Source organism: Mixophyes fleayi, chromosome 2 (genome assembly GCF_038048845.1).
Source record: "Mixophyes fleayi isolate aMixFle1 chromosome 2, aMixFle1.hap1, whole genome shotgun sequence".
NCBI classification, from domain to species: domain Eukaryota; kingdom Metazoa; phylum Chordata; class Amphibia; order Anura; family Limnodynastidae; genus Mixophyes; species Mixophyes fleayi.
In genome coordinates, this window is record NC_134403.1 from 333,944,900 (window position 1) to 334,177,789 (window position 232,890).

General features: G+C 39.9%; 5 protein-coding genes across 9 annotated transcripts; 4 read left to right on the forward strand and 1 right to left on the reverse strand.

The window, feature by feature from the left end:
- Positions 1-28,202: 28,202 nt before the first annotated feature.
- TRPV3 (transient receptor potential cation channel subfamily V member 3) lies at positions 28,203-58,056 on the forward strand. Its single transcript, XM_075196956.1, has 18 exons — positions 28,203-28,328; positions 37,968-38,072; positions 39,167-39,250; positions 40,568-40,651; positions 45,741-45,892; positions 46,520-46,696; positions 47,522-47,662; positions 49,707-49,987; positions 50,150-50,326; positions 51,273-51,431; positions 52,534-52,632; positions 53,248-53,321; positions 53,775-53,940; positions 54,351-54,417; positions 55,398-55,669; positions 55,906-56,018; positions 56,402-56,481; positions 57,018-58,056. Exons 2-18 carry the CDS (start codon positions 37,972-37,974, stop codon positions 57,131-57,133), a joined length of 2,343 nt encoding a protein of 780 aa, XP_075053057.1. The 5' UTR covers positions 28,203-28,328; positions 37,968-37,971; the 3' UTR covers positions 57,134-58,056.
- Positions 58,057-59,368: 1,312 nt separating this feature from the next.
- Positions 59,369-72,147, reverse strand: ASPA (aspartoacylase). 2 transcript variants are annotated; one of them, XM_075196958.1, is made up of 7 exons: positions 71,812-72,147; positions 71,059-71,308; positions 67,572-67,767; positions 65,625-65,718; positions 63,514-63,621; positions 62,152-62,261; positions 59,369-60,833 (listed from the first exon to the last, which is right to left on the reverse strand). In XM_075196958.1, the coding sequence occupies exons 2-7, from the start codon at positions 71,289-71,291 to the stop codon at positions 60,636-60,638; spliced, it is 939 nt and encodes a 312-aa protein (XP_075053059.1). In that variant the 5' UTR covers positions 71,292-71,308; positions 71,812-72,147; the 3' UTR covers positions 59,369-60,635. The 2 variants fall into 2 exon arrangements, with proteins under 2 accessions (XP_075053059.1, XP_075053060.1); XM_075196959.1 differs by lacking the exon at positions 71,812-72,147 and adding an exon at positions 71,596-71,794.
- A 26,848-nt stretch (positions 72,148-98,995) lies between these two features.
- On the forward strand, positions 98,996-140,364 carry LOC142139392 (transient receptor potential cation channel subfamily V member 3-like). Its single transcript, XM_075196957.1, has 16 exons — positions 98,996-99,235; positions 110,256-110,333; positions 115,971-116,122; positions 117,499-117,675; positions 118,077-118,217; positions 119,590-119,870; positions 120,587-120,763; positions 122,609-122,764; positions 124,182-124,280; positions 127,250-127,323; positions 128,018-128,183; positions 129,154-129,220; positions 129,932-130,203; positions 133,326-133,438; positions 133,545-133,624; positions 139,018-140,364. Exons 1-16 carry the CDS (start codon positions 99,132-99,134, stop codon positions 139,131-139,133), a joined length of 2,253 nt encoding a protein of 750 aa, XP_075053058.1. The 5' UTR covers positions 98,996-99,131; the 3' UTR covers positions 139,134-140,364.
- A 21,291-nt stretch (positions 140,365-161,655) lies between these two features.
- On the forward strand, positions 161,656-197,540 carry LOC142139968 (transient receptor potential cation channel subfamily V member 3-like). Its single transcript, XM_075197831.1, has 16 exons — positions 161,656-161,714; positions 162,935-163,012; positions 175,680-175,831; positions 177,925-178,095; positions 178,448-178,588; positions 180,173-180,453; positions 181,196-181,372; positions 182,852-183,007; positions 183,683-183,781; positions 186,381-186,454; positions 186,656-186,821; positions 187,790-187,856; positions 188,425-188,696; positions 191,041-191,153; positions 191,264-191,342; positions 196,109-197,540. Exons 1-15 carry the CDS (start codon positions 161,656-161,658, stop codon positions 191,337-191,339), a joined length of 2,082 nt encoding a protein of 693 aa, XP_075053932.1. The 3' UTR covers positions 191,340-191,342; positions 196,109-197,540.
- A 487-nt stretch (positions 197,541-198,027) lies between these two features.
- On the forward strand, positions 198,028-232,161 carry SPATA22 (spermatogenesis associated 22). 4 transcript variants are annotated; one of them, XM_075196960.1, is made up of 8 exons: positions 198,028-198,121; positions 200,219-200,356; positions 208,157-208,217; positions 209,182-209,247; positions 211,027-211,363; positions 218,725-218,854; positions 219,441-219,538; positions 231,611-232,161. In XM_075196960.1, the coding sequence occupies exons 1-8, from the start codon at positions 198,103-198,105 to the stop codon at positions 231,791-231,793; spliced, it is 1,032 nt and encodes a 343-aa protein (XP_075053061.1). In that variant the 5' UTR covers positions 198,028-198,102; the 3' UTR covers positions 231,794-232,161. The 4 variants fall into 4 exon arrangements, with proteins under 4 accessions (XP_075053061.1, XP_075053063.1, XP_075053064.1 ...); XM_075196962.1 differs by having other exon boundaries at positions 219,468-219,538; XM_075196963.1 differs by having other exon boundaries at positions 211,087-211,363.
- Positions 232,162-232,890: the final 729 nt, after the last annotated feature.

Here is a 232,890-nt window from a genome sequence, read left to right on the forward strand (position 1 = left end):
TATATGGCCATGACATTTAAAACATTATTTACAGTTCATCGACAAAGATAAATTACTTTTCTGGCCTTTAAAAGTAGCTTAATTAGCATCACTATAATATGACCCTATTATAATTCCTAAAATGAGCAATGGAAGCTGTAAATATAAATAATAATGTTGGAAGCCATACTTCTGATGGAATTGCAGAATAAAACGCACAGTGGCTTCCTGCATTGCAGATCCTACTCTATTTCGAATCTGGGAACTACCTTTCTGATGACTCTTTGTACATAAGCCTCCGGTTAGCATTCAGTAATTCTGTGGAAGGACTCTTATTGCTCTACTGCTATACCTTGCATACATAGATAAATCTGCTAGCTTTTCTTTACATGTATGAGTTTTTATCCTTTGAAGAAATATTAAAATGCTATAAAATACTACTTTATGAGATTGTGGTTTCATTATTTCTATGTTGTTGGAAGTAATGGCTACCATTGAAACCTCAGTAACCTCTCAATCAGATAGACGTCTTAGTTATTTATCTAATGTATGTGCATTATTCAGTAAGGGTGCCATTTGACATTTACAATACTGAACTATTTGTGCTCTGACCTTGACTATTTTATAAATAGATTAAATAGAACTGGGACAACAATGGTGTCAGTTCATTCTGCCCTGTGGTATAGTGGGGTAGAGTTGGGAATCCATGGAGAACACTTGAGGACATATTCCTTTGAATAAATGTATAAAGTTCCACACTGCAATGCTCTATCCATAACATTGATGCATTTTGTATGAGTGTCACACACATGTAGATAAGTATGAATGCCACACAAACCTACAGATAATGTGTCCACCCTGTACTTCCGGAGGGCCAAAATACATTATTAAAATAAAAACAGTCAGATATCGTGCATGGGCTGTATAACAAAACTCATCACAAAGGCTTCAAGAGCTGAATATGTATAGCTGAGAGGGGAAAAGGAGCCGAGGTAATATGGGAAACTTTCAAATATATCAAAGGTAATAACAGAGTACTGGAAGGCAGTATTTTTATAAATAAGAGAATTTCTAGAACACACATTGAAATAGGAGGGGTAGAAGACTGAAAAGGAACATACTGTAAAGAACTTTTTTTTTTTTACAGAAAAGGAGAATATATGCATGCAATAGTCTCCCAATAGTTAAGGACTCAAAAATGATCCAATAAGATATGGGGCAAACTATAATAGTTTGCCCCACAAAGTCTCCCACTTAATTTCCTACCTTTTCTTCTGCTTCTTCCCCTTCATTCCCCTTTCCTTATCCTCCGTTCCTCCTTCTCTCCCTCTCTCCCCCGTGTCTCTCTGTCTGTCTACCCCACCCCTTAGATTGTACGCTCCTTTGGGCAAGGTCATCTCTCCTCCTGTCTTCACCACTTTTAACTCTGCTCTCCAGCTACCTAGCCCTCCACCTCAAGGACCCTCTTCCCCCCGTCCCCTCTCGCTCCCTCCTCTCCCCTCTGGGGGTCTCCCTGTCATCAGTGCCCTCTCTCTTGGGCTCCGTCGTATGCGGACCATCCCCTCTCCCCTCCCCCGCTCCTAGCTGTGCTTTGAGCTCACTGAGTTACTGTGCTTATTGTTTACTGTACTGTGCTGTCTCACCTCGTATTGTAATTTCGTTTTTCCCTGTACGGCGCTACGGACACCTAGTGGTGCCCTATAAATAAAAATTAATAATAATAATAATAATATTGTTAAGAATTAGAACATACTAAAAAATCAAACAAACAAAAACAAACCACCATCCAGAAAAAAGCAAAATAAAGCTTACACAAAAAACATTCAGCCGTAGGTTCTGTTCTCCTGTTAATTCTTATGTTGTTATATGTTTCTCACACAATAATGACACTCACACTATCCTGCAATATAAAGAAAAAACACACAAAGAGAAGCAATCTTATTATACAGTTTTTTTCAATACTTTACTTTACACAATGGGTCTTTTTCTTTCTGTTTTTTGCCCTATATATTACTATATTTGCATTAAATGACATTACTCTCTGCACAATACTGACACCCAGACTATGTCACATATAAAGCTAGATTGACGCCCATACAATGCCACAATCTAATGACAAAATCTAAAGTACACCCCACACTATTCTATAACATAACCTATAACATGCCATACAATAACACCACCCACACTATGCCACAGTCTAACCTATACTTTCACCAAAATTGTCACCTCCCAAATAATAGTTTTACTCATACTATGCTGCAGTATAAACAATACACAAAAGTATAATCATTACTGACATCCAGAGTATACTACAAGCTAAAATACACTGAACCTGCACACAATGCAGACACCCACACTATGTCAAAAACTACACTACAATGCCATTCTACACACTACTGACACACATGATATGCAGTCACATGACATCAACACTGTGCTAAAATCTAAACTACACTGCACCTCATACTAAATTGCCAACTGCAAAAACTGACACCTACTGACCGATATTGACATCCACCTGGTGCTAACAATTCAATTTCCCCCTAATTAGAGTAGCGTTAAACTTATTACCGTTATTACGGTAATTTTAACCCGGCTTTCTGCTCGCAGCTCCCTGAATAATGGTAATTAAGCGCATTATTACCATAATAACGCTCAGGCCACGTTACTAACGCGGCCAATTGAATTCCCCCCATACAATACTGATATCCAATAATGCACACACCACACTCATGCCTTGAGTTAAGTATCACAATCTCACCTAGCAACCCTATTGTATCATGATCCGGCCCCGCATACGGGTACCAGCGTCTGTACCATCTTCTTTTAGGCGGTGATACCGGCATATCCTGGCACATCAGTTTTATTACGGGCACCATCTTGCGGTCGGACCTGCGCATGTGCAGAACTGCAATCCTCCTTTGTAACCTCCTCTCTTCCCTCATTTTGCTGCAGGATCATGGAGCGCTATTTAAACCACCTGTGTTCACCTGTCTGGCGCCTGTTCTTCAAGCTCACTTCCTGCAGCAGTGTATCTTAGGAGATGTAAGCCTATACATGTCCATTGATATAGGCATTAAAGCCATCAGTGTTGTTGGAAATTGTCCTATATATTAATTACTTTCCTTTTCCGGACAACTATTATATGGAAAAATGTGGTACTGCTATGGGTTCAAATGTAGCACCAACCTATCCTAATTTATTCATGGCACAGTTTGCAAAAAGTTTGTATATATGAGCTTATATTGTCAACATGTTATTAAATGGTGGCACTATATTGATGCCTTTTTAATTTTGTGAAGTTATTTGGGTTTGCATAATACATTTTACAGTAAATGTCCAAAAATTAAATTTGATGCCATATGGAATTACAGTTTTATTAAACCTTCGTCTGTGTGGAAAATGTAACACTGTTCTGCAAATTAAACCTGTGGATCATACCAACTTCCTCAGGGTTAAGAAAAATACAATTATATCTTTGCCCGATTATCAACTGACAAGAGTAAAAGATATGGTGAGTGACCTAGTTAAATAGAGAAAGTGGATAATAGACTAGATGGTAGAAGCATTTCACAAAAGGAGCTATTGTGATAAATTATTACAAAATGAGAATGAGATGGGAGATGGGTCAGAAAGATTGAACACCTCTCCTTACTACTTGCCCCAACATTAAGAAATGTATGAAGCATGTGATGATGTGCTTTAGACGTAGCAGAAATTTCAAACTCAGGTTTATGAGGTCAGATGTTGGTGGTAGTGTATGAGGTGCACACCAATTTTTGGTAAACTTAAAAAATTATGTTTTGCATTTCTTTGCTCCATTAATTGAAACAAAAATGATCAATGTGTATTATTTACCAATCCACTTGCTGGTAAAAAGCTAGGGTTAGATACATTCTACCCTAATGGATTAAATTTGGAGTTTGATCTTTTTCCCTTTCAAAAAGTGGTTACACTTCCTTTTGAATGTTAATTGCTGCTTGTCTTACTATTATTGTCTACTCATATAGAACCCCATATTATGCAGCACTTAACAGAGAGTAATTAATCATTACATTGATCCCTTACAGTCTAAGTTCTCTATCACACGGGTCCATTTTGTCAGCAACATTCCATTATGCATCTGGAGGAAACCCATACAGATAGTGCCTTGGTCAAAATGGAACCCACGGCCCCAGCGCTGAGAGGCGTCAGTGCTAACCCCTGTGCATAGTTGTATGCAATATTTATAAAGTTATGTTTTTAGATGATTTTAAGTAAATTGGATTAAATAATTATATTTCACTATTCATCTGCATTTATCACATATGAGGTTCTTCCTTATTGATATGCTGGTCCAGCAATGCATTTTGAGCATGACCTGCGTAGATCCCTGCTTTATAAACACTCCAATTCTTACATTGTGCTATTTACCTTTGGAATCATTTACAGGCACAGCAATAATATGCTATGATATACTTTGTATTTTATATTTTTGTCAACATTCATGACAAAAGTGGATAACTGTTATGTCACTTGGTAAAAGTGTAATATGTTTATATTTTACATTGAGAAAATAAAGTACATGTTGGTATAGTTAGGTTTAATGCTGATGTCCTATTCTAAACTACATAGACATCAAAGATAGATAAGCACCTGGTTTAATAGACACAGGAAACATTAATTCTAACTGAGTCTGTCTGTCTTGGAAAAAATATTTAATTGCAGAGGAGTTGTGGACTCATTTAGAAGTTTCACACAGCAATAAAGGTCATTCACGAACAACAAAATCTGTGGAGCTATGTCAAGAACACGCTCCCAACTTCCATGACTTTGGGTGTTTACTGTATGAGGTTACACACGATTCCAGCACTCAAGTCTCTACCTATCACACAGATTATAGACCTGCTGAATCGCCCCACAATAGCACTCTCACACCCCCACACACTTCAGGTTTGCCACCACCTATTGAATACAGGCAATAGGATCTTGATATACTGTCCCACACTGGCACACAAGACTCTGGCTACCCACAGGTTAGCAAAACCCACACCAGCAATCAAAGGCTTGTTAGTCAAAGGTGTAAAAAAAAAATAATCACACACCAGCATTCAAAGGGTTAACTTGGTCGAGCTATATTCTTCTTAACAGGCTAATGGATTTGTTAGAGTATCAAGGACGTCACTTATTAAATTATAGATTTAATATACAATGGTACAGGGCATTCAGATATGAAAAACAATTAATAAAAAATTTACATAACAAAACAGTTTAAAATAAAAGTGATTACATTCAGAATATAACTTACATGAGTTGTACAAGGTATGTCTATTAAATAACTAGACTGATTAAATAACTCACCTTTATTTATTGGTATTAAAATTTTATGTTTTGTCCCCTTCAATATACTGCCCATTTTTACTAATACATTGCTGTTTTGTTCCACTGGTCAAAGGCATGGAGCAAATCAATTTCTGTCACTTGATTCAACATATCTGCCGTTTTCTTTTTTACAGCATCAACTGACTCAAAATGTGTCCCTTTAAGCACTGATTTAACTTTTGGGAAAAGATAAAAATCGCAAGGTGCTAAATCGGGTAAATATAGAGGATGTTCAAGTGTAGTAATGTGTTTGTCGTTCAAAAACTGCTTCACAAAAAGTACTGTGTGAGCAGGCACATTGTCCTGGTGAAGAAAGAAACCATTTTTCCCACAGTTGCGGCCATTTCTTTCTGTCTCTTTCTCTCAACTTTTGCAAAACTTCCTTATAATAATGCTGATTAACAGTTGTGCCTTCTGGAACCCATTGTTCCAAAATTACACCCTTGATATCGAAAAAAACAATGAGCATTGCTTTGAATTTTGACTTGCTTTGACAAGCTTTTTTCATTCAATATGGATTGATTTTCTGAAAAGACTGACAATTTGTTGTAATTGATCTTAGCTTTTTAAAGACAACTTTACACCTTTTCCCACCTCTCAGGGGGTTGTGGTCTGTGACACTTTTTTCAATCATCATTTGCATGTTGCCTGATTTACTACCCAATTCAACTATGTTAGCTAACTATTAATTTACCCATCTATTGATACCAAACAAGCCTAGGTACACGGTGCCAATTTGAGGTTATACTCATTTCCTCAACTTCTCTGTGTGGCAGAATTCTTTATTTGACATATATGCTGCCCTTCATCATTCTATTGAGGAATATGTGGTTGATCACTACTTTTATTGATTTTAAGTGGCATGTTTTAATACTGAATTATTTTTGAATATATAAAATATAGCCAAGTTAGCACATGGTCTCTTTGAGCCAGACACCATGCTAAGCGGTTCCTAAAAGTTTATTCAGGTGTCAAAACTCCATCCTAGGCCAGGATATATCTCACCGCAGGGGCCTTTGAAGCTGCTACAGGTGACACTGCCATCTACTAACACTGGGATGTGCAGAGCCACCGAATACACACACACAACAGACTCTCTGGCTTCACATTTTACACTTTAGTAGCTCAACTTATCAATGGATTCATTTGATATACATTATTTACACTGCAGTTATGATTTAGGCCTTATTCCACACAATTAGGTGATGGGTTAACCTTTAGAAATAACTGTAAGTTCTCTATGTTCACAACAAACTACAATGCAATCCTATTGTGTGCCAATAGATTATCTTTTTCGAAAACTGTCCTGTACAAAACAGCTGTTCATCTTTTTATTTACATGTATCAGTTCTCATTAAAATTAAAAGAAGGAATCTGCTTTACAGATAATAGTGCTGGCGAAAGGTTTCTCAGTACCCTAGACAATGGACTACCCCACCTTCCCCCTAATAGCCACTTCTCAGCCTCTCACACACTTTACTTCTGTCAAATTAAAATAATAACTCTTACCTCCTCCTGGCTGGCTGGCTTGCAAGACTGCAATCCATATGCACTGATGTCCAGAGGCACTGATGCTGATGCAGAAAACTGTCATAGTTGCACTGCTGCCCAGGGACAAATTCAGGATTTCTAAATGGGGGTTCCAAACACTAGCTTTCAGCACAAAGCAAAAAAAAAACATGTTGCAGTAAGTCGGCAACAGACATTCCATTTACTTACCCTATACACACTATAAATAGATCACACTAACACCACACATCTGGCACACACTGATAACTATACGTAGGTAACACTGATATCACACCGGATTCACACTGATCTATAAACACAAACCACCCTGAAATAACACACCTGACACAAACTGATCATTATACACAGGTCACACTGATATCACATCTTATACACACTGATCTCTATACACAGGTCACCCTGATGTCATACACCTGATACACACTGATCACTGTACACAGGTCAAACACCAATATCATACACCTTGTATACACAGACATGCCCACTTGCCCACTACCTTTTCACTCACATGCCCATCTGTCCACCAACTTTTCCCTCACATGCCACCCTCTGCCCACCAGCTTTTCTCCCACATACCCCCCTGCCTACCAGCTTTTCTCACATACCACCCTCTTTTTTCACACAGGCAAACACCTGCCTTCTAGCTTTTCTTGTACATGACCCTCCCTGCCCACCAGCTCTCCAACAGCTCTTCTCTCACATGCGTTCTGCCAACCAGCTATTCTCTCACATGTCCTTGTGCGTTCCAGATTTAATCACACATGCAGACCAATGCCCACCAGCTTTTCCCTCACATGCCCCTCTGCCTACCAGCTTTTACCTCACATGCCCCTCTGCCTACCAGCTTTTCCCTCACATGCCCCTCTGCCTATCAGCTTTTCCCTCACATGCCCCACTGCCCTTCAGCTTTTCTCTTAAATGCCCCTCTTTTCACCAGTGTGTCCCACATTATACCCTTCTTTATAATTGATTCTCCTCCATTGCTTTCTGCTACACAGGAACAATTACATGAGCTGCCTTCACTGTGTACTATGTGACTACAATAGTCACATTACATTGAAACAAAGAGGCAGAGCAGCAGAAAGGACTACCCCTGCTGCTCTGTTAGTGTAGTCGCCGAGCCTGCAGCCTTCCATTTACTCTTCAGGTGCTGGTCTGGTAGCACAATGTTTGTGTTTTGTCACCTCAATGGTGCCCCCAGATCCCAATACTCTAGGCAGCTGCCTTTAGCTGCCTAATGGTAGTACCGGACCTGACAGGTATATCAATGTATACTGAATGATAATTTTGCCTACTATCTAATGATGTTTACTTGAACTGCAGAACCAATTATAAAATATTTTCACAAATAAAATATAATAAAAATAATAGTTATTTTTAATTGCACTACAAGCATATCATGATCAGTATTTGCTGTTGCAGAAAGAGTAATACACTTTAAAAACACATATCTATCCATTTGTGGTTGTAACAAAACTATTTAATGTTTACAGAATAGACAAGATTGGTAATTATAAGTATATTTTTTATATGCAGGTGCTTAGCACAGGTGTACATAGAACAACAAGATTATCATATGCACATCCTGGAACCCTACAAAGAGGGCGGACCTGAATCACATTCTTCTCTGCTTACAAACATTAGTGACGAATGATTCATGGACACTTCAGCTGTCAGGTGCACGGGAATCTGAAGTCCTTTGGGAAGCATGGAACATGACATCATTAACATGTAGCTAAAGCATTTACATGTCCACCCCTTCCCTGGCTACAAATGTCTATTTTTACCTGCATAGTTTAAGGACATAATCATCTCAAACTAATTAGGAAGGATGGCAAATAGAAATTAATTTTATGCAATAATATATAGTACAGTATGTATTTTTGTAGTAACAACATTTTAAATTGAAGGCTATGTTAATATGTTAATTTTGTGGCTCAAGATAAAGAGATACCAAGGGGTAAGCAAATGTTTAAAAATAATAATAATTAAAATAAAAAATCAACAACATATTAATACATTTTAATGAGTAGTCGGTACATACATACTCCCACCACATACTCCCACCACAAATAAATTAGTGCCCATTCCATGTAGAGCTATTCCATGCTGATTAGAAGTGTGCTATTAATTAGGAGTAGATGAATTGGGTTCTCCTTGCTGAATACACATACACAAGCTTGGTCCAGTTCACAGGTAAGGAAGGCAGAAAGGGGTTCTGAGGACATACCAATAGGTTGTTGTCCTAAAAGTGGACAATCCCTTTAAAACAGATTGATTAGCATCTAGTGTATCTAAGGTAATCACAGAGTATTGCATCTAAAGGAAATTAAAGGTGGATGTTCTGCGTTCTCTCTTTATTCTGCTACTGGCTAGAAAGAGATAAAGATACAAAAAATAAATGTAAAGTGCACAAGTTGTATTGAGTTAGTGTATAATAATAAAATAGATATGTTGTGATATTAAGTAATTGTTAGAGGGGGGAGTAAGTATACAAAATACATCATTGTATAGCAATTCCACTAGAAATAAATATATTTAAAAGTCAGAAAAAAGAAAGTAAGAGTAGACACTGTTTCAGAAAAGATAACATGACTTATTACTTGTAAAAAATGTAAAATAAACGTTTAAATAGTTGAAAAAACAACAACAAGAAACAATGCTACAGACTACATTAAAGTGTTCAAGAGTCCTTAAATATATATGTATTGTACCTTTGAGAGATTTAGTTTTCAACTTTATTCTTCTCTATTCTTCTTTTCCCTATTTGAATGTTGATTGTGGTAAGCAGAACTGAGTTTGGGCATCTGACATCTGACTGCTGACTGTGGAAAGAAAGAAAAGCTTGATCAGCAGATTGAACTCAATGGAACACACACAGCAGATGCCGCTACTGGGTTTGTGAGCCTGTAAGGTTACAAAATGTTTAGATGCCAAATTCAATGTGACACAAATCCTGTAATGTAATGTCCGACCTGTTACATCCATGTCTTTCGGATTTTTTCAAGGACACTAGAATGTACAGCTTGTGTTCCAGCACAAATTATTTTTTGGTCTTAGAATACCAAAGTGACAAGCGATTGCTGTTTTACACGGACTATAAATATGTTGGACAGGTCTTTTTCAGTAAATATTATTATTATTATTCCTTCCCATGTCTCTCCAGTGCATTGATTTGTTTTTCCACACTTAGACCTTAGAAAAATATAAAACATATATCAAGTGTCACTATGGAATACCACATGGCAAACTGCAGTAAAAAAGTTAAATATTTCAGTTTGAGCAATATGCCTATAAAAGGGGGTCTAAAAAATTATTCCCTATGAACAGCTTGGCCAGGGGACATCTTCACTGGGCAAAGCCATTTGAAATAAATCTATATAACTTGTACTAAATATATAAGAAATGGGGCAGAGTGTTTTCTGTCCCAAATTCCTCATCCAGCCTCAAGTCCAGACAGCCTTGGATGATTACCACTATAACAGGGAGATCACAAGCATGGGATAGATGAAACAAGCCCCAGTCAGGTCTGTGCAGGGCTGGTACCTTCATAGGAAGAAAAGCCTCTCCAGTGGTCCTAGTATAATGGACAGGGCTCTCTAAAATCCCTGTCCGCAATACTAAAAGTGTACAAATAAAATACACAAACATAATTGCAACATAAAGTTTATTTAAATTAAACAGTCATCCAAACCCCATGTTCACCAATTTAATATAATAAAAAAACTTTCTTCATTCTTGACTCACCATAGTCCGATGGGATAAATGAAATCCAGCAAATGTCATGATAATGAACAACAGCCAGTTGCTAACTATGACCAAGATGTGGGCTTCCTTTAGCCACCAGTATTTTTCCACACTGGCCGTGGTTTTAATTACATAAAGATTTAGGGGTATATTTACTAAACTGCGGGTTTAAAAAAGTGGGGATGTTGCCTATAGCAACCAATCGGATTCTAGCTGGATTCTAGCTGTCATTTTGTAGAATGCACTAAATAAATGACAGCTAGGATCTGATTGGTTGCCCTAGGCAACATCTCCACTTTTTCAAACAGTTTAGTAAATCTAGCCCTTAATCACTTAAAAGTGTTACATATAATAAACACAATCCTCATATCCCATCAAACTCATGGTTATTATAAGCCATAAGTGAGATTACACAGAGCAGTGTTTTAAAAGAGAAACTTAAAAGTTTAATTTAGCAAAGCGGTGGATCTGACGGGGTAGGAGTCATGATTGTTTATATTTTTGTACACTGCAACGCTTAAGATTTGTCAGTCTCCAGTTCATGCACTCCTGTGCAAAACTCCCTGGTTACCAGCCAAAAATAAAGCTGTGAATTTGCACATATACAGTCACATTAAATTCCACTTACACCATCTCAGAGATATGTGGGAGAGCAGTGCAAGAACTTTGGTCATTGGGTCACATAAACAAGCCGAATTAATGAACGTGGTTGAGTTGAGTTTGACACCACAATCTTCCCATCTCTCAGTTTGTCAAAATGTTCACATTACTGCTCTGTGCTGTTGGGAAACCCTGTTCCTTTCACTATCTGAGACGCAGCCTGTGGCTTCCTGCTTGCCTATGTTCTACTCCTCACATTATGACACTGTCCCTGCAGTCTTGATCAAACACACATCAACGGAGAGAAGATGTCACCACCTTGCTGAAGACCAAAACACTCATTCCCTGATATAATCTGAGTTGCTGTGAGGATTTCGAAGATCTGATTAGCTGCAGATTTTTTCTTGCTCTGCCCACTTCATGACTGGGGACACATGGACATGCAGGAGACTAAATATGCTAATATTTCAACTACAAGAAAATGTAGTGGAAAATTAATTAGTGAAATAAGTGCAATACACCTAGTGATGACAAGGTTTCAAGATCTAACTATTACGTCTCTATTGTATTTAGTAACATTTTATTGCTATTGCTCATGTTTGTATGTTTATATACAGTCACTGAAAACACAATAAGCCAATCTTTGTTATTTTTTCAAATATTTAGATGCTTTAGTTTAGTTGCATATTGTTTATAGTATTATATTTATGCATGAGTGAAAACATTATTATGTGATACTTCATGAGCAGCGTGTTTCACTTAGAGTAGTTATGGCTGGTTTTATTTACTTTTATGACACGCAGAGCTGGATTAGCAACAGAAAACAGCAGACAAACAAGGTTGGATGCTGTTAGCCCCACCCAATCCACAAACCACAACCCATTTACACTGAACATTCTGTAGCTTTGCAGAATTTGACATACTTCCCTACTTTTTATAACTGCCCTCTGGGAGATCAAGAAGGGGATCACAGCTCCATGGCACAAGGATTCCTTTCATTGAATGCTAATAGTGGCAGGTAAAGGAGGTGACAGATGATAGGATATATGACCAAAACAAATTTTCAATTTTGGAACCAGGTACCATTTGTGGCCCATGTGCTCTGTGTTTCAAACACAAGTGTGCATGAGTCTTCAGTTAGAGGATTTCTGTGACATAACATTGTTATGTCTCTGGTATAGGCCCTTCAGGCAAAGTGTCTGTTAGGCTTAGGGTAAAATAGAGCAGAACTGAAACAGGCTTATCAGTAACTCTTAGTAATTTACATTGGCACTGGCAGTAGGGTAGGGAAGATCTGCTGGATACTCCATTAGGCAATACTTTTTTTTAAAAAAAAAAAAAATGAATACATTTGGAACATAATAATAATAAAAAAATCACTCCTACTCTTGTTTATAGCCATATACCGTAACTGTATCAAAGAACAGACATATGGAATTGCTATGCTTAGAGAAGTAGATCATTTAATTACGGTGTAAAGTAACTACTGGACTGAATGTTGCCTTTAGAAGATTCACGGAAAATGTCTTATTTTTCTATTTTTCCCTATGTACAGTATAGCATGTAAAATTCAAAAAAGTTATATACAAATTGCTAGTAAAAAATCAGCAAGCAGTTCTCATTAACACATTGCAAGTGTGGTAAATCATTTTGTGTATACCATTAAATCAGAAAATATGACTTCACTATGATTATTGTTTTGATTTTACGTAATACAAGAGATTTCATTTTAGCACGCAATAGGTCTACAAAAAAGTATCATACACCAAATATGCCATGACCCAGTTCTTCAAGTGATACATGAACAAAACAACATTTCTTCATGTATCATATCTCAGTTGGCAAGCTGTCTGATACAGTTAAAGGCAGGCAAAATGCATTAGGTGTGGAGGAAGCGTTCTTATTTAAGGAAAGATTCTTCATTCATTACCACAAATAGGTCACCCAGAGGGAAGACATTGTACAAACCATAGACTCTTAAGACGTTTTTTTTTCTATTACATAAGTTCTCACTATCAGTATATACCTACAGTATTAAAAGTGTTTTCCTCCACAAAGCACGCTTAATGCAGTAATATAAACCAATTCAAAGTATCTTTAGAGTAACACTCTGACTTCAAATTAATTTTCACGCACTATTATGTTATGCTTCAGTCCTTTAAATTGATACAAGAGAAGGCTCAGCCCTCTGAGTCAATGCCCCTATTCTACACTGTTCATGGGGGAAACAAAGCGGAGAAACTCTGAAGCTATAGGTTGGCTACAAGCTTAACAAAGAGACAGTCAACCCTGAAACTTTGATTCCTGAAATATCTGAGCGAACATATGTTAAGAGGGCCCTGCTGGTTTACAATTACGGCAAAAATATTTTTATTTTAAGTTTAAAATCTTATGGAATTTAGAATTTTAAACATTGCTGAATATTTCTTAAGTCTTGTGGACTCCTGTAGAGTATGCTATAGGCAACATCTCCACTTTTTTAATCCTGCAGTTTAGTAAATATACCCCATAGCGTTTAAAAAAATACCTAGTTGACATCACAATGAATTGCCTGGGTATTTCTACACCTATACAGCTAAAGGTGCTAATGGCAATTACAGAAAACAATTTTATCTTGCACCAGTCAGTGCGTTTAAACAAATACGCTTGTTGATATCACCGTATATTCGCTCTTTGGCTATTTGCCCTAATGACAAATAGCGAGAAAATTGTGATTGGCTTTACTGCTTTAATGCATTTTAACAATACAAGTCTTTAGATCACAATGGATTGCTTATGTATTTCTATACCTAGATAGGTAATGGCACTAAGTACAGAAACTTTGCTATTTCCAATAGAACATAATATACCTGAACCTATTTTTTGTAAATAAAGAATATGTTTAATATTGTTACATTCTCATTTTCTAGCCCATTAATTAGGTGGGCACAGGAAGCGGAGGAGTAGCTGAGAGCCACCTACTTATGGGATTTGGTAGAAACTGCCTCTTTCCACAGTGGATTGGGGGGGTAAAAATCACCATCTTTGAAGATCTAAAAGACTTAATGATCCAGGGGCAGTTTCTCACTTTGTGCCCAGCTGATGTGAAAGAATGGGTAGTGATCCTACATCATCAAAGGAGGCGGCTAGACTGGCGGACAAGTATACTGTCACTAAGGCACCTGCAGCTAAAATAGGATCCTTTGTACCAGGACAGTCTGCCTGGAAATGGAGCAACCCTGCCCCACTAAACACCTTCATCTACTGTTTCTTCTTCATCTTTTGGGAGGGTGGGGGCAAAGCCTGTTCTGGGAGACACCCGCAGGTGTATTGTGTGTAACAAAGTGGGACATGTCAGTATCTCTTGCCTGGACATAAAGAAACCTACCACCCGTCAAAGCCTTCTGGCCCCGCTCCAGCTATTGATTTGTGGCTGGAGAGGACCAGAAACGCAATGACAATATACAGTCGGTTACTGTGGGTAACACTGTCACTGGGGCTGAAATGATCCTAGTACATCCAGAACTGGTGAATTCTATGATTAACCCGGACTGTAACAGGGATTGGAGGCATCAGCCTGGCCGTTCCCATGGCACAACTGTACTTGGATTGGGGAGGGGAATGAAGGAGGTGGGAGTGTCTGATAATATCTCACAAATGTTTTATTGGGTACTGATATCACAGTATGTTCCCTGTTAATACTAACCCTGATACCTCCATTTCTGCTGAACTGTGTGACCCATCTAAGTGGTATGTAACAATGTTGAACCCTGTGGTAGAATTGTGTGATATCAGTAATCATTTTATTAACCTTGAAATGCCTGGAATATGTTTAATGATGTTAGTGCAAGAACTGTTACTGCTTTTCCACTCACATTATGTCATGTCATGAGATAGGGACAGGTGACAATTTTCCTGAAAATGTTATCATTGATACTGGTGTAGATAAGATGCTTGTTATAAATGGAGTAGATGATACTGTGGTTAATTCTGTTGGGTTAAGTAATAGTAATATTTTTACCCAGGTAATGTGTTCAGAAGTTAGGGTATGGTGTAAATTTGGCAGGAGGGCAAAGTAAAACTGTTTGTTCCTATGTGCCTGAACCAGCCCAGGGGAGTAGAGAATGTGGGGGAGGCACATAGACATGACCAATGGGAAGTAGCGGCTGGGAGTAGTGCTTGCTTTGCTGCTTTGACCAGCAGTCAGAATGTTCCCCACCCAGATCTCAGTCTGAGTTCTGAACATTCACCTGAATTGTCTGTACAGAACGGGGGATCATTTGCTAGCCAACACTCTCTTAGTCAGCCGTCTAATGGACCAGAGGGAATAGCTGAGGATCCCAAAAACCCTGTTACTCTACATTTCCATATAGTTGAGTCCTCGGGGGAGGGGTCATATAGGCCCCCAGAGGAGACTCAGAAAGTGTTAGCCATGAGAGGTTTCCAAGAGAGTAACCCACGTCTTAGCATTGTAATTATCATAGGAAGTGGGGAAGGGTTAGTGTGTCCAAATCACTGGGAATTTTGTAACTGGGAAGTAGGGGAAATATGTATTCTGCTGTGTCAGAATTAATGGGTTCCCAGATAGTTGAGTTTTGTGGGGAGGGAGGAGTTCGCTCAGGCAGCCCCCACAAAGAGACTCAGTTAGTAAGCGACTAAGAAGATGTAGCCAAGGTTCCTAGCGACCCTGTTACTGTACATCCCCACATAGAAACACAGTGTCAGATCCCCAGGCCACTTTTCACTCAGGTTCTAACTTAGGAAATATAAGGTTTAGGGGCAAAATGCACACTCTGCCAAAGTTGGTGTGACAAAACGAGTTTGATAACACCTTAACCAGCCTTCCCTTGTTTCTCACCATAACTAGATTATAGCATGTACTTTTTATAGCCCTTGCTTTTGTTCCCCAGCTCAACAGAGTACAACTGCAGTGTCTAATTACATGTGGATAAGTGGATATTGTAGCTCATTGTAAATATGTAAATTGTTTATTGTATCTTGTTGATATTGCATGGAAACTGTTATTCATTGTCCTTAAAGTGAAGCCAGGTGGGTTATGGGTAGGAATCAGCTTGCAAGATACTGGTGAGGAGGAAGGCTAATTAGTATCCATTGTTCTCACAAGACTACTCCAGACATTTGGTCTACAATCTAACAGAGGAGTTTCTGTGGAAGTACAGCTCACCCCCACTCCCCTCTCCAACCCCCTAGTCCAGGACTCACCAATGTTTAACAAGGAGAGACCCATGGGTTTGCCCAGGGAAGTGAAAAGACTGTGGAAATTTGACCCTAGATATAAGGAGCCACTTCAGGGGGAGAGGAAATGTTCATTCTGGAAATTGATGGCTGGAAACTGCAGGGTAGCTGGTTTTTGAGCTGCCATTCTCTACCAGTGAAATGCATTGGCAGATCCATGGGTCGTCAAGTCCAGACAGCCAGGTGACTGTAACTCCTTAAGCTAGTGGTGTAAGGGACAGATGATGTGGTGAACCTGCCTGGCATTTACTTACTGTGTGTCCATAATATTCTAGTGATTGTTTTTATTACAATAAATGTACTGCTGTACTTTTCTAACTGCATTTGCCTGAGTGACTAATAAAAACCTTAGAAGGCACTGGGTAGGCTTCCCTGGCCTAGGAAGGCACCCGTGGGTGGCCAGCCAGAGTGAAGTGGGTAGAATTGGGCCAGAAAACCCAGTATCTTCACAGTTGGTACATGAGAACATGATGCAGGCCCAGGCAAGCCAGAAGCAGTGATATGGCCACACTGCCAGGGATAGAGTTTGCGGAGTGGGTCAGAAGGTGTGGGTACTGTCGTAGTTGTATAATTGGATGAACGTAATTATATTGGTTAATATTGTTTTACCGTGCGATTGCGATCAGTACGCCACGTGTTACGTGGCATGGCGCGATCTCACGATAAAACACGCACGCATGCACTCACACTTTTACATTCATCTATTAATATATTTCATAATTATAATGGTTCCATTCCACAGTTGTTTATGAGCAGATGGTATTTGGTTTATAGTTATATATATTATAAGGTTAAATGTACACTTTAGTGATATTTAAGGTTCAGGTTACAGGAAATATGTCATGTTTAGTATCATTTTAATCCCCTATTTATCCGCAGTTGTCCATTTCATTCGCCGAAGGGATCGCACATTGCATACTCTAGTTAGCGATGTTAGGGAATAAATGTTTAAAATGATACTGTCTGTGTTATGTAAATAGACTAGTTTAAACTGGATTCAGGGCGGGAAAATCAGAGTCATCATCAGGAGAGCAAACCCAACCCTTGGAATGCTGACCCCCACCCCTGGAGGGGGTTGTTTGAACTGGCCTATGACCTGCATTAGACTGGACCCTCCTGAAACCTGGACCTATAGAAGCAAGCCACATCATCTGTATTGTTTTCTCTGTAACACTGAGTGTATATATACAAGCTCCCTGGGACCAGCTAGTCAGTCATCACTGACCACAGTCTTCTGGACTGAAGGACTGTCTCGCTGTACCCAGCAGAGAGCGCAGCGTGCACAGCGTATGTATGTATGTATTTGGTATCGGCTGTATTGTACTGTAGCTTATTTAAGGAACTGCTAAACCTTTTCTTTTGCTAAATAAATTGTTTGTGCTTTGGAAACACAAGAAATCGCTTAGACAATGCTTATTGGAAAACGATAAAATTACTTTAATAGTACTAACCCCTCAGACCCAGAATAAATTTCTGGCTGCTTGGGAAAACACTTATCTCATCCACTAACGCTAAATAATGTAAACTATGCAGTCTCTATGGATCATGCCAGTAAGAAACATAGGGTTTTCCATGCCAACCTATTGAAGGCCCATTATAACAGGGATGCTTGCGGCCTACCAGTCTACAGTTTGCTATTGGAGGAGAAGAGTGACCTGAAAGGGGAGCTAGTAACTGTAGCACCAGGGATAAGTCCCTTTACTAATGCAGAGATTAGCCCACAGCTATTGAAGGACCAGAAGTCCCAGCTGAGTTAGATATATAACTCCATTCATAGCCCTTCTCACCAAAATACCTGGGGAGACCCAGCTATCAGTTCTCCAAGTTGACACTGGAGGTTATCTCGTCAGGGGGAAGCTAGAGGAGATGGGCTTGGGCAGTGACCTGTCAGTCAATCCCCATGCCATCTCTTAAAGGGTAAGGTGTCAGGGTGAGGGATAAATAAAAAATGCAATGTCAGGGTGCGGGCCCAAATAAAATATTGAACTGATTAATAGGAAGGTTGCGGTATAGCAGCAGAAGCTCCTGTATAGCATAGCACCACAGTGCTCTGTTGCTGTCCTTTCTGCTACTCCCTGCTCCTGCCACTGCTTATTTTAGAACATAGAGCATAGGGATATATGGGGGAGGAAAGTAGTGGCTCTTGACACTTGGATTAATCAAAAAGACGGACAGTCTTGAATTAAATACAAAACACGGTGAGTCAAACATTTGATTTTTGCTTATTATTTCCTTGTTATGAAAAATACATACCATATATATTTTATCTTGTTGGAAGCAATAGGTACAAGCATAATAATTATCTTTATTCGACTACTGAAAGCACTATAATTATTTTTTACACACAGGAACCAAACTAAACATGCACGTTTCACAACTTAAACAATATTGAACATTAATGACACAATAATTATAGAAGTGAGAGAATTACATATGATATGAAGTAACCCTTAATGTAAATTGTAAGAATATAAGAAGTCGTCGAGGAGACTTGTAATAACTATAATTATTTACAGTAGAGGATATGCTATTGTTTGTGATACACAATGTTGCCCGGTTACCACTGAAGTGATGACTTCAGAACTCACAGATTTTAAACAACAACATAAAATTTACTATTTATACAGATATTATTTACAGAAGTATATATACCATATGTTAATGTAATTTGTGTATTATATTAATAATTTCTTCAGCAAAACTCTTAGAGGACTTTTCAATGCAATAAGTGAAACTTTTGAAACTAAAAGTTTTTTGCGTTCAATTTTGAGTTGCAGGGGATTAGCTGTTACCAGCTATTGTGGAACAAGTACTGGAAGGGCATAATGGTTGTCAGGGGCCGTCCCCTTACTCTCCACGCTGTGCAGGGGCAGTCGCGCATCCCGTCGCCTAGCAATGTGACGAGACTTCCATCTGGTCGTTACAGGAAGTTCTGCGCATTCCCCTGTCCACGGCAGCAGTCAGTGACAGCCAGGTATCTAAATGGGAGCCCTGTATAAGGAGAAATCTGGCACCATTAAGATGCCAGAGTATTAGGTCCACCCTAGCTCCAGCATTTCTACCAGTTACAGTCTCTGTGTTCTGCTACCCCACTCCTGTTCCAGTTGGCTTAAGATCCCTGTTGTGACCTTGGCTTGGCTCCTAACTTCTCCCTCCGGATCCTGATTTTGTCTATGCTACCTGACCCGCTCTGACCTTAGGCTTCCCTGACCACTCTGCATTCTGATTCGGCACTGCATTCCAGCCCGACTTGACCTAAGATTGTCTGACTACACTTCTTTCACTCACCAGTTTCTTCAGTAACTGACTCAGAGGGCCGCGTTCTGCACGTTTCACGCAGCGAAGCCCATACCACCTGGCGCATCCCTGGTGAAGACCGGGGACATATTAGACTCCACACATCTTTGTTCAGAATGGCAAATCACTGGTAAACAGGCTCCATCCACTATTTTCTTTTGGTTTTGTGACACTGGTGCTTGTTGAACCCCATGCTCTTCCACTTAATGGCTACCAGTGTTGGCTAGTACATGTAGTTCCCCAATAGCTGAAGTTCCAGTGTAATGGACAAGGGTCGATACCTGAGCTAGCATACAAAACAGTAAAAATAAAACACATATTTTAAAATAATGTTTAATTGAAATAAAACAATCACCAAACTGCTCATTCTCCAATTTAATATACTAAAGTTCTTTATTGTAATCCAATGGAAAATCCTTCTGTAATCCAATGGTAGAAGAAAAAAACTGTTAAAGCCAACTGCTTGCTAAACCCCAATACTAAATGAATTTGGCCTGAACTGACCAGGCCTCTACCCAATAATGAGCACCAAGTGTGGGAAAATGTTTGTAATTGGCTGAACCGCTAATGCAACTTTTGGTCGTGATCATTCTGTAGTGGCCATGCATAGGGAGCACTTGCTTCTGCTTTTAACCTTTTTTTCTTTCATTGGATTACATAGAAGAATTTCTGACCGGATTACGGAAAAGAATCTCCCATTGGATTACAAAATCAGAAGAACTTCCCACTGAATTGTAATGGATTAAGAATGATTTTATAATAAAGTGATGAACAAGGAGTTTAGGGAAAATTTATTTAATGAAACATTATTTTAAAATATGTGTAGAACCAGTTAGGGTTAGCAAGGTGGAGATATGGGAGTAGGGAACTGAGCATTTGAGGCTAAAGTCTGGGAAGTAGAGAAGTGAAGGGTAGGGCAGAGAGGTAATTGAGAGGGGCGGAGAAGGAAGGAGGGAAGAAGATAAAAAAGAAGACATGCGGTGGTACTTGGTGGTAAGGAGGGGGAGTGGTGAAGTTTTATGGATGGGCAGACTTGGGAGAGATGGGAGTTGAGTGTGAGGGAAAGAGATCAAGGGCATGTGTATTGAAGAGGTGGGAGGAGCTCAAACCTGGGTGGTGGAAAGATGGAAGAGCAGGCTAGAAAGGAGAAACAAAGGCATGGGATAAGTGTATTGCTGGGAGGAAGATGAAGGGAATGGGTAGGACAGAAAGAGGATGTAAGACAATGGTACCAACAGTGGTAGGTCTGAGGTGTATAGGATGTGGAGAGCAGTGAGAGACAGAAGGATTTGAGCAAGCCTACATCCACAGAAGATCTATGGTTATTTCTCCAAGATGTTTAGAACAACCTCCCTGCCGAGTTCCTTTAAAAACTGTGTGCAAGTGTACCTAGATGAATTGATGCATTGATGCTGTTTTGAAGGCAAAGGGTGGTCACACCAAATATTCATCTGATTTAGATTTCTCTTCTGTTCATTCACTTTGCATTATGTTAATTGACAAAAGCAAACTATTAACACTTCTATTTTGCACAGTATTGTATGTGACAGCAGACATTACATTTAGTCATATGTTTCTTTTTCAGACATACATTACAATCACTGATAACTATGGTGGAAAATATAATGTACATTATCTACTTAAAGAAAAGAGAGAATGAGAGAACCAATCATTATTCAGTACAATATAGTAAAGTATCACTACAGGAGAGAAGTTTAGCTAAATTGGTCTTGAAATATGTGTTCACTGAAGCAGTGTAATATATAAATATAACACACTGTTTCAACCATACAGTTTTGTAGATTTACTTTTTTTTAGAACATACATTGATAATGAATAGTTTTAATTTTACCATGATATGACTTTCAAATAAATCACAATCTAATGTTACGTTTCATAATTAGCTTGTGCCTGCCAAAGGAATCTGAACTGTTTTCTTTAGTTCATGATTATCTCACAATACTACATGACTGAGCCCTGCAAAGCCTAGAAAATAAAAATAAAAGTAGTAATTATTATTGCTACATTGAATAAATTGAATATTGAATAAATGAACAATTGTAGATTGTAGATTTTTTTATTTGTTGCTGTGATAAATTAGTATAACTTGATGTTTAATTTACGCCCCAAAAACGCACAAAAATGGCGTATTTTATCCCATATGCTGTGCCGTATGTTTACGCCAGGTGTAGTTACACCCACATACACATACACAGAACCAGCTTTTGTTATCGTTATTTATTTTCATAAGGTAAAACTCATTTGCTATTGGACTTCATATAATACAGCAGATATAAATTCCCTTTTTAAATACGCTGAGTTAAAAATGTATCAGGTCGTTAAGATTATAATCCTGAAATAATAGAACCAAGAAAAAATGATACATTCACAAACTATAAGACAATGATTTAATACATAATAACACAGTTAAAGTCACTTATCTTCCATAAATTGTCAGGCAATACATAAGTCCTCGGGTTCAACAAGCAGCCTGCAAGTTGAATCATGCATCAAGTAATATATTAATGGATGAGATCTGGCACAGTCTTCATAACTCACCGGCAAGGTCTAAAGAAGGTCTGTCATCCTTACATGATCCTTTTCCCTACATTAAAGTGAACACTGAGTTTGTATAACAGCTACATTTGCAATTTAAGCAATTACATTTATATATTTCTTATACAACAAACATTACAAACATAAAATATACAGAGATACACCCCTTTTCCAGGCTCCTCTGGGAATTGGTGTATGTAAATGACATGGGTGTAGGATTTCCTCTCACCTCTCTTATTCTGAGCAATGCCCCCAAATCTTGACACGTGGGGAGACTTGGGGGACCCCTTGCCCACCACTACAACTATGACCACAAGCACGAAAATTACTTTAGCGGGACACATGAATGGTGTAGAAACCACCCTGGCACATTTATTAGATGAGGATTGTCAGCAACTACTTTTCTGTATTTAATAAAAATATGTTTTTCAAAAGAAAGTTGCTTTGCAATATGTACATAAAAGTGTCAAATGAAACAGCATACCAAACAGGATTTTGAGTACAATGAGATAAACACGACAGCAATATATATGAACAATGTTTTATACTGTAGAGAGTGTCTGTCTTTTTCCTACATTCAAGGTCTTACTGGGATACCTCAGGCCCATTTATCACTATATTCACCAGCTAAACTAGTTGTTACTAGAAACTGTATACCATGCTCTAATTACAGGGGCACTATTCAATAAACATAGGCTGCTGACAAACTTAAACTCGTTTAAACAGTACAATACATCAATCATGTGATGAGACAGTACAACTGTAATATATGTCCAAATCTTTGGTATCCTTTAGTATAAGAGGCACAGATCCTTGCACACTTGATCCAAGACTTTTATTTGGAACATGTATGCAATTCAGATGAATAAAGAAATAACAGTTCATGATAAGAGAAGCCATAAAGCCGAATGCACTTAAACTCATGTGGTTGTGCATATGTCATGGCACTTACCTATTAGGGGTTAACGTTTTGCATCCTTGCCCCAGCCAATAGTAACCATGGGGAGGTCCTTGGATTCTTCTATACATTATCAGCGCCCCAGTGGTTGCTGGTCCTCTTTTGCTGTACAAAATCCCTCCCTTCAGATATTACTGTGATGTTTTTCGCTTACCTGTTTTGTCACTAACGTTTCTCTCCCTCCTTACACGCAAGGCACAATTGTCAGGAAAGCATTGCGGTCAGCGGCTACTACAAACATTGATTCCGCTAATTGGCCACAGGTCACTGCCCCCATCGAAGTAACATGGCTCGTGGTCCTTTTTAGTGGGGGTTTTGACCTATTTTGAGTGGACACGTTATTGTGAGTCGAGAAGGAGTCACTCTGATGCCAGATACCATCCCGGCCAATCATTAAAGGATGATATCCTGGGATCGGCGGTGGATTTACATGCAACTCTGCACAGATGTAGGTAATTGCGGGATTTTTTGTGGGCATGCGCAGAGAAAAATCACGCAATCTACACTATGCAAACGGGTGTACGTCCAACTCTGCATCAGGCCCCATATGTTATAGTTTTAACATTTTCATTATTTTTAATTCTTGAATTACTCTCTTCACCCGAAATAACATCTTGTAGTAAGAACATTAAAAATCAAGTCTATGGGGAAGATTCAATTCAGATCGCAGTGTCTCCGGAGCATCAGCAGAGACACCTTGTGACCATGTTATGGCTAGAATCTCCGCTCATTTTTCCTCGCACCCCATAGAGATGTGAAGAAAAATGAGCGTCGATTCCTACCGTAATTGCCGGCAATGTGCGTAGTCGGACAGTGCGGTGATGTCCGCACGCCACATCTCCGGCAATTGAATCTCAACCTATTAGTCTAGTGCAGTGTTGGCTAACCTGTGACACTCCAGGTGTTGTGAAACTACAAGTCCCAGCATGCTTTGCCAATATATAGCAGCTTATTGGTGGAAGGGTATGCTGGGACTTGTAGTTTCACAACACCTGGAGTGTCACAGGTTAGCCAACACTGGTCTAGTGCCTAAAACAAGCAATAAATCCAGTATAACCGGCATTACTGCTGCGATCCACCTGCTTCCCATTGACAGCTACGGGACTACTGTTATACAGTCTATTCATAGATACATCCATGAGGCTATAGTTAGGTTAGATGTGTGATTCATATTTAAGGAATGTGAATAAGAATTCTAAAACTCTCCTTTAATTCCTTTATATGTGCCGAGCAATACATGTGATGTTCCTGAGTACAGTATGTTGTGTACATCTAAGCTTCATTATGTACTGTACAAATGTGCAACACCAAATTTATCATCGTTTTGAACCTGAAAATTAAAGCTTTGTTTTTAAAATCCATAATGATAATTATATGTATGTGAATGCATGTAAAGCTTTCTTATAATATAGCCTGAGGCGCTTACTACTATTGATCCGGATGAGAAAGAATGTCCGGAAAAGTATTTAAATGTAATTTTCATATGTTTTATAATACTTCAGATAGAAATACTGATATAAACATTTCACGTTTCTGAAGGAATATTTTTAAAATAAAATAATATTCCGCTGTAAATGTTCATTTACATTTAAAAGCATAGTTAATCCTCTAAAAAAAATTCTTGAGGAATCCACACACCATAACTCAATGTTAGTTAGTACATTGCTTAATGCAGTTTATTGAATATTGCATCAAGTATTATTAGAATTATTAATTCAAATACATATCATTGTTGCTTGCACTGTAAGATATAGGGCCTGATTTCAAGTTTAACCCAATTGTGGTACATAGAAACATGCATTGCAGACTGTGCTTCGGCAGGACAATGTGGCCATATTTAGAGTCTAAGTAGCTTGCTCTTGCGATCCCACAGGCCTGGAAGGGTGGATGGGAGGTATGCACATACAAGATCAAATATAGTAGGGGGGGCACATGGAAGTGTAGCTATGCCCTCTGGAGATGAGGTCTAGTGAGATTTGGGCTTATGTCTAGATACATCTCTTAGGAAGCTTATCAATTGTGGGTCCTGACGGCCTGCTGTAACATTAGGTGGTGGTGGTGATGATGTTGATGATTGACGATACTGATTTTAAAAAAACTAAGAAATAATATAAAATTAAAAACGGCGTGCCCCCATACAAATGAATAGCAAGCATCAGTGCTATAGCCTCGGCTGTTAACCGATAAAGAAGGGCCAGGCAGAAATGTTCACACTATAAGTGTGGGTCCTCCTATCTTGATGTGAAAACAGCTGAGTAATGTAAAACCAACACTCACGCTCTTCTGGTGCGATAGATGCCAGGGTAATAGGGGACAGTGAAAATTATAGTTTAAATAATATTGTGAAATTGCATGTCTGGAAACCATTGACTGCTTTTGCATGTCGACGCTTGTTGAACTAGAAGTGCCAGCATGCCAGAGGCTCCTAGAGTATGCTAGAGCTTGTGGATTTACAAGCGTCAGCATGCTAAAGCAGTCAGTCCACACTGGAACATGTATTTCCACAATAGTATATAACAAAAAGTTACCATCCATAGGGAACGCACTTTCTTCTTTCCTGAAGTAATACATAGGGATATAAGTTAGAAGACCCAAAGAGATCAACTTGCTCCTAGTGTTGCCATAACAAGAATGAATGAATTTGGCCTGGAGGGGTGAATATGCTATCAGCCAATCAGTGCGTTGTTCCCACACTCCAGCCAATAAGACGTATGCTGCTCTGATTGGCCGAGTGCATGTTGAACCCTTCATTAATTCTCATTTCGGATCTGGTAGGATGAAGTTGTGTCGCTCTATTGTGGTATTTTATATCCCTAAATTCCCTATACATTTAGGAATACAATAAAAAGGTAAATGAGGGGTATGATAGGATTATTTTAATTTAAATGCTTTTTCTAAAGTCTTTTTTTTTTCTATTAGGCACTATTGTTGAATTATATGTTCCACTGCACCAAGACAGCATTATGACAGGAGGGCCCCACTGTTATAGTGTGACTGGTCTGCCTGGCAGAGCCTGCTGCTGAGGGGGACCCCACACTCTTTGCCCCCCCTGCTTTAGCAGCACTAGCAGTGAATTCTCTTTGTAAGGAGAGGGCCAGTTTTTCATTTACACATCACTTGTTAGTAAACATATGGCAGTCATCATCATCATCATGACGTACCTTTACTACAGTCATATCTATACACTCTAAACATATCTTTATACAACTGAATCTATACACTGTATTTCCAGTTGCACATATTTTAATATAACTGCAGACATAAAACCAAAATTGTACATTTGTAGGTTTATGCCCACGTTTAGGCCATAAAATTATGACCAACTCTATACCCACGCATAACGTGCAAGCACTTGCATCATTTTCCAAAGCTTAGTGGCTAAACCGATATGGAAAATAATTAGCATTTTCATTTGTGAATTGAACTAAAGTCCTGGAAAATTATATACAATTTGTTCTATTGTCTCGTACATTTTTACTGTGAGTTTGGAAAATATGTAGACTATTACAAATTGTTCTATGAGGTCATTCCATCAATGGCTATTCTGTAATATATGTATTGTGTGTGGTCTAGTTCTTTGTAATGCAAAGAAAGGAAAATCATATGATCAGAAATGCAGGAATTTCCAATTCTTGTAGAATCCATGTCCAATTAGTTAAGTCTGTTCTGTGGATACATGGAGAACCGCCCACCACTAGGTAGCCGTACCTAACAAAGTGAGCACTCAGGGCAACTCTACCTCTAAAACTTGTCCTTGGCCCATTTCTCCTGGCTTGTGTCTGCTCCATTGTTTTTCCATAGTTGTTGCAAATTAAATACTAGTGGATCACTACTCAAAATACTGTAGCTTCTATCTCATCCCACAGATGCTCAATTATTGAGACACCCTGGAGAACTTTGAATGAATACAGATACCATTGTATGGCAGTCACTGGACAGCTGGCAATGGTAAGTACAATACGAAATATGGGATTCCTTGATATGGGGACCCCACAGTTATAGGGAGGATTTATAAAAAACAACACCTTTTCATCTACAGCGTTTTAGATACATCAAGATACATCAAGATGAATTTATAGGCTACCTATAAATGCAAATTAATGTATATCACTGTATAAAAAGCTGCATTTTATAGTCTATAAGATAACTAAGAAAACAATACATGTAAATGTTACATTTCAGAAAATGTGCATGTGTTTAAATAAAATGTCAAAATAACAGTGATAGTAAGTGAACAAATAATTACACCTCAGGCTCCAGTGAACATGTAAACTTAAAATGAGCATAAATCACTTTATATGACATGCACATATCAAATACACAACAGAGTTAGAAGTCTATTTATGACCCCAGCATGGTAGCCCTCAATATGTACAGAAGCACAACGCTGCAATTTACTATGCTGGGGCTGCTCTGAGAGAGGCTTCAGCTGGATTCCATTGAAAATTACCTGTACCGCCAAAAGCTTTGTTTTTCGCAGGTTAATAAATTACCGAATACCGCTGACCCCATAGGGTCTATGGGGACAGCGGTAAGTGGCAATAATTATGTTAATGCCGCAGAAATCTAGGATTTCTTCCCTTTTATAAAAATTTTTAAAAAGTGGTGAGAGCATTTCTCCGGCATTTACATCTGCATTTTAGCTCGTCACCATTTGTTAAATATATATGTACCCCTATATAGGCACTAGACTAGAGGCTTTCTCCATACCGCTCATCCTGGCCCTACATTTAAAGGTCCCAATTACTTTGGGGACAAATTAGTCCACAAGACACATTACAATGGAATTCCAAGTTCGGTATGTTCAACCTGAAATACCAGAAATAGAAAGCATTGTTGTGAGGTACGTCCTCCTTGTTTATTACACCACGTATATTATTAATTACATCTTATTTAAGCTGAGCTCTCAGTCACTTCTGTTTAATGTAAAGGAATATCCACAGCTGTTTGCTTGGTCACTGCTAAACAACGATTTACTATTGGGACTCCAATACCCGAGGAGGGAACAGTAGCAGTTCGTTCTACCTGTGTGGAATCACAGCCACACAGACTGAGACACTAGGTGAGTTTAAATATTTCATTTTTTATTCAATAATATCCTGGTGAGTTTTAAGTTTTTGTTTAGTTGGTTATTGACTGTACAATTTTAGTTTCATTTTGCTGTATGTATAAAGAGCCAAATGGTTGATAGACTTGTTTTATGAATTGTTAGACTTAGTTTTTTTGATGTGGTCTATAGAGCATTTAGATCCTGTAGGATGTGATTTGATTTCAAATATTATTAGTCTAATAGTACAGAAAAGATTTTGAGTGCCGCCTCTGGTGCTACATATTTCTGTTTCTTTACAGTATATAGGATTTACCAAGGTTTTGATTCAGTGGTATATAAATCCAGTTGTTAGGGTATTTCAGTGAGAGTGGGGCAGCACGGTGGCTAAGTGGTTAGCACATCTGCCTTACAGCACTGGGGTCATGAGTTCAATTCCTGACCATGGTCTTATCTGTGTGGAGTTTGTATGTTCTCCCCGTGTTTGCGTGGGTTTCCTCCGGGTGCTCCGGTTTCCTCCCACACTCCAAAAACATACTGGTAGGTTAATTGACTGCTAACAAATTGACCCTAGTCTGTGTGTCTGTGACTGTGTGTGTGTGTGTGTGGTAAGGAATTTAGGCTGTAAGCGCCAATGGGGCAGGGACTGATGTGAGTGAGTTCTCTGTACAGCGCTGCGGAATCAGTGGCGCTATATAAATAAATGATGATGATGAGTGTCAGAAAAACACATCATTATTGTTGGTTAGAGGATTTGTTAATATTGGATAATATTCTGATGATCTCCAGTGGATTTTTTAAACTAAAAATATTCATTATTACAAAAAGAAAAAATATTGCTCTGAAAAAGATTAACTGTAAGGTTCTGGTTGCTGTAAGATTCTAGGTAAATAAGATCAGTCTTCTTATTGAAAATGAGATCTACTTACCTCTTATGTGGAGTCAGTTTAGTTCCATGTCTGTGCTAATCATGGATAATGGAGCCACAGACCTCTCACATTGAAGGACAAAAGACATAGTAAACATACATTAAACATGTTAAATTTCATTCAGTGGTACTCTGGAGTGATGTACAGAGCATTAATTAATTCTAATATTTTTAAATAGATATTAACTACAGTTAGCTGGTTAGATTCCTTAACGTTAGATCACTTTTCAGGTCCAGTTAGCTCTTGTCTGTAGTCCCTCTAAAATAACCTATAGTCCAGCAGTGACATAGCAAATTTTAGAAAACATTTACAAGTTATAGTTCCATTATTTCTTTGTACATTTAATCAAAAGGTCATTAGCACATGTAGAGTGGATAAACATGTGGATAAACATGTGACACATTGACTATGAGCCATTCATGACTGGCTGACATATGTACCATTCATTGTCACATGAGCTATATAACCTACAGCCAATGCTATCATTTCTTCAAGTCATGTTGTCCTCTAATTACAGCTTGGTAGTAAAACATCATTATATAGTTACACTGAAAAGCATGGCTCGTGTGCTTTATGCATAGTTAATAGACACTGTAATGTGTCAGGGTACTTTTAAGCAAAATATCCTTTCTAGTTAGACATCCATGAGTTTTATGCTTTGTAACATCATTTTTATTTACTTTAAAGGAGATGTTTACTGAAGGTTTTATCTCACTTTACGTTGTATATACAGTAATAAGGGAACGTTTACGACTTTATCAGTTAGCACATTTTGCTTACTATGATTACTAGCACCAAATAGGCTTTTGGAGTGTACCTCTTTTAGAGGTGGATGATATCAGCAGTAATTTGGGTGGTAGCCCGATGTCCAGGGCTGGAACGGGTGCCACACATTAAAGTCAGTGGTTCAGGTATGAGCTTGACAAGACAAGGTGATGTTGAGATGTTACTATATATTTCAATGTTTTTCGGACACCCTTCCTACTGAGGAAAATCTGAGTTAATGTGTATATTAAATTACCTAAAGTTATGCTGAGTTCTAATCAAAATTGATACTGAAAAGTAGTCTGGAGTTCATGTGACAGTGAGTGTTGTAGTCAGTGATTAGATGCAAAATAAAGTATGTGGTATAGGAGCTTGTTGTTTTAACACTGCCCAGGGTCAATGTTAATTGTTGTCTGCCACTGGTCACCATACAACCCCATTTATCCTATGTGCAGTGATTTGTCAATTTTGTACCAGGCTTAGGCAACGTGTTGCTCTCCAGCTGCTGTGGAACTACAAATCCCAGCAAATCCAAAATAGCTGAAGTGCTTACACGGAACTAAAATCTGTCTAGCATCATATCTGTCCCATTCCTTTGATGGAAACACACATGTTTAACACTGAGTAGGGAGCAGAGCTTACCTTACTGGCAGCATTCTGAAATGGGGAAGTGGGAGAGGTCAGCGCACACAAGCCTAAATCACAGGTATAGGTTATGCAGTCTTAAGAAAATGGAAATATACTTTATATATTGGTGGAGCATGACAGAATTTTGAATGGTGTGAAGTTTTTAGTCCTTCTTCAAGAGCTGTTTATTCACCGACTGCAGTTTATAATATTAGGTAAGGATAGGATAATTTACAGCAAATCTGCAGTTCAACGTCAAGATAAGATGTACCTCCATGTTTTATATAGGAAAACTCATATTTGGGTTTAGATGCCCCTAATAGTTTACCATATAGTTATATATTTAATTTGCCAAAACATTTATTTTCAGCAACATAACATATAGTTCACAGTCTGATCTGACTACAAGTGTTTGTCTGCTGTTGTGTTTGGTTCTTACTCACAATGTGACGATGATGGGGATTCAACACTGGCAGAATGATACTGCAGGTAGAAACAGTGACATACAATACCTGTGCTGGTTAGTAAAATGTATGATCAAAATGTCATAATGGAAAAATGAAGAAACTGTAACGGTGTGTTATACACAGTCATATTCACACCAAGTTATCTTGGTACAGTGTTTTGTTTTCAGATAGTACTGTGCCTATTTCATTCATTATTTTATTGTTGTTACAAACACACTGTCTATCCATTCATCCATCCATATCTATCTATCTCATGTCTATCTCATACCTATCTATTTTCTTGTTGTTAGAATTTAATATAGTGTCAGAGCCTTAGGCCCATATTTATGTAGCACCACAAAATATGAAAGATAGTTTTCAATCCTCATCACATAGCTAAGGATTGAACTATCTTTCATATTTATCAAAAAACTTCAGCAGGGGCAGCAGTCATGTTAAACTGCTGTCCCTGTTTATCACTTATCTTTTCACTGCCTCTTCAGTACTAAGAAAACTGTGATGATGGCATCTTCATTCAAATCCTAGTGCGCTTGTGCCAACTGAAACTGTTCAGTAATAATAATAATGAGGAACTATTATCATGTGACAGGGAGGGATCACATGATCCCTTCACACATGTGCTGTCCAGCTCTGCTCTTCGGAGCAGAGCTGACAGCACTAAAGTTTTCAATTACGAAAATGTACGCCATCACCAGGCCCCATACCCAAGCTTGCCTGTGTATCAATGTAACTTTTTTGATAATTATAGTAAATACTGGGAATGTATTCAGCAAAAAGAATATGTACTATACATTTAACAGTACATACAAAAACTGGAACAGATACTGACAAGTCCAGATATATGGTAAGGCTACATAGGCCCAGGCCTAGGGCCACAGCATTACATGGGCAGCAGGCTTGCCTGTGTTGAATCAAGAGCCCTGGCCTGGCTCACTGTACATGACAGTCACAAGTAAATTGTATATTGTGAAATGGGTTTTAATAGGAGTGGTTAGACAGACTGACTAGTGATTAGTACAGCAAAAAAAAAAAGTGGTTTACTGCAGTTAAACAAACAAACCTGTTGATATGATAATGAATTGTCTTGGTGTATTTACTCCTATATGCTAAATGGCGCTGATGACAAGTGCAGAAGAAAATTGGTTTGACACCAGTTAGTAATCCTCTGTAATATAATAACTGAGATAGCAATACCAAGCAATGTATTGCTTGGGTTATTTAAATGCATATGTAGGTAATGACAAATACAGAAACAATGGTTTATAGAGTTATTAAAATATTGAATAAAATTAAGGGGGATGTGAGGTGAACATAAGGCTAATTTATGCAATGGACACAAAAAAACCTGACATGAATCCAATAGATTGTGAGTCAATATAGAGGCATCTAGGGAGGTTGTTAAATAAAAAATAGACAAATCAAGCAATGCTGTTGAGCTGTACAGACAAGTATGTACCAGATTCAGGAGCTTAGTTAAGAAGGGTGTTATGTTTTTGCTGCTCTGTTGTCTACATAATACATTCCAGATGTTGGTGAATGTTAGAGTTGTTGTGCTTCTGTGTGCTGGAGATTGCTAAGCAACCATTCTCACCCTCTTCCTGAGCTGCTAACAGGGATTTCGCATCACAGCTGCTTTATCAGCTATTGCAAGACTCATCACTGCTCACTACCTAGCAGCTGATCAGTCAACACTTTCTTTTGCATAAATACACTCATTGACATATTTGCCTTGCTGGTGTTAGGTTTACCTAGGCTAGTTCCTGTATCTTTGTCCTATAGAGATTGGTCTATCTTCTGCTTCTGGATTCAGTGTGTTTGACCTTGGCTATGTTTAATTGACCTTGCTGTTGGATCTCTGCCTGCCATTGAATACTGCCTGTTTTTTGACCTCGAGTGTCTCTCCTGCCCTCTGCCCTTCTTTCTAACTCTACAATAAATTCAACTGTGTGGCATTCACAATTGGACAGCTGAATATAAGGTTTTCTTATTGGATATAAGGAATATATTAACATACTATACTGGATTATATTGGTAGTGTTGACTTTATAATAGATAATTGGCTACTTTATGTTCCATGCACCATGATTGTCCTGATTCTCCAGTGGACCTAAAATATTTGGTGTATATTAGGCATATATGGACCGATTCGCTGAATTGCAGCTGAATTTAGGTTCAGTCAAATCAATTCACCCATCTGTAGCATAGGCGTTTTAAAAATTACTGGGCCTGTATTCAATATTCTTGATTCTTATGCCTCACCCTCCCCCCTGGAAATATGGCACTGGTGCCTGGGCGGAAGATAGCAATGACTCTGGCACAGCATCAGAGTCTTTGCTATCTTCTGTTTAGATGAAGGCTCCATTTTTCCAGTACTCTCTTCGGATGCAGTCAGGGGACCCTGTACTCTATGCACTGCTCACAATCTATAGATACACCACTGATCATTAGTGGTGGACATTGAGACTATGGAGACTTGCAGGGATGGAGGGTGAAGGGGAAGGGTATCTGCAAAAGTTTCTTGGAGGTGGCAAATACATTCAGTATGCAGAATAAGATTTTACTGCAAATATACAGGACATAACAAGACATCCAGGACATAACAGCTACTCACCCTATACATAACATTACATGAGGACAACATGACATGACAAATGCATTTACCAGGACTGAGTCATTAAGGCACGTACCTGGCTGTTTTGAGCCTCCATCTACACATGTACAGAACTGGGACATACGTTTGTCAATGCTGCGTATGCAGATGCACAGGACACTTACTACTGTCTATGATTTCAGGGAGTAAACAGAGTGGAGAAAGGGTCTGTGACCATACTCAATTAACAGTGTGAGCGTTCCAAGCTCAATCGTACGCACCCACCTCCGAATCAGGCATTGGCCCTCTCGCAGTTACATTATTTTCTGCCGTATATTTGGCACCACCTATAGGGCTAGTCTTGGTCCTAAATCCCAGTGATGTCAGTATCCTATGCATGCTAGAACATGTGTCCGCAGTCAGGAGCAAGTCCGTTATGTACAGCAGACATTAAGGACAGCCTAAAATATGTTTTTTCAAGGGAAAAAAAATAGTAAAAAAAAATAAATTCCATTTATAATCATAAATGACTATATTATTGACAAGTGACATTGATTGCTTAACTTTTTTTTCCTGTGCATTCTATTGAGATTTTATATTCCACATAAGTATTGTACGTATACTGCATTGTCTGGTCTAGTAAACCTATACCCGTAGTCAACACCACCACACGAATCTTTAGATCCATTCCTTGTTGACTTCAGGAGTACAGAGAGACAATTTATGTGCGGTTTATAACATACACACGATGCGCTCAGTATGTGTGCCCAAATGACTCAGGTCCACCTTAATTATAAGACAAGTAATACAACACATGATAAAGACACACAAAACAGTCCATTGCAAAAATATATATTGACAATGTCATTCAATTTATATAGCATATCAACACATTATACAGTACACTGTGATAGACACCGACAACAACACAATTGTACAGTGTATGACACAAATTTGCATAACACCTGTGATGATTATGTAGTATATCTAATAACTGATTGTTATTTTCTGTTGAATTCATTTATGACAATGGGAATATTTTATGCAACCTTGTAATGTAATTCACTGTGTGCTTTGCTAGATGACATGAGTTTGAACCTATGCAAGTGTAATTAATTTGTTGAAAATAGCCAGACCAGGGAGAGATAGGCATCTGGGGAGTTTGAAGCTCCAAAGTTGTAAACCATCTAGCCAAGCAGAACGAGCAGATGTGAGAAATCAAGGTCATGTGAACATTTCCAATCTCAGGACATCCCTAGCTCACTTTGAAAGCCCTGTGATATTTTGGAGATCAATCTGTCCTTATTGACAGCTAAACTCCAAAGGTGGGGGTGAGAGCTATGTGGAAAAAGGTTTAAAATCTTCTGACTTAGACAATAACGTGTGCATTTTCATGAGGGGGTCTATCAAGACTGAAATGTCACATATTTCTCAATTGTGTTCCCTCACACACCAGGTCTTAACTAGTAAGAAGTGATTCTGATTTTATTTCCTATTTTATTTTTTGAAACTTATGTGTGCAAACATATTGTATGTCTTGTTATTAATTTTTGTAACTAAGCCTTGGAACCATTTTTTCAGATTAAATAAATTTAATCTAGTGTGCTCTCCGTGATTCTTTGTGAATTTATGAAGCCCAAGGAGGCTCATGTTACATGTATATGATTTAAGTGCGAAACATTAATAAGATTACTGTATCTGGGACAGGCTGGGCGTTCATGACAACACCCAAGTACACACCTTATATTCTGCTTGGCATTAACATACATTCACCTGCAGAAATTGGAGATATGTACTGATACACAAGAAAACAAAAGTGATGTTTTCTAAACTGCAAGTGAAACAACCACACATTTATTTTAGCTTTGATGTTCTCAGCAACTTGGCATTTATTTAAATATAAATATTATGTGAGGGATACAAAATTGGTGGGGAATTGTCAAGGCCAATGCATTTGGGTGACCTAAAAACCAACATTGTATGTCATGTTAAATAGAGAATAGTATAATCAATACTAGATATTTAAACCAGTGAATCCCAGTGACAACTATACTTATTGAAACATAGGACCCAATTTAATGAAACATTCCTTTAGATAATAATTGTATTTCATCTTAACTTGCTATTGCTTCATATTCAACTGTTCCATAGTAATTAATTACTTATTTCTTAAACAAGTCCTTATAATATTTGCATTACATTAGGATATGCAATGTGTTACATAATAAACTTTGTGTCGGGTTCTACGAATGTTGCATGTTTTTGTCACTGCAGTGGTTACAACATCCTCACCAATCTCTAAAGTGGCTTAGTCATGTAGTGGTTTTTGTTGTTCTTTTGTCAAAACTGTCTCAACAATAGCAACTGTTCTGTGATCAGTGTATACAAGTCTCTGAAGTATGGTAGTTTTCTATATAGTTAAATCCTGATCTTTTTTAGGCTGTTAACAATTCTGTCATTGTATCACAATGTATATAGATGCCTAAAACTAGACTATGCTTTGGTTAATATACATTTTCCAAGGAAATATACATATTCAAAAGACACTTAAAACTATATATGAAGACAATGTCAACTCAATTTGTGTTTACATTACAATACATGTCAGCTGACCGTTCCTTCTCCGTCATTACCTCTGGGTCTCTCTCCCCCCCGTTCACCCTTCCAGTCGGGGTCCCTCAGGGCTTTGTTCTGGGACCCTTACTCTTCGCTCTATACACCTCTTCCCTGGGTGAACTCATCAGCTCCTAGGGCCTCAACTACCACCTCTACGCCGACGACACTCAAATATACCTTTCCTCTCCCTCCCTCCTCTCTAGGGTATCTGCCTGCATCTCTGCCATCTCCTCCTGGATGTCCTCTCGATTCCTCAAACTTAACCTCGCCAACACTGAACTCATAGTCTTTCCTCCCCCTCACACCTCGCCCCCTTCTGACCTCTCTATCACTGTCGACAACACCTCTATCTCCCCTATCCCCCAAATTCGCTGCCTCAGTGTCATCCTCGACTCCTCTCTCTCCTGTGGTCCCCACATTCTCTCTCTTGCTAAATACTGCCGTTTCCAGCTGCGTAACATCACTCGCATCCGGCCCTTCCTCTCCCAAGATGCCACCAAATGTCTTATTCACTCTCTTATCATCTGCCGCTTGGATTACTGTAACCTCCTCCTCACTGGCCTCCCCCAATCTCATCTCACTCCCCTTCGAGCTGTACTTAACGCAGCCGCTAGGCTTATCTTCCTTTCTCGCCGCTCCTCGTCTGTCTCCCCCCTCTACCAATCCCTGCACTGGCTCCCCTTCCCCTACAGAATATTCTTCAAGCTCCTCACTCTTACATACAAGGCCCTCGCCAACTCCAATGCACCCTACATCTCCACCCTCCTCTCCATTCATGCTCCATCCCGCCCCCTCCAATCTGCCAATGACCATCGCCTCTCTTTCCCCCTGATCACCTCCACCTATGTGCGTATCCAAGACTTAGCCCGTGCTGCCCCCCTCCATTGGAACAAGCTCCCGCCCTCCATCAGAACTTCCCCTAATCTGTCCAGTTTCAAACAGGCTTTAAAAAATCCACCTTTTTCTTAAAGCCTTCCAGTCTCCCACTTAATTTCCTACCTTTTCTCCTGCCTCTCCCCCTTCATTCCCCTTCCCTTTTCCTTATCCGCCATTCCTCCTTCTTTCCCTCTCTCCCCCGTGTCTCTGTCTGTCTACCCAACCCCTTAGATTGTATGCTCCTTTGAGTAGGGGCATCTCTCCTGCTGTCTTCACCACTTTCACTCTGCTCTCCAGCTACCTAGCCCTCCTCCTCGAGGACCCTCTTCCCCCCGTCCCCTCTCGCTGACTCCTCTCCCCTCTGGGGGTCTCCCTGTCATCCGTGCCCTCCCTCTTGGGCTCCGTCGTATGCGGACCTTCCCCTCTCCCCTCCCCCGCCCCTCTAGCTGTGCTTTGAGCTCACTGAGTTACTGTGCTTATTGTTTGCTGTACTGTGCTGTCTCACCTCGTATTGTAATTTCGTTTGTCCCTGTACGGCGCTACGGACACCTAGTGGCGCCCTATAAATAAAAATGAATAATAATAATAATAATAAAAAGCTGAAATATCATCTGAGCAATTTTATTTTTATTTTATTGTTTTAAAAATAGTTAAAATATGTTTCCCAATGTATTATTGTGCCCTGTCTTTCTGATAATGGTATCATAACTGTGTGATTACTTTGAAATCTGATCTTTTGCATGTGTGCCATTATACTAATGGCCTTTCCTTATTTCTATTACAGAAAGATGAGTAAAAACGAAGTTGTGCCACTTCTGGCCAAGGACAGGATTCCGCCAGGGACTCCCCCAAGAACACAAAAACTTTTAGAAAATGGGCTGAAAAAAGGGTAAGCATTATAATAGCACAGATAATATAACAATAGCTGGTCCTCTCCTTGACCTCATACTTCACTGTAAGCTGCTCCTTTCTCACTATCCCCCTTCTCTGCAATACACCCACAAAGCTGTTTTGTCATCACAAATCTAATTGCAGGCTCTACTGTGCTCAATACTTGGGATAAGGCACCTTAAGGGCATTCTTTTTATAGAGCGATCATAGATAATAATGTAATATCCCACTTTTTCTGTGTGTCATGGAAGACAAAAGTGTCACTTAGTAATATTAATATATCTATATAAATATAATATATATATATATATATATATATATATATATATGGGAATAAATAAGCCCATGCTCGTTTTATCACATATAGTGTGTGGTACCAGCTGCGTGGAAATATAAATACCTATATATATATATATATATATATATATATACACAAAACTAAAAGACAGTTCTTGTCAGCGTTTGTCCTTAACACTGCATATCTGTGTGTATCTAGCAAATTGAAAATATTAGCTATTAGTTCATATTTTTATCAAAACTTTTAAGCCTGCATCCCAGCATCAAGGGTACCACATTATATGCAGGTTCTACACTGACATATAGGTGTAGGTATAGGGTCTTACATCTAGCAAGGGCAGGCTTGTGAGCCACACCCTAAAATATATATCTTACAAGGTTAAATCACAAGATAGAAGACTACATACATTTGCATTTAAATAAATAGTATCAGGAATAATTATGGGTCATTATGTATCAATCACTGAACCTTATTCAAACAAGACAACTTTATAATTACAGCATCTATTCTTAGATACAAATAATATACCTTACTACAGCAATACAACTGGTTAGGTTAGGGCTCTGCCCTAATATGTGCCACTCAATCTATGTGTGTTTCATTTATTGCAAAGACTTTTGAGCTGCTCAGTGCTAAAGCAGATGTCCTACTCAAGCCCTTAAGATACACAAGAAGGGGATATTACCCATATTATACCTTTTATTTGTTTTTATTTGGTTACTTAGATACTTAAGTTCTTCAGCAATGTCTCTCCTACATCTTGATCAATCACTGACAGAAACATCTTTTTGCAGTGATACCACGGATTTCCCTGTGGCACCAAGCAAATCTTCCTTTCCTGTGTTTTCCAAACCCATGGATTCAAATATAAAGCATTGGTAAGTACTTATGTTTATAAAAATTAATGTGTTAATAAATATGTTAAATCACAGTACAGATTAGCTTGCTGTATTTTAAGTTTTGTTATTGTTTGTGTAAGTCATTATTCTACAAAATTGTGTTTGTGTGGGTCTCCTAATGGCACTCTCTTCCCTCCCATAAAAACATACAGGTTGGTTATCTGGCATCTAAAAAAATGGACCATAGTATGTGTGCGAGTGTTTAGGGATTAGACTGTAAGCTCCAACGGGGCAGGTAATGATGTGAACGATTACATATTCTCTGTATAGAGCTGCACATTATGATTGGTGCTATATAATAATAATAATAATAATAATAATAATAATAATAATAATCCCTGTCCCTTAACATAGACATAATGAAATTGTTAATAAGTAAGGATGTATGGTCTTGGTATCTAGGTAGTTTATGAATTTTACTATTTGTAAAAATGAAGCACAAGGTCTGTAGTTCACCTCATTTTAGCTTTCAAAAGTAAAAATACAGATCTTTCATAGAGCAAGTTACAATATGCTGCTTTTATGCAGTGAGCTACAAAGTAGCCAATATTACTTAGCCCTAATGTTTCAGAATAACTCATCCCATAAACAACAGTGTTTGACAACTCTGCTTCTTTCAAGGCGTGATAGGCTATGAGGTCACAGTCATATTTGTAATGTGTTGTCATTACTAGATGCATATTTTTCTGCCTCTTCATAGATGTTGAAATATTAAATTAACCTGTTTTTTCAAATATCCCAATAAATCAAATATTCCCATTATATCATGTCATATTCACTTACTGGGATACAATAATACTAGAGCTTCTATGTGTTTTATATATGAAACAATTATTACAAATTTTATTTACCTTGGAGGTAGTTTGATGTTCCAATGACATGTGTTAGAACGCATTTTTTTTAAACATTCTTCCACTTTTCAAAATAAAACATTCTGAAGCCAATCAGTTCAAAGCAGGGCAGAGTATTTTAGTAAACAAGTGGAGACAGAGACTGAGCTACTTATGTTACTATAAATGAAAGCATGGCTGAATGTAACAGGGGCAAGCAGGAAGCCACAGACTGAGAGTCAGATAGTGGAATGAGCAGAGTCCTCCTATATCATAGAGGCTCCTGTCATACTGATGTAGAAAGATTGTGGTAACAAAGTTCATGCATCTTGCGTTCTACTCAACATGAGCCCCAGATTGTGAAATTATAATGTTTTTCTGTAGTCAAACAAGTGTATTTCCTTTCAGACAAATGACATCTCCAGGTGTGCTGTATAAACCTTTTATATCTTTCCATCCTAAATAGCGACAGCAGAAAGAGTGAGGATATCGATTCCCCGCAAACTCCTCAAGATGTGTCAGAGTATTTGTTAAGACAATATAATACTGGGTAAGATCCTTTTCTATGCTAACAATTAGGATATTTAGAAACATTTAGACAATCAATTTTCAGTGCATTCAATTCACTATGGGCCTGATTCATCTTGGAACGCAATGTGAGCACAACTTGCGTCTAAAGAAGATGGACTCAACTTGCACAAACGTACGTCCACATTCAAGTACTATCGGATCTCAAGAAATGTTTCTGACAGAACACACTGCAGGATACGCACATGAAAGTCCCTTCAGAACGCATGCAACAAAATCATTTTTTTATAAAATCAATTTACAACTAGTAATACTATAATCATTATTACACAAATATGCAAAAAAATAATATTTTTATAAAACTTTCCTTTAAAATGAAATGACATAAATCAGGATGTTCTTTATGCGATGTGGACTTAAAATGCATTTTTATAGTTTCTCTTACTTGCAAACACATGTTCCTTAATGCATACATGTCAGTCATCACTATCAGTCGGCACTTACACCTGCCCTGTATCTGATGCAAGTGTTACGGTTAAAAAACACGTACCTAAGTGATGCCCATAGCTTGAATCGGACCTCCACACGCCCTTAATGTACATTACCTACGTGTGTCCGCCCCTACCCTCCCCCCGTTTCGTCTTTCAACTTGTAGGCAGACGGAAGTGTCATTTGCATTTGGATATGAATCAATTGCGCTCACTGGCGTAAGGTCCGTTTCTGAGCACGTGCAGAGCAATTTTACGCAAGATACGGCAAGCAATGAGACTTACGTTTGAAGATGAATCAGTCCCTTTTTATCTAAACCTATTGTGTATGTTATTAACATGTCATATTATGGCATTTACCTTTCATAGGTTGATGCACAATTCTCTTTGTCATAACAGTGGAAGGTGTGTATTTTATACCATATTCCCAGAACCTTGTTTTTAGAATTATGTGTAATAATGAAGCTTATTTCTGGAAAAGACATTTATCTAAAGGAAAGTTTATTTGTATAGTTTTTCATAAAGTAGACGTTTTTCCCTGAAGATATGCTGTTTGTTATAATTACAGTTTTTATATTGTTTGTAATAATTGCTTACTGTAGTAGCAGTAGTGGAAGTGACATCCTGTCCCTGGTTTCCTAATTTTGCCACATTTGCTCCACAAATGTCTTAAATTCCAGCAACTGGTTTGCAATTCAACTTTATTACAAGTTATTTCTTACATATTGTATCCGTACTTCTACTGGTATCCATGCCATGGTCATCTGTTGGCATCATGTGCAGAGAGAGAAAGAGAGCGTGAGAGAGAGAAGAAGAGAGAGAGAGACAAGGAGAGCGAGAGACAAAGAGTGTGGGAGACAATTAGAATTATCCTATAAAACACACAGCTACAAATATTTAGAGCTTTATATCCTTCTTGCAGGAAATGTTTTTGTTTGATTAGATCTCCTCTGTGCCAAATATGGAAATGATATGATGTGCTTCTATGGTGTAGAACTTGCAACGTAGCTGTACAGAACAATCAGTAAGGATGGGGTGCATGCTATCTGATATAAAATAGTATTGCCTTACAACCCACCCCAAAAATATTAATTATTAAATAAGCAAACCTTTTCCCTGCTTTAATTGTTGCCATCTTGATGTTTTAAAATAACGAAAACTTATGTATATGGTCCATCTTGTATCACAATTCAATGTAGTTGGCCACAGTGATTAACAAAGATATCTACCCAGGCATAAATGAATAGATTTAGCAGAAAAAGAAACAATCAGAATGCAGAGTGAATATCACATGGTCGAAAGGATGACCAATCCAATTCTGTTATCTGCATGCAGTATGGTCTTATGGCTCCCATTCTCAGGGTCAGAAACATTGAATGAAATGATGTTGAGATTGTAGAAAATCACTGACTAATGATAAGTTCAACTGAATTGTGCGTTTTATAGCGGGCTAGATGAACGGCTTGGTAAACCGAACAGTGGGAGATTTGTTCATCTCTATTAATTATCTTAACTATTATATATTATTATATATATTATTATGTTTCTCTCTGTGCAAATGCAAAAGGATAATTCCTGTGATTTTCAGCTTTTTTTTTTTTTAAATTCTTTATTTTGGTTGGTCATATAAGCAAATACAGGGAATAATCCCATCTCTCAGCTCCCTTGCCCCTCCAAGCTTCTAGAGAGACTTGCCTACACTCGCCTCACACGCTTTCTTTCCGCAAACAACCTGTTGGATCCTCTTCAGTCTGGCTTTCGTTCTCAACACTCCACAGAGACTGCGCTGACCAAGGTTGTTAATGATCTGATCACTGCTAAGACTGAACGCCATTACTCTCTCCTAATTCTCCTTGATCTCTCGGCTGCATTTGACACCGTTGACCACTCTCTTCTCATACAAACACTGCAATCCCTAGGTCTTCAAGACACAGTTCTATCCTGGTTCTCATCTTACCTCTCTAATCGCTCTTTCACTGTTAATTTCTCTGGAGCCACCTCTGCTCCGCTTCCCCTATCAGTTGGAGTACCACAAGGCTCGGTGCTAGGTCCTCTGCTGTTCTCTATCTATACCGCTTCTCTTGGAAATCTAATAAGTTCCTTTGGCTTTCAGTATCATCTCTATGCGGATGATACCCAAATCTATCTATCCTCTCCTGATATCTCGACATCTGTGTTGTCCCGTGTAACTGACTGTCTTTCTGCCATTTCATCTTGGATGGCCTCTCGTCAACTCAAACTTAATCTTTCTAAAACAGAGTTAATAATATTCCCACCCGCCAACAAGAGCATACCTGACATTTCTATCTCTGTTGATAACATGACCATAAATCCCACCCCACAAGCTCGCTGCCTAGGTGTAATCCTTGATTCACGCCTATCCTTTGTTCCCCACATTGACTCTATATCTAAATCATGTTACATACATCTAAAGAACATTTCCAGAATCGCACATATCTCACACAAGACACTGCTAAAACCTTAATTCATGCACTAATCATCTCCCGCATTGACTATTGCAATTCCCTCCTTACTGGTCTTCCCAAAAACAGACTCAAACCCCTAAAATCTATTTTACATGCTTCGGCAAGACTGATTTTCCTTGCCAATAGCTATTCCTCTGTTGAATCACTCTGTATGTCTCTACACTGGCTGCCTGTCTTCTACCGAATCCAATATAAAATACTTTTACTAACCTACAAGGCCATCAACAAAGCTGCACCAACATACATCTCCTCTCTTGTCTCAAAATATCTCCCAACTCGGCAACTCCGTTCTGCAAAAGATCTGCGTCTCTCATCCACCCTCATTACATCCTCCCATTCCCGGTTACAGGACTTTTTTCGGGCTGCACCCACTCTATGGAACTCTCTCCCTCGCACAATAAGACTCTCCTCTGTTCTACAAACTTTCAAGCGTTCTCTGAAAACCTACCTATTCAGACAAGCTTATAATATTCCTCAACCACCATCTTAACCTCACTACCTTTAGCCTGTTACACAATTTCACACAAGACAACTACCCCCGGAATAACATTGTTGTGTGACAGGATCATTTAGCTTATGAGTCACCCTACCTTTGCAGTCTGGCTGGGCCAAGATGCAAAATGTATACTTAACCTCATGTGTCAATCTCCCATTGTCCCATAGATTGTAAGCTTGCGAGCAGGGCCTTCTCACCTCTTTGTCTGTTTTACCCAGTTTGTTTATTAGTTTATTACGTTTGTCCCCAATTGTAAAGCGCTACGGAATATGTTGGCGCTATATAAATAAATGATGATGATGATGACGATGAATAAGAGTGTTATTATTGAACAGACGTACAAAAAACAGTCAGAACAATTGAATCAACATGTACATAGAAGCTTATAATGAGACAACCATTTTTACAATTTTATATGCGGTATCAAATTGTATATAACTGTAGTGAAAGTGTGAAATGTGGGAGTGGGGGGAAGGGAGTCAGAGAGGAGGGGGGGGGAGACCACAAAGCAGGTATATGAAAGAGCTCAGGGGGTGGAGGGTGTGTAGACGACTCAAGAAGATAAGGGGGCAAAGCGTATAAGGGAGCTGGACTTACCCCACATGGGTCCTTATCACGGGGCTAATTGTTAGGGGGACGCGAGCTTTCCACAAACTGCCAAGGAGCCCAAACCTGGTTAAAAACATGGCCTCTATCATGGAGGTAATAGCTAATCTGTTCCATGGCTGCGACATGCCAGATTTGTTTTTTAAGGGCTGTTAGAGAGGGAGGGGACGTTTTTTTCCAGTTTAGCGTGATAAGGGATTTAGCCACTGTCAGTATATGTGAAGCTAGTTTTTTGGAAAATTTGTCAAGCTCTGGAGGAGGATAGCATAGTAGAAACACCCAGGGGTCCTTTGCAACGGGAGCCTCAAATAGAGAGTTTAGAATGCCACAAACCACATCCCAGAAGGAGGAGATAATTGGGCAGGTCCACCATATATGGAGCATAGTTCCCCTGTGGCCACAACCCCTCCAACAATAAGGTGAAGAAGAGGGAAACATGCTGTGGAGTCGAGTAGGGGTATAATACCAACGGTAATAGATTTTATAAGAGGTTTCTTTAAGTTTGGTGGATATGGAGCTTTTAGCTATCCCCAGTCTCATGTCATCCCATGCTTCATCGTCCGGAGGGGGGCCTAGATCCTTTTACCAATCAGCCTCATGTGCCCTCGGAGTAGGAAGGACAGCAGCAATAAATATACCATAAAGTTGGGATTTTCAGCTTTTTAAGAGTACTTACTGCTCAAACAGGAACTGTGGTTTTCCTCTGAGCACTCTTGTATTGCGCACTCTAGGGGGTAAATGTATCAAGTTCAGAATTCTGCAAGTCGCCGGAAATCTGCAACTTTGCCGGGGAAATTTAAAGCGGCGATGGCTTGTAAAGGCAAGGTATTGATTTCAGTGCACACCATGGACACCACAAAGCGGGGCTGGGTCTGCAGTAGCAAGGCTACGTGGGGTCCCACAGCTGTGGGGCCATGCTGTGCCATATAAAGCATCTATAAACATAACAAGTGCAATAGCATTCATCTTATATAAATACATGTATTTTATGTCAGCTATAGATTAGAAATGTAACAATATATTTTCTTCTTTAAGTCCTGCCTCAGTAAACCAGAAGAAAACTGCAAAAAGACCAGCAAAAAACCTGTTGTTTAAAGCGGTTTCTGAAGGAGATGTGGAGTCATTATACAGACTTCTAGAGGAAGCAAAAGAATCAGCCACTGCATTTACAGAGAAAGGTGCACAAGGTAACCGTCATCCCAATGCTGTAATAGTCACCTTTCTACATAAATGGTTTTCCACATGCACACAATTTCTCATCGAATCGCATCCTAGCCCTGCTTCTCGCTGTATTGCCTTGCGTATAGCGACATTTGAGCAGCGGGGGCGGGGCCTTATGATGTGTTCCGCACAGCCACGCCACGTGCACTCGGCACCCAGATGACCAAATCAACATACCCACAGTGGTGGAAAAGGGGGTGTATACAGTGGTATGCCATACTGTTACTTCTCTTACTGCCTTCATTGTAACACTATCACATTTCATTCACATGTTAAGTGATGGGTCCTCTTTAAATTTAACTATAAACGGATTATATGTATTTATTTTTACATACATGGATTTAGTTCCTGTTTCAGACATGCACTTTAAGTTTAACCACACACTCACTACACTGGTGCCAGCAGCACAGTTGTGATGTAACCCATAGCAACCAGTTAGACAAAAGCAAATGACAGACACCAATCAGAATTGGTGTCTGTGGGTTATCTCCACCATTTTATCAGATAAGTCTAAGTACTCACATCACAGTTTTGCTGGAGTGTAACACACACAGACATACACACTCACATCTAATCTCTGTGCTATGTTTCAGATTTTTTCATGTACAAATTTACATCAAAGGACACAGGGAAAACCTGTCTTATGAAAGCCTTACTGAACATAAATGACAACACACCAGAAATAGTGTGCATTCTGCTGTCATTTGCTGAGGAGAATGGATTCTTGGACAGATTTATTAATGCTGAATACACAGAGGAAAATTATAAAGGTAAGTAACAATGCACTTGCATAATGTATAGCTCCCAGATATTCCAATTGGAGCAGGATGCGTGACCATCAGATCAGTGCTCTCCATCTGTCATAACTATCTGCTGAAAAGATTGTGACTCTGTACACACTCTGTAAAGATCTATGGACAATGCTGGTATACACACTTCCACATTTGCCCAACATCGTTGGTAGTGATGTTTAGGAAGTTTATAGAACCAAATCAAATGATATGATGTGCTTTGTTACGATAAAACACGATTGGCAGAGCGATATCTTACCGAACGATAATGTATCATGTTAATGGCAGGTTAATTGGATGATACACCTGTAGTCTGTATCCAGTTAACTCTTCTCATTATTTTATTGATGTTTATACTTTTACTAAAAGAATTTTCATAGTGTGGGGAACGATCTAATTTTTTTCTAACTTATGAGGCTGATGGGGGCACTCTTAATACTTCTATCAGTGGGCTAAGGAACAGCTGCAGATCCTATCAGAGCAATAATGTAAATATCTGATATAATTTGTGTTTTTTTGCACAAAATAAGATATGTCCATAAGTCACACTGTCCCTTCACCACTCCCAAGAACAAATAAAGGATGTTTTCCATGAAAAAGATTTTAAAAATACATGTTGCATTATATTACTGAATACTAGTATTGAAAATGAATGTCTACCTTTGGGTAACGGAAAGAAAATATATTCACAAATTGTATTTCATACTATCTAAAGATTGTTTGTTTTAGGTGACACCTCGGTGGGAAATATTTCAAACCACTTTTGTTCCCAAACATTGAAATGCCTTGTGTATCTTCTTTTAGGCCAAACTGCACTGAATATAGCCATCGAGAGACGACAAAGTGACCTTGTCAAGTGCTTAATTAAGAAAGGGGCTAATATCAATGGACGGGCACAAGGCCGGTTCTTTAACCCAAAATATAAACATGAAGGATTCTATTTTGGTAAGTTATTTGTAATTAGTGTAATACATGTATTATACCTGTTATTTTAATCCAATATCCAGTCAGGAAATGAACCAAAACCAAATCATTTAAAATATGAGGCACACAGTATTAAGTATGAGTGACTAATTAATAATTTATTAATATTGATAGCTCTACATTCATATTATAAATTGGTACATGACACCCTATTGATATATTCAGTCACTTTTTAGTTACAAACATGCTAAACCAAATCAGTGATATAGCAGCATAAATGCTATATACAGTGAGGTTCCATATATATGTTTAGACAGTGAAACATTTTCATAACAATGGATTTGAAATTAAACAATGGAGATGCAATTGAAGTACAGACTTACAGCTTTAATTCAAGGGGTTGAACAAAAATATTGTAAGAAACGTTTCAGAATTGCAACCATTTTTGCAAACGATTGTCAGGGGCTCATATGTAATTGGACAAAGTAACAAAATCCTAAATAAAATGTTCATTTTTAAATACTCATGAATGTCATGAATCTTTGCAAATAGTGACTGCCTGAAGTCTAGAAGCCATAGACATCACCAAATGCTGTGTTTCCTCCTTTGTTATGCTTTGCCAGGCCTTTACTGCAGCTGTCTTCAGTTGCTATTGTTTGTGGGTTCAGTTTTGGGTGTGCCTTTAGTTTTTCACTTCAGCAAGGGAAATGCATGCTCGATCGGGTTGAGATCAGGTGATTGACTCGGCCATTGTAGATTATTCCACTTCTTTGCATTAGAAAACTCCTGGGTTGCTTTCACAGTATGTTTTGGATCATTGTCCGTCTGTCCTGTGATGCGCCATCCAATCAACTTTGCTGAATTTGGCTGAATTTGAGCAGCTGCTTCTGTCATATTATCAGTAAACACTAGTGACCCAGTGCCATTGGAGGCCGTGCATGCCCATGGCATGACAATGCCTCCACCATGTTTTACAGATGATGTGATAGGCTTCGGATCATGAGCCAATCCAAGCCTTCTCCATACTATTTTATTCCCATCATTCTGGTACATGTTGATGTTAGTTTCATCTGTCCAAAGAATGCTGTTTCAGAACTGGGCTGTTTTTTTTTATGTTTTTTGGCAACGTCTAATCTGGCTTTTCTGTTCTTGAGACTTATGAATGGTTTCCACCTTGTGGTGAACCCTCTGTATTTGCTCTTGTGAAATCTTCTCTTTATGGTAGACTTGGGTAATGATATGCCTACCTCCTAGAGAGAGTTCTTCACTTGACTGGATGTTGTGAAGGGGATTTTATTTACCATGGAAAGGATTCTGCGATTATCTACCACTGTTGTCTTCTGTGGGTGTCCAGGCCTTTTTGTGATGCTGAGCTCACCAGTGCGTTCTTTTTTTTTCTCAGAATGTACCAAACTGTTAAATCGGCCTCTCCTAAGGTTCCTGCTATCTCTCTGATGGATTATTTTTTTGTTTTGGCAGCCTAAGGTTGGCCTGTGTCACTTGCATTGAGAGTTCGCTTGACAGCATGTTGTGGGTTTACAGCAACAGCTTCCAAATGCCACACTTGGAATCGACTCCAGGTGTTGGCTGCTTAATTGATATAGAAATTATGAAGGAGTAGCCCACACCTGTCCATAAAACAGCTTTTGAGTCAATTGTCCAGTTACTTACAGTCCCTTAAAAAAGAGGGGGCTACATATTAAGCAGCTGTAAATCTTAAACACTTCCTCCAATTTGCATTTGAATACCCTCAAATTAGAATTGATAGTCTGCACTTTAGGCCCGTATTCATTATACAACTGTAGTCTGAATATGTTCTGGTAAACAGCTAAAATAACAAATATTGTATCAGTGTCCATATATATATATATATATATATATATATATATATATACCTAACTGTATATATACAGTAAGTATATAACTAAACTTTATATGAGAGCCCATATTTGCTCCAGTTGAGTAACAATATATAATGCAGTAAAGATCGCCACTTTTTCATCCCTCTAGGCTCACTTTAAACTTATACATAGCATATTAAGTTAGTTTCTGTTGTGGTTTTAAGGTGAAACTCCATTGGCTCTCGCTGCCTGTACCAACCAACCAGATGTTGTACAACTGCTCATGGAGAACAGCCAGACAAATGTCACCATCCAGGACTCTTTGGGAAACACCGTATTACATGCTTTGGTGACTGTGGCAGAGAATTCGGAAGCACAAAATGCCTTCATAATACGCATGTACGATACAATTTTACGGACCTGTAAAAACAAGTCTTTGGAAAGCTTTAAAAACGATGATGGTCTCACTCCAATGCAACTGGCAGCTAAAACAGGGAAGACCGAGGTAAGACAATATAAAGAATAACGATAAGAGATTTCCTAGAAAAAGTTGTTATTGTTTGAGTTATCACAGTAAAAACAAAACTAGTTATTGCTATTTATTGTAGTAAACATTATGTAAGGTTAAAGCTTCTACAATATGTGAAATTTCAATGTCATCCTCCAGATCCTCCATTACATTCTCAGCCGTGAAATAAAAGAAAAGGAAAATAGGATCCTCTCCCGAAAGTTCACAGACTGGGCTTATGGACCTGTTTCATCTTCTCTCTACGACCTGAAGGATGTGGACACTTCTTCCCGGAACTCATTACTTGAAATTGTGGTTTACAACACCAACATTAATGTAAGTGGCACAACTTTTATAACTGGAGCCAGTGCCGGATTTACCACTAGGCAACCAAGGCAATTGCCTAGGGCCCAGCGGTCCCCAGAGGGCCCTCCCAGGGCCGGCGGTGAGACCACCCTTTAAAAATGGGCCGCTACTTATGGGCCAGTGCTATGTGCTACTTATGGGCTAAAGTCTGCCAGCCAGCCCCTGAATAGGGGTATATGTTATGCTAAAAAACTATAGTGCTATGGATTTTTTCAGGGAGGGGGCCCCAAACCAGTATCTTGCCTAGGGCCCCATGAGGTCTAAATCCGTCTCTGACTGTAGCAGATAGTCATCCTAGAAAAACTAATCAATCAATGACAGTTTCTATTTTTACTCGATATGTGGAATTTAAACTGTAGTTAACAATCTCATGTTTGTCCTTGCTTAGATGTCATAATCATAACAGGAAACACCAATGCTCTTATTTTAAATGAAAAACATATTTTTGTATATGCTCATATATATTATGAATAACTACACACTCCCACTAGGCAAATCAAGGGAGTGTCTAAAACATTGAATGAGTTACATGGTGTTACTGCTTCAGTGCTCTTCTTTACCCCATGGTACCCACATTGGTTGCTAGTCACTGATATGGCAGGGCAGCATACTTATAACTCTGCTCAATGGGTAGGGAGAGTGGCACTGGGTACGGAGAGTGGCGCTGAGTTATGATGTCACAGTCAGTTTTACTTTCCTTGAAGACCTGTTTTTAAAGTTAGAGGAACTGTAAACTTCTAATGGTCCCTATTTTGCTCAAGTGCTTCATGTTTAAAATTAGTGTGATTAATCAATGAAAAAGCAATATTGTTATAATAAAATTCCAAATTATTTTATTTCTTTAAACAATAAACCATTGTCATTATTTTCATTTAAAAAACCTTTAAATTAAATGTATCTTCTTATTTTCTCCTAGAACCGCCATGAATTATTGGCTTTGGAACCTCTTCATAACCTGCTTCAAATGAAATGGAAAAAGTTTGCACGATACATGTTCTTTATTTCCTTTCTTCTGTCGCTAACTTATAATGTTGTCCTAACATTAGTCTCCTATTACCGACCACGTGGCGATCAGGTATATCCTCAGTTATTAAGTTCACTGATAAATAATTACGCATTAACCTTGCTACTCACTAACCAATTATTTGGGATTCCTTTGGGATTCCTAACCTTCTTTGACCTGGGTAGTATTTGTCGGTGGTAATCGGTATCCCGATGCCTGCAAAAAAAACCTGAACAGTCAAATCACGACATAATTAAAATCTACACTTAACCTTAACGACAAAACTGCTATGCGACTGCTCGAAAATCAGAAGATGCTAGATGCCGGCGCTTGGTGACGTCACCAAAGACAGCAACATGTACATTTAAAGAGGTTTGTTAACATTAGGGTTGGGGTTAGGGGTTAGGGGTTTGGGTTAGGATTAGGCTGCGTCAAACGTCGTTGTCATCTGTGACATCAAAATAAACCACCAGCAACCAGCATCTTCAGATTGTGTAGCAGCCACATAGCACTTTGCTCGTTAAAGTCCTCCGTCGGTGTTAGGGTAAGTGTATATTATAATTATGTCGTGATTTGACTGTTCGGGTTTTTTTTGTAGGTATAGTCAGTGTGGGTATCCCAAGCATCGGGATACCGTACCCAACCCGTCATTGTGGGTGGTAGCTTTAGGACCTATGTTTCAGTTTTGTGTATATATATATATATATATATATATATATATATATAAAATTTTGGTGGCCTATTTTTATTTTATTATTATATACATATATGCAGACTTGCATTGGCTGTGCTTTTATACATTTACATATATTATATGTATATATATATATATATATATATATATATATATATATATATTTATAGGATTGAACTTGAAATCATTTTATACATATATACAGGCTCAGATTGGCCATACATGTACATGTTTTATAGGCTCGGACTTGCCATTAACGTGCACATATATACAAACCCCAAATCTTGCAGGGCCCCTATTTGAATATTTGCTTTTTGACATTGTAACATCATTAAACAATTATGTCCATACTGTAGATTGTTGTGTATTTATAACAGACTATGTACATTGTATAAAATGTAAATATAAAACATAGCATAATATAAAGACATTATTTGTGACTTTAGAGTGGGTAATACGATATCTCTTCCATTGCTGCAGGCTCTGTATCCATTAAATCCAACATATGATCAGGGATGGTTACAGCTGGTCGGACAAATGTTTATTATTGTTTGTGCTACATTCCTTATGATCAAAGAGGTGAGTAATAAAACTGTTTTTCAATTGCAATATGTAATTATGCAAATGACTCATTGTCTCTTTTGTAAGATTTCCTAATTCTTTGCATAATTTCACATTTGATGTCATACAGTTTTTACTAAGCAATTATTTGGGAGTGCTTACCAGTATAAAACCTGTTTGCAATTTACAGCTAGTAACAATTTTATATTAAAGGAAATATTCCTAGGAGTAAACATGTGCATAGCATACAATTTAATGTCAATAAAGATCTTACAGATCCATCTAGTCTACACTTAAAAATAAATCATTTTCTTTGTAGATAGTATTTGTGCATTTGCCGGTAGGTCATTTATTTGTTATTGATAAAATGTTTTACCACATAGATATATATTGAGATATAAAAATGTCTTAAAAATCGGTAAATAAAACAATAGACTCAACAATAAACTCAACATAGTACAGTGAAGGCATATAAAGCAGATTACACCGGGTCTAAAAATGTCTTTTATAATGTAAACTGTATTTTTACTACTGACAAGAAAGATTCCATAACATAAAGGTTCCTTGTTATTAAAATATGTTTCACGCAATATACTGTGCTCAGACTGAATAACTGCTTTGTCTCCCGCATAGGGCGTGGTAATCTTCCTGGTGAAGCCGTCAGATCTTCGATCAGTCCTGTCAGACGCTTGGTTTCATGTTTTGTTGTAAGTAGTTAAGTTCTAATGGGTGTAAATCCTTCTGCTTCTCTCATAAACCAAATACATTCATAATGAGAATTCTAAAGGAGTGTTTCCTGTCATCAACCTTATCAGGAATACAACACAGTAGTTTCTGCTCATTTTCATTAATAATATTCACCTTATACTTGCAGCAACTTATTCACATTTAAAGAGTACATGTCACCTACATACAGTGGAGCAGCCATGTTATGGTATCGAGATGTTGTACATAGGTCCCAACGAGGTAAAAAAGGAAAATGTATCAATCGGCGGGTTTAAGTAACCAGCGATTGATATATTTCCTCTCGAAGTGTTTAACAAGCTACCTTTTGTGGTTAAGTTGCAATTTGCATTGGTTGGAATTATTAATGTTTCTGTAACTGAATCTATTATTCAATTCAAAGAAGAATCTTTAATCTGGATGTCTTTCTTTTGCAGTTTCATTCAAGCAGTCCTGGTTATTTCGTCAGTTTTCTGTTACCTTTTTGGTGTCAAAGATTATCTGGCCTTTCTCGTATTAGCCATGGCGCTTGGATGGGCAAACATGCTGTACTACACCAGAGGATTTCAGTCTCTGGGAATCTACAGTGTTATGATCCAGAAGGTAAGTGTCAGCACTCACTTATTTTTGTGAGAGATATTCTGTATTATATCATGTGAGCCAGTAGTAGAGAAATGCAATAACACAAGATTAGGGCTCCTATAACTTTAAAATAACAAAAAAACATCCATGTGCCTTGAAGTTTGGTCAGCCTACAAAATCCAACCCCTATTTCCCTTTGGTGGCCAAATAAGGTAAAATAGTTATAGAGATGTAGATATGGTGGATGCTAATTTTTTAGTTTCCTAGCATCTCTCCTTTTAGTTGATTTATTATGGAAGATGAAAAAACAAATCGTTACTTCCTGTCTTTTGAACAAGGGTATTTTTTGATCAGATTCAATTACACTGATATGTTTATTTGTAAGCTTAGACCTTAATACTAACGTTACATTGTATATATCTTTCTTCTAGGTCATCTTGAATGATGTTCTGAAGTTTTTATTTGTATACGTTTTGTTTTTGTTTGGATTTGGAGTAGGTAAGTACATTTTTATGCTGTACCCTATAAGAATACATGTGATAGAGTGGTACTGTAATGTACTCATTATCTTAGTCAATTAAGAGAAAATCCATGATCATTTAAATTCTCCATTTCCATTGATGTCAGAGTGAAGATGTAAATATTGGGGTTGATGCAGAGATGCTCACAAAATGGGAGCAAATTAAAAACAAAAAACCACAGAAAAATAGCAGGTGCAATAGATAAGCCTCCTAACACACGTATATGAATGTTTCTGTAGACCTACATGAGCCACATTTGTACTGTACTCAACCAAAGCTAGAACTACCCTTCCCGCCTCCACCCCTGTCTCCAGGCACAGACAGGCGTATATGCCGGAAATCCTTATCAGTAGCCTAATGTTATGTTTTCCTTTAGGGATTAGTCTAGAAAAAAATTATCCAATGTAGCCTTTATAAAAGGGTTTGTCCAAATTAGGATGACTCCCTGGTGGAAATTAGGTGTGGTATCTCCCATGGGACTTTACTATTACTTCCATATTGCCACTGGTCAGAGCTACGCATTGAATAATGGAAGACAAGCTCCTGAGATTGATGGACTCGAGTGGCTAGAAAAATTCAAACGGTTAGAGGGAGGAGGCAGCAGCACATGATTGGATGGTCACCGTTCCAATCAGGTGGTGGTTTTACTCACATTCCGCCCTTTCCTAGCTGATAAAAAAATTTCCCCACTACTCAAATGCCAAGAATGTCATGGAATCAACCATGGGGGAATCAAGAAAGGTTCCTACCATAACGTCAACCTGGGATAGTGTTAAAAAAGAAGGGGGTGGGATGTAATTAGGAAGCCATTAAAAACATAGAGCAAGCTCTTGAAAACTGCAATTTATGTTTCAATCCGCAACAGCCCATGTATGTAGTGAAAGGTTTTCTGCTTTTTAAACAGATAAAAAAAATGATATAATAAATAATTTGCATTTGTTTCCTTTCTTAAAACAGCGCTTGCCTCACTAATTGAAAGCTGTGCTGATGGTGACGAATGCAGCGCCTATAAGAGTTTCAGCACGGCTATTGTGGAACTGTTCAAGCTCACTATTGGACTAGGAGACCTGGAGATCCAGCACGACTCTAAATATCCCGTCCTGTTTCTGATTCTTCTAATCACTTACGTCATACTAACGTTTGTGCTGCTTCTAAATATGTTAATTGCATTGATGGGAGAAACAGTGGAAAAGATTTCAAAAGAAAGTGAGCACATTTGGAGACTACAGGTGTGTACTGTGTATATTAGATTAATGTAAGTTTTTCACAGTCCGAAAAACTTTCCAAATACAGCCATATATACATAACGGATAAAAGTGTGGATTACAGGAACTGGTGTGTACTATGTGGCTGTATTTTTTCACTTAACAATCATAACCACTGTTGACCAATATATCTTTTACACATTTAATAATAAATAATATGCATTACAACAATGATAATTTGTCTGTTTTTGTACTACCAGAGAGCTCGAACTATATTGGAGTTTGAGAAGAGTTTGCCAATGTGGTTAAAGGCTAAATTTCAGCTTGGAGAATCATGCACGGTCTCCAAAAATGACAACAGAACATGTTTAAGGTAACTTAAATGATAAATCATTTAACAAATGTGATTACAATGCATATACTATAACTGGCAATCTGAACTACACATATTAAATGTGATTTTATCAAAGATAAAAACCGCTTGCGCAATCCATTTGTCTGTCTGTGTGTACTCAAAAATATTTCTCTTTCATAAAATATGTTTGAATATTTTATTATTAAAATGCACCTGAAAGAAAGGAAAATATGCAAGTTATACAACCAGAGGTCAGGCCTATAAAAGCACAATGGGAAAGGTGGGGATGGTATTTATGAAAACCCATTGACCTCCATTGCAGCCTTATGCAGGGATGACATTATTCAATCAATGATGAGGACCGCTTCATAGGACTAATGTGTGCTCTATTTCCTTAACAGGATAAATGAAGTTAAATGGACTGAATGGCACAATCATGTTACCTGTATAAATGAAGAGCCCGGTTTTACAATGTTTACTGGTATGTAAATGAGTTTTAAGTACATCTAAAAAAAAAAAAAAAAAAATATTTTTTTGTAGTGAGAGAGTTAACCAATACACAGGTGACAAATTGGACTCATTTTGCCCAGTATGGGACTATGCATTTGAGCATTTGCCGATTTATAAAGTAAATGAGCATCTACTGTACTTGACCAGTCAAGAGTCCTAAAGAAACCTTAAGGGTACATGCACATAAGCTCTTTCTCTGGGCTCTTGTCTCATTTCAATGGCGCAGGGTGGAACAAAAATACAGTAAAATAGTCCATGCTCTATATTCCTGGAGATCACCATAAATAAGTGAAACATAGATGCAGAAGCACATGTGTGCATGTACTCTAAATACTTGCAATGTAAACCAACGAGGCTACTGTATAAACTCTAATTTACTCTATTGCTTCAGATGCAGGCTTTATAAAGTTATTTAACAAAATCAAATCGCCATAATTAATGCAAATATAAATTATTTACCTACAGTAGTTTAAAATGGATCAATATAATGTGTTTATCTTTTTGAAGGAACAAGCTACAGCAACTTGCATACTGAAGATGAACCTGACAGTTTCGAGAAAGATCGACCAGTTACAGTTGACATCGGAGATTCAACAGATACAACAATTGAGACCACGGTTTAAAATTTCAGAATGATGGAATGTTGGACATATTTGCAATCTAGGGCAAACTATAGATATTATGGAGTATGGAAAAAAATATAAACAATCTGTAATGATTTTGTTTGACATTGTCCAAATATGTATGGCTAATCTAAGATTATCTGGATAAGGATGATATACTCCTCATTTCTGGAATTGTCAGTATCATTTGTGTACATTCTATTGCCAATGTGAAGATGTCACTTATAGTTCCACAACAACTGGATAGCCACAGGCTACCCAGATCTGCCAGTAAAAACGTCCAAGCTGTGAATAACTTTCAACAAAAAGTGCAATAATCCATTAAAGGCACTTCCCAGTGCATTGATAGGGAGAGACTAACGTCTTACAAATTATGTAGCTTTAAATCAATAGCACTATTGTCATACTTGTTTATATTTATATATGAAACGATGATACTATAAGGAATTGTTTACTCATAATGAGTCTTCGTACAAACTGTGCACATTCCTTGAAACTCCATCACAATAGATCAAGCACTGAGTCAGGTTTAATTAATGTGTTCTTCTCATGCAGTCCTCTTTCCCCTGTGACTATGACTGAAACATGCAAATAAGATGCTAGCAGTCAGTCTTGTGAGCTCCGTCCCCCCCCCCCCTCCCAAATATTGGTGCTCTTCTGGGGTCTTGTATCTCTGGACAGTCACCTTAACTACTTGCTAGCTGTCCAGAAAGATTACAGATCCTGGCAGGTAAACTTTAAGTCTGTGAATCAGCTTTGCTAATCAAGATTCAGTTTTATAATAGTGTAGTTCATTTTAATTACTATGCTGCCTTCTATAGGACAAACATATAAAAAATAGGCAGCGATTAAGTAATAATTTGAAAACATGATCAATAATTATTTTATTATTTGGTGCAAACACACCACTAATAAACTAGCACAATTTTTTTTAAAACAGAATGAAATTTTCATGTATTAAAGAGAGACATAGTAAACTACTTTTGGGTAAGATCCACAGGTTAGAAACTCTTGCTCTAGATTACAGTTTGAAAATATGTGGCTCTCTGACAAGTTATGCTGATATTTGTAGTGCAAGAGCGGCTGGAGAGGTTGCTTACTCCAGCTATAGATTATATGAGACTTTATTCCCCATCCCCCAGAACTGTCTATGAAAGCTGAGGGGAAAAAAACCAGTAAATTCCACAACTGCTCACACAACTGCTTTTCCACTGTACGCCTCTATAAGTAGATAACTGTGATGTATTTAAAGTGGATTATTGGCCTGTGTTAGCTGAAGGATGACATTGTTTTTATAATGCACTTAGAGATAATGCACATACCTGTATATTGTGTTTGCACTTTTACTAGATAACGTTTGTTACTAAATATTTTCTTTGATCTATTAGAATTACATTTTTGTGTATCTAATGTTATTTTTCAATAGGACCAGTTAGCAGATTAATACATTATCTAAAGGAACTGCTGTTCTGTTAATCTAAATAACTTGTTGCTAGAACTATATGCAGTATCTCTGTGATGCTCAAATCTAGTCCTCCATGACAGCTAGGTTTAGGGGGTTCCAAATTCTGGTTTACACAATTGAGCATTATATATTTGACATGACACAAGTCAGATTTGTATTAAGCAAATAAATTGTCCTGTTCACTGCTTCAGTATATGCAACAGCAAACATGTTTCACTTGCTCAAATCACATTAACGTTTAAAATAACCGAAAAGCTTTGAAAATCATTAAACATATTAACACGACATCTCCAAGATAACAAATACTGACATTATTACTTTTATGGTTGAGCATTTTTTACAGTGTTTAGATTTTTTTAATATGGATATTTAATCTAGTTTAGAAAAAATCTGTTTTGTGATATGAGGACTAGAATTATGTTCCACAGAGATATATTGTTTGTTCTGACAAAAGTCCTTTGATTATGCTGTATTTTTATGTTGGGAAAGATATATTTGTATTTTTTAATGTTAATTTATAATATTTATACCCCTAATATTTTGTATTGTAACAGCACATTTCCAAACCTCATATTTTTAATATATTTTCATTGTCATTTAATTTTATGTTTTAAATCTGAAATAAATCCTACCTCGAATGTATATGACACGATTTTGGTGCCATAAGAATGCATGTTCTTAACAAGTCAACTTCTCTTTTCTGAGTTGAATATATTTATAAAAATGTAAATTATTGCATTGCAGTGTATTAAAACTACAATAAAGCCATATATTTTATAAGTACTGTAAGTGTTTATTGTCTTCTGCTAGTTTGCATAGAAAGAAAGTGAAAACAATAAATCCTGTGACTTCGCAATTAGTTTGCAAAATTGGGGTTTCTGGCCCAGTGAATGTTAAAGGACTGGCATGTGGCCGTGTACACAACGGAATGTTAATTACAAAACCACTAGAAGTAACGGTCTACCTAGTTTAATTTATACATGTTAAATGGCTAGTTTCCTGCTAACTTCATTTGCATGGTTACAAGTTTTCATCATTAATAATTAGGGGGTAGCCATTGTTATAAAGATAAATATATCTAACAGCTGAGCTCCTCTTTTCTGTAGATCTTGCTTTGTGAGCATGTATTATATAATAGAACATATTACTTTAAAAGAGCACTGAGCAGATCCTTCCCCTTAGCAGAGCCCCAGGAGCTGGACGCTGAACAGATTTCCCAGGGAGCCTCCGTTTCTGTTGTATGTTCTGCTCTTCCTTCTCACACCCACAGCTAACTAGGAGTGCTGCTTTAAATGCAACCTCTTTATATTTTAGGAAATAGAGCACATATGGACATATATGAATGACAATTGCATCTTGAAGATCGCACTAGCTATGCTATTTAAGAAAATATAGCCCATATCAGCAGCCTTTTTGCCCCCGGTTGCAAACTGCGACACTTGTTTTTTGCTATCTAACATTTTTAACCTTTTATCAGAGCCGCAGAAGTATATTATGGTAAAATTTAGCAGATTTAGAGTATTTACCTTCAGATTTCACAGATACAGTTTTGACCTTTACTTTGAGTATAGATGTCAGTTCCCTGTGTCCAAGCGACATGACAATTAATCCAAATGATAACATCTATTATTCGTTGTTACTGTCATCTAAGGGAGCTGCAATGTGATAAGAGGTGTAACGAAGGAGGATTTATACCTTTGTACAGGGGCAGAGCAGTGCTTCATAAGCCCCCATAGCAAAATTTCGGTAGGGGCCCCGCTATGCTGTTCTCTCCTCCCGGGTCCTCCGCTCTGCTCTCAATAGAGCAGGATTGGCCTCTTTGGAGCATGAATCACTCAGAAGAGGCCTCTGCTCTGCCAGACCCCCACCTCCAGGCCCTGTAGCCGCTGCACCCCTATATACCCTATCATTGTGCCCCTGTCTTTGTATAAAAGAAGCAAAACAAAACTGTGGTGTAAAAAAGACTATTGACAGTTTGCATCATTAACTGAAACCTACAGGTGAGAAACCTGACAATAGGACGTGTAGATGATGTAGTTACAGAGATTTACATCGGACAGATTGTACAGTTAATGTCACTTTCTGGGTTTTGACAAAAGCCAGGTTTGTTTCATAGTACGCGGCCTCATTCACAAAGGTTGGATAAACAGTACATTCTCCTTCATAGCGTATGACGTCACCATCCAGGGTTATAAACATTGGATCACCAGGGTTTAGCGCTCTCCAGTCCTGGTCCTGTAAAATATAATGTAGTAAATTATGCATTCCAAAAATCAGACACTTACAATGGATACAAATGTTACATCACAGTTACACAAAACAAAACAATCCCAATCTTAGGGCTGATACACCTGTGTATCTTTGCTTCCCGATGTCCATCACTGTCGGATGCATCCTCACCAGTGATGGACCTCCCTTGCTGATCCCTATGCCAATGTATACAGGCTGCCCACACATGCATATAAGCAAACACAATAGAGCCAATTGCGCAATACACTTTTATATCATTCTTTTATAGCTATTTCATGCACATAGTGAAAAACCAAAAACGAATTACAAAACATATTAAGCTTGTTCTTCTGCCGACAGCAATACTAAATACAATGTTTTTACTTTATTCACAGTATGACACATTTATTGGCTGGAAGTACCTGTGTACAGACCCATGGGTGGAAATAAGGTGTATTAAGAAAATACATTGATAAATATATTTTTTATGAGTTTAGGGCCATATTAATTCAAATCAGAACAATATTGTGTTTGGTGTCCTGTGTGCACAATTTCAACTAGTTTAAATGCCACTTTACGGAGGCAATTCAATTGGCCGCGTTTCTGTCAGAAGTAATAACCGTTAATACAATAATTTTTACCCGGATTTCTGCTAGCGGCAAAAATCCAGCGTTGAAGTAACCGTACTGTAATAATGCACACTATTACCGTATTAACGGTAATAGTGCGCAGGCCGCATTACTTGCGGCAGTTACGCAGCAAATTGAATCCCCCCCCTACATGTACTATATTTTTCTATTAATTTGAAAGAAAAGCACAATCACAGGTAAATAGTAAAACAAATCAACGCCATCCTGGAGGAGATAACAGAAGACGTCCTTTTCTATAAGTTGGTTTAGCTATTGAGCCAAGTCATGCTACCTTTAGTTATTGCAAATGCATTTTTGCACTGTTATATCAACATCTATCATTGTCTCACATGGGTGTAGTACGAGTGATCGGGTTAGGGGTAGGGGTGTTAACCCTAAGTCCTAACCCCTACCCCTACCTGGTAATGTCAACCTAATACATACCTGGTTCCGTGCGTTGCCGCTTTAAATTCGAAACTTTGCAAGTCGCAGCTGTAACTGACGTCATTTACAGTCGCGATCTCCTGTGTCCGGATTTACTCTCTGTCTTTTTACTAATAAGTAGTTCTTTTCTCTTCGTCGCTCTGTTCAGTATAGGAGTAATTGTGGAGGATTAAAGAGTGTCGGTGTTTACAGCACCGATCACTCAATTACCACCGGTCTCACATAGTGTATAATTTATTTACAGTGCATACCTGAAGGTTTTGATGAATAATAGCGCAGAGATCACCATTCTCATTCCTGGGATAGTGCATCTTCTCTACCACTTTGTATACCTCAATACTACATGGTGGGAACGCTGTACCTGCAGTGTCATTTTACAAACAACCATTCAGACAGTAGTATTGAAAACCGAACCATTATTATTGTATATTATTAATACAACATTATGTAAAAAGTTATTTTTATTTAATTTGTTTAATTGTCCCTGAGAAAAATCCATGTATCATTGTGCATAAAAAATTAACCCACTAAATGAAAATAAAAAGAGTATTACTATACATAAGAGATGCGTGGAAGAAGGTAAAAGAGCTATATATGTGATATAAATTGTATGACTTTAAACAAATTGTAGTCTTGGCCATATAACACACTGAGGAGCTGCCATCAAAAAAAAGGAGTTAAATTTAATAATCAGGACTTTAGAATTATAGGTAACCATCTGGGCCACAAAATGTAAAATGCTAAAAAGAAAAAAAACCAAAAGAAAATGTAAGCAGTTTATAGCTCTATTCATATTCACGAATGTAGATTGAAGAAGCCAGGACAGAGACTAGGGTAGGGTTTCCCAAACCCAGTCCTCAGGGCTCACTAACAGTGCAGGTTTTTCATATCTCCTTGCTGGAGCACAGGTGTGTTCATTACTGACTGACACATTGTAACAGATTTACAGGTGGCCATAATTATGTCACATGTGATCCGGAAAACCTGCACTGTTAGGGAGCACTGAGGACTGGGATTGGGAAACCCTGGCCTAAGGGAAGATTGAACATGAAAATTTGAAACAAAAAAGCGCATTTACCCCATTTGATAGACTCTAGGTTGTTCCTAATAACAAAGGATGGTGCTTTTATACTCCTTCCATGCTGACGAAAAGACCCGGGATATTCCCGGCAACCCGGGTCTAGTCTTGGTGTGAAATGGGGTGCCCACATCTACCCGGGTTGGATGGCCCGGAAATTGAACCCGGGTCTTTTGGATGGTTATTCTCGGGTCCGACCCGGGGAGCCTGCAGTGTGAACGGTGAGACCCAGGTTTTTCAACCCGAGCCTTACGGACACCAATTAAAAAGTAAAATAAAATAAAAAAAATACATCCCAAGAGGAGCCAATCAGAGCTTTCCTTGTGATATTGCCATGGAGACCCAGGCAGACCCGTGTTCAGTGTGAACACGATCTACCAGGGTATTTGACAGGTGGGAGGCTCTGTCCCCCAGCAATATCCCGGGTTCATATATCCAGGATATTGCCGGGTTGGCAGTATGAAAGTGGTATTAGTTACATTTTGACACCAAATTTCTCAGATAACATTTAGCATGACATAGAGAACATCTGTACCTTGGTTGAAATACTGTATGAAGTCAAGCGCATATTTCACTATTTTCCTCATTTTATCCAGAATATCTGCTCGAATAACACCTTGAGGTTGAGGTCCTATTTCTATGCCTGTCAAACACAACAATGTTTATCTTAATGTATGAGAAATTGTATATAATTAATATGAAGTATTGTGACAAAGGGAGTGATGTGACACAGGCTTCTAATAGAGTAAATAGCTATTCAGCTTACAGTCTGCAGAGGAAGGCTGCATATAGGGTTAAGTCCTTAAACAGTAAAACTCCCAGGCTGAACACACACAGGTAGTCTATTGAGGTAATTAGATCAAAGGAAGGGGTTTTGTGTATCTAAACCTGTACTGTGCATATGTGCTGTGCAACAGATACCAGACAGTGGCCGGTGTCTAGACAGTAGGACTATGTCTAGTCAGTGTTAGGTTTCCTGGTGTTATCCCGACAAAGTGTGCTTATGGCTTCAACAATAAAAGCATAATTTACACAGCAAGGAGTTGTTTGTGTATGTATCACTAGGGGTGCCCATGTCAATATATATATTATATATATATATGGGGCGCACGCAGGATATTTAAGGGGGAATTTCCGCCCCCCCCCCCCCCCCCAAAAAAAAGAAAGAAAAAAAAGTGTTTCGGCAGCACTGTATTATCCAGCAGCCGCGGCGCTGTCAAAGTAGCATCCACGGCGGTGCTGTATATGTCTACCTGCTAGGGTAGGGGGGGGGGGGGGGGGGGGGATCGTCCCTATTGCCCCACTCTGGATCCGCCACCGGCTGCGCCCATGGAGCTGCAGCCGGCCCTGTCCCAACCACATGCATAAACAGAGCATGCATTCTCCCTGTAACTCTTTTAGACATTAAATAATATGGGATAGGTAATTTTGTAGGGATAAGATCATAAATGCTGCCCAGGAAAAAAAAATAATTCACCAGTGGTACCCAGAAGTTCATGTTTAGCGCCCAAATTTATAATATCACCTATTCTATGTGTGTCCTTATGTGTTTAGTTCTGTCTCATGTTAGTAACAGATTACAGTGAAAGCACCAAATCTCCCCCATCCTGGCACCTACAGAGTCAGGCACACACTCGTTTGAAAAAAAGGCCCCCTCTTTCAAAAAAAGTGGCCCCTTAGTAGTTATTGTTTGGTGATCACAAGATAATAATACCCTACACTACAGAAAACATTAAAGAGCCTAATATGGCAGAGTGCTTTTGTAATGCCTAGATGTCCCCATTCCTGGCTCCAAGAAACTATATGGACACTCCTTTCAGGCAATAGCACATTACACTACAGAAAGCTTTACAAAGTCTAGACATGTGGTGGGGTTATAATATCCAGATGTCCCACATCCTAGCTTTAATAATCTCAGGTGTACACTCATTTGATTTCAGTAGATTTTTTTATTTTTTTAAGTAGCCAAATAGGCTACTCATAGCATTCCTACACATTGTATGCATTTCATTCAGAATAGTGAAAACTACCCAAAAAATGCATAATCATTTTCAAGTGCAGATTTTATTATGAAATCCTATGTGTACAATCCTGCTTTTTGCTATTTTGGAAAGTGGATTGATGCAAAAACAAGAACCACAAAATATTTCTTGGTGGTGTTTAGAAAAAAAACCACACACATTTGCTTTTAGTTCACTGTCTTGCAATTACAATAAAATAAAAATTACTTTTTGGCCATTTTAGAGGTATAAGCAAATTAATGGTATTTTCTGGCAAATCAATGTCTTCTGAAAAAAACCAAGATATAATCTGTGTGGGTCCTGCTTAAACAATATACAGATATTGATTGGTTGGAATACAACCAGCCCAAAAAGTGCCAAAATAGGACATTAAAAATACCAAAAATGATGTGTAAAGGTAACAGAGTGCCATCTCAGCTCCATATTAGCTTAGTATGGGTGGTCTTTCCACATTTACACATTTGGGCCATGTCAGTGACTGTGGCCTAGTGTAAATTGCAATAGGTACTGTTGGGTTAATATTATGCAATGCATATGCGCCACCTCTGCTCTGTGTGTGTTAGGAGTGTGGAAAAAGACTTGCTGGTTTTCTTTCGTAGGTGATATCACATTTTAAATTACTTACCAACAGGATGTTTTGCTATTGAGCGAACTGTTGCATATTTTATTCCAGGGTCTTCAATTAAAAGCACAGGGCAAGAAACTGGAGCCATGGACTTCTGTGATATAATAAGGAACAGAAATGTATAGAAGTCATACACTTTATAATTCTTAGGCATTTAACATTATAAAGAATATTATGTCAATTTATTTTCTCATGGGGTAATATATGTTTTTGAGAGTTCAAACACAGCTTACATAACCTCATTCTTAAACTTGCATCTCCCACTTATTGTACAGGATATCATCATAATTTCACTGTTGAATATGTCAAAACCATCTTTCGACCCAGCCTCTCTCTCCAACTATTGCCCTATTTCCCTCCTACCCTTTGCCTCCAATCCGCTTAAAAGACTTGTGTACAACTTCCTATCTCACTTTCTCTCTCTCACTCCATTCTCGACTCTCTGCAGTCAGGCTTTTGCCCCCACTATTCCACTGGGACTGCATTCACACAAGTCATCAATTATCTACTTAAAGCAAAGTCTAATGGTCACTTCTTCACTTCTTCCTTCCTTTCTGTGGCTTCTGACACTGTTGTTCAACTTCTCCTCCTGCACACCCTTCTCTCCATTGACCTTCAGGACAAAGTTCTTTAATGGTTCACTTACTACCTGTTGAACCGGTTCTTTAGTTCTCTAACTCTGGCACATCTTGCCCTGCACTATGTCTATCTGTTAGGGTCTCTGTTCTTGCTCATTCAGCCCCCAGTACAACCCCTGTACTGACGACACCCAGTTCTACCTCTCCCCTCTTGACCTCTCCCCTTCTGTACTCATGTAGCCAGCTATCTCTCTACAATCTCCACATAGATGTTCCTATAGTACCTAAAGCTCTGTACAAAAAGCTTATCATCTCGCCTATTACCAGTGTCACCACATCCCTTTAAATCAACCTCACTGTCAATACCACCCTAATTTCCTCCGTCTCTCCGCTGCTTTGGTGTCACACCATTATCTTTTATTTTAAGGCGACACAAAGAATCCACAGCGCTGTACATAGAGGATTCAACAAAACAGTACAAAACAGGACATTACAATAAAGGGAAAAACAATACATTATAAAACAGGCTACAGTATAATCTACAGCAAACGAGTAGCAAAACCAGTAGAGAAAGAAATACTCGTGGTGAATAGTCCCTTACAGTGACAAGAGAGTGGGGAAGCAAAATAGTACTTGACTTCTCTGTTTTATTCCTCACAGTCCCTCTCCCAGTCCTGTTGCCTCCATCTTAGAAATATTTCCAGACCCTTTTCTTACCCAAGATGCTACCAAAACTCTTATCCACTAGCCCCACCCAAACTGGTCTTCCCCTCTTGTCAATCCACATCTGCTGCACTACTTTGCAAATCCCTACAGTGGAAATCAGTGGAAATCCCTCCGGTGTCCTTCAGATTCCAACTGAAATAACTCACCCTTACCTATAAAGTCCTTAACAACTCCATCCCAACTTGCCCTCTTAGATTTACCTCTGATGTGCACCTTGTCACCTCCCACCTACAAGACTTGTCACTACCCACTTATGGAACTCCCTATCATGCCCAATCAGACTCTCCCACAGCCATACAATCTATAAACACTCTCTGAAAACCCACCCTACTCCCACACTACAGCCCCCTCGCAACTGTCCAATCTCCACTTTGAGCCACAATGGCTCCTCTTGTTTCAGCTGCATCATGATCTGTCCAACACACCCACATTCTGACCCGCGACTTTTGGAAAGTTAGGAAGGTGGAAATGCTAGGTTTACTAGGTGTTTAGTCCCTCCCACAAAACTTGGGGCGGTTATAATAGGTTACATTTTTTATATTTTTTGAAGGGTCTCTTGCAATCGCTGTATAAAATGAACAGTTAGTCAGTAGACTTTAACACTAAAACATCTTGATGCTTAATAGCTTGTACCAGCCTTTACCTGAATATAATGAACCATCTGAATGGTGAAATCATCTCTGGAATCTTCAACGATCAGTGTAACTCCCATTTGTGCAGTGGTATTGTGAAGATCAAGTATCACATCATAAGCATCTTTACTCCCCTTTGGTCCAAATATGGAGTTAATTTCTCGAGCTTGTGCTATTTCATATGGTAATTTTACTGTATTTTCTTTACTGGAAAATAAAGCGCACACAAAGTATAATTATTTAATAAAACACATGATACAAATGATATTATACGCCTGTTAATGTACAAACCAAACTATTCAAACCATATTTTCCTTGAAACAAGAGAGTTGGAGATACATTTTAAATTTAACAACAGAGTTTGGCTTATGTTTCACTTATGTTATGTTTTTAGAAATTGCTGGAAATAATTCTTGTGGAGGCCCTTTTAGAATATATGTGGGATCCCCAATTCCTCCACATCTGTATTTAAAATGTACACACCACAGTTAACTAATATTGCAAATATTTTTAAAGACAACCATCAACCTATATCTAAATCCTATAATTTTCCTGGTTTTATGGTATTATAGTCTTCTATGAAACTCTAAAGAGGGCTCAGTTTTACAGTCATACCTCTCTAGCTTGTGTGGTAATGGTAGAAACATGGACCACTTAGCACAACGTTCATCAGACTGAGCAGAGAACATGTAACAGAGAGAAAGTCAAAGTATCTCTCCCAATTTCTAGCATGGGAAGTGACATCTAGATTATGTAATGCCTCAAGCCTAGAATGGCAGAGCAGGGGGCTTCAAGACAAAAGGCCGGTCAGCATGTGCTTTGCTCCCTTTCTGTGACTGTATGTCGGAGGGTTGGAGTTTGGCAAGGTGTTAAAGAAGAGCAAGTTTCTGACCCTACTATGACTATGCGGCTGGTTAAGCAATAGTGAAGAGAGAGATGGTAGGGTGTCCTAGGGGCACTGAAATATACAATCCTAGCACCTACATGACTCTTATAACAAAAACCTTCATTCTATATATCTCTTCAGGTACAAAATACCCCTCCTGTAGTTCTTTGATCTTGGAAATGTTAGACAACCTAGGACCAGATGCCCAGAGCTGGCTATGGCGGAGTGGACTCGCTTTTGATTGCATCATACCATCACTTCAATTTATTGTCATAATAACATTTGAGCCCCAACTATTGACACTGAGGGGTATATTTACTAAACTACGGGTTTGAAAAAGTGGAGATGTTGCCTATAGCAACTAATCAAATTAGAGTTATTTATTTAGTACATTCTACAAAATGATAGCTAGAATCTGATCATGAGGATCATTATGCTTACTAGCAAGATTGGCTTACTATGATCGGTCATATGCCTCTATACACTGTCAAGACTGCCCATACATGTCAGCATTCCTATAGTGGGGTCTTGCAACCCACTCGTGCACTCCCTTATTGCACAGAACCCTCTGATATCTTATCTCCTTAAACCAGATGTCTCGCTATCTTGATGTGACATTATTATTTCTCCTGTACAGCCCCACTGGTTAGTCTACTTATTGTTTTCATCTTTTCTGTTCTTGACATTAACATAATGTTATAAAATTATTACATGGAAAGTGGAACATGCTGTGAACTTTGTACAAATACTCCTTACATTGTCTTATTTGATTATATATTTGATTGTAATCTGTTCTTCTTGTTATTCAATAAAAAGAGTTAAAAAAAATAAATTACTGTATTTTCCCTTTGAAAATATGTACTCATCAGAGTGCTATGTTGGGCAATCCCAAGAAGAACACTTCAGATAATTACATAAAATAAACAAAATAAATCCATCCAGCAAATACCAAAGAGCAAAAGCAAATCCTCAGGCGTATTGCCAAGGTGACTCAGCACAATCTCTCACCACAAGGCAGCAGAATACTGAAATGTCAATGAGCATGTAAAACCAGAAAGAAGAAAAATAAATAAAAAATAAATAGCCTGGTTCCGTTCTCTTCTCCTTTCAGTTCAGCTTCTAAAAGTTAGATGAATACCTCGGCAGACTTCAAAAGTGGCAGACATATTAACTTTCAAAACAAACATAAAATCACAGAAAGATGTTCCATGCACAACACACAGGTTGAACAAAGTGCTTCCACTATCTGGGCATGTGCAGAGCAAATTCACACAATGCAATCAGGCACACATCCCGCTTGCATGAGCAGCACTCTTGGTGATCTATGCATCAAGCTTTTTTGACACTTAAAAGATGCAGAAACAGTAGTTTTAAGTATGTGTGCTATGCATTAACTGCCTATCGGAGGAGAGTTCACAAAAATCTCCTCCGTTCAGCATCGCTGTCCCCATAGATTACTATGTTCTACAATGCACCAAGCTTTGATAAGCTTTGCATTGCGCAGACAGGCAACGCCATCTCAGGAGGACATTACCGGTCATTTCCTATGGGATTCTGCTGAAGACACTCTGGTTTCTCAGAATCCGGCACAGCACTTCCTCCTATCACCGGCAGAGCTAAGCTGCCGGTAAATAGGAAAAAAAGATCACAGCACAGAGGTCACTTAGCCGAGGCTCCCGTCTTAGCGGTGCAGAAATATGCAGAGCTGTGGGTTGCAGCGATGCTTATTTAGGAGCACCACATCTTATTGATGCAAAGACCCATTGGAATTAAAGTTTATGGAAAAAACACTTTATAAACCAGCACTTGCAGATTACAGTAGAGAGATCTCAAAAGATTTGGGCAAAATGAATGAATACAGGAGCGCACGCAGGGGAAGGGGGGGGGGGGTCTGGTTCTCCAGAAACCTTCCCCTCCGCGAACGGGCACTAAACATTGCAGCACAGTACTGTACAGCAGCCGTGGCGCTGTCACAGAAGCGTCCGCAGCGGTGCTGTATTGTACTACAATACAGCACTGCCGCGGACACTTCTTTGACAGCGCCACGGCTGCTGTACAGTATCGCCAAAATGGAGCTGCTGCGCATATATTTTTTTTGGGGGGGAAGAAACCCCCCCTTTAAAAATCCTGCGTTTGCCCCTGGAATACAGGGGAATAAATATCAGTCTCTGAGCTATGGTTCTTTCAGGGGTCCCAGTACTTGTTTGGGTTTTCAGTTCATCACAGAGTAGTTACATTGTACACAGATCCTATGTATGCTGAAAGGAGCAGCGTGGGCCCCCTCAGAGCAGATGGACACACATCGCAGCCTCCCAAACCCTCACTGCCAGGCTGCATAGCACTCGCATGGGCTGCCAGAGCAATGGTTTGGAATGAATGAATACTTTAATGTTGCATAAAGTGCGCCACTTCTCTCATTCAGCAGGGACAATCTTTAAAATGTGTTTTTTTCTTCTAAAAGTAATGCATAAAAAGCGTAATTATACAGTAGGAACAATTAGAAACTACAGAACATGTGGGCATGCAATGCATTTAGATTAGTAAATTGACTGTAATTTCAACAAAAGTTTGGGTTTCAGCGTAAGACATCAGAAAACACAATGCTTTCTTACCTAAGACTTTGACTGTCAAAAACTCTGTTCAGGTCAGTGTCAACATATCTAGCACATTTCTCCACAGCTTTTGGGTTGGTAATAAATGGTCTCACCTCCACACCAGGTCTGGTAATCTCCCCTCCATGGTTTAACCAGTGCTTAACTAGAAAGACTCCTGATAACTCATTTCCATGCGTGCCCCCGAATATAGCCACTCTGCGTATAGCAGAGACACCACAGCTGCCAGCCATGACTTAAATACAGACAGCTGAAAAACACATGCACAGGATGAAACAAGTCAGCACACTTCATAGAGTACAAATAAAGCACATGACTTAAGTCAACATTTTCAAGCATTCTGGTAGTCACCCAAGTTCTGCATTTATCCCCACTACATTGTGCCTTTCAGCCGTCAACTTAGAAGCAGTTTAAACAAATCAGCATTGTAATAAATAAGAGATGTGTAAATAATGAAAAATAACATAATACAGTCTGAACAGCTTAGACAAGTGTAAGAGAGACAAGCAGTACACACATATGACAAACCTGCAGTACCTTGTAAAACACAGCACATTTCCTGCCAGGCTATTTATTCTCATTTTCATTAAACATTGGCTCCCGGCTTTGTCTTAGTCACTTTCTGTGCCCTTTTGTACTTTCCAAAGAGCATTCAAACTGCTCAGCACTTTCAGTGAACAATAACTTACTCTCTCAAGTGATTATACAAAAAAAGTTAAATAAAAACTCTATAATAACAAAACACAAACTTACATTAACCTAGCTAAATGTTTCCTTCAAAGAGGAAGCTCCAATGCAAATCTTTTGCTTTATGTGTAAACTGAGGACGGATCCTGCATTGTAGTCCAGCCCAGAGATCCAAAGGCAGTTTGCACAATTTTCCAGAGCAAACAGATTTCACTTTCCAAGAAGTGAGCAGCTGAATCCTTGATTTTTTGAACTAACTTTTTTGTGGATTGTGTCCCTGCAATTGATAGTTGAAAAAAAACCCAGCTAGTCTTGCTTCACTTCCTACACACCAGAAAATCCAGACATGCAACCACATTGATTTCACAAACAGGCAACGCCTGTGTCTACCAACAGATTGCTGCTGGTTACATTCTTTACATCAATAGGTTTCACTTGTATTAAATGTTAAAGCATACTGAGATAGTATACAAGTTGCAGAACTGAAAACAGGAACCAACCTCAGAAAAGAGACTGAGTAAAATTAAATGAAGCAACAGGAAAAGTTGAATATGATCCCTACAGAACAGCACACTCTATGCCCAGGGTCTAAGATTTTGCTGACTCAGTGTCCTGCACCACAGAAAACTATGTGAACTGGTTTCAGGTCACCAGTGATTTTGAGTTCTTGTCCCTGTTTAGGATGAAAAAGCAGGTATCGGATATCTAGTTCTAAAAATATAAATGGAGAAAAGGTAAATAAAGCAGCTCAGTTTCATACAGGCAAATGTATGTTCTCCTCGTGTTTGTGTGGGTTTCCTCCGGGCACTCTGGTTTCCTCCCACAATCCAAAAACATACTAGTAGGTTAATTGGCTGCTATCAAATTGGCCTTAGTCTCTCTCTGTCTGTGTGTGTGTGTATGTTAGGGAATTTAGACTGTAAGCTCCAATGGGGCAGGGACTGATGTGAGTGAGTTCTCTGTACAGCGCTGCGGAATTAGTGGCGCTATATAAATAAATGATGATGATGTTAGCTTGTGGAGCAAGATGGCAGCATTTGTGAAGAAGCAGAAGGCTGTGAGAAGGAACTGGGCAGAGTGAGGCCATAGAGTAATTTTTAGCAGTACGGAGTAAGTGTGCTGGTAGTGTGGAGCAGTGCAGAAATTAGATTTAATTTTACGGAGCTTGATTATTAGATGAGGGGTGCACAGTTATTTTCACTCTGCAAAATTTCTTGAATATTGCACCAGTTCAGAGCTGACTGTCTTCGCTTCGCATCCTGTAGTTTTAAAGGGCTAAGGCATCTTGCAGTGCGCAGTTAGCCGCAGAGTGCCCCAACCACGCGCATTTTATGTGCAAAGTATACAACATTAAAACCACTGACAAGTGAAGTGATTAACATTGATTATCTCGTTATAATGGTAGCTGTCATGGGGAGGAATATTTTAGGCAGCAAATGAAGAGTCAGTTCTTGAAGTTGATGTGTTGGAAGCAGGAAAAAACGGGCAAGTGTAAGGATCTGAGCGACTTTGACATGGGCCAAATGGTAATAGCTACACAACTGGGTCAGAGCATCTCCAAAACAGCAGTTCTTGTGGAGTGTTTCCGGCATGCAGTGGTTAGTACCTACCAAAAGTGATCCAAGGAAGGACAACTGATAAACTGGTGACAGGATCATGGGTGCCCATGGCTCATTGATGCGCGTGGGGAGCAAAGAATACCCCGTCTGGTCCAATCCCACAGAAGAGATACTGTAGTACAAATTGCTGAAAGAGTTAATGCTGGCTATGATAGAAAGGTGTCAGAAGACACAGTACATCGCAGCTTGCTGTGTATGGGGCTGCATATAGACGCAGATCGGTTTGCGTCTGCAATGGGATTGTGGGCGCCAGAATTGGACCATGGAGCAATGGAAGAAGGAAGCCTGGTTTGATGAATCACATTTTCCTTTACATCATGTGGATGGCAGTGTGCATGTGATTTGTTTACCTGGGCAAGAGATGGCACCAGAATGCACTATGGGAGGAAGGAAATCTGGTGGAGGCAGTGTGATGGTCTGGACAATGTTCTGCTGGGAAACCTTGGGTCCTGGCATTCATATTTCTTTGACACATACCACCCACCTAAACATTGTTGTAGACCCCCCCTTCGTGGCAACGGTATTGCCTGATGCCAGTGGCCTCTTTCAGCAGGATAATGTGTCCTGCCACACTGCAAAAATTGTTCAGGAATATTTTGCGGAACAAGACAAAGGGCAAAGGGTTCAAGGTGGTGAGTTGGCCTCAAAAATTCCCCGGATCTCACTTTGATCCAGCATCTGTGGGATGTGCTGGAAAAACAAGTCAGAGCCACAACTTACAGGACAATAAGGATCTGCTGCTAACGTCTTGGTGCCAAATACCACAAGACACCTTCAGTGGTCTTGTGGAGTCCATGCCTCAACGAGTCAGAGCTATTTTGGTGACACAATGATAGGCAGGTGGATTTCATGTTGTGGCTCATGATTTATTTAACGGACTGCTAAACCTAAAATACAAATGGTCTTACACGTGAAGCTGTCGACTGATGATCCTTCATGTTACTGTTATACTGTGAGTGTAACGCTGGGCTATGATGTCACAGTCTAGTGTCACAATACCAGTCTAAAGGAGCTAAAGATGTCACCACCTTCTCCTATCTGCCAAGGTAGGAAGCAGTGGGGTGTGGTGCCTGTTCTGAGTGGTGGGTGTGCAGCTTATGAGTGGTGGGATTTCACTGCCTGGTGGGATTTCGCTGCCTTAGTTGCCCCCCCAAGCACCAGGCTTGTGAGTGGAACATATTGTATTCTGTTTTCAGCCTTTTTTTACTTGAAACCCAGGTTTGATATCAATGAACAAATATTATGCAGAGGCAGCAGGTGTAGAGGGTCGCTGGGTCATTTTATAATTGAATAAATAAATGATGTAGCTTTATTATTTTTCACTCTTCAGTATAGTCCACATAGTAGCAGTAAGTTATTTTGTATTTACAACCATTTCAGATTTCAATGCACATTGTTCTTTTAAAACACAGCTGTAGCATACCTCCCAACATTTAAAATCTCAAAAATGGGACAGGGGGTGTGACCAAGTCATGATTGAGTGCAATAATGAAGGAGATAATTAGTGTCAGGAATGTCAATCAATGGGATGACAATCAGGTGGAAGTTTGGGTGGCCCTGTCCTATATAACAAACATTGAACCTGAGTTTTCACTACCAAGACTGTTCTTAGCTCACAGGTTTGTGAACGCATGCCATGCCTCGATCAAGGAATATTTCTGAGAACCTCAGAAAAAGAGTTGTTGCTGTTCATCAGGCGGGAAAAGGTTACAAAACAATTTCTAAAGACATTGGGCTTCACCGATCCACTTGTCACACGCCGCTCACCCACGACTGCCACCCGGTAACCTGAATATCATTCATTCCTCATTCCCTGCTTATTCCCCGGCTGTCAGGCCAGCAATCAGCTCTGAACATGGGCAGGTAATCATCTCACCTCTGTTCACCTGTCCCGCTCATCCATTGGTTACCTCTCGTTTATAAGGCTCCTCCCAGCACCTCTCAGTGCTGGTTCTTCTTGTCAGACTCCTGGCCTGGAAGCAGCTCATGCACTCTGCTGCAAGTCACCTATTACCTGCTCCACTCATTAGTGGTAACTGTAGTAGATTATCGCTACCATCTCTCCAAGTGTATTGCTGCAACTTACCTATTACCTGCTCCACTCGTTAGTGGTAACTACTGCAGATCATCGCTACCATCTCTCCAAGTGTATTGCTGCAACTTACCTATTACCTGCTCCACTCGTTAGTGGTAACTACTGCAGATCATCGCTACCATCTCTCCAAGTGTATTGCTGCAACTTACCTATTACCTGCTCCACTCGTTAGTGGTAACTACAGCAGATCATCGCTACCATCTCTCCAAGTGTATTGCTGCAACTTACCTATTACCTGCTCCACTCGTTAGTGGTAACTACTGCAGATCATCGCTACCATCTCTCCAAGTGTATTGCTGCAACTTACCTATTACCTGCTCCACTCGTTAGTGGTAACTACTGCAGATCATCGCTACCATCTCTCCAAGTGTATTGCTGCAACTTACCTATTACCTGCTCCACTCGTTAGTGGTAACTACTGCAGATCATCGCTACCATCTCTCCAAGTGTATTGCTGCAACTTACCTATTACCTGCTCCACTCGTTAGTGGTAACTACTGCAGATCATCGCTACCATCTCTCCAAGTGTATTGCTGCAACTTACCTATTACCTGCTCCACTCGTTTAGTGGTAACTACTGCAGATCATCGCTACCATCTCTCCAAGTGTATTGCTGCAACTTACCTATTACCTGCTCCACTCGTTAGTGGTAACTATCGCAGATCATCGCTACCATCTCTCCAAGTGTATTGCTGCAACTTACCTATTACCTGCTCCACTCGTTAGTGGTAACTACTGCAGATCATCGCTACCATCTCTCCAAGTGTATTGCTGCAACTTACCTATTACCTGCTCCACTCGTTAGTGGTAACTACTGCAGATCATCGCTACCATCTCTCCAAGTGTATTGCTGCAACTTACCTATTACCTGCTCCACTCGTTAGTGGTAACTACTGCAGATCATCGCTACCATCTCTCCAAGTGTATTGCTGCAACTTACCTATTACCTGCTCCACTCGTTAGTGGTAACTACTGCAGATCATCGCTACCATCTCTCCAAGTGTATTGCTGCAACTTACCTATTACCTGCTCCACTCGTTAGTGGTAACTACAGCAGATCATCGCTACCATCTCTCCAAGTGTATTGCTGCAACTTACCTATTACCTGCTCCACTCGTTAGTGGTAACTACTGCAGATCATCGCTACCATCTCTCCAAGTGTATTGCTGCAACTTACCTATTACCTGCTCCACTCGTTAGTGGTAACTACTGCAGATCATCGCTACCATCTCTCCAAGTGTATTGCTGCAACTTACCTATTACCTGCTCCACTCGTTAGTGGTAACTACTGCAGATCATCGCTACCATCTCTCCAAGTGTATTGCTGCAACTTACCTATTACCTGCTCCGCTCGTTAGTGGTTAATACTGCAGATCATCACTACCATCTCTCCAAGTGTATTGCTGCAACTCACCTATTACCTGCTCTGCTTGTTAGTGGTCACTTCTGCAGATCATCGCTATCATCTCTCCAAGTGTGCTGCTGCAAATCACCTACTATCTCTCTGTGGACTATCACTGAGCATCACTCAGTAATCCTACTCATTTGTGTCTATCTAGTACCTACATTCTTCTCTGTACTAGGTTCTCTAGGTTCTCACTGCTCACTGGGAACTCCCCTAGAGGGCCGCGACCTGCAGGATGGATGCTGCCAAGCCCAAATTCCCTTCCGGGAACCTCTGGCGAAAACCTACCACTCTGTTAGATTCTGCGCCCTGGGTGAAGTACTATCAATCCCAGGAAGAACAGAAGGATCCCACTCATCCTAGTGAATCCTGACACCATTGTCAGGCAGATGTACAAATAGAGAAAATTCAACACCATTATTAATCTCCCAAAAGCGGTCGTCTAACAAAAAGTACTCCAAGAGCAAGGCACATAATATTCTGGGAGATTACAAAGAATTTAAGGTAACATCATAGGAGTCCAACTGGAGGCGCTAGTACTGGAAGAATATAATGTGGACTGTTGAGTCTAAAATAGAACTTTTTGGCTTAAATGAGAAATGTTATGTTTGGAAAAAACACTGCAGTCCAATATAAGAAATTCATCCTAACCGTGAAATTTGGTGATGGCAGTATCAGGGTTTGGGGCTGTTTTGTTATAATGGGACCAGGGAACTTGCCATCATTAATGAAACTATGAATTCTGGATTGCACCAGCAAAATTGTACATTAGAATGTCAATTCTTGAAATAAAGTTCAACAGAAGGAGGGTCTTTCAGCAAGTAAGTCTTGACAAAGAAGAAATGTCACATTTGGAATTTCTGAATCAGAACCAAGACCTTAATCTAATTCAATGGTGATAGGAAAAGATGTTTATATCCAGTTTTCCCAGGAATGTCCTCTTTTTCCTTGATGCACCCAAGTTAACAGGATGTTGAAGTGGTCATAGGTTCCTATAACTCTTTTACATTATTTAGCACCTAAAGAATGGTACATAGGCCCAAACATGTTACATAGGCACCTATTTATTAAAGAGCAAGAAGACCTACTGCTGACGAGAACTGGTGTTTAAGTTGGCAATAAGGTTCAGTATATCATTACTCCTTATTCATCAAAGGGGTTACCACCGGCTATAACCCCTTGCTTGCAGTAAGTAGGGGGCCTATATAACAATTATGCATTATGTGGAGCTTAGCTTTGCTTTGTGAAAGCGCCAGTGCCAGCCAGGGCCGGATTAAGGGAATGGAGGCCCCTGGGCTAAGGGAGCCTCCATTCCCCCGTGAGGGCCCCCCCGTGATCTGAACCCCCCCGGTGAGCCGAGCCGCCCCAAGGCATTTACCTCCTTCTCCTTAGCCTTTGTCGCATTGCAGTCCTTCCCCGGCGCGCTGTACTCTCTTTACTGAGGAGATCTCGTGATAGTGAGACTCACGAGATCTCCTCAGTAAGGAGACTGCAGCGCGCCGGGGAAGAACCGCAGTGAAAGTGCTCAGCAGCATTGATTGTGCCGGGGGCGCCCCTGCCCCCGACCGATCAATAATGCTGCTGAGCTTTTTTAAGGGCCCCCTGGTTGCCCGAGGCCCCTGGGCTGTAGCCCAGTTAGCCCTAGGGTTAATCCAGCCCTGGTGCCAGCTATAGGAGGTTCACGTGGGGACCAGAGTCTATTTAAGATTCTGGTTCTCCCACATTCAGGGTTGGAAGCCATATTGCAAGCTAGGGCCCATGAGGAAGAAGGGAGATCCTGGGTCTCCAATGGAGTGCGATGGACACTGTCATGTGCAAGCTAATGTTTAGGCATAAATCTGCAAATATATGTTTGTGTATTACTTCCTAGAAATAGTGTGACCTGGTGCTCTTAGAAGCTGTTAGATCAATGGGTTTTGTGGATGTTAAACCACCCAGGGGGGCTGGTAGATAAGGATAGCACCTTATACCATTTATGGCAGGATGGCAAATGTGAATGCCTTTGAGGAGATTTCTTGCAAGACAATGAAATCTCACACATGTTTGGGAGGCCCCAGACAGGCCGACTGCAGAGACTGGGTTGTATGTTAATGACAGATTCAAGCTGAATAAGGGCACAGGAAAAGATCATATCATTTTCTCCAATATCATACATACCAGAGGCATGTGTGGTATGCAGATGAAGGGAAACTTAGGACCTGTTGTGTGAAGGTAAAATCATGTTCGTAAACCATACTGTTGAAAAGTTAGGACGGTGTAAAGAAAACTTGACTTAGAGGTATTCAAACAGCAAAGTCATAAGACCCTAATTTGCATTCTCCCATCCTGTTGGTTCTGACCTCACAGGGAAGGGGGCTGGGGGGCCCTGTAGCTTGACTTTAAAACTGTATTGAAAATGTAACCCTGGGTTCTTCTTCTGAGGGAGTTTAATTGAAGAGGTTCCATTTTTTCCTGCTTCTCCCGGCACCACAAACTTGATTCTAAGTGAGGTATCAATTCTGTGTTTTATCCTTTTTATTTTATAAGAAACAATTGCACTCTATTTGTATGTCATTTTATTATCTTTTTATCTTAAGCATTGTGGATGTATTTTCCATATTAAATTACACTTAATAAGTTCTAGTCTCTGTGTTCTTATGAATTCACGCGACAGTTTGGTCCAGACGCTACCTAATTGAAACTGTGCAAACCTTGTGATTTAAGTGAACTCTGATTAAAGTAAATTGTGTTGGATTAATGCTAGGGAGAACCGAAGGCTTCCTAAATAAGAGTGTCAGCTCTTATCCGAAAAAACCTTGGTGGTGGTAATTAGTATCGCAAAGCTAGTGTGTGGCATAGATAGGGAAGTATTTAATCATTTTAGACAGACCAAGTGGTTGTTGTGTGGTTAACCCTGTGTCACGTAAGCGTCACACAGACTCAGGTGAGTGCTGTTCGTGACAAATTGGTGGCAAGCTTGTGGGATATATTTTTAAATTTTTTTTAAGAACTTAAGTGAATTAGGGTTGTGTGATCCCTGAGAGAGGAAATACAGACTAATTCACCAGAGACTGAACTCAATGCTTAGAACATTATAAGACATACAGCAATTGTTTCTTTCCCTCCCCTTCTCTTTTTTTCTTATCTTTTTTTATTTGGCATTAAGCGGAGGAGATGGCGGCTGCATATAAACGCTTGACAAAGGAGGCGCTGATTTCAGACTGTGAGGATGGAGGAATTCCCACCAGTGGCAAAAGCAAGGAGCAATTGATTGAAGCTCTTGTGCAGAGGGATCAGCAACTCACAGCTGTGTCCGAGGAAGAGAATAGCCACAACTCAGAAGTGGACCTGACTGTGGGTATTCCTCAAAACCAGGGACTGTTAATTTCGGATGATTCTAATGGTTCATGTGTGGACACTGCTATGGATGTTTATTTGCAAACTGCCCTAAAATATTTGGGCCCAGCGGACATTACAACTAAAATGCAACTCATACAGCAGTTCCAGGAGAAGGAAGCTGCTGACCGTCAGGAGAGGCGTGCTGCTATGGAGGCAGCAGAGAGGCGCGCTGCTATGGAGGCAGCGGAGCGCCAAGCAGAGCGACAGGCAGTAAGAGAATCTGCCGAGCGAGAGGCAGAGAGGAGATATGAGCTGGAGCTTGCGAAGCTCAAACGCCAGCCAGAGACCAGAGATGATGGTATTAGCAGACCCCGTCCTGAGAATTTCCCTGTATTGGAAAAAGATGGGGATTTGGATACTTTTTTGCGAGGTTTTGAAAAGACATGCAGACAGTATGGACTGGCCAAAGATCAGTGGGCACAATATTTAACCCCTGGTTTGCGAGGTAAAGCATTAGAAGCCTTTGCAGATCTTCCACCTGAGATGGACGGAAATTATGAGGCAATCAAAAGTGCCCTGTTGCAACGCTTTAACATCACCCCAGAGGCGCATAGGCAGAAATTCAGAGATTTAAAACGCAGTGCCTCTGACACATATTCAGGACTTGTGGCCCAGCTGTGTGCTTCATTCAAACAGTGGGTTGGAGGGCTACAGATCACCACCTTTGATGCTCTGCAAGATTTGATGATCCAGGAGCAGTTTCTGACTTTGTGCCCAGCTGATGTGAAGGAATGGGTAGTGGATCGTGATCCTACATCATCTGCGGAAGCAGCTAGACTGGCTGACAAGTACACTGTCACCCGGGCACCTGCAGCTAAAAGAGGAACTTTTGTGCCAGGGCAGTCGGCCTGGAAAGGGGGCCGGCCAGGAGGATCAACGCCACCCCCCTCAACGCCATCACCCACTGTTTCTTCATCTTTTGGGAGAGTTGGGGCAAAGCCTGCTGTGGGAGACACCCGCAAGTGTTTTGTGTGCAACCAGGTGGGGCACATTAGTACCGCTTGTCCAGAGAAGAAGACCAGTTCACCCTCCGCTGGGGGGGTACCTTCCCTGCAATCTTCACCAGCTGTCCTGTGTGTTGCGGGACCAGAAGGGGGCCGGAAGGACAACCTACAAACAGTCACTGTGGGTGACAAGGTAACTGTGGGGTTAAGAGACACTGGTGCGGATGTTACATTAGTTCATTCAGAACTGATAGGGTTAGAGGACTTTATTCCAGGAAAATGTATTTCTGTGAAAGGGGTTGGTGGAATTCACCTAACTGTACCTGTAGCCAAAGTTTACCTTGATTGGGGTGCTGGAAGAGGTATAAGGGATGTCGGGGTCTCAGATAATATGCCTATAGATGTGTTACTGGGGACAGATTTAGGAAGAATGTTGTCTCAGTATGTCTGTAATGACGATGTCCATGCCACCCCTGTTACTGTGTCAGAATCAACTGAAAGTACCAAAGTTTGTTCCCAGGTAGCAGGAGGTGACAAGGAAAAGGTCTGTTCGATTGCACCTGAAATGTGTAAACCAGGATGTGACAGGGACAGGGAATGTCTTATTATATCTGATGTAGGTAATGATGCTAATGTCACTGTGTTAGAATCAGCTGAGAATACCAACGTTTGTTCCCAGGCAGCAGGATGTGACAGGGAACGGAAATGCCATATTATACCTGAAGTGTGTAATGATTTTAGTGCCGCCCATGTTACAGTACCAGAACCTGCCGAGAGTAACCACGTTTTTTCCCAGGCACCAGGAGGTGACAAGGAAAGAGAATGTATTATTGTACCTAATGCGAATAATGAGGATAATGCCAATAACAGTATTGTGTTAGAATCTAAACCTGTTTTTACACTGACATCTTGTCCTGGGATGGGGACAGCGGATACTGTGATTGCAGATATGGGCATTAATACTGGTATAGATAATGTGCTTTCTAGAAAAGGGACAGATGACCATGTGATTAATTCTGTTGTGCTAGAGAAAGACAATGTTTCTACCCAGGTAATATGCTCAGAAGATGTTGTACAAGGTAACTGGCAGGGAGGGCAGAGGGAAGATGTATATTCTGTGCCTGAATCAGCTGCACACAGAGCGGGTGAGCATGTGGGGGAGACACATAGTCCTGACCAACGGGAAGTAGCGAGGGACAGCAATCCTTACATTGCTGCTGGGACCTGTAGTTCGAATGTTCACCACTTAGATCTACATCTGAGTTCTGACCATTCCTCTGAGTTGCCTATAGAGACAGGGGAGTCAGTTGCTAGCCCACACTCACTTATCCAGCTATCTAATGGCTTAGAGGAAATAGATGAGGGACCCACACTCCCTGTTACACTACACCCCCAGATAGATGAGTCTAAGGGGGAGCGGAGTGTCCTGTTCCTTAGACCCTCAGATCAGAATCACATAGTGTATCCCACAGACGGGGAATTGTGTAACGGGGAAGCAGGGCAGAGTGGACGTAGGTATTCCGCTGTGCCAGGATTGAAGGGTTCCCATTTACAGGAGTTCTTGTGGGAGGGAGATGTTCTCTCAAGCAGCACCCACAAAGACACACAGTCAGTGAAAGGTGCAGAGAGCGTAGGTAAGAATGCAGAGGTTTGCCCACGGCTATTGCAGGACCAGAAGTTCCAGCTGTCTGAGATAGTTAAGCCCTTCTTAACCCCTCCCCCCAGAGAACCTATTGAGGCCCAGCTATCAGCTATTCCATTTGAACCTGGTGGGATCTGTGGGAGATGGCTTGGGCTATGACCTGTCAGTCAATTCCCATGCCATCTCTTAAAAAGGGAAGGTGTCATGTGCAAGCTAATGTTTAGGCATAAATCTGCAAATATATGTTTGTGTATTACTTCCTAGAAATAGTGTGACCTGGTGCTCTTAGAAGCTGTTAGATCAATGGGTTTTGTGGATGTTAAACCACCCAGGGGGGCTGGTAGATAAGGATAGCACCTTATACCATTTATGGCAGGATGGCAAATGTGAATGCCTTTGAGGAGATTTCTTGCAAGACAATGAAATCTCACACATGTTTGGGAGGCCCCAGACAGGCCGACTGCAGAGACTGGGTTGTATGTTAATGACAGATTCAAGCTGAATAAGGGCACAGGAAAAGATCATATCATTTTCTCCAATATCATACATACCAGAGGCATGTGTGGTATGCAGATGAAGGGAAACTTAGGACCTGTTGTGTGAAGGTAAAATCATGTTCGTAAACCATACTGTTGAAAAGTTAGGACGGTGTAAAGAAAACTTGACTTAGAGGTATTCAAACAGCAAAGTCATAAGACCCTAATTTGCATTCTCCCATCCTGTTGGTTCTGACCTCACAGGGAAGGGGGCTGGGGGGCCCTGTAGCTTGACTTTAAAACTGTATTGAAAATGTAACCCTGGGTTCTTCTTCTGAGGGAGTTTAATTGAAGAGGTTCCATTTTTTCCTGCTCCTCCCGGCACCACAAACTTGATTCTAAGTGAGGTATCAATTCTGTGTTTTATCCTTTTTATTTTATAAGAAACAATTGCACTCTATTTGTATGTCATTTTATTATCTTTTTATCTTAAGCATTGTGGATGTATTTTCCATATTAAATTACACTTAATAAGTTCTAGTCTCTGTGTTCTTATGAATTCACGCGACAGTTTGGTCCAGACGCTACCTAATTGAAACTGTGCAAACCTTGTGATTTAAGTGAACTCTGATTAAAGTAAATTGTGTTGGATTAATGCTAGGGAGAACCGAAGGCTTCCTAAATAAGAGTGTCAGCTCTTATCCGAAAAAACCTTGGTGGTGGTAATTAGTATCGCAAAGCTAGTGTGTGGCATAGATAGGGAAGTATTTAATCATTTTAGACAGACCAAGTGGTTGTTGTGTGGTTAACCCTGTGTCACGTAAGCGTCACACAGACTCAGGTGAGTGCTGTTCGTGACAGACACCGCTAGGCACCAACTTTGATTTGCCTCTGAGAGGGGTAATTAACACAGAGAGATCCCTGCAATCTGGGGCACCCCAGAAGAAGGAGGTAGATACCCCATCTCATAGAGTTACAGGTTCTGGGAGCATTGGCGTGTGTGTAACGGGAGAACCATGGGAAGCAAGGTAAATGCTCATATTTAAAATCCCATATGAAGAAAGTTCACCATGCAAAACTCTGAATGGGGAAATGTTAAAGATATATTGTGGTAGGGAGTAGTAGTGGGAAGAGCCCTGGAAGAAGCTGCCCAATTGTCACATGTTTTCTAGGAGGTGCTAATGTGTGGCTAGAGGCCACATGAAGCAAGCCAGCCCCCTGAGAAGAGCCCCCATGGTAAGGTGGGGTGGGGGGTTGTGGCATATGCAGCATCGCTGTATTGTGGCTATCAAAAGAAGGTCCTTGGATTCTGGGGGGGTGTTGTGAGAAAGAACTTGAAAGAACTCCACTGAGGGGGAAGCGCTGAAGAGTCCGTAAATATTGAGATGGTTTATGATGGAGATATATGAGAAACCTGTTTGCCTGGAAATATGAAAAGCAATAAGAGGATATGAAATGTGAGTGGCGTGGTACTACTGCTCCCAGCACATGGTATATATCCTGATAACATTGAGATTGCTGTAAGTGCTGTGCAGGTGGAGTGTGAAAACTGTAATATAGCATAGCTTTTACATCTCCTAAAATAATATCCTGGAGGCATTTGGAGAAAACCTGAGTGTAACTGCTAAGATATGTGCTGGAGGAGTTTGGTGTTCATGTACACTGCAACCGTTATGCATATATGCAGGACAAGAGGTGTGTATATAAAGATGTACACTTGTTTTTAGGAGATCGTCTGGTGCCCAACATTTCTTTTATGACTTTGCACTGCACCATCACTAGTGTCCACTCCACACTGGTTATTAGCTAAGCACCTGTTTATCCGGAGGTCCTCTGCTCACGAATCCCAAACTCACACCCTAGCTAGAGCTAAACAGGAGAGGGAATGCAGCGAGGGGGGTACCACACTACATCCTGGCACCCTAAGTGTAGCTGCAGCACCAGAAGGGTTTCACACGAGTCCATAAAATGAAAACTCTCAGAAAATTCTATATGTATTCATCCAGAGACAGGCAAAACAAATCTCCCATTGAGGAATTTACAATTTAGTCTCATAGAGGGAAAAAATTCCTTCCTGACCGCGAAGATAAATTCCGTGGATAAATTACCCCCATAATGTTCTCTACTAATTACAGCTACATATGCCATTTCTATATTCTGTTAGCGAAATTGCCATCACTACCTCATATGGTAAAGAATTCCACAGCTTAACCTTACAGTAAATAACCCCTTTTTGTTCTCACAATTCATGACCCCTTGATCTCTATATTATCCATAGTACAAAACTTTCATTAGACAAATCTTTGTGCTGACCACAGATATGCATATTATATTACATTAGACATTTGGGAAATATTAAAAGGGTTTCCTCTTAAACAAACCTAGTTCTTCTAGCCTCTTTTTATAATTGAACCTCTCCATTTCCTTTATTAATGAGGTTGACCCCCACTGAACCCTACACTGAAACCCCTAGAGAACTCCTATGTACCCCATATTCAAGAAGTGTTCTCAGTATTGACTTATACAATAGTATAAACATAATACTATGTTTTCATCACATGTATTTATTCCAATTTTATGCATCTCAGCATTTTATTCTCATTAAAACCAGGTTGGCTAAAGTTTCATAAGACTATCGGGATAATCTAGCATAAGCCAAATGAGCTGTAGCGTTGTTAAGGATGCGATGAGGTCACCCCTCTTACTGGGAGTTCTAAGAAAGTCCCTATGTCATGTAAGATATACGCCCCCAAAACACAATGATACTAAGCAGAAATATGTAGATACTTCAGGAATTTTGGCTTAGAAAATAATTTAACATTTTCCAACCCAGCTAACTAGTGACAGTGGCAGAGATGATAAGCATTTTAATTTTCTTTTCATACTCTACCACTGTAAGGATATTTAACGAGATGTATCTTAAAAATTCCTTATGGACTACTACTCCCAGATTTTATTAACTTAAAATTCCCTTATGAACCTCATGATTTTATTAACTTTTGCAGCCGCTGCCAGAACCTGAATGCTGCTACTCAGCTTTCTGTCAGGTAGTAATCATAAAAAGAAATTCTGCTAGCTATATTTCTTTTTAAGTAACATGAGATTGTGCATTACGTCTTGGAATAACAGAAGAAGAATATTTTTAAATATATATTGTTTTTTGTGTAAATCGCCTGATATATTTTCGTTTGTTTTGTCAGCTAGTAATAAAAACTCCTATGTCATCTCAATTTTTACCGAGTGCATTCTGTTTAATGTGTAAGTAGCATAGCTATTACTGTGGTCAGCCCAATACACACATTACACTCAACACATGAAAGAGACACTATGGGCGTGAGTCATTAAGGAGAGCAAAGCATAAAAAGGAGTAACTTTGGGAAAAACCATGTTGCATTGTGCATTGGAGAGGGAGGTAAATTTAAAATGTGGGGATATATTTATATTTGAGGTAGGGCATGTTCTAGATCAACTTTAAATTTCAGTGTAAAAATAAAACTAGCAAGTATTTGTCTGTTCGATGTAAAAACAGCCACTATTTAACTTATGTGCAAAATAATAAACTAATTTGCACCCCTTGCATTGTAACATGGTTTGTCTCGGAGAACATTTACTCCTTTTTTTTGCCTTACTTTCCTTAATGACTCAGGCCCTATATGCTCTTAGAAAAGACACTACAGGCCTGAGTCATGAAGGCAGGTATCTGTCGATATTGTACGTAAAATCAGTCTGCACATGCCCACAACCGGCCCATTTGCCAGAAAGCATAGCTCTGTCCGTTCTGTCCTCGTACGCAAAGGACACTTACTACAGCCTACAATTTCAGGTAGGGAACGGGGCTGGGAATGGGCGTTTGACCATAGTCAAATTACACTAAGAGCATGCGAAGTTCGAGTGCACACAAGTTTTTCTGCCATATCTCTTTCACCAGCTATAGGGCTAGTCTAAGTAATGAGATCTCAGTCAGTATCATAAGCATTCTATAACATGTGTTTGCAATCAGGAGCAACTGTACAGTAGACTTTAAGGACAGCCCAAAGGAAAAGAAATATATTTTAAAATAAACATTTTTTTTTTTTTAAAAAATCCATGAATAATCATAAATTATTATATTATTTAAAGGTAACATGAATTGTTTAATAATTTTTTTTCTGTGCGTTCTTTTGAGATTTTATATTCCACATATGTATATGTTTCCTGCAGTGTCTGGTCTAGTAGAGCAGAGTAAACCTACACCCGCATTCATCACCACACGTATCTTTAGATCTGTTCCTTGTTGACTTCGGGAGTATGCAGAACTGATTTACGTGCAGTTTAAAATAAACGCACGATGCACTCAGTATGCGTGCTTTAATGACTCAAGCCCTACATGTCACTCAAACCACCCACTCACCTCAAAACACCTTTCAGAACTATCATTATGCCCACTCACCAAAAACACCCTCCCAATTCCCCTAAAACAAGCTTTCTATCTGTCCCTGTTCCTGCTCCTATTATTCCCTTTTACTAGCTAATTGACACTACCGCCTCCTTCTGCACACTGTGCCCACTCCTTCATATTCTTACTCTGCCCCTTCTCCATCATTACACTCTGCCCCATCTCTATCATTACACTCTGCCCGTTCTCCATCATTACACTCTGCCCCATCTCTATTATTACACTCTGCCCCTTCTCCATCATTACACTCTGCCCCGTCTCCATCATTACACTGTGCCCCTTCAACACACTGTGCCCCCTCATTCATGACACTGTGCCCCCTCCATCTCACACTCGGGCGTGACTGCCCCTTCCATATATCAAACAGCAAATAGCAGGGTTCTTCACGTAATAAAATCTGATGATAATGCATTTTTTAAATGCATAAAATGTGTAGGAATAATATAGGTAGCCTAACAAGTCATACCATTTTGAAAACTAGCCAGGATGGGGGAGATCTGGGCATTATAACCCCGCCCCTCTCATCTCTGGACTTCATAACGCTTTCTGTAGTGAAAGGTGACTACAGTAACTATTAAGAGAGTACATAATTTGGAAGTTGGCTATCCTCTTTTAAATGAGGACTTCCCATAGATTCTTGGAGCCAGGATGGGGCAGATCTGGGCATTACAACACCTCTCAACACAAAAACCTTTCCCCCATTCCTGGGCTGCTTAATGTTTTCTGTAGTATATGATGGATCACCAAATAATAACTGCTAAGGAGCCACATTATTTTAAAGAGGGGACTCCTTACTTACAAATGAGGGTATCACTGATTTTATTGAAGATACGATAATGGCTTGAAGATATGCAGTCTGTTCTCAGGCCTACTGTGTTAAGACTATCCAGAGGTTCAGCTTACAGTACTATAAAATATTGGAACAAAAGATACTGAAACTGAAAGATACATAATCTGTAATTCATCACTGCCTAATTATGGGAGAACTTTATCTAAAGATAATAAATGAAATATTAAATACATGTTTGTTTCTGGACAAATGTTACATGAAAAACAGTATCCCAATTCCTTTATATAGGACTCCCTCTTGTGGTCATGAAAATCAATGCCTCTGTAGAAATTCCGTGTTCTCACGAGCAGTTATACAGATTAGGATCCTCTTATGAAAGGTAATTTATTTATATAGGAGAAACTTAGGCCCAAATGCTGCATTCGGATCACCATAGATTTTGAATGTCTGACCTGGAATTGGGCAATTGAATCAACCATCTGAAGTCCAGGATCTCTAGGGGGTGGTTGTATTGGCTGCTGCTGAGACTCATCACCTGTTTGCCTTTCAGCTTGTTGCAGTGTTGGAGAGGCAACTTCAAATAAATCAAGGGTTAGCGCTGTGTCGTCCTCTATCTCCTCAGTTCCGATATATGCTCATATGGCAGCTCTCCAAATATTAAGGGTGTATTTAGGCAAGCTCATCAGTGTAATAAATGTAGGTGATGCTTATAGCAAAAAAATGTAATAGTAAGTAACTGTAATAGTCAAAATTGATTAACATGTTAGCTATAATGAGATTTTTGCATATGTGTCTCCACTCAGAGCCGGCCCCACCATTAGGCAGCTCTGATATAGAGAAACGGAGAGAGAGGGGGCTGGAGAAAATGGGGGACAGAGGGGGAGTACAGAAAACGTGGAGAGTGGGGCTGGAGAAAATGGGGAGAGAGGTGGCAGGAGAAAACAGGATGAGAGGGGGATAGAGAAACTGGGAGGAGAGAGGCTAGATAAAACAGAAGAGAGAGGTGGCATTAAGTAGGCTATTTATTAGAATCTTGTAGGCAAGAGGACATGTGAGAAAAAAGCTGTTTGGCAGGGGGGCCATTTGAAAGAAAAGCTGTTGCGTAGGGGGGGGGCCTGTGCGACAAATGCTGATCTGCAGGGAGATGTGTGAAAAAAGCAGCCTAGGGCGCCTTGGGTAGGGGGGCATATGAGAGAAAAGCCAGTGGGCAGGGGGGCAAGTGAGAAAACTGGTGAAACGGATGTGGCATGTGTGACAAAAGCAGTTGGTATGTGTAAGAATAACTGGTGGGCAGGTGAGTGATGTCAAATTTCCTTTCTTTGTTGCTCTAGATATCCTGCATCCGCTCCTGGACAGCAGTGAAGCCCGGACAGCAATCTGCCTCAGACATCAGTGCATCTGAACAGCAGCCTTACCAGACTGAAGAAGGTAGGAGTTACCATTTTAACTTTACAAATGTTAAGTGTGTTAGGGGCTAGGAAGTAGGAAATAGGGGGAGGAGGGGCGGTTGGCTGAAGCTTTTCCTAGGGCGCCAAGAAACCTTGCAAAGGCCCTGCTTACACTTTAGGCTTTTTGGAAGCTGTAGTAAATGAAACAATGTAAACAATGGGTCTGAGGCAGAGATTAGCAAAAGGGAAAAATAAAACCTTTGGGAGGGGGAATGTGGTAAATAGACTCAGCATTGCAGTGTTAAAATAAAGATGTTACTGATTGCTCTGCTGTATGCTAAACCAGCTAGTTACTTAATGATTACAATAACTAAAATAATAACATATTTATTTATTTTTTTAAATAGGTGCACTCACCGGTTGTCTCTTCATGGGCGCTCTGTTTTATGGGTGGTGGTGTTGAGAGGCTTCTGATGAACCAGTTGATTGAGACATGTGTGAAACATTTATTAAAAACAAAAATTATCTCTGTGTAAGATGTAAAATGATCACTTGTATTAAACATGGCTTAATGTACTGATGAATTATGTTAACCTGGTTCAATAGTATAAAAAATGTTTTATGCCGTACTATATATAAACTATGCAATAAAAACAATAGCTCACCAGCCTGCTGCTGTGATGGAAGGACATTTATGCCCTTGAAGAGCTCAGGGGCATTATCTGTCGTAGCCCTTCCTCATATCTGGTATATTCTGATGTAGAAGGGGTTCAACACTTGACTGATGCAGCCTTTCTCTCCTCTGCTAATTTTTAGTTTCGTCTTCTTTTTATGTCTGAAAACTTTTTGCAACAGTGGCCCCAGAGCCGTAACTTGGCAGGTGCAAGCAGTGCCGTCGCCCATGGAGCAAGACTAAGGGGCTGGCAACAGCTGCACAAAAGCTGACTTTCAACCCTACATGGCCTCGTGTAAATTACTTTTGCCTGTGTTTTTTAAAAATTAGTTTGTTACCTAATTTTCATATAAAACATAATCATAATTACACTGAGATAATTACACTGATATATATATATATATATATATATATATATATATATATATATGTATAATTGGGATGAAACCAACGCAAGGTCCAGTTAGATCATGGCCAGGTTTTAGGGGAGTTAGGGTCCTGGTCGGACCTCCCGTTGGTGTACACTGGCCAGAACTTTGACCCAGGGTGTCTGTTCTAGGCCTTCCACTGGATGGATTTGGTTTGTTTGTCTGTCCCATTATGCATTCGGACACTCCTGCACTGGTTGGGGTGAAACCAATGCGAGCTGGTCCACTTTGACTCAGGGAGCCTGTTCTGGGCATTCCACTTTATGGTTTGGATGATATATAATATAAAATCAAAAATTACACTGGGCAGCCTCCTCATAGGTGTGTTGGAAGAGCTAATTATTTTTAAAATGTTGACAATTACATCCAACTCATTGATAACATAATAACTTGAAGATTTAACCCGATTTCAACTAAGAAAGGCAGCACTTTTACTGACTCACAGCAGTGTTGCTGGGGGATTTCTCCAAGATGCTAAAGGGCTTCATTGCATCTGGCTCAAGTTAACATGTTCTACATAAAAACATTGTTTTTCTTGTTTAAAATTAGATATCCATAACATGTGTCATTTGAAATGTTTTAGGTAGGAGTTTTCTAGGTTACATAATTCGCCTAGATTGAAATTTCCTTTTTCAACATACAAGATAAGTACAGCATTAATCAGAGAATGAGTAAATCACTAAAGTTGTTTGTTTTTAATTCCATTGTGACCTGTCATTCATATTTACTCTTAAGAGCAATGTTATTATTAGAATAAGCTGAATTTGATCTAAACAAAAGAAGATTAATGCAATGGCTGCAGTTTTTTTCACCAATTCCCAATATTTCCATCTCAACTATTTTGTGACTATGAAAACACTGCTGTGGGTGTAGTACATAGTAGGCCTGATTCATTAAGGAAGGTAAGGCAAAAAAAGGAGTACGTTTTCTACTGGACAAATCACACCGCCTCCTCTGAGGTGGTCCGTCGCTATCGGCTACCACCTCATGTCATCATGGGCTTCCTGCGCATTGCAGAGAGTGACCTAGAGCCTTTGTGTAACATTCCAACAGCAATACCGCCACTGGTCACACTCTTGGCGGTATTGCACTTTTGTGTATCTGGATCTTTCCAGACCACAGTGGGTGTCACGGCAGGAATGTCCCAAACTACCTTCAGTCGTGTGCCGAAGGATCTGCTAAGGGTTTCCTTTCACGCATCTGGCACTTCATCCATTTGTCACTCGATTAGGCTTCCCTTGTGCCCATAAAGCAGCAGTGTGCCACCATAGCCAGCTTTCCACATGTTATGGAGCAGTAGAGGGCACACGTGTAACCCAGGTTCCATCGGGTGGAAATGTTTTTATTTATTTAAATAGAATGCATTTCCACTCGATCAATGTCCAGGCTATATGTGATGCCCGAGGAACATGCATGACTCCTTTGCCTTCAGACAATCAGGCATGTGGCGCAGATTGCAACAGAGACAAGGAGGTGCAAGGACACATGGTGACACATGGCTATTAGGTACTATTTACTATCACACCATTATTTACAAGAAACCATTTGTTGTCCAAAATACATTGGTATACATTGTAGTCATAAATGGTAAATCTAGCACCTTTGCAAAATATTATCACTCTTTGCATTATGGTGTACTTGTAGAATAAATTGTCAAATATTGTAGCATTACAATAGAACCATACCATGTTAAAAAATCTCCCTATTTGTTTAGTTACTCATTTTTTTTAACATGAGACAACATATACCATTTCCAACTCTAGGTTCCTCACTCCCATATTTAATTCACAGAGCAAAAAGTCATATGCAATTCGGTGCATATGTCCACCAGATCAGTTATAGAGCAGACTTTTGGCCTTTTAAAGACCAGATTCCGCTGCCTTGACTGGTCTGGTGGAGCTCATATGAATAAATATACATAATATATTAATATAATTATATTATATATAATATAATATACACCCAATATTGTATGTGACATAATTGATCTGTGTATGGTATTCCATAACATTGCTATCAGGAGTGGGATTCCATAGGTGGAAGAGGCTGAGGTTGCTGGCAAATAGGTGGATGACGTTGATCCTAGTCCTCCAGATTCCCAAGACTATTCTGGGTATAAAGAATATGTGATTTCATCATACTTTACTTGTAAGTACCTTTTGGTCTTTGCTTCAAATGTATTATAAGCCTGTGGCTAATTGCAGTTTTGGTGCCCAGGTCCCTGATTGGTCCATTCTAGTATTTAAGGTAGGGATGGCTTAGCCTCCCTGCTGGTTATAGCATTGGATACTCTGTCCATTTGCTGATTGATTCCTGTTATGAACCCTGGCTGGTCTCTAGACCCTGCTTATACTCTGATTGCCCTGACATTTGGCTTTGTTATTTGGATATCCCTGCTGCTGCCAATCCTGACCCTTTGACCTGTCCATAAATATTCTGCTTGCTATGGACCCTTGACCCTCCTGTCTTGGCTACTGCCTCCTATCTCCCTGCTGCGGTATTGTATATAAGCTTTCACTACACTATGAGTTAAAATCTGGGGGCATCCAAGTACCTCTGAGCGCAACAAGTTCTACAGAAAAGACGGCTGCTATAGGCAAAGGCCTCTATCACCTGTTCTGGAAGCTTATGTCAATAGCCGTTAGCTGTAACATAACCCATCAAATTACCAGGGAATCTCCTGTAAACAGTCCTATTTAGGTCATTCCACAGATTTAAGCTCTAAGAGCACTATGCTAAAGAATGCTTACTTTAATGCATCAGTTTTGAAAGTATAAAAACGGGAAACTTCCATTCATCTTTTGTCTTGTTTAATTAGAAAAAACTGATATCCATCTAGGCTGAACCAAGAGTTGTACAACGTTACTTTGTCAAATTGTAACTAGTTAGGGCACATAAGTAAATTCAACTCCATCCCATTATTTTTTTTATAGATTAAGCACACTGCTTACTAAGATTCCTCACCCTCTCCAGTATTTTACATACAAGCTCCTCTTTTCTACGCATCCCTTTTTCTTCTCCCCTCGGTTTCTCTTTTAATTCTGCTTCTTCTTCTTTTCTTGTCTTGGCAGATCCTGTTGGCACCACTGCGGCGCTTCAAGACACACAGAACGAGAAGGGAGCCTAAAGCTGGAGACAGGTGCCGCCTTCAGTATGGCCCTGCACTAGGGGTCTCCCAAGGACATGGGGGCCGGGGCACATTCCTCCCATGCTCCCCCTTCCTTAATCTGGCTGAAGGGAAGATCACTGCCACCGGGATCATCGTCGGACCACCTGATGAGTCTGGGCCCCTAAAATCAGTACTCTTGATCCCTCATGATAGTGGAGGTGAGTGCACCCCACTCATTGTAACAGATACGCCACATCTTAAATATAGAAAGTAGTTTGCATATTACTTTGTCCGTGTGTCCTTGCAAGAAAGAGATTCTTCTTTACATGATACAGTAACAAACATTTGTTCCCAAAAAACACAAAACACAACAAAATAAGTTAATCTTGCTCACTTTGGCTACTATTGTTTCTTCATTCTTCTTTGCCACACCCTTGGGATTTCAGCATTGAGAACAAAGGCAATGATGTCAAAATAAACAGTTTCCATATCAATGACAATTGCATAAACTAAAAAGGCCAGTGACATTGGATGAAAATGTGTTTTTGGCAATCTGTGATTTGGCAAACCCTGCTATCAAAACTAGGTTCTTTCCAACAACCCGGGCCAGGGGTGCTAGGAAGATCCCCAGTGATATCACCAAGAGGCTGTTTTTCTCTTTGGGGAAACATTTTTTTTGCAGACCTGATTCCCCTAGGGAATTCAACCCCATAATAAACAAGGTGGATTGTGTCCCACTATTACAAGGGGACTTAAAGCTGTGAGTTTTCCTTTCATAGTGTGAGCAGCTTGGTGCTATTTGTGGCTTTGTGGGGACCCCACAATGTTCTTCCCTGTTTTTGCAGTAACCAGCCTATGAGTGCTGGTGCTTAATTTATTTTCGGGTTAGGGATTTTCATTTTTATATATTAAAATGCCGGTGATCATGATCAAGTTGCCAAGTTGATGTATGAGGTTTTCTCTAGCAGAGTACAGCTTCTGGGAGGAAGGGGAGAGGCATTTACAGAAATTGCAATGGAAAAAGTTGAAAGCCACGTAATCAATACTGTGTTACAGATCTCATTGTGAGCCAGGGCACACATCATTTGTGGGGCTTAGTACAAATGAAACAGCCAGGCTCCCCTTCTTCTTGACCACCCCACCTCCCCTGGGTCTGATGAGTGCAAAGGTGTAGTGTGGAGCCATGAAACTCGGAGACACAATATGCCTCCCCACATGCCCTTTACATGCACATCAGACCTCCCCACATGCTATCAGACCTCCCCACATACTTCTTACATGCGCCTTAGACCTCCCTACATGCCATCAGACCTCACCACATGTCTCTTACATATAACCCTCAGATCTCCCCACATGTCTCTTACATATAACCCTCAGACCTCCCCATATGCACCACAGATCGCCCCACATGCCCTTCACCACAGAGAGATGCTGGTCATTTGATAAACACAACACAGGTACTGATAAGGAGACAGAGACAAGGGAAGCATCCTGGTGAACCCTATGAGTTTCTGCTACAGTGGGCATTTTCAAATTGGCCCCATCAGACCGCACAAAACATGAGGACCTTCCCTACATATTATAATTAACACCCCCAGCCTTAACAATTATATCCACCCTACAATGGTGAAGCAGACAGACTAGAGGAGCGGAAGTAGAAAGAGAAGGAATGACTGGGATGGAGAAGAAAGGTGGATGATGGGAGACAGGGGGGAGTAACTAGAAAGGAAGTGTCACGGTTTTGTAAAATGGATCCTTCGGTTTGCCCAGATTTGCACTACTCAAGTAAGGCACGGAGTTTAATGAGGAGACATTAATCACCAGGATCCGCCGTAAGGCGGTTTGACCTGTTCTGCGTCTATCTCGCAGGTTGGGGCCCCTACAAGGAGTACCAGGTGAAACCCCTTAGGAGAACATGCAAAGATGGTCAGCAATACCAGACAAAACGAGTGGAAACCCGCTCCAGTGGGCAAGGAGAAAGGTGTGATGAAGCCCCGTTGACGATTTTCTTTGATGTATTCAGACATGGACCGTGTCTCAGGTAAAGACAGGGGGTATACATGGCCTCTGGGAGGAGTCTTCTCTGGCTGAAGCTCAATGGGACAGTCCCATGGTCGATGAGGGGGCAAATGCTCCAAACGGATCTTATCAAAAACGTCCAAAAACGAATGATACTGCTCGGGCAAGTTTGTGGACAATTGTCCAGGTAAGGTGAAGATAGCTCTGAGGGGTTAAACGGGGGTAAAGAATCTCCAAATGCAAGCAGAACCCCAGGACAGGATCTAGGAAGTAGACCAATCCATCTGGGGAGAATGCTGTTGGAGCCACGGCAACCCCAGGATGATGGCAGTAGTAGTATTAGGAAGTACATGGAAGGAAATTTGTTCATGATGTAATGCCCTGACTTGGAGGGTGATAGGTTTGGTACAAAATTCCACTGTTCCATTAGCAATGCGGGACCCATCTATGGCTGTGATAGAGACTGGAACCTCCAGGAGTACAATGGATATAGAGCCCTGTGAAATTAAAGAGAAATAAAATTCCCAGGTGCTCCACAATCTAAAAGAGCAGATGTGTGAATGGAATCTGAAGGCCCATGGAAAATGACAAAAAAGGAGCAGATCTTGTGAATTTCAGGAGAGGGAGAAGTTTTAGAGAGCCCTAATCTGACCTCTCCGGAGCAGGTTAGGGCCTGGCATTTCCCAACCTCTTGGGACAGGCATTCAGCAGATGACCAGTATCCACACAGTATAATCACAATTTATTCTTAAGTCTCCTGTCACGTGGATTTCTGGGTAGGTACATTTTGTTGTTGCAACTCGAACTGTATGGAGCATTGGTTCAGGAAACCACGACAGGATTTGGTATCCCCATCAAACTTGGTAGGAGTTGGAATCCGTAGGGTAGAGGTAGAAACTGAAGCTGCCACTGGCGCAGGAGGGTACACTGGTGGTGCAGCAGTTGGCGCTTGTAAAGAGTCAATGCGGGCTGCAAGGTTCTGAAAACCCTGTAGAAGTTGACACTGGATTGCTTCCTGCTGTTCCACTCGATTAAGCAAATGCTAAAGCATATCTTTGGCTGATGGTTCCACGTCCGGATCCGTCATTGGCCTGTTCTTACGGTCATGATTCGGGAAAATTGATCCTTCGGTTTGCACTATTCAAGTAAGGCATGGAGTCTAACGGGGAGACGGTATTCACTAGGGACCGCTGCAAAGTGGTTTGGCCTTTGCTGCGTCTATCCCGCAGGTCGCAGCCCCTACTAGAAGTACCAGGCAAAACCTTTTCGGAGAACATGCAAAGATGGTCAGCAATGGCAGACAACACGCATAGTATGGCAGGCCCCCTGGCTAGTCAGGGCCCATACACTAATACCTCCCATACCCCCGCCCCCCCCCCCTTCCTGATGGAGGCCCTGTGTGAGCCTCATTGCACAAATCTCTTTGGAAAAACACTATTGCCAATCCCTCATTATCAGATCCTGTTGTGCCAACCACCTTGACAGTCGCATTGCACAGATTACGTTGCTAATCAAATTGCACACGCTTGTTTGCACAGATCTCTTTGCTAGCCGCATTCCATAGAACGCATTGCCTGGTGGATTGCACAGATTCCATTGCCAGATGCACTCGAAGGAAGGCGCTAATTATGAAGCCAATGAGGGTTGTATCTTAGCACTGACTACCCCTATCAAACTCTCAGGAAAAGGAACAGCTGCTAAATGCATGGGAATTATGTAGTGATAGCATTACCGAGTGCATGTAGAACAAGCTGCATTGTGTCAAGGAGTAGAGTGACATATGGTTTGATGTGGGAAATGGAGGTAGCTTATCTGACCTGAAACATCTCTATGGAAGTCATGCATTGGGATATTGTGGTGCCTGGTTTGTACAGCTTTACACCATTTTTAAAGTATGAATTTGCACTCTTATATAGAGTAGATCTCAAAGGGTGCACATTTTTTCCCCGATTTAAAGGAAAGAGCTGGGAAGACATCCATGCGGAATGTTGGTATCCGCTATAAGGCGAATGATTTTCAACATGAATGTAAAAATTAGATTTATTTTTCCGGGATTGGAATGTCAATGGTGTTGGCAGTGATCAGACCTCAGTCATTAGTTTTAACGAGATACATTTTGCACCATGCAAGCACACCTCATAAGGGTAATTAATATGCCCAGATAAACCAATGTAAATGAAAAGGGTCCACTTGCACTCATTAAATGAGGCTACTTTCCTCCCTCTTACAATTCTTACAGCATTTTACCAGCATTTTATATTTCTTATCTCCCTTGTTAACCCGTTTGATTCAAGTAAAACTATCATTTTACTATATATTTTTTGCCTTGTAATGTGCTTTCACTAGATACAATGTTTATTAAGCTACAGGCAACTTAGCTAGTATGCAGCAATTTTGTGTGTTTCATTTTTTATTCTTGCTCTTTACAGTTATATCAAAGTATTTCAGTTTCAATGCTAATCCTTCATTGGTAATGTATTTCTGAATGTGTAATATTTCACAAATAAAGGAATGACTGTCACATATTTATTATTGTTTTCTCCTTAGTACAAAGTTATACCTCTATTCTCAAGGAAACATCTGATGCACATATTATTAAAAAATGCAACAGTGTTTAATTATGTCTAATAAGTCAAATAACATCTTAATTTATGCTAGTACAGACAAAGTAATGTCTCATTAAGCAACTCAAAGCAGAGAGCCAAGCATATTGATATACTCACATTTTACAATATATTTTTTATTTCTGGGTGTGCCAGAAAAGACAGCTTACTTACATCATTAGCAACATAACAGGTTAAGTGGGTAGGGAACTGTCCCTCCCTGAACCTTATTCACTTTACCTTTGTGCACTTTTATCCGATATTAAACACCTTACACAGTGAGCGCTTCAGATTTCCAAGACAGGCAATGGATTGCTCAAAATAATAAGTGAGTTGCATATTTCATTTACCTAAACTCTTCATAGATATAAAACTTGACAAAATGACTTCTAAAACACCTGAATGGAGCGACACCACAGATTCGTCAGGAACAAGCAAATCTCACCCTGTGTTTTCAAAACCTATGGATTCAAACATTACTGTCTGGTATGTACACACATTTATCTTCTTTCAAAATGCAGATTGATGTTGCCATGAGATTAGTGCTACATTATTTTCTTTTCTAACTTCCACTACAACAAATGTATATATGTATTTATGTAAGTGTTTGATAATATGTTGCAAACGTGCGTCATGAGAAAACTAATGTTCCAATAGAGGAAGAAATAATCTTAAACAATCATAAATCTGTTGAATCTTATGTGTAATATATTTGCACCTATTCTCTGACACAGGAGCTTTTATAAATACAAAACTCCAGCACTGGGTGGGAACATGCCTCAGAAATGAAAAGGTTTCAGTGATTAGAAGACCTTGTGTAGCTCTGTGTGTCTGTGACAATTTGCGAAATTTAAAGTTTCCTTGCAACACTATTAGAGATAATTATTTATTGGCGGGGGGTCATTCCTGAAGAAAATAACAGGTTTACAGCACATTTCTTTTCAAACACATAAATAAATCTAAAAACCTGTCCTTAATTATTAAAGCTTGGCACTAAGTGCCACGTGTGTAATTCAGGATAAACATGACGGTGGGTGTTTTGATTTGGCTAGATTGAGAAGCATTAGCAAGGCAAATGATAGGGTTGAAACTGAAACAAAAGTTGTATGTTTCTTACTTAAATATTTATGTTGGTGCTTCCAGTTTCTTCCTGGTAATGATACATTTATCTTACTAGACTAACATCTATTACCAAATCTCTAAAAACTACTTTGATTTGGGAGTTTTCCCTTTTTTTTTTTTTTTTTCTTTTTTTTTTTACTTACTATAGGTTCTTTTCAGTAATTTAAAAGATGAGTATATAAGGGTAATAACATAATATACTGTAAAAATAAACTTGCAAAATAAGAGATAAGGAAGACTTATTGGGCTAGATTTACTAAACTGCAGGTTTGAAAAAGTGGAGATGTTGCCTATAGCAACCAATCAGATTCTAGTTGTCATTTTGTAGAAAGTACTGAATAAATGAAAGCTAGAATCTGATTGGTTGCTATAGGCAACATCCCCACTTTTTCAAACCCGAAGTTTAGTAAATATACCCCATTGAGTCACGTCACAGCTGCTCTGCTCTGTTGGCGAGCTGCAAATAATTATGAACTCCTTCTTCAGCCCAATTGTTTGTGATTGATAAATAGCTCTTAGCTCAAAGTCATACTTTGAGGGATAGGAGGGGTGCTCTAGATAGGCAGACATATATCAAGTCCCCAATGGATAAAGGTTCTATCTTTAGAACATTATTAGTTATAAAATACAAAATTCTAACTTTAAGCTGTTATCTAGATGCTAACGAAGTTCTATAAGTTGAATGCTGTGTTTTTGAATGTGCTTCATTTTGTTGGCAAGGGTGTGGAGGTGAAGGATCGTTTCTCCACATATGGGGGACATGGGCATAAATAATGAAAAAATGTCAATTCAGTTTTACCCCTTTCCAAGAAAATCAGAAGGTCAGAGATACTACATGACCAAGTAAGGGTCCTTTTCCATTACAGAAGTGAATCTATAAGTACATATAAGTGCTCTGTTAGTATACTTTTTACAGTACAAAAGACTCATATCCTGCTACTGGAAAAAGCCCTGGGTGCCCATGCTGAGTGAATGGTTTAGGGATCTTCATACCTGTTAGGTCCTATGAAAAACTCGCAGATTTAAGGATTTCTATGCAATCTGTTCTGCTGGCTAGGCTTCAAAACCACAGATGAATCTGAAACCTTTAGTTGATTTATAACATCAGAATGGAGTTTCGAGTTAGATTCTGCCCGTCTGTACTGCCAAGGGGCATACCTGGCCAAAGCATATGTAACATAAGTGGATGTGAGTGTTATGTTTTTGCTGCTCTGTTGTCTCAGAAATCTATTGCTGAGCAGTCAACACTCTCTGCTCACATGATTTGTACGCATCAACTGATCAGTCTCACTTTCTGCTCACATCATTTCTACCCAGCAACTGATTTGCCCGAACCTACACAACTACACCCATTGCCATAATTGCCTTGCTGGTATTAGGTTTACCAAGGCTAGTTCCTGTATAGATTAGTATATCTTCTGCTGCTGGATTTCTGTGTTTGACCTTGGCTTTGTTCACTGGACCCTGCTGTTGGATCTCTGCCTGCCCTTGAACTCTCGGCCTGTTTATTGACTTTGTGTTCCTCTCCTGCCCTCTGACCCGGCTTGCCAATTGACCATTCTTTTTGTGTAATTTTTGTCTTGTTTTGTCTGCGTATTGCTCCATAGTTGCGAGTTTTCCTGACTATACTTCACTCACAACTGTTAATAACTATACACTACTGGGATCAAGTCCAAGGGGCATATGAGTACCAGTGAACAGTGTGGTTCTGGGAAAGGCAGCTGTAAATGGTGAAAAACATCCCACACCATAAGTTCTGTTCTGGGTTCTCAGTTGCTGATTGTTGGGTTGATAACAGCGAGACAGGTACTTATGTAAAGCCCTCTTCTACCAGGTACGCCTCACTGCTACCAAGCTGACCACAAGAAATAATGAGATTCTGTTGGTGATATCTATGATGTAGAAAACCTTGGTGAGGAGGAGGACGCGGTTCAGGACCCATCAGAGGAACCCAGTAATGGAACCGGTGGGATGACAACCCAGGCAGCTGCAATAACTCTCGGCAACACAGAACAGCTGCAGATTTGGTTGGATATACTTGGACCAGGAGCTGCCACACATGAGAGGGCAGCAGTATTGGGAGCAGTGCTGGGTAGGCCGGTTATGGTACTTGCAATGGCATCAGTGTCAGTATTGGAAGGATGACAGAATTAGGATATCGCGATATACCACACTTTGTGGAATCAGCCTCGGACATTGATACTCGCCTTCAGTTAATTATGTCCATGATGGCATTGCATGATATACCTGTGGCGGAGTGGTCGAAATATTTGATACCTAGTTTGATGGTCCAAACTCAGGAGGCATACCATGTCCTGAGCCCAGAGCAAGGAAGAGGCTACCAGGAGATTTGGAAAGTATTGTTGGCTCGATATGTGGTCACCCCAGAATCCTACCGCACTAAGTTCAGAACCATGGCAAGAAGCAATGACTCTTCTTATACGGAATTTAGCAGTTTATTGCAAAGAAACTGTAATCAGTGGCTAGAAGGGAAGCAAGCCACAACTGTAACGGACATTAAAAACATCTTTATATTGGAGCAGCTAATGAATATAATGGCTCCAGAAATTAGAGAGTGGGTGGTGGACAGAAATACCACTACCCTAGAGAAAGCAGCAGCATTAGCCGATGAATTCCTGGCAAACTGTCCCTGATGGAGGGGACCTAGCGGAGGTGAATGGGCAACTATTCGAAGGACTGCACCCGATCGAGATACACCACCGCCTACATCACGGCCCATGTCGCCACATACCCCAGCTGCGCATTCTAGTGCACCCGGACCTCGTGGTCTAGCAGTATCAGACCCTAGGAGGTACTACACTTGTTAACAACCGGGACATATACAAAAAAATTGCCCACGGGGAGGAAGACTTCAGTGTGCCAAGGAACATCATGGGGAGGGGTACTACGATCCTGATGGGCCAAAGGCGGAGGAAGTAGTCTATCAGGTGGCGGTGGTAGTGGCAATCAGGAAGGCTACCCCTGCAAATATGAAGGGACACCTGCAGCCTGTAAAAGTGAATGGCCAGAAACTCCGGGACTCGCGAGCTTCCATTACTCTGAAACTGCCCAGTTTAGTCCCACCTATTCAATGGCTAAAGAAATGGAAAATCAAAATTTCAATGGCGGAAGGCCAGATTACAGTTATCCCCATGGCCAGGGTTATTTTGGATTGGGGTCAGGGTTCGGGGGAGGTGAATGTGGGACTTTTGGATGGATTACCTACCTATGTTATTCTGGGGAATGATCTGGGTGGTGGATTAGCCAGTTACTTTGTAGGAGCTATCACACGAGCATGAGCTTTGGAGACATCTCCCAAGGACCCACACATAACAGCACCAGAAGTCCATGTTGGATCAGCTGCCACACCCCTTGAACTGCTGTAGGTGAGTAACGCTCTACCAGACTTATCTGACATTGACATGAATCTGGGGGGAGGTAGATAGGATTGCATTTAGGGAAGCCCAACGGACTGACCCATCCTTCAATGGTCTCTGCAGTGCGGTGGAAAGGACAGATTGGAGACCTCAGGAGGATAGGATCATGTGGGAAGAAGGGAGGTTGTACCGGGTGCCCACCAAAGCTGACCCTCTAGAGCCAGGAGTGGCTAGGAAACAGATGATTGTTCCCCAGCAGTACCGTCGACCGGTTACTAGCACTAGCCCATGACCTCCCCCATGCTAGCTACTTTGGGGTTCGTAAAACCCATGCCTGGTTGCTACATTTCTTCTGGCCTGGAGTTAACCAGGAGGTCAAACACTATAGGTTCTCATGCAATGTATGCCAACGCCTCACGGGATCCCCACGTCGGGTTCCCCTACTGACTGTTTTTGCATGTAGCACACAAATATCAACTTTAAATTTCAGTGTGCAAATAAGCTATCAAGTATTTGTGTGCTACATGAAAAAACAGTCAATATTTAACTTATGTGCAAAACAGAAAATTAATTTTCACCCCTTTCATTGTAACATGGTTTTGTCCAGGAGACTGAAATAAGATACCTCTTCATTTAAGATCCTTAATGAATCAGGCCCCTAGTAAAGTGATACATACAGAAAAATAAGAGTATTGTCTTGACCGTGTTATTAATAAATGTGAAAGTCCATTTTCATTATAAAATGCATGCAATCGGCCAATCAGAAGTGGTTAGATGGTGCTGCTGACAGTCATCATCATCATTGCAGCAGTCCCCCAGCACCAGCATGAGATACTTCTCCTAAGTCATATCTGCGGATGCTTCCACGTCTAGTTGTGCCAGAATTATGTGAACATGCCCTTACTGTACTAAGCCCAACCTGTTCTGCCTTTCAAGACATAGGAAGACGCAAGTCAACAATACACGAAAACATATAGACGGACATATGTGTACCCAATTTTGGTGCGTACGCACAGTATTCAAAGGCGCATATTGCACAAAGTAAAAAACAGACATATGTCTACATTTAAATGAGGCCTTATATTTGAAATCCCCACCATCCCTGTATTTGAATACAACTGGAATTTCAGCATACAAGGAACATTTTAAAAATGGAAGACTGTATCTTGGTAATGGTTTGTCTTTCTATCTCTTTAGGGGAAATGTAATCACATCTACAACAAGTGGTATTTCCTCTCTAACTGGTTTTAAATTAAACAGAGAGATATTCTCTGTATGCAATAAAAAGTTGTGCTGATTATTTCGCAAGATTAAAGGGACAAACCAATTGCTGTAGACAATAGGGGTGGGAGGCACTTCGTACACTCAAAACAGTGTGGTATTCCAGTTTAAACTGCTTGGCATATAATTAGAGAATAATCACATATTCAGTTCACATATGCTGTCATCGTTAGCTTGGAATGACTTGATCTAAGAAGTCTGTGAAGTGTCTCTCAGCAATATCAATAAATGCAGCTATTGGACTTATATTGCATTCAGTGGTGCAACCTCTCCTTAGTGTTGCCCAATGTAGAAAATGACATTCTATTAAATGCCATTTTTTAAATAGGATTAGATGGACTCAGACCTCTTGCACTGTGAGCAGGACTTAAAGGGGAGCATTTCAAAAAGGGGACAATGCCTTTAGGTACATTGTATGGTTGTTTGTAGTGGTTCAAGACATCTACAGTGTCGCACACCGGGCGATCGGGCCATATACCCGATCCCTGGCGCGCTTACCTGCTCCAGCCGTCATTCCAGTGGTAACCAGTTGTCTACGGAGCTGACACCTTACTATCGTTTGCTATTGCTGACCCTCCTGACTTGTTCCTCTAAGAAGTTACTTCTAGTAAAAGCCGCGACCTGTGAGGAAGACGCAGCTAAGCCCAAACCGCCATGCGACTGGTCCCTGGTGAATACCGTCTCCTCGGTAGACTCCGCGCCTTACTAGGGTGTTGTATCTAGATTCCGGCAGGATCCTGCCCATTAAACCATTCTGGCATTCAGATCCGTGACATACAGTAGTTTATGATAGATAATCTGCATGACTATGAACGAGCCTTAGCAGCGTTTCTCAAACCTTTTGGTGTTGTGAAAACTTTGCTGGCACAGATCAGGGGCGCACACAGGGGGGGTTTCTGGTTCTCCAGAAACCCCTCCCCTCCGCTAAAGAAGTGCCCCTGTACTATCCAGCAGCCTTGGCGCTGTCAAAGAAACGTCCGCGGTGGTGCTGCGCATGCTTTCGCTTTTTTTTATTTTTTGTCTTTGCCCCTGCAGATGTTACAGAATTCACATTTTTCACAGCATACCACTATTAAAACCAGGGTCATTACTAAATATAGAAATAAAAGAAACCAAAGGTAGTTTCTATAAATTAATGAACTATGTGTGTAAGTGAACACAATCATTTAAGAAATATGCAACCTATATTAATGCCTATTTTAAATGCTAATTGAAAAAAGCCCCAATCCTGAATGGCGAAGCTCCCTCTGTGCTGTTGGGGTTTGGAACAAAAAAGAGAACAGAGGTTTATTAAACAAGGTGCACTGAGTGTCCCTAAATTATTTGTATGTATGCCTTGAACATCTAATAAAATATAACTTTTATTAATTGTAAATCTAAAAAGGACCAGCGAAGTATAAAATGATATCAAACTAATAAAAATTTATGTGGTCTATATTATTATAATATTGAGTCTGGTGAGGTATTGAGTTATCTGACCTCCTACATACCCCTAACTAGCTAACCCCTAACTAACTGAGGGATAATAGATCAAGTAGACAGTCTTGCCTATAATGGCTGTTTCAGCTTGAATGCGCTATATATGAAAGCTGTGATCCATGATAGCAGACTATGAGTAGTGTACCCAAGTGTACCCAGCAGAGATGCCGATGCGCGTTTCGCAGGGTGGTGCTTAGTCAAGGCAAGCCGACAGACTGTTCTGACTGTTCTTATATACTGTCAGTCCGGGGTTTGTAGAGTGACGACAGCTCGTTACACCAATCAGAGACGCGATATCCTATATGATTGACAGAACTATCTGCCAGTAAGTGACAGGTTTTCTTTAGGTTCCGCCTCTTGTATATTTTGATTGGTTGAATCGCGTCTGTATCTATCTGAATGAACTATATTAATCTCATTCTAGTAAGTAGTATCGCGTACTGCTAATATCATTATATTCCTTGTTTAACAGTACCAATTGAACTGTATTATGAATCTGTTGTGTTGGGCTTCAACCCTTACATAGTTTTTATTTATAAGACCGCATCTAAACAGGTTGCGTGGTTTCACCTGGCATTGCTGGGCCCTACCCCAACTTTTGCTATGGGACCTGGTTTCCGGTGGAAACTTCAGGTTCTTTCAGGTTGCAATGAGCTAAAGACTTGAGACAACAAAGTTTAAATTATAGTCATTCATTGCAAACAAATAAAAAATAATATAATATGATACTTGGCTTCCAATAGTATGCTTGGCAATATGTTCAGCCAGCAATTTCCAGGGTCCTGTTCTCCTCTGTGCTGGATAGACAATAAATGACACTGACACCATCTGCAGTCGGTCCAGGTGAGCGGCATCGTGTGTCGCAGCTACCCAGCTTTTATTGATAGTGATATTCGGTACCCTTAGTTTCGTATCATATATAAGGTATAAACATGATTCAAAACTGTTATAAAAAAGAAAATAGATGTTCAAGCGCTATTAGTGTTAAATACATTTACAATACTATGATAAGTGAACAAAATACTTATATGAATAGTGAAGATCTCAAGTCCTCCTTCAATGAACCATATTGAAATGTCACATAGTGTTTTCTTTTCCAGTGCAATAAACCATGTATAAAAATATAAACACAAACATCGCGTGATACTGTTTAGATAATGACAAGTACTATGTGTTACATAAACATGTATATATTGATAGTAGATTGTCCCATGCATGTTAGGACTGCGGTTATAGATGAGCTTTTAGAACCAGACTAACAGAGGTTTTCACCTTTAGCAGCCGCCTTTCCCGTAGAACTATACTTGGTCGAAGGTATTTGGATACCCCCAAACTTAAGCTCAAGGTTGTAGAAGCTTCTCTAAATAAAGACAGCGCAGGAGGTAAGCACAATGCTGGAGGCGGATGTCAGGAAAAGGCTAGGGTCGTGGGAAACTTGCAAGCAGGATAACCAAGGGACCGGCTAAGCACTTCCTGTCTTAAATACTTTGATGGGCCAATCAGAAAGGAGAAGGCACAGGGCTGACAACCAGGCTCAGGAGGCTGCTAATTAACTACTAGTTTAGAACTGGCATAGGGAATAACATAACCCAGGAACATGTATAAATATATAAATGAACCAATTTAATTCATAACAGAGCTCCCCTTGGAGTTGTAAAATGTCTCTACACACTCCTAAATCTGCCACAAAGATAGACCCAAACAAAAGGCCACACATATAAAATATAAAAATAGTAACCGTATTATAGTAACTTATGCATGCGCCGGGCTGTTAGATCACGTCGGGACGTGGCGCTATTGACAGAGGGCGTCCCGGCCATTGTTCTGGCAACGGTCAGGACGGAAGAGGAAATGACGTCCTGGTCATCACGGTGACGTCCCTGGCTTAGCTGCAGAGAGGGCAGAGAGTAGCGGCGGCTCGTGACCATGCAGATCAATTTGGATAATTTCCCCTTAGGGAGTGATTGTTTATTTTGAAAAGTGTGTATTCCTATTTAGATTAGTATAGCTGCTATTGGAAGGAGCGCAGTTTGGTTCTTATTTAATCCTATTTCTCTATTGGGATTCAAAACTTCTTATTGGTACAGCTATGAACATTCAACAATTTAAAACCCTTATACCATGCAGGTGCAAAAGCAGTGAAGCAAAAACAAGGGCTTTGGTTAAACCACAGATAGTGTTGTATCACGGAACTTTCCAATAGTTTCTGTTTCTGTATATGCGCAGTTAGCACTTGGACAAGCTGACATGCCCCGGTCTTGCCTTAGTTACTTCAGCATTTCATAATACACACATAAAATGGAGTTGAGCAGCCGTTTTGCTTGGCCTGTCACAGGCCCGGAGATGCTATGTTCTGCCCCTGGTTATCCCTTAAGTCGTGTGCAACATCCAGCCTTGCGTTATGACATATAAATGTGTCTTAGCATGTGTGAAGATACTGAGTTTATCTGACCCAATTATACCTACTTCATGCTGGCTGGCCACCCAGGGGTGCCTTACTATGACAAGGAAGCATACTCAGTACCTTCGGGTTATTTTAGTCACACAGGCAAATGCAGTTAGAAAGGTCCAGCCGTACATTTATTGAAAAAAAAAAAAAACCAATCACTAGAATACTATGCATAAAGAGTATATGCCAGGCATTTTACCACATTATCTGTCCCTTACTCCACTAGCCTAAGGAGTTTCAGTCACCTGGATGTCCTGACTTGCAGAATACAAGATCCAATGAGTTCTTTTGAGCTGTAGATGTACCAGCAGGATACTCAGTCCAGCAGTAGCTTAGACCTTAACCCTGGTGTTCTTCCCAGGCTCAAAGCAAAAAAAAAATCAACCAGCATCCCTGGCTCTCACTCTTTCTTCTATACGTTGAATATTTCCCATCCACCATAGGCTGGGTTAGGGGTGGCCAAATGTAACACTGATATAGGTAGGTGATGTTAAATTGTGGTGCAGATCGTACCTGGTCTCCAGATGCTCTTCTCTCTGTCACAGCACGGCAGTGGGACAGAGAACCCAATACAAGTAGGGCACCAAATGTGTGAAGTGATACAGGAACGATGCATCACTATAATATTACTCAACAAAGAATGATTAGCAATAAGTAAGAATTAAAGACAGTATTCACAGGCCTTAGCTAACAGAGGTGTCAGTCATGGTGCCTTATAGTGCATTTAACTTGGCCATTACTATGGGCAACACTATGAGGCCTTATTTCAGAATAGCAAAAGCAATAGTAATATTCCTATATGTTAATACTTCTATAACTTAAACAATCTGATTACAACTTTGCTTCACAGTACACTGAGTACCTTTTTATAATAATCACAAACAGTCTAAGAATAAAGTAATACAGTTCTAGTCTCTAATTTCATAAAGAACATTCATTTTAAATAATATACCACAAGCAAGTGATATCACAGGCTATGAGTCCCCTTTAATGAAGTCCATCCTCTGCAGAGCAATTTAGCACAGATGTTTTCACTGCCCAGACTTTTGTAAATTTGCACGTTAGAACCGTACAGGAGGCACTTTTATTATAATGTGGGCACACCTTTATAATGGCAGTCTTGTAACTTCAGTACAGTGTTAAAAAATAGTAGTTACTGTCTCAGGTATGTACTGGAAGGATGGGTAAGGTACTCCCCTTGTTAAGCCTGTCTCTGTAAATCTAGCTCACATCTTTTAAAATGAAGGATATACTGCGTAGTGAGTAAGAATACACAGTCAGTTTGAATACACAAACCTGTTTCCTGATGTGTAGATAGTTGTCAGCTCCAATCTGACTCACTGGTATCAGCCCTTGTCTTCAAGTCTTTTTTACATGCAGTATTCTGGCTGGCAACACACCTCAGCCCTCTCTAGCAGTCTAGCTCTCAGCAATATCTCTTGCCTCACTTTTCCTCACAACATGGCAGAAAAACATGTCTCTTTTCACAAAATGTCCCCTCAGTAATCACTCACTCTGAGGCTCCTCCTCTTAACAGTCTCTTTCAAAAAACCCTGGAACTTTTCAGCAGTATTACAAACTGGACTTTTACTGGATGCTAGAATCTCTCGTGTATCATGCTGCGAGACAATCCTGTTCTACTGGGTCCTAATGCCTCGTAGTTTTTGGGTATCACACTTGGCTAGTGGGATCCTCTGAGAGTGGCTGTCTGTCAAAAGGGGCTGTTACAGGGCTGTCCATTCTCATCCGAATACATCCCTTGTTCTTAATGTATTCTATGTTTTTCTCATTTACATAGTGACAGCAACAAAAGTGAGGATATCGATTCCCCTCCAGAGGAAGTGGAGATCTGCTTGCTGTCACAATATAACAACAGGTAAGGCTTTGTTATGTATCAACAGTATTCAACTTCAGTTATTTATACCTTGGTCACATTTTCTGTGTTTGTTGTATTAAAGTATTTTGTTTGACTGTTTATGCCTCAAAAAATTGCCAGTACTTTTTATTTTCAAACTCTTGTTGTAATTAGGTCCTTAAAACTCAAAAAGCTATTAGTGCAAGCTCCAAAATGAGGGTTTTCTGGACTGGGAATTTCCTTGTATATGATATACGTGATTTGGCTAAAAACAAGCGCACACACAGAAATATTCAATTCTTTAGCCAGTGATAGATATTTTCATTAATAAAGAACTGTGGTTGTCCCTCAGCCAAGGTACAGGGAGTGTTCTGGGACCATGACAAATAGCATGCTCATCAAATCAATGTGCAACTATACACTTCCCATGGATGGGGCAATGTCACAGAAAGACACCTCTCCTATTAATACAAAAAAATGTTGCAACATGGGGCATTGTGCATTTAAGGGTAGGACTATCCCCAAACCATGCCAGGAATATGCACCCCACAATATTACAGACTCGTCAGAACCCTCTACTGTTGGAAACAAGTACCCAGGCAATACAGTTCCTTAGACTGGGTCCTTGGGTTGTTATTACAGGAGCACTGGTCCGTTTGTTGAGAACATGGTGAAGGATGATTCATCTGACCATATCACCTTCTTCCGCTGCTTGGTAGTCAATTGTCTGTCAATTGTCATTTCTAGGTGTGATGAGTGTTTTATCTGCTGCAACCTGACTATTTTCTGTGCAAACTGATTTTGATTAAACTGTCTGTTTGCACCATAGGTAGAAATTTGCAGTCAACTGATCTGCAGTTGCTTGTCATGCACTTCGAGTTTATGTCTGGATATCATGAATTTAGAGTATGTGTTTCCTTCGTCTGCTATACCTTGCTGATGATCAACAAAATTGCACCGACATACATTTCCTCACTTGTCTCAAAATATCTCCCAACTAGACACCTCCGTTCTCCACAAGATCTGCGTCTCTCTTGCCCTCTCATCACATCCTCCCACTCTCGGTCACAGGACTTTTTCCTCGCACAGTAAGACTTTCCTCTAGTCTTCAAACCTTCAAGTGTTTATACACGACCCTGAGCATGATGGGATGTAATTTTATTAATTAACTAATGGGTCACACTTGTGGAGAAGCCCTTGCTTTCAGTAAGCCTGCTGTTCCTCATTTACCCATATGTTTCTATTTGTATTAGTCCACCATCTGTACCTGAGCAATTCTATATGCATCCTTTCCATTTAAATAAGAGTTAGCTTCTATTGTCTCATTAACTATTTTATTCAAAACTTTGGCTAAAGCATAACATTTATAGAACAACTTAATTACGCCATAAGATGAAAAATAGCAGCCCCTATTCTTTTATACACATTAATGTATTTTCTGTTATTTCAGACTCCACCTACAGGTAAGACTTCTAATAATCTAGTTGCAGGAACTATAAAATTCAAATAGCACATCCCTCTGGCATGCAGTGGAATTTAAGCATAAGTTGGCCAAAATTATATGGTTATCTGAACATCGATACGTGCTGGTTGAAAATCTCATTCCAAAACCATTGGCATTAATATGGGGTTGGTCCTCCTTTGCTTCTATAACAGTCTCCAATCTTCTGGGAAGGCTTTCCACTAGATTTTGGAAAATGGCTGCAGAGATTCGTATCCATTCAGCCAAAAAGGCATTAGAGAGGATGGGCGAGAAGTCCTGGCTCGCATTCGGTGTTCCAAGTCATCACAAAGGTGTTCAGTGAGGCTGAGGTCAGGGCTCTGTGCAGGCCAGTTAAGTTATTTCACAACAAACTCAGGAAACCATTTAGATGGACCTCGCTTTGTGCACAGGGGCATTGTCATGCTGAAACAGGTCCTTCCCCAAACTGTTGCCACAAAGTTGGAAGCACACAATTCTCTAGAAAGTCATTGTGTACTATAGCATTAAGATTTCCCTTCACTGGAACTAAGGGGCCCAGGCAAAACCATGAAAAACATGCCAAAAATCCTCTTCCACCAAACTTTCCAGTTGGAAGTACATATTCCTATATGAAGCGTTCTCCTGGCATCCGCCAGACACAGAATCTTGCATCAGACAGCAGATGGTGAAGCATGATTCATCAATCCAGAGAACGCATTTCCACTGCTCCAGTATGATGAGCTAAGACTTGTGTGCAGCTGCTTGGCCATGGATACCCAATCATGAAGCTCTCGGAGAACAGATCCTGTACTGATGTTGTTTTCAGATGCAGTTTGGAACTTAGTAGTGAGTGTTGCAACCAAGGACAGGAGATTTTTACTTGCTGCAGCACTTGGCGGTCCCATTCTGTGAGCTTGTGTGGCCTACTGCTTCATGGCGGAGCTGTTGTTGCTCCTAGACATTTCAACTCAATAACAGCACTTACAGTTGAATGGGACAGCTCTATCAGGGCATATATTTGACTAATTGACTTGTCGAAAAGGTGTCATCCAACAGTGCCATGTTGAAACTCGCTGAGATCTTCAGTATGATCCTTTCTACTACTAATGTTTGACTATGGAGACGGTATGGCTATATGCTTGAATCTATGAACCAACAAGTAATTGGTGTGGCTGAAATGGCCAAACACTACTACGGAATGAAACATCTGTAAATTAGATAAACTATTTCTTTTCCAATCTTTCCTATACTTAGTGAAGGTTACACCATGCAAAGTTGTAAATAGATACCTGGTTACAAATTATAAAGTCACAGCCCTTCTTTAATTTTCTTGGTCATATTTTACATGATCAGAAACATTGATACAAACAATTGGTCAGCAATGTATGCTATAAAATCATGTTGTAACATCATCACATTATTGACTCATGCAGCAATAAGGGCAATAAAAAAATAAAAGTGGATATGTCCTTTCCCCTTTCATCATTTTTGAAAGCACAAAAGTTTTTTAACAATCTCTGTCCCAGACGATGGTACATCGTGTATGATGTCTGATTCCACCTGAAGAGATGATACATCTTCATCTGATGATCTAAAATTGAAATGTAGCATAAGAGTCCAATTCTCTTAATAAGTGATCCAAAGACATAAATAAACAGAGAAACCTTGTTTTTTTGCAAACAGTTATTTGATCAGTCAGGAATTCATTTCTTATTTAATTGTTCTATGACAATTAGCGTGCAGTTTTTCCATAGGACTTTGTCAACACATTCTGCAAAAACAAATGGCAGTATCAATTATTATCAAACAAAACACATTTTAATTAGTTTACATTAATCAACATGTACAGTTTTTACATTGCGCTAAAATATAATATAGTATTACCTATGGTCCATAGAATGGACTTTATCAATTAGTATCACGTTTTCCTGCATAATTTTTGCTCTTTCGCATTAAATTCATGCACTCTACCATGTATTCAGGGTGATAGGGCACATGACATGTCTATTGTATTCCTAATAAATCACACATGTTTCATAATCTATCCTATGAAATAGGTACCATTATCAAAATCAATCAAGAAATCCCTAGTTGGACAACACGTATTTCCATAGCAACTGGTATGTGGTCAAAACTGTACTACTAGTGAAACCCATTTACAAAACTTAATCAAAACATATTTGAAACCTCATTTTATCACTGGCAAGTCCAATATAATCAAACTGCCAAGGTCTATCAGCAACTAGTACTTGCTGAAGGAAAGATTTACTTTTCCCTTTTGCCTTATTTTGAAAACCGATAAAACATTAATCTTGAATTTCAACACAGTTTCCCCAAAATTTAGGGGGAATTCAAACGGCATGAGATGCCACAGATTCCACATCACTGTACAGTCAGCAATACATAAACAGAACATAATACATATAAATATTGGAGCAAGAGAACAAACAATACAGAAGGCACAAATAAAGAACTGTTTACAAGAGAACAAGAAGGTGAGGACAGGAGTTGAGAGTAGGGACCTTTCTACCTCCCAAGTGTGGAGCGCTGAGTTTTGAGGGAGTACTTGAAAGACTGAAGGTGAGGTGAGAGTCTGGGCAGACGGGGAAGGGAGTACTAAAGGTGAGGAGGAGCACAGGCAAAGTCCTACAGGTGGGAGAGGTGGTGTTTGTTTTGTTAATATACTTAATTTAACAATATAACAGTGTTAGGAGAGAAGGAGAGGTGAAGGTTATCGGCAGAATGGGGTGGGCATGAAGGGGAGTATTTCTTGACAGGGTCGGAGATGGAGAAGGATGTAAAGAGGGTTTTATAGGTGGAGATTAAAGAATTTTAATACCATTATACTGTTGGCACTTTACTTTCAAATATTTTCAATACTTAGAGCATGGCATTTTCGTGTGTCTCCTTTGGTTACAGTAGAAGTAGAGAGAGGCTGATTATTTTCACTAGTACCCAATGATTGGGACCGGCCATATCCGTGGTTGTACATGTCCCTTGAGTTTTTCTATGTTAAAACAAATGCCTTAATCAATTTGACTTTTCTAATTCAGGCTACAAGATCTGTCTGCCTCTAATTATTTACACTACTGTTTCTTCAAAATGTTATCTGATATTCTAATTACAGTTTAATTTAATTATAATTTTTTTCTGTATAAACTGTTCCACCATGGATTTCCTATAATCCAACATCAAATTATTGACAAATTTGACATTTTAAATTTATTCACTTCTAACAATAACTGTAATACAAATGTTTTTGTTTTGGTTCTTTTAGTGTTTTGTTTTTTTTTAATGCTCAGAAAATACAGTTCTATGTTTGTATCAGAACAGTCACAGATATCATCTGTGAAACTGTCACAAACTTTCTTCCTTCAAACACCAAAGTGGACAGAACAAAACTAACAACCCTTCCCTTTTATTGCTCAGTAATTTTTTTTTTCTTTTGTACTATTAACTTGCATTTCTTTGATTCACTTTCTACTGTCTCTTTAAACAAAAAAAAGAAAAAATGCCTCTTCACCTTCTCCGCATACAGAAGACGCTTTCAACAAGTGCCTTAGCTATTTTGCATAGCTCCTTATTAATTATAACATACATTGTAAAGTGTAATATCAAAACCATGTATAAAGACTTTAATACTACAAATATTTTAATATACAAAAGGAAAATGTTTTTCTCTTCCTCTGGTGTCGCTGTGAAGGCTGTAAATCATTCTCCTTTTGATCTTTAGATTATTCACTAATTCTCTAGATTTTAGTCGTCTTGTATGAGGTTTACTTGTTACCTTCCTGAGATTGATGATGGTATTGTGTGATATTATTTTTTTGGAGAAGTCATCTCAGAATAATTTTCATATAGAAACATTCATTGTTTTGATATTTTGGGTCGGATTTAGAGTTGAGCGTAAATATGACACGTTTGCATATGCACAAACCTGTGCACGGCATAAGCTTAGTTTACTGTACTGAACTTACACATGAACGCTCCCGATCCGCCTCGGATGCCAGTTGTGTGCATATACAATGCGACAAATAATAAGCACTCTACATTTATTCATTGCACAAATGGACTTTTGTGCAACTCTAAATCCGATCCTTTGTATTTAGTTGTACATAATTTTCTAAGAAAAATCTGCATGTTGTATAATATATTAAGTGTAAATAACATATCAATATTTTTTTCTATCACCGTAGTCAAAATGCATCTTCACATTCAATAAATGGAACACCGAGTAAGAAAAGCTGTTTATTCAAGGCTGTTTCCAAAGGAAACAAAGTGTTATTAATAAAACTTCTCAAAGAAATCAAAGAATTGTCGTCTGGATTTGCAGATCAGTGTACTCAAGGTAATATTTAAATAAATAAGACAAGGTCAATGTTATCAGAATATCATTGAAACAATAAAACATATGACAATGTACACTATTGGCCTGATCTAGGTGTTCAGAGTAAATCAAACTTGAAGGTGTAATTTTGCACCTTTCCACAACCAATGGGGGGGATTTAAAATGTGCAAACATTTTTAATGGTTGAAGGGGATGCATTAAGAATCAACTCTAAATTGCATTGTTAAAATTAATCTGTACAGTATTTATTTGTATGACACATGCAAACGCAGCCTTTATTTTCCCTGCAAACAAATATTTACAATTCAGAAATATGTAAACTGATTAGATGATCTGCCAGTTAAACAGCATTCCCAATTAGAGGTGTTTGTGCAGCTAGTATTCTCCACCCCTATAGCCATCTCTCTTTCTCTTTCTCTCTCTCTTTGATGTGACTAATCTGAAAGGCAGTTAGGGAGGGTGTTTATCAGCATTTGATTTTTAAATTTGCTATTCATTTTGTTTTTACACTTCATAGATTATTTTTATTAGTTAGATGTCTAAATTATAAATTAGTTATGATTAGACTAAATATCTTAATTATATTAAAATATATTCAACCCCATCTACTACATTATTTATTTGAATAAAAATGAAGCATTTATAAGACAAACAATTGTTGTCTCAACTTACTTAAAATGAGTTTCAAGCACACCTATATTTATGCCCTAAACTGGTCCATTTAGTAGCATAACCAAACATTGTTACTGTCGTAGTGTCTGCTACCAAAATCTCGCCAACAATCCAACACCATCAGTCAGGAATAAAATATGTATCCCTGTTTGTATTGAGAGATGATGGTGAACCTCCAGTACAGGAAACGGAAGATGCACATCGTGAACAGATTCATTCAGAACACATCAATGATTAGTCTCCTATTCCATTGTCTGGAAGTGTTCAGGGTGAGCTATGAGCATGTGTTCTGCCTGAATGCCAAGCAAATTCTGCTAACTAAAAGACATCCTTTCATAACCAACACAGCAACAGCCAGGTACAAGGACCTAGTCTGCATGTTGCAAGAAAGGAAGTTTTCCTCTCCCCGAAATTAGAAAGACTGCTGCATTGGGTGTGTATGATTCGGGCATAGTATAGTGGAATCAGATTGAGTTCTACTAGTGAGTGGCTGCTTGTGTCTAACATTGCATTTTAATATGGTACACTTACGTTTTGCTGCAGCTTAGTAAGACAACACTTTCATATTCTTAAGCACAAAAAATTTTGTGTGTCACTGAAGATACCAGCATTAGTATTTCAGGCTTGTTGGTTTTACACTGGAGATCACCACATACAATTATGTACCACCTACAAATAAACACGAATACTATTCTATATTTCAGATTTTCTTATGTCCAAATTAACATACAAGGACACAGGGAAAACCTGTCTGATGAAAGCCTTACTGAACATCAATGAGGGCACTCCTGAAATAGTGCGTATTCTGCTGTCATTTGCAGAGGAGAATGGATTCTTGGAACGATTTGTTAATGCTGAATATACTGAAGAAAACTATAAAGGTAATTTATATTCTAGAAACCATTATGATTATAGTTGGAAGTTTTCTTGGGCAAATATTGCTTTACAACTAAATCATTGTTCCAAAAAGAAAAACAAACAGACAATTGACTGGTACTTATGATTCACACTAGTAAGGACACAGAAATCTGTTGCAAAGGAGTCCATGTCTACCTGTAACTAGTATTACAGTGTTTACTTTTCAGTGATTTGGTGTGCAAGTGCATCACCTGAATCAGGGTTACAATTTTTTTATATCTATTATACCTGGAATCTAATGAGAATAATTGCCTCTAATATTTTAGCTTTATTTAATGTATTGTATTATGTTGTATTGCTATGCTGCCTATAGTGTTCAGAAACATGTACAGGATTTGAGTTTTCTTTTTTGCTTTTCCTGTAGGCCAAACCGCATTACATATAGCTATTGAAAGACGACAAATAGACATTGTAAAGTGTTTAATTGACAAAGGTGCCAGAGTGAATGTACGTGCACACGGTCAGTTCTTCAACCCTAAGAGCAAGAACAAAGGTTTTTATTTTGGTAAGTATATAGTTTCAGCGTGATATAGCAGATTTCTCATATCCAGAACCTGATATGAGTACTGTCATCGTCTATTTATTTATTTATTTAGCGCCACTAATTCCACAGCTCTGAACAGAGAACTCGCTCACATTAGTCCCTGCCCCATTGGAGCTTACAATCTAAATCCCCTAACTTACACACACACACAGACAGACCAAGAGAGACTAAAGGCAGTTTTAGTAGCAGCCAATTAACCTACCAGTATGTTTTTGGAGTGTTGGAGAAAACCAGCACCCGGAGGAAACCCACGCAAACACATGGAGAACATACAAACTCCACACAGATAAGGCCATGGTCGGGAATCGAACTCATGACCCCAGTGCTGTGAGGCAGAAGTGCTAACCACTAAGCCACCATACTGTATGCACGTTGCTGAAAAGCAATCATTCGTAAGCATTCAGCTCTTGTTATTAGTCATTATTTATAAAGTGTTCACATACTCAGCAGTGCTGCACAATAGAGAAATAATAAATATACATTGATAACACTACAGAACATATAGACAAATATATCCGGTAAGAGTTTCCTCTGAGTCAGATCTCTCCCTAATCAATTCTCTCATGTATAGAAACCTGTTTCACATAAAAATGTGGTCTGTTGGGCTGGTAGTGTGGCAACAACCTGACAAATGTTTCATGTTAAAATAATGCGGAAGTTGGGGTGTGTACGGTGTTATTCCATACCACCACTTCTACTGACTTCATAGTACATCTATAAAACTCATTTTACTTAATTCCTATTACATTTTTCATAGCGCCACTTCTAAATTTCCACTTCGAAAACTAGTTCAAAAAATTATTTAAAAAAAAATCCCCAGCATTTTGTTTTATGCATGATTATAATATTAACAGGTGTTAAGGTATTTAATTTAGTTTTTCTGTGCATTGCTACGGGACTTTATATTACACATATGCATGTATGTATCCTGCAGTGTCTATGTGCATATGGCAGGCACCGTATAGCCAGAGCATATTTATTCCTGTTTTTAAATGAAAACGTTTCTTCAGGTTTGTACTTCAAGCGGATCTGAAGAAATTCATTTGGCTTTATAAGTTACTATTAATTGAATATCAGTGTGGAGTATGTAAGGTTCTCCCCACGTATGTATGGATTTAAAAGGAGTACTTGGACAGTCCAAAAACCTCCTGGTAGGCTAATATTCACGCGTTATATAATTTGAACTATAATAGATGGATAATGTAACAGTAGTTTTGTTACACGAGTAGGATCAGAGATCTATTTAGGAGGCTGTTAGAAATAAGTACAGTTGTAAACATCTAATGGAAGCTACATTTTATGGTTTGTTTTATCTGCCACCCCCTCCTTCCAGGTGAAACTCCATTGGCTCTTGCCGCATGCACCAATCAACCAAGGGTGGTTGACCTGCTAATTGGGAACAGCAAGACCAATGTCTCCATCCAGGACTCTATTGGAAACACCGTGCTCCATGCTCTGGTCATTGTGACCGATGATTCCGAAGTTGTCAGTACTTTCATAATAAATATGTATGAAACAATTATACGCAATTGTAAAAACAAGTCTTTAGAACATATTAAAAATAATAAAGGCCTCACACCACTGCAACTAGCAGCCAAGACAGGAAAAATGGAGGTAAGTCTTAAAATTAATTTTGATTAATAATAAAATGAATCAAAACAATCATGTCTCTCACGAGGTCATCTTGCTCATAGTCAGCTAGGTTTGGGTTATGTATCTTATCAATAGTTGGGGATATTGGCTGTGACTCAACTATTCTGAATTTCACTTTATATGCACTCTAACTTTTTTATTTTTTATTTTACCTTTGTATTTGTGTAATGGAAATATATAAAGATAAATGTATAATAATATGCTTATTACAGGATGTTACCTAGATTCTGTGAAGGTGTTACAAAGTCATCTTGCAGATCTAACCATTGATTTGAGGGCCATTATCTGTTATATAATACCCATATCTTATTCCAGAGCCTTCCTATCAGTCTTATTAATGTTTGGTGACTCTCTCATAATACAATATCTTGGGAACATGACTTGCTGGTAATAAATGAATATGACCTAATTGGGGTTGTGGTCAATTCCAAAAAGGACCAGAAAGTATTGGCCAACATGACTACATACACACAACTCCAATACACTTTTGATGTTATAGTATATTTTAAGTACCTATGTACTGATGAATCAATATGTGACAACAGTTTGGTCGAAATAAAAGAAAATAGCTTTGTAGTTTCTTTCAAATCCAGTAAAGATAAATTATTGTTGCTTCATATTCAATAGTGATTTATTCATCTCATCTCTTAACCTAGATTTATTTTGATTCTTTCTAGATGCTAAAATATATTCTCAGTAGAGAAATAAAGGAGAAAGAAAACAGGGTGTTGTCCAGAAGGTTTACAGATTGGGCGTATGGTCCTGTCTCCTCTTCTCTGTATGATTTGAATGATGTGGATACTTGTTCACAAAACTCAATACTTGAAATGGTGGTCTACAATACAAACATTGATGTAAGTGGAATAAACAATGGGCAAAATAATTATTAAAGAACTATAAAAATGATCTAGTCTAATTGCCATCTGACAGTACACATAAAAGTTTTGGCACTATATCAGGATACTTGAAGTGAATAGATATAATACTTTTTACAGTACTTTAAAAACATCCTGTTATGGTCAGATCACTGTTCTATGTTTTCAAGGGGGATTGTTCTATGTTTCCAAGAGTGAGTCCACCTGAGTCTGGCACAGTTCTATTGCATTCCAGACACATTTAAGGTTTAATTTAGAGTTTAGTATAATTCCAACTCTAAGGCTTAAAACTCATGCACAGTAAAATGATATGGGATTTATATTACAACATGAGAAGCAGATTGGGGGCATTCAAGGGCAACTCAAGTATAGTAAGGTTGTGTAGATGTAGATGTGGAACGTTCCCTGGAGATTTGGCCTATTTAGAGTAGGTTATATCTCCAGATACATGTATGCAGGTGTATCATTTGCAGGTACTCAATGCCTGGTGTAATGATACATACTAGTAAAATAAAATAGATGTAAAATAGATACGCATACCTCCTTCCCCACCCCCCACAAAAAACATTCAGTTATGCACTGATGTTTATAGACTGAGTTTAATACATCCAATGCTGTGAGGGGGGCAGTATGGGGTCCCCCATAAAGCACACAACTAGCATCCTATAGCAAGGAGAGTAGTGTCTCCCTGTACAAGTGGGAGCAAGCATAGGGTGAATTTATCAGGGGATCATGTCCAGGATGACCTGCACTGTGCTGGGTCTGACCTTAACCTACCTGATACAGCTGGAGATTGGGGCTGCAATTTAGTAAATAGTGTAAAATAGAAATTTCATGTGTGACACTAAAGACTTACTGGTCCCAGTAAGACCAGGTAGCCATTAACTGCTTGGACATTTGTAGAACTACAAGTACCAGCATGCCCAGGCCAGTAGGAAGGAGTTCCCCTGCTGTCACATCACCTCTCCTCTCTTTCTCCCTTTTCTCCCACTTTTTCTCTTCCTTAATCCTCTTGCCACACAATTCTCCTCAGTTCATATCAGCCTTAAGTTGTTATGCAACTGTCCCTATATCTCCCATTCGGGTCTTAGTGCTGGGGCCACACCTTCAGTCAGAGGTGGAACTAACAAGCTCTGTTCCCCGATGCAGGCAGTCGCTGGGAGGTGTGCACAACAATGCCAGATGGGTCAGTATAAAATAATACTTGCTTACATAATCCTTGAATACAAACCTAGGGCCTGATTCATTAAGGATCTTAACTTGAGAAACTTCTTATTTCAGTCTCCTGGACAAAACCATGTTACAATGCAAGGGGTACAAATTAGTATTCTGTTTTGCACATGAGTTAAATACTGACTGTTTTTTCATGTAGCACACAAATATCAACTGTAAATTTCAGTGTTCAAATAAGCTATCAAGTATTTGTGTGCTACATGAAAAAACAGTCAGTATTTTACTTATGTGCAAAACAGAAAACTAATTTGCACCCCTTGCATTGTAACATGTTTTTTTTCCAGGAGACTGAAATAAGAAGTTTCTCTAGTTAAGATCCTTAATGAATCAGGCCCCTAGTGTTTGTATGGGCTTGTCATACAGGGATTTTTGGATGAGATTTTCCTGCCCCAGGAGAAGTGACTCAGCAGGTTGGATGAGAGAGTTTTGTTAGGAGCTCTATAATATATGCAGTATAAAGTTCCTTCAGTATGATTGCTCACAGTGAGATATTTTCACAACACTAGATCACATTTATGTAATATGATGTATGCTACTTAGAAACAAGTGTATGTGATTTAGTAATGTAAATGTTTTCTTCTTTTTCCTTAGAACCGCCATGATCTGTTGGCTTTACAGCCCCTTCATGCCCTACTTCAAATGAAATGGGAAAAGTTTGCAAGATACATGTTCTTTATGTCTTTTATTTTTTCCATTGTTTTTAATCTTGTTTTTACTCTTGTCTACTATCGGCAACGTGGAGATCAGGTAAACCTTCAATTGACAAACATATCGCTTATATATTAATATAGCACTAACAAGTTCCACATGATATCATGTAAGACATGTTAGGACAGTCGATTACAACAACTGATAGTTATAGAGTGTGGGGTACGGTATAATGACGCTGATTAATCCGACAACACTTACCCTGACACAATGACACCGAAGGGCTCCTTTCCGAAAAGGATCGATGGCGACTTTTGTTTGAAGCGACTGGAACCAATCCCGATTGAAGAAACTATCCGCCGTTACCTGATGATGTCACTTACAGTGGCGACGTTGTTATCGTTGCTGTTAAGGGGCTAATGTAATTATGCGCCAATGTAGAATGTATAACGCTTTGTAAAGTACATTCTACAAGGGCGCATACTTACATTACCCCCTTACCAGCAGCGATAACAGCGTTGCGGATGTAAGTGACGTCATCAGGTCATGCCAGATTGTTGCTTCATCGGAATTGGATCCAGTCGCTTTCCACAACAGTCGTGTCACGGTCCGGAGACTGGATAGGAGCCCAGTGGCAGGGAGGAAGGCTGGCTAACAGGAGATGAGATGGAAGAAAGGTCAAATAAGCCAGGTTCGGTACACAGAGAGGCGTAGAAGTCCAAAGGTTAAGGCAGAAGCATAGTGGAGGACAAGCCGAGGTCGGAACACGTGTAGTAGATGCGGGTAGACAGGAACAACAACAGGAGCATGAGCTAGATCACAGGCACAGAGCACAATAATCAGGCACTGGAGACAGGAACTGGCCAGGCTTTTATAGGAAGTCAAGGGGTGGAGCTAAGGCATGCTGAAAGATCAGGAGATCACTGGAACTGATCTAGAACACCTAATAAAGGCAAGGAATTGTCCAGCAGCCAGAATAGCTCAGTCAGCAGAGCAGCAGTCCATGGAGGCAGAAGCCCTGGGTTCGAATCCTGACAAGTCGTCATTGATCCTTGTCGGCAAAGAGCCATTCAGTGTCATCATGTCGGGGTAAGTGTTGTCGGGTAAGTCAGCATCGATATGCTGACTGCCACTGGTTATAGACCTGCTGACAAAAGTTTGTATCTTTAAAAGGAGTAACCAAACTAGAGCATATGTTTATAAATACATTTGCACCCAAGACATTTCAACTCAAGATCCTGACAATCAAAGTCTTGAATCATTCACTGCTCAAATTACAAGAGGCAAATATGCAGGGTTGACATTACTTTAATTTAGCAAAAACTGCCCCTTAGTCAAACTTACCCTTTATGCTATAAGTTCACAAGTCTCTACACATCTTTGACACATTTGTGACGTCTTATAAGTTAAAGATAATAATAATAATTGTATATTTACAGTTTTCCTACTGTAAAGCATTACAGCATATATTGGCATGTTCTACATAAAAATTATAATGTGTTTTTCCTCTTCGTAGGCTGTACATACATTGAACTTATCTAGTATGAACGGATTACTGGAACTCATTGCACATGTATTTATAATGATTTGTGCCACATACGTAATTATTCAAGAGGTACGTTACTGTCCTGAATCTAGTAACCAATTCGCTCTCTGGAAGCTGGTTTCATTCTGTACATGCTGAACTGAAAACAACTATACTGCCATGAAAAATCAACTGTATTGTTCACTATTTTCCAAAAGTGGGACTTCTATAAATAACATAATACAATAGCTGCAATGAAGCTGCTAACAATGCAGTTTATACAATTAAATATAGTCGGTTACATTCTCAGAGATAAGTCTGTGTAGGGTAAAAAAAATGTATACATTTAGGGTTGCTTTTGAAGCGCATCATATTCCCGTTCAAATGAAGTAGTTACCCACATCTGACGTCATTGCAGGGGCTGCTGCTGAATCTAAAAATGAAGCTCTAAAAGCCACTTTTACACTCATACACACACATAAGTCATAAGCAAACAAATGTTTTTTAAACGTTTGTTTTGATACCGAAAAAAAGCATTCACTGTTGAATAAACAAAAAACCTCTATAATATAACCGATTATAATATTTCTAATCTTGTACATGAAATTAGCAAAATAAATAATTTTAAATCCTATAATGTCTGCAGGACCAATGAAAGAATCTATTAGCTTTAGAGGGGAATTCGTAATCAGCCAATAAGAAGTGGCAACCGCCATAATCGGGGTGTGTTTGCACCAGCTCTTAGGCACTACTGATGCAGCTTCTGAAATATATGCTTCTCCTTCCACGTCTGTATCTGTTTGCAATTATGCAAACAGGCCCGTACTGCATCTAATCTATGTTATACCACCTCTACCCTCTCCTATCCCGCCATTACAGTTGCAAGCAGGTGCGTGTATCAGATGCAAGCAAATCTGCATACGCACATATGTGTGCAACTTTATTTGTGGGCATATGCAGTACAAATTTCCATATTTTATGTACTCCTAACTCTGCATTAATCCCATTGTAAAAGGACAAAATACACAGCACAGAGTGAACAACTATACCTCAAGTTGTATAAATTCTAATTATTAAACAGTCTGATAATTTATGAGAGGAGGTGTACACACACAATATTGTAATGTTAAGAACAAAGGAAGAGGAAAGAAATTGTATATATGGGACACTCATGTGTTCTACATGGTAGACTGAAAGTAAAAGTTAAATTCTTAATTCATTTCTCTTAAAAACAACTGATAGCGAAATATTAAAAGTGTGATAATGGGATACAAACCAGTGTAAGATAAGCAGTTAAAAAAGTAGTAATACTACTTGGCTGCATCGATAATTTAACATTACTCATATAAAATAAATCCACTCATATAATGTTATTACCAATAAAGTCCAATCCTTATATAACAAATTGTCTCCTTTAATAATATGTTTTATCACATCAACACCGTATTGAATATATCTTGGACTATAAACACATGTTTAGGTTCTTTAATTCAAAATTAAGGGGCAGTTTAATATTAATGAAATTAATATTCCTCTGTTGGGTGGCAGTTAATTCTTAACCTGATACACTGATACTGTCAATTAAAATAAATTATAGGCATTAGAATCAACTTGATGTTTTACAGTTCAACAACGTGTAATGCTGCTCAAATTAGCAGCTCACCATCCGGCACTAGCAGTCACAGAACATGCTGAAAGCCACCTTTTAATATTGTTAAATTGTTAGCTATAATCGTTATACAGACTAACATACTGTGCTGTCTAAATGCTGTACAGTCCAAATAAACCATGAGGCTCATAGGAACGTAACTGAATCTCAGCACCTAAAATTGCCTGCATGTGGGCTGTCTACTTATAATCAATATAGACTGCCTATTGAGACAATCACTAATTCTAATTGTTGTGAGTAGACCTCAAGATACTGATAGCTCATCCCTCACATGAATAAATAAAGATTCTCAACGCCTGCATTTCTAACTAACCCTCAAAAATAGTAACTGAAATGAGCTGGATATTAATTGAATGACAGAATACAAACAGCGAACGCAGCGTCCACCGTCGCTCGTTTCGCTAGGAGCTTTGACAAGGCCATTCCAATGTCTATAATTTATTTTATTGACAGTATCAGTGTAGCAGGTTGAGAATTAACTGCCACCCAAAAGAGGAATCGGCTAGCAAAACAATATCTGACCGCCCCCAGAAGTAAACAGCAACATGCTGAAAGGCACAAGGGCTCTTCCCAAAAACCCCTGGGGGTAGGGTTTGGGTACTAAAAATACCCCAACTCTGGCCCTACAGGTCCCAGCTGGCTCTACAGGCTCCTGTAAAAAAACAAATACAGTGCACACACACTGGGTCAAAAGTCCTTTATTAAAAACACTCCCACACACACACTCTCATTCACCATTTTATTTCTCGCTTAAATCCATGTGAGGTGGATCCTCTTTTGTATTGCAAATCCCTTTGGGAAACATAAAAACCTTAAGAAACTTCGATAACGTGCTCTGTGAGGAGCCGTGACACTAATGACATGTAGGACCCGCTCTGTATTGGTGAGCAGTGTAGTAGTGTTGAGGCGCTACCTTCATATACTGTAGTTCAATGATACATTTTATCTGCTGGGTGGACCACTGAAGCACAACAAGGCAAAACCACAGCATTTTGCAGAGCACGTTGGATGCGCGTCACAATGACCTGTGTTTGATTGACCCTTCTGCTGCCTCCTCTTGCTCCCATTCTTCACCCTTCCAAACAAATATCTGATAAACAAGTAAAGTCATTCTACATCAGTGTGGAAGGGAAATGGTGTAGCTGGAAGTGGTCTGGTAGTGGGTGGGTAGACAATTTTAGCACACACATGCAGGAGAAGATATTATTTAAAAATACATCAAGAACAATTATAATATACAACAGTGAGTATATAAGACCCATATAAACTGGCAAACAATTAATGTGTTAAGATCCATTTTGTTAGCAAATGTTTTATTATTTATATAATTATTTGAACTATAGCATTAATATATAAATTGTATTAGATAACTGCTTTTTCTCCTATCTAGGGTGCAGCAATCTTCTGGGTGAGACCCTCAGATCTAAAATCGGTTGTTTCAGATGCTTGGTTCCATATTCTGTTGTAAGTTTTATAACAATATTGTTTTATCTACTCTGGGTGGGGATTCAATTGGCCGCTTTACTCTCGAAAGTAAAGCAGCCTGTGCATTACTACCGTTCATACAGTAATTTTAACCTGGATATCTGCTTGCGGCTCCCTGAACCACAAGCAAAAATCAGCGTTAAAAATTACTGTACTAATGGTAATAATGCGCACTATTACTGTTGTAATGGTAATAGTGCGCAGAATGCGTTACTTTCGAGAGTAACGTGGCCAATTGAATACCCCCTGTAAATATTTTAGTTTCACTTAGTAGTCGTAATGACACATTTAGTTGTAGCTTCAATCAATAGTTGTTTGGCCTGTACATGCCTTCCTACATTTTTTTATTTTTTTTAAATCATCAGTGTTGGGTAATGTATTGACTTTGGATACAACACAGTCCTGCTCTCTCTGTAGTTCATGCACTATTTCTGTGTCATATCCAAGGAGCATACAAATAAAGAATTGTACTTAATAATACAGTATGAACACATGGCTGTCTTGCACATAAGAAAGCCAGAAAAATAAAGAAATGTACAAGAATAAACATCATCTGATGGAAAACTCTTTAAATGTTCTAAATTTAATGTCCTATGTTTTTGTTAATATGCGTTTAACCTGTGTGACAAGTGAAAAGTTGAGAAGATTTAAAATCTGCCCATTTATTTTGCAGTTTCATACAAGCAGTCCTGGTTATCTTATCAATGTTCTGTTATGTATTTGGAGCACAAGAATATCTGGCCTTTTATGTCTTAGCCATGGCGCTTGGATGGACAAACATGTTGTATTACACAAGAGGATTTCAGTCCCTGGGAATCTACAGTGTTATGATACAGAATGTAAGTAGCAATATTTGCTATTTTGTCGTAAACAGTCTAATTACTGCTGGTTAGCTAAGAATAGTTTTATGTGTTATGGTATATTGTATTGAATAGTGTCCTCTTACACCTATTATGGAAAAAAACCTGCACTCACAGCGCTCTTATCACATGTGCACAGTCATTGCACGCATGTGGAAAATTTGCACAATGTAGGTGTGATGACCATGCTGGTCCATTGTGTATGGGCTAGGTGGGTCCAACCTACACACAACTCATGCGCCGACACGGCGAATACACATACTATAAATAGCACTGTCCATGTGCTGAAGAGGCAAATGTGCAGACCAGATGTGGCATTGTGGATGCAACAACATAGTTGACAGTGCCGGGTTTGTGTAGGAGCAACTGCTCCCCCACACATCGACACCCCCAATTACCAGTCATATCAGATACCCCCAATTACCAGTCATACGCTGTACAGATACCATGTATTGCTAGGCATATATTTAAAAGAGAAACCATAAACTGCCAGATATGTATTGCACAGACACCCCACCCTACTACTAGCAATCTGTTGCAAGATGCCCCCAACTACTGACTACCTGAACATTACCACATGCCATTCCCCAGACCGTGACCATATCGTTCTCTATATGATCTGAGGTCATTCAGGGCTATGACAAGAGCTCATTGGTCCTTTATGATTGCAGAATTGACATGAAGGCACCAGGAGAAAGTATCACACTCAGGTAATGGTGCAATAACAGTGTAGGTAACAGTAAGTCCAGTACTCACCTTCACTGTCACAGGACAACAGTCATAGCACTGGGTCCTTGCATGGGGAATAGGGGAACAATTATTTAAATGTTATCTATGTTTAAATATGCTTCCAATGTTTACTGAGTGTTAACTGTGCCAAATGGCATTAAATTGCATTTCTGTCGAGATATTTAGTGAACTATTCACATTAAATCTATTTTATTTCCAGGTTATCGTGAATGACGTCTTAAAGTTTTTATTTGTTTATATTCTGTTCTTATTTGGATTTGGTGTAGGTAAGTAGTTTCTTTTCTTTGTATTATATATTCAGTAAATGGTCACATATTCTTCCATCACAGATGGGGTAAATTATACCTCAAAAACATTTAAAATGACTACTTTTTTTCATTGTGCTTAGCTAGTGTCAAATGGGCATTTTAGAACACTAAAACTTTCCAGACAGAACTGCCTTTGTCATTTATAGTTATGTCACTATGGAAGCTTCGAAATATCTATCTTTTCTCCCTGGAAAAGTACCTGCTGCCCAATTGCGTATCTAGCCCTTGGAGCTCTTGGTATTATTTGTTTATTGTTCTGTACTGTGTTACCTTGTATGCTCTACTGTTTGTATTCTGTACAGCGCTGCTGAAATCTTGTGACGCCTTACAAATAAAGGGTAATAATAATAGCCCTTTGTATAAAGAAAGAGTAATTGGAGAGAAGTTTTCATTTATAATATTAGTATTATGATTATGCACAGTGATTTTGTCATGTTGGTTGGTATAGTGACATATTTGCACAGTTTAGGCACTGCGTGATGTATAGACTTCAACTCGGGAGGTGTGCAATGAATGCACCAATTAACTGGTATTATTCTGTAATTAGCAGAAATCAGATCAAGCTTGTATTTTAAAAGACTAGAAAATGCATTCAACGAAAGTAAGATTGGAAAACTAGAAACATGAAATAAATGAAGAATATAATCTTTTTTTCCTTTCCTTATACAGCCCTTGCCTCATTAATTGAACGTTGCGCTGCCGGTGAAGACTGCAGCGCTTATAATGGTTTCAGAATGGCTACTATGGAACTGTTTAAGCTCACCATAGGTTTAGGAGACCTGGAGATCCAGCAAAACTCAAAATATCCTGTCCTATTTCTGATTCTTCTGATTGTTTACGTCATACTGACTTTTGTGCTTCTTCTAAACATGTTAATTGCATTAATGGGAGAAACTGTGGAAAAAATTTATAAGGAAAGTGAGAACATTTGGAAACTTCAGGTGTGTATGTAAAGTCATTTTTTTTTTTTTGCTTTCCAAACAAAGCGTTTTCATTCTACTATCTTCCAGTGCATTTGTTAGGGAATTAAATAACTTGGTGTAGTTTCTCCACATTTGTTCTATAACCCCTTTCAATTAAATACACTTCTCATTTTTTCTCCTAACCTGCTGCTCAGTTTAGCCTCATGTAGACTTACTTTAATCATAAGAGAGGGGGGAGATGGAGATTGTGCTACAGGTGGCAGTTTTCTATGTGTAAAGCATTTTTCTTACATTGCTCATAGTGTGCTGGAAATGCAAAGTGCAACATAGAGGTGCAAAACAATTCCCATGAAAATGTGCCCTCTTCATCACTTTTATTACAATAACATTGCTCCACAAACTTAAATAGTTTTAGTGCTCTGCAAAATAAGGGTAATATGTGCCTCTGCTCTGAACTTCACTAGGATCGCTATGACTCTGCCCAGCAACTCCCCCTCTGCCTGTGCCAAGTGCTGCTCCTCCACAGTTATGGCCATCTTCCTCTGTAAACTTATGTATCCTGGCAATCTAGACATGTATATACATACATACATACATACATACATACATACATACATACATACATATAGGGCAGGACGGTGGCTTAGCACTTCTGCCTCACAGCACTGGGGTCATGAGTTCAATTCGCAATCATGTCCTTATCTGTGTGGAATTTGTATGTTCTCCCCGTCATTTCTTGGGTTTCCTCCCACACTCCAAAAAAAAACAACATTTTTAGTAGGTTAATTGGCTCCTATTAAATTGACCTTAGTCTCATGCGGTCTGTGCGTGTGTATGTTAGGGAATTTAAACTGTAAGCTCCTATGGGGCAGGGACTGATGTGAGTGAGTTCTCTATACAGCGCTGCGGAATTAGTGGCGCTTTATAAATGGCTGATGATGAGACATACATACCTCACAATATTCCTGATTGGCAAATCGGGAGAAATTTACCCATGTCCCCAATCTCAAAAAAGCAAGCCCATTTATCACAAGACCATGCCTCTTTATCAGGGCCATCTTAACAACATTATGGGCCCCCGGGCAAAGCAGTGCACCAGGGCCCCTAGATATAGTACATATATATATATATATATATATATATATATATATATATATATATATATATATATATATATATATATATATATATATATATATATATAGAAATATATATAGAAATATAGATATAGATACATAAAGATAGAGATAGATAGATGTAGAATCTGAGAATTTTGTATCCATGTTATCATACAATCTTATCATATAGTTTCAGCTATTGTGTGGATACAGGCTGTCATAAACATAACATTTTTAGACTGAGTACATATAAGACTGTTTAGTTTACATGGTATGTACAGTATGATTGAGCTGCATTCAGCCACTTGCTTACCTTAGTTCAAACTAATAGGACTAATTCTTCTCTAGGAGAATTACAGTGGCCCTGATTCATCTTCGAATGCAATGTGAATACAACTTGTGTTTAAAAAAACAAACAAACATGCATAGCTTTCATGCACATTCGCCTGTATTCAAATACAAGCGGAATTAAACAAACGTTTCCATTTGACTCTGAGTATAAGCACACTCTGACTAAATGTCACTTGCCGTATGTTACTTGTTATATATGGACAGACTGAACACTGTGCAGTGTACACACATGCATCTGTGTAATACTAAAACCCATCAGAACGCATGAAAAAAAAGTGTTTTACAAAATAAATTCACAATAATTAATCATTTATAAAAAAAAAAATTTTTTTTTTTTTTTTTACTTAAAGGGTTTTTATTAAGTTTTTAGTAAAAGAATATGTAACAAACATGGCAGTTACAACAGAGTACAGTGCATAATGTAGATCCAATAAATCAGTCAGAACTGCCCATAAACAAAAAATCAAAAAAGAAACAACAAACAATAATACAAGAAACATTCAAATACAAAAACATTTTTTTTAAAAAAAATATTTTTTCACATGAAATACTTAAATCAGGATGTTCTTAATGTGTACTGCACATAAAATGAATTTTTATAGTTTCTACTACTTGCCAACACAGTCATCACTATTAGTTGGCCCCTGCACCCGCCCCATAACTGGGGCAAGTGATACCGCTAAAAATCCTGTACCTTGGAGATGCCCAAAGCTGGAATCAGCTGAACGTGCATGTGCTCAACTTCAGCACTCCCTCACTGTACATTGCCTACGTTAGTCCGCCCTTTCCCTCTCTCATTTCATCTTTCAAGCTGTAGGCATTAGGAAGTGTCATTTGCATTTGGACATGAACTGCATGCAACTGCGTTCACTGGCGGAAGTCATGTTCTGGAGCATTCGCAGAGCTATTTCATGCAAAGGTGTCTGGAGATGAGTTGGGCCCAGAGTGTGGGACCAGATGTCCACCACAAGAAAATGATGTCACCAAGGCCTGATTATCCAATAGGCTGACATGGCTGCAGCCTAGGGTGCAGGGATTTTTGGAGATGCAAGATTTTTAGGGGTGCGAAATGGCGACAGCGAGAGGTATAAACTGAAATTAATTTTTAAATTTAAGAAAATAGTTGTTCTCCAAAGTAAAAAGATAACGCAAAAGAAAAGTGTAGTAAGGTTTTAATGTGGATGTATTACCATGGTAAAGACTGAAGGCAATGAGTCATCCTAAGGTGGGCCTTTGAGGGTAAGCGAGTAGGAGAGTCAAAGATGGCAAAAGGTCCAGCTGGCTTCCACCTTTACATCTTTACCCTCAGCAGCGCTCTTCATGCCTCTGTTCCGCTTTACAGTTATGATTTTAATGAAAATGTAATGGGTGACAAAGATTGCTGTGACCCTTTAAAAAGGCCAAGTGGAGTGGAGTTTTGAAAACACGCAAAGGGATGAAGAAATCCAGATTTTAAATTACGGACACGTTTGTTTTTACATTTAGCCTGTCTTAGAAGGTGAGGTGGTGCTATGAGTATATCATCCTAGGGCAGCCTGAACCCTTAATCAGGCCCTGACTATGGCCTCCTTATGGGAGGGAACTCGCATAACAAATCATGGTTGTCCTCTATCTAACTTTTTTTTTTTTATACACAAAATAAATTTAAATCATTTAACATTATATTTTCAGAGAGCCAGAACTATTCTAGAGTTTGAGAAAAGCTTACCCATCTGCTTCAAGGATACATTTAAACTTGGAGAGACATACAAAGTCTCAGAAAATGACAAAAGAATATGTTTAAGGTAATGTGAAGAAGAGTAGATGTGATCACTGGGCAAATTATACATTTATCATAATTTATAACTATTATAATATACCAACAATGGCTGATGTTTTTGTTCTTTGCAGAATAAATGAAGTTAAATGGACTCATTGGCACAGTCAAGTTACCAGTATAACTGAAGAGTCTGGACTCCCAAAGTTAAACGGTGTGTGGATTCATTTTTTAAAAACAAAACTCAATTTGAGTAAATTTTATGTAGTTGTAAGTTCAGGATTTTGCATATGCCATTATATTTGTATTAACCATTAGCTAAAAACACAAAAGTAGGGGTAAACACTATCTGTGTGGGGTAAATATAACTTGTGTCTATATGAGAAAGTATTTTCTATCCTCACTTAAATTAAGGCATTGTTAGAATTCTTTAGTTTGAACTCTTTGCAACTTTTTCACATGTTTAAATCTGGCACATCAGTGTTTAGAGCAAGTTGAAGCCATCTTCCTCTCCCTGAGAGTATCAAATGTAAACTTGGGCCTCATTGCAGCTTTCTTGGCACCACGGGCTCAGCCTAGTGGTGTGTGACTTTGGGCTCCAAAAGAAGCTCTTGGTCTTCACAATCACCAGCCACCGTTATCCCCCCCCCCCCTCCACCTATAATCTACCTCACATGGGGCCTTGAAAGGGCAGATGGGGCAAGGGCCATAGGCCTCAGTTAGCCGTCCCATCCACCCCCATTTCAAACCACCATTGCCGGGTCCCCAAGGCAGGTACTTTCAGTACTAACCCCACCCCTCCCCCCCCACCATTGGTACCTCTGTCAGCTGTTTTTTGCACCAAAATATGAGGGTCCACCAAAGGGCAGTTTGCAAACCACCACCAATTCTTGCAAATAAATGAGTTTATTTAACTTTTCAAGATGTCATAATATCAAGATTTCTAGATTTTGGACTCTGGTGCATGGGAGTGCTTGGCATGTTTGAGCCCTGTCTTTCATCTTTAGAGAATAATTCCTCCCTGCCATATTTTCCAGTAGGTTATATTGTATTCATAAGGGAAAAATGAGGTAAGAGGAAAGGAAAAGAAAATGCTCCACACCAGGTGATTACCAACCTCACTCTTAAGTTAAATCAGTTTTAATTATAGTGAGGGGGTGCTTGTGTCAACATATAAAGCATACAGATACAGAGAAAAGAGTTGACTGAGATAGCACTCCAGGTATTGACATAAACAAGATAAAGTATATTAATACACAAATTTTATTAGTATCATTTAAAAAGAATACATGTATATTCAACCAAAATAGGATAAGAGCGAAATATTTAAAATAAAGTGTTGAAAAAATGAGGTTAAAATATATTGACCCAGTAGTAGGATTTGATTTTATATGCTTACTGTCCAAGAAAAGTTCCTTAATAGTGTACCTCCTAATTTAGTAAACGAGACTAATATGTCCAATATTATCTAAGCCAGTGATAATTATAGGTGAATATCTCAAGCAATCTGCAATTAGTCCAAATAGGATTATCATAGTATTGTCATAGTATTATTTCGGTACAAAGTTCCCTAGCATACAAAGATTTGGGATATATTCTCTGATTAACAGTTCTATTACACTAGTGAACACAGATAATTATATCTCTTACAGTAATCTCATATATATATATATATGTGTGCTCAAAATTACCCTATTGTACTCTGGTTTATGGATATATTATCTGATTAGCAACTCTGTTGCACTAATGATCCAACCACAGATCGTTATATCTCTTACAATACTCCTATATATCTATGGACTCTAGATGGCAGTGGAGATCAAAGTCTCTCATCACTTAGATCCACACTAAATTAGGTTTTAGGTCAGATGAGATACATAAAGCGAAACCAGATTATTTGTTTTAGCTTGAGAGTATATACAAGATTATTGTAAGAGATAATAATTGTCTGTGTTCACTAGTGCAACAGAGTTGCTAATCAGGCAGTATATCCTAAGTCTTCATGATACTCTCAAGCTAAGACTGCCCATCGACATAAGTGGTCAAACATATGCTAATGGCTAATAAATAAATGTTACCAACATGAATGTATACTGCATGTAGCCATCCTTGAGAAAAACAAATAATCTGGTTTCGCTTTAGTATTCCAGTGATTCTGAAGTGATTTACAAATCAATTTGTGATTCACACAATTTACAGTACACCTCCTAGGTAATTGGACCAATCACAGTGCTTGTAAAATAAAGAAGCCAATCAGCAAACAATAAGGAATGTCACATGTTTCTAGCCTTAAAACAGGGACTTACCCTCTGAAAAAAACTAAACTATCAACATGTGTGCTGAAGATGTCAGCCTACATGTATCAATTCAGTTTAAAAAGATTGTCGCAGTTTCACATTCTCCTTCAGTACAATGGAACTTGGCAGTCGGCAGCAGACGGTAAGTTGTCCGCTTTGTTGAAAAACTGTTGCTGCACTTGGCCAAACAGTAAATCTGCTCTCATGTGATTTAATTACTTAAACACACAGTGGACCTCATTTATGAAAAAAACAGCACCTGGATTTCTGCCAAAGCCCATAGGTTTATAAAGGAAGATGGCTGTGTTTGCAGTTTGCGGAAGTTTACACAACATGATGGGTGGAGTTGTGTGGAAATAAGGCGTTTCTTGAAATGTAAAGAGTAGGCATATCAGTCTGCCTAGTTTTGTGGAGCCGCACAAAAACAAGCTTTCAGTTTATGGGGCAAAATTGTTATATTTCGATATTTTGCAAAAGGACTTGATTTATGCACCAAACCTAAGATCTGAGAAATTGTTTCCTTTCCTATACTTTGAATAAGGCTCCAGTTATACTTTAGAGGAGAAGCCCATTTCAAATCCCATTTTGCACAATTTAAAACATATCTTCAAGTACACATAGGTGCCACATGTAACAACGACACTGCCGATATCCCCCCACTCTCATGACATGTATAAGCCATAATTGAGGTTAAATTCAGCAGTAGTTTAGAGGAACAAATGCAAGTTTATTTTAATGAAAAGGGTCATTCTAAAGTAGTTGGAGGTTGTACTGTGAATGTTAACACTTTTAAACAGTTCTCTTCAGATATTTCCACCTTTCCAAAAACTGTAAATGAGGTCCAGTGTGATTTAATGCAAATTTTTGCAATTAATTGCATGAAATTTAGTGCGCAGTCCCTTATTAAAAACACATACTTCCTGTATTTCAAAGGAGCATTTAGTGCCAAGAATCTCCTACAATCTCTCAAGAACATTGATTATTTGCCTGTCCCATTAAACTCTATGGTGAAGATGAATCATCTGGAACTTATGCAAGGTTTTGTGTCTAATATGCAACATTGAATGATTGAACAAGATTGGTGCATTACATGGTAATTAAATGTGTTATTTGAAACAACAACAGTATTATTTTTTGGATTAATCGCTGGTCATCGTGCCACTGAGAATCATGTAGCCTAGTCATAAAGAATAATTTCATCCAAGCATACAGTATATTTTTTTTAGCCCCCAGTTGGACAGCCATGGACTAGAAAAAACACAGATCTGTTCATGTTACTGGAATTTAATGCTTAATATGTGTCTATGTTTTTATTTTATTACAAGCAGGGTCACTCGGCGTTGTACGGGTCTATTTGTAATGTGTAGCAGTTTTTATATATTAGCCAATTATTTGGTAAACAGACCAAAAATACTATTTAGAAAATAAGATTTGTTGCTTTGTTGCGCTGTCATTAGGTTTCCTTCCAGAAGTCAAACAATTGTTTACAACCAAAAATGATGTTATCAATATTTGTTGCTCTTTTGCATTGTCACTATGTGGTCTAATAGCTTACTTTTCAAATACTAAATAACTATGTAAGATTTGGCAGCTTTAGTTTTAGAGCTGTGGAAGATAATCGCCAACAAACTTCTTCTTTTATCCATATAGAAGATGTTTAAGGACCTGTATAAATATTTAGATACTTTATACAGGACCTCATATCTTGAATAGTGGATGAAAAATCCTGCTAGCCGATGATCTCATTGGCAGGTGTGTGGACATTGTCTGAGGAAGTGTACCTCTAATAAGCCTTCTGACCGGACCGTCTAGCTTAAATATCATGACAAGATCTGAATGCAACTAGCCTGGTCATCTTTTGGACATCCCCTTTAATATAACTTTCGCAGCACATTATGGTAACACAATCCATCCAGTCCATTTCAATAGCGCTCTATGATCCATAGACCTTTTGATGAATTTATATTTTATTTATAGTTGCAGTGTGAAAATATAAATCTCTTAACCCCTTGAATGCTAAGGACGAGAGGGACTTGTCTTCTGTATGACCCCTGTTAAAGTAATAATTTAATTTCTTCAGCAAAAGAAACTTTAAGAATAAAATTTATATCATTGTTTATTTACAAAAGAAAAACTTGCGCTGTGATAATATCACTCATTTTCGTCTCTGAAAACTCTGTCTGTTCACATTCCAGACAATTACTTTTAGTACCAGCAAAAGTAGGTTGTACTACAATTTGCAAATGTCCTATTACAATTGGCTGAGAAAGTATATAGACGTATCTTGATCCTTTTGGCTTCCCTGGATGCAACGGAAACTTTGAAGAAATTCTTGCAACTCTTTGTCCACATCTTTCATTAGAAACATCTGTTCTTTGAATAACTCCTTCATTCCTGTTCATATCCCTCTCATCAGCTCACACGCAAGGATCCATTTGACATAATACCACATCAAATATTAATGATATACTAAAATAAGATAAAACAATGTAAATATTTTCATATTAATAAATTGTCTTCATCCAAAATAAAATATCTTTGACACCCCGTAAAGACCCACTCATCCTCTACATTTAAGAAGTTAAGAAAACCCACAGATTACTTACCACCATGATCTGTGGGATTTCTGATACTAAGAGAGAAGAATTGGTTCTATCGCTCTGATTATGGGGAATACCCTTATTCATATATTGTTCTAAGATTCCTCTAATAGATTATATGAGGGATGCAACCAAAAAAAATTGAGTATACATATATCAAAAAAAGCTAGAAGTTTGCTTTCAGAGTTGGTGCACCAATTCTGAAAACAAACTTCTAGCTCTTTTTGATATATGGATTTCTGGTACTGCCAAAAGAAAGGAATCTATCCTCCATTAGAAACACTGGTATCACAACGTGCACGAGCACAGTCTGTTAAAGTCAAAGGGATATGCCAAGGATCTTGGGAGGCTTGTTTAGAGCCTCTGTCTCCCTATTCCTGGCACTTAAAAAAATGGTTTGAAAATGAAAAGTCTCCTCTTTTAAATGATGGTACCCTTGTTTATTTACTGCATACTGGTTGTTTTTGACCAGCAGGCAATATATAAAAATGGACTAACCCAAAATTGTTCAGCACAGGGTGAGAAAAGCGGCGAAGGGCTTAATTTCACTTAACAGAGATGTAAAATAATTGTGGGTTTAGTTCCACCAGATGCTGACCAATATAGACCTAAAATTAGATCTACCTGTAGCTTGTAGTACAAGCATTCTAGATTTTTTTTTTTTACTGAAAGTGATTGCTCACTGATAAAATGCATTTTTCTTTACACAGGATCAAGCTATACCAACTTGACTTACATTGATGAAAGGGATCATTCAGAACAAAATCTGCATAATGAAGACAAGATGGAAAATTCAGAGGATGAATTCACGGAGACTGCACTTTAATTGTATTATTGCAAATGTGAGTAATGGACTGACATGATGAGGCTGTTAAGACACCTTTATGTTCAGTGACAAAAAAATCCAAGAAACCTCATGGAATCATTCACCTGTCTCACAAATCCAGACGTGCTGCACTACAGGATCTTGACGTTGCAGTGGTACATTGTGCAAGCACAGTTGAACTCTAACAGCACACAATGAAGATTTGCAGAATAAATTCCAGTATGTTATTATTGTTTCAGTAAGCAACTTCTTACATTTTCTTTCTGTCATTTAAAAAGTATCAAAGTTTTTCTGTAAATATGTGTACATTGTAGGAATCCCTAAAGAATAATGTGTGATATTTCTGAGATCATTAAGCTTGAGAAATCAGATCCCAGATCACTGACAATAGACATGGGATGGGCTAACACAGGCATATTACCTACATGTCACTTGTGTTCTAGGCTTTGCACATACAAAACTTGATATAGTTGTACAGTACCTGATCAGAATGTGAAAATCTATGGACCATTAGCATAGGTATATGAGACTTCAATCGCCTCCTATTACACAACTCTTGTCACTAACGAAAAATTAGAAATTGCAATATGAATGGTAATTTTTATATGTAGATACTTTATTTATATTTATTATGGTTATGTTTGTTAAAGTAAGACAATAGTGTATTTCATCACTTTTGTACCTCAAATTGTCTTCAGATGTTTGGTGAACTCAGTGGATAGCAGTGTGTAATATGTCAGCACTTTATAAATGAATGCAGAATTGGTCCTTGCAGAGCCGCAATGCAGGTAACAGGTCAGCTGGTCTATATTTTCTAGTAGTGCTTAATTCCCACGTGGGGCATAACCTCAATGAGGTACATTGCTACAATGTAATTCACTGATAAATTTTTGTTTATGATTTACATTGGGGTTTTTTGTCTACGTTTACCTAGTCTGTAGAATGAAAGTATTATTGTTTGTTACTAGGACAGGGAGTTGAACTGTGACTCTCAGCTGTTGCGGTGCTAGATGAAGTTATCTCAACAACTGGAGAGCTGCTGCACTCCTCCCACAAGCCCCAAATTTTGAATGAAAGTCCTAGTTTTATGAAACAATAATGGGCACGCCCTCATGAAAATGGGGTGAGGTCTTAAAGAAAGGGGTGTGGAATAGGTGTGTCTGGGTGTGTTTTGGGTTAGGCAGGGCGGGTTTAATTTGTTTTAATTTTTCATTAGGAATGTTGGGAGGTATGCACTCGATTAAAACAACATTAAAGGTAAACATTGAATATACATAAAAGTACACTTACTCTCAAACATTTTCCTGCAAATCGCATTTATATCAGGAGACAATCCTAAAATTGTTGCTCCTGCTGATTCTCTCTGCATCTCGTTCCCAAGACATCCCATCATGTTGTTTCTGTTGCTCTGGCCACTAGCTGACTCAGAAGTCCATTTTGTCTGTTTACTGAAATCGCAGACCAGAGAGTATAAGGAAAATGTGACCAAGAAGTCCAGAAGGGTAACTCTCAAAAAAGATCAGAGCATTTCTAGTTATGCAAATGTGTCTAATTGTGTGCTGTGAGCATCTATAAATATAGGTGAATGCCTACATCCCGGGATTTGCTCTCAGAAAATCAATCTGCTCCTACTTTTGGAAGCGCAGGATTGGAGCGTGCCTGAAATAATCAAGAATATACATATATATACTAAAACAGTGTTTCTTAAACCTGGTCCACAGGACCCCTAACAGTGCATGTTTTCCATATCTCTTTGCTTTAGCACAGGTGTATTCATTACTGATTGACACATTGTAACAGATTGATAGGTGGTATAAATATTTCCCTTGTCACCTGGAAAACCTGCACTGCTAGGGGTCCTGAGGACTGGGTTGAGAACCACTGTACTAAAACACCGAAAACTAAAGCAAATAAATGGGTCAGTGCTACAATATTGCAAGACTGATCAATTTTTCATCTGGAAAACTTAAAAGAATGATCTAAAGTGTTGAAGCCCATATGCTACTTCACAGTGACCTATTTATATAGGTACCTATGTTAACATAAGGAAAATTAATTTCTGAACTAAAGCACATATCTTTACCATTGTCTTATTTTGGCCGAGTGCAAATTATGTAGCTATAAACCTGAATATGATATGATCAATAAAACACATGTGGCGAAACTGGGATGATGCTGGATCACATTGAGACAGTCACAGTCCTCATAATTAATACATAAATTAATTGTGTCTGCGCAAACCTTTTTTACTTTAAATAGCTTGTAGGTGCTATACTGCAGTGACGATGTAGTGATCTACGATAACAATACTGATTTATAGTGATATATAGTGAGCTCATCCATTCATGTGAAGCCCACTTTTGTCAGGTACACCCCGCTGCTGCTGAGCCTCCAGCCGATTGGAATGAATAACATAAAGCAGCCACAAATTGCCATCATTTTTCAGTCATCAGTCATTTCTTTGTATTCTCTCTGTTATTTATGTTGTGTAACTAAACTGTATATTTGTTTCTTTTATAAATAAATAAATCTGAAGGGATATATATTTCAATAACACTCTGTTTAACTTAATATTTGTTCTCAAAGCTGTTTACACATTCTCTGACATTTATGGAATACATTCTACCTTAAAACATACGTCATCATTGTCTAATAATTTTACTGCATAACCACGTCCTGTTAAGTTTCATAGTTGCCTGTATTGAGCAAGTCTACTAGTCTACTAGCAAGCTACTACTGGCCTAAGACCATCCATTCACATTGCAAGCTATTCCTCTCACTCTATGTACTGTAAAAAGTAACGTGGCTTGTGCACTATTACTGTTATAGCGGTAATAGTGCACTTAAATACCATTATTATGGTAGCAAGCAGAAAGGTTAATATTACTGTAATAACGGTAATAGCTTTTAGGGGACGGTACGTCGGGCGGAATTGAATTCCACTGTGCACAATGGGAATTACTGACAGAGATAACAACGGTTAGACTGAGCGGCCCGGGGGAACGATGCCCCCCTGCCCCCTGGCCCAGCCCGCCCCTGGTGGGGTCATCACTAGGACACGTTGTAGCGTCTAATATAATGACACATTGTAAAGATGGGGAGGAGGAAGGGACTGGATGTAGGGAGTGGTACAGACAAGTGTCCCTAATCTCCAGGAGGGACTGTCCCAGCTTTGTAGGTGTCATTTCTCTCACATAGTAATGATTACATTTCCTAAAGGTGTTTGTAAGTTGATACTATAATAAGGATCTTTGTTTATAGCAACATTATTTATATTCAAATATTAATTACATACATAATTACTCACCTGTACAAGACTTGTTATTGCATAACTATAGTTGTAGTTAAATGACATTATATTTCCTATGAACCATGTGTGAGTTCTGAACTGGAGCTGGATCACTCCCATGAAAAATTACTTTAAAAATCTGATTTTCAATGGTGTTTTGAGCATTTTTGTGACCTGGAACCGGGTTGTCAAAACCCTCCCTGCCATGAACAAAATGTGTGCCAAGCTCAACACAATTCATGTTTAAGTAAGACTAGTAATTGATATACTGTGTATTCCAGAATGCAAGGTAAGGCAAATATAGATGTCCGTCTTGCAGTATTAAAGTCAAAAAGATATACTGCTTCTCCGGTATGGCAAAAACGTACAAATATTTATCATGCATAGAATGGCAAAACATAAGTACTGTGTCCCTCATAAACCCCACATATCCTCACATGCAAGTATGTAGCCAATATGTTATGTACGTCCCTCAAGTGTAATGTGTCCCCACAACTATAGTCCATGGTACTCACCTCCAGGTCCTCACATGCTGTTGGTTGAAGCTTCTGCTGCTATCCAGAAACAGAGACAGTGATTGCGCTAAAGGTAATTCCCGCTGAACACTTATTGGCTCGCCACCGGATATGGTCCCAAACCAGGTGTCACACAATAAGGTCATGTGACTTGGAAGGTATTTAACAGAATATTTAATTTAATTTAAAATACTCTTATATTTGACGTAAAAAATAAAAAGAACAATGGTGTTTAAAAGGGTGTCCAAAATCTTCTATATGATTGATTAATTATTTTAGATTAATGCTTCAGTAATCTCGTTGCCATAGTGCATGTCATTGTTTCTTATGTTTGTTTTTCCCCCACTTACCAGTGCTGTGCATCAGTGTGGCACTTTACATATAAACTATAATATTCATGGAGCTGTCTCCCCCCCACATGTTCTCAAATAAATAGGACTCAATTAAATTGTGCTAGTCTCACCCTTGGATATCTTATATACATATACTTACCTAGGGCAATTGTTAAAATCCACTACTAGAAACCTTGTTCACCGTTTATGTGCCCAAAAATATGTCTAAAATAATTTTATGCAGATGGAGTCTGTTCCTTGTCTGTACTGTAGTATTCATGCTTTCTGTTTGTCCAAAATTTGTCTTTTAGCATGATGCTATACAGTTTTCAAAAGCTGACATCCTCCATCTTCAAGAGTTGCACCCAATTTCTAGAAGTTGGTTGTGGATAAAATTAAATTAACAGGAAAAGCCAAGTACAGCCCCTTAAATAATAGTAGTAGGGAGAGGCCATTAAAGTATTGTAGGTAACCGACAGAGAGCAACCGTTTACAGTAAACAGAATAAAATAGAACTCCACATAAAGTATTGTATGACTCCTGATATACAAGACAGAAGCATTTAGTAATAAAGATCCTAATTGTATTAAGATCCTACTTGTCAGTGGTCAGATCATCTTGTCTGGGATAGTGTTGCATTGGACAGCTAGATCACATATTATTTATTGTGATTCTTTTGTCTAGCGACAGTGTTCCTGGAAACTGTTTTCAGCATTTGGCTAGTATATGAGTATTACAAGTCGTTCAGGAGGTAATTATGATAATAAAGAAGGGTCAACACTGCAAATATTGACTCTTTGAACAAACTTAATGTAATTGTTAATAAAAGCCTTGGACACTTAGGAAATGCTTGTAATTTTACTTCAGTATACCATAGCAACATCTGACAAAAAGGTCTAAAAACCCTGAAGCAGCAAACTTTGTGATAACCAATACTTGTGTCATTCTTAAAACTTTTGGCCATGACTGTACAGGAGGCATTAGGGAAAAGTGGAAAGACAAAGTGGAGAGGTGGGGGACACAGGGCAGATAGCATTGAATTATTTAATATTTTTTTTATATTATACAATATAGTGTTAAAACATATCCAAAATTAATTTCACACTCAAAACTCCTAATGCAATCCAATTTCCATACCAGCACTTCTAAATTCCCACTTTGACCACTGGTCTCATAATTTTTTATTTGAACTAACCGTTAATTTACAAAATTACTGATTTAATCAAATTTACAAGTAGATGACTGTAGGTAATACTGTTTGTGGAAGTCATTTCTGTTCTTTCATATGTTATAAACATTACTAGTATTTTTCTTTACAAATTACGTTTATTACATTTTTCACAGTAGAGATTACAATACAAATAGTGACAATAATCAAATCCAGCATTGCATATTTTAACCAAAGTAATAATATATAAATTTAAAACAATACATTGTTCATAAAATTGTGGTTTGTAAATACAATACACTAAAAACAAAGTTATCAACAATGAATATTCCTAAATACAAAAAGTACAGTGGCCCTTGTTGGTAAGACCTTGCATACCCTGTGCATTGGGTTATATTGATTATTATTTTCATCCAGACTTCATTTGTGGAAATAGTATTTATCAGATCAGTAATGCTGAAAAAATTGCACAGTAGGTAAGAAAATGATCTAAATCAGGCTTTGTGATACATTATTATAATGCAAATTATTGAAATGTTTAACCAGTTAATGACAGTAGGGTGTTTGCCGCTTAATGATAAGACCAGTTTTATGGTTTTGTCACTGCATCAGTTTTACATTCTATACTTTTTTATTTGGGAGCAACCACAGTAATAAAACAAGACTGGGTATTAGAAAAACAGATTTAGAGATAAGTGTCACACGCTGCTCATTTGGCTTCCACAGACAAAGACTGAGACACTCACAGGTGTCTCATTAACAGACTTCAAACCTCCAAGTTCTGATCTGCACAGGTGCAGACTGATTACCTGTCTACTTCTAATTAAGATTCCTATTGGTTCCTGCGTTGGCTCCAGACTTGAAAAGGCACTTCCTTCCTTTCCTCTGGGCCTGTTGATCATGTTACCAGTCTGATTAGGTTCCTACCTATTCTGTGAGCGCTCACCTGGATTGTCAGTGCCTTGCTGTGTTGCTGTTAAAGACCATACAGATCAAACTGCAACTGTCTCTGCTGTGTACTACTCCACAGACTATTCAGCTCATGCTGCAACTATCTCTGCTGTATGACACTCCACAGGTCGTATCATCAAGCTGCTTGTTGTTCTTTTCTCTGACTGAACTGTTAATGTATTATTGAAAGCATTAAGGCATTATTTGGTTCCTGATTGCTGCCACATCTATTGTGCATATACTGCTACCTGGTCAGTTAATCTCTCCTCTGATGTGGGCTGCTCAACTGTGATACCATATACCTGCTGCCTTATTCTTTCCACCTTATTGCTGGACTGTGCATTCAAAACCATATCTCTAATTATATGCTGATTGTTCATATTGCACATGATTTTGCTGGTGGCTCTGCCCACCTTGTACTATGCTCCTAGTGTGTGTATATGTGTATATGTGTATATGTATGTATGTGTGTGTGTGTATGTGTGTGTGTATATATATATAATCTCTATCAAGACTTTCCTGTATATTCATCCAGTCATCATTAAACCTCTGATTGTACTTTTATCCTGCATCTGGCATCTATTTGAACCTCAGGCTATCATTACCACTTACCAGTGTATTACCATATTCACTCCCTGAGGATCTGTTCCCACAACATTTATGAACAGATCCAGAGTCCAAAATACCAAACCGTGACAATAAGACTGCTTACAAGCTTACAATCTATAGGAAATAGGAGTTTGGTATATGAGGTTAATTGCCAGATTGCATATTGGTCCAGCCAGATTGCAATGGGAAAAGTGCTTGATGGGGCAAGAACTGCTTACATTTGATCCAGTCATGGAATAATGTTGATTTGGGGGTCATTAGGTTGTTTGAGTGTAGAAAGAAGAATACATTTATGTTTTGCTTTAACTGTGTAGATGGGTGGTAATCATCTAGAATAATCGCAGAGTAGAGGTTTCAAGTTGAGATATTTTGAGACAAGCAAAAAGATGTATCCTGGTGCAGTTTTGTTATTGGCTATGTATGCTAGTAGAAGTATTGGATTATTTAAGGTATAGGGTGAGCGGAGCAGCAGTTGAAGAATGTTTTGTGGGGAAAAGTTAGTCTAATCCCTGTGATTAATATAGACTGTAGGGTGAAATGCTGGTTAGCAGAGAACTAGTGGATTGCAATAGTTAATGTGGGAGATTTTAGGTTGCATGAATTAATGCAGTGGCTTAAGTAAGAAAATTTTGAGTAGTGTCCTTTTAGATATAGCAGTGATCAAATCATTGATCACCTTAGTCAGTGCAGTCTCTGTAGAGTGTTGGGGATGAATCCTGACTAAAGAGGGTCCAATAGGTTGTGTGGGAAAGTAACATGTGAGATGATTGTAAGCATGTTCTCAAGAAGGAGGGACATGGCAAATGATAGATGGGATTGAAACCTCTGAGTTTTGGTCAGAATATTTTTTTTTTCAGAATAGGAGTAATAAATGTATTTTTGAATAATGATGGAACAATACCAGTGGACAGGGAGATACTAGTTATTAGCAAAAGTTGGAATAATAGTGATTATATTGCTAGTTAGCATTAAATCACTATTGCATGTGTTCCTGCTGCTGTTCAGATGCAGGTAAATCGTCTTCCCAACACACCTGGACCTCTTCACAGAAAACAATTTGTGGTAAGACTCTGATGACATTGCCACAGCTGAATGGCGTGTTTTATTCATGTTTTATTCATTTGGTGCCGGGGAACTGAATCAAATGGTTTTGGGCACAATGCTTTATTGAAATTTTACAGAAAGTTTATATATGCTGACAGTTGGCAGGTTGTTAAATAAGCAGCCCAAGCCAAGGATGCATAAATTGCTCACTAGAAGTTGTTGTCACCTGATAGCCACTGCCTTGAAGAAGTAGTGAAGTGTGTGTGTGTGTGTGTGTGTGTGTGTGTGTATGCCTTGAGTTCAAGTGTAATTGTACATGTGTGTAAATGTCCCTTTGCATGTGTATATTGGTGTTTATGTCTATAATGTAAGTGTTTATCCTGGTGTCTGTGTGTAATTTTCTTATGTTTCTGTACGCAGGTATTATTTTTCAGGTATGTAAGTATGTGTTTACTGTTAATTTATGCCATTTTTGGCAGATAGTATTAAAAAATCATAAGTATTAAAAAAATTAAAATTGCAAGATTAAAAAGAAATATTCTTGTATATACATGTTAGTTTATGTATGTGCCTCTCTGTATCTCTACCTCTGCAGTTTTGTACCTCAGACCATGTATGTTGCCTCTGTACACATCTGCCCCTGTGTGTTCTGGTTGCTCTAAATGTTTTGAGTAAAGACCATATTTAATTGTGCAAAATCTTTTCAAGTGACTAGCTGCTTAATCAGCTCATTATATATAAATGACTTCCAATAAGATTTCACACTTTAAAATGGGAACAATGGCACCTCTAATTCAACTTGATAGAAGCACAAAACAGAAAAGTAATACCACAGGGACTGCATTGCCACCTCTCCCTAACAATGATTTCCCACATTACCAAGAAATGGATTGTCGCACTGACAGCCTGCCCTTTAGCAATGACAGCCGAGGCACTTGGATGAGGGCATTTTGTTCGTTAACAGCCCACTTCCCAGTGTCGCTATCAGGGAGACTGGCAGGGCCGGTGCTAGGGTCCTCGGCGCCCTAGGCACAATGTAAAAATCCGCCTTCCCCAAACCCCCACCGGCACAATGTAAAAACTCCCACCCCCCCCCCTCACCCGTCTCCATAAAGCTGGTCCTCTCTGCCGGGTCCCGTCCCTCACTGACAGTCGGGCCGTGATGATGATGTCACGCCCGACAGTCAGTGAGTGGAGGGGAGGAGACAGAGCGCCCCATCAGCTGTTGGAGGGGAGGGCGGCGGTGGTGATCCATAGCCCCTCCCCGTGGATCGATCTCAAGCTGTGCGGCGGCCGTTTAAGGGATGCTTAGCGGTCGCCGCACAGTTTTCAACTACAATAGTAATTGTTTTTTAATTTTGAGGCGCCCTGCAGAGCCCGGCGCCCTAGGCAACTGCCTAACCTTGCCTAATGGGAGCGCCGGGCCTGGAGACTGGGTGTTAACTGAGCAAAAAGTGCCTAAGGTGGCTATCCATACAAGGCAATAGGCGAGACTTATTGGAGTCTGGTTACTCCAAATTGTTTCCTTTGCTTATTATTAACAAAGTATAAAAAGTACGTTTCCGGCCCTATAACTCCTTAATATTATTATTAACCTTTATGTTTTGCCAACATATTGTGCAATGATTAACAGACATGGATAAAGTTCCCTGCCAGTGTGCAAAAGTCTTATCTTCCTAGGTGGGGACAAGAGCCAAAACTTTGTTACGCGGATTGAAAACACGAACTACTGCCAGAGTGTCATAATGCCTTTTCTGACACTCCTGGGCGTCTTCTAATTGTTTCATGGAAGGACCTATTTGTCTCAGCCTTTTATACAACAATGGAGCCTTGCAATCAGGTTTTGGAGAGGTATTATTACCTAATGGGCAGGATAAGCAATACCTCTTTACTGACATATGTATTACTGGCCAGTAAAACTGCAGTAGTTATCTTTCCCGAATCTTATCCTCTCCCAAACGACCCACACAAAGATGTGTGTGTACGCCTTTCAAAACTAAAGGTGCCTGCGATATAAAACAGTTGTTCAACTTTTCTTCCCTGAAAAACCCCTGCGGCGCATACAACAAATCCCTTTAACAAAAAAATAAGGTACACCTTCTGCCAGGCTGGCAGCTTTCACCACATTATTAACATCTATAACAGATTAAAATGCATATTCTAGGGTAGCATCATTATGTTGATCCCTAGCAAAGTCCTGTACTGAAATGAGCCTTAGATTCGGGGACCAGTCACCATCACCCTCTGGTGACCCCAAAGTGTCCATGACAGTGTCATTGCAGATGATTGGCTTAATTTGTTCTTTTGTTTCCTTGGGTGAGATTTGGGATGAGTAGCAGTCATGGACCTGGATTCAGAATCCTTGAACAACAATTCTGTTATCTCTTTTCCCGGGCCAAGGGAGAGTTGGACAGGTTACTTTAAGATTAGACTTTTCATCCGATGTATCACTTGGGACAGGTTCAGCTGGATCCAGTCATTAAGAACAGGGGAAAGTTTTGCCCCAGGATAAGGGGGTATGGTAGTTTTGGGGTTATGCTAGCCACTACCTTAACTATTTGGCCTTCTAGGGTACTTGAAAGGTGAGTGTGCCCGTATTCATTAGTAGTTACATTGATGCACAGCACCTTCACCTTAGGTAATATTGCAAACACCTCTTTTGGAACCACAGAACTGGAGACCAATGTTAACTTGCTTCTTAAGTCCACCAAAGCCAAAATAGCACACTGATTCATCCGAACAGTCACTCGAAATAGTGACGGACTCCCCCGGAAGGGGGCATGGTGTAGCAACTAGGAACGGCTCATCCCAGCCAAGCCATTGGTTCCTGTTGCTTTGGACATTCAACATGGAAATGCCCAGGTTTGCAACGTTCAAAACAAACAAGTGGAGAAACTTTTCTTACTGGCTCCACCAGCCGTGATGTCAGCTTTTGCTTGGACAACACTTTTGAATTCCCCTCTGGAGCCTTAGACATGTGTTGCAGGGCTGAATAATGGTCTATCGTCCTAACAAGCTCCTCGTAAGACTGTGGATCCGTTTGTAGCACCATCTCTATAAGCTCTGTTCCAGCACACGGACACAGTGGTCAATTGCCAGTATCTTCACCATATGGCCAGGTGAATTGATATTTGGCTGCAAACAACTCTTTATCACATTAGAGAGTTCCACCAGATTTGTGTGAACCGCTTTACCTGGGAGATAACGGCAGTCATGGTAGCACTGAGCACTCCCCGGTACTCTCACACGCCTGTTCGTCAGACAAATCAACATAAGACCGCTGAACTTCACCTCTCAAATATGGCACCAATTTTTCGGCCCATACTCCTGAAAGCCATATAAGATACGCCTCCACATCATCTGAGGCGGTCATTTTCTGCAAGACAGACACCTCAGACACATCATGTACCTGCCTTACTTGAGCTAGCTCTTCACACAAGAGCTTTGTATTTTCTATCTGGGCTCCTGTGACCTCCAGCATTTGAGACTGCTGTGCTTGTTGCGTAGCGACTACATCCATCAATGCCCCCTGCTGTTCTTGCTGTGTAGTGGCCACATTCACCAAAGCCCTCAAGAGTTCCTCCATATTGCTGTTTTGGCGTGAAGGAAAGCAAAATTTTGCTACCCTAAGTACAAATTAAACAGTTTTGTTTGTGAAAACATTTTTTTCTCACCTGTAGATAGGTGTGTGTGTGTGAACAGACTTAACTCTGTCTGTGTCCTCAGCATGCAGATTCTCAGGGAAACTACTATTCTTTCTTTTACTAGTATGTGGCAAACTGCCCCTAGTGCCCCAATAAAAAGCATTGTTCTTCTTGTTTAAAATTAGATATCTCTAACATGCATAATTTTCAATGTTTTAGGTCTTGGTTTTCTAGGTTTCTTAATTAGCCTAGATTGAAATGTCCTTTTTCTACATACAAGATAAGTACAGCATTAATCATAGAATGATAAATTCACTATAGATGTTTGTTTTTAGTTCCATTGTAACCTGTCAGTCATATTTACTCTTAAGCTATTATTATTAGAATAAGCTGAATTTGAACTATACAAAGGAAGATTAATACAATGGCTGTAGTTTTTTCACCAATCCCCAATATTTTCATTATCTCAACTGTTTTGTGACTATGAAAATAACTGCTGCGTGTGTAATATGTTGAAGTTAAGTAATTGGATGAAGGTGGTAATCAATAATTTATGTACACTACAATTGGTTGAGAGGCAATTAATATGCAACCTAACCATTATTGTAGCAATTAATGTTTCCAAGATATTAATTACATTGAGTTTGGTATCATTCTATTTGCAGTTTCATGAGAATGTTTCCGGTATTATTTATGTAGCGTTCGCTAGTGAACGCTAGTTATAATTAATATAATTTTTTCATACACCCAATAGCAAGTCCAGAGATGTCATAAAAGAACAAGTTTGTACAGGTTTAGAGGCGGGAAACTGAGGAAGGACACCTGGCCACTTCAAGGAACAATGACCAGAGGAGTCAACCAATGGCATGGTGAGTTTTTGGGAGGTCATGACCCATTGACCTATGAATGTGGACCTTAATACTGTAACTGTGTATCTTTGTGATGTCACTGATTTTTACAACTATACAGTGTATAAATTGTTCACCTCTGGTTTTGGAAACCAGAGCATTCTGATAGAAACTTGTGTTAGTGCCAACAGGCACAAGCGTTTGCATGCCAAACTTTGCCTTGTAATACTCTGCAAATAAAACCTACGTGCTGTGGAACCACAGCTATCGCATCAGAGAATCTTTATTGCAAACGATAGATACGGAACACCCACAACAGTTTATTGAAAATAAAAAAAATTACGGGCCTGGTATGGCAGGACTCCTGGTCAATTAGGACCCGTACAATGATACCTCCTGATGGAGGCCCTGTGTGAGCTTCATTGCACAAACCTCTTTGGAAAAACACCATTGCCAGTCGCTCATTATCAGATCCTGTTGTGCTGACCACCTTAACAGTTACATTGCACAGATTATATTGCTAATCAAATTGCACACGCTAGTTTGTGCAGACCCCTTTGATAGCCACATTTCACAGAACCCATTGCCTGGTGGGTTGCACAGATTCCATTGCCAGATGCATTCGATGGATGCTGTCAATTGTGAAGCCCACAAGGGTTGGATCTTACCACTGACACCCCCCTCAAACTACCAAGAAGAGGAAGAGCTGCAAAATGTATGGGTATCGCGTATTGATATCGATACAGAGTGCATGTAGAATGAACTACATTGTGTCAAGGAGTAAAGTGACATAGGGTTTGATGTTGGAAATGGAGGGAGCTTATCTGGCCTGAAACATCTCTATGAAAGTTGTGCATTGAGGTATCATGGCACCTGGACTGCCTGTGAAAAGTAGTATAGCATTATGGACTTGTTGTATAGATGCAGCATAAAGTAATTTATTCCTACACCTTTTTATGAATATGAATTTGCACTCTAATATAGAGTAGATCTCAAAGGGTGCACATTTTTCCCCCCATTTAAAGGAAAGAGCTGGGAAGACATCCATGCAGAATGTTGGTATCCGCTATAAGGCGCATGATTTTCAACATGAATGTAAAAATTAGATTTATTTTTCCGGGATTGGAATGTCAGTGGTGTTTGCAGTAATCAGACCTCAGTCATTAGTTTTAATTAAATACTTTTTGCACCATGAAAGCACACCTCATAAGGGGAATTAATATGCTCAGATAAACCAATGTAAATGAATAAATGCAGCTCTAGTGCCCTTTACTGACATGAGTTTTAAAAAAAAATACAAATGAAGATCAAGCAGGCAGTATTTCAGGACATAAAAAGTTAAATATTAATTAGGTGGGTGGTCTAGACAAGCACATATCAGTCTCAAACCAAACAATTGCACATCATGAAGACCAACAAGTTGAATGTATGATCTTTGTTTTTAATGAAGATGCATTGACATCACAATCTTCTCATATTAGTGCTTTTCCCCCTCTTACTATTCTTACAGGACTTTATATTTGTATCTCTCTTGTGAACCCATGTGATTCAAGTCAAAATATTATTTCACTATATATTTTTTGTCTTATAATGTGCTTTCACTATATACAGTGTTTATTAAGTGCTTAGCTACAGGCAACTTAGCTAGTATGCAGCAGTTTTGTGTGTTTCATTTTTTATTCTTGCTCTTTATAGATATATCAAACTATTTCAGTTTCAGTACTAATCCTACACTGGTAATGTATTTTCTGATGGAGAGGTCTCAGTTTTACATAAATATGTAATATTTCACAAATAAAGGAATGACTGTCACACGTTTTATTATTAATTTTTCCTTAGTACATATTTATATCTCTATTCTCGTGGAACATCTGATGCACATATTGTTAAAACTGCAGCAGTGTTTAATTATGTCTAATCAACCAAATAACATCTTAATTTATGCTAGTACAAAGTAATGTCCCATTGAGTAACTCAAAATATCAGAAGCAGAAAGAGAAGCATATTGATATACTCACATTTTTGAATATATTGTTTTTATTTCTGTGTGTGCAAGAAAAGGCAGCTTACTTACATCATTAGCAACATAACAGGTTAAGTGGGCAGGGAACTGTCCCTCCCTGAATCTTATGTACTTTACCGTTGTGTACTTTTATCCACTATTAACACCTTACACAGTGAGCTCTTCAGATTTCTACACTGCAATTCTTTAGGTTTCTGCACCTATGGATTCAAACGGTACTGAAAGGTATGTACACACATTTATTTAAAAAGCAGATTTTTGTTACCAAGAGATTATAGTGTTATGATATTTTCTTTTCTACTTTCTGCTACAATAAATGTGTATATATATATACATGATATGCTTTGGAAGACCTACTTTCCATTCATTGTTGCACTTCTCTGTTTAACAGCCTTCTGCATCCATCATACGAGTATTATTAATATTATTTATGCAAAAGTTTGATAATATGTTGCAAATGTTCGTCCTGAGAACTATGCATGTTCTGATGGTGTAAGAAATACATTTAAACAAACAATCATAAATTTGTTGTATCTTATGTGCAACATCTTTTCACCTATTTTCTGACACAGGATCTTTAATAATAGAAAAACTCCGGCACTGGGATGGAGAATGTCTCAGCAAAGAAAAGGTTTCAGTGATTAGAAGACTTTTTGTAGCTCTGTATGTCTGACAATTTACCTAATTCAAAGCCTTTTTACTACGCTGTTGGAGAGAATTATTTATTGTTTTTTATGCCTGAAGAAAATATCAGGTTTACAGCACATTTCTTTTTCCTTACATACATGAATCTAAAAACTTCCTTAATTATTAAACCTCTGCACTGTCACGTGTGTAATTCAGAATGAACATGACTGTGGGTGTTTGATTTGGTTAGATTTAGAAGCATTCGCAAAGCAGATGATAGAATTGAAACTACAATAAAAGTTGTATGTTTCTTACTTAAATATTTATGTCTGTGCTTCCAGTTTCTTCCTGGTAATGCTATATTTACCTTACTGGGTTAACGTAAATGACCAAGTTTCTAGAAGCTACTTTGATTTTGGAGTTCTCCATTTTTTTTTTTAACTTACTATAGGTTCATTTCAGTAATTTAAAAGATGAGTATATAAGGGGAATAACATAGAAACATTATTTACTGTAGCACTAAACTTGGAAAATAAGAGATAAGGAAGACTTATTGGGCCCGATTCCTTAAGGATCTTAAATTAAGAAGTTTCTTATTTAAGTCTCCTGGACAAAACCATGTTACAATGCAAGGGGTGCAAATTAGTTTTCTGATTTGCACATAAGTTAAATACTGACTGGTTTTTCAATTTTACCCCTTTGCAAGAACATTACAAGGTCAGAGATACTACATGACCAATTAAGGGTCCTTTCCCATTAAGTGAATTTATAGGTTTATAAAAGTGCTCTGTTACTATAATTCTTACAATACAAAAGACCACACAACATATCCTGCTACTGGAAAAGGTCCATGGGTGCCCATGCTGAGTGAATGGTTTAGAGATCTTCATACCTTTAGGACCTAAAAAGAACTCGCACATTTAAGGATTTCTATGTGATCTGTGCCACCTGGCTAGACTTCAAAACCACAGATCATCATCATCATCATTATATATAGTGCCAGCAAATTCCGTAGCACTTTCCAATTGTTATGTTTTTGCTGAACTGTTGCACAGAAATCCATTCCTGATTTTGCTGAATATCAGAGCTGTTGTGTCTGTTGGTGAGCAACCTTACTCACCCTACTTCCTGAGCTGCTAACGAGGATTCCACATTGCTGTTGATTACCGGCTCTTGCTAGACTCATCACTGCTCATTACCTAGCAGCTGAGCAGTCAACTGTTAACAACTATACAGTACTGGGATAAAGTCCAGGGGGCACCCGAGTACCAGTGAACAGTGTGGTTCCAGGAAAGGCGGCTGCTAATGGTGAAAAATATCCCACACCACAGGTTCTGTATAGTGGTTATCAGTTTGCTGATTGTGGGCTTCATGACAGCGAGACATATAGTTATGTGATGCCCTCTCTTCGGATAGATACGCATTCCTGCTAGCAAGCCTCCCAGTTGATCACATGAAATAATGAGATTCTGGCGGTGGTATCCATATGTATATTGTTGCAAACATTTACGGACAAATACCATTGTTATGAAGCCTACATTTAATATGTCAAGGATTCAATCTAACAATCTAGGACAGTGTTTTTGGTTGCAAAATACAGATGTTATAAGTACAGGTGAGCGGTTTGGATTCAGGTTAATCTGACAAATCCATGCAAGAAAAAAACGTATTAACGTCCATTAAATGCATATTTTCAGTCAGATGCATCTCAAGATATTTTCAGCTGTAAATCGGTAAACAACGTATGTCAGGCATATAAGTGTGTATACTTTTGCCCCCTATAACACATAACCAGTGTAGAGATGTGGCTTGACAGTGTTAGTAGTAAAGTACTAAATATACAATACCCTATTTATACACAATATAATAATCTAATGAAGTGATCCATTAATACAAGTGAGAGTATTGTCTTGACAGTGTTATTAATAAATGTGAAAGTCCATTTTCATTATAAAATTAAATTAAATACACACCTGTTGTTTCCTCTTTAAAATCAAAAGCAAGTTTTCTTGCCTGCAGCTTTCCAAATGGAAATATCATGAATTAATGTGAATAGATAGCAATGATTCATATGATATAGCCGTAAAGCTAGTGATTTGAAAGTGAAAAGTGAAAGTTCTATCAGCTGGAGGGGTCAGTATGCATTCAGCCAATCAGAAGTGATTAGATGGTACTGCTGATAGCCACCATCATCATTGCACCAGTCCCCCAACACCAGCAAGAGATACATCTCCTAAAAGTCATATCTGCGGATGCTTCCATGACTAGTTGTTTCAGAATTATGTGAACAGGCACAGGGAGACGCAAGTCAACAATACACAAAATATATACGGACATATGCATACACAATTTTGGTGCACATGCGCAGCGTAAAAATAAGCATGTTGTCCAAAGAAAAAACAGACATACGCCTACCTTTAAATGAGGATCTTTATCTCAAATCCCCACCACCCCTATACTTGAATACACCTGGCATTGCATTATACAAGGAACATTTGAAATATGGAAGACTGCATCTTGGTAATGTTTTTTGTTTTTTTTTATCTCTTTAGGGGAAATGTAATCAGATCTACAAAAATGTGGTATTTCCTCTTTAACTGGTTTTAAATTAAACAGATATATTCTCTATGCAATAAAAAGTTTTGCTGATCATTCAGACAATAGGAGTGAAATGCACTTCGTAGGCTCAAAACAGTATGGCATTTCATCTCAAACTGCTAGGCATATGATTGGAGAATACATCATGTATTCAGATCACATCCAATCATGTGCTGTCATCTTCAGCCTTGAGTGACCTGTTCTTTTAAGTCTGTGAAGAAATGCCATGTTCTGCCCCTTGTTATCCCTTAATTCTTGTGAAACATCCATCCTTGCATTGTGACATATAAATGTGTCCTAGCATGTGTGAAGATAGCGGGTTTATCTGGCCCATTTGTGCCTTACTATGTCAGGGAAGCATGCCTAGTACCTTCTAGGGTTCTTACAGTCACTCAGGCAAATGCAGTTAGAAAGGTACAGCCGTACATTTATTGTAATAAAAACAACACTAAATAAGTAAATAAACAGTAAATAAATGCCAGACAGGTTTACCACATTATCTGTCCCTTATCCCACTAGCTAAAGGAGCTTCAGCCACCTGGATTTCCTGACTTGCAGAATCCAAGACCTATGCAGTTTTTCTGAGTTGCAGATGTATAAGCAGGATACTCAGTCCAGCAGAAGCCTAGACTTCAACGCTAGAGTTATTACCAGGCTCAAGAATAAGAAAACCAACCAGCATCCCTTGCTCTTACTCTTTCCTCTATACCCTGAAGATTTTCCCCACTCCAAGGGATGGGTCAGGGGTGACCTTAGATAGTGGGATCCTCTGAGAGTGGCTGTCTGTCAAAAGGGGCTGTTACCAGTGTGTCCCTTCTCATCCCAATACATCCCTTGGTCTCCTGCTGGGATGACCCCAAGGAGTCTGGTGGGATACAACCTGAGACAATGGGAACATACTCGGGTTAATTAAGTGACAAGGCCACGATGATTAAATGATACTCCCAGTCTTAACCCCTTACAAGCTTTTTCAGCCAGAACTAGCTTCCAGCTGATCAGGACTTCCTCTACAGAAAAGAGGGGGGAATGAATGCAGCTACAGTCCCCTCACCTGTATCTTGGAACTGAACTCCACCTGATCAATTTAAGAAACATGCATAACAGCATCACTGCAAGAACAACAGACACATTTTTACAATCTAACCTAGAATGAAAAAGTCTCCTATATAGGCATTGCTACAATATCCACTTATCCACATGTAAATAGACACTGCCTTTGCACTCTGGTGAGCTGGGGAACATATAAAAAGTACTATAAATAGTACATGTTATGGTCCACATTTTGGGAGAAACTGGCTGGTTAACATGATATCAAATTTGTTTCGTCACAGCATGCTAGGAACCACTGCCCTAACTTATAACACATTCAAAACCCAAGTGAAAGAAATGTATTTATCTCTCTATTCATTATTTTATATTAAAGCAAAGATTGTTCTGTTAAACATTAACAAATGTACACAGAGCATTTAAAAAAATAAATACAAAGGATCATAATAATAATAAGGCTAGTTTCTGAAGCTGTAAATGCAGACCTCTATTTTGTGTTCTTCTACACCTAATTTTCTGCATATGTGCCCCTTTCTATGAGTGTGCACGTGACTTATAATATCGATAATGCAGAAATTGCCAGGGTGCTTATTCTGTGTGGTGCAGTTAAATATTTAAATGGGTTTTTCTGGGTGAAAAAGAAAAAGGCGCGCTTCTTTAAATTAATGAAATGTGTACATAAGAATAATATCATTTGAGATGGCAGTCAAGAACATAGAGGAACAATGTGCGAGTGCAAATATAAGAAAAATGTTGTCCGGTGCTCAAAAACAATATATAAAATAACTATGTGTCAGCATATACATAACAGAGAATTTTGTGACTTTGTTGCGTATTGCCATTTAGCAGCCACCTGCATGACATCTTTTCCTATTGGGAAACCATGTGATTTTTTTTAGGCTGCCGGTGTGATAACGGCTGCTCTGTGTTGCCGGGGCGCGATAGCTATTAATTTCGGCAACGGTCGGGCCGAATACAGGAAGTGACGTCCCAGTCGTCATGGAGACGGCCAGGACGCCAGAGATGGGGAAGTGTGTCGCGGCAGTGCCCGCGGCTCCTAACAGTACCCCTCCTCGGGGTTAAGGAACCCCGACGCCCTGGTTTCCTAGCAAACTGTTTGAGAAACCTCTTGAGGAGCCTGTTAGCATGAAGGCGTCTTCGTGGAACCCAGGACCATTCTTCCAAAGCACGATTTTTCCACTGAACCAGAAAATGGACCTGTCCATGGACTTTTTAGAGTCGAGAATCTTTTGAACTACAAATTTCTGAGGCCCATCCAGATCCGGTGACCGAGTACTTGAGGGCTGAGGATGTTGAAACTGACTTGAGTGTAATACCGATTTGAGAAGGGAGCAGTGAAAAGTGTTTGGAATCCTCAAGGAACAAGAAAGTTTCAGCCTGAAGGCTACATGGTTAACTTGTTTGTTAATGGTGAACGGTCCAATATATTTAGGCCCAAGTTTTTTACAAGGTTGTCTGAGCTTGATGTTGCGAGTAGAGAGCCAGACCTTCTCTCCTACTTTGAAAGAACAAACCGTACGGTGGTTGTCAGAAATGAGGTTCGCCTCAAAGAAGACTTAAATTTTTTCCAAATAACCTTGAGGTCTGCAGCTGTGGAACGTATTTCTGGGAGGCCAGAAGAACTGAGTGAAAATAAAGAATTGGACCTGGGGTGGAACCCAAAATTACAATAAAATGGAGAAGTATGAGGTAACAGAGAGGACCAATTGTTGTGGAATTCTGATGTGTACAATCGTAAGAACTGTTCCAGGGATTGGTTAACCCTCTCCATTTGTCCGTTAGATTGAGGGTGGTATGCGGATGAAAGGCTGATATTGATCCCGAGGAGGGTACAGAAAGATTTCCAAAACTGCGCAACAAACTGGGAGCCACAATCAGACACAATATCAGTAGGGAGCCCATGGAGCCGAAATGCATGTTGAACAAAGAGAATAGCTAGATCTCGTGCACTGGGAAGTCTGGTTAACGGTATGAAATGAGATATTTTACTAAACTGGTCCACAACCACCCATATAGTGTTATGCCCTGCAGAAGATGGAAGATCAACGATAAAGTCCATTGATAAGTGTGTCCAAGGTTTTGAAGGAATGGATATCGGAACAAGCTGGCCTGAAGTACAGTTCCTGGGGACCTTACTCCTTGCACAACTTTCACAAGACAGAACAAAGTTCCTGATCTGTAGACAATGAGGGCCACCACAAGGATCGTGAAAGGATTTCCACTGTCTTATAGATACCGGTATGCCCGGCAGTCTTGCTGTCATGAGTTTCAGAAAGGACCACTTTTCTTAAGTGGATCGGTACAAACAGGCGATTCACCGGAGTGTCTGCAGGTGCTATTTTTTTAAATCTACGGAGAGTATCTCCCAAGTCTTGAGTTAATCCACCATGAATGATAGATGAAGGACTAATAGGCAGTGGTTCAGAAACTGGGACATGATGCAACATGAAGCTCCTTGATAGCGCATCCGCCATGGTGTTTTTAGAACCAGGTCTGTAGGTAATAATGAAGTTGAACCGGGTAATGAAGAGTGCCCAGCGGCATTGTCTGGGATTCAACCGTTTGGCTGACTGGATGTACTGCAGATTCTTGTGATCAGTTATCATGGAGATTACATGCATGGCTCCTTCCAGCCAATGACACCATTCTTCAAAGGCCCATTTTATGGCCAAAAGTTCCCAATTACCTACATCGTAGTTAGTTTTAGCGATAGAAAGTTTACAGGAGAAATATGCACAAGCATGTAAACGGTGAGTATGAGGGTCTTTCTGGGAGATTATAGCGCCAGCTCCAACATCAGAGGCATCAACCTCTACTACAAAGGGTATATCTGGATTAGGGTGTCTGAGAACCTGAGCAGAGACAAATGCTTTTTTGAGGGTTTCAAATGTGTACCGCCTGAAGAGGCCAATTAGTGGGATCCATTCCCTTACGGGTAAGAGCGACAATAGGAGCTACTATATCTGAGAATCCACGGATAAATCTTCTATAATAGTTCGGGAAACCCAAGAATCTCTGAACAGCTTTAAGGTTATTGGGTTGTAACCAATCTAGACTGGCGTGGACTTTAGTTGGGTCCTTGGAGAAACCAGCAGAGGAGATTATGGACCCCAAGAATGACACCTTCTGTACCTCAAATTCGCACTTCTCCAACTTGGCAAAGAGATGATGATCACAAAGTTTTTGGAGGACCTGCTTAACATGACACCGATGTAGGGACAATGTCATCCAAATACACGACATGGAAATGACCGAGAAATTCACGGAGCACTTAGGTGAAACTGTCTGCGTAACGCTGGATTATTCGATTCTCTGTCAGGCGACCATAATCTGAATTCAGCACAGTACTCCTCAGCAGAGAAAGCATCCACGGACTGCATGATTGGACTTGTTGGGGGCGACTAAAAGCCCATGACTGGGGATCACCCGGGAAGAGGGAGATGATGATCCCGACCCTCTGTTGTTCTGAACCGGAAGACCGAGGTCTCAGACGGAAATAGATCTTACAGCTCTCCTTCAAATTCCGGAACAAAGCTCTGTCCCCAGAAAACCGGTTCGGCAAATTTAATTTGGGTTTTACTGCAGGAGCCAGGGTGACTTGTGAAGTCCTAGAGGCTTCCTCTTGTGCAGACAGCTGATGCGATAATCCCTGAACCATCTGCAACAGGGTCTGATTTTCGCCAGCCAGAACCTGGGCTGGAGTTGGGTTGGTTCTGTTTTCGTACATCCCAAGGATTTCCTCCTGGAAATTTTCAAGGCTGGTTATAATGTTAGGATGCCGGTCTGATGACGAACTTGCAGAATAGATGACAGAGGTCTTCACCTATAGCAGCCGCCTTTCCCGTAGAACATTTTGCGCCCACAGGTACTCGGATGCCCCAGGACTTAACTCCTAGCGTAGTGCAAGTGCGTTAAACAACACCGCAGTGGCAGGACAGAGGAGCTGAGTAGATGTAATGGATGGTCAGGCGTAAGCCGAGGTCAGGGGTCACAATCAAGGAGAATGGTCAATTAACAAGCCAAAGGGTCAGGGTCACCAGCAAGATAGCAGAATCCTGGAACAAGGCAATAGAGTCACAACGGGAGGTCCAATAGAAAACGGGCAGAGTATCCACAGGAAACTGGGACAAAGCAGGTACAGGACAGGAGCAGGTCAGCAACAGACAAAATCCAAGCTATAACCAGCAGGGAGGCTAAGCCCTTCCTGCCTTAAATACTGAAACTAGCCAGCCAGGGCTTTGCCTTGTAATTATCCTCAGGCACTGTTAATGTCCTGGCAACGGTCAGGCCGAATACTGGAAGTGACGTCCCGGACATCATGGAGACGGCCGGGACGCCAGAGACAGGCTCCTAACAATCTTTACACATGCTCGAAGGTGAAGATTGGGAGTCAGCCACAACTTTCAATGGGACTATTTTTGCAGCTCTTTATGCAGAAAGCACTTTTTTAGGTAAACAAATACCAATGTAATAGACAGCACTAATGTCCCCTTATTCTCATGATTTAGCCAAGGCATAAATGATGATCGAATAACAAGCATCTTATGAAATGTTCAGTGTGCAGGTAAAAATGTGGGTGGAGTTCCCCTTTAACTTACTGGATCTAATGGGTCCAATAACATGCTGTAAATATTCCATGTGTGCTGATGTTGGGCCTTATTTAGAGTTAGGAATAAATCCATCTGGTGCAATGTTGGTGGACAGATTTGGAGTTGGAGCACATCCTAGCTCAACTCTGATTTTCAGAGTAGAAATAAAGCTGGCAAATATTTGCATGTTACATGTAAAATTGGGCAGTACTGCATGCAAACATTTATTTGCACCCCTTGTGTTGCAACATGGTTGTCCAGGTGCAAGTTTGCACCCTTTAGCTGGATTTTCTCCTAACTCTAAATGAGGCTCGATATCTATTGGTCATTGTCCAAAAGCGAATAACACTTTACTACAATCAAAATCAATTTATGTTAATACATTTAGAGAAAACATATACAAATATTTCAAAGTTTATTCTTGCAAAAAACAGTTAAGATTAATTATTTATATTGATGCACTCTGTATTCTATGTTTGTTTCTCATTTTTCATAGTGACAGTAACAAAAGTGAGGATATTGATTCACCTCCAGAGGAAGTGAAGATCTGCTTGCTGCCACAATATATCACCAGGTAAGGCTTTGTTATGTATTAACAAGATTCAACTTCAGTTACCATATTTATACCCTGGTCACGTTTTCAGTGTCTGTTGTATCAAAAATATTTTGTTTATGACTAAAAAAACATTGTCAGCGTTTTACTGTTTATTTTCAAACTCTTGTTGTAATTAGGACCTTACAACTCAGAAGAGCTATTAGGAAGACCTCCAAAATCTGGGTTCTCTGGACTGGGAAATCCCTTATATATGATATAAAGATTTGGCTAAAAACAAGCGTGCATGCACACACACATAAATATTCTGTTTAGCACAGTGATAGATGTTTTCATTAATAAACAACTCTGGATGTCCCCCAGCCAAGCTACAGGTAGTGGAAGCGCAAATATAACATCAATTAATATGTCATTGGGCCACCATGTGCATTCAGTATGGCCTGTATGAAACATGGCATTGAGTCTACCAATGTCTGGAATTGTGCAGGATGCAAAACAATTCTTCCTCAATAAAGTCTGGTTGATTGTGGTGGAAAATGCTCTCTCAGCAGTTGTTCCAGAACATCCCATAAATGCTTGATTGGATTCAGTTCTAGTTACTCAGACAGCCAATACAAATATCATGCTCATTAAATCAATAGTCAACCTCACAGGCCCCATAGAAGGAACCTTTCCTATTAATAATAAAAATGTTGCAACATGGGAAATTGTGCCTTTTAAGGGTAGGACTGTCCCCAAACCATGCCAGGTATATGCACCCCACAACATTACAGAATCACCAGAACCCTTTACTGTATAAAGCAAGTACCTTGGCAATACAGTTCTTTAGACTGGGTCCTTGGGTTGGTGCCACATGTCCACTAATCCGTTTGTTGAGAACATGGTGAAGGATGATTCATCTGACCATATCACCTTCCTCCACTGCTTTATAGTCAACTGTCTTTTCCAGGTGTGATGAGTCTTTTATCCACTAGAACCTATTTTCTGTGCAGACTGATTTTGATTAAACTGTCTGCTTGCACCATAGGTAGAAAATTTCCGTCAACTCATTTGCAGTTGCTTGTTTTGCACTTCGAATTTATGTCTGGATATCATGATCCTAGAGCAGTGTTGGCTAACCTGTGACACTCCAGGTGTTGTGAAACTACAAGTCCCAGCAAGCTTTGCCAATATATAGCAGCTTATTGCTGGAAGGGTATGCTGGGATTTGTAGTTTCACAACACCTTGAGTGTCACAGGTTAGCCAACACTGTCCTAGAGTATGTGCTTCCTCCGTCTGTTATACTTTGCTGGTGATGTTTTCCCCTCAGACTTCAATGCTTACATCATCTTAGAAACTGTTACTAGTGAAACGTTAGCAAGTTGATCTGTCTTGGTAACTGAATCTCCTGCCAAACCTGCTCTAACAATTACATAACCATAATAATCTAGTCGTAATTATAGGTAACCTGGGCAGCCCAGTAATTTTATACATGACCCTGACCATGTTGGGATGTAATTTGATTAATTGACTAATGGGCCACACTTGCATGGAAGCCCTTGCTTTCAGTACACATGGTGTTCCCCATTAACCCATGTGTTTCCATTTGTATTAGTCCACTATCTGTACCTGAGTAATTCTATATGCATCATTTCCAACATTTCAAATAAAAAATTGTATGAATCATTTCTTTTCTAGAGATCTGCAAGCCAGGATGTCTATGGAATTTCATAATTTCTTCCACATTTGCACTTAATGTATTCTGTTGATCAATAATAAATTAGTAACACACCTTTCCAAGTAAAGCACACACCCCACTCTTGTTATTACAAAAGTCAAAGCTTTCCTATTATGCAACACTACTTTTCTCATGTGTCTGGTATTTTTCATTGAAATAAGTTTTAGCATCTATAGTTTCATTTTCTATTTTATGTAAAACTTTGGCTAAAGCATAACATTTATAGAATAGCATACTTACACCATAAGACCAAAAAATAGCAGCCCCTAATCTTTTTGGATCTGATCAACAATAAACACACACGATGCTGAAAAGTAAAATACAAATATAACAATTTATTGAATGCACACAATATAGATATTTCAGTGTAGATTATTCAAACAGTTATATCTCATGACAATAAAAATACAAAACTAGGTCTTATAAAATAAAATAAATCAGCACAAAATACCATGTGCCTTAATCAGATAGTTGGTATTATAACAACCAAGCTATTATCAATAATATTAAGAGCTCATTTGAAAGTCACTACACAGAATTGATGGTAAATATAGCCCAAAGAAAGCAGCACCGTTGTAACAAAAGTCCATATACCAGGTTCTGGAGCATAGGATGATAATCATATAAATGGAACAAACTTATAGTTCTTGATGTCAAAGAAACAGCTATGGTCACATATAGATCTGATACTGAGGGATTAAGCCATTGAACTGTTGATGGATTTAGTAACCCCCCGCTGTGATTGAAGCTCCTCCTGCGGAAATTTGACCAGCAGCTCCGTGCTGGTATATGAGCGGATCCAATCCAGAGATATACGGTAGTCTGTCCACTAGCGTAGTTCACTATGTGAACACTTGCCACTGATGTTCCTCCAATCTGTTATAGCTCTATTACCAGTCTCCAAAATCTGTTGCAAAAGTCCACCACTTATTAGGGCTTCATCAAATAAATCTGTGCAGTGAGATAAATATACCGGCTGGTACTTGTAGTTCTAACGCATTTCTTTGCCGTCACAGCAGAGGAAATATATATCATATAGCCATATAGCTCTTGATGATGTGAAAAACCCACAGGGATTGTCCTTTTATGCTAAAAGCTGATTACAAGCAAGTACTGTTGTGTGCATGAAATTGCATATGAGAAAATAGGAAAACTTGCTATCAACGTTTAAAAAACATTTAATTTTTTTTCAGCATTGTGTATATAATTATCTTAAATTAAACTAAATATATATAAATAACAGTATAAATGAATATCCCACTAAGAATGATTCCTTGCATGCCATATCATCCAAATTCAGAAATATAATAATGTATTCAGCTGCCCTCAATTGTAGCATAATTCAAAGTATAAATGGATCTGTATAATCTTAAAAAAATCAATATAAACTCAGAAAAATATTAAATGCAAAACATATATCTCCTTATTAGTGTAATTTCTACAATTCTATTTTTCTTTTCTCGACTCCTTTCATCTTATATATATATCTGAGTTGAACTCACAACCTGACTGCATCTTTATCAGACTCCCAACCACTTGACCCACAGGATTTTGTACAAAGTACCAGGATTTCTACAGAATATATTAGTTTCAAATAGACCCACTATCATGACTCTTCTATATGTATATAACTGGATCACTCACATGAAATAAGAGGTGTACCTTTAACAATCATTAAGAGGCCCAACCTAATTAGACCACAGCAGTATGTCGCCATATATTAAATAATAATCAATATTAAAGGTTCACTATCCCTCTCCAAGCTTACAATAAACCATTTAATTCTAAGTTTTCATTTAGTCCACCTGGACTTAGTGTGTTTAATTAATGTATCCAATAGGTTTCTTGTTTACAGAGCTTCTTAAACATATCCCCCCCCTCTAATCGTAGGTTTGATATGCTCGATCCCCAAGACTGCGAGATTTAGGGTTGGAATCATGAACTTCAACAAAGTGTCGTGAAACACTATGTGAAGTGGACTTCTTAACAATATTTCGTCTGTCTTCTAGAAACCGGATTCTTAATGATCTTACTGTTCACCCCACATACACGTACAACTTATTGCAGTCACATTTCAGTATATATACCACATAGTTGGTGTTACAGTTTATAAAACCTCTAATTGAATATTGTACATCCTTATACAAAAATAAATTTTGTTTATTATATATGTGGCTGCAATTGAGATATCTCATTCCTCCACATTTATAACACCCAGTGTTTTTTAAAAAAAATCCACATAACCCTCCCTCTGATGTATCAGGGTAACTAGTTGAAGTACTTCCCAAATCCACCTTGTCTCTCAAGAGACTGGGAGCTAGCAAGTTCTTTACATTGCAATTCTTCTTAAAAAAGATTTTTGTTTTTTTGGTTAAGATATTTCTAAGAGTTGGATCTTGTTGGAGTATGGGATAATTTTTTCTGATGCTTTTGACTATGTCACCTGAACTTTTATTATATAATCCCTCCTTATTATCTTGTTTCCGGAATATCGAGGATTCAGCAAAGGATTTTCATCTTACGTCATAAGGAAAGAACTTCTCTCCTCTTGATTAACCTCCAAAATAGCTTTCTCCGGATACCCCCTATTTCTGAAAATATGTATTAATTCACTTGCCTGTGATTGGAAAGCGATTTCATCCTCCAAATAATAAAAAGGTCATCAATATAATGGCCATAGAGGACCAGGTCCGCCCCAAACCCGCCGCCCCACACATGGGCATCCTCAAAGTCGCCCATGTATAGGTTAGTGTAGCTCAGGGCATTGCGGGTCCCCGTAGCCGTCCCCACAATCTGTAAATAAAAACGATGCTCAAACATAAAGTAATTATGAGTTAAAATAAATTTAATTGCTTCAACCAGAAAATGTTGATGTGTATCACTAAGTGTCTCATCCTTTCTCAAAGCTCTCTCTATATCTTTCAATCTAGTTTCATGCGGTATGTTGCTGTATAGTGTCACATAAAATGAGTGATGTTAATGAACCTATTTCTGATATTATTGGATGTCCTGGCGGTGTGGTTAGACACTTATGTATTTTAGGCAGATGATAATATATTGGTATAATGGGGTGGTCAGGATTAAGGAATTGTACTTCTTCATTTGATAAAATATTTTTACTATATGTATCTTCTAAAAGATATTTCAATTCTGATTGGTATAATTTAGAAGGATTCTCTCTAAGAGTTTTATAAAAATATCATAGTGTGAAGTTGTCTATAAACTTCCTGTAAATAATCAGATCTATCCTGAATAACTATCTCAACACCGCCCCCTTAATGACAATAGAGGTATCTTTTCTGACTTTTTCTTGAATTTAGTTCCGATAATTCTAGGTTTTGGATCATATTTGGAAGCTGAAAAGAGGGGTGAGGTATCGGATCCACAGTTGGATTCTAATAGTTCCTCTAGTATAATTAGTGCTGGATCATCAGATCTATCTAAAATAATTGGATTCCCTTCAATACAATTATTTTTCATGTTGTTATTACAAAAATATTTTTGTCGACTCATCGATCGAATATATCTATTAAGGTCGACAAATATATCAAATAGATTTGGTCCCATTGAAAGGGCAAAATTTAACACCTCATCTAAAAGTCCCATTTGGCTTTTTGTTAGATGTTTAGACGATAAATTGAAAATTCCTTTTACATTTAGTTTCTCCTGTGTCTTCTTACATAATTGGGCTCTATTAGATTTTTAACTTTTGAGTCAATTTTAGACAACATTTTAGCCAGTAGACACGGTGCGCCATTTTTATCAATATTTTTTGGTCATTTACCTAATCTTTTTTACACCTTAATGTATTTTTTTCTTATGTCAGACGCCACCTACAGGTAAGACTTGTAATGATCTAGTAGCAGGAACTATAAAATTAAAATAGCATATTCCTCTGGCATGCAGTGGAATTCAAGCATAAGCTTTCCTGTCTGATTCATTACATGGCTGAAAATATGTGGATACCTGAACATTACATCCATACGTGTTGGTTGAAAATCTCATTCCAAACCCATGGGTATTAATATGGGGTTGGTCCCCATTTGATGCTATGACAGTCTTCTACAATCTTCTGGAAAGTCTTTCCACTACATTTTGGAGAATGGCTGTAGAAATTTGTATCCATTCAGCCTTAGAAGAATTAGAGGGGATGTGCTAGAAGGCCTGGCTTGCAGTCAGCATTCTAGTTCATCCCAAAGGTGTTCAGTGGGGTTGAGGTCAGGGCTCTGTGCAGGCCAATCAAGTTCTTTCACACCAAACTCTGGAAACCATTTTAATGGACCTCGCTTGTGCATGGAGGCATTGTCATGCTGAAACAAGAAAGGTCCTTCCCCAAACTGTTGCCACAAAGTTGGAAGCACACAATTCTCTAGAATGTAATTTTATGCTGTAGCATTATTATTATTATTATTATTATTATTACTATTATTATTATCGTAGGTTTGTAAGGCGTCACAGTGCTCTGCAGTGCCGTACAGTAGGGAAACAGTACATACATAAAACAGGAACATACAAGGTAGACAAAATAAATGCAGACATGAAAACAAAGGGTAGAAGGACCCTGCTCATTAGAGAGCTTACATTCTAAGTGGAAGAGGGCACAGCTGAAACAAGAGAAGTAAATGTGCTTCAGAGTGGAGATTGGGATAGTTGCAAGGGTGCATTAGTGTGAATAGTGTTATCAAGAATAAGGTCACCTCTAAAAAAAGATGGGTTTTCAAATAGCATCTAAATATTTTAAGGCTGTGGGAAAGTCTAATTGAGCGTGGAAGGGAATTCCATAAGTGGGGAGCAGCACGGGGAGTGAGATGTGGTTACCAGAGGCGAGACAAGGCACAGGTCAGAGGTAGATCTAAGAGGGCGGAAGGGAGAGTTTTTTTGTATGAGATTTGAGATATATGCAGGGGTAGTGTTGTAGAAGGCTTTGTAGGTAAGGGTGAGTAATTTTAATTTGATTCTGAAGGACACAGGGAGCCAGTGTAGGGATTTGTAAAGATCAGTCTTGCAGCAGCATTTAAGATGGATTGAAGTGTGGATATATGGGTGTCAGGAATGCTAGATAGCAGGAGGTTGCATTAGTCAACACGGGAGATGACGAGATAATGTATAAGAGTTTTGGTAGCATGTTGAGTAAGAAAAGGGCATATTCTGGCAATGTTTTTAAGGTTGAGTCGACAGGACTGTGAGAGAGTCTGGATTTGAGGAATAAAACAGAGGGCAGAGTCAAGTGTGACACCAAGGCAGCAGGCTTGGGAGACTGAGGAATTGTGGTGTTATTGACATTAAGATTTCCCTTCACTGAAACTAAGGGGCCCAGAAACATGGCATTATTTCTCCTCCACCAAACTTTACAGTTGGCAGTATACATTCCTATGTGAAGTGTTCTCCTGGCATCCGTCAAACCCAGGATCGCTCTTCAGACAGTCAGATGGTAAAACATGATTCATCACTCCAGAGAACACATTTTCACTGTTCCAAAGTCCATGGTGGACATTTGCCAATGGTCAACATTTGTCATTTTACATGGTGAGCTAAGGCTTGTGTGCGGCTGCTTGGCCATGGAAAGCCAATCCATGAAGCTCCCGAAAAACAGATCCTGTGCTGATGTTGGTTTCAGAAACAGTTTTGAATTTGATAGTGTGTTGCAACTGAGGACAGGAGATTTTTACTTACTAAAGCAATCGGCGGTCCCATTCTGTGAGCTTGTGTGGCCTACTGCTTCATGGCGGAGCTCTAGACATTTCCACTTCATAATAACAGCACATACAGTTGAACGGGGCAGATCTAGCAGGACACAAATCTGACTAATTGACTTGATAAAAAGATGCCATCATATTACACGTTGAAAGTCACTGAGCTCTTCAGTACAACCCGTTCTACTTCTAATGTTTGACTATGGAGATGGAATGGCTGTATACTTGAGTCTATGCACCTGTTAGTAATTGGTGTGGCTGAAATGGCCAAACACTACTAAAGAATGAGACATCTGTAAATTAAATAAACCAGGGGTCAGGGAACTTCTTTACCTTTTACCCCCAAATATATTTAGATACGTCGACGTTACCCCCTTGATTTGAAAGGAAAGGAAATCATATATTATTAATTATTGGAATTCAAAATTTTATTGAATCTATTCAAAATTTCTTTGAAAGCTTCAACTTCTAAACTTCAGGTTTTGGAGAAATGATGTTGCTTCATTTTTGATACGAGAGCATCAATATTGGGGCATTTTGATGTCTGAGCAATTTGGATACAGTCTTCAGCGTCCAATCGATTTCTCTGCTTTGTTTTTATGTTCGTTAGAGTGGAAAATCCTTGTTCGCAAAGGTAAGTTGTTACAAAAGGCAGCAACTTTTTGACTGCCTCCTCATGTGCAATTTTGAATGCCTTTGCAGCTGTTGACATCCAAAAATATGACAAATCTGCTCTTTGTTTTCAAATGCAATACATGCTTCATTATTGCATCAAGGCTCAAGAAGTACCTCTGCCAACCCTTGAGGCTCTTCTGATACAACAGCAATTTTACATTTAAAGGGGTCTACAATCCAACTGACAGCATGTGAATTGGCATCATTACCCCAGGAATTAAATTTTTACCCCATTTGGGGTAATTTACCCCTGTTCCCTGACCACTGAGATAAACTATTCAACATCCAATCTTACCTATACTAAGTGAAGTTTACACAAGACAGAGTTGTAAATGTATAACTATTTACAAATAATAAGGTCACAAACTTTCTTTACTTTTTCTTAGTCATTTTTTACATTATCAGAAACATTAATTGATGTCCACATTTACAGTCATGTGTAGATGGCAAACAAATTGGACAGCAACTTATGCTATAAAATAATGATGTAACATTATCACATTATTGAACCATGCAGCAATAAGTACAATAAAAAAAAAGTATACATTTCCTTCCCCCTTTCATCATTTATGAAAGCACACAAGTCTTTTAACAATCTCTGTCACAGACAATGGTACATCTTGTATGATGTTTGACTCCACCTGAACAGATGATAGATCATCTTCAACTGATGATCTAAAATTAAAATCTACCAAAGTCCAATGTCTCTTAAAAAGTGCTCTAAAAACGTGAATAAACAGAGAAACCTTGTTTTTTGCAAATAGTCATTTGGACACTGAGGAATACATTTCTTATTCAATTGTTCTATAACAATTAGTGTGTGGTTTTTCCATAGAAGTTTGTGAACACATTGTGCAAAAATAAGTGGAAGTATCAATTTTTATCAAACAAAAAACATTTTAATCAGTTTACATTAATCAATATGTACAGTTTTTTTTTACATTGTACTAAAATATAATATAGTATCACCTATGGTCTGTAGAAAGGATTTTATAAATTAGTATCACATTTTTCTGTATCATTTTTGCTCTTAAGTATTATCATCAACATTTATTTATATAGCGCCAGCAGATTCCGTAGCGCTTTACAATTGGGAACAAACAGTAATAAAACAGTACTGGGTAATACATACATACAGAGAGGTAAGAGGGCCCTGCTCGCAAGCTTACAATCTATGGGACAATGGTTTCATACACAAGAGTAAGTTCTTCATCATATAAAATATTTGTCCAAATAGGATGCAAAGGTTACAAAGTATTTAGTGGGCTGTACTGTGTTGGTCAGAGGGTTGTTGTCTAGTGTTAGCTGTGTAGAGGGTGGTAATAGGGTAACCTAGAGAGATTAAGAGGGTGGTAGAGGAATAGTATAAGCTTGTCTGAAGAGGTGAGTTTTCACAAAACACTTGAAGGTTTGAAGACTAGAGGAAAGTCTTGTGGTGTGAGCGAGTGAATTCCATAAAGTGGGTGCAGCCGAAAAAAGTTCTGTAATCGGGAATGGGAGGAAGTGATGAGTGGAAGAATTTTGTTCACGTCATTGTATGTTAGTAAAAAAAAATTATATTGGATTTGATGGAAAACAGGCAACCAATAGAGACTGACAGAGTAACTCAGCAGAAGTAAGATGATTTGCAAGGAAAATCAATCTAGCCACAACGTGCAAAATAGATTGTAGGGGCTCGAATCTGATCAAATTCATGTACTCTACCACGTGTCACACTCCGCTCCCCGGGTATCTCCACCCAAGCCTCAATACACTGACTCTCACTTTAAACCTCTTCTTGGTACAGGCTGTCAGCTACGGTTTGCACCTGTGATTACTTCACCTGTGTTTTTAGTCAGTTCTGCCATTGGTCAGTCCTCCTTTATAAGGCTCCTCCTTTCACCTATTCATTGCTGGCTCTTCAAGTCTACACCTGGCCTGGTTCAGCTGTCTCTTCCCGTTATTATCTATGCTGTTACCTGCTCTCCATGCATCGCTAACTGATGCTGATTCGTTCCACATCCCTGTGGTAAGCTGTGGCTCATCGTTTGCTGCATATCTGGATTTCGCTGATCTCTGCTCATCTGTTCCACTCATTTGTGGTAATTGCTATGATCAACGCCCGCTATCTGCTCTACATGCACTGCTGACTACTGCTGACTCGTTCTACATCCCTGTGGTAAGCTGTAGCCCTTCATCTGCTGCATATCTGGATACTGTTGATCTCTGCTCATCAGACTCACTTGTTACTGGTTGTTGCTGTGATCATCTCTTACTATTTACTCTGCCTACATCGCAGTCCTCTGCTAATCCCTTCCACAGCCATGTGATGATAGGTGTGGCTTATCATTTACAGTATATTTGGCATTCCCTTGAACTATACATTTATGTTCCACTCCTTAGTGGTACTTGCTATGACCAATGCTTACTATGTATTCTGTCTGCACTGCTGAACTCCGCTGACTGTTTCTACTCTCCTGTATAACAGCTGTGGCCATCATCTGCAGTATACTCTGTATTCCATTGAACCTTGTATTCATATTCCACTCTTAAGTGGTAATTGCTATTATCACCATTTGATATCAGAACTGTATCTCTCTGTATGCTGCTTAGATCTGTTCTCCCATCTGTCTCACTGGGAACTTCTCTGGAGGGCCGCGACCTGCAGGGTTGATGCCGCAGAGGTCCAAATTCCCTTGCGGGAATCCCTTTTGAATACCTTCCATCCTGTTAGACTCTGCAAACATAAACAGATTATAATACATATAAACATTTGAGCAAGAGAACAAACAATACAGAAGGCACAATTTAGAACATAAAGAACGCTGTACAAGAGGACAGGAGATGGGAGGTAGAAAGGCCCCTACTCATGAGAGCTAACATTCCAGAGGGACGAGGAAACAAACGGATACAATGGGGGTGGTAGGAAATCAGTGGAATGGGCAGGTGGAATGTGAGGAGGGAGTTGTCTTAGAAAATGCAAGTGTGGAGAGGTGAGTTTTGAGGACTGGAGGTGAGGGGGCGAGTCTGGTCAGATGGGGAAGGGAGTTCCAAAGGTGAGGAGGAGCACAGGCAAAGTCCTGCAGGTGGGAGTGTGAGGTGGTGTTTGGAGAGTAGAAGGTCATCGGCAGAATGGGGTGGGCATGTAAGGGAGTATTTCTTGACAAGGTCGGAGATGGAGGAAGATGTAAAGAGGGCTTTATAACTAGAGATTAAATAATTTTAATACCATTATAATGTTGGTACTTTACTTTTAAATATTTTCAATACTTAGAGCACTGCATTTTCATTTGCCCCCTTTGGTTACAGTAGAATCAGAGAGAGGCTGATAATTTTCACTAGTATCCAATGATTGGGACCGTCCATATCAGTGGTTGTACATCTCCCTTGAGTTTTTCTATGTTAAAACAAATGCCTTAATCAATTTGACATTTTTCAATTCAGGCTACAAGATCTGTCTGCCTTTAATTATTTATACTACTGTTTCTTCAAGATTTTTATCGGACGTACTGATTACAGTGAGTTTAATTTAATTATATTTTTTTTCTGTATGAACTGTTCCACCACGGATTTCGTATAATCCAAACTCAAATTACTGACATATTTCACTCTTTTTACATTTTTTACCTCTAACAATAACTTTAATAGAAATGTTTTCCTTTTTTTATTTTATGCATAGAAAATACAGTTCTATGTTTGTATCAGAACGGTCACAGATAGATATCTTCTGTGAAGCTGTGACAAACGTTCTCCCTACAAACACCAAAGTGGACAGATCAAAATTAGCAGCTCCCTTTTATTACAAATCTCAGTGATTTTTTTTCTTTTTCATAATGAACTTGCATTCCCTTGATTCACTTTCCACTGTCTCTTTAAAAAAAAAAAAAAAAAAAAGCCATTTTCACCTTCTCAGCATACAGAAGACCCTTTAAACAAATGCCTTAGCTATTTTGCATAGCTCCTTATTAATTATAACACACATTGTGAACTGTACCATTGAAACAATGTATAAACACTTGTGCTTTATCAATACAAATCTTTAAATATACAAAAGGAATTTTTTTTATCTTCTTCCGGTGTCACTGTGAAGGCTGTAAATCATTCTCCATTTGATCTTTAGATTAGTCACTACTACACAATTCTCTAGATTTTTACTGTAACTTTAGTCATCTTGTATGAAGTTTATTATACTTCTTCCTAAATTCCTGAGACTGATGATGGTATTGTGTGATATTATTTTTTGGAGAGGTCATCTCAGAATAATTTCATATAGAAACATTCTTTGTTTTGATACTTTGTGTCAAATTTTGAGTAGAACGTAAATATGACCCGTTTGCTAATGCAGAAAACTGTGCTTACGGTTCCACGGCATAAGCCTAGTTTTGCCCTTACTGTACTTAACTTACACATGAACGCTCCCGATCCGCCTCGGATGCAAGTTGTGTGCATATGTAATGCAACAAATAATATGCACTGCTCATTTATACATTGCACAAATGGACTTGTCTGCAACTGTATATCAGTTCCTTTGTACTTAGTTGTACATAATTTTCTAAGACAAATCTGCATGTTGTATAGTTTTTTAAGTGTAAATAACATATGATTATTTTTTTATCACCATAGTCAAAATGCATCTTCACATTCAATAAATAGAACATCAAGTAGGAAAAGCTGTTTATTCAAGGCTGTTTTCCAAGGAGACCAAGATTCATTAATAGAATTTCTCAAAGAAATAAAGGAATCGTCTTCTGGATTTACAGATCAATGTGCTCAAGGTAATATTTTAAAAAATAAGACAAGGTCAATGTTATCAGAATATCAATGAAACAATAAAGCATATGACAATGTACACAATTGGCCTGATCTAGGTGTTGAGAGTAAATCGAGCCTGAAGGTGTAATTTCGAACAACCAATGTGGGGGATTTAAAATGTGCAAATGGTTTTAGGGGATGTATTCACGATAAACTCTAAATTGCAGTGTTAAATTTAATCTGTACAGTATTTGTTATTTGTATGCCACATGTAAAAGCAGCCTACAAACAAATATTTAAAATTCCCAATTAGCAGTGTGTGTCCATCTAATTTTCTGCACCCCTATAGCCATCTTTCTCTCTCTGATGTGACTAATCTGAAAGGAAGGGTGTTTGTCAGAATTGTTTTTCAGCATTTGACTTTTAACTTTGCTCTTCTTTTGTTTTTACGCGTCATAGATTATCATTATTTAGTTAGATGTCTAATTTATAAGTCTGATACCATTATACTAAATATTTCAATTATATTAAATAACTTTAACCACATCTACTACAATATTTATTTGAATATTTATAAGACAAACAATTTTTATTTCAATGTATTTAAAATGAATACCTATCCCTTCACATATCTACACCCTACATCAATCCATTTAGTAACATAACCAAACAGACACATTGTAACAGCAGTAGTGTCTGCTACTAAGATCTAGCCAACAGTCCAGCACCATCAGTCAGGGATAAAATATGTATCCCTGTTTGCACTGAGAGATGGTGGTGAACCTCCAGTACAGGAAACTGAAGATGCACATGGTGAACGGATTCATTCAGAACACGTCAATGATTATTTTCCCATTCCATTACCTGGAAGTGTTCAGAGTGAGCTATGAGCATGTGTTCTGCCTGAATGCACAGCAGAGTGTTCAAATTATACTAACTAAAAGACATCCTTTCATAACCGATACAGCAACAGTCAGGTAGGAGGACCGGCATAGGCAAATCGAGGGTTTTTTTTCTAATGCCTGGAACCCCCCCCCCCAAACCTGGGGCACTGTATAATTGAGGTGACTGGACCCTGCTCCCACTTCACACAGTTCTGCTTGAAAAGGGAGAGCTGCGTGCACCTAACAGTAGTGCATGCAGCATTGCCCATGTATATTATGTAGAGTTGGAGAGCAGCCAAGCATTGTCTAAAATTATAGCCACGCCCCCATGCATGCTGGTCACGCCCACTGGTGGCGTGGTCTGGAAACCCCCCTCTACAAATCCTGCGTTTGCCCCTGAATACACAGCTACCGGTGCCATTGTCATGCAGAGCAGTAGCTGTCTCAGTGTAGGCAGGAATAGCTGCAGTTGTCACTAAGCAGTGGCGCAGGCAGGGGGGGTTTCTGAGTCTCCAGAACCCCCCCTGCGCTAACTAAGTGGCTGCTATAGCTGCACTGTCCTATACAGCAGCCGCAGCGCTGTCAAAGAAGCGTTCGCGGCGGTGCTGTAGTGTATACAGCACCGCCGCGGACGCTTCTTAGACAGTGCCGCGGCTGCTGTATAGGACAGCGCTGAAGAAACGGAGCTGCTGCGCATGCGCAGCAGCTCTCGCGGGGGGTGTTTTTTTTGGGGGGTCGGGGGGGAACCCCCCCCGACAATCCTCCGTTCGCCCCTGCTAAGCATATGCCAACCTTGCCCAGGTCTGTTCTGAATACTTTCTTCATGTGCAGGTAATTATCTTCTGGTCCTTCCCATAGCACCCTTTTGACTGCAGTCTCCCCACAGCGGTAAGGGGGCTCAAAGACGTTTTCCTCTTCGTGAATTTGGGAAGACTGCTGCACTGGGTCCATATGATTTGGGCGTAGGATATTGGAATCAGATTGAGTTCTACCAGTGAGCGGCCTAACATTGCATTTTAATATGGTACACTTACATTTTGCTGCAACTTAGTAAGAGGACACTTTCATATTCTTAAGAACATAAACTGTGTGCGTCACTGAAGATACCCGCAATAGTATTTCAGGCCAATATTTATACAAGTTGGTTTTGCACTGGAGATCTGTAGCTTTGTATAGCTTCTAAATGACAAACAATACAATTATGCACCATCTAATAGAATGCTATATTTCAGATTATCTTATGAACGAACTAACATACAGAGGGAAAACCTGTCTGATGAAAGCATTACTTTACATCAATGAAGATACAACTGAAATAGTGCGTATTCTGCTGTCATTTGCTGAGGAGAATGGATTCTTGGAGCGATTTGTTAATGCTGAACATACTGACAAAAAATATGAAGGTAATTAACATTCTAGAAACCATTATGATTATAGTTGGAAGTTTTCTTGGGCAAATAATGCTTTACAACTAAATCATTGCTCCAATCTATTTACTTGTAAACAGGATTACAGTGTTTACTTTTCAGCAATGTGGTGTGCAATTATATCACCAGAATACGGGGTTACAACTTTTCTTTAAAATCTATTATACCTGGAACCTATTGAGAATAATTGCCTTTATAGTTTTAGCTTTATTTAATGTATTGCATTATGTTGTGTTGCCATGCAGGGTTATACTATAGAACTAGGCCAGTCTATAGTGTTCAGAAACATGTACAGGATTTATGAGTGGTCAGTTTTCTTTTCCTCTAGGTCAAACTGCATTACATTTAGCCATTGAAAGACAACAAAGAGACATTGTAAAGCTTCTAATTGGCAAAGGTGCTGAAGTGAATGTACGTGCACACGGTCAGTTCTTCAAACCTGAGAACAAGAACGAAGGTTTTTATTTTGGTAAGTATATAGATTCTGCGTGGTATAGCAGATCTCTCATATCCAGAACCTGTTCTGAGTACTGTATGCACATTTCTGATAAAGCTTACTTCTCTTATGCATTCAGTTATTGTTATTTTAAGAAAGGAGGGAATGGGGGTCAGTGCTTCCGTTTATGTACTTTGCTGCTGCTCAGGGAAAAGATAAAGGGAAACCCCAACCTTTTATATGAGAGAAAGAGAGAGAAAAAAAAAAAAAAATAATCCCAGGTCGCAAAGTAAGTTAAATGAGCTAAAAGCTAGTTCTGTTTTGATAGAATACAATGGACCTATGTAATGCCTCAATCTACACACTTTAGCAGGTAGTATGTAGAAGACTTTTATTAATACATATTAATACAAATAAATAGTAGAGATGGAACTTACATTTCTGGTTTGTCCTGTCAAATGCGGATCGCTGTTACACAGGGTCTGAATTACCTCTTAAATCTGAAAGAAAGGACATGTGTTTGCAATTAAAAGCAAGCGTAAAAATGCATTTTATGTAGGTAGGCATTAATAACATCCTGACAAATGAATTTCATGTTAAAAATAGTGGTAGAAGTGGGAGTGTATACGGTGGTATACCATACCCCCACTTCTACTGCCTTCATTGTACAAATATCAAATTCAATTTACTTATATTCCCTTTACATTTTTCATACAGGCACTTATAGATTTTCACTTAGACCACTGGTTAAAAAAAAATTTGAATACAAAAAAAAAGTATTTACTTTTATACATTATTGTAGTATTAAAAGGTGTTGACATATTGAATTTTTGGTTTCTATGCATTCTGGTGGGACTTTATATTGCACTTAAATTGTATCCAGCAGTGTGTTCTGTCTGTTTGCATATGGCAAGTACCGAACAGCCAGAGCATACCTATACCTGTATTAAAAGGGAAACGTTTCTTCAGGTCCGTTTGTGCGTGCAATTTCCGTACAATTTTAAAGAACGCAAATTGCATTTCTTGATGAATTAGGGCCATTGATGTATAATATCGGGACAGTCCCTGATACAAGATTAAATGTCACTGTTTTTCAGCACTGACAAAGTACTGTTCTTTTTGTGTATTTCAAATGCATTTATCACTGTCTATTCCTATTTGTTTGGCTTTATAAGTTACTATTAACTGAATATCTGTGCGGAGTATGTAAGTTCTTCCTGTGTTTGCATGGGTTTAAATGGAGTGCTTGCACAGTCCAAAAACCTCCTGGTAGATTAATGTTAGCATGTGTTTTACATAATCTACACTGGGTCAGTGACAGATGTGAATAATTAAAAAGCACTGAATAATATGTTATCACAATAAAATAAAGGTTAATGATAATTTCTCAAAATAACCACAACACCTCCTAAATGATTTTGCTGAACCCAATTTTCTAGTTACTGTAATATATGACTATTTTCTATTATGCAATATGCATTGTAATGAAGATAATGTAGTTTTGTTACACAAGTAGGATCAGAGATCTATTTACGCTGTTAGAAATAAGCACAGTTGTAAACCTCTGATGGAAACTACATTTTATGGTTTGTTTTATCTGCCACCCTCTCTGTCCAGGTGAAACTCCATTGGCTCTTGCCGCATGCACCAATCAACCAGTGGTGGTTGACCTGCTAATTGGGAACAGCAAGACCAATGTCTCCATCCAGGACTCTATTGGAAACACTGTGCTCCATGCTCTGGTCATTATGACCAATGATTCCGACGATGTCAATACTTTCATAACAGCTATGTATGACAAAATTATACGCAATTGTAAAGACAAGTCTTTAGAACTTATTACAAATAAAAAAGGCCTCACACCACTGCAACTAGCAGCCAAGACAGGAAAAATGGGGGTAAGTCTTGAAATTAATTTTGATTAATAATAACATGAATCAAAACAATTATGTCTATCTACAGTCATCCTGCTCATAGTCGACTCAGTTTGGGTTATGTATCTTATCAATAAATGGGGATATGAGTTGTGACTCAACTATTCTGAATTTCACTTTAAATGCACTCTAACTTAATTTTTTATTTTACCTTTGTATTTGTCTAATGGAATATCTAGATATAAATGTATAATAATATGCTTATTACAGGATGTTACCTAGATTCTGTGAAGGTGTTACAAAGTCATCTTGCAGATCTAACCATTGATTGAGGGCCAATCTCTGTTATATAATCCCTTTATCTTATTTCAAAACCTTTCTATCAGTCTTATTCATGTTCAGTGACTCTCTCACAATACAATATCACGGGAACACGGCTTAGCGGTAAGAAGTGAATATGACATAATTGAGAGTCTGGTCAGGTCCAAAAAGTGCAGAAAGTAGACAACAGGATTCTATAAAATTGCCCATAGCTTGCAGAAAGAGATGGAATAAAAGTATATCTACAATGTGCTTCCTCCTGAGTTATAAACAAACAAATTCAATACACTTTTGAGGTTAGAGCACCTTTAAGTTTGGGGAAAATAAGAGAAAATAGCTTTGCCATTTCTTTCAAATCCAGTTAAGATAAATTAATGTTGCTTCATGTTCAGTAATGATTATTAATTTGATCTCCTAACCCAGATTTATTTATGATTGTCTCTAGGTGCTAAAATATATTCTCAGTAGAGAAATAAAGGAAAAAGAAAACAGGGTGTTGTCCAGAAAGTTTACGCATTGGACGTATGGTCCTGTCTCCTCCTCTTTGTATGATTTGACTGATGTGGATACTTGCTCACGAAACTCAATACTTGAAATGGTGGTCTACAATAGAAAAATTAATGTAAGTGGAATAAAAAGTGGGAAAAATAACTATTAAATAACTAGAACAATGAACTAGTCCAATTGCCAACTGACATTACATTGCACATAAAAGTTTTGGCACTAATTCAGGATACCTGAAGTGAATAGGTATTATAGTTTTTACAATCCTATAAAACCGTCCTGTTCTGGTCAGGCCCCTGTCATGTTTCCGAGGGTGAGCCCACCTGAGTCTGGAACTTACACAGTTCTACTGCATTCCAACCACATTTAAGGTTTCATTTAGAGTTGGGTGTAATTCCATCTGTAGGGTGTAAAACTCATACACAGTAAAATGATGTGGGATTTATATTACAACATGAGAAGCAGAATGGGTGCATGCAAGGCCAACTCAAGTACAGCAAGGATGTGGACACTCAAGTGTGGAACGCCTCCTGTAGATATGGCCTACTTAGAATAGGTTATATCTCCAGATATATGTATCCAGGTATATATTTTACAGGGTCTCAATGGCTGGTGTAAAGATACATGCTGATGCTCACTAGTAAAATAAAAAACCCCAAATAAAAATAGATGTAAAATAACACATACCTCCTTCCCCACCCCCACAAATAAAACATTAAATTATGCACTGATGCTTATGGACTGAAATTAATACATCCAATGCGGGAGGGAGGCAGTGAGGGGTCCCCCATAAAGCCCACAGCCAGCATCCTATAGCAAGGAGAGTAGTGTCCCCTGTACAAGTAGGAGCCAGCATGGGGTGAATTTCTCAGGGGGATCAGGTCCAGGAAAACCAACCCTGTGCTGTGACTGCTCCCAACCTACCTGATGCAGCTGGAGATTGGGGCTGTAATTTAAAGAGTAAAAAAAAGCACTTTCATGTGTGACACTAAAGACTTACTGGTCCCAGTAAGTCCTGGCAGCCATTAACTGCTTGGGCATTTGTAGAACTACACGTGCCAGCATGCCCGAGACCTCCTTCCCACTGTAACGGGTCCCTGGCTATCTCGTTACCTCTTTTCTCTATCTCTCCCTTTTCTCTTCCTTATTCCCCTCACCACACAGTTGGCCTCAGCTCATTTCAGCCTCAAGTACTTGGTGTCGCCCCTCTGGGTCTTAGTGCTGGAGCCACACACTCACTGGGAGGTGTGAACAACAGTACCAGATGGGGCGTTACATTGAGATTAACACAATACTTGCATACGAAATCCTTGGATACAAACCTAGTGTTTTGTAAGGGCTTGTCATACAGGGAATCTGTTTTTTGGATGAAATTTTCCTGTCCCAGGAGAAGTGACTCAGCGGGTTGGAAGAGAGGGTATGTTTTATTTCGTAAGAGGAGCTCTATAATATATGCAATATAAAGTTCCTTCAGTATGATTGCTCACAGTGAGATATTTTCACAACACTAGATCACATTTATGTAATATGATGTGTGCTACTTAGAAACAAGTGTATGTGATTTAGTAATTGTAAATGTTTTCTTCTTTTTCCTTAGAACCGCCATGATCTTTTGGCTTTACAGCCCCTTCATGCCCTACTTCAAAAGAAATGGGAAAAGTTTGCAAAATTCATGTTCTTTCTGTCTTTTCTTTTTTATATTACATTCAATCTTGTTTTTACTCTTGTCTACTATCGGCCACGTGGAGGTCAGGTAAACCTTCAATTGACAAACAAATCGCTATTTATTAATATAGCACTAACAAGTTCCACATGACTTCATGTAAGACATGTTAGGACAGACGATTACAACTAACAACTGACAGTTATAGACCTGCTCACAAGAGTTTGCATCCTAAAAAGAGTAAACAAACTGGAGCATATCTTTATAAATACATTTGCACCCAGGACATGTAGTGGAGGCACCGTACCACTGGATAAAGGTTAGTTTCCCAGGCACCGGCTCTTCCTGAGACCCTCTCTCTGCTCTCTAAAGCATAAAGCAGGGGCCTCTTCTGAGCATGTGTGGTCCTGCGCATGTGCCCCCTGCTCATACACTGGCACAGAACAGACCTCAAGGAGGGGCAGGGGCCTCAGAAGGGGGGGATGACATGGCGCTAGTCACCTCCATGCACCATAGCCGTCAAACAAACCCCCCATACTATCCCCAATCATGTGTTCTGTTTTTATTGTTTTCAAAAGTATACATAAGTATACAAAAGTATATCAAAAGTATACATAAGTATGTTTTCCTGGTGGCCAGGAAGCGCTTAGCTTGTCTCAAACTTGTATTTTCTGTTGTATATTTACAGTTTTCCTACTATAAAACGTTACAGCATATATTGTCATTTTCTACATAAAGATTATAATGTATTTTTCCTCATTGTAGGCTGTACACACATTGAGCTTATCTAGTATTAACGGATTATTGGAACTCGTTGCACACGTATTTATAATGATTTCTGCCATATACGTAATTATTCAAGAGGTACGTTACTGTCCTGAATCCAGTAACCAATTCACTTTCTGGAAGCTGGTTTCATTCTGTACATGCTGAACTGAAAACAACTACACTGCCATGAAAATTCAACTGTATTGTTCACTATTTTCCTAAAGTGGGACTTCTATAAATAAAAAAAATAGCTCTAGTGAAGCTGCTAACAATGCAATTTACGTAATAAAAATATAGTCGTTCACATTCTCATAGATAAGTCTTTGTAGAGTACAAAGATGGTTTAATGTATACATTTAGGGTCGTTTATGAAGCGCATCATATTCCATTTCAAATTAAGTAATTACCCACATTTAGTGTCATCGCAGGGGATGCTGCTGAATCCAAAAATTAAGCTCTAAAAGCCACTTTTACACTTATACACACAAACAAATCAGAAGTAAAGATTTTTTTTTTAACATTTGCTTTGATGGCGAAGCACAAAATCACTTGGCTTTGATTTATATAAAAAAAAAACCTCTATAATATAACCGATATAATATTTCTAATCTCGCACAAATGAAAGTACAAAAATAAGTCATTTTAAATCCTATAATGTATGCAGGAACAATGAAAGCATCTACTAGCTTCAGAGGGGAATAGCAACCAGCCAATCAGAAGTGGCAACCGCCAACATCATCACTGTGCATTTGCACCAGCTCTCTTCCACCCTCAAGTGATATGGAAATATATGCTTCTCCTTGCACGTCTATATCTGTTTGCAATTATGCAAACAGAACCGCACTGTTTCTAACCTACGTTAGACCACTCCTACCCTCCCCTATCCCGCCATTCCAGTTGAAAGCAGGTGCATGTATCAGATGCAAGCAAATATGCATACACACATATGCGTGCAGTTTTATTTGTGGGCATGTGCAGTACAAACGTGCATATTTTATGCTAAAGAAGCAGGTGTACTCCCAACTCTGCAGTAATCCCGTTGTGTCTACTTATGCATGGCTGCAATTTGTGTGCAAACCTTCTGTATCATAGAAATAGGCTGTATGATGGGTGCTTCAGGAGGTCACAGTGTGATTAGCCTTGTACTTGCTATGTGCATGACTGTATGTACTGTGTGTAAATGTAAAAAACTTGGAAAATGAATATAGCAGCTGTACAAATCTAATATTTAAATTGAAGACACTTCTTGACTGTGAACATAGTCACGTAAATTTCAAATAGAGCCTCATGTACAGTTAGAGGCATTTTAGGTCACAAACACAGATATAAAATGAGTGGGGAAATGGCATATTTACATGGGAATGCAGAGCATCACATATTTTACAATACGTGTGCCTCAGCATACTACATTAAATGTGTCTGCTGCATGAAGAAATGGTTAAAGCTTTAAGCGTATCATCTTTTTTAATGATTTAAGCATCTCATCATGCGGTATTGATGCCAGTTATCCTCAAGTTGATGATGACTGTCGTTCTAATGTTAAAAAAATGTAATAAATTAATAAATTAAAAAAACAGTGTGGTCCCCACCCCAAAAGTGCTACCAGTGCTCATATCCTTGCATGGAGTCCCCCTGCAAAATCTGCTATCAGCACTAGACTATGACAGGTTGGGCTGGTGACACTGTAACAGAGAAGCCTGCAGCATGGGGTCCTCCTGTCTTAATGTCAGCGAATCCTAAACTGTTCAGCATGGGGCTGAATTTCCTAGGGGAATCAGGCAAGCAAAAAAATATCTGCCCACCCCCAGAAGTAAACAGTACCACAAAGAAGGCACAAGGGCTCTTCCGAAAAAACCCTGGTGGTGGAGTTAGGGTAATAAAGTCTAATTGGTTATACCAGGGCCAGCTGGGACCTGTAGTGCTCCTGTAAAAAACATATATATTAAAATAAACGCACACCCACACAAAAGTCCTTCATTAAACACACTCCCATACACACCCTTTTTAACTATTTTATTTCTCAGTTAAATCCTTTGGAGTTGGATCCTCTTTTGTATTGCAGCTTGTGAATCTTTTGGGGGGAAATAAAACCTTAAGGAACCAATACAGAGCGGGTTTTATATGTCAAAGATAACATGCTCTGTGAGGAGCTGCAACACTAATGACATGTAAAACCCACTCTGTATTGGTTAGTAGTGTTGAGACCTCATGTGAGACGCTACATTCATATACTGTAGTTCAATGATACATTTTATCTGCTGGGCGGACCACTGCAGCACAGCAGGGCAAAACCACAGCATTTTGCAGAGCACGTTGGATGCGCATCACAATGACCTGTGTTTGATTGACCCTTTTTGCTGCTCTCTTCCTCCCATTCCTCTCCCTTCTAGACAAATATCTGATAAGCAAGAAAAGTCATTCTACATCAGTGTGGAAGGGAAATAGTGTAGCTGGAAGTGGTCTGGTAGTGGGTGGGTAGACAATTTTAGCACACACATGTAGGAGAAGTTATTATCTGAAAATACATCAAGAACAATTATAATATACAACAGTGAGTATATAAGACCTATATAAACTGGCAAACAATTAATGTGTTAAGATCCATTTTGTTAGCAAATGTTATATTGTATAAATTATTTGAACTATAGCGTTAATATATAAATTGTATTAGATAACTGCTTTTTCTCCTATCTAGGGTGCAGCAATCTTCTGGGTGAGACCCTCAGCCCTAAAATCGGTTGTGTCCGATGCTTGGTTCCATATTCTGTTGTAAGTAGATACAATAATATTGTAATAAAACTCTGTAAATATTGCAGAAAAATCAAGAAATGTACAAGAATAACCATCATCTGAAGGAAAACCTTTATGTGTTCTAAATTTAGATGTTCTATGTTTTAGTTAATATGCGTTTAACCTGTGTGACAAGTGAAAAGTTGTGAAAAATTAAAATCTGCCTATTTTGTTTTTAAGTTTCATACAAGCAGTCCTGGTTATCTTATCATTGTTATGTTATGTATTTGATGCACAAGAATATCTGGCCTTTTATGGCATAGCCGTGGCGCTTGGATGGACAAACATGCTGTATTACACAAGAGGATTTCAGTCCCTGGGAATCTACAGTGTTATGATACAGAATGTAAGTGGCAATATTTACTATTCTGACATAAACAGTCTAATTACTGCTGGTTAGCTAGGAGTTTTATGTGTTATGGTATATTGTATTGAATAATGTCCACTTACACCTATTATGAAGAAAACCTGCACTCCCAGCGCTCTTAGCATCCATATGTGCACAGTCATTGCACGCATGTGGAAAATCTGCACACGCAGGTGTGATGATTTATCATACCTGGCCATGCTGGTCCATTGTTTATGATATATTACCACTTAAAATTCAATATATATAACTTTAACTATGATTGACAAATATGGGGAACCAGAGGGCTAGAAAAAGTATATGTTTTTATAGTCCACACTTTGTGAGAAACGAGGTGCAGACTGGTTGAGGTGATATTAATACCTTGTTTCATCACAACATATATCAAACTAGACTCAATTCAGCAGTATTGTAGGCTGTATCTTCAGTAACAACATTCAAATAGCTTACGTTACAAATAAAACGGTTGTTCATCAATTTAGGGAAGATCCCGCATTGTGAATAAACCAAATATAATGTGATTATGTTGCTACATTATTGAATAGGGGATAGAAGAAAGGAGGAAAGAGGAGGGAGCTGGTAAGTATCATTGAAGCTTGTATGACAAGCGGTGGAAGAATGCATCTGGAGGGATCCATGAGGGAGCTTCTGAGTAAGAGGCGTGCCTCAGTTATTCTATTGGGTGTACAGCAGGGAATCTTTAAATTCCATCTACTCGAACCATAGAGTAGGTAAATATTCTCTATATTTGTCAGCTGATGAGTAGACTTTTATACGTCTATGGACGACATGATTTAAACGCGCAAACCATTCCTTTATGGAAGAGAGTGTTGGAGATCCCCAGTGGAGCACTATGAAAGCCTTTGTGGCGCAATCGCGGTATTTTAGGGTGGATTTTTTTATATTGAGAAATAGGCAATTTCACATTAAATTTATTTTATTTCCAGGTTATCTTGAATGACGTCTTAAAGTTTTTATTTGTTTATATTCTGTTCTTATGTGGATTTGGTGTAGGTAAGTAGTTTCTTTTCTTTGTGTTATATATTCAGTAGATGGTCATATATTCTTCCATGACAGATGGGGTAAATTATATTTCTAAACATCTCAAATGGCTACTTAGGTTTTTTGGGTATGATTAGCTAGTGTCAAACAGGCATTTTACACCATAACTTTTCAGACAGAACTGCCTTTGTCATTTATAGTAGTGTCACTACGGAATCTTTTGAAATATCTGTCTTTTCTGCACCTACTGCTCCAATTGTGTATCTAGCCCTTTGTATAATGAAAGAGTAATTATAGAGAGGAGTTTTCATTTATAATATTATTATTATGATTATGCAGAGCGATTGTCATATTGGTGCGTATAGTGACACATGTTTGCATAGTGTAGGCACTGCGTGACGTGTAGACTTCAACTATGTTGGTGTGCAATGAGTACACCAATTGACCAGTATTATTCTGTAATTAGCAAAAGTCAGATTAAGCATTTTAAAAGACTTGAATATGCAGTTTGTGAGAGTAAAACTAGAAACATGAAAGCAATAAATGAAGAATATAATCTTTTTTTCCTTTCCTTATACAGCCCTTGCCTCATTAATTGAACGTTGCGCTGCCGGTGATGACTGCAGCGCTTATAATGGTTTCAGAATGGCTACTATGGAACTGTTTAAGCTCACCATAGGTTTGGGAGACCTGCAGATCCAGACAAACTCAAAATATCCTGTCCTATTTCTGATTCTTCTGATTGTTTACGTCATACTGACTTTTGTGCTTCTTCTAAACATGTTAATTGCATTAATGGGAGGAACTGTGGGAACAATTTATGAGAAAAGTGAGCACATTTGGAAACTTCAGGTGTGTATGTAAAGTCATTTTTGTTGTTTTCCAAACAAAATATTTTTTATTGAATGTTTGCTACGAAATAATTTGGTGTATTTTATCCACACTTGTTCTATAACGACCCCTTTCAATTAAATAAACTTCTCATTGTTTCTCCTAAACTGCTGCTTAGTTTAACATCATGTATCATCATCATCCCCATTTATTTATATAGCGCCACTAATTCCGCAGCGCTGTACAGAGAACTCACTCATATCAGTCCCTGCCCCATTGGGGCTTGCAGTCTAAATTCCCTAACGCACACACACAGACAGACAAACAGACAAGGGTCAATTTTCTTAGCAGAAAATTAACCTACCAGTATGGAGAACATACAAACTCCTCACAGATAAGGCCATGGTCGGGAATTGAACACATTACCCCAGTGCTGTAAGGCAGAAGTGCTAACCACTACGCCACCGTGCTGTCCATGTAGGGCTTACTTTAATCATAAGAGTGCAGGATGATGGAGCCTGTCTTACAGGTGGCAGTGTGCCTGGAAATGCAAGGTGAAACATGGAGGCGCACACCAGTTCCCCTGAAAATATGCCCTCTTCATCCCTTTATCATTACAATAATCTTGCGCCACAAACTGCAAAATAAGGGTAATCTGTGCATCTGCTCTGAACTTCACTAGGATTGCTATCACTCTGCCCAACAGCTCCCTCTCTGCCTGTGCCAAGTGCTGCTCCTCCACAGTTATGGCCATCTTCCTCTGTAAGCCTATGCACCCTGGCAATCTAGGCATGTATATACACACGTACCCCACAACATTCCTGATTGGAGAATCAAGGCAAATTTAGCCCCCGATCTGAATAAAGCAAGCCCATTTATCACTAGATGATGGCCCTTGATAATTGGTAATGCCCCTTTGACCTCCATTTGTTGTTATTGTTGAGAATCCCTGCAGTTTTGTATCACAGTTATGATATCATTTTATCATATAGTTTCAGCTGTTGTGTGGCTATAGGCTGTCATACATCTAAAAATAATCCGCCTGGAAGTGGGATTTTTATACATATTGGGCTGCTTAGTTTACATGGTACGTACAGTTTGTCTGAGCTGCATTCAGCCACTTGATTACCCCAGTTCAAATCCGATGTGAAATAAGACTAATTGTTCTTTAGGAGAAGTACGCACAGAGTACACTCTGACTAAATGTTGCTTTCTGTATGTAGACAGACTGATATGCACATGCATATGTGCAATATAAAGCCCCATCAGAACACATGCAAAAAAAAATCCTTAATACTATAATTATTAGATTATATTTAAAACAAGTTCTTATTTTTTTATACATGAAATACATATATCAGGATGTTATTAATGCATACTGTACTTAAAAATAATTTTTTATAGGTTCTCTTACTTGCAAACACATGTTCTGCCATACATACATGTAGTCAGCACTATTAGTTGGCACTTACACCTGTCCTGTAGCTGGTGCAAGTGATACTGATAAAAATCATGTACCTCAGAGATGCCCAAAGCTGGAATCAGCCAAATGTGTGTGTACTCAACTTCAGCACTCCCTCACTGTACATTGCCTAAGTTAGTCCACGCTTTCCCTCCCCCATTTCGCCTTTCAAGTTGTAGGCGAGTCGGAAGTGTCATTTGCATATGTACATGAATTTCATGCAATTGCGTTCACTGGCGTAAGTCATGTTCTAGCGCATGCAGAGCTATACGCAAGATTCCACGCACACGTTCGAAGATGAATTAGGCCCAGAGTGTGAAAATGCTCCTTGGAGCCTAATACCTATGTTTATTAATAACTGTGGCCATGGGCTGAAATAGTTGCAGCCTAGGGAGCAAGGCTTTTGGGGGTGACAGAGACAGGTATAAACTGAAATTCATTTTAAATTTAAGAGAAAAGTTGTTCTCTAAAGTAAAAAGAATATATAAAAGAAAAGTGTAGTAAGGTTTTAATCTTGATAGATTCCCGTGGTAAAGGCTGAAGACCATGAGTCATCCTAAGGTGGGCTCTTGAGGATAAGCGATTAGGAGAGTCAAGCATGGTGAAAGGTACGGTAGCTCCACCCCTCCCCCTGCTTTCACATTTTCACCCTCATTGGCGCTCAATCATGCCTCCGTTCTGTTATACAGTTATGATTTTAATGAAAATTAAATGGGTGACAAAGTTTGCTTTTACATTTAGCATGTCGTGGAAAGCGAGGTGGTGCTATGAGCATATTAGCCTAGGGCAGCCTGAACCTTTATTCAGGTCCTGACTATGCCCTCCCTATGGGAGGGAAATCATAGTCGTCATCTTTTATTATACACTAAATAAATTTAAATCATTTAATATTATATTTTTCAGAGAGCCAGAACTATTCTAGAGTTCGAAAAAAGCTTGCCCAAACGCTTCAAGAAGACCTTTAAACTTGGAGAGAAATACAAAGTCTCAGATAATGACAAAAGAATATGTTTAAGGTAATGTGAAGAAGAGTAGATGTGATCACTCAGCAAACTAATTATACATTTATCATAATTTATAACTATTATAATATACCAACAATGGCTGATGTTTTTGTTCTTTGCAGAATAAATGAAGTTGAATGGACTCATTGGCACAATAAAGTTACCGATAAAACTAAAAGTGTGGACACCCAGAGTTAAATGGTGTGTGGATTCACTTTAAAAACAAAACTCAATATTTGGATGAATTTTATGTGGCACTTTATTTTTATTAACATGCCCATTAGCTAAAAACACAAATGGAAAAAAAAACAAAAAAAAACATGCAATACACTCATTAGCATACAAGCCTTTTGAATTCTGATTAAAACAAGTAAAGGTAAGCAGCATGGTAGCACAGTGGTTAGCAATGCTGCTTCACAATGCTGGGGTCATGGGTTTAATTCCGACCAGGGTCCTATCTGTGGGGGGTAAATATAAATGTCTATATGAGAAAATATATCCTATGTTAACATAAATTAAGGCATTGTTACCATTCTATAGTTTGAGATTTTAGCAACTTTTTTACATTGTCAGATCTGGCACATCAGTGTTTAGAGCAAGTTGAAGCCATGTCCTTCTTCCTGAGAATATCACATGTAAACTTGGCCTTGGTGCAGCTATTTATTTGCCTGGGTGTGTTCGGCAAGTTTGAGCCATGTCTTTCTTCTTTAGAAAATGAATCCTCGCTGTCTTATTTTCCATAAGTAAGCCAACTTCATAAGTGTGGGAGTCTGTTGTCTGGGACCTAAGAAAGAAGGTGGAGAATCAAGTATTTCAGTGATTCATAAATTAATTTGTAAATCACTTCAGATTTACCCAAAATTTGCAGAATAATTTACACCTCCTGGAGAATCAGGCCAATCACAGTGTATGGAACATAAAGAAGCCAATCAGCAAACATTAAGAAATGTCACGTTTCTCGCCTTAAAACAGTCTCTCACGGCCCCTCTGAAAAATAAGCATATATTAAAAATATTTCTAAACTATCAACTTGCATTGCTGGAAAATGTCAGCCACCATGTATTAAATCAGTTTAAAAAGTAGCAGTTTCACATTCTCCTCCCAATTCAGTACAATGGAACTTGGAAGGCAGCAACAGCCGGTTAGTTGTTCGCTTCGTTAAAAAACTGTTGCTGCACTTGGCCAAACAGTAAATTTGCTCTACTGCGATTTAATTACTTAAATACACAGTGGACCTCATTTATGAAAAACAGCACTTGGATTTCTGCCAAAGCCCATAGCTGTGTTTGCAGAGCATCAGAAGCTTACGCTTCATTATGGGTGGAGTTGAGCGGAAAGACGGTGTTCCTTGAAAGGTAAGGAGTAGGCATATCAGTGTGCCCAGTTTTGTGTAAAAAAACAAGATTTCAGTTTATAGAGCAAAATTATTACATTTGGATAAAGGGGTGGAGAGGGCAGATGGCCATTTCCACTCCACAAAAGGAAATTGTTTTCTGTCCTATAGTTTGAATCAGTCACACATTGCATCTTCCGGTTGCACTTTAAGAGAGAGGCCCATTTCAAGTCCCATTTTGCATGATTTAAAACAAATCTTCAAACACACATAGGTGCCACATGTAACAAAGACACTCCTGATATCACCTCACCCTCATGACAAGTATAAGCCAAAATTGTGGCTAAACCAAGCAGTATTTTAGAGGAACAAGTGCAAGTTTGTTTTAATAAAAAGGGTCATAAAGTAGTTGGAAGGTTGAACTGACCTTTGCACTTTAACACAGTTCTCTTCAGATATTTGCACCTTTCCACATACATTCTAATCTGTGGAGGTGTCTCCCAAGATTGGAGAGTAAGCATGCAACTTGATGTGCACTGGGTCTAGGTGTACATTCTATTGCACTTTGCATAAAATGTGCATAGTTAATGAGGTCTAGTGTTATTAAATGCAATTTTATGCAATTTATTGCTTGATATTTATTGCGCAGTCCCTTATTAAAAAAAACACATAATTCCTGTATTTCAAAGGAGCATTTCCTGCCAAGAATCTTTCAAGAACATTGATTATCTCATTAAACTCTATGGTGAAGATCAATCATCTGGAAATTATACAAGGTTTTGAGTCTATATATGCAACATTGAATGACTGAAGATTGTTGCAATACACAGTAATTAAAAGTGTGTCAGTTGAAACAACAGTATTTATTTTTATTAATTGGTTACATCGTGCCACTAAGAATCATGTAGCCTAGTCATAAGGAAGAACTTCATCCAAGTATACAGTATATTTCTTTTAGCCCCCAGTTGGACAGCCATGGACTAGAAAAACATAGATCTGTTCATGTTACTGACATTTAATGCTGGTCGATGATTTCATTGGCAGGTGTGTGGCTATTATCTGAGGAAACGTACCTCTAATTTCTGGCCGGACTGCCAGGCTTACATATTATGACAATCAACTGGAATGCAAACTAATGCAGTCAGTTTTTGAACAACCCCTTTAATAGAACTAGCCCCCATGTAGAAATGATGGTGGGTCTCAGTGTCAGACTGGGGCATGAGGGGCCCATCGGGGGACAGCAACGGTAGGGGCCCACCAGAGGGGGTGTGTTCAACCACCATAGAGGTGAGACCAGACACTAGAGGGGGAGTGGCCAGCGCATGAAGGACATAGCTAATGGCATAGCGTAGTAAATCAAGAAATGTAGTGTATATAAAGAGTGCATAGTCTAGGCCCCGCCCCTCAGTTCAGGACAAAGTCTTGCTCCACTAGAATCAGAACAGTTGGCAGACTGTCCTGCTCTCCCCTATCTGTCCTTTGCAGTGATCACTACGTTCATGGGTTGGCTAAAATCTAGTCAAGCCCAGGTTGTGCATTTAGATAGATGAGAGAGAATATATATATATATATATATATATATATATATATATATATATATATATATGCGCAATAATGGAACAAATAAACATTCATATTATGCCACACAGTAGTGACCCAGTTCAATTTATGCCACAGTGTTCAATGTATGCTGCAATTCATATTATGCCACACAGTAATGCCCCCAATGCATATGCCACACAGTACTGCCCTTAAACAATATTATGCCACAATGCATTTTATGCCACACACTAGTGCCCAGGTTTAATGTATGCCAAATTGTTCAATTTATGCCACAATGCATATTATTCCACAGAATACTGCCCCCAAACAATAATATCCCACAGAGTACTGCCCCCAAAACAATATTGTCCTACAGAATACTGTCACCAAATCATATTATGCCAAGTTACTGCCCCCAATCCATACCTTCCCCAGGGTAAAAAGTGAACATTGTCAAGTTTTAAAAAAAGCAAATAAAAAATTACAAGGAAATAAAGTAAACATGACTTGCCTCTGCTTCATCTCCTCTCTGTGGTCGGCTGGGCAGGCTCCAATGTCATGAATTGTGTGACTCTTAAAGGTGTAGGTGACTCGTCCTTTTGCAAATTTTTGACTCGGGTGAGCTCCACCTACATAGAAAAGGGCAAAGGCAGATTGTGAACTTAAAGCACTCTAATTCTATTAATGTAAATGTGAATAATGGACTGACATGTTAAGGCTGTTAAGCAGGCACCATTCTGTTTAGTGTGACAAAAATTTACAAGAACTCTCATGAAATCATTCCCAGCATTCACCTGTCACACAAGCCCAAAAGTGCTGCTCTACAGAATCCCTAGGTTGCAATGGTTCATTGTGCAATAAGCTCCCCTGCTCTCACCCCATTTTGCTTATAATAAGCCCCCCTGCCTTCACCCCATTTTGCTAATAATAAGCCCCCTGCTCTCACCCCCATTTCACTTTAACAAGCCCCCCTGCCCTCACCCCCATTACATTGCCACAAGCCCCATTGCCCACCCACACATCACCATAACACACACAACACAGCTACCTTGTTTCAAGAGCGCTTCCTGCACTGCACACATGGGATAGCACCTGTAAGATGGTGTGCGTCCCATGGGACTCCTGAGAATCATGGAATGGAATAGTCTAAGCCGGGAGGGGGGGTGCGGGAGATAAAGTATCAGCGGCTTCTCGGACGCAAGAAGGAAGTTGGCCGCTTCTTGCCCGCTGCCCCCCCTGGTCGGGGGGAGATCCATCTCTCCTCAAAAAGGGGGTGTGGTCCTAAAGCTTCGGGGCCCACTGGTGATTCTCCCGGTATCGTGGTGGGCCAGTCTGACGCTGGTGGGTCTATTCCCAACCTTCTGCAGAGCATAATGGTAACACAATCCATCCAGTCCTCTTAAATAGCTTTCAAAGATTCATGGACCTTTTGTTGAATTTATAGGTTTGATTTATTCTCAGCAGCGTGAAAATAAAAATCTCTTAACCCTTTCAGTGCTAAGGACGAGTGGGACTTGTCCTCCATATGAACACCTAAAGACACACTCCTCCTCTGCATTTAAGGGGTTATAAAAACCCAGAGATTATTCCCACCCTGATTTGATACTACCAGAAGAAAGGAATCTATCCTCCATTAGAAACACGAGTGCGCATGCATGCTGGCGTCACAACGTGCACGAGCATAGTCTATTAAAGTCAATGGGAAATGCCAAGGATATTAGGAGGCTTGTTTAGAGCCTCTGTCTATCTATTTCTGGCACTTACAAAAATGGTATGAAAAAGGGAAGTCTCCTCTTTCAAATGATGGTACAGCTTTTTTTTTTACTGCATGCTGATTGTTTTTGATCAGCAGGCAACATAAATATGGGATAACCCAAAATTGTTCAGCACAGGGGTGAAAAAAGCCTCAGAGGCAAAGGGGTTAATCTCACTTAACAGAGATGTAAAATAAGTTTGGCTTTATGATCCAGATGTCCAATGTACACTAAAAATAGATTTAATTTACCTGTAGATTGTGGCACAAGCATTCTAGAGCAAAATGCAGAAGCTGAAAGTGATTTTTCACTAATAAAATGCATTCTTATTTCCACAGGATCAAGCTATACCAACTTGACTTACATTGATGAAACAGAACATTTAGAACAAAATCAGCATATTAAAGAGAAGATGGAAAATGCAGAGGATGAATTGCTGGAGACTGCACTCTAATTCAATTAATGTAAATGTGAATAATAGACTTACATGATGAGGCTGTTAAGCAGGCACCATTCTGTTCAGTGTGACAAAAATTTACAAGAACTCTCATAGAATCATTCCCAGCATTCACCTGTCACACAAACCCAGAAGTGCTGCTCTACAGAATCCCTATGTTGCAATTGTACATTGTGCAAGCACAGTTGAGCTCTGCCCTTTAACAGCACACGGTGAAGATTGGCATAACTAATCCCAGTATGTTATAGCATTCAGTAAGGAATTTCTTACATTTTCTGTCTAGCTATGTGAAAGATCATTTAAATAGGAAGTATCAAAGTTTTGCTGTAAATATGTGTATTGTACATTTTAGGCATACCTAAAGAACCATGTGTGATAGTCCAGAGATTAGACATTAAGTTTGAGAAATCACTACTTCAAATGACTCCTGTCTTTTATTTTTTTTGTTATAAGACAATCAGTTCCCCAGATCACTGACAATAGACATGAGGTATTATCCATGTCTATTGTCTACTTTGATTGTATAGTTGTACAGTAGCTGATCATAGGCAAACCGAGAGGGAGAGGGGGGGGGGGGGTTCCTAGTGCCTGAAACCCCCCTCCAAGCCTTGGGCACTGTATAATTGAGGTGGCTGGACTATGCCCCCGCTTCACACGGTTCTGCTTGAAAAGGGAAAGCTGCGTGCACCTAACAGTAGTGCATGCAGCATTGCCCATGTATATTATGGGGGATAGGAAGAGTTGAAGAGCAGCCAAGCACTGTCTAAATTATAGTCACGCTCCCATGCACGCTGGTCACGCCCACTGGCGGCGTGGTGTGGAAACCCTCTCTACAAATCCTGTGTTTGCCTCTGCTGATCACAATATGAAAATCTATGAACCACTAACATAGGTGTATGAGTCTTCAATCACCTCATTTTACATATTTTAAACACAGAGTGGCCGGCCTACATCCTCTGCCTGATGTTCTCTGCTGACAGGGACGTGTACATATTGCGCTGTTGCTCGAAGAGAAAAAGGAGTCAGGGCACTACTCACCCCCCCCCCCCCCCCCCCACACACACACACAAAAAAAATCTAGGTCCTCCCCTGCTGCAGCGATCACCATAGTGAGCTATAGTGATATATAGTGAGCTTATCCACTGATGTGATGCTCACTGCTGCCAGGTACACCCCGCTGCTGCGGATCCTCCAGATGATTGGAATGGATACTGTAATGCAGCCATGGATCTCCATCTGTTTTCAGTGACTTCATGATATTCTTTTAATTTGAGTGAAAGGGGTCGGACATGCTGAAGTGATGAATGTTTTTTGAGGTTATGTTGTTCAACTAAACTGTATTTGTATTTTTTTATAAATAGAAATGTATAGTTGTTTCTTTAAGACTTTATTAAGTATGTTTAACTGTCATTAAAGCACGTGTAAACATCTTTGGTAAATATTGTTAAATTTTCTTTTCATTTATGGAATAAATTCTACCTTAAAACACATCTCTTCATCAATGTTGTTGTCTAATAATTTTACTGCACAACCACCTCCTGTTAAGTTACATAGTTACTTGTATTGTAACTACTAGTGAGCTATCACTGTCTTATGACCATCCTTTCACACTGCAATCTATTCCTCTCACTCACTGTGCACGATGGGAATTACTGACAGAGATAACCTGTGACTGCTGTGACTTGTGGTTACACGACAACTGCAGAGGACACGCGGCGGCTTCTTCTCCCTGGTGAATGGGAGGACACGTGATCACCGGGCTGGGCTGCGCGCGCTCAGTACAAAGGGCTCCGCGCGTGACGTTGGCGGGAAGAGCCGGCGGCGCGAGAGACGGGTGTGCGGGTGTCATGCAGCGCGCGGACCACAGGCTAAAAGATGAAGAGAAGCTTCCCAGGTGATGCCGGCACATTGTTACCTCATAAACCTTCCCCGTCCTTACTTGCCACAGGCAGCTTCTTCCCGCTAATCTCTCCCATATTGTGTGTGGGGTCATCACTGGGACACGTTGTAGCGTCTAATATAATGACACATTGTAAAGATGGGGAGGAGGAAGGGACTGGATGTAGGGAGTGGTACAGACAAGTGTCCCTAATCTCCAGGAGGGACTGTCCAAGCTTTGTAGGTGTCATTTCTCTCACATAGTAATGATTACATTTCCTGAAGGTGTTTGTAAGTTGATAGTACTATAATTAAGATCTTTGTTTATAGCAATATTATTTATATTTACACATTAATTGTATACATAATTACTCACCTTTACAAGACTTGTAATTGCATAACTATAGTTGTAGTTAAATGACATTATATTTCCCATGAACCATGTGTGATTTCTGAACTGAAGCTGGATCACTCCTATGACAAATTACTTTAAAAATATGACTTTCAATGGTGTTTTGAGCATTGTTGTGACCTGGTACCGGGTTGTCAAAACCCCTTGCCATGAACAAAATGTGTGCCAAGCTCAACACAATTCATGTTTAAGTAAGATTAGTAATTGATATACTGTGTATTCCAGAATGCAAGGTAAGGCAAATATAGATGTCCGTCTTGCAGCATTAATGTCAAAAAGATATACTGCTTCTCCGGTATGGCAAAAACGTACAAATATTTATCATGCATAAATAGAATGGCAAAACATAAGTACTCTGTCCTTCATAAACCCCACATATCCTCACATGCAAGTATGTAGCCAATATGTCATGTACGTCCCTCAAGTGTAATGTGTCCACACAACTATAGTCCATGGTACTCACCTCCAGGTCCTCGCATGCTGTTGAAGCTTCTTCTGCTATCCAGAAACAGAGACAGTGATGGTGCTAAAGTTAGTCATTACAGATGAACATCGATTGGCTCAACACTGGACATGGTCCCAAACCAGGTTGCACATAGTAAGGTCATGTGGCTTGGGAGGTCTTTAACAGAATATTTAATTTTTATTTACACTAAAATTGGTGCTTAGAAGGGTGACCAAAAATCTGCTATATGATTGATTAGTTTAGAAAATATGTTATAGTAATCAATTTGCCAAAGTGCATGTCATTTATTACTTATGTTTGTTCTTCCCCCACTTACCAGCGCTGTTCATCAACTTGGTACTTTACATATAAACTATAATATTCATGGAGCTGTCCCCCCCCCCCCCTCCAACATGTACTCAAATAAATAGGACTTAATTAAATTGTGCTAGTCTCATCCTTGGATATCTGATATACATATACTTACCTAGGGCAATTGTTAAAATCCACTACTAGAAACCTTTTTCATAGTTTATGTGACCAAAAATCTCTAAAATAATTTTATGCAGATGGAGTCTGTTCCGTGTCTGTACTGTAGTATTCACGCTTTTCTTTCCTCCAAATCTTTTCTTTTAGCATGATGCTATACAGTTTTTAAAGGCTAACATCCTACATCTTTAATGGTTGCACCCAATTTCTCGAAGTTGTTTGTGGATAAAATGAAATAAACAGGAAAAGCCAAATACAGCTCCCTATATAATAGTAGTAGGGAGAGAGTATTGTAGGTAACCATTAACAGTGAAGAGAATAAAATTGAACTCCACATAAAGTATAACTCCTGATATACAAGGCAGAAGCAATTAGTAATAAAGGTCCTAATTGCATTATGGTCAGTGGTCGGACCATCTTTTCTGGGATAGTGTTGCATTGTATGTATGGATCACATATTATATATTGTGATACCGTATCATTGTCCCTCAACTGTGTTCCTGGACACTTATTTTCAGCATTTGGCTACTATATGAGTATTACAAGTTGATCAGATGGTAATTATTAGAATATACTCAGAGGAAATTATGGTAGAACTAATGAGGACAGTAAAACTGTTCACACTTCTGAACTGCAAAATTGAAAAGTTATTTTCCTCTTTTCCAGTATAAATGGGTTGAAATATAGTTATACCCTAGTGCCACCTTACGGGTAAAGTATCTATTTAGAATTCCCACCTAAATATGCAAAGTTTCCTTGCTCTGCAGCCTGTCTTCCTGTTCCCATCTTCAACCAGAAGAAAAGAAATAGACAACCACTAACTTCAGTTCCTCATAAAAATGATCCAAGTTCTGGTGGGATTAATCTTGGTTATGAAAGTTTTGGCTTCTCTTCCATGGCAACAGGTGAATCAGTTTTTTTTTTTAAACACTGAGATTTGTAATTGCTGCTTTACGAATCACGTTTCTTTAATAAGCTTTCGCCCACTATGTTTACGTGTTTAAGTGGACTTTCTTCTAAAACTTATCAAAATGTAAAAATTTCATAATCAGATGCAATTACTGAAAAGGATTTGTAACAGGTTCAGTCTGTCATTGGTCTAAGTGGGGCAGTATGTGCCAATATGACATACCAGCACTTCTCTCCTTACTTTATAGCTGTTACAGTCACTGCTGTAGTTAAAAAAAAAAATTTTTGTGTGTGTGTGTGTAAATATGTAGCTTGGCAGATTCTAGTTCTGCAGGAAGAAGCAACACTGTAACACTGATGGCTGAGAGATCAGTCAACAGGCTGCAAGCTAAGAGACCTTAACACCTTGTGTGTTGCTGTGTAAATGAGATCACACAGCCTCCATTTATGCAGATGTAATTTAAGATAATATGCAGGGTTTGTTTTATTTATCAAGCAAATCAGATATGTATGTGTATTGAGAGTGTATGTATATATTTTAATCTGTAGCAGATGTATATATTCCCAACTGGACAGTTGTCCTGATGTTGTTTCGCTATATCCCCAGATGGCCAAAATGCACTTTCAAACTACAGGCTTACCTTTAACATTAGTATACATGCATAGGAATGGGAGTAGAAGAAAAACTAATAAAATGTAAGATGTATTAATTTGAATTAATTTATACTTGCATTGCTGCACATATACCTGAGATTGTTATGATATATAAAATATGTTCGCTATTCAATGGTCGTGTTTTAAAATGTCCAGCACCATATTCAAGGTTTGCTCCATTTATCATACATGTGATTGTTATATATTTAACTGTTCATATAATATAACTAAGCTTAACCGGCGCTTCACTTCCAAATGCAGCCTAATAGATTTCAAATGTAAACATACACCAGTTTACCAACACACATAAAATACATAAATAATATTTATGGAACCCCTTTAAGCGCAATTGTAATCTCATAAAGGGGATGCTTATATTTTGGTATGGTAATGTCTCCTAGATGTCTGATACCAACACGTCTCTGATGGAGTAAATCACTCAATATAGTCACATTCACATAAAAGAGAAAAAAATGTGAAATAGTGTAATACTGTAGTACTGTAATACTGAATCAAACAATCTGCACAGAAATAGCACATAATTGGTTGTAGTGCAAATGGTTCGTTCAATGTCCATAGGAAGAATATAAATACCCCAATTGGTTGTCCCCCAATGTCGGGGTACTCACAAGACAGTGGCAAAAAATAAGCGTTTACAAAAGATCTTTTTTAGACTTCCTCCGTCTTCTTCCATGCTTCATGTTTACAGTGTCAAAATGTGGTCTCCAGTGTTCAACATATAAAAAAAATTGGAAAATGTATCTAGCATAATACCGTTTATTTATATAAAAAAAAAACCAAAAAAAAAAAACGTGAATGCATTCACATTTTACAATAAATATTAAACAGCAAATAAGGTTAATAATGGCGTGTACACTCCTACCAGAAATGATGTGGGTGGGCAGTATACAAAGATATAATCAAAAGGGTCCTTGGTTAAGTCCAAGTAACTGGAAATTCCTCACATCCAATATGGTAAATTGGAAGGGTGTATTCTCGCAAAGAAATAGGTGAAATAAATATTCAGCTCTCCTACTTCAACATGTTTTGACTCATAAAAGTCTTTTTCAAGGTGCATGGAGAGCCTTAGGATCACTTCCTTAAATATTGCCTCTAACCAATAGGATGTGTAATATCCACAATAAAATGAATTCATCTAAATACATAAAAATTACAAACCTCTATCAAAGAACAATCGAGTGATTTGGACATATCCCATTGCACCATCACTTCAGTATATACTCAAAAATCCAGAAGTGAAAATTTAACTGCAAAACAGGAAGTCTCTCTTTCCAATTGTGGAACGCATCTTGATTTCCAGTTCCATTGTGTGATGTCATTTCCGGTTCCAATCGCGTAACACCACTTCCGGTTTATTTTATTTTATTTAATTATTTTGACTTCACATTTTCTTATGATGTTCCCTAGTCTCCTAAAGGAGGAATAAGCAGGTAATGAATAGGACTATAGTTCTCTTCTTATTGAATACAACTCCATTATACATCTGATTTCGATAATGTGAGATGTCTTGATTATTATAATTGATATATTCAATCTAAATATCTGTTTATATTGCCTTTTTCCCTGGTGCTATTGAATAGTTTATTCATCCCCGATTCAGGTATCTTGTTACATAACAATCTAAATTGTCAGTGATGGCTCCTATTGTCTCTAGCGCATTTTAATATAATGTGTTTATATCTGATATAGATCTTTGGATTGGCTGAATACATTAATGGAAATCCCCGATTTAAATGTGAAGATTATCTATGGCGACCATTGTGTTTACTATCTGTTACCTACTAACCGAGATTAGAAATGACGCTACAAACCATTAGTATAATAGGATCATTGTTTACTACATAGAAACCGGAAGTGATGTTACGCGATTGGAACCGGAAATGACATCACACAGTGGAACTGGAAATCAAGATGCGTTCCATAATCGGAAAGAAAGACTTCCTGTTTTATTTTTAGATTTTCCCTATTTGATTTTTGAGTATATATTGAATTGATGGCACATTGGGATATGTCCAAATCACTCGATTGTTCTTTGATAGATGTTTGTAATTTTTATGTGTTGTATAGATTAATTCATTTTATTGTGAATATTACACATCCTATAGGTTAGAGGCAATACATACTTCCAATTTACCATCTTGGATGTGAGGAGGTTCCAGTTACTTGGGCTTATCCCAAGGCCCTTGTGATTTTATCTTTGTATATATAACACCCACATCATTTCTGGTAGGAGTATATACGCCATTACTAAGCTTATTTGCTGTTTAATTTTTATTGTCAAATGTGAGTGCATTCACATATGTTTTTCATATAAATAAATGGTATTATGCTTGATACCTTTTTCTATATGTTGAACACTGGAGACGACAATTTGACACTGAACATGAAGCATTGAAGTAGATGGAAGTAGTCTAAAAAAAGATCTTTTGTAAAGGCTTATTTTTCACCACTGTCTTGTGTGTACCCCGACATTGGGGGAAAACATATTGGGGATTTATATTCTTCCTATGGACATTGAATGAACCATTTGCATTACAACCAATTATTTTTTATTTCTCATTCATCCAATCTGGGGGACACTGCTACCATGGGTTGTTTGAGGGGAGCGTGGAGTTGGCACTTAATTGGTTAACTTTGTTAAATGTATCAAGCTAACATACACCTCCCGTCTGCGACCCCTTGTAGCTCCTCAGTTTTACATTAAGTGCCCTAGGACTTTGGCTTTCTTATTTTGCTAGACTTCTTTCATTTTATTTTATCTTATTTATTTTTCTTTCACCATAGTGGTGCACTATAAGAGAGTACACGCTTCCTCCTTATACAGACACATTAGAGCTGTCCTACAGTGAGAGCGGGTCGGCTCTCTCTGACAGCACCGGTGGTTTTCAGTGCTAATAGGCGGCTTAATTAAGTCACACTTGACATTTATCTGATATTCTAGCGCTGCCATAAGGCAAGGAACGCTGGTAATCGGACTGGTGGCGGCGGCCATCTTGGGACCATACCAAGTTCCTCCTTCAGTAAAGGAGGGGGGAAAAGTTGAGTATCTAGGGGAGTGTGAGGATGTCTTTTTCTGTTCAGGAATCAGTAAATGGTGTCTTCCAAGGAGGTTTGGATTTACGGCATCATGACAAGGGACTACATAATAGATCTTGCGGGTCCAGCCCCTCGTCGTTTTTTTTTCAACCAAACTGCCCTGCGATTCGGAAAGAAGACAGTGCTTCATTTTGTAGCCTCTCTTCTTTCCGCAGGGGTTATTGCCCCGATTTCGGGGAAACAGAGAGGGCAGGTGTGTTACTCCAATCTCTTTCTGGTTCCCAAACCGGATGGCTCATTCAGACCCATTCTAAATTTAAAGTCGCTGAACCTTCCCTCAGATCGGTGATAAATGGGTTGGAAGCAGGCGAATACCTAGCGTCAATAGACATCAAAGACGCCTATTTGCACGTCCCCATTTGGGAGGTACACCAACCCCTGGTTTGTTTTACAGTAGGTTCCTTACACTACCAATTCATGGCCCTACCCTTTGGCCTCTCATCTGTGCCAAGGGCGTTTACAAAGCTAATGTCGGTCATGGCGGCCTGTCTTCACTCCATGGGAGTGAGGATGGTTTAATACCTAGATGACTTGCTCATAAAGGCTTCTTCAGATCAGCTGCTCATCTGGCACCTCTCTCTTACCATCAGCACCTTGGAGCGCCACGGCTGCATAATCAATCACCACGAATCCTAGTTGGTTCACACCCAGAGAATGACCTTCCTGGGACTCATAATGGATACCAGTGTACAGAAAATATTTCTCTTAGAGGACAAGATCAAATCAGTTCAGGACACAACATCACAAGTTCTGGCCTGCAACAGACCATCTATGCGCACTCTTGGCAAGATGGTGGCCACCTTCGGAAGGTTTCATTCCCGATGTTTTCAGTGGGACCTCTTAAAGAAGTGGTTGGGATCCCACTTACTCTTGGGCCGCCAGTTAATCCGGTTGTCCTCGGCGACGTGGGTGTCCCTTCAGTGGTGGACAGTCCAGGAACACTTGGAGATAGGCAGGTCCTTCACTCAGTGGACCTGGATTATAGTGACCACAGATGCCAACTTGAAGGGGTGGGGGGCTGTGGTCCTCCATCTCTGGCTTCAGGGTCATTGGTCACGTCAAGAGACCTCCTTATCAACATCTTAGAACTGAGGGCCATGCTGTTGGCCCTGCAAGGAGCCTATGGGGGTTCCTAGTCCGTCTGCAATCCGACAATGCCACTGCTGTGGCTCATGTCAACAGACAACGCGGGACCAGAAGTACTGCAGCGATGAGGGAGGCATCACAAATCCCAGCTTGGGTAGAATGCCAGGTCACTGCAATATTCATACCAGGCATCCAGAACTGGAAGCCGTCAGGTGATAGTATCGGGGGAATGGATGCTTCATCCATAAGTCTTCGAGCCGCTGGACTTGAGGTGAGGGTCTACCAGCCCTGGACCTCATGGCACCGCTGGGTCCCCAGATTCTGCTCAAGGGCCAGGGATCCGTTGGCGGTAGCCGTCGACGTCATGACCATGCCCTGGATCTTCGGGCTGGGGTCCTTTTCCCTGACATTCCGATGCTTTCCCGGTTTCTCAAACAGGGAGGTCTTCCAGTAATTCTGGTAGCTCCCGCTTGGTCGTGTTGAGTCTGGTATGTAGACATTCTGTTAATGGCGGTAGGTCAAGGTCTTCGACTGCCATTTCGAGACGACCTTCTTCTTCAAGGATAGTTCTGACACCAGGACCGTCCTCAGTTGGTTTTAACAGCGTGGCTGTTGAAGCCAGCCTTTGGTGGTCTAGAGGGTTCTCCCTAGGGGTGGTAGACACTCTGTTGAGGGCCCGAAAACCTTTGTCAGCTAAAATATACCACCGCATCTGGCGCACTTGCATCAGGTGGTGTGAAATGCCGCCTTGCCACACTGCTTCCTTTCACCTTCCTCGTTTTCTTGCCTTCCTTCAGGATGGAATGGTGGCAGGACTTTGTTTAGCCTCTTTAAAGAGTGCAGATCTCGGCTCTCTTGGTGTTTTTTCATCTTCAATTTTCGGATATGCCGAAGATACAGACTTTTTTGCAGGAAGTCCTGCATATACAGGCACTGTATATTCCGCTGACTTCACCATGGGATCTAAACTTGGTATTCAATATGCTGCGGGGACCACCTCTTGAACTCTTGCAGTAGTCAGATTTTAGTTTTCTTTCTTGGAAAGTAGCATTCTTGTTAGCTATTGCATCCGCTCACAGAGTGTCTGAGCTCTGACCTCTGTCATGTAGAGATCCTTACCTGGTCTTTCATGAGGATAGGGTGGTCCACCGTACAATTCCTACCAAAGGTGGTTTCGGCTTTTCATATTAAGTAGTTCCAGTGTTCAGGGAGGTAGGGTTTTCATCTGGAACTTATTCTATGGAGTTTCTGGATGTGGTAAGGGCTCTCCGAATTTATGTCAGGAGGACAGCCCAGATTCGTAGGACCGATTCATAATTCATTTTGTTTGATTCCCATAGATGAGGATGGCCAGCTTCAAAACTATTGCCAGATGGCTTACCTTAATCATTATGCCGGTGTATGTAAATGCAAGGTGACCTGTGCCAAATAGGATTGCTGCCCATTCCACCGGCTCAGTGGGGGATTCTTGGGCGGCGAGAAATGGTGTCTCAGCGGACCAGCTTTGTATGGCAGCCACCTGGTCCTCGGTCCATACATTTACAAAATGTTATCATTTTAATGTCTATGCGTCCTCGAACACTAATTCTGTCTGTAGTGCTCTATAGTAAGGCCTGTCAGAGCGGTCCTTTCCTTAGGGGGCTGCTTTGGAACGTCAACATGGTAGCAGTGTCCCCCAGATTGGGTGAATGAGAAAAGAGGATTTTTATACTTGCCATAAATCCGTTTCTCTGATTCCATCTGATGTGTGTTCTCAGTTTCTTTGACTTCCCTTTCTTGGGACTTTATAACTAAACTGAGGTGCTACTACGGGTTGCAAAGGGGAGGGGTCTGTCAGCTTGATACATTTAACAATTTAAGCTTGATTAAGCACCAATTAAGTTCCAACTCCACGCTCCCCACATACAACCCATGGTAGCAGTGTCCCCCAGATGGAATCAGAGAAACAGATTTATCGTAACTATAAAAATCCTCTTTTCTGTGCAGATTATTTGATTCTCTACAGTATTACACTATTTCACATTTTTTTCTCTTTTATGTGAATGTGACTCTATTGAGCAATTTACTCCCATCAGAGACGTATTGGTGTCAGACATCTAGGAGACATAACCACATTAAAATATAAGTATTCCCTTTATGAGATTACAATTGCAGTTAATGGGATTCCATAAATATTATTTTTGTTCTATATTTAAGCATTTTTTATTTTACAATATAGGGCTATATTCAAATAGGTCGCGGTTGCACTCCAGAACGTTCCGCGAAGTTAATCCACAGTACGGCAAAAACGCTGATTCCCCCCCCCCCCAATACGGTTGTGAAGGAAAATCCATGTTGTTGCAGTACCGTATTACTTTATGTAATGTGCAGCCGTCGCATAACCGCGTTCTCTGGAGCTAATTGAGTATGCCCCATAGTGTTAAAACATATCTAAAATTAATTTCACACTGAAAACTCCTAAAGTAATTAATTTCCAGTTTCCATAACAGCACTAAATTACCACTTCGACCACTGACTTGTGTACAAACTTGAGTATTGTAGTGTATGTTGATATTTTTTTATTTGAATTAACTGTTAATTTACAAATAGATGACTGTAGGTAATACTATTTGTGGAAGTAATTTCCATTCTTTCATATGTTATAAACATTACTAGTAATTTTATTTACAAATAACGTTTGTTACATTTCTCACAGTAGAGATTACAATGCAAATAATGGCAAATAATCAAATCCAGCATTGCATGTTTTAACCAAATTGATAATGTATAAATTTAAAACAATACATTGTTCATAAAATTGTGGTTTGTAAATACGGTACACTAAAAACAAAGTTATCAACAATGCACATTGACAAATACAAGAAGTACAGTGGCCCTTGTTGGTAAGACCTTGCATACCCTGTGCATTGGGTTGTATTGATTATTATATTTTCATCCAGATTCTGTTTGTGGAAATAGTATTTCTCAGATGAATAATGCTGGAAAGAAATTGGACAGTAGGTAAGAAAATTATCTAAACTAGACTTTGTGATGCATTATTATAATGCAAATTATTCAAATGTTTAACCAGTTAATGACCATAGATTGTTCACCCCTTAATGACAATTCGAATTTTATAGTTTTGTCACTGCATCAGTTTCACATTCTATACTTTATTTAGAGATAAGACTTCTCTTCTTATGATCTTACAATCTATAGGGAATGTTGGATTTTGGGGTCATTAGGTTGTTTGAGTGTAGAAAGAAGAATACATTTATGTTTTGCTTTAACTGTGTAGATGGGTGGTAATCAGGTAGAATAGCTGCAGAGCAGAGGTTTCAATTTGAGATATTTTGAGACAAGCAAAGATATGTACAATGGTGCAGTTTTGTTAATGGCTATGTATGCTAGTAGAAGTATTTTATTCTTTAAGTTATAGGCTGAGCGGAGCAGCAGTAGAAGAATGTTTTGTGAGGAAAGAACACTGTATTTAATATAGACAAGGGTGAAATGCTGGATGGCAGCATGTCAGTGGACTGCAATAGTCAATGTGGGAGATTTTCGGTTGCATGAATTAATGTAGTGGCTTGAGTAAGAAAATTTTGAGTAGTGTCCTTTAGCCTTTATGGTATATGATGATTATCCAAGTGCTGAGAAGCTGCACTGTACCACCATGCTGCAAAAAAATTTGAGTAAAGTACACATCTTGGGCATGTTCAAGAGAGATAGATGGACATATTTCACTGTTTGTTGAAATTGATTTAAGTATGTGCAAGTTACTTTGAAGAATTATTCATACAATTTTTTTTTTCATTGACAAATGTCAATGTAAAATATGCTTAAATAGTTAAGAGATTAGAAAAATAATTCCTGACAAAACCATCAGAACTGGGTATGTTCTTGAAGTGGGTAGGATTGCAGATCACTTACATTTTTAGCATCTCTTTTAATGACAAATTATATTTCACTGTGTTTATATATGCAGCCTACAAGTTTCACATCCGGTACCTCATCCCATGGCTAAACAGTATAGGCCCAACGTAACTAACTTGTAAGTAAAATGTTACATTTTTAATGAATTTTTCACAAAAATAATTATGAAATATCCTTTATATTTTTAAAAAGTACAATTTATTGTAAAAATAACTCAAATGTAAGTTTTACTATGTTTATGTATTGGCTTAAATGACTGAATTAGCAGCCTCTGTAGTCTAAGCAGCGCTGTCAGTCTCTTGCAGAAAAAACACACAGTGGTATAGCAGAGAACTGCAACTTACGAACACTCAGACCGCAGATGCTGTACTATGTAATAACATCTAATAAATAAAAAACCTGCAGCATGACCCCTCCACAAATCCTCAAGTCAGCCCCAGTGCTAAACAGCCTGGGTTGGTTTCCACTATAACAGACCATGAACATGGTCAGCGCAGGTATGGTGCCTCAAAGAGGAGTGTATGTGCAAAAGACGTCACTTTCCTGCACTACCGCTTGTGAATGTTTGGCTGTGAATGGAATTAAGGAACTCCAGCTTTGATTATTTGGGCAGGGGGGAGCCATTGGTAACGAGTGGGTGGGTTTTTGTTTGGACCACACACCTCCCATTTAGACTACATTGAATAAATAAATTTGTATCTATTGTAACGTTGTGTATTTTTTAGTCTTTTCATATAATAATGGGCAGGGGTCTGACACATTACAGTGTTTTCAGACAATTATCGGGCCAAGCAAGTGATAAATGACTGTTTGGCCCGATATTGCAGTAGTGTGAATGCTGCAACGATGAACGATTATAGTTTAAAAGCATATCGTATCGTTTCATTTGATTTTTAAACTGGACTAAAAATCTCATTCAACGATGGAGCGATGTTGTTCCAATTCTGCAGTGTTTATACGATTCGGGATTGGCAGTGTCCATAGACCTCTATGGAGTGTGCAGAGTCACAATCTTTTCAACTGATGGTTATGACAGATGTAGAGCACAGATCTAAAGGTAAATCGTGTAAAATGTGTTTAGTGTGTACACATGAATCCGCATGCTGATCGGGAGTTTTTTGTAATTGTTGGAAAATCATTAAAGATATCGCATCGGGAGAAATTTTATATAGTGTCTACCCAGCCTTAGGAAATAAGCATTTTTCAACTGCAGAAGATCTGGGATTTGCTTATATTGCCATTATGTCCTCACCAAGGCCTGAAGACTTAAAAAAAAAACAAAAAACTTCACAAAAGGCATTGTACTGATTTTACAAAAGCAAGGGTTCGATACAATAAATTGCCTATGCAAATAAAGGAGAAATCCTTTAACTGCTGTTTTAAAAATAATGCATGGAAGCATTTACACACATCAGTTTTGCTGTAATTATATATATGTAGATTAAGGGGTACACAAATTGTATTGAATCTAAACTTGCTATGTCCTAATGTTTTTTTTTTTATTAATCAAAAATAACAAATCATCGTCCTTGCTCTTTAGAATGCTTTGACTATTGATTGCATGAATGGCTCACTTATGTTGACTGGAAAATTTGTTGCAAATCTTGGTCTTGACCTCAGCCATCCCCTTAGCATTATTCAGCTAATATCACCAGATTTACAACAGATGAATGGTGCTGAGGGGTGCAGTGTGGGGTAGGGTTTTCTCCTAACAACCACGAGAAGCCATCTTCAGTCAGGTAGTTGATACAGATGTCAAGCTATAGCTAGAAAACGAAAGGAACAGGTATGTGACTTACTATAATAACATTACAAAAGGTAGATATACACTTTTAAATAATTAAGATTCCACAATGCTGGTGCCAGATATCAAAGTAAATTCACTTTAATGTTACAGGTCCACAGATAAGAAAACTAACATTTGGCCTGAAGGTGAAAATGTTTTTTACACCCACAGTAAGGATTTAAGCTCTGGCCCTAAAAGATATTATGGACCAATGCAAATGTGGGAAAATTTAAAAGGACCGGCCATTAATGAAAAATATGTTCCTCAAGTTCATCCTCAAATACAGCTTTCAAAACACACATCTATGCCCTCTAATACGTGGTCACATTATTCTTGTGCCTCACCATCTGGAAAAAGAGATCACATGGCTTCATATTCCTTTAAAAGTAATGCTATATTGAATAAAGATAATGCATTTGCTGATATGCCTGAGGAAGAAATGGTACAGGTAAAGACTTTTCTTATTCAGCAATAATAGAGGTTTATAGTTTACCAATATATGTGTTAATGTTAGATGATACCAAGCAAAATTAAGTATAAACATAATAATAATAGTATGTCCTTTTGTTTAGCAAGATACACCCAAATTTGTAGTACACATGCTTACAAATGCGTAGGCCTACTTCTGTGTACAGATCTGACATTTGTACCTCCTTATGTTTGGAGAGGTGGAACAGGGGGAGAGAAAATGTAATCCGAGGACAGTATAAGGGCATGTTTTTGTAATTGTGACTTGAGACAAACCTGTATGGAGACTCAGGTATGACTGCTATTAGCTGTATCACTGAGGTTCCCTGAGGACTGTTGCAAATACACACTGATGACAACGATTGCTAGCACTAGCTAGCCACTTCTGATTGCGTATTGACATCTAAGGCTTTCTTCATTGGTTGCACCTATCTTATTTGATTTTGGGGGTAAATTTAATGTGTGCTTATTATACACGAGATATACTTATATACATGAGAAGTAAGTCATTGTAATACTCATTGTATCAATATTTTTTGGAAATTTCTCCTTTCAGTCTATAAGATAGTTGCAAAATGTTCTCAACATAGCCATGGCACATTACCCTGAAATAACATCAGTTGTTTACCATTTTTTTTTTGTTTCTTAATTGTTTATAATATTGACTTGAAGGTATTAAACCTCCATGTAATCATCTGGTTAATGTGAGAAAAGGCTAAACATTGTAGCTACTTCCAGAGGGCCTTGTTCTGATCTCCAAGCACTGCCTTCTTTGCCACAGTTATTGAGCAAACCATGCTACCCTGGTCCTTCTCTGATTTTGTGTTTGACACTGAATTTGGCTGACAACCTTCTCTGGCTTCATATCTCTTATTTGGCTTACTACCATGCACTGATTTTTGACCCGTGCTCTGGCCTGCTGCCTGCTCTGTATTGATCATCTTTTAATGCATCAGACACTTGCAAAAGTGAAAAGTTTGAGCAACGGCAAGGCAGTGCTTAGAGGCCAGATATGGGCCCTATTGACGGAGTAAAGAATCCTTAGTGCTTTAGTGACAGTTTGAATACTCACAAATGAGTTTTGACAGTAATATATACACTTTTAGTCATTATTATTAGTATTATTATTAATAAAGAAGATTCACAGGTCTATGTTGCTTCTTATGCAAATTTACAACAGAATGTCACTTTCTCCTTGCTTCAGTCGTTAAACTAACCATTTTAGGATTAAACTGTAAAAGGGGAGGAAAATTTGGAGGCAGAACAGATGACATGTCAAGTATGCAAACAAGGGTGGGAGTGACTGGATTTTTGAGATTTTCATGGTGTTTTACGACAACTTTGATGGCGATATATCCATAACTAAGTATCCAAGGCCCTCTAAACTTACATCAGGAAGCTTATCATAAAGACATTTGTAAATATTTCAAGAGGATATTATATCTGGGCTTTAAGTGGAATAATTGATTGGGGAAAGATTTATTTTAATCACACTAACCTAGCCTCTCCTAATCTGAAATGGTGACCACAGAGAACAGTATATTTGCATAGCATAATACAATAAGGCAGATTTATGAACCACACATAGTACAGACCCACAATGTTTCTTTATGTGCACAAATATGCCTACCTTTCTGCCTAGTGCATTTCAGGTCTTTGCAATTGCCCCTGGAATACGAAACTGCACCTAGCTTTGTGGATGCACCTGAAAATGTGCAGGCTTGAAAGACTAAATTGTAATTTGCACTTTAGGACCACACCGTTCATTCATTTATACTTTTCAGTGTTTCTTCTGAATCACTGCTCAGTTTAATCTCACTGCTTAAATTAATCTTGAGCTTGTATTCATTAAACTTTTGCATACTTCCCAAATTAGTAAATTGGGGATTCAGGTCAAATACACATGCTTCACGTTGGCATGCTGGTGTGTGGTCCATGTGGAATATCCAATGCGTCTGATGCATTGTACTGGCCCCAGCCTCTCCTTCCCCCTCTCCGAAAAACACCCCTTGCATGCTGCATGCACCATTGGCAGGCACACTCGGCACCCGCTTACCTCTGCTTTGCAGAGCATTGGTAAAACGGACATAACTCCCAATTCTCCACCCTATGAAACAAAACTTTCATGAGAAAGCAAGGTAGAGTCCTCAAATCAGGACTATTACACCTAAATTGGGACAGTTGAGAGTTGTGCTCTTGTACGTGTCAAGCTTTTTATTGCATTGCTCATAATTGTGAAAAAGAAAGTACACCCTCTTTAACTCTAATTAACAGTAGTCTTGCAAATTTGACCAATCTAATCTCTTGTGTCAACACATATTTTAATTTTGACGTTATTTATTCAACAAAAAATCATGAAGAAACCATGTGGTTCAGTAGATTGCAGGAACACCTTTAGCAGCAATAGCTTAACGTAATTGTTTTCTGTATGTGCTTATAAGTGTATAACATCATGTTTAAGGAAATGTGCCCTGTTCCTTCTTACAGCACTGCGTTAATTTATTGATGCTTGAAGGCATTAGTTTGTGCACAACTCTTAAGGGTCCTGCCACAGACACCACCATCTCAATGGGTTTGAGGTCTGACTTGGCCTTGCCAAAACCTTTTGTTAGGACTCTGTCCTATATTCAGCCCTGCAGTACCTCTATGTTACCAGAGGTGCTGGTGTTACGACTTTGGATATTTTCACCACACCTGCAGGAGTTATTCTCCTTCCTGACTATGTATTCCTGCCCCTCACCATACACCTTTTTGGTTATTGATTGTTGTTTTCCTTATCACTGGGGTTCTTTTCCCATGCCTTGGACTTTTTGCTCACCAATGTTTGCTCCCGTGTAGCTTTGGCTCTACCTTCCAACATCTTTCCAAAACTCACAGTTTACAAAGGATTCCTCCAGCATCTTGGAATACAGTATTTGCCTATGCCTAAGTAGTCTACTGCATTGTAAGATTGTGTTTATATCCTGTTACACCTGGACTGTGTCCTGTTTATTTTCTGTTATTCCTAGATTGTGTTTTTGTTATTCAAGACTCCATCATTTTCAACCAAGTGTTTGTACTTCAATATAAGTGATTATATCCTTCATCTATTGTGAATTTCTTTGCTATCCTTGCAAATGCCCAGTAATCATAATAGATTAACCAGCCCAAAAAGACAGCATTGGAGCCTACTTGCAAATTTCCTGCATAAAAATGTATTTTTCTAACTCAAGCTACCTACTCAATCCACTGCTTGCTCTGCAAACATATCTGCACTGTAAAGAATAGAACTCCCTTTACTACAGGCTGATATAAGCTGATATAATTCTGCTACACTCTCAGGTGGCTTAGGTTACTGCATTATTTCCAGATCCTGATCAAGAGACTCTCAAATACTGTTTCTCCCAGTTCTTGCTCAAATGCCTTTCATTTGCTTCTGTCAACTCTCTCTGCTACATATTCAGTGCAGGCATCACTTCTCAATAATACTACTACAAAATTTCAGTTAACCCAAGAGCTACTGTGTAGCAAAATTCAGGCTCGCAGGAGGTCAATGTCCCCATCTGACCAAGGAAGAGCAATGGTGCAGAAGGATTGGCAAATTATGCCTCTATTGTGCCAGTAATGAACATTTCTTACAAGACTGTCCACTCTGCAGACCACAACATCATAGAGAACAGTCTTCAGCTCGTCCTTATGATCCTGGATTTATTTGCACATCACCTCCCGTTTCTGTGTTACAACATGATTTATTCCCAGTGATGGTGCCTAAGCTGTTGGTTCTTCCTGCTAATCTTTCTAAAACCATTCTAAATCCAGTAACTAAGGTGTTTCAAGCTCTTCATTCTGCCTTAGTAACCAGTTCTGAACCTCTAGTCCTTGATGCCTACCCTGAGCTACCAGCCTGTTTCCAGAGCCAAGCCACCTGTGTCAAAGGTCCAGTGGTTGCTTTGTGTCCTTTGAATTTGGTTTTTTTCTCTTCACATGAGGTCTTAGAGATGCCTTATAGCGCTGCCCGGTCCAGGCCTCCCGAGTTTTGAGTCCAGTCTAAGCGTTATCTGCTACATCCAAGTTCAATCTTTTCTATTCTGCTGTCCCAATCGTCGACTCCTATTCTGCTGTCCCAGTTGGGAACTATTCAGCTGTTCAGATGGTAACTTCTGTTCTAGGATCACCAATACACCTGTTATCTGCTGCTCAGCTTGAGTGTCCAGAGACTGCTGCCCAGTCTGGGGCTATGGACCCTGGCCTCTGGGCCTGAGTATCCTGTTTCCTTGGCATCTGTGTCTGAGGTGACACCAATGTCTGCTCTGACTGCGGTGCCACGAGCAACTGTTGATAAATCCTGCAAGGACCAGTTAATCATCTTTGAGAGAGACCTTAAACGGTTTTTTGCAATCATGCAACAATGTATGAAGCAGTTTGAGGAATTTCCTACATTTTATTCAGATCAGTTTCACCAGGGTGGTTCTATTATTATGTGTTTCCAAAGGGAGCCAACGTATTTGGCCTTCTCTTTTCTTAATTCTGTTGACTCCATTATCTATAATACCATGGAGTTCGTTAATGAAGTTTGTCAGAAATACACTCTATCCATAGTAAAATGACATCACAGTTCTGTTTCCATTTAGAATCCAGCCTGTGCATCAGTTCGTATGCTTGTCTGTAAATCATAAATGCATATGGCTACGATCAGTCTATCTTTGTCTTCTAAAAAGAAGAGAAGAGCCTGAATTTGTTTACACATTTTTGAGTGTCCGAAATCCACTTCTTAAATAGGGGCTATGTTTAGGACTCTGTCTTATTTTCAACCCTGCAGTACCTCTGTTACCAGTACCAGAGGTGCCGGTGTTTTGGATATGACTTTGGATATTTTCACCACACCTGCAGGAGTTAATCTCCTTCCCCTGTTGGATCACCTGCAACTGTTTCACTGACTATTTATTCCTGCCGCTCACCATACACCTTGCTGCTTATTTATTGTTGTCTTCCTGATTATTGGGGTTCTTATCCTGTGCCATGAAATTTCTGCTCACCATTGTTTGTTTCCGTGTAGCTTTGGCTCTACCTTCCACCATCCCTCCGAACTCACAGTTTTCCTAGAATTCCTCTGACCTCTTGTTTCGCAGCATTTGCCTATGCCTAAGTATTCTACTGCATTGTAAGATTTTGTTTATATCCTGTTAGACCTGGACTATGTTTTGTTTTATTTCCTATTATTGCGTTTTTATTATTCAAGACTCCCATCATTTTCTGCAACCAAGTGTTTGTACTTCAATAGAAGTGATTATATCCTTCATGTATTCTGAACTCCTTTGCTATCCTGGATTTCTTTTCTATTTCAGTCATTTAGTTGTAGATTAGCTAGTGTGCCAATCATTGTCCAGTTGTGTGATATAATTTTGGTCAAGCTTCAGTTGCTGAACAAATGTCCTCACATTTTCATCTAGAATATTCTGGTATAAAAAGTCATCCAAGTTCTGTGGCTGCAAAACCACCCAAAATCATCACCCTTTCCCACTGTGGTTGACGGTAAGTATGAGGTTCTTGTAATATACTGTGTTTGGTTTTAAGCAAGCATGACATTGTGCATTAAGATCTAGAAAATTCATTTTAGTCTTGTCTGTACAGAGGGTATTTGTTCCAGAAGGCTTGTCTTTTGTTCAGACACAACTTTGCAAACCTAAGCCATAATGTTATTTTCAGTGTGGAGCGAAGGGACTTTCTTCTGGTCACCCTTCCATGGAAGCCATATTTGTTCAGTATTTTTCTGTTGGTAGAGTCATGAACTTTAACATTTACCCTGATGACAGACCTGTAGATCCTTAGATGTGGCTTCTGGCTTTCTTGTGATTTCTCGGAGCATCAGATAGTCTGAGTTTTGGGTGAATATGCTAGGACCCCCCTCCTACAATAAAGATTGGCAACTGTCTTCAGTGATCTACATTTGTAAATAATTGTTTTAACTGATAGTGTCAGGCGCCATCCCCGCACTCATCGGTGCCCGGGACAGACGCCTTCCTTTGCCGACAGCTCGTCCTGTTGCTAGGCAGCGGTACGCCGTCCTCTTCCTCCAGGGTCTTTCATTGCCGTGCGCATGTGTGTTCGCTCGTGTCTCCATTTCCAAACAACGGGACGCTTCTCTGCACTTCCTGTCGGTGGTCAGCTGTTTGGGCTGCTGGTTCCACTGCTACCAATCAGGGAACAGGCTTCACTATTTAAACCTGCCCCTAACACTAGGTAGATGCCAGAGTATCTAGGTCTTCCTATGCTCCAGCGTTCCCGCCTGTTTCCCTGCTGTCTGACTGACCTCCTGTGTACCGACCCGGCTTCCTCTGGTTCTGCTTCTTATCTGCCTTTGGCCTGATTGCTCCCACTGTATCTGACCTTTGGTTTGCTGACTCCGATTTGCCTTTCCCTTTGATACCGCATTTGCCAGAATGGTTTGACCTCTGCCTGCACGACCACATCTGTTCACCATCCACTCCGCTGATAGCTAATTTGGAGGGCCACGACCTGCACGTCACTTGTAGTAAACTCCCTTGTGGGGGTCCCTGGCGAAGACAGGGGACGTGTTTAGACTCCGCGCCTCCTAGCTTAGCAGCGCAAATATCAGCAAGTGTCCTTCAGTCCCTGCGTCTTGTGACAAATGGACTTCAAATTGTTTAAAAATAGTCTTCGCATCCCCTCCAGACTGATGAGCAGCAACAATTGTGTCTTTTAAACTTGACACAAACCTAAATGCCTCAAACTGAATAGTGAAAGGTTTTGCTTTATTAAAAAGTGGCAGATCTTCCTGATAACCAAAGTGCACTTGATTAGTAGCATCTGGCACACCAATGAGTTGGTGAGGACTTGATGCTTATTACCGTAATTAAGCCCTCGGGGAAATTCAGTTGGTGTTCTGAGGAACATTGCGGCTGTGCATTTTTACCGTTTATACCGTAAAAATGTCCGCTCAATTTTCCCCTCGACATTTTTGGGGTGCAAGCAAAAATGAGGGATATTTCTGTGGAGAAAAAAATCAGCGCAAGATGTCTTTCAGCCGTTTCAAAGACACCTCGCACTGATTTTTTTTAGAATTGAATCTCCCCCTCATGTAAAAATACAGATGATAAGGGTGTACTTTCTTATTCACATGACTGTATGCAAATGTTACAAGATGTGTCTTATATTGGAAGTACAAATATGTTAGGCTTAGCTGCCTTTTAATTAATGTAAGCACAAATTAAATTTTAAAGATGGCTCCACATTCCAACATCCACCTCCTTTACTAAAATACAGTTTACTTTTTGTTGTATAAACATTTTTCAGTATGCAAAAAAAAATGTATTATATGACATTATCTCCTGTTAATTTAAGGCCATACCACTTTATCAAATGACTTTCAAAGAAAAGAGCAATTCTTTAAGAATCATACCAGTATCAATTGAAAGGATGAAATACTGGAGTCAGTACACAGACAGAACTCCATTATTATTTGAACTATTAGGTATGTATGATCTGACAATTTTTTAGAAAATTACTTGAAATTATACCTTTAAAATGTTACACTAAATTAAACATTAATAATTTAAAGGGGGTTTTAACCGAACTGGCCAATATTGTTACATTTATGGCAATTAAAATAAATAACTAGGAGCTGCTTTACAATGGTTTGAGCTGAACACCATTTTTTTTACACACATGGTTAGAATTTTGCCAATATTGGAGATGAATACAGTACAAAATTGTATTCTAACTTTTGCAGGTGTACAAGGTGCGTAAATTTGCCAGTGTTTTTTGCCTGCATAACATGAAATTGTGGGTGCTCTCAGTTCTCGCAAGTTCAGGTGCAATGACATAAAAACAGAAAGAGTTTTGTACTGTGTTGAGTTAGACTGTTCATTATAAACTATTTCAATTAGCTAGTCACCCTAGCTTGTGTTGCCTGCATTTGTTATAGTGTTACTTATATAAAATTTATTACTATAAGTGGTACAGAAGTCAATGCATGTTTGCCACAGAGCAGTATAGCTGTAAATATGAGAAAATTTTTATGGGTGATGCTTAACTAGAAATGTACTCGTTTCTGATAGCCACTCTTGACTCTGCCGTAACATCAGGTGATCATGGATCAAAGTTATTCCTTATAAGAGATGGCAAGAACATCGTCCCATGCATATTTTTTGAAATTGTAAGTAATAGCAACACTTTATTTTAAGTAGGTCATTTTGTCCACTAGAACCTCTGACATGAGTTATCATATTGTAGTACATATCTTTTTTGCGTATCAAATATTATTTGGGAATATATGTTTGATGTTTAAAAATTAAATGAAAGCATTGGTAAAGACTACAAATTTTGGAATCTTAAATGATATTGCTTGGTGACCCTGCACTGAACACACAGTTGGCTGAATACATGGATAAGAAACCCTAGGTGTATGCAATACTATGATTATTATGCTAAAAGCTACGCATTCTTTAAGAAGCAATCACTACAATGCTAAAAGCAAAATTAAGTGTTTAACAGAAAAAGTGACATTGTAAACTGAAATACTTTTGTATATGCATATGGTTTGTCTGAGTAATTCAAGGGATTTTTTATTTACCTGAGAAAAATATGAGTTTGTATTTTTATGTTTTGTGTGCATAAATTGCAAGTCTTATAGAAATGTATTTATGATACATTGGAATAACAGGCATTACTTTTTATTTGTACATTTTATTGTGCCTTGTGCACTATGCATGTGTGAAAAAAAGTAGCTTGAATTGGCTTATAAGTTGTAATACATGTTGCACTGTGCTCTCTTGGACTATCTTTCTCATATGTCACAGTTCCCCTACAGGCAGAGGAGCTGTATGGAGGAAGCCAACCCAAGAGAGCATGGTTTAGTCCTCAGCCTTACTTGCAAGCTGAACTGTATTACATGCACTCTCAAGGGCACCCCAGACCATGGCGAAACACCATTTTCTGTATACATGCATAGTGCACATGGCAATACGCAATGTATAGATAAAATCCTAATGCTAAACAAGCTAACAGGTTCTCGTTAAATCTCACCAATTTACTTTAGGGCAGTGGTTCCCAAACTTTCTCAGTTCGAGGCACCCTTAGGGTCACCATAATCTTTCCAAGGCACCCCTAAGCCAAAATAATTACCGGGTAGTCCCATTTTTAAGTAGTTGGGTAAAAATTACGTAAGCTGTATTTAGGCCCCTTTGCCATCACATTGTGCCCCTTCATCTTATCACTGCTCCCCTTCACCATATTACTCTGTCCCCCTCTTCGCCATCTCACACTCTGTGTCCCCTTCTTTGCCATCTCTCTGTCCCCCTCCTTCAGTGTCTCTCTCTGTCCCCCTCCTTCAGTGTCTCTCTCTGTCCCCCTCCTTCATCGTGTCTCTCTGTCCCACTCCTTAATCATGTCTCTCTCTGTCCCCCTTCAGCGTGTCTCTCTGTCCCCCTTCAGCGTGTCTCTCTCTGTCCCCCTTCAGCGTGTCTCTCTCTGTCCCCCTTCAGCGTGTCTCTCTCTGTCCCCCTTCAGCGTGTGTCTCTCTGTCCCCCTTCAGCGTGTCTCTCTCTGTCCCCCTTCAGCGTGTCTCTCTCTGTCCCCCTTCAGCGTGTCTCTCTCTGCCCCCCTTCAGCGTCTCTCTCTGTCCCTTCAGCGTCTTTCTCTCTGTCCCTTCAGCATCTTTCTCTCTGTGCCCCTTCAACGTGTCTCTCTCTGTCCCCCTTCAGCGTGTCTCTCTCTGTCCCCCTTCAGCGTGTCTCTCTCTCTGTCCCCCTTCAGCGTGTCTCTCTCTCTGCCCCCCTTCAGCGTCTCTCTCTGCCCCCCTTCAGCGTGTCTCTCTGCCCCCCTTCAGCTTCTTTTTCTGCCCCCCTTCAGTGTCTCTCTCTCTGCCCCCCTTCAGCGTCTCTCTCTACCCCTTCAGCTTCTCTCTCTGACCCCCTTCAGCGTCTCTCTCTCTGTCCCCCTTCAGCGTCTCTCTCTCTGTCCCCCTTCAGCGTCTCTCTCTCTGTCCCCCTTCAGCGTCTCTCTCTCTGTCCCCCTTCAGCGTGTCTCTCTCTGTCCCCCTTCAGCGTGTCTCTCTCTGTCCCCCTTCAGCGTGTCTCTCTCTGTCCCCCTTCAGCGTGTCTCTCTCTGTCCCCCTTCAGCGTCTCTCTCTGCCCCCCTTCAGCGTCTCTCTCTGACCCCCTTCAGCGTCTCTCTCTCTGTCCCCCTTCAGCGTCTCTCTCTCTGTCCGACTTCAGCGTCTCTCTCTCTGTCCGCCTTCAGCGTCTCTCTCTCTGTCCCCCTTCAGCGTCTCTCTATCCCTTCAGCGTGTCTCTCTGTCCCCCTTCAGCGTGTCTCTCTATCCCCCTTCAGTGTCTCTCTCTGTCCCCCTTCAGCGTGTCTCTCTGTCCCCCTTCAGCGTGTCTCTCTGTCCCCCTTCAGCGTGTCTCTCTGTCCCCCTTCAGCGTGTCTCTCTGTCCCCCTTCAGCGTGTCTCTCTGTCCCCCTTCAGCGTGTCTCTCTGTCCCCCTTCAGCGTCTCTCTCGGTCCCCCTTCAGCTTCTCTCTCGGTCCCCCTTCAGCGTGTCTCTCAGACCCCCTTCAGCGTCTCTCTGTCCACCTTCAGCGTGTCTCCCTCTGTCCACCTTCAGCGTGTCTCCCTCTGTCCACCTTCAGCGTGTCTCCCTCTGTCCCCCTTCAGCGTGTCTCCCTCTGTCCCCCTTCAGCGTGTCTCCCTCTGTCCCCCTTCAGCGTGTCTCCCTCTGTCCCCCTTCAGCGTGTGTCTCCCTGTCCCCCTTCAGCGTGTGTCTCCCTGTCCCCCTTCAGCGTGTGTCTCCCTGTCCCCCTTCAGCGTGTGTCTCCCTGTCCCCCTTCAGCGTGTTTCCCTGTCCCCCTTCAGCGTGTTTCCCTGTCCCCCTTCAGCGTGTTTCCCTGTCCCCCTTCAGCGTGTTTCCCTGTCCCCCTTCAGCGTGTTTCCCTGTCCCCCTTCAGCGTGTTTCTCTGACCCCCTTCAGCGTGTCTCTCTCTGACCCCCTTCAGCGTCTCTCTCTCTGTCCGCCTTCAGCGTCTCTCTCTCTGTCCCCCTTCAGCGTCTCTCTCTCTGTCCCCCTTCAGCGTCTCTCTATCCCTTCAGTGTCTCTCTCTGTCCCCCTTCAGCGTGTCTCTCTGTCCCCCTTCAGCGTCTCTCTCTCTATCCCTTCAGCGTCTCTCTCGGTCCCCCTTCAGCGTGTCTCTCAGACCCCCTTCAGCGTCTCTCTGTCCACCTTCAGCGTGTCTCCCTCTGTCCCCCTTCAGCGTGTCTCCCTCTGTCCCCCTTCAGCGTGTCTCCCTCTGTCCCCCTTCAGCGTGTCTCCCTCTGTCACCCTTCAGCGTGTCTCCCTCTGTCCCCCTTCAGCGTGTCTCCCTCTGTCCCCCTTCAGCGTGTCTCCCTCTGTCCCCCTTCAGCGTGTCTCCCTCTGTCCCCCTTCAGCGTGTCTCCCTGTCCCCCTTCAGCGTGTCTCCCTGTCCCCCTTCAGCGTGTCTCCCTGTCCCCCTTCAGCGTGTCTCCCTGTCCCCCTTCAGCGTGTTTCCCTGTCCCCCTTCAGCGTGTTTCCCTGTCCCCCTTCAGCGTGTTTCTCTGAACCCCTTCAGCGTCTCTCTCTGACCCCCTTCAGCGTGTCTCTCTCTGTCCCCCTTCAGCGTGTCTCTCTCTGTCCCCCTTCAGCGTGTCTCTCTCTGTCCCCCTTCAGCGTGTCTCTCTCTGTCCCCCTTCAGCGTCTCTCTCTCTGTCCCCCTTCAGCGTCTCTCTCTCTGTCCCCCTTCAGCGTCTCTCTCTCTGCCCCCCTTCAGCGTCTCTCTCTCTGTCCCTTCAGCTTCTCTCTCTCTGTCCCTTCAGCGTCTCTCTCTCTGTCCCTTCAGCGTCTCTCTCTGTCCCTTCAGCGTCTCTCTCTGACTCCCTTCAGCGTCTCTCTCTCTCTGACCCCCTTTCAGCGTCTCTCTCTGTCCCCCTTCAGCGTGTCTCTCTCTGTCCCCCTTCAGCGTCTCTCTCTGCCCCCCTTCAGCGTCTCTTTCTGTCCCCCTTCAGCGTCTCTCTCTCTGTCCCCCTTCAGCGTCTCTCTCTCTGTCCGCCTTCAGCGTCTCTCTCTCTGTGCCCCTTCAGCGTGTTTCCCTGTCCCCCTTCAGCGTCTCTCTCTCTATCCCTTCAGCGTGTCTCTCTGTCCCCCTTCAGCGTGTCTCTCTGTCCCCCTTCAGCGTGTCTCTCTGTCCCCCTTCAGCGTCTCTCTCTCTGTCCCTTCAGCGTCTCTCTCTGTCCCTTCAGCGTCTCTCTCTGACTCCCTTCAGCGTCTCTCTCTCTCTGACCCCCTTTCAGCGTCTCTCTCTGTCCCCCTTCAGCGTGTCTCTCTCTGTCCCCCTTCAGCGTGTCTCTCTCTGCCCCCCTTCAGCGTCTCTCTCTGCCCCCCTTCAGCGTCTCTCTCTCTGTCCCCCTTCAGCGTCTCTCTCTCTGTCCCCCTTCAGCGTCTCTCTCTCTGTCCGCCTTCAGCGTCTCTCTCTCTGTCCGCCTTCAGCGTCTCTCTCTCTGTCCGCCTTCAGCGTGTTTCCCTGTCCCCCTTCAGCGTCTCTCTCTCTATCCCTTCAGCGTGTCTCTCTGTCCCCCTTCAGCGTGTCTCTCTGTCCCCCTTCAGTGTCTCTCTCTGTCCCCCTTCAGTGTCTCTCTCTGTCCCCCTTCAGCGTGTCTCTCTGTCCCCCTTCAGCGTGTCTCTCTGTCCCCCTTCAGCGTGTCTCTCTGTCCCCCTTCAGCGTGTCTCTCTGTCCCCCTTCAGCGTGTCTCTCTGTCCCCTTTCAGCGTGTCTCTCTGTCCCCTTTCAGCGTGTCTCTCTGTCCCCTTTCAGCGTGTCTCTCTGTCCCCTTTCAGCGTGTCTCTCTGTCCCCCTTCAGCGTGTCTCTCTGTCCCCCTTCAGCGTGTCTCTGTCCCCCTTCAGCGTCTCTCTCTCTGTCCCCCTTCAGCGTCTCTCTCTCTGTCCGCCTTCAGCGTCTCTCTCTCTGTGCCCCTTCAGCGTGTTTCCCTGTCCCCCTTCAGCGTCTCTCTCTCTATCCCTTCAGCGTGTCTCTCTGTCCCCCTTCAGCGTCTCTCTCTCTGTCCCTTCAGCGTCTCTCTCTGTCCCTTCAGCGTCTCTCTCTGACTCCCTTCAGCGTCTCTCTCTCTCTGACCCCCTTTCAGCGTCTCTCTCTGTCCCCCTTCAGCGTGTCTCTCTCTGCCCCCCTTCAGCGTCTCTCTCTGCCCCCCTTCAGCGTCTCTCTCTGTCCCCCTTCAGCGTCTCTCTCTCTCTGTCCCCCTTCAGCGTCTCTCTCTCTGTCCCCCTTCAGCGTCTCTCTCTCTGTCCCCCTTCAGCGTCTCTCTCTCTGTCCGCCTTCAGCGTCTCTCTCTCTGTGCCCCTTCAGCGTGTTTCCCTGTCCCCCTTCAGCGTCTCTCTCTCTATCCCTTCAGCGTCTCTCTCTCTCCCCCTTCAGCGTGTCTCTCTGTCCCCCTTCAGCTTGTCTCTCTGTCCCCCTTCAGTGTCTCTCTCTGTCCCCCTTCAGTGTCTCTCTCTGTCCCCTTCAGTATCTCTCTCTGTCCCCCTTCAGCGTGTCTCTCTGTCCCCCTTCAGCGTGTCTCTCTGTCCCCCTTCAGCGTGTCTCTCTGTCCCCCTTCAGCGTGTCTCTCTGTCCCCCTTCAGCGTGTCTCTCTGTCCCCTTTCAGCGTGTCTCTCTGTCCCCTTTCAGCGTGTCTCTCTGTCCCCCTTCAGCGTGTCTCTCTGTCCCCCTTCAGCGTGTCTCTGTCCCCCTTCAGCGTGTCTCTCTGTCCCCCTTGAGCGTGTCTCCCTCTGTCCCCCTTCAGCGTGTCTCCCTCTGTCCCCCTTCAGCGTGTCTCCCTCTGTCCCCCTTCAGCGTGTCTCCCTCTGTCCCCCTTCAGCGTGTCTCCCTCTGTCCCCCTTCAGCGTGTCTCCCTGTCCCCCTTCAGCGTGTTTCCCTGTCCCCCTTCAGCGTGTTTCCCTGTCCCCCTTCAGCGTGTTTCCCTCTCCCCCTTCAGCGTCTCTCTCTGACCCCCTTCAGCGTCTCTCTCTGACCCCCTTCAGCGTCTCTCTCTGACCCCCTTCAGCGTCTCTCTCTGACCCCCTTCAGCGTCTCTCTCTGACCCCCTTCAGCGTCTCTCTCTGACCCCCTTCAGCGTCTCTCTCTGACCCCCTTCAGCGTCTCTCTCTCTGACCCCCTTCAGCGTCTTTCTCTCTGTCCTCCTTCAACGTGTCTCTCTCTGTCCCCCTTCAGCGTGTCTCTCTCTGTCCCCCTTCAGCGTTTCTCTCTCTGTCCCCCTTCAGCGTGTCTCTCTCTGTCCCCCTTCAGCGTCTCTCTCTCTGTCCCCCTTCAGCGTCTCTCTCTCTGTCCCCCTTCAGCGTCTCTCTCTCTGTCCCCCTTCAGCGTGTCTCTCTCTGTCCCCCTTCAGCGTCTCTCTCTCTGTCCCCCTTCAGCGTCTCTCTCTCTGTCCCCCTTCAGCGTCTCTCTCTCTGTCCCTTCAGCGTCTCTCTCTCTGTCCCTTCAGCGTCTCTCTCTGTCCCTTCAGCGTCTCTCTCTGTCCCTTCAGCGTCTCTCTCTGACTCCCTTCAGCGTCTCTCTCTCTCTGACCCCCTTTCAGCGTCTCTCTCTCTGTCCCCCTTCAGCGTGTCTCTCTGTCCCCCTTCAGCGTGTCTCTCTCTGTCCCCCTTCAGCGTGTCTCTCTCTGTCCCCCTTCAGCGTGTCTCTCTCTGTCCCCCTTCAGCGTCTCTCTCTCTGTCCCCCTTCAGCGTCTCTCTCTCTGTCCCCCTTCAGCGTCTCTCTCTCTGTCCCCCTTCAGCGTCTCTCTCTCTCTGTCCCCCTTCAGCGTCTCTCTCTCTCTGTCCCCCTTCAGCGTCTCTCTCTCTGTCCCCCTTCAGCGTCTCTCTCTCTGTCCGCCTTCAGCGTCTCTCTCTCTGTGCCCCTTCAGCGTGTTTCCCTGTCCCCCTTCAGCGTCTCTCTCTCTATCCCTTCAGCGTCTCTCTCTCTCCCCCTTCAGCGTGTCTCTCTGTCCCCCTTCAGCGTGTCTCTCTGTCCCCCTTCAGCGTGTCTCTCTGTCCCCCTTCAGTGTCTCTCTCTGTCCCCCTTCAGTGTCTCTCTCTGTCCCCCTTCAGTGTCTCTCTCTGTCCCCCTTCAGCGTGTCTCTCTGTCCCCCTTCAGCGTGTCTCTCTGTCCCCCTTCAGCGTGTCTCTCTGTCCCCCTTCAGCGTGTCTCTCTGTCCCCCTTCAGCGTGTCTCTCTGTCCCCCTTCAGCGTGTCTCTCTGTCCCCCTTCAGCGTGTCTCTCTGTCCCCTTTCAGCGTGTCTCTCTGTCCCCTTTCAGCGTGTCTCTCTGTCCCCCTTCAGCGTGTCTCTGTCCCCCTTCAGCGTGTCTCTCTGTCCCCCTTGAGCGTGTCTCCCTCTGTCCCCCTTCAGCGTGTCTCCCTCTGTCCCCCTTCAGCGTGTTTCCCTGTCCCCCTTCAGCGTGTTTCCCTGTCCCCCTTCAGCGTCTCTCTCTGACCCCCTTCAGCGTCTCTCTCTGACCCCCTTCAGCGTCTCTCTCTGACCCCCTTCAGCGTCTCTCTCTGACCCCCTTCAGCGTCTCTCTCTGACCCCCTTCAGCGTCTCTCTCTGACCCCCTTCAGCGTCTCTCTCTCTGACCCCCTTCAGCGTCTTTCTCTCTGTCCCCCTTCAACGTGTCTCTCTCTGTCCCCCTTCAGCGTGTCTCTCTCTGTCCCCCTTCAGCGTGTCTCTCTCTGTCCCCCTTCAGCGTGTCTCTCTCTGTCCCCCTTCAGCGTGTCTCTCTCTGTCCCCCTTCAGCGTGTCTCTCTCTGTCCCCCTTCAGCGTGTCTCTCTGTCCCCCTTCAGCGTGTCTCTCTGTCCCCCTTCAGCGTGTCTCTCTGTCCCCCTTCAGCGTGTCTCTCTGTCCCCTTTCAGCGTGTCTCTCTGTCCCCTTTCAGCGTGTCTCTCTGTCCCCCTTCAGCGTGTCTCTCTGTCCCCCTTCAGCGTGTCTCTGTCCCCCTTCAGCGTGTCTCTCTGTCCCCCTTGAGCGTGTCTCCCTCTGTCCCCCTTCAGCGTGTCTCCCTCTGTCCCCCTTCAGCGTGTCTCCCTCTGTCCCCCTTCAGCGTGTCTCCCTCTGTCCCCCTTCAGCGTGTCTCCCTGTCCCCCTTCAGCGTGTTTCCCTGTCCCCCTTCAGCGTGTTTCCCTGTCCCCCTTCAGCGTGTTTCCCTGTCCCCCTTCAGCGTGTTTCCCTGTCCCCCTTCAGCGTCTCTCTCTGACCCCCTTCAGCGTCTCTCTCTGACCCCCTTCAGCGTCTCTCTCTGACCCCCTTCAGCGTCTCTCTCTGACCCCCTTCAGCGTCTCTCTCTGACCCCCTTCAGCGTCTCTCTCTCTCTGACCCCCTTTCAGCGTCTCTCTCTCTGTCCCCCTTCAGCGTCTCTCTCTCTGTCCCCCTTCAGCGTCTCTCTCTCTGTCCCCCTTCAGCGTGTCTCTCTCTGTCCCCCTTCAGCGTGTCTCTCTCTGTCCCCCTTCAGCGTGTCTCTCTCTGTCCCCCTTCAGCGTCTCTCTCTGTCCCCCTTCAGCGTCTCTCTCTCTGTCCCCCTTCAGCGTCTCTCTCTCTGTCCCCCTTCAGCGTCTCTCTCTCTGTCCCTTCAGCGTCTCTCTCTCTGTCCCTTCAGCGTCTCTCTCTGTCCCTTCAGCGTCTCTCTCTGACTCCCTTCAGCGTCTCTCTCTCTCTGACCCCATTTCAGCGTCTCTCTCTCTGTCCCCCTTCAGCGTGTCTCTCTGTCCCCCTTCAGCGTGTCTCTCTCTGTCCCCCTTCAGCGTCTCTCTCTGTCCCCCTTCAGCGTCTCTCTCTCTGTCCCCCTTCAGCGTCTCTCTCTCTGTCCCCCTTCAGCGTCTCTCTCTCTGTCCCCCTTCAGTGTCTCTCTCTCTGTCCGCCTTCAGCGTCTCTCTCTCTGTGCCCCTTCAGCGTGTTTCCCTGTCCCCCTTCAGCGTCTCTCTCTGTCCCCCTTCAGCGTGTCTCTCTGTCCCCCTTCAGCGTGTCTCTCTGTCCCCCTTCAGTGTCTCTCTCTGTCCCCCTTCAGTGTCTCTCTCTGTCCCCCTTCAGCGTGTCTCTCTGTCCCCCTTCAGCGTGTCTCTCTGTCCCCCTTCAGCGTGTCTCTCTGTCCCCTTTCAGCGTGTCTCTCTGTCCCCTTTCAGCGTGTCTCTCTGTCCCCTTTCAGCGTGTCTCTCTGTCCCCCTTCAGCGTGTCTCTCTGTCCCCCTTCAGCGTGTCTCTCTGTCCCCCTTGAGCGTCTCTCTCTGTCCCCCTTCAGCGTCTCTCTCGGTCGCCCTTCAGCGTGTCTCTCTCTGACCCCCTTCAGCGTCTCTCTCTGACCCCCTTCAGCGTCTCTCTCTGACCCCCTTCAGCGTCTCTCTCTGACCCCCTTCAGCGTCTCTCTCTCTGACCCCCTTCAGCGCCTCTCTCTCTGACCCCCTTCAGCGCCTCTCTCTCTGACCCCCTTCAGCGCCTCTCTCTCTGTCCCCCTTCAGCGCCTCTCTCTCTGTCCCCCTTCAGCGTGTCTCTGTCCCCCTTCAGCATGTCTCTCTCTGTCCCCCTTCAGCGTGTCTCTCTGTGTCCCCCTTCAGCGTCTCTCTGACCCCCTTCAGCGTCTCTCTCTGACCCCCTTCAGCGCCTCTCTCTGACCCCCTTCAGCGTCTCTCTCTGACCCCCTTCAGCGTCTCTCTCTCTGACCCCCTTCAGCGTCTCTCTCTCTGACCCCCTTCAGCGCCTCTCTCTCTGACCCCCTTCAGCGCCTCTCTCTCTGACCCCCTTCAGCGCCTCTCTCTCTGTCCCCCTTCAGCGTGTCTCTGTCCCCCTTCAGCATGTCTCTCTCTGTCCCCCTTCAGCGTGTCTCTGTCCCTTCAGCGTGTCTCTCTGTGTCCCCCTTCAGCGTGTCTCTCTGTGCCCCCCTTCACTCTCCTTTACTTGCCTTCTTTCCTGACATCCTCTCTGCTGCTGCTCCTCACTGAGACTGACGGACGTGATGACGTCACGCCCGGCAGTCAGTGAGCAGGAAGATCCGGCGCTGGATGATTGGTAAGTTGTTGTTTTTTTTTCTCTCTTCTGTTTATTGCTAGGGCGATCGCGGCACCTCTGTGACAGCGCCGTGGCACCCCAGGGAGCCGCAGCGCATACTTTGGGAACCGCTGCTTTAGGGTATTTTTGGGTAGTACAGACATACAGATTTAAGGCTCAGTTCAGATGGGTGACTTTTACAACAGCTACAAGTTTTGAGATCTGCAAACATTGGTATTATACCCTGCCTTGTCGTTATGGTAATTCACAAGCTACATCTGAATTGATATACCACTCAATGCATTGTTTCAGTTACACAGCAAATTTACTGACAATGTGTGAATACAGCTTACTCAATATAACCTCAGAAGCATTCAAACACAGCGTTTGTAATTGCAAATTGCCATTATTTTCAAAGGGAGAATTTGATTTTCCAGGAAACAAAACTAAATGCTACAGCAATTAGTAATAAGTGTGAAAACAAATAAGTAGATGTAGGAATTGTTGCGCCCTGGCACAGTGTTTTGTAACTACGGCTCCTGCCACACCCCATTAGACACTGAGAACGCCATCCAACTTTAGGTGTATCAAGAGAATATCATCAAACCATGTTTTTCAACCACTTGTAGATGTCTGTCCCTACAGTGTATCTCAATCAGCATTTGGACATTGACAATTATTCGTCCATCATTCTTAAATTTAATCCATCATCTAGACATGGTGTTATGATTAACTGGGTATTTGCATTCATAGCAAAGGAGTCCAGAATAGGTGACCGATAGATATACAGTATATATAGGGGGAGCGGGAATAAATATTCGGGGAAGCAGGTGAAGGTGGTCAAATAGAAGAATGAGATTAACTCCTGCTGGTGAGGTGAAAATGTTCAAAGTCATAACAGCAGTATCTCTGGTAAAGCAAAGGTACTGGAGGCTTGATACAAAATAAAAACAGTCCTAACACGTAGCCTTACCACATATCGTTATGCTCATACTTCCTGTTACAATGTTACCAAAATGATACAAAAATATATAATTGTGTAAAAAGATACATTCAATAATATAATTCTTTCTGCAGTATTTATCAGATTCCCTCTGATCTTGTTTTGTAAACAGATAAGGCACGTTTTCTGGATTACATGCCATAAAGCTCTAAGGTTTGGTACCCACATTTTAGCTGTCAAATAGTCATACCGGACTAAAATGCCCATAAATGGAATGATTAAATCTTGCCAGAAACTTTGCCACTATAGTTGAAATACCCTTTTAAAATGGAAATGAGTAAGGAAATATTAATCCAGTGTCTACACATATACTTGTACCAATAATTTTTATGTGATTCTAAAACCTGAAGGTTGCTGATGTCTTCAACACACAAAGCTGCCAGGGGGGGGCAAACTAGCTAGCCTGTGTTGCAAAATAAATATACATAAGCCTGCTATCAGGACATCTGGTTCCCTTCCACAGTCCAAACACATCCTGGGAAGTTATTTAGCTTATTACAGAATGGATTACAGTGAGTGTGTGTGTGTGTGGGGGGGGGGGGGGTAAGGAGTTTAGAGTGTAAGCTCCAGTGAGACAAGGTCAGGTGTGAATAATTACATAGTCTCTGTACAGCTCTGTGTAAGATGATTGTCACTATAAAAATAAAAGATAATAAATAAATGCTCTTTGACAAATTGAGGAAGTATAGATAAACTTACTAGGCACGTAAGTCACTATTAAACATAAATGTTAAAAATAAATGTTTCTTGAGCATGTTTAAAATAATCAGTCATGTTAAAGCTGCACTATGAACCTAAAGTGAACATTTTTGTTCACTTAGAAATTGCTGCAGAATGGAGATGTAAGCTGTAGGACCAACGAGAAGCTGCAATGTCCTTGATTATGGCTTCTTATTGGTCCCCCTGCTCAAACCCCCTCTAAAATGTTAACCAGCACTGGTTTTCAGCCGATGGGGTGAGACTAACCATGTAGACCACGGAAAACCGAATGCACGTAGCAGCACCAGGGGCTCCAGGGAGGGGTTGGAACAATAATGCTATGATCACTCTCTAGGTGGTAGTACAGCTATAAGTAGAGGTTGGCCATACTGTTTTGTAAACATTTACAATTCTCTTAAAAATCATATATGTTGTGTGTGCATACCATAAACCTTTGTATTATGATTATATGCATGAATGTGTTGTTGCTTAGGACCGGGACTTGCCAAGACTAATCAGAGGTCGAGTTCTTAGAACAATGGGAAACTATGACAAGAAGAGAAACATATTCAAGTGTGTTTCTGTAAGACCTGCATCAGTAGCAGAGCAACAAACCTTTATGAAATTTATCACAGCTGCTGAAAAAGAGATGGAGATGTATGTTAAGCTTGAATGAAATGTAGGCTTGTTAAACAAATATAATTTTTTGTAAAAATCTGATGTTTATTTTGTATGTATTAAATATGCATATAATTTAGTTTTCACGTGTAATATCACAAGATCCTGTATATTACATTAATTCTAATGGCACATGAAAGTTGAGGCATATATTGTGTTTTTGAAACGTAAAAATAATAAATATTGTTTTCTGTATGGTTATCTTGTTTGCATTTTGCTACACCTATCTTGGCAAGTATTTGTTTTAACCGGTTAGCAAATATATTATTTTATATTTTCTGAATACTCACCTATAAACTGGTGTCACATTATCATTTTTGAAGTCCACATTTTTCCAGCCACAATTGCATGAGCTTGTGTTTTGGGAATTTTTTTCTGCATGATTATGTGATTTTCCCACGCTAGTGGGGGAATCACCTAATACTGTACATAGAGCTTACGCAAGTAACGTAGCTCATTGCGCATGCGCAATGCTACTTGCGTAAGCTGTAATACAGTAAATACAGCGGACCCCACTCCCTAGGGAATCCAGCCCAGCGCTGAACAGTCTAGGGTTGGTTAGTCATTATGGCAGGGGGACCCCTGCCGTGTGTCCCACTGCTATAGTGCCGCCAACCCTGGCTGGTTTGCCTAGTTCTGGTAAAGTGAAAATCGGGGGGACCCCATGCAAATTTTTTCCACGATTTTCACGGGACCAGCACTAGTCAGGCAGCACTAGGGTTAAGCATGAATAGCGGGGGGACCTCACGCTTTTTTTTTTTTTTTTTTTTTTCAACTTTTATCTATTCTCTACAGTTTTAACACTGCCAGGGCAGTGTAACAGTGATGTGTTTCTACAACACGCTGCTATCAAGCAGCGTGTTGTATCTGGCATGTTTTGATGCAAACTCTCCTGAGTTTGCTAACTCGCAGCTTCATACATTTGAGAGCTGTATAGCTGCAGTGGAAAACAGTCGGGAGTTTGATCTCTGGCGATTTTGCAAATAGCGATTTTGACAGAAGCAGAACTCTGGCGATTTTGCATGAATTCTCAGCTTCATACATCGGTGAGTTTCAACTCTCCCGAGAAAATCGCTGGAGTTGCAAAATCGCACT

Excerpts from the sequence above, each read along its gene's own strand:
- ASPA (XM_075196958.1), bottom strand. The coding sequence starts at position 71,291 with ATGGCTGGCAGCTGTGGTGTCTCTGCTATACGCAGAGTGGCTATATTC. Across the intron at positions 63,622-65,624 it reads AATAGCAAAACATCCTGTTG|GCATAGAAATAGGACCTCAA; the intron begins GTAAGTAATTTA and ends TGTGTTTGACAG. Across the intron at positions 62,262-63,513 it reads CATACAGTATTTCAACCAAG|GTACAGCGTTCCCACCATGT; the intron begins GTACAGATGTTC and ends ATGACACTGCAG.
- TRPV3 (XM_075196956.1), top strand. The coding sequence starts at position 37,972 with ATGAGTAAAAACGAAGTTGTGCCACTTCTGGCCAAGGACAGGATTCCG. Across the intron at positions 38,073-39,166 it reads GAAAATGGGCTGAAAAAAGG|TGATACCACGGATTTCCCTG; the intron begins GTAAGCATTATA and ends ATCTTTTTGCAG. Across the intron at positions 56,482-57,017 it reads CGGTTTTACAATGTTTACTG|GAACAAGCTACAGCAACTTG; the intron begins GTATGTAAATGA and ends ATCTTTTTGAAG.
- LOC142139968 (XM_075197831.1), top strand. The coding sequence starts at position 161,656 with ATGACAGAGGTCTTCACCTATAGCAGCCGCCTTTCCCGTAGAACATTT. Across the intron at positions 186,822-187,789 it reads ACAGTGTTATGATACAGAAT|GTTATCTTGAATGACGTCTT; the intron begins GTAAGTGGCAAT and ends TTTTATTTCCAG. Across the intron at positions 191,154-191,263 it reads GACAAAAGAATATGTTTAAG|AATAAATGAAGTTGAATGGA; the intron begins GTAATGTGAAGA and ends TGTTCTTTGCAG.
- SPATA22 (XM_075196960.1), top strand. Across the intron at positions 208,218-209,181 it reads GGAAAGAAATTGGACAGTAG|CCTACAAGTTTCACATCCGG; the intron begins GTAAGAAAATTA and ends TTATATATGCAG. Across the intron at positions 218,855-219,440 it reads ATTATTATTTGAACTATTAG|CCACTCTTGACTCTGCCGTA; the intron begins GTATGTATGATC and ends CGTTTCTGATAG.
- LOC142139392 (XM_075196957.1), top strand. The coding sequence starts at position 99,132 with ATGACTTCTAAAACACCTGAATGGAGCGACACCACAGATTCGTCAGGA. Across the intron at positions 117,676-118,076 it reads TACTGAAGAAAACTATAAAG|GCCAAACCGCATTACATATA; the intron begins GTAATTTATATT and ends CTTTTCCTGTAG. Across the intron at positions 130,204-133,325 it reads AGAACATTTGGAAACTTCAG|AGAGCCAGAACTATTCTAGA; the intron begins GTGTGTATGTAA and ends TTATATTTTCAG.